Source organism: Panthera onca, chromosome C2, assembly GCF_046562875.1.
Source record: "Panthera onca isolate mPanOnc1 chromosome C2, mPanOnc1 haplotype 2, whole genome shotgun sequence".
In the NCBI taxonomy this organism is placed as follows: domain Eukaryota; kingdom Metazoa; phylum Chordata; class Mammalia; order Carnivora; family Felidae; genus Panthera; species Panthera onca.
Window position 1 is genome coordinate 3,952,164 of NC_138347.1, and position 270,337 is coordinate 4,222,500.

The 270,337-nt window shown below is 55.6% G+C and overlaps 4 protein-coding genes and 2 long non-coding RNA genes across 17 annotated transcripts; 4 read left to right on the top strand and 2 right to left on the bottom strand.

The window, feature by feature from the left end:
- Positions 1-23,117: 23,117 nt before the first annotated feature.
- Positions 23,118-42,497, bottom strand: LOC132684024 (uncharacterized). The gene is made up of 3 exons (XR_009612532.3): positions 42,028-42,497; positions 37,760-37,945; positions 23,118-26,077 (listed from the first exon to the last, which is right to left on the bottom strand). It is a non-coding gene; the product is annotated as an uncharacterized LOC132684024 (long non-coding RNA).
- Positions 42,498-42,662: 165 nt separating this feature from the next.
- Positions 42,663-63,275, top strand: ZBTB21 (zinc finger and BTB domain containing 21). Of its 2 annotated transcripts, XM_060640508.3 has the most exons (3): positions 42,663-42,785; positions 55,691-57,291; positions 57,892-63,275. In XM_060640508.3, exons 2-3 carry the CDS (start codon positions 55,704-55,706, stop codon positions 58,887-58,889), a joined length of 2,586 nt encoding a protein of 861 aa, XP_060496491.1. In that variant the 5' UTR covers positions 42,663-42,785; positions 55,691-55,703; the 3' UTR covers positions 58,890-63,275. The 2 variants fall into 2 exon arrangements, with proteins under 2 accessions (XP_060496491.1, XP_060496490.1); XM_060640507.3 differs by having other exon boundaries at positions 55,691-63,275.
- A 25,624-nt stretch (positions 63,276-88,899) lies between these two features.
- C2CD2 (C2 calcium dependent domain containing 2) lies at positions 88,900-138,138 on the top strand. Of its 2 annotated transcripts, XM_078452749.2 has the most exons (14): positions 88,900-89,872; positions 98,946-99,044; positions 109,990-110,109; positions 113,804-113,908; positions 115,707-115,829; positions 117,253-117,376; positions 119,054-119,159; positions 121,762-121,826; positions 123,600-123,724; positions 124,217-124,391; positions 125,348-125,461; positions 127,707-127,834; positions 129,455-129,764; positions 137,324-138,138. In XM_078452749.2, exons 1-14 carry the CDS (start codon positions 89,600-89,602, stop codon positions 137,584-137,586), a joined length of 2,130 nt encoding a protein of 709 aa, XP_078308875.2. In that variant the 5' UTR covers positions 88,900-89,599; the 3' UTR covers positions 137,587-138,138. The 2 variants fall into 2 exon arrangements, with proteins under 2 accessions (XP_078308875.2, XP_078308876.2); XM_078452750.2 differs by lacking the exons at positions 88,900-89,872; positions 98,946-99,044 and adding an exon at positions 109,037-109,314.
- On the bottom strand, positions 133,642-147,075 carry LOC145715740 (uncharacterized). 4 transcript variants are annotated; one of them, XR_014138158.1, is made up of 5 exons: positions 146,364-146,472; positions 145,546-145,665; positions 143,523-143,774; positions 142,073-142,210; positions 133,642-136,590 (listed from the first exon to the last, which is right to left on the bottom strand). It is a non-coding gene; the product is annotated as an uncharacterized LOC145715740 (long non-coding RNA). The 4 variants fall into 4 exon arrangements; XR_014138157.1 differs by lacking the exon at positions 146,364-146,472 and adding an exon at positions 146,972-147,075 and having other exon boundaries at positions 143,523-145,665; XR_014138156.1 differs by having other exon boundaries at positions 133,642-135,903; positions 143,523-145,665.
- A 7-nt stretch (positions 147,076-147,082) lies between these two features.
- On the top strand, positions 147,083-213,843 carry PRDM15 (PR/SET domain 15). 7 transcript variants are annotated; one of them, XM_078452742.2, is made up of 24 exons: positions 147,083-147,190; positions 166,060-166,105; positions 166,668-166,761; positions 168,715-168,868; positions 171,096-171,348; positions 177,927-178,028; positions 179,291-179,515; positions 181,198-181,327; positions 182,659-182,840; positions 182,977-183,071; positions 183,583-183,670; positions 186,513-186,680; positions 189,198-189,292; positions 190,114-190,245; positions 191,523-191,657; positions 192,248-192,411; positions 193,272-193,351; positions 193,713-193,832; positions 199,014-199,145; positions 200,634-200,717; positions 201,038-201,213; positions 207,979-208,059; positions 209,640-209,849; positions 211,278-213,843. In XM_078452742.2, exons 1-24 carry the CDS (start codon positions 147,089-147,091, stop codon positions 211,755-211,757), a joined length of 3,528 nt encoding a protein of 1,175 aa, XP_078308868.1. In that variant the 5' UTR covers positions 147,083-147,088; the 3' UTR covers positions 211,758-213,843. The 7 variants fall into 7 exon arrangements, with proteins under 7 accessions (XP_078308868.1, XP_078308869.1, XP_078308871.1 ...); XM_078452743.2 differs by having other exon boundaries at positions 177,933-178,028; XM_078452746.2 differs by lacking the exon at positions 147,083-147,190 and adding an exon at positions 147,680-148,278.
- A 28,459-nt stretch (positions 213,844-242,302) lies between these two features.
- Positions 242,303-269,932, top strand: RIPK4 (receptor interacting serine/threonine kinase 4). The gene is made up of 8 exons (XM_078452751.2): positions 242,303-242,536; positions 252,586-252,877; positions 259,032-259,180; positions 261,278-261,327; positions 263,573-263,731; positions 264,506-264,609; positions 266,054-266,315; positions 268,384-269,932. Exons 1-8 carry the CDS (start codon positions 242,355-242,357, stop codon positions 269,541-269,543), a joined length of 2,358 nt encoding a protein of 785 aa, XP_078308877.2. The 5' UTR covers positions 242,303-242,354; the 3' UTR covers positions 269,544-269,932.
- The last annotated feature ends 405 nt before the right edge of the window (positions 269,933-270,337 follow it).

Below are 270,337 nucleotides of genomic sequence, written 5' to 3' on the forward strand. Positions count from 1 at the left end.
TGTAATAAGCATTTTAAAAGGGTTTCTTTTTCAATTTTTTTAATGTTTATTTATTTTTGAGAGAGAGAGACAGAGCGCGAGCCGGGGAGGGGCAGAGAGAGAGGGAGACACAGAATCCGAAGCGGGCTCCAGGCTCCGAGCCATCAGCACAGAGCCCGATGCGGGGCTCGAACTCACAGACCGTGAGATGATGACCTGAGCCGAAGTCGGATGTTCAACCGACGGAGTCACCCGGGCGCCCCTAAAAAAAATTTTTTTTTTTTCTCAGCTAAAAGGCAGGCTAAAAACACGTCTCCATCTTGTGCGTGATCCTGAGCCAGAGGACCACAACACGGGAGCTCTTAGCCTGAGGTCAAGCAGGAGGCTCTGGTCTAAATCCCGCCCTGGCTCAGGGCCCAGAGTAGCCGGGCCATCATCGGCTCACGGGCACTGGTCTGCAGAGATGAAGCCCCACAAAGGGCTCTGAGGTTGGGGTGACCGGAATCACTCTGGACAAAGAATTACTATTCAGTTGTGGGTAGACAGGCTGACCCAGTCGAAACCTGACTTTAATTTAGCTGGGAGGCTTTCCTTCCTTCACAGCTAGGGCAAATTTTATAATTAAACTCACAGTCAAAGAGCATGGCCAGAACTCTGCCTTTTACCACACGAGCAGAGTCTGAAAGCAGATTCAGGAGCAGAGAACCGGGCACTATGGAATACCAGACTCCGGGCAGGCTGGGGTCAGGGGTGGCAGCGCTTGGTCACTGCAGACCTGGAAACAGCCCCTCGCAGCCCTGCTCCCAGCCAGCCATGTGCCGTTGGCCCAGGTCAGGTGGTTTGGGGTTTGGTTTGCTGACTGAGGGAAAGGAGCCGGGGACTCCAAGTCTGTAGATGTTCATGCCAGCGGCTGGTTCTAGTTTTATGCTCCACCGAAAAGTTAAAAGAATGCCCCCTCTATATCATTGTGGTCATGACAAGTGAATGCCACGTTCCTGGAAAGGATCCTGAACTGGAAAACACGGTAACCATAAAGGGCATTCTTTTATAAACTACAAGAAAGTTCTGCTCACTTGCAGGACTGTATTTTTACATTTATTTTTACTGTATTTTATTTTTACAGTGGCTACATCTTCCCCCCAAAAGCGTCCTTCTGTTCCCCAAAGGAAGTAATCTCTGGACAAGTAATTACTTCCAAGCTTTTCAAACCTTCCAGATCTTTTCTTTTTTTTTTTTTTTTTTAATTTTTTTTTTTCAACGTTTTTTATTTATTTTTGGGACAGAGAGAGACAGAGCATGAACGGGGGAGGGGCAGAGAGAGAGGGAGACACAGAATCGGAAGCAGGCTCCAGGCTCCGAGCCATCAGCCCAGAGCCTGACGTGGGGCTCGAACTCACAGACCGCGAGATCGTGACCTGGCTGAAGTCGGACGCTTAACCGACTGCGCCACCCAGGCGCCCCATCCAGATCTTTTCAATGGGGGAGACACATGCAAAGAGCCTCCTGTATTTGTCCCGAGAAGGATACTCCCGAGGGCAGTGACCAGGGACCAAACATCCAGCTGCACTGATGCACGGGGGGAAGGGCCACAGAGAACCTGGCCCCTTCATGTCCTCCTGGTCATGTGACTACCCACCACCATTTTTATTTGAGCAAGTTCATCGATGGTTGAAGTGGTAACTCAACTGTGTCAGGGAGTCATGCTAAATATTAACCACATTTAGCTTTAAAAAGGGGCGTTAAATTTGAATATGGACAGAGGATTAGAGACTAGGTTGCAGTAAAGTCTCCCAGTTTTCATGAATGTACGATGGTGATGTAAGGGAATGAAAACAGATACTAGACAGACATATTACATATATATGTGAAGATGTATATAGAGACAGAAACATACATATACATATACACACATATACAGTGATATACAGAGACAGAGACATATGTACATATACATACATATAGAGAGATATACAGAGACATATATAACATAAACATATAGAGAGAGATACACAGAGATAGAGACATATATATATATACATATACATACATAGAGATATACAGAGACAGAGACATATATACATATACGTACATATAGAGAGATATGCAGACAGAGACATATATAACATATATAGAGAGATACACAGAGATAGAGACACATATATATACATATAGAGAGAGATATACAGATATATATATATATATATATACAGACACATACATATAGAGAGATAGACAGAGACAGAGACATAAATATACATATATAGAGACATATAGAGACATATATATACATATATACACATAGAGATATACAGAGACATATATACATATGTATATATGTATATACATATACACACAAAGAGATATACAGAGACAGAGATATACATATACACACATATATGGAGATATACAGAGACAGAGACATGTATATACATATACATATAGAGAGAGATATACAGAGACAGAGACATATGTATACATATACACAGAGAGAGAGAGATATACAGAGACGGGGACAGATATATACATATACATACATATATAGAGATATACAGAGACATACACATATGTGTGTGTATGTGTGTGTATATATATATATACACATATACATGTACATATACACACATAGAGATATACAGAGACAGAGACAGATATATACATATATAGAGACAGAGTGTCTTGGTCCATTCAGGCTGACATAACAGGGTACCACAGACTGGCTTCAAACAATAGAAATGTAGGGGTGCCTGGGTGGCTCAGTCCGTTGAGCGTCCAACTCCGGATTTTGGCTCAGATCACGATCTCATGGTCATGGGCTCGGGCCCCACTTCGGGCTCTGAACTGACAGCCCGGAGCCTGCTTGGGATTCTCTCTCTTCCTCTCCAAATAAATAAACATTAAAAAAAAAAAACAATACAAATGTATCTCCCACTGTTTTGGAGGCTGGGAGACCAGATTAAGGTGCTGGCAGGTTGGCCGTCTGGTGAGAACCTGCTTCCTGGTCCACAGGCAGCAGGGACACCCTCTTACTGTGTCCCCACAGAGGGCGACAGAGCTCTGTGAGATCCCTTTCATTTGGGCACTAATCCCACTCAGGGGGGCTCCACCCTTCTGACCTACTCACCTCCCAACAGCCCCACCTCCAGACGCCATCACACGGGACATCAGGTTTCAACATAGGAGTCTGGGGAGGACAGAAACATTCAGACCATAGCACAGAGGTCATATTATGCATGTGGAAAGATAAACACATATATTATTCTCTCTCTTTCCCTCTCTCTCTCTCTCTCTCTCTCTCTATATATATATATATATATATATATATGGATATATGCATAGAGATTATACTGTATATGTATAATATAGAGAGAAATATATAGAGACAGATTATATAACATCTAAGAAAAGACATACCGGATATGCATAGATATACTGTATATAGTGTATAGATTACACTATATATATATGAACAGACATGTAAAGAGCCAAAGGTTATTCCATATCTCTAAGACACATACAAAGATGAAACATATATGAAAAAATATACGTAGAGATTATGTATCGAGAGATTATGCCAGAGAGAAAAGATGTCAAGCAAATAGGACAAAGTTCTAACAACTGTTGACTCACTCTAAGGGTACAGGAATTTCTCTGTGCTATTCTGTGCACTTTTCCCGAAGGCTGGAATTAGACCCCACGATACAAGTTTTCTGCGTCCTCACGATGGTGCCCCAGTTTATGAAGGCCCCAGGGGAGGCTGCAGGTGCCCCGGGCCATCCCAGCAGCAGCTCCGACCACCCAGGAGTGTATCTGGACTCGCACACCCAGGAGGGGCCAGCCGCCTGGTTCGAAGCCCAGTACCGTCCAACCCCCCAAAGCTGGGGTACGTTCCCTGGGCTCCACAGCCGATAGCCCCCAGCGTCTGCACCAAGCCCCCTACCACGATAGCTCACCCAGAGACCCAGACACTGAGCCCAATCGCCACACGCCTTCTCTCCACCAGGCGTCCTACGATCACCCTGCTTGGGAGCAGAACTCCGGCATGAGGAGAACCAGTCACAGAGTCCCCCTCTAACGACGGGCACCCGCTCGCCGCCCAGCTGGTCCGAGCTTCACACGCTGATCGGGTCTGCTCGTGTCATATTCCTGCTCCGGCTTCTCTGCATCTGTTCAAGACGCCTTGGCTGAGAATCTGCCGTGTGCCGCCAGCCCCTGGGTACAGTGGTGACAGATTGGGACCCCCTGGGGGTCCCCAAGGAAGCAAGGTCTTCTCGGCCTGGTCCTCCCCACGCAGCTCCCCAAGCACCCCTCTCCTCCCCTTCCTGGGTGGAACCTGCTGTTCTCCACCTTCTGTGCACAGAGCTCCTCACTCTGCCTTCTGAGTCTCAGTTTCCCCTCTGTGGCTTCCTGCCTCCGGATGTCACAGTCCCCTATCCTGCCTTCCTAGCTGACGGGTCAGTCGATCTTTCCTTCCCTCCTTCCAAATAGGACCCTGCCCTCCATCCGGAGTTCTACCTATCCGAGATAGGGAAACTGAGGACTCCATAACAATCTTTTGTCTCCTTTTCCTCCTTCTATCCTTCTGGGACCTGCAGCCCCATTTCACACATGCCTCAGAAGGCAAATCATGTACATCCTCCTCGTGAGGGATGAGGAGTTAATGACTCCTTTAGAGTCTTCTAATGCAAGAGACATGTAAGGAAGGGCGGGCGAGGAGGACCGGACGAAGCCATCATACGCCCGTTCCAGACCACGGGCGTCAGACATCTCTATGCCAAGACCCCTGGCCCCGAGGAATAGGTGACTTATGAAGGACACCTGGACTCCTGTCCCTGTTCTAACCAGTCCCTGGATGCCTAAGAGGACACACACCAGGCCACATCCTCAGTAAAAACCCCAGACCCCAAACAAAGCAGAGACTCTCTCTCCTCTTCCTTTCTGGAGTCTCCCAGACCATCTGTTTCTAGCTGCTTGCGCGCTCTCTCTCTCTCTCTCTCTCTCTCTCTGTATCTTCAATAACCTCTGCTCTCATTCCCTCCCAGGTCGTATTTGATTTCTGTCCTACACATAGCGAAAGACCCTCTTGGCTGCTCGTAGGGGGTCCCCTCTGGGTCCTCAGACCTGGCCTGCCTACGTCGCCACGATCATCTGGGCCAGGACGGTTATGTCTATATGCTGACCTGTCAGAGCACAGAGAAGTGTCTCCCAGCACGAGGAAACGGTATCAGGAGCCAGTTCTAGAAGTCTCCTGGAGTCCAAGGGGTTTAGGGCCTGGCGGCTCAGAGTGAGGTCCCCGGACCAGCAGCCGTGGCATCGCAGGGAGCTCGTCGGTCGCCCGGACTCCTGAAACTGTTGCGGGTTTTCCAAGGCTTCTCCAGGTGTCTCCTGTGCACAGAGCGTTTGAGAAGCGAGGGGCTCACGGCACGCTTGCTCTGGGGACGCGAGGCCATGGAAGTGCTAACCAAGGACGTCAGCCTGGGAGCAAGGAGACGGTCAATTGCAAGTCTGAATGCCGAGATTCCTCCGCAAAATCCCTCCGCCTCCCTTTGGACATCGGGCATCCGAGAAGTAGCTAACAGGTGTGTTGGACGCCCTCAAGCAAGTTGCCAGAGCAGCCGATGCCCCCCAATGTCACCGTGGAGGAAAGAAAACAAGTGAGGTCGTTTTCCTGAACCCCCAGCCTAGAGCGGCCGCTATCTGACCACGGCGTTCACGGCTCCATTTCCCTGGACCTCACCCAGCACCCTGTGCGCTGGAAACATCAGCGTGAGATCAGTGAGTGTGCTCATGCAGCCGGGTGACAGATCTGAATTAAGCGGTCCCCGCCTGGGCCATAAATCTGCCCCTGGGAGCAGCCAGCCGGTGACCTCACGGCTGGCGTTCGTCGTGGGGGCTTTGGAGCCAGGCAGCGAGGCGTCTCTGTCTCCAAGACAGGGCACTCTGGTCAGAAAAGAGAGGACAATGCTGATGAATTCAGAGTCTTCAAATAAATTCTAGTCGGCCACCATAAATTCCCTAAAGTCTGGTATTACATCTCGATAATTGCTTTCCCTACCTTCTAAATTCTAAGATGTGCAATGGCTGTCTTCCCTCCGGGTAAAGAAATAGTGAGGATTCCTCCCCCGAGGAACAAAGCATCCGGCTGTGTGGTCACACCGCATCCAACACAGTGAGGTCACGCAGTCCCCGACAGACGCCGAAACCAGTGGTTCCCCAACTGTTTGGACTAGAGATGTCGAAACCCAGTTTTGGTTTCCTGGAATTCTCCCTCCCCCAGCACGGCCCCCGGTAAACCAAATATTTTTTTTTTTTCCGCCAAGACAGGTTTTGAATAAATGCTGCATTCAAGATTCCACCACGCTTCAAATAAACACGGGATGGTCAGCCGCCAATCCCCAAATCCTGCCTTATTGTTTGAAAAACAAACGTTCATGACGATGATTTCCACCACCCACCCCCACCCCCGGCCTTTGCCCAGAATCTGCCAAAATGGCCGGTGGCTCTTCCTTTGCACTTGGTGACACAGAGAGAGAGGAAGAGTCACAGTTGCAGGGAACTGTCTCCGTCCGCCTACAAGTCGGCTTGCGCTGTCCTGTCTCCATGTCACGAGCTGAACTGACAACCTCCCCGCCCCCCCTCACCCCCACCACGCCTCCGTCTTCTGACTGTGTCCCCTTGGACATGTTCCGGAGGACAGACAGGGCCATCCTCGCCCGGGTCAGATACCGTCGGGAATGTGGCGTCACTGGGCGTAAAGGCTGCATTCAAAACAGACCATTATTTTACCTGTGCCCTGCTCTCTGCCACGAGTCCCCACTACCGAGAAGAGCGGGCTGCATGTGGATTCCATTTTCAACTCCAGCGAAGCTGGCTTTGCGTTCCCAGCCCTGCCACCTCTCCGGGGCTGTGCTCCTGCCGGGCCCCGGGGCTCACGCTGCTTCCCGACAGACGCCAGCACCCGTCAGCGGGCCTCAGGGACCACGGGGATTTCACTGTTCTGAAGCAGACGTGCAGGAAAGAGGAATTTCCCAAGGTGGACACCGGGGTTGGAGAGGGGAGGGTGGTCAAAGCACGGATACTTAGGCTGCATGGTCTCAAAAGTCCTAAGGTGGGAAATTCCACGACGTCGCCCTGTGCCTGCAGACGCATCATTTAGGGTCCTCTGCTTCTCGAGAAGCTACGGGAACTTCAGGTGATGGGTGTGTGTCCGGCTGGCCAGTCCCGGGGCCTGGAAGCCTGAGGAGTTAAGACGGAAGTTCTGCTTCCTGGGCGTTTCTTTTACTCCGTCCGTAGCGCCCTCCCACGGCCCCTGCCCGGCCAGCCCCTGAGGGTCCCCCTGCTCCCACGCACACCCCAAAACAGGCAGGACCAAGACCTCAGAGGGCCCAGTGAAACCTGGAAATGGCCCGAGGTAGACAGGAGACGGTCCCGTGGCTCAGACCCCAGCCCCCTGGCGTCCCCGGTGGTCCCCTGTCGATGAGACAGAGATGGGAACAGAGCAGAACAGAGGAAGAGGGCTGGGGCTGAGCCGGGAAGGTGGCTCAGGCAGACGAGGGCAGAGAGAGGCTGGCCCTGTGTGTATTTGCATAAATCCCAGGCCTTGTAACCAAGAAGAGGCCCTCAAAGTTCGAGAGGGGGAAATAGCCCCATTTTTTGCCACGGTTTATCAACTCTCGAGGTCAATTTCTTTGTCCCTCCCACCAAGCGGGGCCCCAGGCTGAAGATATAAACAGGTACTATCTTGGTCTAGTTCGAGCTGCTCTAACAAAACACTGCAGACCAGAGAGCTATAAACAACAGACATGCATTTCTCACGGTTCTGGAGGCCGGGAGTCCAAGATCAAGGCACCGGCAGATTCGGTGTCTGGGGAGAGCCCGCTTCCTGGCTCATAATGGCCGCTTCTCGAGGGGTCCTCAGGTGGCAGAGGGCCCAAGGGTGCTCTGGGGGCTCTGGTCTTGTGACCTAATCATCTCCCAGAGGCCGCCGCGCCCCACACCACCACATCAGGCATTAAGATTTCAACATACGAACGGGGTGGGGGTTGGACACACCAACATTCCGACCATAGCAGGTGCACAGAATCTGTGTGATGGCAGAATCTGGGAGATCCAGCTTCCTTATGAACACCTCCAATGCTGGGGAACGCCAGCTCCCAAAGAAACCTATTCCGGGGGTCGAAGCCACAGCACAGGGGCACCCAGGGGGGCAGCCAAGGCTGGAAGAAGATGCCCAGAAGACCCCTGAGGTGAGGCGGGCTGCCTGGGAAGGCAAATGGAATGAGGCGCACAAGGCGGGCTGCAAGTCCCCTGCTGGGGGTTTGTGTGAGCTTTTGATGAAATGGCAGAGGGACCCCAAGGCTGCACGTCGGCCACCTGATGCTGGGTTCTCGGGGACCAGCCGAGGACTGGGGGGGTGGAGCCCCGGGCCGGCTCCCATGCCTACTGTTCCCTGCATGCACAGTGCGAGGGAGAAGAGCCACTGTCGCCAAAGTGGGCTCCGAACCAGGACTTGAGGCAGAGCCCAGCCTCCTCGTCTACCTTCACGTCCACGGACCTCAGCTGCATCGTGGGCAAACCGAGGACAAAGATACCCAGCCAGTCATTCCCGGCATCACATGAACCACGGATGTTAGGAGACCTTATAATACGTGAGTGCTTCTCGTTATTACTTTCGTTCTCAATGTTGTCGGAAATACTAATAACGTTGTCACGAGATACCCTGGTGGCAGCCAAGCCGGTTGCCAGGAAATCAGAGCACCTCTGAGGCCGCTCCCTCAATGGCTCGCGTCCTGCAGAGACCACACAGCACACAGTCTCCAGCACAAGCTGGTTTCTACCCTGTTCTTCAGACTCGGGGGACCACACAGGTTAAGAACACCTCAGTGGAGGCACTTAGGTGGCTCAGTCGGTTAAGCGTCCGACTCTTGATTTCGGCTCAGGTCGTGACCTCGTGGCTCGTGGTTCGAGCCCCACGTCAGGCTCTGCGATGGCAGCACACTCTCTTAAAATACAGAAATAATTTTATTGTTTATTAATAAATAATATTCATTGGGGGGTGGGGCCATCAGCCCTTAACAAAAGGACAAACGGATGATCTGGGATTCTCTGTCGCCTTGTACGACCTGCTGTCCCCTGACTCTCCCGCCGCCCTCCCACCCACCTGGGACCCCACAAGGGAAGGGGTGAGCTGCTGTCCCGTCGCCAGGGAAGGTGAGCAGCGGGGTGGCCAGCAGGCGCCCACGTGCTGCCTACCAGACCAGCCACCAGTCAATGGCCACTTCAGGCAAAATGCAATCAACGATGTTCTGTCCAGCTACCTACGGTGGATTCTGCATCGGGCTGCAATTACAGCACGACCTGGAGTGTCAACAGGAAGGCTAAGACTAGAGCTCTGCCCGCCCTTGGCTCTGAGCGGGGCTGCGGCAAAAGCACCTGCCTTCTTACTTCACCCCCGCTGCGGATTAAAAATGTTTTGGGCCCAACACGTGTGGATTGCCAGCCTCGGGCTCCAGGGTAGAGGGCCTTTGGAGGCACCTGCTTTCCCCACAGCAGCTGCTCCCTACGTGTTGGAACCCGCTTCAGATCTCACCCTGCGGGAGAGACCAGCGGGGGCGTAACAGAGGGAAGGGTCGTGTTCACGCCCCAGACGAGAGCTGCCTCTGGGTGCAGGCTCAGCCGAGCCGACGGCCTCTCCACGCGGTGATCGAACGTGTGGGAAGGTCACCCCGCCTCAAACAGATCCGGACTGGGTTGACCCCTTCCTCCCCCCAAGCTCCATCAGCGTCGGATGGGCATACGGAGCTTTGCACCAACTTCAGAGGGCAAATTCATTCAGGAACAAGTTTCTAAGTGTCCGCAAAACCTAACTCCAGACGCGTTGTCATCATCCAACGACCACAGTGAATAAATTGGACTCTTTATGTCGGAATGAAATGCATCGCACAGCATTACTGCCGGGATAACATTTCCCATTTTAAAAAATCACATGCCCTCATTAATTTTCCAGTGAAATGGACATAACACACCCTTATCAATTTCCCCAGTGGACATAAGTGACCCTCGTGTGCAAGGGGAACTTTCACGAATGCCTGAGGTTGGCTTTCCTCATAACAGACCCTCAGGCAAGGATCTGCTTGCAAACAGGTGATTTGGGTCATGGTCCCTGGAAGCACAGGGGAGGAGGGAAGACAGGGACTTTTATGGCAGGTCCGTCCTCCCGGGCCCCACTGAGAGACCAAAGAGGACACACCGCAGAGTTGTCCCAAGCAGGCAAGAGGGGCCTGAGGCATTTCTCCACCGACCACGGTCCCCACTGGTTGGGGGTCACTCCAACTCACCGTCCGTCCTCAGCCTATCCCGTGGGCGGGACAGGCTCACACCTGAGACCAGAGAACGACCTTGTCAGCACACAGACATAAGCAGGACCCTGCTGGTATGTTCATGAGTTCCCCATCCCCCACACCACCACCAGCAGGCAGGCACCTCGGGGGGAGGGGCCCCAGGATGTGGCTGGGCACCCACAGACGCCAAGGGAGGAGCATGCGTGCTTCTGTCCCCTGCATTTGTGTGTGGGTTTAAAGAACTTTGCTGCTGCCCGACGACCCCACCAGGGTTCTCCAGAAAGGCTCGCCTGCCCCCTGCCGCACCCCACAAACCCTCGTCCCACCTCTGGGGCCACGTGCACGGACAGGTGTGAACCATCCAAGGAGGAACCGCATTTCTCTGCCCCCTACAGCTTGCCTCCTCCCTGTGCCCTCTGCTCTCCTTCGAGGACCCCACAATCCACGGGTGGTTCATGCCCCGCAAAACAGGGGTCACCATGACCCTCCCCAGGCCTTCATCCCGCACTTTCCGTCAGCCTCCACTCCTGGGAATGTGGCCTCCCGAGTCTTCTTCTGATGGGCCTCTGTTCCCGCTGCCACGCTGGCCTGCACAATACCGTGCCTCCACTCTGGACACGAGCCACCACCGCCAGCATGTCCACGCGGCACGTGGTGGGCCTGACGCCTGGGAGCTCTGTAAGCATTTCCCAAGTGAATAAACGAGGGCGTGAGTGAACGCCACTCCTTCAAACACACTTGGGATCCACCGTCACGCACACACAGCCTTTTGCCGCCACTCCCCTCGCAACTCTCAGCCTAAACGTCACTTGCTCCCAGACGCTGCCTCTGGCTCTGACAGCACTGGGCGTCTCCTTGAAACAACCTGACGCTTTCATCAGACCCCCGGTCACGGCAGAATCAGAGATCTGTACAATTGCGCATTTGGTGATCATCTGTCTTCTCCATGAGACCGCCAACTCCCTGAAGGCCAAGATACCCAGACTCCCCAGCTCCTGGTACCGAGCGGTAGGCAACACAGTATCTGGGGAAAGGTACAAGAACGCGTTGGATTTGAGGTCGGTCTGCCACCCCCTCCCCCCCCCCCCCAGAGCTGGGGGGACCTCGTCCAGCTCTCGTGGGACCTGGGTGCTCCCGGGAGCTGAGAACTCAGAGCCACCGGCAGGGGTGAGACACGCTCTTAGACGTGTGGGCTCCGAGCGAGAAGGGACAGGAGCCTGCGGGGCTGGCTGGAGGGGCTTCCAGGCAGCTGGACGGGGAGTTCGGCTCTTGCCCTGTCCCCCACAGACCAGGGAGGGTGGCTCTGCCCAGACATCAGTTTAGGACCGATGACAGAGCGGAGCCTTGGCTGAGGAGACAGCAGGCCTCCTTATGCAGCTGATGAGCAAACTCCAAACAGACTGAGGCATGTGGGGGAAGGGACCCAGAGCCACAGGTCACGGCACAGCCCGAAAGCAACAGAGGGGGAAATCCAGAGGGCCAGGTGGGCCGCCGGGGGGCCGGAGCCACGGCGCCCTGGGAAGGCGTGCGGGAAACCCAGGGTCTCAGGACAGGGCTTGGGGGTCGCGGTCGGGTCGGGTCACTGCACGTGTGAGAGTCCCGTCAGAGGAAGCGGTGAGGCCACCCCCGGCTCGGGCTTCACGCGGTCAGGTCAAGGTCACCGGGCCCAAGCTCCAAACTGGGCGGGGTTTGGCAAGGCCGGCCCCTCGGTGAGCCCTGGGGACTCCTGGATAAGCTGGAACACAGGGGCAGAGAACGAGCCGAGCCGGGGAAAACAGACCGGGCAGGCGCCTCCTGGGGAGGCCGGCGTCCACCGGAACCGGTAACTTAGGATTTGCTACGGCTCTCCTTCGGTTCAGCCTTGCCCGCGTCCTGCTTGGCCAGTAGTAAAACCAGGCATCCGTTTCCTGTTGCTTCTACAATGCTTACCACAAACTTCGTGGATTAAAACAGCACCAATCGAGTCCCGCAAAGCTCTGGAGGTCAGAAGTCTAAAATCAGAGTGTGGGTGGGGCCGCATTCCTTCCAGAAGCTCTCGGGGGCAACCTGTTTCTTTGTCTTCTCCGGCAGTTAGGGGCACCTGGCGTCCTTGGCTCGCGGCCCCCTCATCTTCGAGGCCCGCAGCACAGCACCTCTTCTCCTTCCCTCACCCTCCTCCCTCCCTCTTTCCTTGCAAGGACCCCCGTGATCGCATTTAGGGCCCATCTGGATAATCCAGGACAAGTCTTCTCGGAGACCCTCAACTGAATCACATAACGCAAAGTCCTTTTTGCCATGTAAGGGAACATATTCACCGGCTCCAGGGAATAGGATGTGGGCCTCTTTGGGGAGAGCGGAACAGAGAAAGCAGGGGGAGTGTCTCTCAGCTCCAATACTGGGACCTGAGAGCGGGCTTGGCAGGAAAACCCAAGGGGCCTCCGTCATCACAGCCAGAGCACAGCCCCAAGGACAGGGAAGCCTGATACCAAAGTCACGGAAGGGGACAGCAGGCGGGGAGCTGTATAGAACTGACAGATGGCTCGTGGTTTAGCCAACACATAGCCTCTGTTTTCCAACCTAGAAAACATTCCGGAAGGGTGCCTCAACCCACTGGGCCGTCATCTCTCCAGACATCATGGTGACGGGAGTAATATCCCGTGTGAGGAAGGGGCTAGAATCCTCCCAGCATTTAGAGCCATGACACCCGTTTGCATGCTCTGAGGTCCAGAACATGTGGCTCCAGACGTAAAGAATGAGATTCATGCCAAGAGTTGACGCGATCGGCCGAGCTGCACGTCAGTTCGGGATAAACCCGCTGGCATGTGGATCCGCGCTCCTGAGTAGCCTCGATGCTGAGATGTTGTGCCTGTCTACACTCCTGTTGCTGGTTTATTCAGTTGCAAGGACCCGGCCGTAGCTCCGTGCAGACCTTTGACCTGCCCCTCCCCCCCCTCCCCCCGCCATCATCCGGGGCCTCTTTTTCCACCCAGTTCTGCCAGAGAGAGCTGTTGCCAAAGGGCATCACAACGGACTGTCCCAGGACCGCAGGGCAGCACGAGAATCTAACCAGTAGGGGTGACGTGTTCTGAAATACAACAGCGGCACGAAGAGGGGGCAGGTCCAGGAAGCAGGAGGGCTCCCAAGTCAGCCTTGGGCAATCCACCTGAGCCATTCCCATGCCTGGGATCTCATTTGAAGTGTAAAGTTCAATCCTTTCCAGCACATCTGCAGAGTTGTGCAACCCTCATCACGGTCGTTTCCAGAACATTTTCGTCACGCCCAGAGACAGCCTTCCGCCATCCACTCCCCTGTCTCCCTGTCTCCCCCATGACCCCCCCCTCCGCCCCCCAGCCCTGGGCCACCACTAATCTACTTTCCGTCCCTGTGGGTTTGCCCATTCTGGACGTTTCGTCTAGCCGGGATCTCACGGTATGGGGGGCCTTTTGCGTCCGGCTTCTTTTACTTAACAGAATGTTTTCAAGGCTCATCTGCGTCGCTGCAGGTGTCACTGTTCGTTCCTTTTCCAGCTGAATGATATTCCACAGTACGAGAGACCACACTGTGTCTCCTGCTCACGCGTTGAAGGGCACGTACGCGTCTCTACCTCTTGGCTGTTGACAAGAGCGCCACAGCCCCTCCTTCCGGAGTTCTGCTTTCTCACAAAGGGATGGGGTCCCTTCCACATGGACGCAGTGCTCAGGCGGTGCCATCGGTGACCCCTTCTCTGTCTCCCTAGGCAGGAGCTGCAGGGAGCACCCCAGCTCCCCATGGAGCACCCCAAAGCTTGCAGCTCTTGGAAACTGTGGCCAGCATTGCCCTGCTTAGTGTATGGTCGGAGGACACACGGGGCCCTGTTCCCGCCACCGACGGCCTGGGCATCAGTCCAGATCGCCTGTAGACCCACCCAGTCTTCTCAGGAGACCTGACCGTGACCCCGGTGTCACTGGCCCTGAGGGCCCACAGGACAGAGTATTAAGGTCTGCAAACTCAAGAACTGGTTTTGTAACCCCCCCAATCAAAACATCATGATTTATGCTCCCGGGTGCAGTGCCCACACCCAAACGCTATCATTATAAGATTCTTGGAGCAAATCTTTCCCTCCCTTGGAGCAGAGTAATGTAAAATTCTCACTTGTGCTTTCTTTTCCTGGGCCAAATCCACTGAAATCAATGTATTACTTCTTCTGCTCCCTTGCTGGGAGATCGGTGTTCGTCTTGCCGAAAACTGCCTTACCCAGCCCACTGGGAATGAGCGCTGGCAGGTGAAAGGGGAGAAACAGCTCGCGGTGTGCAAAGTACAGACTGCAACACGCACACATGCACACACAGACACGCACACACGTCCACGGGCGTGCACACACACACACACGCACGTGTGTGGCACGGATTTGTCTGTCTGGCCCCCCAGAGACCCTTGGGCAGTGGGTCCTGAGGACCATCGATGAAGTGACCCAGCAGGTCATAGCCACTAGGGTATTTTAGCCCCACAGATGGAACCACGCAGGGAGAAAAACCAAAGTCACGTGGGCCAGAGATTCGAAAGTGGGGGGTGCGGAACAGTCTGGAAGGAAATCAGTGGAAAAGTAGGGTAGTTAAAACGGGCTGGCCGCTGCAGCAGGACAGGGGCGCAGACTGGGGAAAGACCTTGCAAGGAAATCTAAGTGCCGGGGAATGTGAAATGTCAGCGGGGGTGGTAAAGCAGACACCAGAGACAACCACCAAGGCGCCTTGGGCGTGCGCTGGGAGGCGGCCACACCTGCCGGAAGGAGCACGGCCACAGGGACGGAGACCCGAGAGAGGAAAGGGGGGCTCCTGCAAGAAACCAGTGCTGCCAGGAGCCAGGGGGTCCATGCAAAGACTGGAACATAAGAGAGGGAGGGGGCCTTGGGACCCCACCGTCCGAGGGCACCTGCTATTCACCCAGAAGCCAGAGCAGGCCTCACAACGGAAGTGGTCTGCACGTTCACGTGCACTGGCTGCTGTCCTGTAAGCCTGGGGCACAGGCGAGGACCAGGCTCAGACAAGGACTTGCCTGTGGGAGGGGCCCTGTCCCCCGGGGCGCAGGTGGGGACCCTGGCTCAGACAGGGACTTACCTAGGCTTACTCATGACTGCAGACCCCGGATGGACCTGGGGCTCCTGGCTGCAGACCCCAGCCCACAGGCTGGGCAGCTGGAAGGGGCGGGCCGGGAACTGCCAGGGGGACAGCTCCCCAATACCCACCTGCCCCGGCCGTGCTCTGTGCCGCCGTCCAGCAGAGGCCCCGGCCCTGGGGTCGCCAGGAGCCGGCAGCCCACGGGGAAGACTAGTCTTGGGCGAGGCCAGGGCATCAGGTTTTGGGAAAGCTCCTGGGCGATTCTAATCACTGCCAGGGCGAGGCCCAGAACTGCGGCCCCGAGGCCTCCACTCCCACTGGCTTGGGCGGGGCTGCTTCTGGAGGTGCTCGGCAGGCTCCTGGCCGGCTGTGCGCTCGTTTTTTTAAACGTGTGAACTCCATAAATCAGCGACATCTGGTCATTCTGTAGGACTCTGTGTTTTAAAATGAGCTCCCAAACTGAAGGCCCGGGTGGTTAGCCTGAAGCAGGGCAGGTGAGGACGAGGAAGCAAGGACGAGGCCAGAGGCCCACGCCGGCGGCCCTCCAGGGGAGAGGAAGGCAGGTTCGGGGTGAGCCACTCCCACGAAGGCACCGCACCTACCTGTCAGGTTATGCCAGTCCCGGGAACGCCCAAGAGCAGAGAGCTTCTCCCCTGCATCCGTGCTGGGCAAGCTGTGAGGTCTAATTTGTTCCGGGCAGGATGGGATGGCTGGACATAGAGGCAGCCCCCAGTGCTCACCCGCCACCAAGACAGGGGACCCCGGAGGAGAACCTGAGGCCGGGGACTACCTCCCTGGACCTCACCTCTCAAATCCCCACCCCTGGGGCATGGCCCGACCAGAGCATCCCCTGGAAAACTCTGGATCAACTTGGCCTCCAGGTCCCTGAAGCCCTGGAAGAGTGTTAACCCCCAGAGACTGGGAAGGAGAGCCTCTCTGAGGATGAAAAGCCCAGCTGTGCCTGGTCAGGCTGCACTTTGAAAGAAGCCATCCAATTTGCCCACAAACACCATAAGTGAGTCAACCACACTTCAGTGAGTGCCCATGGGGCTCACGGCTCTGGCCCTGCCCTTCTTTGAAGCCAAGGGGCCCCTCCCACTTAGAACAGGGCCAGATTTTCCTTTTTTTTTTCTTTTTTTTTTTTTAAATTTTTTAACACATATTTGTTTTTGAGAGATGGAGAGACAGAGCACAAGTGGGGAGGGGCAGAGAGAGAAGGAGACAGAATCCGAAGCAGGCTTCAGGCTTCGAGCTCTCAGCACAGAGCCCAATGCGGGGCTCGAACTCACAAACCGTGAGATCATGACCTGAGCCGAAGTTGGACACTCAACCAACTGAGCCACTCAGGCACCCCTCCTTTTTTTTTTCTTAATGTTGATTCATTTATTTTTGAGAGAGAGAGAGAGAGAGAGAAAGAGTGAGGGCGAGGGGCAGGGAGAGAATCCCAAGCAGGCTTCTCACCAGCAGCCCAGAGCCCAAAGCAGGGCTCGAACTCACAAACCGTGAGATCATGACCTGAGCAGAAATCAAGATCCCCCACCAGCCTCCCCCAGATTTTCCATTGTTATACACAGTGAGCCTCTGCGACGCCACGGGGAGCAGTACAGCCAACCCTCTGGATGCCTTTGGGCTCTCCTTGGCCCCGCACCCCATCCGGGGCTTGCACGTGCTGGGGGTGGGTGGGGAGTCAGCGCCTGGACCACCCGCAGGGGTGGTGTGAGCCCTGCTCGCCTCTCCTCCTTCTCCCCACTCGCTTCTCCAAACCGCCAAACTCCAACTGACTTCCAAAGTTACTCATTTTATAGAGAAATATGTGGAAATGCCGACAAGGATTAAAGTGGAGAGAAAGCCAAGAAACCAGAACGCGAGGAAAGGAAAAGCTACCTCTCGTTCCTGGCAACAGCTCTCTCACTGCTTCGGCGGAGCGCGGGGCTGCCTGGGTGTCAAAGGCTCCTCTGTGGGGCAACTGAGGCTGCTCACCAGGGCTTCCCTTTCCCTCAGGGACCGTGAAAAAGTCATGTCGTGAATGTGGGAAAGGAAGGGTGCCCCACTGATCTGAGTTTACCGGAGCCATATAATTCAACGGTTCTGTGATCCCACAGAGATCACAGAGAACTGTGTTCTCCTACAAACACAGAAAAGGTGTTTGTAGTCACCAAGTGTATACTCATGTACTTTTTTTAGCCTCTGTATTAAGAAGTCTTCATGCGATCTTGAACCACAGAAAAGGTTAGGATTAGGTACCACCGAATATAGTAAAGATCTGACAACAGAAAAGTTGGATTCTCGCCCATGGGAGAAGTCTGAAAGCCAGCATTCCAGGGCACATGCGGCAACCTCATGAGGTCATCAGAACACCATGCTTCTTTTTTTCCGTTCTGCTTCTCTCCTCCAAGTCCCCTCTTGAAACAAGATGGCTGCCGGAGCTCCGGCCATGACATCCCCATTCCAGGCAAGGGAAAGAAAGAAGCAGGGGGATGGAGAACAGTTCCCCCTCCCTTTGAAGGAGACTTCCCAGAACTCCTGAGACAAATTTCCACGGATATCTCTTGGCAGAACATCACAAGGGAATCAAGAGTCTGGAAGGGGCAGTCCTTTAACTGGTACCTTGCCACTCCGAGTACCGTCAGACTCCCGTTACTGAGAAGGAAGGGGAGGGTGGGTGTCGGGTGGGTTCCAGCAGTCTCACACGGGCACTTAGTCCCCTGTCGAAAAGCAAGTCTATAGGCGGCCATCGTGGCATTTCTCTTCCTGTACTTCCGTGGCTAACCTAGGGAGGGAGTCAGTCGTAGTTGGTGATGATAGCACTGTCCCCAAGGTAGATGAGGGGGGGTGGCAAAAGCCAGAGCAGGTGGGGAGAAGCATTGCAGGGTGTGCCTTTCTTTTTCGCTTTTCACTTTCTGCATCCACGGCCCCATCCGTTGACTGGTCGGTGGTGACCAGGCGTGTACCAGCACTCACTCCGTGCAGGTAGCCCTGACCTTGAAGCTTCCAGCATCCGTAGGACCTTTCATTGATGCCAAATGCTTGGGGCCAGGTGGCACCAGGACCAGTGTCTGCAAAGACATCAGAGCGGAGGAGGGAGAAGCCAAGTGCTGGACGGGGTTGGCCCACGCCCCGAGACCTGGCCTCGTGACCTCTCCCTCTGAATCACCTTCCCACGAGAAGGTCCCTGCTTCAAACCTGTCACCAACGGCCTCACCGCAGGGCAGAGAGGGCTTTGCCCAGAAGACCGGAGGCAGGCAGCGCTCTCCCCAGCCTCTCCTATCCTTGGAGCAGAGAGTCCTGGAGGCAAAGGCCTAACTTCTGACTCTGACGCTGTCCAGACCCGCATGCACTGGGCTCCCCGTCTGAAACCTGAGCAAACCTAGAAGGGCTCAAGCTGTCTCCATCTCCAAAGGCCTCTGACTTGTTCTTGAGAACCCAGAGGACCTGATCGGCTAACCAGCCTTGCGGGATACAACCGTGCCCTTGGAACCCAGGAGGCCCACAGCTGGCGCGTCCCACTGGGGCCCTGTCCCCGCCGCGCCCACAGCAAAGGCCCAGACGTGCAGCTCACAGCACGTCGGTCTTCCTCAGCCATGTGCAGACAGTTATTCGGCAAAATGTGAGCTACGCGAAGAGTATTATTGAGAGAGGACTCTTTTCTTGCCTCTTCTTAAAATGTTTATAAATTCATACGCTTCAAAAAAACCCATAAACACTATCTCACTTTGCAAGAGGCTAAGAAACACGCGTGTCCTGCAATTTCTGGCTGATTAAAGAACAGCTTGACCCGATACATGGAAATCTTAAGGCGCTTACAGGGCCTGGAAAGAGGCACAGAAACCAATCTGAGCACAGACTAAAAATACCTCCCGGGTTTCGGTGGCAATGAGTAACACCACTGGCTCGTCTGAGCTCAGACAATTATTATATGAAAAAGGATTTAAGTCTGCACAGTTAAAATGGTAAAAAGATGTTTAACAATGAATAAGGAGACAAAAATAACCCAAGGAGTCATGCCCCACACACCCTTGCGCACAGGACGTCCGTCACGTCTGGAAACAGAGGTTGAGAACAGAGAGTGTCGCCAAGGACAGCCTCAGCCGCGAGACGTATGAGCGACACCACCTGTGTGCCCAGAGTTTATGGTCACCCCGCAGGCCCAGTAAGTGAAGGGGGGTGTGGAGGCGGAGGCATGGAAGAAGTCCAAGTTCTACAGACTATGGGCATTTTCTCAAAACGTTTCAACTCTCAACTCAAACCACCCTGCGGTACTGGGGGAGGGGGGCGCCCACGTCTCTCGGGCCCCCTGGCTTAGTCTTCCGGGAAGACCCCTTTCTGTCCTTAACCCAGCAGGACTAGAATTCTCTTCAGATGGCCCCGGTGCTCAGACCTCTGCTCCCTCAACCCTACCTGGGAGGCTCTTGAAGAACAAAGGCTTCTCTCCTCCAGGCTAAAAGCCACATGCCATGGCCGTGGGCCAAAGGAAAGATTCGCTGGCCACCAGCCGTGCCACCCGCTGTTAATGAGCAAGAGAGGGGAAGCCTGGGGCGGAGCGGGGGACGCCCCTCTGATCTCTGCTGCGTGTAGGCAAGAAGGAGCTGCCAACATTTCTCCTGGTGTGGTTGTAACAATAGCAACTCACATTCACTCAGCCTCTCCGTGGGCCGAGCGCAGCGCGAAGTGCTTTTTCATGTGTTGTTGTCAAAATATTAAAAATAATCACCCAACAGTTAGGCTCTTTCCCCTACGTAAACCGCAAAACCCTTGACGCTCACATCACATATCGTCTGGATATCATCCTGCCTTCTCTCTTCCCCAGACACGCGCACGCGCACGCGCACAGTCTTGCTGTCCTAATTTCTTTCCTTGAGTTCTTGAGCCAATTTTAATGAGGATGCCACCCCCATCAGTCCCCGAAAACAAATTTCAAGGTCACCAGTGACAACCCCATTCTTCCATGCAGTGCTCAGTTCTTAGCTGGCCTCTCTTTCTTTCTTTCAAGATTTTATTTATTTGTTTGTTTGTTTTCATGGTTTTATTAATTTTTGAGAGGGAGAGGGACAGAGTGCAAGCGGAAGGGAGGGGCAAAGGAAGAGGGAGACAGAATAGGAAGCAGCTCCAGGCTCTGAGCTGTCAGCACAGAGCCCGACGCGGGGCTGGAACCCACGAACTTCGAGATCATGACCCGAGCCAAAGTTGGAGGCTTAACCGACGGAGCCACGCCCAACGTGGGGCTTGAACTTACAACCCTGAGATCAAGAGTCACATGCTCTACTGACTGAACCAGACGCCCCAGTTGGCCTCTTGCTTGACTCTGCAGCACTGGGCGTTGTGGATCACTCCCACCTTCTCGAGCAATTTGTTACTGACCACATCTGGCCCATAGGATGACTTACCAGGGATTAGCAAAACCCAACACTCTGGGCAGAGGCAGTTCCGTGAGCATCTAGCCCACGAGCAGAACGAGGCAGCCCCCTTCCCCTGGAGCCTTTATGCAGTACGCAGACTACACAACAGTACAGGGCAGTTCCGCAGGGCTACAGGCTGAAGAGCCGTCCGACTGTGAGAAGTCAGAGGCACAGAACAGGGAACCGGAACAGACCCCGGAAGAGGCAGTTGGGAACGGAACGAGGTTCCTAGAGGAAAGAAGCAGAAAGGAGAAGGAGAGACGCATGTCCTCCAATGGGGTAGGAGCCTTCCACTGATCCCCCACCAAGAATCCGAGCCAGGGCTTCTGTGAGGGCGTATTCTGATTTTTAGGAAATACGCACTGAGGTATTTTGGAGCAAGGCTCATGACGTATGCAATGTACTCTCGAATAATTCAGATCCATATGTGGACCCATGCAGAGCAGTGTAGCAGAAGTTCTAGCAGACAGGGCAGGGGGTCTGGGGTCTCGGGCACACGGGAAACCTCGTACTCTTCCTGTAACTTCCAGCTTCCCTGCGAGGTTCAAGTGACTTCCATCTAAAACGCTATTTTAGAAGAGAAACTAAGGGCAAAACCATGGAGACGGAAAAAAGATCAGTGGTTGCTAGGGTTTGGGGAGACCAGCGAGATGAACAGGCAGAGCACAGAGGAGTTTTCGGGCCGTGAAGCTGGTCTGTACCATTTTTTTAAATGTTTATTTATTTTTGAGAGCAAGAGAGAGAGAGGGGCAGAGCACGAGCAGGGGAGGGGCAGAGAGAGCGGGAGCACAGAGTCCGACGCGGGGCTCGAACTCGGGAACTGCGAGATCATGACCTGAGCTGAAGTTGGCCGCTTAACCAACTGAGACCCCCCGCCCGGCACCCCTGATCTGTACCATTTATAATGGCGGATGCGCGGCGTCACGCCCTCGTCCAGACCCACGGAACGAGCAACACCGAGCGAGCCCCACTGTCAGCCGTGGGCTCTGGGTGCCGAGGGTGCGTCAGTGGGGGCTCAAGTACCATAGCAGGTGCACCTCTCTGGTGGGGAGGGGTGACCCCGATGGGCCTTTCTTCCCACGTGTGGCTGGGGCTGGGCAGTGTCGAGGAGCGTGGGCAAAGACTCAAACCCACGGGGAGACTCAGCAGGCACAGCACCCTCCCCACCCCACCCCCACACACAATCACAGCCACCTTGCTCCCCACCCCCACCGCGGGGGGCTCCGTGGTGGGGCCCGTGGGGGATCTCCCGATGGAGGTAGCATCCCAAGTAACGTTTTGTTTCAAGGGGTATAAATATCGCAGCATCGGTCAAAGTTTTGACTCTTCGCTTCAGAACTACTCTCCCGAACCAGCGACTGATCTCACCATTCACATTTCTGCTCAGAGAAATATTCCGGAGAAAACAAGTCTCCGTAAGCAAGCCTCGCCAAAAATACCGTTTCCTAATATCTTCGTGGGTAGAAAAAGAAAGAGTCCTGTACTAAAGGTTCAGCAGAGAGTCTTAAGAATGATCCTTGCGTGAAGGAAGACGGAGAGGCATGAAAAGATTCGTCACCTCTTAGTTTTAAAGAAAGCCTGTAGGGGTGCCTGGGTGGCTCAGTCGGTTAAGCGTCCGACTTCGGCTCAGGTCATGATCTCTCGGCTCAGGTCGTGATCTCACGGTTCGTGAGTTCGAGCCCCGCGTCGGGCTCTGTGCTGACGGCTGGGAGCCTGGAGCCTGCTTTGGATTCTGTGTCTCCCTCTCTCTCTGCCCTCCCCTGCTTGTGCTCTGTCTTTCTCTCTCTCTCAAGAATAAATAAAACACTAAAAAAAAAAAAAAAATTTAAAGAGAGCCTGTGGGTTATGCCCCAAGCCTAAAACCCAGAACTAAAAAGATCCAGAAAGGATTGCTCTGAAATTCTGCCCTCCTCTCAGCTTTCTAGGGGGAGCACAGCAAGGTTTCAGAGATTCAGGACTGCGAACTTAAGCTTTCAACCCCTTTTGAAGAAGAGCTTGTTTTTTGCATTGTTTCTTTTTCTCTTGAACATGTATTTATTTAGAGGGGCACCTGGGTGGCTCGGTCCGTGAAGTGTCTGACTCTTGATTTTGACTCAGGTCAGGATCTCACGGTTCATGAGTTCAAGCCCCACGCCAGGCTCTGCCCGGACAGTGCAGAGCCTGCTAGGGATCCTCTCTCTCTCCTTGCCCCTCCCCCAGTGGTGCACACTCTCTCTCTCTCTCTCTCTCTCTTAAAAATAAACATTTAAAAATTTTAAATAATGAAAAATGTTTAAAAATAAAAAAGATGTATTTATTGAGATAAAAGGATCATACGATGAATTCGTTCTCATCTCACAATAAAAGCATGTCTGTTTATAACCAAATTATCATGTTGTACACCTTCAACTGATAGAGGGTGACGCGTCAATTACGCCTCAAAAAAACGGCATCCTTTTTAGGTGTGCAGCCCCCCCTTGTCGGCAATGCGGGAGCCACATTACCACGACCACCATCGAGACCCGGGGCACGCCATCTCCTCAAAAGCTCCTCCGTGCCCCTTTGCTGTCAATCACCTCCGCCCACCCTCAGCACCCCCGATTTGTGTCCCTGCGGTTTGGCCCTTTCCAGAATGTCGTAAGGGCAGCATCGCACAGTGGGTAGCATTCAGCCCCTGGCTTCTTCCGCTTAGCATAATGCTTTCGAGCTCAGACACCGTTCATTTGCCGAACGGTGTTCCAGTGCGTGGACGTGACCCTCCTTCATCCAAGTGCCAGCTGACCATGTGGGTCGTCTCCGGTTTGGGTGATAAAGCTGCTAGAGGTTTTCTTCCGTCTCGGGTAAAGAGCCGGGAGGGGCGCTGCTGGGTCGCAGAGGAAAGCCTCCGTGTGACTGCATGAGAAGCGGCCGCCTGTTTGCCACGTGGCTGCACCGCTTCCCGCCAGCTGTGGATGAGCCTTCCAGGTGCTCCACACCCTTGCCGACCTTTGATATCGTTGGTGCTTCTCACGTTAGCCGTTCTAACAGGAATGTGGCGGTATCTCGGTATCGTTTTAATGTCCGTTTTCCCTAATGACTAACGATGTCGAGCATCTTTTCATGTGTTTATTCGGGGTCCGTGTCTCTCGTTTGGTGAAGCGTCGGCTCAGCACACTTTCAGAAATGGAGGTTCTGCATTTTGTTGCCCCAGCTGCTAACGTGAGGTGGGAGGGGGCACGCGGGAGGCATCTCAACGTGCTGGTCTCCATCATTTTCCTCCACAGGACCGCTAATGACGCCCTGGAGGGCCCTGAGGTCCTGTAGGACACACGCGGCACCCTGAGAAGCTTCCTCACGTGAGAGATCCCGGTACTCGGAGCACGTTGGTCCCATGGGAGGTACGTGCTGTCTTCTGATCCACACCGTAGGGAAGGTTCCATATAGGGCCTCTCCGATTCTGTATTTGCAAGCTGCCCTGAGTGGGAGACAAAGCGTGGTGGCCGTGCAGCTGGCACATGCAGTGCTCCCCAGAATCTGAAGCCTGCCTGGTGCTGGACCCTTGGGGGTGGCCGGATTTTGTCTGTCTTAACCAAGTTCTCGCACCCACGAGGGCAACTGGGGCCGTGCGGCCAGGTCACCCTTCGGCACTGGATGGGAAGAGAAGAGCTGGACCCAGAACGGATCGCAGCGGGGCTCTGGAACCTCACGAAGGCTCCTGGCATGAGAGCGACGTGCCTCGCGGCTCCTGAGCCCCCGTCTGCATTGGCTAAGGCCGCTACCCTACGCCAAGGTGCTTGTCTTTTCTCCGTGCACTGTCTGTGCGGCCTCCTAGCGGCAGCCTGTCGTCACCCCGGGCTCCCCTTGTCCCCCATGCAGCTGGTGCCCACGCCCGATGCTCTGAGCTAGTGCTGTGCAGCCAGATCAACCCTGCCACCCTTCAGCCAGGGGACGGGGGGCAACGTCTGGTCATGTCTTTGGTCCGGTGTCTGATAAACACACAGACAGCCCCCCACACCCAGGAAGGATCCGGTCCCCAGGGTCAACAGCACGGACGCTTTCTGCTTCAGATCCACGGGCATTCTGCTCAATGACGGACGTGTCTCGTGCTTGGCTGTCACTAACACCGTGGCATTTTGGGTCATTGCAGGGCTCAGGAACTACAGGGTTATCATTAGTTCCATTCTATTTTTATCCTCACCGGGAAAAAAGGAAAACGGCAAAGACAAATGAAGAAGGCATGAATAATGGATATGCCCAACGATTTGACATAAATGGGACTGCAGACATAAGCATGCCTCTGACAGATTTACAACTGTCACATCAAAGGCTAGCAAGCCCCTGCACAGTGGCCGGCTCTCCAGGCGTCGAGTCTGAGAAACCCACGCATTAGCTCTCATGGTGAGGTCTTATTTTTTCTCATTTTCACACCGTTTTAATTTGGAGGCTTAGAAAAACTGATTTGTTTAAATAAAAGTAAATTGGAAACTAGATTGGCCATATGCGATAGTTATGTGATGCATCATCACATATAAATTTTGTATGTGATCATCACCTTGGCTGGGCTATGGCACCCCGCTTCCGGTCAAACGTTATTCTAGATGTTTCTATGAAGGCATGTTTGAGATGACATTAACAATGAATCAGGGGACGTTGAGTGGGGCGGGTTGCTCTCCGTGACGTGGGTGGGCCTCGTTCAATCAGTTGAAGGCCTCAGAGACACGGACTGACTTCTCCCAAAGAAGAGGGAATTCAAAAGACAAAATGGAGGCTCGAACTGCAACTCTTGCCTGGGTCCCCAGCCTGTCGGCCCACCCTGAACTTTCTGGACTTGCCGGCCCCCATTATTGCGTACGGCAATTCCTTAAAACAATTATTTCTCTCTCTCTCCCCTTGTAAATGCATATGAATATTCATAGATGTGTATGTGTGTGCACGGGCACACACACACACATCCTGTTGATTCTGCTTCCCTGGAGAACCCTAACATATCCCAGGGCTCGATAACCTTGGGGTCTGGTCCGCTGCTTCCACGAAGTAAACAGAAGCTCAGATCGTGTGCAGCCCCCTCCTGGGTACAGGGACAAGGGGGTGGGAAGCCACCCTGATGTGCAGCAAAAGATGGGAGGTTTTGAGGAGGAAAAAGCTCAGGACAAGTTCACGCCACAGCTGAGCTGGACCAGCGCCAGGTGAAAAGTGTGGCGAGCGCGGGGCAAACAGCACCCCATCGTGTGATGTGACCGGCAGTCCTAGGAGGTGCTGCTGGGGTGAGGCCCGGCTCCTTACCCCCTCCGTGGTCTTGCGCAGGTCCCAGGATGCAAAAGAACGTCACAAGTATCTGTTGAAGGAACAGACGGGTGAGTGAGTCCCTGTAGGTCAAATAAAGGGAGTCCCTCCGCACACACGCGCGGCTGTAACCTTTCACTCTCCCGAGCGACTCATGGGACCTCACGAGGCGGCCGGCCCTCAGCACCCGTTCTAACACGTGCTTCGGTGGCTACTCCGTGCTCCTTTCTGAAACACAGGTTTTAAAAACCTGTTATCCCAAGTGTCTGAAACGAAAATGCTCCCCGCAATGTTTAGAAGTTTTCGTAAGAGACCTTGTCACGGCTTGGATTGCGTTCCCCCAAAACATACATTGAAGTCCGAAGCCAGATGCCCGGGGGACGGGACCTTATCTGGAAACAGGGTCTTTGCAGATGTGATCGAGCTAAGACGGGGCCATGCTGGAGTAGGATGTGCCCACAGTCCAGTGACTGGTTTCCCTATGACAAGAGGACACAGACACAGGGGAGGGGAGGCCAGGAGACGCCAGGGGCAGAGACTGGAGCGGGACGGCCACGAGCCAAGGGTTGCTGGCCCCCCGGGAGCTGGGAGAGGCGGGAAGACCCCTCCCCTCGAGGCTTCAGGGGAAGCACAGCCCCGCCGACAGCTGGGTTGTGGGCTTTCTCGCCTGGACACTGTGAGGAAGTAAACTGCTGCTGGCTAAGCCGCCTGCTCTGAGGTCCTACAGATGTGAGTACAGGTGTCATAATGACTAGAACAAGTCTGTGCCCCAGGAGCAAGCACTGGGGCTGAACACAACGGAAACTTCCATCCTGAAACATGACCCCTTCCATCGCTGGTACGCCTGGGGTGCTTCCATCATGCTGGCACCTGTCCACCGTCTGATACGTCAGACTCATTAACTCGGCCCTTCAACAACCCAGGGGGAGACCCAGGCACAGAGAGGCTAAGTGAGTCACTCCTGGCCACACACACAGCTCATCCCTGGTGGGGTCGAGATAGAACTCAATTTGGACCCAGAACCTTCTTCTTAAGCACTGAGTGATACAGCCTGCATCAATGTCCTGGGACCGCTGTAAAAAGCGACCACAAGTCAGGTGGCTTAACACCACAGAGATGTCCTGTCTCACAGTCCTGGAGGCCAGAAGTCCAAAGTCGAGGCGGCCACAGGACCGTGCTCCCTCCGAGGACTTGAGAAGAATCTTCTGGGTCTTTCTCAGCTTCTGCCGGCTGCTGGCAATCCTTGGCTTTCCTCGGCTCGGGGCCACCTCACTCCAGTCTCTGCCCCTGTCGCTACATGGCCTTCTGTCCCCTGTGTCCCTGTGTTCTCCCCCTTACAGGGACACCGGTCCCTGGATTTAGGGCCCGCCCCACTCCAGCATGGCCTCATCTCGATTACGTCTGCAAAGACCCCATTTCCAAATCGGGTCTCATTCCCAAGTTCAGAGGGTTAGGAAGTCGACATGTTTGGGGACACAATTCAACCCATAAGGGCTCAACTGTCCCTGGGAATGCTGCGCCCTCGGGGGTGCTACGGGCCAGTGGGCAGGAAGCAGAGCAGTCTCCCCAGGGCTCCCCGAGGGCCAGGCTGGGGTCCGCTCACCGGGGCACCTGACAAAGCCACCCGTAAGCACGCGCAAGGGAAGCAGAGATGGCCGGTGACCCGGGACCTCTGTGCTTGCTCCGGGTGCGGCTTCTCCGTGCCCGCATCTGAGCCTCTGCTTCCAGAAGCATCCTCTCGGCGCACTGGTCTCTGCAGGAGGCGTTATTCCTGGTGAGTCTGCCGCCCGGCACAGCGTGAGGACTAGGGAGAGACGGCAGCTCGCTCCCCCGACGGCCGGTCAGTGAGAGCACCGAGCACGGGTCAGTCACCACGCGGGACCACGAACCGTCGGTCCCGAGCTCACGGTACCGCTCCCGGCCATTCCCTCCTCCCGGCCCAGCCTCTCGCGCCTCCAAGCCCCGACGGCTCCCCGCTCTGTCCAGTCCCACCCGCTCTCGGCTGCCCTGCACCCGTGGCCGAACGCCCCGTCCCCTCCACGTCTCTGACCACGCGGCCACCACGGCTCGCGACGGCCTCCCGGGTGGAATTCGGACCCATGCTGCCCCCGCCCGTCTTCCCCTCCACCCCCACGTCCCACCCCTCCTCTTTGTTCTTCGTGCCCCGCCTGCCCGCTCAGCCAGCATGAAGCCCCACTGTGTGCAAGCGCGAGGCTAACCCCTGGGGCTGCGAGCAGGACGAAGCGTGCGACGGGTGAGAAGGCACCTGTCATTGCACCCGACTCTCGGGGCTGTGCCGGGAATGCACGGGAATCCCAAAGGAACAGCAAGGAAAAACTCCCTAGCTCTGTCCGCAGAGGTCAAGGAGGGCTCCCCAGAGGCCCCAGAGGCGGCGACGCCCTGGCTGTGTTGAGGGATGAGGAGGGCGCTCCCGGAAGAAGGAGGTGAGGACAGGGGACACGAGCTACCTGGCCGCAGGTCAGCTCTACCTGGAGGCTACACGGCCTGTAGGCCCTGAGGCCACACCAGCCCAGCCCTTCACATCCTGCTAAGGTCGGAGTGATGTCACCAACACCCACTGCCACAATTCCACAAGCCCCGCCTACATTCCACCCCCAGGCTGCTTGTTCCGGATGGTTCCCGGGTGCTTCCCCACCTCTGCTTCCCACCCTCCCCTCCAGACGGCTCTTCTGTGCTCCTGCAAGGTAGACCGTGATCTGAGGCCAGCGGGGCCGTGCCCGGTGGCAGCGCTGGACCTCATGAGCCAGCCAGTCCCGGCTTGGGGATGGGGAGGCAGGGGCACAGGGACAGGTTGCCCGGCAACACCGGGCCTTCCCCCTGCCGGGCACAGTGTCCCCCCCAGCACAGTGTCCCCCCAGCACAGTGTCCCCCCAGCACAGGTCCCCCCAGCACAGTGTCCCCCCAGCACACGGCCCACCAGCACAGTTCCCCCCCCCCTTACAATGCTCCCCTACACTTGGCACATGTACAATAAATGTTCGTGGAACTACTGAATAAAGTTGTTGCCTAAGCAGGAGGTGACAAACATCACTTTTGCTCATAACCCAGAAGCTAGAACAAGTCACATTGTCTTAGCTAATCAAAGGGCATTGGGGGTGGGGCAGGCAAGACCTATAGTTCTTCTGAGTGCCTGGGGGTGCGGGGGCCCAGGGCAGGCAGCCCCAAGAAGGGCCACTTTGACCTAAAGACTGTTTTGAGTTGAAAGCAATCGAAGCCCGGCAGATTCGGGAACGTTCCTCACCTCGCCCACAACTGCCTACATTCGCGCTGGAAGGCAGAGCCCGAGCGGGAAGCGAGCTCTCACAGACGCTCCTCTGCACCCAAGGGACTGGTCTGCACAGGAGGGCAGACGCTATCTCCAAACGCCTCCTCTCCCCTTCCTGCTAGCGTCCTCCCCCTTCGGGACCCCCAGAGCCCACCCCGTCCCGGGCTCAGGACGTCCTACTGGCCTCCTGTTGCCTGACTGTCTCTGGAACGTCCACGTCTTTGTGGATTCCCCGTAGGCACCAAACTCAATTTGATTTCCTCCTGCTCACGTGTCTCGTGTCAATTTGACTCTCAGCCCAGCCACAAGGACCTTGAAGGGCAGAGAAAGATCTTCCTCCCACAACAGGTGGAAGGGAAGGAGGCTCAGAAGGAAGCCCAGAGTCTGCTGGGTTGAAAGATTGAAAGGAGAACCCCATTCAATCCACAAATATTAGCAGAGCCCCGACCTGAGGCCAGGTCCCCACCTGCCTGGTGTTTGGGAATTGGGAAATGAGGTGAGTGAGTGACAGAGATGTGTGAGCCCACACCCCCAGGGTGGAGATGGGGGTGGAAACCAACACTCCCACCCGACCCTTAGGAGGTGCCTGTCCCGGGCCCCAGGGGTTGTTCCACTGAAATGACTGGAAAGGCTGAAAAGGGGCTTGGTTGCTTCCATTCTGACCTCAAACTTTCTGGTTGGATTCTTCTCTCTAGTGGGTCTCTGGGCTCAGGCAGAAGACCCTGAGGGCGAAGTGTCCCCTGGTGGGAGCCCCAACTACCCCCTCAGGCAACAAGCACCAGGAGCTGGGGAGACCCAGCATGATTGGCCCCAAGACAGTGACGGACCTGACCCACCTGCACGGACCTACTACCTTTGCCTCACTTTTCCTGACCCAAACCTGGAGTGTTTCCCACACTTTGGGGACGGTCTTCGAAACCCTTGTCCACCGTCTTCCCCATGCTAGCCTCCCTGAAATAACTTCCTTTCTTCATTCACTGTCTCTGGGTTTTGTCAGCAATGAGTGACCCAGGCTGGTCTGCTTAGGACCCCTGCTCCCCGGCTACAAAGCAACACTCAACCTGGCCTTTGAAAGATGGGCTCCAGGGGCGCCTGGGTGGCTCAGTCTGTTAAGCATCCAACTCTTGGTTTCAGCTAGGGTCAGGATCTCACGGTTCATGAGTTCGAGCCCCACATCCGGCTCTGTGCTGACAGTGCAGAGCCTGTTTAGGATTCTCTCTCTCCCTCTCTCTCTCCAAATAAAAAACAAACAAACAAACAAACAAACAAACAACAAAAAAAAAGCATTTGGGTCATTAGTGTATTGCAAAACTCTTGAAAGCTAATCTAGAATTAACTTTGTTTTCGAATCTGTGTTTCCCCCATGGTCGATTTTATAATTCCTACAACTCGGTAAGGTTTTCACTACCAAAAATAACGTGGAGGTGTTTGGTGAGCCAGTGATGGGGTTCACTGGGTGATGCCTTAGAGGAGTGTTTCCTGCGGGCACTGCTGACCCACAAAACCTGCTGCTGGGCCTTCCCCGGGATGCCACCGGCAGCCGGGCGGCTGGCCTCTTGTCACGGCTGGCCCCGCGCCCTCGCCGCCAACCTCCTGTTCCGTCGATCCTGCAACCGGCTCCCTAACACAGCTTTGCTCAGAACACGTTTTTCAACTTTCCCTCTTGCCCAAATTTAGTAGCTCTTTAATTAGCAACCTTTGCCAACATTCTATTTTTAAACTATTATAAATGTGCGCGGAATTGCTTCGCATCTTTCTGTTTGCCCCAGTGTTCACGGTCCCTGGCTTTCATACCGCCATAATTAGTTTCAAATGGGAACATAGGAGAGTTTTGAGCAAGTTATTTCTATCAGTGCATCGTCACGTGGGTCACATCACAGGAGGGCCTCTGTCTTAACTTTATAACCTTTTCTTTCCATCTGCGGGATTATTTTTTCGGCTCAGACTCAGTCTCGTCCCAGACAGCATCTTCCCAGACTGATGGGGTGCCATCCTGTGCATCACGGTAAGTCCCCGAGGCCGGCCGCTCCAGGACCACTCCTGGCTGTACTTACTCCAGACCCGATTATGTTTCTCTGGAACGGCTTTCAATTTGCCACGCAGTTATTTGAGCAAGGAGTGGAAATAGCTATAACCTCTAATTCTTGCTGAATCCCTATCATATGCCACATAGCACTAAGCACTTGACCTTTATCTCACTTGCTATTCACACCTGACCTACAGGAGCTCAGGAGGTGGAAATTCCCGAGGCAACCGACCGTGAGGGGGGAGGAGGAAGCGGCAGGTTTCGGAGGTGATGTGACTTGGCCGAGGTCACCCAGTCACTAAGTTGAAAAGCTGGCACTGGTCCCCGCCCCCCTGCTCTCAGCTTCGAATCGTCTGCCTCCCGGCGCCCACCTTTATAAGAATGAATCAAAAATCAAATCGAAAATAAGCACCACGTGTGTATTTGTGGCTGTGGCTCAGCAGAACCACCACGGCTCAAGTTTGCCCTCACACTCCCTGTCCCTCGTGGAACTTTCTCGGTGTATCTTTCCTAACTTCAGAATTAAACCATGGTTTCTCAGTCATTGAGGGAAGCTTCTTCCTCTACTGTATGATTAATATCAACCCTCAGACTTGAAGGCGTTTGGTTTCAATTAACATTCTCCAGCAAAAGCTCAGCTTTGCTCTGTGGCTTTCTGTTCTTCCATTTGATGACGGGTCACGGGCACAAGTTTTACTTGCTGTCTCTTTACATTGTTGTACATCTTTGGGCCTGTTTAAAACATTATCTGAGCAATGCTATCCTGAAGGCTAGTTTATGCTGAAGCAATAGGTTTTTCCTAAAACATTGTTGTCGTGGGGGCCACTTAGGTTTTTTGTCTGGCGCCTGAGCTTAAGGTAGGCCGCTCACCTACTGACCAGTAAAAGACAGGGGAAGCAGTGAGGGTACCTGTAGAGAGCAAGATGGAGTCAGTCACGTCAAGCAGGGGCCTGGGTCAGGCAATGACGCAAGCACTTCGGGGTACGGTAGCAAGACCAGCACCGGCTGGAGACACCCCGGAACTGATAACCGGCAGGAGCAGGGGAGGCCTGCAGGGGCCCAAGGCTGATGACACCCCTTTAAAAAGGGAGGGTTTTTGCAGCAAACCGTCAGCCTCCTCGGACGTGACCCCTCTGTGTCTGACCACTTCAGAAAGGCAGCTGCGGCCAAAGACTCTGCCCGGTTCATCTCCAACAGGAACAGAGACCCTCCGCTGCTTGGACATAATAAACAGTGAGCTCTGAGCGCCGACCCAGACCCGAGGGAGGCCTTATCTCAACTGCTCGCCCACAGGCTGATTTCGCATTGGGTTCGTTAACTTCCTACACCCTCTCACACTCTGTTATCTTGTTTGTTGTGTGGCTTGTCTTCTGTTCTGCTCTGTCTGTCTTGTAAGAAGCCAAGTTTAACCACATGGTGAAATGCCACTGAGTTTGGAATCTTGAAGCTGCTTTATAATTGCGATTGACTTTTCTTTATGACTGACTGAAGCCAGCCTTGGGACAGGCACACCTTTTTTTTTTTTTTTTAATGTTTATTTATTTATTTATTTACTTAGAGGGTATGCATGAGTGTGAGAAGGGCAGAGAGAGAGAAAGAGGGGGAGAGAGAATCCCAAGCAGGCTCTACGTCGGCAGCGCAGAGCCTGACGTGGGGCTCGATCCCACGAACAGAGAGATCACGACCTGAGCTGAAATCAAAAGTCAGACATTCAACTGACTGAGCCACCCAGGAGCCCCACCTGCTTCCCTTTAATACAGAATTCTGATGAGCTAACTTCAATCCCAGGAGAAAGAGCACACCAATGAGTTTTAGAATAACTATTACCTTGCTGACAATACAGTGTCACTATAATATCACCCTGATAGCCTTGCCATCGTGATGAAACCAATCACTCCAGCCTACTGGTCACAAGGGGAGAGAACTACATCTGAAAAGGAAATCAGATTTCCGAGGGACAGCCAAACAATTTTTCACCTTTGCCTCCCTATCACATACTCCAAACGTCTTATTTTCTAAATTTAGTTGATTTTCGTAAGTCAAAACTCTTGGGAACAGTCTCAAGCAATGTTCGAAAAGCATAGGCTTATTATAACCAATGATATGTCAAATGGGTTAAATATGCAGTCTTGGCCACACTTCAGATGACATCATGATGGTTCTTGGTCACTGATCATCACCACCCATCCATTTTCAAAGTGTTAGAACGCTGACAATAATTTGCCTACCTTAGAAAGAAAGAAAGCTTACAAAGAACAGGACATCTATGTTTAGAAGTAGTAATTTCACAGATATCAGGGAACCAGGCGGTGTCCCAAATCAACTGAGTCACATTTAAGAGGGGAGGGGGGACTGCTTTCTAATGGAGCTGACAGATTAAAACGCTTGACCCAGTTTTTACCAGAGTGCTTCGTAAGTAAACCTCTAGTTCTGTAACGTTTTACCAAGTCTAGTTCTAATCTTGATATTTTAACATAAATTTGGGGGAAAATATTTATTAAGATGTTGACAGGCGTCAAGTTTCTAGCACAGAACACGCCAAGCATCCAAATGAGTCTCGGAGATGATTTAGTACAGTAAGTACTTTTCCAATCAAGTTTAAATGCACGTTCATATTTCTTTTTCAGTAGAGTGACTCATGTTCTGAACCAGGGTCAACAAGGCTGACTCTTACCCAAAGAGAAGGGATGAATCTCTAAAGTCTCCAAGATTTAAAAAACAAAAGACAACAAAAAGGTCAATCATATCTCTACTCTTTTTTTTTAACACTTGTATATATTTTTAGAGAGAGAGAGAGCACCAGCAGGGGAGGGGCAGAGAGGGAGGGAGACACAGAATCCGGAGCAGGCTCCAGGCTCCGAGCGGTCAGCACAGAGCCCGACGCGGGGCTCGAACCTACGAACCATGAGGTCATGACCTGAGCTGAAGTCAGACACTCAACTAACTGAGCCACCCAGGCGCCCCTCATCTCTACTCTTTTAAGAATAGCTCCAGGGTCAGATAGATGGAGTCCACGTTTTAGCCGCGTATTCACGACATGCACAGAACCTCGTGAAGCTTGATGTCACGTTGGACAAATGTGCCCGGCTGTCTTGAAATGTCGTGGTGGGAAGCAACGCCAGTGTGCTTACAGACACACAGAATAAGCTGCTGTGTGGGAAGGGTGGCCCAGCCTATAACACCCTTTGGTGAGCTCATTGTTTGCTCTCCCAAGACGGCATCTCCACCTACAAATCCAGAATGACGGTCAGCTCCCTCCTGCCTGTCCCGGAATCAGCACAGTCAATGTCAGGGGTAAAGCTGGGTCCTCTTGCTGTGTGGCTCTTGTAGGGCAAGGCGGTTACTGCTTGATTCCAGGTTCATCTTCCTGGCTCTTAGGAGGCCTCCTAAGAGCCGTGGGCCCATGGAGGTGAGCTGCCTCCACCATCAGGCCCATCGGACATCTGGGTCCCCAGGAGAGGCGGAAGCGCCTTCCCTCACCGTCCTGAGCACACACGAGTCTCGTAGCATTCACCACTTGGTTCCCGTCTCTTTCCCCAGAGAGGATGACAGTTCCTTGAAGGCAGGGACCATCGAGTGTTCATCTTTGCAGTCCTAATGCCTGGGTCATGGCAGGCACAGACATCAGAATGCTGGAGGCAGGGTGGGAGAAACGGAGGCCGTCCAAGATTCAGATCTGATCCACACCCCACATACCTCACTGTTTATGGAATAAGTAGCTCACCGAACACAGGCCATGGGGTATGAATCCCTCCGCCTCCTGCTGCCCGCCAGATTATTCCCCATCTGCACACCCCTTTCTCCCCTCCCAAATCATCTGACAGAAGCCCTGCGCTCCTGATTCACCCCTTCCCATTAGGAGAAAAAGAAGATAAAGGGCCGAACAGCTAAGGAGTTCTACCCTAAACATCTGGAATATTTTCAGAGCTGTCGGACGTGATTCCAAACCCCCTCCTGCACCTCCTGGCCCTATGAGCCTCGCTTTCCTGGTGTGGACGGCTTTATCATCCCTGGAGAGCAGGGTGGCTGTGCAGGTCAGATCACAGCGGAGGGCAGACACTTGTTCAACAAAGGCTGTCATTCTTCACCCCAGTGTGACGCTTTGGGGATGTAGATCCATTTTTATTCACCCAAAGAATCCCATGGTGCAGATTTTAAGGGACCTGTATTCCTCACCAGCTTTCATGACGGCCACTTACAGAAAGGCACAAAAGAAATCCCTTCTGGGGGCGCCTGGGTGGTTCAGTCAAGCGTCCGACTCCTGATTTCGGCTCGGGTCACCATCTCATGGTTTGTGAGTTTGAGCCCCACTTCGGGCTCTGTGCTGATGGTGCAGACCCTGCTTGGGACACTCCCTCTCCCTTTCACTCTGCCCCTCTCTCGCTCGTGCGCGCGCTCTCTCTCTCTCTCTCAAAACAAATAAAGAAACTTAAAAAAAGAAAAAGAAAGAAACCCCACGCAAATCCGCTTCCTTATTGTATGCAGTTCGTAATCCAATGTCCAGAATTACTACGGCAGTTATGCGCATGCGCACTCACGCGTCCTTCTCCAATCCTGCCTAAGGCAAAGGGCTGCTTGAAACCGTGTGGATGCAATCCACTTCCTAGCCGGAACAGTTGTCTGCCCACCTGGAGGACCTTGAGGTGTCTCAGGTCTTCAAGGACCGGTGTGGCGAGGAGAGAGGCGAGGAGGCAAGCGGACCCTTTGAGAAAAGACGAGCACATGGCAGACGGATGCCTCGGGTCGGGGAGGAAGTTCGGCTCAGCGTCCCCGCCCCCTTCATGACAATGTTTAAAGACGAGGCTCCTCCACCGTGAGCCCCCGATGGGAGTGATACTTAACCTGGCCCAATTTCCACCCCGTCGACCAGACGGCTATGGCTCGCTCCAGTTCTGGGCCGACGTGAGGCTTGGACGTAGCGTTCGCTGGGCAGGGGCCATCATAAAGCATGGTGTATGCAGCATCCTGATACTTGACCACTTCCCAGCCACGTTCCCTTTGGTTCTTCTTTCTCCGTCATGGGCTTTTCAAAGAACTTCCCCTGTTGCCGGCAGGTATCCGGGACCCCTCCCCTGTAGCAGATTGAACGGCAGCCTCCAGAGATACCAGTTCCGGTCCTAATCCCGGAAGCCTGCAATTCGAGCTTCTCTGGAAAAGGGGTCTCTGCAGACGTGATTAAGTTAAAGACCCCGAGACACGGAGAGAATTCTTGATTACCCCCATGGGCCCTAGATGCCATTACAAGTGTCCCTGTAAGAGGGAATCAAGACGGGTGACACACACGGAAGGCAACGTGACCATAGAGGGTGAAGGGACGTGGCCCCAGTCGAGGAGCACCAGTAGCCACCAGAAGCTGGAAGAGGCGAGGCAAGGGTTCTCCCCTAGACCCTCCAGAGAGAGCATACAATTTCAGCCCAGCGATACAGATTTGGGACCTCTGGCCTCCAGCACCGTGGAACAATAAATGTCTGCTGCTTTAAGCCACCAAGATTGTGGTAATTTGTTACGACAACAATAGGAAATGAATACGTCACCCTCTACCCCAACCTAATTTTTCTTTTAAGTGTATTTATTTATTTATTTAAGTAATCTCCACACCCAACGTGGGGCTTGAACCCATGACCCTGAGACCAAGACTCCTATGCTCTTCCAACCGAGCCAGCCAGGCGCCCCTCCAACCTAATTTTTTAAACTACAGTTTGGGCAGATTTGGACCTCTAGATGCATGCTCAAAATGCAACAGATGGTTAAGAGAATTGCGGCCGATTGAAACTTCCCACTTCCAAATGTGTAGAGGCTTAATGCTTTTAAAAAACATTTTTTTAATGTTTACTTATTTTTGAGAGAGAGAGACAGAGCATGAGCGGGGGAGGGGCAGAGAGAGAAGGAGACACAGAATCCGAAGCGGGCTCCAGGCCCCAAGCGGTCAGCACAGAGCCCGATGAGGGGCTGGAACCCACAAACCGTGACATCGTGACCTGAGCCGAAGTCGGATGCTTCACCGACTGAGCCACCCAGGCGCCCCCATCGTAACACAGTTTCTAAGGGAAACCTGGCCGTGGGAAGCAGACGGCCCAGGACACAGGCCCCAAACTTTGAGAATACGCGGGTTAACAGACACGGTTTTGGCATCAGAGGAGCCCACGGCCTGCCAGCAGGCCACAAACAGAATAGATAGATGTTCCAGCGGCGTGGCTGAAGCACAGAGGCAGGAGGGTGGCTCTTGAAGGACAGACAGGGATCTGCCAGCAGCTGGAGAAAGAAAAGGGAATCCCTGCCAGTACGCGAGCCAGCTGTGTGTGGCTGAGCAGTCGGCCAAGTGGAGGAACATACAGAAGCCACCCGTGTGCCACGTGGTCGGCCGTGCCCACACCGAGGCTGCACCCATCCGATCTGCGTTTAGAGACATAAATGTGACTCACCTGGACTGGCCTGGGGAGGGAGGGCGCAAACCTGAGGACGTCGGTGCAGCGCCTACAACGATCGGCCAGGAGCACGGCAAGAGGGCAGGTGAGGACAGACCGAAGGGGCGCCCGAGAGACAGACTGGCAGGACTCTGTCATGGCTGGTAGCTGTGGCCTCTCCGGACGGTGATGTCTGATAGGAGCCTGGTCATATACATATATATTAATTACCTATATATTTTAGTTACAGATATATTTTACTTATATATATATATTAGATATACATATACTTTAGTTATATATATATTTGTTATATATTTTTAGTTATATGCATATTTTAGTTATATATATTTTAGTTACATATATCAGTCATACGCATACTTTAGTTATACTAGTTATACATATATTTTAGTTATATATAGTTGTATATATTTTAGTTGATATATATTTTAGTTTAGACATATATTTTAGTTATATATATTTTAGTTATATAGTCATACATGTATTTTAGCTGTATATATTAGTTATACATATATTTTAGTTACACATATATTTTAGTTATATATTTTTAGTTATATATATTTTAGTTATATATATTTTAGTTGATATATATTTTAGTTGATATATATTTTAGTTGGTATATATTTTAGTTTATATTTTAGTTTAGACATATATTTTAGTTATATATATTTTAGTTATATAGTCATACATGTATTTGAGTTGTATATATTAATTATACATATATTTTAGTTACACATATATTTTAGTTATATATTTTTAGTTATATATATTTTAGTTATATATATTTTAGTTGATATATATTTTAGTTGATATATATCTTAGTTGGTATATATTTTAGTTTATATTTTAGTTTAGACATATATTTTAGTTATATATATTTTAGTTATATAGTCATACATGTATTTGAGTTGTATATATTAGTTATACATATATTTTAGTTACACATATATTTTACTTATATATTTTTAGTTATATATATTTTAGTTATATATATTTAGTTGATATATATTTTAGTTGGTATATATTTTAGTTTATATTTTAGTTTAGACATATATTTTAGTTATATATATTTTAGTTATATAGTCATACATGTATTTTAGCTGTATATATTAGTTATACATATATTTTAGTTACACATATATTATAGTTATATATATTTTAGTTGATATATATCTTAGTTGATATATATCTTAGTTGATATATATTTTAGTTGATATATATCTTAGTTGAAATATATCTTGGTTGATATATATCTTGGTTGATATATATCTTAGTTGATATATATCTTAGTTGATATATATCTTAGTTGATATATATCTTAGTTGATATATATTTTAGTTGATATATATGTTTTAGTTATACATATATATCCATATTTTAGTTGTGTGTGTGTGTACACACACACACACACACACACACACACACGTTGGGCTCCGACTATAGGCCAGGCACTGTGCTAGGCTCTGGACAGGCAGAGGTGAAGAGGCCCGCTGGGGGCCAAGAGGGTCCCAGCAGGCAGACCCACTAGAATATACACAGGTGGTACGTAACAACCACCAGAGGTGCTGTGGGAGCACCGGAGGGAGCCCCAGACCCAGAGGGAGGCTGAGGAGGTGAGGGCGGAGGTGGTGGAATCCCGGGCGGGGGAGGGAGCGGGAAGTAATCTGAGCCAACGGGATGAAAAGCTCAAGGTTAGAGGTGCCTGGGGGTGGTGTGGAAGGGGGAGATGACGAGACACACACGAGATGCCCAGAGGTGAGAGACGGAGCCTGATTTGTTTAGAGGTGGGGGTGGGGGGTGGGGAGGGAGAGAGGGGATTATAGGAGGACCAGGTCGTGCTCCGGTGGGTCACGTTATGGAGTTTGAAAGTTAGCCTCCGAGCAGCTGAGGGCCATCAAAAATTTAAGGGAGTGGCGCAATACCTTTTGTTGTTTAAAAACATCGCTTGGATTGCAAATCGAGGGTGGATTAAAAGGGAGAAATCCGGAAGCTGGGAGAGCCATCTAGAAGTGATTGGGGGTGGGAGGCCATTATGTGATCAGAGAAATGTTCAGGAGGTGGACGGATCAGATCTGGTGATAGGCTGCACCCTGGACCTGAGGAAAGAGAGGACACGGTGCCCCACTTCCCGGCTCAGGCACCTGGGTTAATTGTCCCAGGGACAGACGTGACGAGTCGACAGAGGGTGAGCGTTAACCACGGGGTCAGGTTCAGGGCCACAAACCTAGGAGGTCAACTGACAGACTGAGGTTTCTGCTGGACGTGTCCGTCAAGCCCGGGGTCAGTGAAGCAGTGAGGGCAAGAGCCTGACCACGCGGCTTAGGGTGCAGGCACCAAAACGTGTCCTCCCGAGGCAGCTAGAGTGGAAGGTAATCTGAGGGAGATCGCTTTCGGTATTTGGAATAGAACAGTAACCAAAGAACTTGGCTTCTAGCTCTGGCTCTTGCTACCTAGCACGGTGTTGGTTTTCTCACCGCCAAACGGGGGTAGCTACGTGTGCTCGCTCACACTAATCCCAGGGGACCCTAAAACTCAAGACCCTTTGAAAGCCCTACAATCACTGTTGTATTCTGCCTTCTTTTAAGTCCAAAACCACTCTTTGCTCTGCTACCCATTCAGTTCAAAATACAGACACTTCTTAAAGGTTTGAAATAGCTGTGGGAGAAAATTTTCAGGTGCAACATTCTTTGAGACAGGGCATCCTCTTAAAACTAGTGAAAACTAAGATAACTGGCAATAAAGCTGTTACAATGGAACAAATTTTTAATTTTTATCACGCTAAGGCAAGATTATTTGTTACACATGCTCCTCAAACATTTCATAAATGATTTCAGCCAGGGTCATGTGCATCAACTCAAGCTTAAAAAATGAAATTAGGGGTGCCTGGCTGGCTTAGTCAGTTGAGCGTGTAACTCTTGCTCTCCGGGTTGTAAATTCTAGTTGGGTGTAGAGATTACTTAAAAATAAAATCTTAGGGGCGCCTGGGTGGCTCAGTCGGTTGAGCGGCCGACTTCGGCTCAGGTCACGATCTCGCGGTCCGTGAGTTCGAGCCCCGCGTCGGGCTCTGGGCTGACAGCTCGGAGCCTGGAGCCTGTTTCGGATTCTGTGTCTCCCTCTCTCTGACCCTCTCCCATTCATGCTCTGTCTCTCTCTGTCTCAAAAATAAATAAACGTTAAAATAAATAAATAAAATCTTAAAAAAACTAAAGATTGAAAATAAAAAATTACAGGGGTGCCTGAGTGGCTCTGTCATTAAGCATCTGACTTCGGCTCAGGTCATGATCTCACTGTTTGTGGGTTCAAGCCCCGAGTCTGGCTCTGGGCTGACAGCATGGAGCCTGGAGCCTGCTTTGGATTCTGTGTCTCCCTCTCTCTCTGCCCCTCCGCTGCTCACACTCTTGTCCCTCTCTCTCAAAAATAAATATTAAAAATTTTTTAATAAAAAGATGAAAAATTACATTAAAAGATTAACAGACATTTTAAAAGTATTAACCATGATTTTTTTTAATTTAAAAATATTATTTTAGGGGCGCCTGGATGGCTCAGTCGGTTGAGTGTCCGTCCGACTTCAGCTCAGGTCATGATCTCATGGTTCTGGGTTCCAGGCCGGCTCTGTGCTGACAGCTCGAGCCTGGGGCCTGCTGCAGATTTTGTCTCCAGCTCTCTCTGCCCCTCCCCCACTTGTGCTGTCTGTCTCTAAAATAAACATTTAAAAAAATAAAAGAAATAAACATAAAAATATTATTTTAATGTTTATGTTTGAGTGAGAGAGTGAGAGAGAGAGAGATAGGGTGCTAGCAGGGGAGGGGCAGGGAGAGAGAGACACACAGAATCCCAAGCAGGATCTAGACTCTGAGCTACCAGCACAGAACCTACCACAGGGCTCAAACTCATGAACCATGAGATCATGACCTGAGCCGAAAGTCGGAGGCTTAATAAGCCACCCAGGTGCCCTGGTATTAACCACGACTTAAATTCCAGAATTTAAGTCTGTCCTAACATTACCGCTTTAGAAGGCAACCTTCCCCCACCTTGCAATCTCCTCCCCTCTGGCTTTGGGGAATACACCAGACTGATCTTGAGTGTGTCTAACAGAACATTTCTTTAGAGTTAATGTTTAGAGTTGGGCAATTGTCGTAACAAATTTCTGGTCCAGACTGCGAGTGAAGTGAGCTTCCCAATTACAACATTCGTGCAAGAAAACGAATTGACATGGGCACTGACTTGGGAGGAACGGAGTTAGGTGCAGAGCGATCACTTAATACCGACTGGGGCTGCAGGCGGTCTGTGGCCACGCAATGACAAGCAAAAGCCACGTGAAGCTGGCGACCAGGGCAGCATCCTCCTCCGCTAGCGCAGGACCGACCGGGAGGCCCGTCCCCCGCTCACTCCCGGGCGGTCCCTGCAGCGCAGCCCGGGCGGCGGCTGGGGCACAGGTGGGCGATCAAGGTCAGCTCTGCAAACCCCCCACCCCGCGCACCTCCGCGCAGGCCGCCGAGCGCGGGCGCCGCGGAAGCCCCGACGGAGACGCCGCGCGCCCAGCGTCCCCGGCCTGAGGACCGGCCCCCGAGGGCCGTGCGGGCCGAAAGAGGCGACCGACCGCGGCGAGTCGCCTCCCGCTCCCTCCGCAGCCTCAGAGCGGCCCGCAGTGGAACGGCGCCCCGAGCCGAGGAAGCCGCGGGGCCGGCGCGGAGCAGGCGCTCGAAGGGCGCGGGCGGACGCGGAACGCCAGGCGGAAGGCGCGCGCGGGGCGCGGAAGGACGCGGACGCCCCCGGCGCGCCCGTCAGGCCCGCCCTCGCCCGCCCCCGGCGCGGCGCACCTCCCTCGCCCCGCCCCCCGGGGCCAGCCGCCCAATCACAGCGCCGCGCACGTGACGAGCGCTGCCTGCGATGACCTCATCCCTGGTGTGGGATGACGTCAAATTCAAGATGGATGGAATCACAGCGGCAGCGGCGGCTGCGGCGCGCGCGAGCCGAGTGTGAGCGGAAAGGGGCCCGGCGACTGCCTCGGGGCTGGAGACCGGTGAGTAACTGTCACGCCCCTCGCCCTAGAAGAACTGCGGGGCCCCGCGGGAGGCCACAGCCTCCTCGCAAAACGCGGCCTTTCCTGACGTAACTCTGAGGTGATTTCTCTCCTCTTTTTTCTCTCCACCAGCGGGTTGCGGGTTCCGAGCGCTTCTGCGCGTGCGCCGGGTCCGGGCTCTCACCGAGCATGCCCCAGGCTCCCACGTAGCCGATTGTGCCTTCACACTGCGCATGCTCCTTGCCCGCACTTGGCCTCGCCCTCGCCACTGCGCACGCTCCGTCCCCGGCTGGTCTTCCCTCGCCCGGCCAGGTGCCCCCTGGGCCGGACGTGCCCGGCCCTGGCGCGCGCACCTGCGCGGAGCGGTTGGGACGCCTTCCGGGCCGAGGGCACGTGCTCGCGGTCCCGTGCAGGCGTGGGGACGGGCGGGGGGCGCGAGTGTGCGCGGGAGCTGGGGGCGGTGGGACCCCGCACCTGCCGTGGCCAGCGCCCCGTAGCCCCTGGGTCCCTCCCGGCGACCGCAGGCGAAACCAGCCAGTAGCCCGGGTGGACTTGGCCGGCCCCGCCCCAGCCCGCCTCCTTGGCCGGCCCTCTGCCGGACGCGTGGACCCCGGAGCGCACTCGTTTCCCTCCAGAGCCCCTGGAGGACCTGTTTCTGCTCCGTTGCGGGTGGTTTCCCACTCGAGACAGGCCCCGGCCGAAATCTGCGACCGGAAGCGGTGGGGAGGAGGGGGGTGGGCTGGGACCAGCGGTTCTGGAGAACCCGGCCCGGAGACCTCCGCTGGCGGGAATCCCCGTGATCTTTTCGTGTGTTCTCGCCCGGACCGCTTAGGTCGACCAAGTTCAGTAGCGCCCTGTAGGCGCCTGTAGCGTGGGGGAGCCCCTCGGCCCGAGCCCTTCACAGGGCTGCGTGGTTCTGGAGAATGCCACTTGAGCGGCACGTTTGGAGGTGGGGTGTTTTCAGAGACTGGTTCCCCCTCGGGATTGCCAGACGGGGGTCCATGAGGGCAGAGGTTAATCAGACCCCCCGCGTAGTACAGCCTCCTGGGGTCTTGTAGTGCAGGAGCTCCCCTCCGGCATCTGAGGGCCTCACTGTATTACAGCATAGTCCAGTGATTGCCATGATGATGACCCCGAGTCATCAGTAAGGGGCCTGCATTGTGCTCTGTGCACCTCGTTTAAAAAGACAAAGCGGGGGGCGCCTGGGTGGCTCGGTCGGTTGAGCGTCCGACTTCGGCTCAGGTCATGATCTCACAGTCCGTGAGTTCGAGCCCCGCGTCGGGCTCTGTGCTCACAGCTCAGAGCCTGGAGCCTGTTTCAGATTCTGTGTCTCCCTCTCTCTCTGCCCCTCTCCTGTTCATGCTCTGCCTCTCTCTGTCTCAAAAATAAATAAACGTTAAAAAAAAAAAATTAAAAAAAAAAAAAGACAAAGCAGGTTGATCCGTTTTGGATTTTCCATTGGCAGCTCTTCTCCCCTCTGATGCTTCGAGTAAATAACCTCTTCCACCTCTAACGTCTAATTGTCATTACTGTTAAATTTAAGTATTCCTAAGTGTGAAAGAACAGGAAGAAAGTGGACATGGGGGCACTGTTCTGCGTGAAAGCAACGTCATGTTTCATTCATTTCATTCAACGCTCTTGAAGGTGGCACGGGCTTCATTGTGTGCGGTGAACAGTGGAAAGGATAGAACCCCAGTCCTTCAGGAACCTTCACAGTGTTTATGGCAGGGGATGTGTAACCAGGGAGTGTCTGGGTGAGCGGGGGATGACTGAAGGGACAATTCTCGTGGTCCCCAAAGCTGATTCTAGAGCTGTTTACCAGCGAGGTTTGCCAGGTCCCGGTGATGGGCTGCAGAGGAGAGAGGTTTCCGGTTTGGGAGACCTGGTGGTTGTCAGCATACCTAACCAAATAAGGAACGTGTGAGGACAAGCAGATGTGGGGTAGGGGCGAGGGTGGGGGGGGGGGGCGTGAGGACTGCCCCGGGCACGTGGGTGATGGAAGTGTTCATTCAGTGAGCCCCGCGGGCCCAAGGGCAAGTCTGAGCAGAGATGCGGGTTTGGCAGCCCTCGTCCAGGGGGCCTTCAAGCCCCGAGAGCTCATGTGAGAAGCGGGGCTGCCAACGGGCTAAGCTCTAGCAGATGCTGGAGCAGTGAAGGTGAGCGGGTGCGGGGCTTGAACCTGGAGTGTACGGATGGATTTCTCTCTTTACCCGGGAGATGCTTGCCAGGCCTGTGCTGAGCGTTAGGGATACACAGATCATTCCAAATAGTTGTGTTAACCCCAGGAGATGTGGATGGAGTATTGTGGCAGTTCAGGTAGGACTGGGCCACGGGCTGCGGGCACAGCAACCGGAGCTTTGTAGAGACCGTGACATTTGAGCGAGATCTTTCTGGGAAGGCTGGCCAAGGGAACTTGGAAAGGTGTGTCAGGTGGTGAAAATTGGGTGCACAGGTTTGTAGGGTGGGTGGTAAGGAGTGTCCAGAGGGGGGTGGAAAGAAAAAGTACGGCCAGAACATGAACAAGCTTGTATGCCAGTCTGTGGAGTTTGGGTTTTATCTAGGAAGCAACGGGAAAATCTGTATAGTATTCGAAAAGGCTGTGATGGGACCGGCTTTACTTTAGGGAAACAAACACAAGGCACAGTTTCCACTCCTGCCTGTAGTTGGATTGTCAGAGTACAGAAAAATCAACATACTATTGTGCAAGGAGTTTTGTTGGGCATTGTGAAGGGTATCAGGATCTATTAAATAGGTTTTTACTCCTTACATAAGCTTACCGTTCTGTTGGGGAGACGAACCAAGTAAACGTTATGTAAATGGTGCGACTGTGATACAGGAGTTGAAAGGTATTTGCTCATAAACCGAAGTGGTCAAGGAACGTATATTCCTTAGCTAAGGCTGCCAAACAAAGTACCACAGACTGGGGGGCTTAGTAGCAATTTATTTCCTCACAGTTCTGGAGCCTAGAAGTCCAAGATCAAGGTTTGGGCAGGGTTGGTTTCTCCTGAGGCCTTTCTCCTTGGTGTGTAGAGGGCCACGTTCTCTCTGCCTTCACGTGCTCCTGTCCTCCTCTCCCCTTGGAGGGATACCGGTCAGATTGGATTAGGGTCCACCTTAAAGTCCTTGCTAAAACTTGATGAGCCCTTTAAAGACTCTGTCTCCAGGGGCACCTGGGTGGCTCAGTCGTCTAAGCATCTGAGTCTTGATTTCTGCTCAGGTCATGATCTCACAATTTCCTGAGTTCAAGCCCCGCATGGGTCTCTGTGCTGGCAGCTCAGAACCTGCTTGGGATCCCCCCCACCCCGCTCCTCCCTCCCTCTCCCCCCTCCCTCCCTCCCCCACCTCCCCTGCTTATGCTGTCTCTCTCAGAATAAAAAAAAAAAAAAGACTGTATCTCCAGATCTGCTTGCATTTGGAGGTTCTGAGGGTCAGGACTTGAGTGTGTGATGGGGCACAGAGAGGGGGACACAGTCCAGCCCGTGACAAAGGCTTAATGGAGTGATTGGACTTGAGCTGAGCTTTGAAAGATGATTAATGTTCAGCTGAGTCGCATGCGGGGGAAGGTTCCACGGGGTGCCTTGGACATTTCAGATCTGGTAGTGGAGGAAGCAGGACACTCGGGTTCTGTCTCAGAGACACAGCATCTGAAACAGGAAGTTGTCACACGGGAAAAATGAAGGGAAAGAAAATGTAAAAAGTGGTTTGAAACCAGATTTACAGAGCTATAGAGTCTGTGTTTTTAAATTTCTGTGTTTTCACAGATAACCATTGTTTTTGTCATTACGTATTTTCACCCAACTTGTAGGTCTCAGCTAAAATGTCACACGAGGCATTTCTTAGACTCCCTCTCCAAACCCCGTTTCTCCACCCAGGTATGGCCCCCTGTTTACCAACATTATGGCGTAATCTGAAGTTACCTTTTTCATTTGTTTCCTTGCTCATTATCTGATTTACCCCACTAGAATCCGGAGGCCTCATCTGTTGTGTGCGCCCATATTTCAGGCCTGTCTAAACACGCCTTGCACATACTAAGAGCTCAGGAAATAAATTAGTAGTAGCATTAGCTGCGCGTGTGCCTGATGGATGCTTGAAGCTTCGTTTTAGGAAGCTCCGTGCAGCAGCAGGGTTGTGAAGGATGGACTTGGAGAGTGCGGCAGGAAGAGTGAGTAACACTTGGAAATGTATCAGTTCGGGTCCTTTAAGAAGAAGAACAGAAACCGACAGGCTAGCTTGAGTAGAACAAGGAATTTATTGTAAAGATGCAGGATTGCTCCAGAGGTTTAAGAAAAAGCTAAGGAATTGGGCCAGGAAGTACGGAAACGAAGGTAACTGGCTGGAATGGGCATAGTGGGCACTGGCACACTGCATTTTTAGGTCACTGCTGCGCTAAATCCTCTCCACTCATTTGCTGCCTTTATTGGTTTTCGCAGGCCCGTATTCCAGACAGAAAGTTTCTGATCTGCTTGGCTTTGGTTGCGTGCCTACCCGTGAGCTGGGACAGAGCAGCACAGCACACTCCCTCACTGGGGTGGGGCGGGGGGGGTCTTCAAAGCCAAACCCAGGGCCGGGCCTCTTCCAGCAGGAGGCCCAAGCAGAAGCAGACAGGCTGCTCGCCGACCGAGGTGCCCCGCACGGGCCGGAGCTGTGCTGTGGAAGGGAGCACATCCTCAGCCAGAGCCAGCCCCTCCCCGAGAGACTGAAAACAGGGTGACGGGGGCCCCAAGGGAGCGGCACTCCTGCCCGGGAAGGGTCGGATTAAGTAAGGCTGGCTCTGCAATCTGAGGCTCTTTGGAGGATTTCTGACACCTGTCTGGTCACTGAGGGAGTGATAACAGCCAACTGAGAGCACTTCTGGTCTCCTTCGAGTAATAAAATCTCGTGGGGGGTCAGGCCTAAATCCAGCGGCGAAGGTTTGGGGCTGCGTGGTACGTGTGTGCTCGTGTTCCAGAGTCAAGCGTAGACGCTTTGCTCTTCTGTTTGCTTTGTGCTACGTGCATTTCTTCTCTGCCATAATGGTGGGGACTGTGGAAGCGGTCCCCAACGCTCCAAGGGACTGTGCGCCCAGAGTTCGGTTCGGGTGTGGGTGTGAACAGACATTTTCCTATAGAACTGGTACCGAGGCTCTTATGGGCTAGTCCAGCAGGGAGTTTGATTTGTAATGTATATTAGCTCTGACACCAGCCTGAGTTTTAGTCTCCAAAACGTGAAAATCAGTGGGCTATCTCGGTCCCTTCCCCTCTCCCTTCCTGGGCCCCTCATTCACCTCCTGGTGCCCATTATACCAGTGCTTTGTTGTGCTTTGCTGTCTTCTGTCCACGTCACGAGAATGCTCTCTTCCAAAACCATCTACCTTCCCTCCATCCCCTTAACGATCTTAATTCCTTCCGCTAACATTGGTATAAAGAGGAAATTATTTGCATTGAATCAATTTCTATTAAGATACGAATCCCCGCTTCTCGTGGCATTTAGTACCTAGGGAATCTGAGGTATTGGTGTGAAATAATTTTCTGCAGTTCAGTTGCAGAGTGCTTTGTAGCCATGCTGGGGAGTTGGAACTTGGATTCCCCGCCCCACAAGGGGTTTAAAGCCCCGACGCAATCAGATGTGTGTTTCTGAAAAGTATCTGTAGTAAAAACGGGAAGAACGGAACCTTTGCCGTTCCGATAGTCGAGCATGAGTCCCAGGTCTTCTCTGATGTCCCCTCTGTGCGCCCACCCACCCTCCCACCTCCCGGCCAAGTTAAGTGCTTCCTGAAATCGGTGTTCTTGTAGCACTGTTGGCATCCGTCACCCTGTTTAATTTTGTACGTCTCTGTCCTCCCGTGGGAACGTGAGCTATTGGACAACAGGCCAGCAACTCTTTAGAACACTCGGGACCACGTACATTCGGGAAGGGAAGAGAGGAAGGAAGCAAAATGCCTGCTTGCCGTGTAGGAAGCACTACATGCAGGGGGAGCTTGCGAACATAGTGTGTCTTCTGTTGATCGTAAAACTCCCACGTGGTAAGCAGGGTTAGCCCCACTTCACAGGTTAAGGAAGCTGCTACTCAGGAAGGTCAAGTGACCTTGACCGGGTTATATGCCTGATCAGTGGCACAGCCAGGACTGGAGACCCAACTGATTTGAACGTCTTTTCCAGGAGCTGGGACTTCCATGAATCGTTAAGCATAAAGATTCTCATTTTGAAATTGCAGGAAACCGCATGAAATAGGAACAGTTCAGGCAGAGTTTGGGAAGATTTTTGTGTGCGAGGATCCAAGTGGTAAGCGAGCCAGCCCTATTTCAGAATCTGGTTTTCCTTGGGGGATTTCCACTCAGCTCTTTCCGTCCATCATAAACGGCTCTTTTCGTCCACATTTCACCCACTTTCCTTTCAAGAGCGCCAGGTTTTCACTATGACTAAAGTGATAGCAGGAACTCTTCACCGATGAGTCAGGTGGAGATAAGCCATGGGAAGGGCGTGGGGGTGGACGCGGTGGCAGTGTGCATTTACACGTAAGAGCTTTCAGATTTGTGATGCGCTGTCTTCGGTGAGTCCGAGGTCCTGGTCATTCATAATTAAAACGTACGTGAGAGGTTGGAGTCTGATGAGCGCAGATTTGTGGAGGAGGCAGTCCGTTCAGTAGCAAAGCTGGCCTTACGAGGGCTGAAGAGCCGAAAAAGCAAAGGGGTTTGGACGTTCAGTCCGCACACCCACCAGCCACAAAGGGTCTGGCTGGGTCATCTCAGGAAATTCAGCAGCTGTGATTTCCACCCCCCTTTTGCCTGCATTCCTAATGGAGCATTTTATATTTTCAGTCACGTTGTTAAACAGGGTGTAAATGAATAAATATACCTACTGTCCTTAAAACACAAAAATCCAAATTGTTAATTGTTTGCAGCTAGACCGGGAAAGGGCCCATCGATCTTGAGTTTCAGTAATTGCAAAGGTAAAAGCAAGGTCTTCAGCCGGCCCGTGAGGGGCCCGCGCTGCACACATCTCAAGGCTTTGTCCCGGGCCGCTGGACAGGACAGAAGGGATCCGGCTCCTCTTAGGATCTTGACTGGTCTTCGTTTAGCCCTCGGGGCCCTCGTGCCTCCTTCCCCTCTGCAGCCCCATCACCCGCCTTCCCTGCGGGCAGCCTGTGCTCCAGCCACGCGCTCTGTCTGTCTCCTGTCCTTGAAATGCCCTTCACGCGTCCTGCCTGACTCCTCCCAGGTTTCTGACTCCTGCTCGTTCTGAAGAATGCCTTCCCTGCCCTCCCTCTCGGCTGCACCTGCACCACGTCCGGACCGCCGCCCCCGTCCTGCGTGGTGCTCAGCATGCTGACACGTGGTGACGGACTGACCTGTCCTGGTCCCACACCAGCCTTTCAGACGGGACCACGCTTCTCAGGCCTCCGTCCTCCGCGTCTCGCCGGGCCCAGTACATCCTGGACACGCACCGGGCTAGGAGAAGCGGGTAATGTGATGACGGAGTCCAGGCTCTGGGACCCGACTCGCAGCTGGCCCTGCTTCTCGCTGAGTCACTTTAGGTACGGTGCGTGACTTCTCAGTGCCTCCGTGTCCTCGTTTGTATAGGACAGGGGTTTGCACAGTGCCCAGCTCAGATGTTAGTGTGGGAATTAAGGGAGGAAACCAGCGACAGGAGCGCCGTAGGGGTTAAAGAGCGTGGCCCCTGGAGCCAGGTCCCCTGGTGTGAGTCCTGCTCGGCTGTTTATTGTGCACGTGACCTGGACCAAGTTACTGCCCCTCTGGGCCTGTTTCCTCGTCTCTAAAATAACCGAGTACCCACCTCCCAGGGTTGCTGTAGGTACGCAGTTAAGGCGTAAACATGTGGACGCCGTGTGGACGCCATGTGTGGCAGAGCAGGCACGCGAATCCGAGCCACTCGTGGGTGTCCATTAGCGCTCAGGGCAGTGGGACGGGAGATGCCCAGCTGCGTCCCACACTGCGTGCCAGGACTGCGCGTGCCCGGCCACCTTCCGAGCCGGTGGTCTCGTGGGGGGCTCTAAATGCGGCTGTAGCCAAATGAATGGTTTAAGCAGTTTACGGGGACAGCGACTCTTTCTCTTAAGGCCTCACTCTGAGTGACTTATTTTTTTCCTAATTCCCGAACGTTTTCGCTCAAAGAGTATGGGAGCCCGTGGTTCAAGGGATTAGAAGTAGGGACTTGGAACAAAAACAGCGATCACGATCATTTGAGAAAAGCAAAAGAAGGACACTTTTTTGGACCGCGTCGTTTGTGGCATGCAGTGGTGGGGGACGGACGGTGTGGGGTCGCAGTTGCCGCACGGCCAGGAACATGGAAGTCTCCCGTGGTTTCATCCTCACCCAGCCTTTCAGCCTGTGCCTGTGGTTTCATCCCTGGGTGTCTCAGTTTGGATTCCCCCACGAGCAGACCCCGAGACGGGAATGCAGAGTGGACGTTTGCTTGGGAAGTGATCCCAGGAAGCACAGGAGGTCGTAGGGAACGAGGAGCGAGAAGGGGCGCCCGTAGAAGGCACACTCGGCAACAGGTGTCTGCTCACGTTTGGAAAATCAGACTGAATTCCTGAAAAAACCCGAGCCAATTTTTCTATCAAACTTCATCTCCGGTAAGGACACCCTTCCAGCTGTTCTGGTCGGATTCGTGGAGCTTTCTTTAGTTCCTCGCCTTCTCACCCTCTACAGTCAATCCATTAGACGTCCTAGTAACTAACTGCCTCGGCTCCCCTGCTACCACCCTGCTCCCCCACCGTCCTGTCTCCCCTGGGTCACTGCTGCAGGCTGCCAGCTGGTCCAGGCTGCCGTCACCTGTCCCCTGCCTCCTTGCTGCGGGCTCCCAGCTGGCCTCCCAGCTTCTACCTTTCCTGTTTTCCGTGCTCTCTTCTCGACAATGTAGCCGGAGGGATCCTTTTGAAACATAACTCAAGTCATTGTCATTTTTCTGCCCAGAATCTTGGAGTGACTCTCGGTTTCACTTCTGGCAGAAAGCTCAGTTTGCCTGCGGTTCCCTCAGCCCTGCAGTCGGCGGCTCCCTGCTCCAGCCCTGCTGCCTCTTGCGCCCCGTGCCGCACGCGCTGCCCTTCCCTGGGTGATTGCCATGGCTCCTTGCCTTCTTCAGAGCTTCTCAGATGGCATTTTGTCGAGTGAGTGAATGACTGATTTGTGGAGCTCTGGCACAGTTTGCACTGTGCTGTAGGTGCTCTGTAAATGGCAGCACCGTTTTCTCCTTTATTTAAAAAAAAAATTTTTTTTTTTTTAACATTTATTTATTTTTGAGACAGAGAGAGACAGAGCATGAACAGGGGAGGGGCAGAGAGAGAGGGAGACACAGAATCCGAAACAGGCTCCAGTCTCTGAGCTGTCAGCACAGAGCCTGACGCGGGGCTCGAACTCACGGACCGTGAGATGATGACCTGAGCCGAAGTCGGACGCTCAACCGACCGAGCCACCCAGGCGCCCCACCGTTTTCTCCTTTAATCTGCACGACTGCATGGTGTGGTAGCCGCTGTTATCCTTATTTTGCAGTGGCGGAAACTGAGCCCCAGAGACTGACCAGCCCCGAGCCCTGTCTTGGCCCGGACTCGCGGGAAGGAGCACATCGCACATACTTACGTCTGTGGATGTGAGCACATGAGACTGAAACACAGGTGTCAGGAGATCGCAGCCTTACTGTGTTTGAGCCACGTGGACATTTTCTACTCTGTCCCTGTCGTTTTATCTGTTTTTAATTGCTGGTGTCAAACCACTAAATTGATTTTAAGAAACGCTTTTGAAAAATACTCGTCCGTGCTTTTAATGCTGCGTCTTGCTTTTCTGAGCTGGGTTTCTCAAAAACTATTAGCGCTAAAGACCGTGGTCATTGCATAGCTGGGTTGGTAAGTGTGGCATTACAAGTTGCTTTCTTTTTCTGCTGACCTTTGTGAAAGGTGACAAGGGTCTGTGTAAACAAATGCATGATGTTAAGACATGACAGTAGGATTAGGGAAGAAATTAAAACGGCCAACAGAAAAGAGGAAGGGAGATGTCTCTATCAAGCAGTCACAGATAGAGGAATTAAAATTTGCCGTTGATACAGAATGTTGGAAGGCAGGAATGAACGGAAACTCCGTACACTCTGACCAAAGCATGTGTCTGGGGACAAGCTGCTTACCCGGCACCGTCTCTGGAAGCAGGCACGTCTCTGAGCCCATTATATTGAGCCAGCACCATCAGGGGGTTAGAACAGTGGTAAAGCAGTTTGTATGCCGTGTTCACTGAGTCTAGGTTGGGGGCCCAGCGAACTCTTTGTGGGCTCTTCTGAGGAGCCCCCATGCTGGTGGACCGGCAGAGGCTGATCCTTTGAAACCAGAGGAGAACTTGCCAGTGTGCTGCGTGCCAGGTTTCGTACTCTTACAACCTGCCCCCTGCAGAATGATGAAACGGTCACAAACAATCCGCGTTACTCTGAATCCATTCAAAAATAAACGCATTAACTATTGTTTTTAATGTTTTGAATGTTCATTTACTTTCGAGAGAGAGGGAGACAGAGCACGAGCGAGGGAGGGCCAGAGAGAGAGGGAGACACAGAACCCAAAGCAGGCTCCAGGCTCCGAGCTGTCAGCCCAGAGCCCGACGCGGGGCTCGAACTCACGGACCGCGAGATCGTGACCTGAGCCGAAGTGGGACGCTTAACCTACTGAGCCACCCAGGCGCCCCAAATCATACTAGTTTATTTCTTTATCTTTATGAGTATAATTTGTTGTCAGATTGGCTTCCGTACAACACCCAGTGCTCATCCCCCCAAGTGCCCTCCTCAATGTCCATTGCCCATTTGCCCCTCTCCCAGCCCCCATCAACCCTCAGTTTGTTCTCTGTATTTAAGAGTCTCATAGTTTCCCTCCCTCCCTCTCTGTTTGTAACTTTTTTTTTCCCCTTCCCTTCCCCCCCCCCGTGCTCTTCTGTGAAGTTTCTCAAGGTCCACATGTGAGTGAAAACATAGGATAGCCTTCTCCGACTGACTTATTTCACTCAGCGTAATTCCTTCCAGTTCCGTCCACATTCTTGCAAACGGCAGGATTTCATTCTTCCTCGTTGCCAAGTAGTATTCCATTGTACGCATAAACCACATCTTCTTTATCCATTCGGCAGATGAGGGACATTGGGGCTCTTTCCATGATTTGGCTATTGTTGAAAGTGCTGCGGTAAACATTGGGGTACATGTGCCCCTGTGCCTCAGCACTCCTGTATCCCTTGGGTCAATTCCTAGCAGTGCAACTGCTGGGTCATAGGGTAGTTCTATTTTTAATTTTTGGGGGAACCTCCGCACCGTTTCCAGAGCGGCTGCACCAGCTGTGCAGGAGGGTTCCCGTTTCTCCACATCCTCGCCAGCATCTGTAAATCATAACTGTTTTACAGAAGACACTGCCGTCAAACCACAGAGGTGTTACAGTGACAGAAGCCCAAGTGAAGGGTCAGCTTTGATTGCGTTGTCTGTGTATGAAATGGTTTTCCCTTCATCGAGAGCATGGGTGGTGCAAATATGGGCCCTTTTCTTTGACACCGAATTAAATGGTTACCGTGTATGAGATGCTAGCTCACGTAACCTTCGCAACAGCCCTAAAGAAGGGCACGGTCCCCCATGTTTCACGTGAAGGACCTGGTGCTCAGAGGGGCTAGCCGACCGCCAGGAAGGAGGTGGCCTCTCACCCCGTGTCTCTGCCCGAACACGCGCCCAGCCGCTGGGCCTTTTCTCGTCTCACCTTTAGGTTGTTAGAGAGTTGCAGAGAGATCTGAATCCAGACCTTTTAACTTATAATTAGTAATAATGAAGTTTAGATCAGGCCAGAGTTTCCTCTGTGCTGCTGTCGAAAATGTGATTTGATAAGAAAATTGTATTCGGGAGCCGGTAGGGTGTTTGACATAAGACAGAACCCAAGCTCTTCTGTTGTTTAACATTTCTAATCATTGTTAAGCACTGATACGGTAGTGATCAGTAAGTGACTTTTTTACCTCTTTACAGATTCTTGCCTTTTAAACTTTTTTTAGGGTGCGTGAGCGTGCATACGCGTGAGGGAGGGGCGGGTGGAGAAAGGGGGGGAATCTTACGCAGGCTCCACACTCGGCAAGGAGCCAGACGTGGGGCCCGATCCCATGACCCTGGGATCGTGACCTGAGCTGAAAGCAAGAGTCGGATGCTTAACCGGCTGAGCCCCCCAGACGCCCCAGATTCTTGCCCATTTTTAAAAAATTTTTTTTAATGTTTGTTTATTTTTGAGAGAGAGACAGAATGCAAGTGGGTTCGGTGCAGAGAGAGAGGGAGACACAGAGGCGGGGGGAGAGGTGCAGAGAGAGGGAGCCGTCAGCACAGAGCCTGACGCGGGACTCAAACCCACAAACCGTGAGATCATGACCTGAGCCGAAGTCAGACGCTCAACCGACTGAGCCCCCCAGGCGCCCCGATTCTTGCCCATTTTTAAAGGTCTGGTAAGGCCACCCCTTTGCGACCCAGTTGTAGCAGTTCACGTCGTGTATAAGTATGCCCAAAAGCAAGACTGACTTTGTTTCCCGAATCACGGGCTCGGGAGTCCTGATAACTTCATACTTACTCTCTGAGGTAAAAGGGATAGAACGAAGCATCGGATGAAGAACCCTAGGTAACAAACTTTTAATTTCAAGTGGTGCCTTTCTGCGTAGCTGCCGAGTTCCAGCAGCCTTCCGACGGTGGTACGGTCTTCGGTCCTAAAAGTGCTCCGCTTCAGCCATCGCTGGTCTCCGGGAGCCACGAGGCCGGTTCGCTTCTGTTTCCCGTGGCATTTAAGGGAGAGCTTTGGTCTGCCTGCGGTCTGCGCAGTGTCGGCCCCTAGGAAAAGACAGCTAGCGTTCCCTGCCCTCGAGGAGCTTTCCGTCTCAGGGCGAGCTTTTCGGCACGTTTTTCATGATGATTCTGCGCTTTGTCTTTCAGATAAGCCCACGCGATGGAGGGGTTGCTGCATTACATCAACCCGGCCCACGCCATCTCCCTCCTCAGTGCGCTCAACGAGGAGCGCCTCAAAGGGCAGCTGTGTGACGTGCTGCTGATCGTCGGGGACCAGAAGTTTCGAGCTCATAAAAATGTCTTGGCTGCCAGCAGCGAATATTTTCAGAGTCTGTTCACGAATAAGGAGAACGAGGCCCAAACCGTATTTCAACTTGATTTTTGTGAACCCGATGCTTTTGATAATGTTTTGAACTACATTTATTCTTCGTCCTTATTTGTCGAGAAAAGCAGTCTCGCCGCCGTCCAAGAGCTGGGCTACAGCCTCGGGATTTCCTTTCTGACGAACATCGTCTCGAAAACACCTCAGGCACCCTTTCCAACGTGTCCCAACAGGAAGAAGATATTCGTAGAAGAGGACGAAAGCAGTTCTCAGAAGAGAAGTGTCATCGTGTGTCAAAGCCGAAACGAAGCACAAGGCAAGACTGTCGGTCAGAATCAGCCCGACCTGAGCCACACCTCGCGGCCCTCCCCCGGCCTCACGGTCAAGACCGGCACCGGGAAGCCCCACGTCCCAAAGCCAGCGGAAGCGCCTCACGCGTCGCCAGTAGCCGAAAAGACTTGGCCCAGAGATGGCCCTGCGGGCTGCGCGAAGTCCCTCGAGCGTCCCGGCTCTGTGGACGACCCTCACAGAAGCAGCTTAGCGAAGAGCAACGCGGTGCCGCCTGGCAAGCCGCTGCAGGACAGAGAGGGGACGGACGAGAAACCGTGTCTGAGCGGCCAGCTGCCCAAAGGAAAAGCCATAGAGCTGGCCTTGAAGAGACCACGGCCACCCGTCCTGTCTCTTCGAAGCGCGTCGGAGACCCCCTACGTGTTGAAGGAAACCGGCAAAGGAGGCGGCCCGGGCGAAGACAGGAACCTGCTGTACTATTCGAAGCTGGGGTTGGTGGTCCCGTCCGGCGGCTCTGGTTCCGGAAAGCAAGGCATCGACAGAAGCGGCCCGCTGGTGAAGAGTCTGCTCAGGCGCTCGCTGTCCATGGACAGCCAGGTTCCCGTCTACTCGCCCGCCATAGACCTGAAGCCTTCCCAGGGGCCCTCGGCAGCGTCCGGGGAGGTGCCCGCCAACGTGTTCTGTGCTCTGTCTCAAAAGCCGTCTGTGAAAGAGTGCGGCGACGCGTCAGCCCTCGACGAGCGGACTCCGGCGCCCCAGCCGCACCGCCTCAGGTCCTTCAGCGCCTCTCAGTCCACGGACAGGGAGGGCGAGCCTGCCGTGGCCGAGGTGCGCGTCAAGACGGAGCCCCGCAGCCCGCTGTCGGACCCCTCCGACATCATCCGAGTCACCGTGGGAGACCCGGCGGCCGCGTCGTCCGTCACGAGAGACCTCTCCCTGAAGACCGAAGACGACCAAAGAGACATGAGCAGACTCCCGGCCAAAAGGAGGTTCCAGGCGGACCGAAGACTGCCGTTTAAGAAGGTAAAGGAGGGCGAGCACGGGTCTCCGGTGTCCGAACAGAACTTGGAGGAGGGCTCGAGCCCTCCTCTCCCCGATGCCGACTTTCCAGACTCTGACTTGAATAAAGAGGAATTTGGTGAGTTGGAGGGAACGAGACCAAACAAAAAGTTTAAATGCAAACATTGCCTTAAGATCTTTAGATCCACAGCAGGCCTTCACCGGCACATTAACATGTACCACAACCCAGAGAAGCCCTATGCTTGCGACATCTGCCACAAGCGCTTTCACACGAACTTCAAAGTGTGGACGCACTGCCAGACCCAGCACGGCGTGGTGAGGAACCCGTCGCCGGCCTCTAGCTCACACGCCGTGCTGGACGAGAAGTTCCAGAGAAAGCTCATTGACATAGTGAGAGAGCGAGAGATTAAGAAGGCCCTGATCTTTAAGCTGAGGCGCAGCAAGCCCGCTTTTCAGGCGCAGACTAGCTCCCAGGCCCAAGCCATCAAGAGGAACTTGCGGTCCCGAGCCAAAGGAGCGTACGTGTGCACTTACTGCGGAAAGGCCTATCGCTTTCTCTCGCAGTTCAAGCAGCACGTAAAGATGCACCCGGGAGAAAAGCCCGTTGGCGTCACTAGAGCTGCTAAGCCCAGGGAGCATGTTTCTCTGGAGAGCCCGGTAGAGAACAAGGAGGTTTACCAGTGCCGCCTCTGTAATGCTAAGCTCTCTTCTCTTCTAGAGCAAGGAAGCCACGAGCGGCTGTGCCGAAACGCAACCGTTTGCCCCTACTGCAGCCTTAGGTTTTTCTCGCCCGAGCTCAAGCGGGAGCACGAGGGCAAGTGCGAGTACAAGAAGCTGACGTGCCTCGAGTGCATGCGTACCTTCAAGTCCTCCTTCAGCATCTGGCGGCACCAGGTCGAGGTCCACAACCAGAACACGATGGCGCCGGCCGAGCACTTCTCCCTGCCCGGCCTGGACCACAACGGCGACGCGACCGCCGCCTCCAGGCCCCAGGCCCAGGCCGAGCCTCCGAAAGCCAACCACGCGGCGGCCGCCAAGGACGACGCCGCGTTCAGCGACTGTTCCGAGCAGGTGAACTTCGACTCCGAGGATTCCTCCTGCCTCCCCGAGGACCTCAGCCTTTCGAAGCAGCTGAAAATCCACGTCAAGGAGGAGCCCGCCGAGGAGGCCGAGGAGGAGGCGCCCGAGGCCCGCGCGGCCGCCAAGGACGCGGGCCCCAGCAAGGACAGCAGCCTGTGGCCGTGCGAGAAGTGCGGCAAGACGTTCACGGCGCACAAGCAGCTGGAGCGGCACCAGGAGCTGCTGTGCTCCGTGAAGCCCTTCATCTGCCACGTTTGCAACAAAGCCTTCCGCACCAACTTCCGCCTCTGGAGCCACTTCCAGTCCCACATGTCCCAGGCCGCCGAGGAGCCGGCGCACAAGGACCCGGAAGCCTGCCCCGTCCCCACAAACTCGCCGTCCCCGCCCCCGCTGCCCCCGCCCCCGCCGCTGCCCAAGATCCAGCCCCTGGAGCCCGACAGCCCGACGGGCGTGGCCGAGACCCCCGCGCCGGCCGCCGCCGAGAAGCTCTTTGTGCCCCAGGAATCCGACACGCTGTTCTACCACGCCCCGCCCCTCTCGGCAATCACATTTAAAAGACAGTTCATGTGTAAACTGTGCCACAGGACATTCAAGACCGCCTTCAGTCTTTGGAGTCACGAACAAAGCCACAACTGAAGGGCCGGCCCCTTCGGCCCCTTAACGGAAGGGGAGGCGGTCCCCAGGTTTCAACCCAAACTGTGAGCCGCGCATGAGAAACAAAATATTTTTTCAAGAGAAGGAATAATAAAGGTTGGAAATTGTTACGCTTGAATGGAAGCTCGAGGGAAATCGATATCAATTAGCAAAGTCCTTACTCAGCTTAGAAAAACTAAACTACGTCGTGCTCTGGACCTTACGGTCACACGACGACTGGACTTCATCAGTGTTGAAATTCTGATCGATCCCGGTTGTTTGCATGGTTCCTCATTCCACGGTGTCAGTATACTCTTTTACTGGAGGTTGTTTTGGTTTTTTACTGATTTGCAGCCCGTGAAATACTACTTAAGTATTTCTTTCGATTATAGCAGACGCCTAAGTTCTAGTTAAGCCTCAGCCACGTCCTGGAGTCCGCAGTGTATCAGGAGGAAGGGGAGAGTAGTCTGCAGTGTTGACTTAGATCTTAGGATACTTTAGCAATAAAACAATGATAAGCCTCAACTGTAATAAGTTATCCTGACACTTGATAACAATAAATATTTGGTATTTTGTGGTCACGTAGACATTCTTTTGTACGAAAGTTGTGAGGAATTTAAATCAGCAATAGTAATACTTAGATTTTTATAAAGTAACAAAACTTGCTCTTGGGTCACTTAGTATAATTAAGGACGGGAGACTTGGGAAATGAAAACAGGATTTCTAGAAGGCCTCTGAGTTTACAGAAACTTCAGTGGCGCTAGGCGTTGGGGTCAGAGCTGGCGCTCCGGGCTGCGTGTGCACATCCCGGCTTTCCGTTCTGACCACGCGGGGCACACGAAGCGTCCGGCGTCCTCTGACTTATCGCTGCCACAGAGGGAAAATCCGAGCGCGTTTGGGACAGGAAACAGAGGTGGCACGAGGCGCTCACTGATGTTGAGTTTAACCACGTTGGTGTAACAGATCGGGTCGGGACTCACGTTTACGCTCGTGGATCCCAGGCCCCGGGGTCCGTGCGGTGCGGCGGCCCTGAGCCCGGAGTTGGCATCGACTTCCGGAGCTGGGGAGCCGGGGAAACCCCACACCGCGGCCTCCATGCGCCCTCGACGGCGGTATTTACAGCGTTCGGTTTCCTGCCTCTGTCTCCTGAGGATTTCTGTTAGAATTTGTTGGAGTTTATTGTGGTCAGACGTCCTCAGTGCAGTCATTCTGCTCTGAGTCACTGCTTTTGGTGTCTCAGGGATCTGTGTGAAAGCGCGATCAAGGGTCCAAAATGAGTTTCGGCTACCTAATAAGGCCCACGGGGTTTGGGCTGCCTTTTTTTTTTTTTTTTCTTCTTTTTCCTATTTTGTATGAGTTGCAATTAAAAGGCTTTTGGGAGGGGCCACCCGAGTTCAGTGGGTGTTTCCAAAGGGAAAACTGTCTCACTCGCAGGTACTTAGGTACGAACAAGTGGAAATACTATTGAAACTACAAAAGAGCTCCTTGTCAGGTAGTGCTACGGATGAAGTCTCCCAAGTTTATTCATTTTGTTTGCAAGCTGTTCTTTCAAATAAAAAAGAGACTGTGGCTGAGAAACAATTTGCTGAGTGTTTCCCCGTATCCCGCTGCCACAGAGAAGGTTTCTGGCCTCGGTCTCGTCACCCACGTTCCGGACCAGCGGGAGGGAAGACACGCCTAACTTTTTATCCATACACAAGCATTTTTATACAACAGTAGTGGACTTTGTAGATGAGAGGAATTGCGTATGACATTTTGCCTTTTTGTTTCCTTTTCCATTGGAAAACTGTCCTAAGTCCCAAAGTATTTTTGAGTGGTCGCTTCCTGTTTTTGTTCTTAGTTAAATTTGATGGAGAAAGGAAAATAAAATGAAGTCACAGCTACCGACGATTGCCATCTTTATATTTTCTGGAAGAAATCTATGCGTTTGAAAGATAAAACTAAAGCATAGGCTTTTACGCGAACCATCAGGATGGATTGTTGTTCACTGAATGAGTCCCCCTTGTAATGTGCCGTTTCTCATTCGGAGCACCTTGGTAGCTGTCACTTCTTCAAAGGACAGTTTCCCTCAGAGTAGTCCCTGCTTCTGGCTGTTAAGAGTACGTGTGACAGTTCCACGGCACACATCATCTTGGCATTGTAAATTCAGTATCCCAGGACTTGAACCTCTGTGCTACATTTTTGAAGATTTTTTGATAATGTTAATCAGTAAAAAATATTTTTGATCTAAATACACGCTCCGCGTATCTGTTAGACTTTGAAAATTACCAGTGTTTTGTCTTGTTAGTTCCCATTTTTGTCTAGGCAAGGAGCGTAAGATTTCAAATAAAATTTTGAACCAAAAACATTTCTAATGCAGTTCTGGTTTTTCTATTACTTTTTATACTGTACCTTCAAAGCGTCAGGCAGAAAGAGTTTATTTTGGTGGTCAGAGAGTAAACTACGCTTCCTCTCACGTGACTATTTTCAATGTTAGGAAGCAGAGTAATGACAGACACGTGAATTGCTCCATTTAAGAATGTCGATCTCAGACAGCAGGCAGATACTTGGTGTGAGACCAGTGGGTCTTTCCTTGTTACATCTCCAGCTCATAAAAGTGTTGAAAATGTTTTTTCTGATTAGAATTAATTTTTGAAAATGTAGAAAGCTCATTATTCCTTGTAAGTAATCAGGATGCCTTTTTTTATGCAGTTGTGGAAAGAATGTAAGATGTTTTAATATATTCTTTGTTAATCTGAGAACTTGCTGTGTTGAACCATTTTCTTCATGTGGGAGAGGGCGGGAGGGGCCGCCTGAAACACCTCTTTATCAAAGCAAGCAGTGGAGGTTACAAATGGTGTGTGTTTTTTGTAGTTAATATTTCAACCTAATAGAATATTCACCTTTAAAACCAGTTATGGCTAGTGTGCGTTCGTTATTTTTATCAAAATACGCAACTAAGGGTTCAACCGTGAGGTCATTTTGCGTTTGTGGGGACATGTGTGTGGTTCTTGGTTTTCTGTTTTGGAGTGGATCGTTCACAGCCTTTTTAAAAATAGACTCCAAGGGCGCCTGGGTGGCTCAGTCAGGTGAGCGTCTGATTTCAGCTGAGGTCACGATCTCATGGTTACTTATGTGAGTTCGAGCCCCGCATGGGGCTCTGTGCCGACAGCTCAGAGCCCGGAGCCTGCTTCGGATTGTGTCTCCCTCTCTCTCTGCCCCTCCCCCGCTCACACTCTGTCTCTCAAAAATGAGTAAGTGTTTAAAAACAAACAAATAATATACTCCAGCTCTTACTAACCACTGGCGATTGTACCTACACACAGCAGCCATTGGTGTTGATGAGGGTAGAAGCTGGGGGACCAGAATAAGATGCCCTTTCCTGGAGGCAGGGGGTATCTTCCTCTACGGGCCAGCGGTCCTTGCGGGTGAGGGACAGACAAGAACTCACTGGTATAAAGTTGGCCTTCGTTCCCTCTGTGCGTGTGTGTGCGTGCGTGTGTGTGTGCGTACATGACCAGAATCCAGAACCTTAGGAAGTAAAGGTATTTGAATTTTCTTACTACAAAAATAGAGTTCATGTATAACAGGTTTCTTTATAAATTGCACTAACTCATACTGGAACCCTACAAGTCTGTTTTGTCAATTTCTGAATTCTCATTGATGTTTTTTTGTAATAAGTGTGAAAAGCATTATTATTTAAATAATGCTAATACGGTTAGTAAGTTCTTTAACACTGGCTTTATTATTTTTTTTTTTTTTTTAAGTTTAAAACATAGGGTTTTCTTTTGTGGCTTTAGCACTTTAAGAAGTTTTATGTCTCCATAATTTGTCACGGGCTTGCTAGGTGCTTCTCTGCGTGTGCTCTAGCGAGCACTTCTTCCGCGCGCCTGGGGGACCCTGAGCAGCCGTGCTTACCTGCTGGAGGAGGAAACATGGGTGAATGTCAGGTTTCTTAAATTCCTTTCAGAGACCCTCATTTGGGAACCAAAGTATTTGACTGTAAATCTTGAAAATAACTGAGTACTCCCTCGTCATTTATTAGTGCTGTTCTCAAATTGTCCACAAAGCTTCTCCTCGGTTAATGTTAATTTTCGAAAGGTGATAATTTCTTATTGACATTAATCCAGAACTTCAAAATTTTCCATTGAATAAATGCTTATTATTAAGCAAATGTGGTTATAAACAAATTGCGTGTATTTTGTTGTCAGATGCCTTAGCAGACTAAATCATTGTTCAATTTTATTTAGGAATGAGCTTTTCGGAACTCAAAATTCATGGTAAAATAGGATTTCTATCTGATGTTAATCCATTGCTTTTTCTGTATCCAATTCCATCGTCTGTTTCCTTTGCTTAAATCTTGACTAAGAATGATTGGAGTCAATAAATTTGTACTGTATTTTGTTTGGAGTCGTGGTCTCTCTGGTGTATTTTGGGCGTTGACGACCTTGATCAGCAGCGTATCCGTTTCTGAAAGTAAAGACGAAGCCGTTCTGTGAGTAGCAGGAGGGGCCGCCAAGGGCCGTGAGAGCTCTGGTTTCCCCAGCGCGTCCAGGCTGCTTGTGGAACGGGGTTGGCAGTGTGGCTTCAGTTACTGGGGCGCCCCAAATACGGCACCGTTAAACCACATAAGCAGCAGTCTTTGCCTATCTACCTTTTCGTCTGCTGTTCACATTAGTTTTTCAAATGCCGACGGGGTAAAATGCACGGACAGCACGTTTACTCCAGATTGACGCGTCAGCAGTAATTTTCAGGGCTTCCGGGTCGTGGCATCGTCTGCCATCCTCAACGAGGCCCTTCCGCGATGCCAAGATAGATTGCCTTCTTATGTCACTAGCTTTCCCCATCAGGGGGTATGAGTCCTGGTCGCCAGGCTGACTGCGGGAAGGGAAGGAGCCTGTCCGCAGTGGTAGCCAGGCTCGCACCCGGCTTGCCCCGAGCCCTCTTCCTCCCCGGAGCCCCTAGCCCCGCCTTGGGGGCCCCTGGCCAACAGTTTCGTGGTCACGCTGCACCTAGAGGAACAGTATATAACCTCTTTGTCCTGATCTGCTTCAGCTGTGCTGCTCAGTTGGTCACCAGATACTCTTTTGTTTAAAGTGTTTACTGTGCCCTTTTCTTTGCAGTGATGACAGGCCTTTCTGGTCTAGGACCGTTGCAGCCCTGTGGCGTCCTCCTCGGTCTTAGCACACACTCAGTACGGTAAATGCCTGTGGTGACAAAACCACGTCTCCAACATGTCATGCTTTCCCCCCACGAGAGGCCCAGCCTTGGCTCTGGTAAGAACGTGGGCTCTGTGAGCTCTGACGGGTGAGTGACCAGAAAGGCTCCTACAAGGCGTATGTCTGGAGAGGGAGTCTCCCCGTGCTGTCACAGGGGCACTTTAAAAAAGTGCCTGGGGGCGCTTGGGTGACTCAGTCGGTTAACATCTGACTTCTGCTCAGGTCGTGATCTCACAGCTTATGAGTTCAAGCCCCGCGTGGGGCTCTGTGCTGACAGCTCGGAGCCTGGAGCCTGCTTGGGATTCTGTGCCTCCCTCTCTCTCTGCCCCTCCCCTGCTCGCACTCTGTCTGGCTATCTCTCTCTCTTAAAAACAATAAAACATTAAAAAAAAATTAAAATAATTCCAGTCTGGTGCAGTCCTGCTGCAGCATGAGTTTGGGGGTCTTGTGATCAACCCTCGATCCCGTCCTCCGAGGTAGGTCCCTCGGTCGGTCCTCTGACACCACATTAGCACACCTGCATCTTGCCCGGCGGAATGTCTTAGATCCCACTTACTGGTGTTGGCATTTCCGGGGCACGCTTCCTGACCCCTCTCCACCTGCTCCTCACCCCTGCCCAAAGAAGGCGCCTAAGTGTTCCCATCAAACCCTGAAGAGCCAAACACTCTCATCACCTCGCCACTTTTCTATTTTCCCCATACGTTCCAGAGCAGGGCTGTTTCTCGTCTTTGCGTTTCTAGGGCTGGCCAAGGGGAGGGCACGTTAAGTGTTTGATAAGTCCAGCAAAGAAATCTTGTCAGAGGCTAGACACAGCCAGTCCGTTTATTCTCAGGCAGTATTAGAACAGCTCGCTGAGTCTCTGTGCACATGTCCCCCAGATTCTGAGTCAGCCGCTCAGAGACCCAGAGCGCATTTAATTTTTACGCAGTTCTCAGTAAGCCCGAGGAAGAGCGGAGGTGTTCAGAGGGCTGGCCTCAGATCGATGAGTCCCTTGCCCTTTGTAAATGCCGCACACCCTTGTGCTGCTCTCAATGTTTTGGGTGTCTGGCGGGCTGTATGAGCGTCCCTGGCCCTGCCCCAGTGCCCATTAGGCCACCCTGGTGTGGTGGTGGTGGGTTGTCCAATATACTCCGTCAACCTAAGAAGAGTGATAGCTAATTACTAGCTACTACCAGCATATAGTAGTAACTACACTGAGTTCTTTTTTTATTTGTTTTTAAGTGTATTTATTTATGTATTTTGAGGGGGGGTTGGGAAGAGAAGAGAATCCCAGACTCTGTACTGTCAGAACAGAGCCTGACGCAGGGCTTGAACTCACGAACCGTGAGCTCATGACCTGAGCCGAAGTCAGACACTTAACTGACCGAACCACTCAGGCGCCCCTCCGCTGAGTTCCTGGTGCGTGCGCACGTGTGTGTGGAGGTACGTGTAAAACAGTACCAAGCTCGCTTTCCTCCTCCATTGGGTTTGACTTTCCCTTCCCCAAGCTCACGTAGCCCAGGCCTCTCGTCTCCCTCAGTCTGGAACGTGTCTCGGTGTTTCTTTGACTTTCGTGGCCTTGGCCATTTTTAACGATTATGGACCAGCCATCTTGGAGAGCGCCCCTTAACTGGAGTTTGGCATCCCCTCCTGATCAGACCCCAGTTACGTTTTTTTTTTTTTTTTTTTTTTTTTTGCACCAGAACATCGCAGAGACCGTGTTCTTTCCTTTTCGAACCGTGCATGGCGGGCAGTGCCTGTCTGCCCTGACACTGGTGGTGTTCATTGTACCATTTCTCCTCCATGCTTTCCCCCTTTGATAACTATTTTGTGGGGAGATATTTTCAGGCTATGTAGAATCCCATTTTTCGTCTCAATTTTACCCACTAATTTTAGCATCCATTGGCTTTTTTTGCCTGAATTACTTTTCTTAATTTTTTTTTTTTTATGTTTATTTTTGACAGAAAGAGAGACAGAGCATGAGTGGGGGAGGAGCAGAGAGAGAGGGGGAGACACAGAATCTGAAACAGTCTCCGGGCTCTGAGCTTTCAGCACAGAGCCCGATGCGGGGCTCAAACTCACAGACCACGAGATCATGACCTGAGCCGAGGTCAGACGCTCAACTGACTGAGCCACCCAGGCACCCCCTGAATTACTTATCTATAGTTGTTGCCAAATGGAGATTTTCTCATACCTTTATGCCTTCTTCATTTATCTGTGGGCTCTCTACTACAAGAAAAAATGGCTATTATTCCCACTAATATGCTCATTGCTTTTGTGTTGTGGACTCAGGGATTCCTAGTCTGTTCAATGGGTTATAGTCAGTCGCCATCATTCTCTAAGTTTCAATGTTCAAAGCCAGTGGGAGCTTCAGACTGGCTCCCCTGACCTGTGACATGTCCCCCTCGTTCTTTGAGTACTTTCTTGCTTCTCACTCAACAAGGTGTTCCAGACTCACCCTGTCCTTTCCCTGCCAGAGCCCCCAAATCAGGCATTTCTCTAAAGATTCTGGTTCCTTTTAGCAGAGACTCTTGTTTGGAGACCAGGATCTGGGCATTAAGTGTGCTCATTGATGCAAGGTGTGGATGTGCCGGGTCCTTCAGTAGGCAGGCTTAAAGGGAACACACACACACACACACACACACACACACACACACACACACACTGACATCTGGATTTATCTCTGAATCTTCTAGACTTATCTGGATATGTGCAAATCACCAATAGCTTCAATTCTAATCCAACACCAGATGGTTCATTCCATGACTCCCTCTTTGTACGTTTATACCTTCCTTCTCTGATGGTGAAAAACCAAGCTCCCATGGCCTCGGTCTCCCTGTGTGTAGCCAATCTCCAGCCCCTGGGACCTGCCTTCCACATGCAGGCTGGCTACCAACCTCACAGGATTTACCTAATGGCTTTTTAACAAAGGGAGAAAGGAAAGAAGACAGGGAGGGAGAGAGGAAGAACTGTAATTGACTATTTGTCTCTCTTCTCCTTTCAGTTCTACCCATTTGTGTTTCTGTAGTTGAATACCTGATATTAACTGTATACTGTACAGGATTGATTAGCTGACCCATTATTTATAAATGAACTTCTTTATCTACCATGAAACCTACTTTGTTTGTATTAATATAACTACTCCAGCTCTCTCTTGACAAGTTTTAGCGTGGTATATTTTTTCCATTATTTCACCTATTTGTGTTTTTATAGTTAGTATGTTTCTTGCAGGCAGCATGAATTTGGGCACTGATTTTTTAATCCAATCTGACATTCTCTTTTTTTTTTTTTAAGTTTACTTATTTTGAGAGAGACAGAGACAGCGCAAGTGGGGAAGGAGCAAAGAGAGAGGGAGAGAGAGAGAATCCCAAGCAGGCTCTGAGCTGTCAGTGCAGAGCCCAATATGGGGCTTGAACTCACAAACCATGAGATCATGACCTGAGCTGAAACCAAGAGTTGGATACTTAACTGACTGAGCCACCCAGGCGCCCTTGACATTCTCTGCCTTTTAATCAGAGTATTTAGATCATTTCCATTTCCATTTAACATCTTATTATCCATTTTCTGTCTATCCATTATGTGTTCCCTGTTTTCTCTTTCTCTTTCTTATTTTCAATTAACTGGGTTTTTTTTTTTTTTGTGTGTGATTCCATTTCTCTCTTTGGTTGGCTTATTAGCTATAACTTTGTTTTATTATTTTAGTGGTTATGTTACAGTTTATAGTATACATCTTTGCCTTTTCATGGTCTATCCTCAAGGAATATCCTGCCACCTTACATATGACATAAGAATGGATGGCATGTGCTTCCTTTTCTCCCTTCCTGGTGTTTGTACTATGATTGTCAGATGTTCACTTCTGTGTATGGCATAAGACCCACAAAGCATTTTTATTGTTTTCACTTTAAATAATCAACTAAATTTTCAAGAAATTCAATTAATAAGAAACAAAGTATTTATATTTACCCATGTAAATTTCCATTTCTGGTGTTCTTCATTTCACCTGCAGATCCAAATATCCATATGGTATCATTGTCCTCTGCCTGAAGGACATTAACATCAGTATTTCCTGTAGTGTAGGTCTACTGCTGCTGAATTTTTTCTGCTTATGTATGCTATAGTCTTTATGTTGCCAATACTGAGAGATAGTTTTGCTAGGTATAGAATTCGAGATGGATAATTCTTTCTTTCAGTACTTTAAAGATGTTGCTTCACTGTTTCAACTTGAATTGTTTCCAACAATAAATCTTCAGTCCTTGTCTTTTTTCCCTTATACAGAAGGTATCATTTTTACTCTGGCTGTTGTAGAATTTTTCTCCTTGGGGCGCCTGGATGGTTCAGTTGATTAAGCATCTGACTCTTGATTTCAGCTCAGGTCATGATCTCATGGTTTGTGCGTTTGAGCCCCACTTGGGATTCTCTCTCTGCCTGCGCCCCTCAACTCACATGCTCTGTTGCTCTCTCTGAAAATAAATAAACTTTAAAAAAATGTTTTCTCCTTATTACCAATTTTATACAATCTGATTATGATGTACTATGGTGTAATTTTTATGGTGTGTGTGTGTACCCATATACACCTGGGTTCATTTAATTTCTTAGATGTTTGAATTCATAGCTTTTATCAGATTTGGAATTTTTTCAACCATTATTTTTTCAATTTTATTTCTTTCTTTCCTACCCTCTCTTTCCTCTCCTTTCGGGACTCCAATCACACATTTATTAGGCCACTTGAAATCATCTCATAAATCACTGTTGCTCTACTGAATTTTTCTCCCCTCTCCCTCCCCTCCTCCCCGCTGTGTTTCATTTTGGCTATTTTCTATTGCTATACTTCTAATTCACTAATTTTTTTCCTGCAAAGTCTAATCTGCAATTGACCAGCTGATGTAGTTTTCATCTCTAGAAGTTTGATTTGGGTCTTATTTATATCTTCTGTGTCTATACTTACTGGGTTCCATCTTTCCTCTAACTTCTTGAACATATGGAATACAGTTATAACAACTTTTCAAAATGTCCTTATATACTAATTCTATCATCTGTTCTATTTCTGGGTTGGCTTCAATTTATTTCTTTTCCTCCTGATTCTGGGTAACATTTTCTTGCGTCTTGGCATATCTGGTAATTTTTTGTTGGATAGCAGACATTGTGAATTTTAACTTGTTGAGTGCTGGGTATTTTTGTATTCCTATAAATGTTCTAGCGCTTTGTTTAGGGGATATAATTAGCTTACTTAGAAACAGTTCTATCCTTTTAGATTTTGCTTTTAAACTGTGTTAAGTGGGATTGGAGCAGCATTTGATATAGGGCTAACTTTGCTCCACTACCGAGGGAAGCACACTCCTTCTACCCAACGTCCCATAAATTATTTTAAGCACTGTGTGAGCTCTAGGGATGGTTCCCTGCAATCTTTTCAGGGTATCCTCTCCCCAGTCTCAGGAAGTTCCTTCACATGCATGTATTGATTGGTACCTGACTAAGGAGTCAAGAGGCCTCTCTCCGTGCAGCTCTGTCCTCCCTGGTACCCTACTCTTGAAGCCCTGGCCACTGTCTTTCCTGGACTCCCAGCTCCAGCTCAGTATGGGGACTGCTGGTTTACCTCATTTCTTTCTCATCTCTCAGTGGTCACTGTTCTTTGTCATCCGATGTGCAATGTTTTCGAAACCGTTCTTTCACAAATTTTGTCTGGAATTTAGTTGTTTCATGGAGGCTGGTAAATCCAGCCACTGTTCCTCCATTTTGGTCAGAAGTAGAACTGAAGCTTATTAGTTTAAAATCAATAGGTTTGCTAATGTGTCCTAAAGCATCTAGCCCTTGATGTCCGTGCCTGTACTCCAAAATCTTGCCTGTGGGAAATTTTTCCAAAGTCCAAGCATAAAGGAACTCAATTGAGATTTTCTCAAACTTGACCCAAAAAAATCACATAGAGATCTCACTAAATGAAAACTAAATTTATCCCCTCCTCAACTCACCCTTAGTCAGGTTCCCCGAAGCCTATGTTCACCTCAGTACCATGAGATAACGACATTAGAAAGTCAGGACGAAATCTTAATTTGTACCACTAGAAATAGAAATTTTGTGTGTAGGAAAGCAGAGGTTTGGTCCTAATGATCTCAGTGATGAAAAGGAGATTTTCACAGGCATTAAAGTTGGATCTCCAAGTTGAGATCATAGAGTTTATTAAGAACCAGTTTCTGTTCACAAATTCAAAGACCAAAGATAGATTATTGAATAGTATGTGATGTTTGTTGTTATTTTTGTCTGATTTCTCAGTAAAGGAAAAGGAAAAAGTACAAAACACCCTACTGGCCCTTTCACTGAAAATAAAATAATTTATACCAAGTGTTGTTGGCTCTCTAAGAAGGGCTGCGCTCCGCTTCTAGCCCCTGTCTGCCCACATAATTCTAGAAACATCCAGGGAACTTTTCCCAATTTGTCAGACTGAGTGGTTGGAAAAGACTGTAGCCTGCTGCTAAGGAAAGGCTTTACACAATGCAGGGGGTGAAGCTAATTCCATGGAAACTGATTTTGATTGGTCCAAAGAGTTATGGTTGAAAGTTACCAGAGCTCAGGAAGAGTCTTATAATTCATACAACTTGGAAACTTTTTCCTTTTTGTGGTCCCTAAAAAACATTTTTGTGGTTCCCTGAAAGTACCATAAGCCCTAAACACTGTGCCTAATGGACAAGTCGGCCCTCATTAAAGGAACAAGGGAGGCCACACTGTGTCAGGCAGCCAGAAGCAGGTCCCCAGGTAGACCAACGGAAGCTTGGGTTTCCAAAGTTTCTGTGCATTATTCAGTGCATGGCAACCTCCCAACATTTATGTTTATTTTTAACCTGATAACCAAAATTAGGAATTCTTATTGGGATTAATATATATATATATATATTAAGGGGCACCTGGGTGGCTCAGTCAGTTGAGTGTCTGACTCTTGGTTTTGGCTCATGTCATGATCTCATGGTTCCTGTGCTGACAGCACAGAGGCTGCTTTGGATTCTCTCTCCCTTTCTCCCTCTCTCTCTGTCTTTCTCCCACTCATGAACTCACTCTCTCTCTCTCTCAAATGAATATTTTTAAAAATTATTTTAAAAATAAGGTACTTTCATTTCTGATACATGATGAATTAGGTGCTCTGAGGAGTTTCCCACTTGGGAGGCACTGGATTCTCAAGAAGGTTCGCTTTCTAACGAATTGCCAGACCCACAAGAAATAGGGGTGTTTTCCAAGTCCCCTTCCCAGCCCACCCCTGAGAAGCACACAAAACTCAAAAGCTGGACAGGAGTCAGGTTGCCCGAGGGTGGACGTCCTGGCATCACTGTCCAGGAACAGTAGGCTCTGGGACAGTGAGGAGGGGGGAGAGCCTGACCCTGTGGGGCAGGGGGCTGATGGGAGTGTGCGGAAACGTGTTCTTGATTTCGGCTCGGGCCGTGATCTCACATTTGGTGGGTTTGAGCCCCACATCAGGCTCTCTGCTGATAGTGCAGAGCCTGCCTGGGATTCTCTGTCTCCCTCTCTCTCTGCCCCTCCCCTGCTTGCTCTCTCTCTCGCGCGCGCGCGCTCTCTCTCAAAATAAATAAATTAATGTAATTAAATTTAAAAGACTCAAAAAAAAAAAAAATCAACAAAGTTTGCAAGGTTGGCCCTTGGCCGGTGTCTGGGAACGTGGATTTGGGGCGAGTTCTCTCTCACTCTTCCCTGATGTAGCTCCCCGCGCCTAAACTGTTTGTACAGATGATGGGGTTTGTGCTGAACACCTGGTCTCTATGTGGGAGTCTGGAATTTCGCTGCCTGCTAGGCAGCAGGTGCTTACGTGACCAGCCCCCAGTAGAAACACGGGCACCGAGTCTCCAGTGAGCTGGCCTGGCAAACAGTAACGCACGTGTGCTGTCACCAATTGTTGCCGAAGGAACTTAGCACACCCCGGCGCGACTCCGCCGGGCGGGCTCCTGGAAGCCTGATCCTGGCTTCCTCCAGGTTCCAGCTCATGCACCTTTTCTCCGGACCGAGTTTGCTTTGTGTCCTTACACTGCAATGAATCATACCCACGAGAATGACTATGTCCCAAGTCCTGTGAGTCCCAGCAAATCACCAAGTCTGAGGTGTGGCCTGGGGGACCCCAACACATGATTTCAAGTCCCTGCCACCTCTGGCTCACAGCTGAATCAGGCTCGGACGGTGGAGCGTCCGACTCTTGGTTTCGGCTCAGGTCATGAACTCGCAGTTTGTGAGTTCGAGCCCCGCGTCGGGCTCTGTGCTGACCGCTCAGAGCCTGGAGCCTGCGTCCGATTCTGTGTCTCCCTCTCTCTCTGCCCCTCCCCCGCTCATGCTCTGTCTCTCTCTGGCTCTCTCTCTCTGTCTCTCTCAAAAATAAATGAAAATGTTTAAAAAATAAACACTGAATAAATTGAAAAAGCACACCTGAGTCAGACAACAGTCCTCTCTGTATGAAATCACCCCAAGTGGAGGCGTGCATGAGTCTAACAGCTCCAGCCCCGAGGTCACAGTGGACACGTAAGGACACAGAGCCGATGCGCGAGGGTGGCAGAAACACCAGAGTCAGAGCACCGAGAGCAGCAGGCGTTAACAGCTGCCAGGCGCACGGCGCGTATTTATGAAACACGGAAAGAAAAAAAAGTGAAAGGGTACGATGAGAAATAACTCAACGTTATCAGCAGTGAACAGGCAGACTTGAGAAAAGAAACAACTGGAAACTTCTAGAAGAGAAACAGAAATGATTTGAAATAAAACAACCCAATGAACGGACTGAGTGTTGTGTCCTCCCCCAATTCTTATGTCGAGATCTAGTCCCTAATGTGATGTGTTTGCAGGTGGAGACTGTGGAAGGTGAGTAGTAGGTCGCGAGGGCAGAGCCCTCGTGAAGGGGATCAGGGACCTCGAGCAAGAGACCCCAGAGAGCGCCCTTGCCGTTCCCGCCACGCGAGGACGCGGCACAAAGACGGGTCTGTGAACCGGGAAGCGGATCCCACCAGGTGCCACTTCTGCCGACGAGGAACCCGGTTTGCCTTCCCACCTAAAACACCAGACAAAATATAGGAGCCCACAGTCCTCAAGACGCCAGACCCCAGGCAGCGAAGTGACAATTCTCAAAGAACTTAATGTTATGAAAACACTAAATGTTTCATACTGTTTACTTTTAATATTTGATAGCAATATTTTCTTTAAGTAGGCTTCGCGCCTACGGCAGAGCCCAACGCGGGGCTTGAACTCACAACCTCGAGATGGAGAGTCGGTTGACACTTAACCAACTGAGCCACCCGGGCACCCCTGATAACAATGATATTTCATGTTAATGAGAGAATTGCCACGTGTCGTGCTTTCCCTTGATCCAGTGACAATTTTAGGTAATTTCAATGTTGTTAAAATATTTGACGTTCAATGTTATTTAATACTGAAATAATATTTAATATTAATCTCATAATTTATACTAATTTATTAAATCATTTGGGATCATCACTTGGTCAAAAGAAATTGCTAGACACAGCAGTTATCTGAATTGAAAATAAGATAAGCAAAGAGGTAGATCTTGAAAGTACTAATGATGATTACAATGAAGTCTGTTTACAGTGTTAGTAAAAACTTAAATTTAAAATAATGTTATAGGGGCTCCTGGGTGGCTCAGTAGGTTGAGCGTCCGGCTTCAGCTCAGGTCATGATCTTGCAGTCCGTGAGTTCGAGCCCCGTGTCCAGCTCTGTGCTGACAGCTCAGAGCCTGGAGCCTGTTTCGGATTCTGTGTCTTCCTCTCTGCCCCTCCCCTCTCTCTCTCTCTCTTAAAACTAAACATTAAAAAATAAATAAATGTTGATATTTTGTTCCTCAAGAATTTTTTTGCATTAATTTAGATTTTTAAAATAATCGCGTTAAAATTGTATTCGTGTTCACCACTGAGTATTTGGAGCCCGGGCAAGTGACCCCTTCTCGCACTCCTGTCCTTAGCCCTGGGGCCCAACCTCCATCCTGAGCCATCCACCTGCCTGGAGCAGGAAGGCAGGGCAGAAGTCACATGGCAGCCTTTCCACCTGCCGTGTTTGAAGACTCGTGGGTGTTAAGGCCACGCCGTTGTTCACCGGAGCGCTTTGCTGAAAGAAAATAAGGTTGGACGTTAAAGTTTACCAGAGCTCCTGATGTCCTGGGAGAGCACAGAGGCTTCTACAAATGACCTCGTGTCATCCTTAGGCAGCCGGACGCGGAGATTACAAGAAAGGACAGCTGACAGCAGTGACCCCGTGGGCCCCGAAGGTGCTGCCCGTGGGAACGGGGAAGGCTCTGTCGTCGCAAAGGTGCCCGCTGCTCTCTGACAGGTGTGGCAGTGGCATCTGGGGACCACGAGGGGCCAGTGGCTCTGAGACCCGGCTCTGTGTTAAAATCACAGGAACTGTGGAGAAACACATTGTCCCAAAGGGGAAACAACGGGACCCCCGTGAGCAGCAGGACGGAGACAGGGGTGTGTTCACGCACAGGGCGTCGGTGGCCACGAGGACGCGGCAACCCCCTGTGCACACGGGCCGTACAGCCCGCTTATGTAAAGAAACCGGCCAAAGCTACGCTGTTAGAAGTCATTATCTGAGGGGCACCTGGGTGGCTCGGTCAGTTAAGCGTCCGCCTCTTGACTTCAGCTCAGTTCATGATCTCACGGTTCACGGGATCGAGCCCCACGTCGGGCTCTGCGCTGACAGCGTGGACCCTGCTTGGATTTCTGTCTCTCCCTCTCTGTCTGTCTCTCAAAATAAATCCATAAACATTAAAACAGAAGAAGGAGACGAAATCATTATCTGGCTATCTTTGGAGGGGGTGAGGGGTAGTGACCCAGGGAGTCTGTGGGTCACCTTTACATTCTTGATCTGGGTTCCAAGGGTGTGGCCCACTGGCGATCTGATCTGATACGTCATACTTCAGTGGATGTTCAAACAGTAAACACAACGCCTCCAAGCCAGAGGCCCCACCGCAGAATTTCTGGGGGTGAGCCCCGATTCCAGTCAATTCTACGGTGCCACCAAGGTCGCGAACAGCTGATTGGGAGCAGCGCCTCGCACACTTTAATGTGAGTGCAAATCACGCGGGCACCGTGTGAAACTGCGCCCCGCTTTCCGAGGTCTGGGCGGGGCCCAGGATTCTGCGATCTTGTTCTTGTTAGAACAGCCTCCCTGCCAGGCGAGGCTGGGGTCCGACCCGGGGCCGCGCCCCAAGCATCAGCCAGATCAGCCTCCAGGAGAGCCTGGGCACCTGCGAGTTTAGCCAGCACCCCCTGATTCTCAGGCAGACTCGAAAAACACGGGTTAAGTCCCCAGTCGCCTCTTCGGATGATGAGAAGTTGTGTAGAATTCGCTGCTTTTCTGCAAATGAGAGAGCTGGCTTAAGGGGTTTCGGAAGCTACTTAAAAATATATAATATTGCAAAGAGAGGAGGAGAGGTCAGCCAAAAGCAGGAGCACAGTCGGAGCTGGTGGCGGGGGCTCAGGGCCGGCGAGCTCTGTGGGTGCGGCCACCCCTGCCCCGGAGAAGCAGAGGGTGATGACGGGGTGAGGACCCCAGAGACCCACTCTCTTCTCCAGGAAGGCTCAGCAGAGCCCCAGGCCCTCCAGGCAGCTGGGGACGGAAGAGCCTTCTGGGGCCCCAGATGGAACAGCTCAGGGGAGCAGCCCTCCCCTCCGCCCTGGGGGCCCCATCTCTATCTGGCTTTGCTTCTCCTCCCCTCATGGAACAAAGTGGGAACAGTGGGACTGGTTGGGGAGTGTTGGAGCAGCAGGGCAGGACCGCCTTCGGATTCATCCGGGTCAGCGCTTCGGGCACAAAGACCTTGTGGCTGTGACCACAGGATCACTGTCCCCGGGCTGAGTGAGCGGACACGGGCGTGCAGTGGGCAAGCGGCTGTCCGTCCCAGGCCCGTTTCTGTGAGCCCTGGCCTCCCGGGAAGGGCGTGTGGCTCTCTGGCGGGCAAATCGGAGCAACAGGCAGGACGATTAGGAAGAACCCGCCTGCAGGAGACAACCCCCTCCCCCCTCAGCCCTGCCTGTGTTCTGGTGCCCGGATCCACCTGATCTGGGGGCTCCGCATTAACACGCCATCCCAGCCGACGGGCCTCCGGCCCAGTCCTCCACTCCGCTCCCAGGGGCCCGTGGTGACAGCCTGGCTTGCTCATTACTCCACCCCCAGCGGATTCAGCAACCCTGTGAGCAAGAGGGTGCTATTTTCGGGGGTCCCCCTCCCTCTGAGATCCTAAAGTAATCCGGGAATGCGGACATTGACCCCCGACCACATTTTACACGGGATCATTAAGCAGGTGGTTTGCGAAAAACTGAGCAAGCGGCAAAGACTCAAAGCCAGCCAGTTCCCTAAAACCCGTGAACGGCCCGTGAACATCTCTGGTTCTGGACCCGTGGCTGAGGGCACCAAGGAGCAAGAATTTGCCTTCGTCTTCTCGCCGAGCTCATCTTCACATCCTGGCGTCTCAAGACTTGCCCGTGTTGCAGAAGGTTGTGCCAGTCCCTATGGAGGTGACAGAGAACCCAGGCCAGAGATCCTTGGTGCCACTGGGGCACAGGGCGGCCACCCTCTCCCTGGCCACAGCTGGGTGCCAGAGCAGGGCTGAGGGAAGATGTAGGTCACAAGGACAGGAGGTGCGGCCCAGAGCAGGGACTATATACACAGAGCACAGAGCTCCAAGCCCCACAGGCATTTGCTGAGCCAGCCTCGAGAACCAAGACCCAGGAGGCCCTGGGCCGTTCCTGGCTGACCCCCCTGCACCCTCTCTCCTGTGCCTCACCCAGGGCTTGACACCCATTTCTTGAACCAAGGCCTGGAAGTCATACTAACATTGATCAAATCTGCACATAAAACAAAGGCGGAAGGCTATCGAAGAGATGACGAGCGAGGCCAGAATTAAAAAGGAGGAAACACTTAGTGGGGAGCAGGACAGAGAAAGGACTCTGTGAAACTACTCCGTGCGTTGGGTAGGAAGTTAGAACAGGCCGAAATTCTAGAACTTGTTTGCCGGCGGCCGTGTGTGAGGAGGCGCATTTCGGCCCGTGCTGGGGTGGACCACGCTGGGGTGACGGCTTGGATGGAAGCAGAGAGAACAGGAATGCAGTAGGCCGGAAAATGACCAGATGCCGCTGGGAAAAGAGGAAAGAGAGCCAACACTGGCTTTTTCCCTCCTAAAAAGCTGGAAATAAGAACCTATGAAATGAAACCTTAAAATTAAAAATACTTTCAGGCATCTTATTTTGGAGGTGGCTCTCATAGCACGGCCCTCGTAGCCCCGGCCAGTGCCCCATGCACCCCCTTCCTCACCCCGGACGACAAGAGAGTCGTCAGCACAGTGTGACCCCTGAGACTCTAGGACACCGAGTGCCAAGTGAGAAGGGCCCCGGGCACCCCCTTTACCAGCAAACATCTGCGCTGATCTGATTGTATTTTTCACGATAATGCAAACACTTTGGTCTATAGGCAAACCTCTTGATGTAGTCCCCTCTTACAAGGATGTTACCAAAGTAAATGAAATATCGACCAGAATGATGGAAAACCCAGGGACCGATCCGAAACCAGTGGGGAACAAACCTGTGAGATGGGCCAGCTTGATTTCATTCTGAGCCCAGAGGCAGCAGGAAGCAGCCCGTGGACGCCTGACCCGGTCGTGTAATAGGTTCACCTGGGAGCTGACCCAGCGGAGAGTGTGTGTATGTGCGTGTATGTGTGTATTTGTGTTATGTGTGTCTGTATGTGTCTGTGTTGGTCTGTATATGCGTATATGTGTGTACGTGTATGTATGAATGTATGTGTGTGTGTTTGTATGTGTGTGTATATGTATGTGTGTGTATGAATGCATATGTGGGGGGGTATTACGCACGTACCAGAAGGCTCCTTGTCAAATACCAAAGTCTTCCGTGGTTTTCAAAAAACCAGGAATGTTCTTCAAGTGAATCATCTTTATATTGGGCCTTATTAAGAGCAGAAGCTGTACCATTAATGTGAACTCAGGGGACCTCTTCCCGGTGTTTGTTAAATTTATTTTTTTTAGTGTTTATTTATTTTTGACAGAGAGAGAGAGAGAGACAGAGCATGAACAGGGGAGCGGCAGAGAGAGAGGGAGACACAGAATCCGAAGCAGGCTCCAGGCTCCGAGCTGTCAGCACAGAGCTGGACGCGGGGCTTGAACTCACAGACTGCGAGATCACGACCTGAGCCGAAGCCACACGCTCAACCGACTGAGCCACCCAGGCGCCCCTCCCAGTGTTTCTTGAATCAATCAGTCGATTCCCTTCTAAAAACTGTGGTAAAATGCACGTAACATACATGTGACCATTTTAACCATTTTTAATGTTTTTACTTATTTATTTAGACACTGTGAGTGGGGGAGGGGCAGAGAAGGAGAGAGAGAATCCCAAGCAGGCTCCACGCTGTCAGCGCAGGGCCCAACACGGGGCTCGAACTCATGACCTGAGAGCTCACGGCCTGAGCCAAAATCAGGAGTCACCCCGTAACTGATGGAGCCACCCAGGCGCCCCTTAACCATCGAGTACCCTCAAAGCGTTGCGCGACCACCACCACCATCTAGTTCCAGGACACTGTCTTCACCCCCTTCTCCCCTCAGCCGCCGGCAACCAGGAATCCGCTCTTGGCCTCCAGGGACTTGCCCGTTCTGGACGTTTCCTGTCGGCGGAATCTCGCAGTCTGGCGGCTGTGCCCGGAGCTCCAGGATGTAGGAGAGGACGCCTCCCCGGCTCATCTGGCACCTCCTGTCCTCCCTGGCTCCCCCTTCCCCGTCTTGTGGTGACAGAGTCATCAGGTACCGTGGAGTGTCCAGCAAGAGCAGCAGCCTTGGGCACGGGGACAATTCCTCTAATGGCCTTCTGGACGTCCCCTGTTTGGACTCGCATTTGTCACCTGCGGGGTTGGCAGGCTGGCTCTCCCCACCTCTCCCTAGACTTGTGCGTAAGTCACAAACCCGCCGCCGGCAGGAAGCATGTACGTCGCTGACTCCACACTGTCTGGGAAGGGGGAGGAGCTTTGGTGAGGAGAGGGCATCTGGGTCACTCACCTCCACCGGTTTCCGGACCTCCCGGAGGACACCCTCATGGAGATGGGGAGAGAGACAGAGAGGAGACAAGTTCGGTGTCTGCTTTGTCCCCAGCCTGCGATGCCCCAGGGGCCGGGAGCACCCCCCCCCCCTCCTCCATGCACTGCTGGCTGGTGGGCGGTGGGGGGAGGCGGAGGGCTCAGGGTCACGGCCCACACAGAGCAGGACAGCCCCACCCCCCGCCTGCCCCTCCCGCACTAGACGCATCTCTGGCACCCACTGAGCTTCATGCTGACCGTCTTTTTCCCGTTCCTTCAGTTTTGTGTTAGCTTCCTAGATCAAATGCATTTTAAGACAAAATAGTTGTTTTTTAAAGACCATTTTCTCCCCGAGCCAGGTGGATAAGCGCATTTGAACCAACGGCCGGGCACACACAGCCCCAGCATCTGGAGCCTGCCCGCTGGAGGCCTGGGTGAGGCCTGGCCTGGACATGTCTTTTTTTTTCTTTTAAAATGTTTCTTTATTCTCAAGAGACCGAGTGCGAGCGGGGTAGAGGCAGAGAGAGCGAGAGAAAGATACAGAATCCTAAGCAGGCTCTGGGCTCCCAGCTGTCAGCACAGAGTCCTACGCGGAGCTCAAACCCACAAACCGTGAGATCCATGACCTGAGCCGAAGTCGGACACTTAACTAAGTGAGCCACCAGGCGTCCCCAGATATGTCTTATTTTCCACTGCATTGTGATGAGGGAGCTTAAGGCATGCTGACAGGCCGAACCCCCACCCCAACCCCCTCCCTCCACCGTGGGACGTGTGTGACATTCCTCAGGCATTCCTGGCTGCCTGAGAACAAAGGAAAGGGGAGAAACGAATGGTTAACTGATAGAGATCACAGTCCTACCCGGCCTGAGTCTCCACCTATTTACAAATATCTTAGTAAATCACCAGAAAAAGGCAATCTTATCAATAGCTAATCTCCAGAAACCTATAGACTCCGTTTCCTGGAGCCCCAACATCACCCCTCCATGGTGACGTGGGAAACAAAGGCAGAAGGAAATGGCAGATCAAATTAAATTTCCTTCTAACCTGCAGCCCATGGACAACTACTTGAGGCCCAGAGTAAAAGGTCTCTCCAGGAACTCTCTACTGTCTTGCTGCTAATGCTTTGCGAGAGGGCAAACAACCCTAGTTTGACAATAGCTAGGCCTCCAGGATCCTGGAAGTCTTCTTTAGCATAGGAAAATCTCACTGGAAACTTCCTCTGGCCTTTACCTCCCCCAACCCCATAGTATAAAACCAGTCTCCGCTCCTGCTCCCGGGGCAGCTCTTCCTGCCATGGGTCCTGTCCCAGGGCTTCAATAAGACGACCTTTTTGCGCCAAAGACAACTTCAAGAATTCTTTCTCGGCCGTTGGCTCCGGACCCCACGAACCCCACTGTCACCCCAAAAAGACCTCATCACAGAGGAGCCATGATGTTTTTTAGTGAATATGCAGTTTTATTACTGCAGCAAGTAATGTCACCTGGCCCTCTACAACTGCTTGGACTAAATGCCAGATGATTTCCAAAGGCCCCTCTGACGGGACTGAGGCCTTAGAGAATCGTCAAGAAGGACGCTGAGCTGCAGGGTGGCCTTTTTTTTTCTTTACGAAGGCTGCTCCCAGCTCAGAAGGGATTGTGAGCAGTATGCACCACACACGTGTTAGCCCTAGCGGTGTCCGTAATAACCAGGGGGCTCTCGGGGAGTTCCGGAACTTTCTGGACTTCGGGCCCCTACCAGGGGCAGTCCTGTCCAATTGGACCGTGTCATGGCACGTTGCGGGCTAAATCCAAAAATTGCACATTTTTAATTCCCTTTAATTCCCTTTATTTTTACTTATTGATTTGTCTGAACTCAGTTGTATTGGCTAAGACTGTTAAAAAAATGCAAGCGAGTAATTTGAAGATCTGACGGGCTTTATTAAGCCACCCGTGAATGGGGCAGCGCCCCATCCAGCGAGCACAGGGGGCTCGAGTTCCAACAAAATGGAAGGTTTTTGTAGGAAGGAGGGGGGGACAAGGAAGTTATTAGCAAAAGAAAGGAAGGGTTGCTTCAGGCCGGGTCACCTTCCCTGGGTGGGTGGGGGTTGATCCCGCAGATCCCCTCCTCTTCCTGGGGTGGGGGCAATGGAGAAGGTCCAGGAGACCGGTCACCCCATCTGTGCCCACCAGAAAATTCCTGACTCCCAGGTTGAGACTACATTTCTGCGGGAGGCTGGACCCACAGTTAGGTTATGTGTAAAGTCCTGGCTCGGGGACTTGGCCAAAGTGACACCACTGGGGGGCTGTGATTTTTGACAAGACCCTAGGTGGCTTCATCTGCCGGCTTCCCCTGGAGATTGGGCAGCCTGGCATCCGTGTCCCACGAAGCAGTGTGGCCAAGGGGCTTCCGGGGTAACAGTGAATGCTATCGCCCTGCAGGGGGACTTCTGTGGGAGCCCTGGGTGTTCCCAGCCTGCTACCCCCTTCATACAAATATTGGCCTGGACTTTCCGAGGTCGTGCAGCTGGCGTCAGCAAGGACCAGCTTCCTTGACACCCCCCTTTACCCCTGGGACATTCCCTTCTCTAGTGCCTTTCGAAGGGGTCTGTTCAATGTGGGGGTCTCATTTCCACCCGCTTGGTGTTTCACCTGCTGGCCCCTGGCTTCGGACGTCCTGCTCCGCGGTGACAAAGACCAGCCAGCCTGCACCGCTCTGTCCTGCCTGGGAACAATGGGACGTGAGCCCCTGGAAACCATCCTGCACTAACTCCTGTTCCCTCGGGGAGGCCCTGCACCTGCTGCTGTTCTCCAGCGAAGATCCAAGATCGAGTGCACGTTAGCAAGGCTGCTGGCGTGACCCCTGCGGCATGTGGGCCCGACAGGTGTGGGGGCGGGGTTCGTCCCCCATCTTCGCGGACACAGAAGCATGCAGTTCAGACGATACCCGTGTGGATAATCTGGAACGTGTCCAGGAAGGATCGTTGGGTGCTTGAACACACAGAAAGGGGAGGGCTAAAGGGGGACCTTTTGCTGTCACCGCCCCCCACCCTGGGACCCAGCAGCCACCTTCTTTCTGTCACCTGGGGAAGAGCCCCGAGGACTCAGGCTGGGCTGCTTCCGTCCAGAGAGTTCCTGGCTTCATGTCTGTGGCCCCCTCAACCTAGGGAAGGTCAGATTGGACCAGACGGGGAGGCAGAGCCGGAAGGGACTCTGGGGCCCGCAGGTGGCATCCCCCTGCCCTGCTGGCTCCTCCCCCTCCCAGCTCAGCGACAAGGATGGGGTCCCCGAGATGGAGCTGGTACCCCCCACCCCGGGAAACCAGGGGCCAAGAGAATGGGTGTGGTGACCCCAGGGGTGCACGGGTACAGTTACACCTTCCACTGGGTGGGGTGACGATGACTCCATCAGAATCACTGAGAAATGAGACACGGCGACAAATCCGGGTGAAGACTTGCTCTCTGACTCTGCAGGCTCGTGCCGACGTGCTGCGCGGCGTAGGATCATGGCAGGGAATGCGCGGATTCCAGGTCTGTCTCCGGCACCCTCGGGCCACCTTGTCCCCGGTGGGTTGCTTATTACAGGAATTACTGTAAAGTGCACGCACACGGAAGGCATTCACGCTTGCCCCCTATAATCGCTGGATTGGTTGTGCCCACGCTGAAGGATTTTCCAGACCAGCAAAATTGCTCGCTTTGTCCTATTGGGTCATTTGGGCCAGTCGTCGTTTGTGATGAGCACGTGAATGACTTTGTAAGTGAACAGGTGCTCCTGGGATGTTTGGAAGGCCCTTTAGAGGCACTTGGGTGGCTCAGTCGGTTAAGCATCCGACTTTGGCTCGGGTCATGATCTCACTGGTCATAGGTTCGAGCCCCGCGTCGGGCTCTGTGCTGACAGCTCGGAGCCTGGAGCCTGCTTCTGATTCTGTGTCTCCCCCTCTGTCTCTCTCTGCCCCTTACCTGCTTGTGCATACACACACTCTCTCTCTCTCTCAAAAACTAATAAACATTTAAAAGTACTTTTAAAAAACAAAAAAAAAAAAGTGCTTTGATGGGGTGTCCTTTAACTCTCAAAGAGGTGAAATACCCCTCCAGATATTTTTAAAAATTTGTTTAACATTTATTTATTTTTGAGAGACAGATCACGAGTGGGGGAGGGTCAGAGAGAGAGGGAGACACAGAATCCGAGGCAGGCTCCAGGCTCCGAGCTGTCAGCACAGAGCCCGACACGGGGCTCGAACCCACGAACCGTGAGATCATGACCCGAGCCAAAGTCGGATGCTTAACCGACTGAGCCACCCCACCTCTCCAGATATTTAGTTGACTCTATCCTTATGCCCCCACCATTTAATTAATTAAAGGTAATTAATTAATTAAGACATTAATTACATTTGCAGGAGGAGACTTCCGGAGTCCCACATCGGGTGGCTGAGCCCTTCCTCCGGCCTGTGGGGCCCGGCTGACCGGCTCTGAGCATGCCCTTCTCTAGTTGAGCCATCCCCTGGATCAAGCCGGTGTCGTTCCCAAGTCAGCACTCGGGACGGCAACACCAGGGGGATTGCAGGGGTGGATGGGGCAGGTTCTGAGAAGCTAGGAGCAGCACAGATTCGTTGGTGTGGCCCAGGGGGCTGACCCCAGCAGGAGGGCCCCATGGTGACCACACTCTGCTGGGGCCTCTGATGCAGGCCAGGCCACAGCAAAGTCCCAACAAGGGGCGGGGGGGGGGGGGGGGGGTGGGTCTCTGTCCTCAGTGCCTTCCTCTCTCTCTTCCAGCCTGTCCTCTCGCCAGGCTCCCACTGCCACCTGAGGAGCCCCTAGGAACCTGACGTCTATACGGTAGATGTATGTGACTCTCCAACGGGGTGAGTGAAGAAGAACACACGGTTCAGGTGACTGCCTCCTCAGAAGGACCTTTTCAGCGTACCAGAGAGTTTTTAAAAACGCAAGGTTGAACCTCTCGTGCCTCAGTTAGGTCCCGGCCTCGCGTGCACGCACAGCTGCCCTGTCACCTTGCCGTCGGGCAATCGTGCAGGAGGCTTAACTGGGCCACCTGGCAGGGATGCGGCCTGCCATCTGGGTCACATTCCTGCATCCACCCGGCGTGGGCGCAGAATTGCAGGCACCGCATTCATCAGGGTGGCCCAGGGCAGGCTCCTGGCAGGCCGGCTGGCCCACAGTAGGCGGCCAAGACCTGCCTCTGGCCCCGAGCCCTCCCCACCCCGCCTCCCTGAAGGGCGGCATGACTCAGGCTCTTCCACGGGTCCATCGCCAGGCTGGGATTTGAGGGCACATCCTGTTGACAGCTCACCCTCAGGGTGGGAGGTGGGGGGCCCGGAAGGCCCTGCTGGTGGGGGGATGGCCCCTCGGACCCTCCTTGGTGGGCATCTGCGGGACGGTGATCTGGTTACCCGGCCACTGTGGCAGGCTCTGCGACAGGAATCTGTCTTCCCCAGGAAGGGCCCGGGCCAGAGCAGAAGCTCCCTGTGAGTCCCTCGAATGAACCCTCGATGAACTTCCTTCCCCTCTGGTTTTGAAAGAGTCCGTGTCCCCTGGACTTCAGAGCACAAAAGGCAATTCATCTTCTTTGGACGTATCTGCGCCCAAGCACTCGAGAAACGGGACCCCTTCCTTTCCAGCCTCTAACGTTTTCCTCTTTTCGTAGCATGCGGAGGGAAAGAGCACAGGCTCTGGGGCGGATACTCCCTAGGGTCAGACTATGGCTCTGCCCCTTTCTCACTGTGTGGCCTTGGGTAAGTGACTCAGCCTCTCTGAACTCAGCTTCCTCACTCTGAAAACGGGATGAGGCCGTCCTCTGCGCGTTGCCCTGAAAACGAACTGAGCCCGTCCAGCCGAGCGCCAGCTACAGCATCTGTCCACCAGCCGCCCGGCCACACGCAGGGCATCGAAGCGACCCCCACCACGGGGTTGTGCAGCGAGGCCGGGGCCGATTCTGTGGCAGTCACTCCCGCCGGGGGGCGGCTCCCAGCCCTTCCGTGCTGTGCTGCGGGAGTTAGTGCACCTGCCAGGACCGTTGCCCTCCCCCCAGAGAAGGGGTCACGCGCCAGGATGAAGCTCGTCAGCCAGTCCTATGAATGGGGAGGAAGGAGAAGTCAAGGTCAAACAGAGAGGGAAGCCTTGTCTGGCACAGAGCCTGACTCTGGCCGTGGGCCACCTTCAATGTCTATATATTTATTTTGAGAGAGAGAGAGAGAGAGAGGATCCCAAGCAGGCTCCATGCTGTCAGCACAGAGCCCGGCGCAGGGCTCGAACTCGTGAACGGTGAGATCGTGACCTGAGTCAAAATCAAGAGACCCTTAACCCACTGAGGCACCTTTGACAGGGTTCACAGGTGCCCCGTAGCCACCGCGGCAAGACTGGAAGCCAGCCTGAGACACCCCAAGCCTCCGGATTGTGGAAATGACCGGGGCCCTGTGAACGTAGCCAAGGAGAGGGCCAGATGTCCCCTCAGACCCCACTGCCCAGGCCCCTGGAGCCAAATCTCGAAGGCATTTTGCCGAGAGGGAATTCTGGGAATGTCTTCCGTGCAGCGCCCCTGGAGGAAACTGCACGTTTGTAATCCGGGGTTGTCTGTCCGAGTTTAAACTCAATTCGGGGTCGCCCACGGCCCCGGCTGCGGCCGTCCGAGCACACGCGATGATTCAAGAGGTGATCGCAACCGTGCAAACTGAAGAAGGAACTTCTCTACCAAGTTACAGACAAACTACAACTCCCAGGACCTCCTCCTTTCCCCTTCTGCAAATTTAGCGTAATTACTTGGGATTAAGTATACGTGGGAATAAATCTATACATCCTGATTTTTTGGGTTAAGCACTTTCAAAAATCCGTAAGGACAGGTGGCTCAATGGCAACGAACAACTTGAAATGTTAACATGTGTAACTTTGTTTATAGATAGGAAACACATGTGCCACTTATTAATTTTTTAAAATGTAACACCATGGCGGAACCTCCTGGCTTGGCGAGAAAAGACGTCAAAATACTTCCCTCCTGGGATGCACAGAGTCCCCCAAACGAGGGACTGGATGGGGATCATCCAGCAAGCCATGTGTGTCTACATTTTGGAAATGTTCTTTACGTGAAAAAAAAAAAAAAAGGGACCAATGGAGCCTTTTCTGCCACAGCTTGTGGTCTGTCTCATGTGCAGCAGAACATTCTGCAGTAGACTTTGAAAACCCAACTTTTACTGTTGCCTCCCTGCCACCGTGGGACCACCCGGTCCGAGGGTCACAGTGATGCCTTCTAGAGAGTTCCAGGTAGGCTGCTGTCTCTGGTGGGTCCTGTAGGTTCACGTGAAGACGGTCTCCCTGGGGCGGCAGTATGAGGGCCTGGCTCGGGAAGGGTGGCCGGGACCCAAGGGCCCCAGCCCCGCCCTGAGGCCCCCCGCCCCCACCCCCGCCGCTCACAGAAGCTCCATTCAAAGCAGCCTGGCTCTTTCAGGCGGGGTTAACACCAGCTCCGGGAGCTTGCTGGAGCCCATCACATCTTGGAAGGTTTGGTGGCGAGGAGAGACCTTTCTGGGCAGAGAGCAGCGTCCCGGCTCCTTGGGCTAAAGGGATTCGGGGTGGCGGAGACGGGACTGTGCTGAGAGCGGGGGGGTATCGTCAGCCGGGGTGCTGATGGCCAAGTCCTCCACGCGGGGGATGAACGGGCCCGGGCGCAGGGGGACAGTGGCTGGGAGCAGAGGCGGAAGGAGACTGGCCTGTTCCCAGGTTTCCGAGATGTTTCTGTTCCTGTCGCATGGTTTGGCCACCTGCATTTTCCCGGTCGCCCGTCCCACGTCCCACCCCTCATTTCCCCTTAATTCTCTTCTACACCGAAGTCGGTCAGCATCTACCTGTTTACATTCCCTTTGTAAAAACTTACAACCGGGTGACAAATTCCAAACCAAGGGCTGGTTGTTAGTTTACAGTTTGTTTCAAGCCTCTAAGTGAGCCAGTGGGCGAGTACGCCTGGGAGACACGGCGGTGGAGGAAAGAGACTGGTTCCACCAGTCACACCGGACTGGCCGTCTGGTAACCGGGGACAAGGCCACAGCCAGCCAGAACAGGGAGACGCGGAGCCCCAGGTATCGAGTTATCCCTGATATGCTGGTAAGGGGGCAGCAGTACCCGAATTATTCAATTGCACGGATCTGGCTACAGGTCAGAACATAATTCGGTGTTTCCTCCAAATAAGGAGAGATTTCTTAAAGGAGCGCTCTTTCCCTCCCAACCCCCAGGGGCCCGCGGGGGGAATGTTTAATGGCCAGGTAGCTTGCGGAAAGCTCGAAGGATCATTCTGCTTCCTCTTTCTAATATCAGACCTGCCAAGTAAGGGCTGGCTCCCCGCCCCCTGCCCCCAGCTCACCTGGGCACTCCCTGCCAGCTTCCTGTTCTGTTTCCCACAGGGGCTCCTGGACCAGCTGCCTCCCAATCCCTTCCTCTTTCTCAAAGAAAGTCAGGCCCCTGGGGTGTAAACTCCTTCATCCTTCTGCTACTCCCTGCCCACAACTTCAAACTCACCCTCGTGTCTCCTGGCCTGGAGCCTCTAAGCGAGAAATAACCTCCTGTAAGGGCCTGTTCCCTCCCGGCCACGCACTCGGCCTAGTTTAAACCCTTCTCTTGGATGCTTGGGGTCACCTTCTAGCTGGCCTGTCTGCCCCCCGGCTTCCTTCCGACCGGACCTCTACCATCTGCTGGCAGTGACATTTGTAAAATTCCATTTTTTTTTTTTTCCGCTCTGTGCTTAATTAAGACAGCTTGCCGCTTCTTTTCCATGGCACAATCCACTACCCATAACTGGGGGGCTCCGGTTCCAGCTTCCGCCCACCTCCCGACTGCCTCCAACTCTCACACCCCCTTGCCCTCTCCGCCTCAGGGCCTTTGCATGCACACGCGCGTGCGCACGCACACACACACTTGTTCATATGCCCTTGTGCTGACCCCCCTGCCTCCAGCCAGGCACCTCACTCCTGTCTTTAACACCTGGTGTCCCGCACAGACCTAGCATATCATCCGTGGTTCTCTTTGCTCTACTGTTCCCAGGGCTCTTGCATAGTAAATATCAAAAATGCCACTTCCTGTGGACCAGATCTAGGCCCCAATCCCAGATCTGCCAAACTAGCCTGTCCCCTTAGCAGACTCCCCTCTGAGCCAGCTTCTAAGGCTTTACTTTCCCAGCGCAGGGGCAGGGAGGGGCTGAGGGGGAAGCAGGGAGGACCCCTCCCCTGCAACCCCAGAGCCAGAATCCCCAGTGATGTCAGCAGCCAGGCTGACCCTGGCTAGGTGAGCCACGGCTAAGCCCTTGGGTCTGGCCAACCCAGTTCAAGGTCAAATCCGCCTCCTACAGCTGCAGAAAATACCTGCGATTCACTACTTCGTGATTTAGGCCTTTCCTTCGGCCTTGGAGAATCTGGGGCTAGTGTTTTGCGGCATTTCCTACGAATGGGGGCCAAGTCTCCCAGGTGAGGGGCGCAGGGGGCATGCCGCGCGCGCGCACACACACACACACACACACACACACACACACGACACACGCGCGCACAACTCGCAACGACACACCCACACGAAGTTGGGGCATTTTTTTCTGAGACCTTCTGGGGCAGGAGCACGCAGCCCGTGAGGCCAGGCTCCAGGCCCTCCAGACTTCAGGGATTAGCCGTGGATTTCCGGGGACTTTCCGAGTCCGTTAAAGCCAGACAGTGTCTTGCCGCTGGGCAGATGGTGATCCTAGAAACCACCCTTCCACGCGCACAGGCGCGCACACACACGCGCACGGAAGCCAAGCCGGCCGGCCCCGCGGCGGCCCTGGGGTCCACCCAGCTGGAAAGCCCCGCGCACCGAGCTGTCGCGGCGCCACGCCGGGGCCGCGTCCGCGCGGGGGGAGGCCGGCCCCCGCCCCTCCCGCCCCCGCCACGGCCCGCGACGGGCGCCGGAGGGCCGAGCGGCGCGCGCACGTGGTTGGGCGGGGCCCGAGCGGGGCGCCGGGCCGCGGGGCCTTTAAGGGGCCGGGGGTGGGGCGGGACGCGGGGCGTTGGGGGGGACGCGGTCGGGACGGCCCGGGCGCAGGGGCGGTCCCGGCCCCGCAGGCCCCGCCCCGGCCCGAGCCTCCTCCGGCCACTGCTGGGCCGCGGGCGGGACGCCCGGGGCGGCGCGCGGAGGAGGAAGCTCGCCGGCCGCGGCCCGGGACCTGCCCAGACGCGCCGGTCGGGAACGCCGGGCGCCGCGTCCCCATTTCCCAGGTGTGCGGGGCCGGGGCGCAGTCCCGGGCCGCGGCCGCACATCGCCTCCTGCTCGCCCCGCGCGGCCGCCCGGCCTCCGGGCCCGCGCCGCCAGCCGCGCACCCCCGGCCCCGCCGCGCCCCCCTCCACGCCCCCCGCGAGCCCCGCCGGCCGCGCGCTCATGTCCTAGGCTCGCCGCCCGCGGGCCCTGCACCCCGGCCGGGGGGAGCTGCCCTGGGAAGTTGGGGCCGGGCGCGCCGGGTATGCGCCATCACCATGTCCCGCCTGGGCTGGTGGCTCGGTGAGGTCCAGTGGCTGCTCTTGGTGTCGCTCTTCGTCGTGGCCCTGGGCACGGTGGGCCTGTACCTGGCGCAGTGGGCGCTGGCCAGGGCGCGACCCCGGCCCCCGCGGCGGGCTGCCGAGCCTGGCGAGGGCCGGCGCCCCGAGTCGGACGCGCTGCTCTCCTGGATCCTGACGCTGAACAGCTGGAGGAACCAGTGGCAGGCCGCCTGGGTGACCGCCCTGAATGATGAGGCCGAACGGAAAGGGGTGAGTTGTCTGCGAGGGCGGCTCGTGGCCGCGGGGCTGGTGGCCGGGTGCGGGCGGTCGCGGCAGCGCTCTGCCCTGGAGCCTCGCCACAGCCCCGGCCTGATGCAAGTGAGCCCCCCCCCCCCCGCGGCAGAGCGCTCCTGAAAGTTAGGAGACAGACCGGAGAGCGAAGGACCCGTGATGGGGGACCAAGACAAAGCGGCTGGATCTTGCCCCCCACACGTCACGTGTGCCAGACCCCGGGGGCCCCGGGAGGGACTTGTGGGAGGCGCCCACTGCCCTCCTGGCTCCCCTGCCCCTTCTGGAGTCCCAGGTGGATTCCGGTGCCAGCGGGACACTTACTGCTTGTGCACCTGATGGATGAGTAACCGTGACCCCAATATGATCCCTTGTATAGAAATGCGTTTTTCCCCAAGAATGTATTTCCCAAAGGCCTGCGTTCCTTGACCCATGGAGGTGGTGGCCGTTTGCTGAGTGCCCGCCACTTGCGGGACATTGTTCGGGGGGCTTTCAGTACCTCGATCTTCTCTTTGGATCCTCAGGGCACCTGGCACAGAGGCGTTGTCAACATTGTACAGGTGGGGAAACTGAGGCCTAGACAGGCTCGGCGACCCGCCCAAGGTCACACGGCCTGTGGGTGGCCGAGCTGGGATTGGGAGCCAGCTGCCTCCACCCTCAAAGCTCAGGGACTTATCACGTAACCGCTCCTGCGTTCTCCTGCGGTGTTTCTTCCGTGGCTGATGATGTGGTGACTTACTTTTACGCTTGAGACATCTTGATGACAAACCCCTGGCGTCCACTCTTTCTAGGCGTTCCACAGAGGGATCGAGGCCTGGTGTGTCTGGGGAGGTACCCCCCAGTCTTTGCTCATCACCCTTGGCTGTCATCCTCCTTCACCTGCCTGTGCAGCTCAGGGGAGAAGCCTGTGGCCATTCGCTTTAAGGAGACTGAACGCTTCGTGTCTGGATGCCTCACCCTCCAGAATAGTCCCTAGGGGCCCCTCTGGCTGGTCTTTCCCCCTGGCCTTGACGTGCCCAGCCAGAGATTTAAAAAACGAAGAGTCTTTGAGTGTTAATGAATATAAATTCATCAACTCAAAAGACTGTGTTCTGAGCTATTGAAAAAATAAACTGTACCTTTTAGATGAAAAAAAAAAAAAAACAGCTCAAGGTCAGCTGACTGCCATCTGTCTTGATGCCTAGAATCTGTGCCCCAGCTGCCCAGAGCTGGACATCTCCTACTCAGGGGCACCCCCTCACCTCTCCCCGTCTCTCGCTCTCTCTCTTAAGTTATCTCCACACCCAGGCTTGAACTCACAACCCTGAGATCGAGAGTCACGAGCTTTCCTGATTGAGCCAGCCAGAGACTCTGGAACCACCCCACCTCTTGTGGGGGACTTAAAGCCATGTGACCTCACGCATGTGCGCAAACACGGATTCGTTTCCCCAAGAGGCCGCTGTCTTTGACCCCCGCGGGTGACCTGGCGTCGTGGGCCTGGGTTCCGTGGCTGCGCATACTTTGGGCTGGTGGTGTGAACAGGTGGGAGCCCCTTCCCAGGTCTCTGTCAAATTCGAGCAAGCCTGGGCCGCGTGATCTGCGGCGCCCCTCACGTCTAACCGTGGGACTCCCGACAGCTTCCGGTGCAGAGGCATGACCCTGCGTCCTGCGGATGTGGGATGGCCCTGCTTCAGTCGTGTCTCTTCATGTCCTGACGTTTCTCGATTGGCCTAAAAAAAATAGGGTTGCCTTAGATGGGATGCTTCCGGATTACCCACGTGCCTGGAGTGTTGAGGAAGAAAGGAGGAACGCTCTGGTCTGGGATTGGTCTTTGGTCGGCCAGGTAAAGCCGAGAACACCGAAGAAATAGCTGAAGGTGTTGCCCGGGTCACCCGCATTGTTTGTGTGGGAGCGGGCCGCGCTCTGTGTTCGGGGACAGAGATTTGGCCTGTGTGTTCTCTGTTCTCTACCTGCTGGTGGCCACACCTGCAGGGTCTTAGACGTCAGTGTTTCCCCGGCGCCTGCCCGGAAGTGGCAGTAATGCACCGGGGTCAAGCTGAAAACGGGCAGATCTGCTCTGATGGCTTTGCGAGGACGCGGGTTCGTTGCCATTGTGGCGTCACGTGCGGATTGGCTGTGGGTGCCTGGTGTTTCTTCGCCCGCCCTGATGCCTGGAAGCGTTGCTTGATCTGATCTCAGATGGCATGTTTTGCAGACAGGATCTGGGTAAGTGAGTCGTCGTACCCTGCCCTGTCCGGGCCCACCGCTGTCCCCGCGCTGACTGGGGGCCTGGGTAGGGCAGGTGTTGGTGTGGCGTGAGTGGTTGTCCCGACCCCGGTGGCCGGCCAGCCCCGCGGGAGTTTCCCTTGTCGTCCTCCTCCGGCTCTGTTCCCGCTAATCCCCGATTAGGGTTGACACCCGGAGCCTGCTCTCTGCCCCAGAGCAGCAGCTTAGGGGCGCCCTCCTGCCCCTGCCCTGGCCTGGGACGCCCCTTCTCAGCCCGTCACCGGGGGGTTGAGGACACACCGGCTGGCATCTTCCGTGCAGGTGGAATTGTCTGTCACCGGAGACAGTGGCCCTTCCCCACGTAAGCTCTCTGCTCCAGCTCTGAATTTTAACTCTGGAGGGAACCCTAAACTCTGTAGCAGAGCCCCTTCCGTGTACTGGAGAGGCCGGGCTCGCCTAGCCCCCGGGTGGGTGTCCCTGTGGTGTGCCCGTGGCTGGAGTCACGCTCGCCGTGCATGGCAGGTTTCCCTTTGAGACCCATACGTTCCTGTGATTGAGGCACAGCCGGAAAGGGTGAGAGGACGCGATTGTTTGACCTAGCGTCCTAACAATGGGCATGTCTGGCGTCCGAGGACGATCAGTGACTGGCCTCTCCTTTGACCCCGGATGACCAGTGACTGTGGCAGTGCAGGCCGCTCGTGTCAGACGGGCCCCTGGGATTCCGGCTCTCGCTCCAGAGGCATTTGTAAATTAGACGGGATGGTGACTCGGGGAGCCATGAGAGGAAAGCCTCGCCGCTGGGCCAGCTGGTGGGGTGGTGCCGGGGGTTTGGGGAGCGCAGGCGGGTTGCCCCTCCCCCGCCCCACAGTTCAGACCTGGTAGGTTGGCCAAACGCAGGCAGCATATACTGTGGTTGTCCCCAGCTCCCCAGGTAGCTTCTCACCAGTGAGGGGCCTGCAGAGACACCCCTGTCCCTCAGCCGGCCACCAGGCAATCAGGGTCCCCCCCCCACCCAGCCACACGTCCCCCCTGGTGCTGCAAACACGGGATTCCCATCCAGCTGGTGGCGGTTGAGTCGCGGAGAACAGAAAGCCGCCAGAGCTGGCTCAGTCGCCGGCCTGGGAACTAATACCCCAGCATCCCAAGGCAACAGCTGGCGCTCCCCCTCCAGCCCCCCTGCACTTACCTGAATGTTTACAAAGCGGTTTGTGGTGAGCGTCAGCAGCCCCGCTGGTGCTGTGTGTCCCCAGCACCCAGCCAGGAGGCCCTGGAAGCCAGGGTGCTGGTGGACGGGCAGCTGGGGCAGGGTGTCCCTCTCAGGGCGGATGCTGCCGGGCCACACGGGGGGAGGGTGGGGGGTTGGGGGTGGGCCCAGAGGGAGGGCTGTGTTCCGTGGCTGGTGCTTCTGGACTTGGATGGAAGGGGGCTGCCCAGCTTGGCTGAGGCCCTTAGTTAGGAGGGTCACCAAAGCTATTTGTCTCTTGAGTCATTTGCCTGGGGATTTTTTCGGAGGAATGTTCTCAATGCAGAGGACCAGCACTGCGGGACAATTTGTGGTCTTTGTTAAAAAAAAAAAAAAAAAAAAAAAAAAAAAAGACGCCGTGTGAACTTGAACCATGTTATTAATAGCTCTGACTTGTGTATGAGCCTTGACATTTGAAAAAGTAAACAAAGCGACAAGACTTCACGGTTTTTCGCCGCGAGCTTTGAGCGGTGCTCACAAAAAATCCAAACTTCGTGACCGGCGCGCGCGGCCACAGTATAGGAGGTCAGTCGGTAAGAAGGTGAAGGTGACTTTGGGTCAGGGCCGTGGATCTGTCCCGCCCTGTTTGAGCTTTCTGTTGCTCAAACATTCAGGGTTCTGTCCTTGTGGGGCCTTCCCACGGGCCATTCCTTTTGTCCGGAACATTTCATTAACCTTCCAGGTCTCAGCGCAGAGGCCCCCGGGCTTCCCGTTCCGTGAGGATGCTGCCCCAGCCCCAGCCCAGCCACCTGCCCTGCTCCCTGCACCTCGTGGTCACTTGTGCCCTTGCCCGCTCCCGGGATGGTGAGCCCGGCCAGACCCCTGACCCTCCGGGCACGGCTGCCTCTGCACCCAGCACAAGGCTGGCCTGGAGCAGGTGGCAGTCGGGAGGTGAATGTCAGGCCCTGGTAGGAACCTGTCCCTGGAGGAGGAGGAACCGGGGAGGGGGGGGGCATGTACATCACCCCGTCTGGACACAGGCCTTCCCTCCCTGGGAGCCGGCCAAGCCTGGGCAAAACAAGCTGTTTAATGTGCTTTGTTTTTCACTTCTAAAGAATCAACAGTAAAGGAGGCTCACTGATGACTTTGCAAATTGTCAATCCGCAACCCGGGAGTAGGCTCCAGTTCCGGCTGTGCTTTGCGCTCACCCGTTCTCCTAAAGAGACAGGAATTCGGGGGAAGGAAGAGTGGGTGTCGTGCGTACGTCAACTAGAACGCGGCCAAAGCTAACTTCCATTCCCACCGGCCCGGCCGTGGGTTGCTGAGGAGGGAGGGGACTTGTCGAACAGCTTGGAACAGCAGTGTGTGCCCTGTTGAGGCCAGAAGGCAGCTCTGGGGCTGTGTGACCTTGGGCAAGCCTGACCTCTCTGTGCTTCCTCGGTAGAAGAGGACAGTTTGGGGTTCAACCTGGAAAACAGTCCACCACGGGTGAGATGGGCCCCGCGTGGGGCAGGTAGGAAGAAGGGTCAGTAAAGGTGGGCAGTTTCCTTGTAAAGCCTTTAAAAACAAAACAAAACAAAACAACTTTTTACTGCTTTTAGATAAAGTTACAAAAATAACAGAGTTCCATACATTCCCTCTCCCGGCCTTACATAACCAGAACATAGCATCCGAACCAAGAAATTAACATCGGCACGATGTTACCAGAATTCCTAGTGCCCTGATACAAGCAGTGTGACATAGGAGGAATTGACATCCGCACAAAGCCTTTAGCTGAAGACCTTCCTCGAATTTCACCCAGTCTGCCAGTACCCTTTCATCGTTCCGGGGTCCCACGCAGGTCCCACGGCGGGCACTGAACCGCGGTCTCGCCCAGGCTCCCCGAGTCTATAATCGTTCCCCAGGCTTTCATCGTCTTGCATGACCTTGAGGACTCTGAAGAGGATGGATTGTCGTGTTGCCCCGTGCCCCTCGGCTTGGTGTTTTTACAGGATTGAGCTGTGAAACCACAGGAGTCATGTGCCCCTGTTAGTGTCCTGTATCGTGGGCTTTGTGATGTCACAGTACTTACTGCTGGGACGTTGGCCTTGGTCCCGTGGTTAGGATGGTTTCTGTCGGGTTTTCTGCTTTATACCTTGTCTCCTGTCCTGTCCTCGCCTTTGTGGTGAACAGATACTTCGGGGAGCTGCTTTGGGACGATGTAAATCTGGCACTTGTCAAACTTCAGCTCACTGATTTTGGCACCCAGGGTGTACCTGGTCTGCAACGTTTGCTTCCGTACAGTTTGTGGATGATGGTTCTCCGTTTCCTTCTCTCCTGCGTTTGTTCATTGCAATTCTACTGCGAGAAAGAGCTACCCGTCTCCTCCTTGTCCGTATCCACTCGATGATCGGCACTCGTGCGGGCTCGTGGATATTTCTTGGTAGCCTCTTGTGCTCTTCCATCCAGATACCAAACATGTATTGCTTTGGCACTTCCTTTCTTCGTGACTCCACAAGACGTTTGTTCTAGACTCCTCTCCAGCTTTTTATTTTCCCCTCTTCCAGCCCTGGGTTCAGCCACTTCTGCCAGCAGTGCTGATGCCTTTCCTTGGGGAGGTGTTTAGAAACCAAGATCTGGGCATCGTGTGTGCTCATTCCTGCTGGGGTCTCATTCCTTCCAGACCCTTTCAGTGCACAGAGCTCGGCAATAAGTGTGTGTTTGCACATGTCGGCCATTCTGGACCTTTCTGTCCGCCTCTGAGAGAGCATGACTTCACACTGATGGCTCGGATTGCAGCCCAACAGCGCAGAGTTCAGCCTCCTTCTTTCCTTAATTGTACCCTCCGTCTCCAAGACTGAGGCATCTGGCCCTTCCTGTGTGTAACATATTTACTTACTGGGTCAGTTCTAGGACTCGCACAAAGTCTTTTCAGCATTGCTAAGGTTAGCACCCACGAGAAACACACCTACAGACGAGGTTATGCCTGCTGCAGTCAGGCTGTTGTCATCCAAAGTTTCTTAGGTGAGATGTGTGTCTTCCCACCCCTTTGGGGGTGGGGGTTATGGTGTTCATTTGTAATAGGGGTAGGTTTGTTCGTTGGTGTTGGTGTTCCATCTGGGATTTCTCCCACATCCTGACTTTTTTTAGAGTTCATTTTTTTTTTAATTTTTTTTAATGTTTATTTATTTTTGAGAGAGAGACAGAGGGTGAGCAAGGGAGGGGCAGAGAGAGAGGGAGACACAGAATCAGAAGCAGGCTCCAGGCTCCGAGCTGTCAGCACAGAGCCTGACGCGGGGCTTGAACTCACGAGCTGTGAGATCGTGACCTGAGCCGAAATCAGCTGCCCAACCGACTGAGCCACCCAAGTGCCCCGAGAGTTCATTTATTTAAGAGAGAGAGAGAGAGAGCGGGGCGGGGGGGGGGGAGAGAGAGAAAATCCCAAGCAGGCTTCCCACCATCAGCGCAGAGCCCGACTCGGAGCTGTGAGATCGTGATCTGAGCCAAAAGCAAGAGTCAGATGCTTAACCAACTAAACCACCCAGACACCCCCCGCTCCTGATTTTTAAAATTCATTTTTTACCCAGTGATTTGGAATGCCACGTTCGACGTATATGACGTGTGTCCGTGCATTTGGATGTGTTCTGGACGGGCTGTTCTAGTCCCCTGGACCGTCTGCGTGTTCGTGCACCTGCACCACACAGTTTGAATTGCGGAGGTTCTGTAACGTGTGTTCACGCTGGGTGGTCCTCCTCCTGGTGTTCCTTCCTCAGCGTGCTCCTGCCGATGCCTGTGTGTTGCTTCTCCGTGTGGGCGTGAAGTCTTGCCCTGTAGACTCTGCAACGGGCAGGGTGTGAACGATTCCGCGTGCTCGCCGGGCTTCCGGAACCCGAGCCTCAGGCAGCGTGGGAGCGAAAAGGAATCCCCGGGTCCTTATTTGAACACAAATACCGTACTTCCTTTGCGAGACCGCCGCTCGACATTGAATCTCCCAGCGGAACCTTTTCAGGGTTTTAGTCCCAAAGGTGCCGGAGGTGGGAGAGGACAACCTGCATCCACTGATCTGGGGGCAGCAGGTGATGATGCTGAATCTCTATCGATCAGCTCCCTGAGCCAGCGGTTCCGTGCGCTCAGCGAGCTCGCGGCGGGCACCTGCCGCTGGCCAGCAGGGCACACACGGGGCACAACCTCCGGCCACGGGGAGTGTCTGCAGAGGGGCCCGGGCCGTGACTACATCTCTCTCGAGAAGCAGACTGGATTCTCCCCTGATGACCTTTAGGGGGTGAGGTAGATGTCACTAAAAGCAGGGCGAGGTTAGAAGCATGTTAACGAGAACGTTCTGTGTCTTTCAGTGTCACTCTTGGTCCTCGGGAATTGTTAAGAAGCAGCCCCAGGAGAATTCCATCACTTGCTTGTTGGCACTGTGCTTGCCAGGAGAGCTTTGGTGCATTTTGGCTCAGGTCATGATCTCATGGTTCGTGGGTTTGAGCCCCACACTCTGACAGCATGGAACCTGCTTGGGTTTCTCTGTCTCTCTCTCGCTCTCTCTCTCTCTCTCTCATTCCCTCTGTCTGTCCCCCCACTCAAAATAAATAAATAAACTTAAAAACATAAGAAACTTAAAAGGCCAAGGCTTGGTTGACTATCCCTGCCCTGATTTATTATTTTATAAAACATCAGTGTTACTGCCTTGTGGACATATTAATTTAATTGCCTACGTCTCATTTGGAGATTAAAAAAATTTTTTTAGGTTTATTTATTTTGAGAGAGAGCGTGAGCTTGGGCTGGGAAGGGGGGAGCGGGTAGAGAGACGGGGAGAGAAAGAATCCTAAGCAGGCTCCGTGTTATCAGCACAGAGCCGGATGTGGGGCTGGAACTCCCGAACTGTGAGATCATGACCTGAGCTGAAATCAGGAGTTGGATGCTTAGCCCACCGAGCTACCCAGGCACCCCTCATTTGGAGATTTTTAATTGCAAAAACCAAAATGGACCTAGGCTGATAAGCCGCAGAAGGGTTTACTCACGGGGTGCGGTAAGGTGCACAGAGCTGAGGGCAGAGTTGAACCAGGAGACCTTGGGGGGCAGGAGCCCGGCGGCTCCAAAGCTCTGGGCAGCAGGGGCTCAGGAATCTGCTCCTTGGGCACAGCAGCCAGGCTGGTTCATTCTGAGCCAAGGGGTCTCAAGTTCCAGCGAGAGGCGGCCGGGCCCTGGGAGAGGGGTAGGGGCCGCACCTGAAGTCACAATGCGGGCAACCACGTGGACGGGGAGAGGCGGTCCTCTAAGACCAGAGAGAAGGCTGGCCTTTGCCAGGAGAAGAGGACGGAGCCCTTGAACTTGCTGTGCTTGGCCAGATACGGTGCTGGACCTGTGGGGTCGCCCCAAGCACGCTGCCCTGGGAGCCGGGCTTCTCTCCTGCCCGTGTAAACACGGGTGTTCAGGTTCCCTTTGCCGTCGTTAGGGCCACCTCCCTGGGTTGTTTGCCATCCTGCTCTGGGAACCAAAGCCCGGCCCGGGCACACCGCGTCGTGAGCAGGTTCTCGGGGGCGTGTGCTCTCCGTGACCCCTGCTGCTGTTTAGAAGCACACATTGGAGTGACAGGAGTCAGATGACGTTCCCAGATTTGCAGAGCTTTCTCGCCAGTATGCCGGTTTTAAGGAGGGCCTCACCGTGCTTCTCCCTCTGTTCCAGGGCCCGCTGCTCCTGTCCTTCGAGGAGGACCCGCTGTGGCAGCCCCTGGGGCTGGAGGTGCACCGGGTCTCCAGTGTGGCCAGGTCAGCCCAGGAGAAGGTGAGCTGGGGCGTGGGCGCCTGCCGTGGACCCTTACCTGCCGAGGGAGCAAATGTAAAGCCTAGGTGGCGGGGGTCGGGGGGAGGTTATTGGGTCTTAGGATTATTGAAAACGTGGGCACCTTAAAAACCTAAAAAAAAAATTCTGGTCTATCCTGTGATGAACGGACACGTAAGCTATGGTCGATCAGCACAACGGGATGTGCTTTGGCCTTAAAAAAGGAGAGGCGGACGCATGCCGCATGCCCAGGCCTTGAACACACGGTGTCTATGTCGCGTGTCCCAGATGGATCCATCCAGGGAGACGGGACGTGGACTCAGGGTCGCCGGGCACGGGGTGGGGGGCAACGGATTCTGCCTGCCCGCGGGCGCAGAGTGTCTTTATGGGGTGATGGGCAAGTTAAACGACCTGTGAATTACATCTCAACAAAATGCATATATTTTTGCCTGTGCGTATATACAGGTGGCATAGATTTGAGCCATTTCGATGCTACGGAGAGTTCATCTTCCAGCCCGTGATCGTTCACAGGTTAAAATTACTTATTAGACGGGTCGAATGCTGTGAATGGTGAAAACAGAAATTTTGTTTTTTAATGGCAAGTATCTGCAAAAAGTCCTCAGATGCTTCCTCTTACATACAAGGGTTACCCCCCCCGTGTCTGTCTACCTTTCCCTGCCAAGTTGCACACGCGCCATTTAGCAGACAGTGGGGGGCAGCTGCGTGAGCCCAGGTGGCTGGAGAAGGAGAGCATCGCCGGACCCTGAGCCCTGCCCCTTGGATTCTGCTCCCCGTCCCCGCTGTAGAGTATTGTTTGCCGCTCGGGTTCCATTTCTGTTGGTTTGTTGGTTGGTTTGTCTAGAGACAGAGAGAGCAAGCGGGGGAGGGGGAGAGAGAGAAAATCCCAAGCAGGCTGTCAGCGCAGAGCCCGACGCGGGGCTCGAACCCACGAACTGTGAGACCGTGACCTGAGCCGAAGTCGGACGCTCAACCGCCTGAGCCCCCCCGGGCGCGCCTGGTTGCTTCTCTTTACAGCTCAGGCTTCTGGCTGGACCACAGCCTCCGTGTTCATCTTCTGTCGGTGGATAAGCGAGTTGTGTTCTGTCTTCCACAAGCACAGCAAACCCGCGTGGCGCTTGGCAGGGTTACCGTCCCGAGTCCTCAGGCGCCGGCAGGGGGACGGCTCACGAGCAGCTGAGCTGCAGGGTTGTAGGCTTGCCCGCTGCACCTTGAGCAAGGGTTCCAGGATTGGCCACCAGAGCGCCATTCCCCGCCTGCTGCGTCCTGGCGGCCCAGGAGGGCTCTCCGCCCCCCTCCCCCTTGCCGGCGCTGGAGTCTCGTGCTGTGTTCTCCCTGTAACGACGGTGGGGAAGTCTCTGGAAGATATTGGGGTTACAGGAGGAGGCTGGTGGTAACGATGCCGGGGTGCTGAGACCAGCATGGCCTGCGAGGGCCGAAGGGGCTGGGCAAGCAGGTGCCCGGTGCTTTTATGACACCGGGGGGCTGAGGGCAGTTCACTCCGGGAGCCCCCTCCCTGTCATGGGCCGATAGGGACCGAAGCCCTCCGTGGTGGCAGTTTCTGCTTGGTGCTATCTGACACTGTCCCGGTCGGGGAGGAAGAGTTCAGGGCTGGCCCGGAGGTGTAGAGGAGGGAACCGACAGGTGGACCTAGCGATCGAGCATTTTCGAAGGTCTTCACGTTTAGTGCCAGACAAGCAACCTCAGGAAGCGGATGGTGAAGCCATGCTTATTTTAATACAGCGACAGAAATGGCGCACGCTCATTAAAACGTTGGGAACAGTGTATGGGGCGCCTGGGTGGCTCCGTCGGTTAAGCGTCCGACTTCAGCTCGGGTCACGATCTCACGGTCCGTGAGTTCGGGCCCCGCGTGGGGCTCTGTGCTGACGGCTCGGGGCCTGGAGCCTGTTCCGGATTCTGTGTCTCCCCCTCTCTCTGCCCCTCCCCTGCTCGCCCTCTGTCTCTCTCAGAGATAAATAAACATTAAAAATTAAAAAAAAAAAAAGGTTGAAAACAATATAGACACCTGCCCTCTTGTCCCCTGCACGTAGCCCTCTTCCTCTGCTCCCCCCGGGAAGGGGCCGCTGCCCCCCGCCCCCAGTGAACTCTCTGAAGCGTCTTACGCACTTCAGACAAGTGGCAGAGCGCATACAGCGTCTTGTTTCGTCTTACAAGTTTCTTCAGAGGTTTTGACTTCCGTGTGTTCTTGGCCAGATGAGGAAACGGGAGTTTGTCATTGCCTTGTCAAGGCTACCGGTGGCGCTGTCCTCGGGCCAGCTGGCCGGCCAGTCGGGTGTCAGGCCCCCAGACCCCCCCCAGACCAGTGGGGGGGGAGCCCTGTTGGCATCTGCCTGGCCCCTGGGAGGTTGGCTGTAGGAAACCCCCCAGTTCGAGGGTCCTGCGCGCCGCCTTCCCCATTCACGGACGGACGGACGGGCGGACGAGCCTTCTGGCTGACCACGGTGCGTTTGAAGTCATGAAGGCAGGTTCATCAGAGTCTCTGTTGTGCTGTGACCTTGGAGGGAGGTCCCATGACACCTGTGTGCCAGGGGAGGTGGGAACACGCCAGGGCCTGTCTCTCCTCGCCCTCGGGACCTCGAACCTTGTGTTCTTGGACCGCTGCATCGGGCAGGACGCTCACAGCAATGGGGTCCTCCTCCTCTTAGGATCTGCCCGCCCCCCAACCCCCCAACATGTTCACACGTACCGAAGCCTCTGTCAGCTTCGCTACGTATCTTCCGTGCCCCGCGTGGTTCTTGAGAAGGAAGAAGCTGTGGCGGCACTTGGGACCCACCAACAAAGGTTAGAAAGAAATACAGATGCGTGGTTTCGCGGGTGTCACCCTCCCCTTCCTGAGCTCACCCTGTGTGATTGGCCTGTATCTTTCCCATCTCCCTGACGCAGCCCTGATGAGGGACATGTGGGATGGCACCTGAGTTAATGACAAGGACACGTCCAGGCTGGACCAAGCGGGTCGAGCGTGCAGTCACATCTCTGGTGGTCTAGATGCGAATGGGGACTCTGATCTCCCTTTGTGAGCACCCTTCCCGACTCGTGTTTGGCCCTGAGTCCCTGCGGGCCACCAAGGAACCAAGGAACACCCGCTCTCAGGGTGCCCGGTGCTGGACTTTTTCCTGCAACCCCTGGAGCCCCCCGGGCGCCAAAGCAATCACCTTGGCAGATGTCTTGCTCATCAGCAAATGCCCCACCGCCACGTCCCACGCCGAGAGTGAGGTCTCGCTCAGCTTAGGGAGGCGTGAGTCGTCTTGCACAGCCCGTGATGGGTGCCGAACGCTCACCCTGGCCGGCCTTGGCTCAGCAGGTGTGCCGCGTGCCTGCAGCGCCCGGACGCCAGGGGTGTGGGCTCTTTCCAACCCGCAACAACCAACTGGGTGTTCGGTAGCTCGGTTCCGTTCTGAGCCGAATTCCACACGGGGCCCCAGGGGAAGGGCGCAGCCCCACACGACTACCCCCCTTTCCGATGCCAGTCTCCAGTCGGGGATTCCCACTCCTCCTCGGGTTTGATAATTTGCTGCCACAACTCACGGCATCCGGGAAACCAGCTTGCTTCCTAGTATTCGCATCACGGGGAAAGAACAGCCAGAGGGGACAGATGCACAGGGCAAGGGCTGGGGCAAGGGGCCCCTCTCGGGCACACCACCCTCCTAGCACCCTGTCGTGTGGGCGGACCCAGAGCTCTCCAAATGCCACCGTTTGGAGTTTTCCTGCAGGTTTCATTACTCAGGCGGGATTGAGTAAATCACTAGCAAATCACGATTGAACTCCCTGGAGGCCAGGAGTGGGGCCGAAGGTCCCAACGCCCTGATCGTGGCTGGCGCTGCTGGTAACCAGCCCCCGTCCCGCAGCAACGCATGGACCTCCCGCCATCAGTCATCTCCGTGGCACACACAAAACACCGTCATCGTTTGGGAGACTGTAGTGGTTTTGGGAGCTGGGAGCCGGGGACAAAGACCAGACATCTATCCCAGGCACCAAGCCCTGCGGGGGTTTTGAGTGGTGGAGTTTCCTGCAGGAATTCTGTCCTTGCAGCGAGCCTGTGCTCGCCTGGCGGGACATCTTTCTGTCACATCCCTGTCGCTGTGGCTCCCTGTGTGCGGTCTCGGCTGGCCCCGGCGGGAGGCCGGACCCCGGCGTTCCCTGTGGGGCCCTCTGCACCAAAGGCATCACCTTTGAACTTTTCTCCCGGGACTCTCTCTGCCTTCTCTTCCAGTCCCAACATGCACTGAATATATTTATTTCTCCCAGACTGTAATTACCCTCTTACACAAGAGCGACGAGTTTCTACCTACGTTCTCTTTCTGCACACATCCCGGGAGAGTTTTGCTGCAGAACGTTTGACCCAGAAAAGGAGAGCCTTTGTTTCTGCAGCGCACGTGGCCCGAGAGCGAGTTCTGCCCCCGCGAGACGTCCCAATAGCCCTTTCACGGCGTGGCCGTGGATTTAGAAATGCCGCGCCGGGTTCCGTGGAGGTAAGAGGTCTGCGAGGGCCGTGTGGCAACTCCTCCAGTGTGAGTCAGGCGTTGAGAGTCGTGCCGTGACAGGTACCCAGTGACGGAGCCGTGCATTTCCTGCCGGGAGCGTGGTGCATCTCTCCGGACACAACCGCTCGGAAGGCTTGCGGGTGAGAACAAGGGTCACGCTTGGTGCTGGAAGCCGTCTTCGGAGGCTGTGAGCCACGTTGGCTTTCTTGGTGTGAGGCCAGGTGTCCTCTGGAAAGCCTTAATCATCCCTGTCTGCAGCGCCATCCGTAAATAAATAGAGGCTTCTAATGGTATAATGATCATCTGTAGGTTACAGTTTAGAATCGACGTAATAACCCACCCAGCGTGGGGGAAAGCGCAGCTCAGAAGCCCGGGAGACACCGGCTGGATCTGGGCTCGTTTGGGTGCTTCCTTCTCGCTCTGAGCCGTAGGCAGGTAGGGTCGGCGAAGGACGCGTCCTTCCCCGGCAGGGTTGTGGGACGAGCGAGGGCCAGCCTGTGCCCTGGCCCCCGACGCTATCAGCTGCGACCCGCTCGGGGCCACGGGCCTGGCCTCTTCGCGTTCACCGTACTTCTCTGCCGGAACAAGAACCACGCCCGTTGTCCAGAGGAGGAAACCGAGGCACAGAGAGGCTCAATCACTTGGCCAACTTGACTCTGAGCTACGACGTAGTAGAGGCTAGAGCTGAAGCCCAGTCAGCCTCCAGGAGCAGGCTGAAGCGCGGCGCGCCATCGTCCCCGCTGGGACTGCGCGTTCTTGCCGTTCTTTCCCACCTGCTCCCGCCGCCACCCGGCCGTGAAAGAGACGGTGGCGAGGGGGGGGCGAGAGGGAAGGGCAAGAACTCACCTTTGCTTCTGGAAAACAGAACAAACAGAGCCGAGACAATTGCGCGGACTCTCCCCCAGAGTCTGGTTCCGCGTTGCATGTCGGGGAACCCCACAGCCGGCCAGGGGTGTGTGTCGTGCACTGTGCGTGCCCGTGCTTTCTACCTGAGGCTGTCACCGGTGTGTGTACTGAGACCCACTCTGAGAGCATCCGGGGTCCCCTGTGCTCTTCCCAGACCTCAGCGGGCCCCTCGGTTTGCGAGGGTGGCACAGTCCGGGTTGTCCGTGGTTCTCTCCCTGGCTGCAAGTAAGAAGCCTGGTTGATGATGATGATGATTATTATTATTATTATTATTTTTTGCTTCATATGACTTGAAGTGCCAGGTTCCCCGTTAGCCTCGTATGCACGCAACAATGCTGGCAGGTTGTGAAATTGTTTTGAACCGACGTCTTTCCAAAGGCAGGCATGGAGATTCCTCAGCGGAGGCCCCACCCTCTGAGACCCAGGGTGGACGCCACCCTGGAAACGGGGAGCCGTGCCTCCTGGGAGCTGCACCTGCGTGGGTTCGCGCGTACCGAGTTCCGGGCTGAGCCAGCCCAGGGGTTCCGGGTAAAGGACCCGCAGACCAGCTGCAGCTCTGTTGGCGTGTTGGAGTTCTGGGAAGCAGCGTTCAGGGTACGTGTGATAGCAGGGCTGCTCTAGACAGGGAGCGTGGCAGCCAGCTGAGAAAAGACCCGATTCCCTCCGGCCTTCCTTTTATTTGTTTGTTTAGAAGATTTATTTATTCTGAGAGAGAGAGAGAGCCCGTGCACGAGTGGGGGAGAGGCGGAGAGAGAGAGAGAGGGAGAGAGAATCCTAAGCAGGCTCCACACTGTCGGCACAGGGCCTGATGCGGGGCTCGATCTCACGAACCGGTGAGATCACGACCTGAGCCGAAACCGAGAGTCGGACGCTTAGCCTCCTGAGCCCCCCAGGTGCCCGCCTCCTGCCTTCGTTTTAAAGGGAGTGTCCTGTACGTGTCGTGTAATACACAGGGGTGATGAAAGAGAATGGCACGTTCCCGGACAGAGTTTTAAGCTAAGCAATGCCCACGGTAACCGCGTTACGTAGTAACAGTACTTCCTGGGGGTGTATTCTTCCCGCAAAGCCTTGTTGTTCATCGGAAAGCGTCCCAACGAGAGGAGGCATGGGAGTACTCCTGGGGTAGGGTGTCGGAGCCCGTGTGGCCCGGGGCACGCCCGTCAGTACGATCAAGTAGGACATGGGCCCAGCATTCCATGGGGTCGGCTGCGTCTTGTTTCCAGCGTCTTTCGTCTCTCCCCGGGTGAACAGGATTAGCTTCGTAGACATTCTGATTATATTGACCTCTGATGGGTTTTGCTTGGTTTTGGTTTGTTTTTTAAAGTGGATTTCCGTCTTTCGAGGTGGGGGGAAGGGCAGAGAGAGGGGGAGACAGAATCCCAAGCAGGCTCCGTCAGCGCAGGGCCCGACCTGGGGCTCCATCCCACGAACCGCGAGATCACGATCCGAGCCAAAAGCAAGAGGCGGACGTCGAACCAACTGAGCCATCCAGGCGCCCCTCATGGGCTTTACTTTTTAAATCGAGTCTCTACCCCAGAGTCGAAATAATTGTTCGCGTCAGCCTGGCGCCGTCGTAAAGAATATTTACAGAGGGGAGTCTGGAGAGCAGCGTTGGGAGCTCCGAGTGATTGGTGAAGGGGCTTTGCGTGCATTTCATTTTGCAGCTCTTTCCTCAGGCTGTTGTAAAGCGTGATCACGGCGAGAAAGATCCAGTGACATCAGCCCTTCCGCTGCGTTTTCACGGCTGTGTTCCCGGTTCTTGTGGGGACAGAAGTGATTACATTATTTCCAGTTCTCTGGAGTGTTCTAAGAGAAGAAGGAGCTGAGGCAGCTATACGGGAAGCTTAATTGGAAAGGAACGTGGAAAGAGTGCCCTGAGAGGTGAAGCTATTACAGGCCTTTCTCTGGCAAGCGTTAGCAAAACTCAGGGGTGCCTAGGCCTGGGATCCTTTGGCCCCGAGTCGAAACAAAGGAATACAGTTTCAAGATAAGAACCTATTTGCAGAGTCGAGCGACCGTTTGAGCTTGTGGTCTTGAAGCTGGAGAGAGAGGGCACAGGAAAGTGAATGAAGCCCCCCCCCTCCCCCGGTCTGTTCTGTCCGAACAGATTACGGTGATGTGAGCTCGCCCTCACGTTCCCGTGATGCATCCCTCCCAGGCTTCTCCCTCCATCTATGGGAGTGGACCAGGCCTTTACCTTTGGGACCCTCACTACATGAAGTCCATCCCCCATAAACGCTCCCTTCTGCAGAAGAGGGGGCTTTGTCTGGGGTACACGGTGCAGCTTTTCGTTGGTGCGATTTTGAAATGGTTTATGTAATCGAGGAGTTGTCTGCTGCCTTTGAAAAAATGTCTCAGGCATAAAGCAGGTGGGTTGGCAGCTGGCTGCGTCCAAGGGAGCCCCTCCCTGTGCTCCTAGATCAGGGCTTCGTGGAGTCCTGGTCTGGGGCTGGAGGCTCATGTCTGTTCTCGGAGAAGTGCTTGGTCCCATCGCAGATACTAGATACTGTTTCTCCCTAACTTAAAATATTTTTTTAATGTTTATTTATTTTTGACAGAAAGAGAGAGAGAGAGAGAGAGCGCGCGCATGAGCGGGGGAGGGGCAGAGAGAGAGGGAGACACAGGATCCAAAGCAGGCGCCAGGCTCCGAGCCATCAGCACAGAGCCCGACGCAGGGCTCGAACTCACTCACGGTGAGATCGTGACCTGAGCCAAAGTCGGACGCTTAGCTGACTGAGCCACCCAGGCGCCCCCAGTTTCTGCCTAACTTTGTAAGTCCATCATCAATATCAGACTACCTCAGCGAGCAGCCCGAGCACCGAGGACTGTAAAACTTCCGAAGGGATCCTCGTAAACGTGGGCGTGCTTGGGGGTGGGGAGACTGCGGGTTAAGATCAGGGTCTCTACCTGTTCGTCCTTATTTAGGCGGATGTCAACCCTGGACATTCTGGCCCCTTGGGAAGCTGACCGGGTGGAAGGGTCTCTGGAACCTCGGGTCAGGCGACCCTGCCTTCTGCTGCTCCGGAAGGGGTCCCCTGTGCGGTGGTGAAGGCTCGCCACCATTCGCCGGGGTTGAGAGAATTTAATCTCCATTGTGGATAACACCTTAATGCACTCAGAGAAGATTACTTATGGTGAAAGCCTTTCCATTTTGTTCTTGTCCATTTGACAAATGGGGCATTATTATTCCCAGGGTGGCAGGGGCGGAGGCTGGCCCGGACGAGGGTTTGGCCCTGCTCATTGTCCCTCCAGCTGGGCTCCCAGCAGCCCCAGCTCCAGTCGCGTTTTGTTGGGCCATGCTGAAGTGTTGAGGCAGGTTCAGACTGTTGCTTTCGTTAGCTTTTCCACCTGAATGGGGCTGGGACACCTGTCTGTGTGACCGGTTTTATTTAAGGGGTCGGAACCCATAGGTCTGGCAAGACTGCACTTGGTCTGGGTCAAAGACATTTGGGACCTACAGATACTCCGTGTTTATAATATTGCCCTTACTTTCTTGATGTGACTTGAGTAGTAATTGGGACCGTTGGAGCCTTGTATTCGAGAAGTTTTAAAGTCTTTTTAAATTTAAATCTGCTTGTTGATTTATTCTTTTTTTTTTTTTAGTTTTTGAGAGAGAGAGAGAGAGAGAGAGAGACAGAATGCGAGCAGGGGAGGGGCAGAGAGAGGGGGAGACACCGAATCTGAAGCAGGCTCCGGGCTCTGAGCCATCAGCACAGAGCCCGATGTGGGGCTCGAACCCACAGACTGCGAGATCGTGACCTGAGCCGAAGTCGGACGCTCCACCAACTGAGTCACCCAGGTGCCCCTAAATTTTTTTTTTATCTTAGGCAATCTCTATATCCAGTGTGGGGCTTGAACTCACAACCCTGGGATCAAGAATCACATCCCCCACCAACTGAGCCACTCAGGCGCCCAAAGCCATGGGGTTCTATTGGTAAAATTCCAGTGAGCTTATTAGAGCCGGTTCCAAACACATAACAGGAGTCAAGCTCTCACCCCGCGGTGTTTTGCTCGAAGCCGCGTAGAGGCCCGGGCTGTTGTGACAAAGGACAGTGAATGTTCTCCGTGTCATGTCATCTGTGCACGTAACTCCTCTGGCACGAAGCTATGTTCCTCCAGAAAGGATTGTTTACAGAGCATTTATTTTTGAAATGAATAGACGACATTTCTTGCACAAACATTTTTTTGTTCCAACCTTTTGTGAACTCGGGAGAGGCAAAAACAGGCTGGGGATACGTAAACTCCTCCGTGTAGACCGGGCTTCCGAGAGCGACCCACCGGAATGGGTGCCGTGGGTTGCCTGCAGTATTGAGAAAAGGCGAGGTTTTGTCATTCTGTGCCATCGAGGCCTTCCGCGGTGGATGCTGGAAATGGACCCTGTCCTGGGGGGTGGGGGGGGTTAGCGTCCAGGTCGGGTCTTTGCGGGAGGGGCAGATGAGCCCGGGGTGGAGAGGCCCTGGGGGGGGGGCGGGGCTTTGGGTTGGGGAGGGAGGAGCTAGCTGGGGTTGGGAAAGAGGAAGGGGGCAGATGTCCCAGCCTGAACTTTGTGAAACAGCGGGCCTGACCGAGTAACTGTTTTGATAATCTTTCCGCTTGGTATTTTATTTTAGATTCTGATAAATCCACCAGAGAATTAAAGAATTTTCTTCTCCTTCCCAAGTGACAGCCTGCGGTGTTCCCTTGGGAATGTGGGGGTAACCTCCTGCCTTACGCCCGGCCTCCTGATGGGTCCCAGTCATCCCCAGGGGCTTGCTCGGCAGTCTTCCAGGGTGGGGGTGACCCTCCATTCTAGAAGATCCTCTCCCGTGGCGGGAATCTGTGGCAGAAACTTGATATTTCTCTGTTCGGTAACAGCTCTCTCTAAAATGCTTTGTGATTTTTATCGGGGATACGGTCTGGCTTATTCCTGGTGTGATTACTTGTCTTTGTCGTGTAGGTCCTTCAGCGAACTCACTCTATGATTCTATTTTTGTTGAGGCCATATAATTTCCTAAGCGTTCAATATTTTATATGTCCTTTGAATTATCCCCGCGTCTTTGAAAACCATTATAGGTTTAAAATTATTCAGATGGAAACAACTTCTTGTGTCCTGGGTATATTTTTAAATGTTGTGCTTGCAACATCTATCACTTGTGTTGTTTCTGAGGCTCATTTTTAGTGAGCGGAGACGGCTAATGGCTTTTACTCCATAGGCACCTGGAAATGTCCGGGGAATTTTAAATCGGCTGGTGGGGAGAAATGGAACACAGTGTCAAGGGAAAACTTCTTGTGGGGAAAGAATGTAACAACTGCTGGGCGAAACAGTGTTAGCTCTGGAGAAACGCATCAAGAAGAAAAGACTTGCAACACTGTTCCCAGTTTTCAAACTAAGTAATAGAAAACATGTGAATCTGGGTATTTATCCAACTTTGGAACTCTAAATTCTCGTCCTTGCTAACTTTTAACGTCCTGAGTATTGCAGTCGATGAACTGAAAGAGGTACACGGAACGAATTCTCCTGTCATACCTTGTCCCTCCACCAGGTGGTGTCCTGTCACGTGGTGGGCGAGGCCATGCAGTTCCTGGTCAGTGCGGGGCCCGCATCCCCGGGAGACACGGGGCGCCAGCTGTACGGTGTCAGGCTGTCCCCAGTTCATTTACAGGTAAGCGTGGGTAGATCGAGTGAGTCGTGGGGAGACAGTGCTCATAAACCTGTGGGGTAAGCGTGGCGTGCCCATGGGGCTGTGATTCCCTGATTTTATTAATCATTCATTTCATAGTTTCCAGACCTTCTGTATTATATTGTACCTGCAGGAAATAAAGCGTGCGTGTTGTGTATATGCGCACACACACGTATGACACGCGTACACGTGTGCACATGCACACACATACATGCACACACATATGCATAAAGACACGTGCACGCACACGCATACACACGTACGACATGCATACGTGTATGCACAAAGACACGTGCACATGCACGCACACATCTACACAGATATGTGCACACGTAGCACACACGTATATATGTGCACACACGTGTACGACGTGCACGCACATGTACACACAGTCATGCACACACGTATGCACATACACACACGCACGCACATACGTGCACACATACATGCATGCACAAAGACATGTGCACATGCACACACATCTACACACAGACATGCGCACACATATGCACACACATCCATACGTGCACACACATGTACGGCATGCTCACACGTACGTGTGTGCACACACATGTACACCCACAGACATGCGCACATGTATGCACACACGTGCACAATACATGTGTGCAAAGACACACACATACGCATGTACATATGCACGCACACATCTATACACAGACATGTGCACACGTGTACACACACACACACACACACACACACACACAATGAATTCAGAGGTTGCCCATTCACCGAAAGTGGGAGATGTGATATTTCTCAAGGCACGTCCACAAATCCGGGATGTCGTTGGCAGGAAGGAAAAGGCAAGTGGCATCTGAGGTGGAGGACAGCTGTGCTGCTTCAGGACCCAGTGCCGGACTCTTTCGGAAAGAGTTGGCTTTATTTATTTGTTTGTTTATTAATGTTTATGTTTGCGAGAGAGAGTGAGCAGGGGAGGGGCAGAGAGGGGGGAGACCCAGAATCCGAAGCAGGCTCCAGGCTCCGAGCTGTCAGCACGGAGCCCGACGCGGGGCTCGAACTCACGGACCGCGAGATCGTGACCTGAGCCGAAGTCGGACGCTCCACCGACTGAGCCACCCATGGAAAAATCAACTTTAAAATGGCTCAGTTGGTTAAGTGTCCCGACCCTTGATTTCGGCTCCGGTCACGATCTTGTGCTTTGTGAGACAGGACCCCGCGTAGGGCTCTGCGCTGACCGCACGGCGCCTGCTTGGGATCTTCTCTCCCCTTCTGTCTCTCTGCCCCTCCCATGCGCGCGCTCTGTCTTTCAAAAATAAATAAATAAACTTAAAAAAAAGAGAAAGATCTTTAAAAGAACTCTTAGTATGTTTTACAAGTTAAAAGATGAGTGTTCCTGTAGTTTTTCTGATTATAGGCTTCTTATTATGATAATTACAGACTCGTACAGGCCTCCCTCGTTTTATTGCGCTTCGTAGATACTGCATCGTTCACCAACCGAAGGCTTGCGGTGGCCTCTGCGTCACAGTTGGGTGATTCTGTAACACGTCCTACTTTGTCCTTAATCTGTTTCTCACGGAGATCTGTGATCCGTGATTACAGCTCACTGAGAGCTCAGATGATGGTTACCAACTTTTAGCAATACAGTGTGTTTTGATTAAGTCAACACACATACACCGTCACCTGTCTGTTTTGATTAAGTCAACGCACATACGCCGTCACCTGTCAGACGTGACGCTGTCGCACGCGGAGAGTGTCGTGTCGGCGTAACTTTTATGCGCCGGGGGGGGGGAAGCCAGGCAAATTCATTTGACTTGCTTTCTCGTGACACCTGCTCTGTCGTGGTCTGGACCGAACCTGCAGTGTTTGTGAGGTGTGCTGGTATATATTTTGCATACTGTTAACGATGATACGTATAGAAGTTACGTAGAGACACGTATAGTAATTATAAGAGGCTTAGTGGTCAAGCTCCGGGTGCCCAAAGCGTCAGTAACTGTGTGTCTCTCCCGCGAAGCGGGGGTCCACGGGCGCCCCATTCGGCCAGCGTGTGAACACTGTAAATTTCTGGGTCTGTTCTAGGGGTCCCTGCTGATGCAACCCTGGGTTTCCTTTCCTCTGTCCTTGTGCTTGGCAGCCTAAGTGGGGAATGAGCCCAAGTCATCCAGCGCCCCCAGCCACAAGGGAGGACGCTGCTCCACATGCCTTTCCTACACAGACGTGGTTTTGCATACCCAGGGCAAACCAGATTTTCTGGCTACCTAAATGGCCTTTTTCTGAGATCCAGCCCCCGCTCCCCCCCAGCCCCAGCCGCCAACACTTCCTTTCTGAGAGTCGAGGGGGGGTGAGCGTCACAACTCAGAGGCTAATGCCCTCTCGCTCGCCCCCGAGATTTTGGACGGTGTAGCTGGAAAACACCTCCAACGTCTGGGACGCGCTTACCCGACGTTCACCGCCTGTTCCGGAACAGACGGAGTCCTGCCAGACCCATCCACCTCCGGCGAGGAAATGGGGTTTTCCGAGATGGCTCACGTGCCATTTCATGCAGCTCAGATACAAGGAGCACAGTTGTATCTTTGATCTCTTAACGCACTTTGAATCCACTCTGTGGATTCCCCCTCGGAGCACAGGGGGCTGCTGGAGGTGGCTGGGTTACTAACCACCAAGGCGGGAGACACTCCAGGCCCTCTGTTGTGGCCGCTACAAGTGCATCGGGGGGCCTGCATTGGCCTCGCGGCCCCGAAGCAAGTCCCCGCAGGCTTAGCTTAACATGCCACCAACGTCCCACGTCCCCGTTCCGGAGGCCCGTCGGTCTGGAAGCTCTGGGGGGACCCGTTTCCTTGCTCACTGGGCTGTCGGCGTGATTCGGGTCCTTAGGGCTGGAGGGCCGAGAGCCTGTGTCCTTGCCGGAGGTCAGCTGGAGGCTGTCGGCAGCTTGGACGGGCCCCCTCATTCCCGAGCTCCTGGCATCCTCCCTCCGTCGTGAAGGCCCCTCGCTGGCCTGCTCTCCTGCCTTCCTCTCCCGTCTCTAAGGGCTCACCTGATTCCCCGGGGCTCACTGGGGTAGCCCTTACCCTAGTCTCTCCCGCGAAGCCCCCTTTTGCCATATCAGGCCATGTTAGTCACAGATTACGAGAATCTTCGCGAGGACATCTCTGCGGCGGGGGGGGGGGGGGGGGGGGCATTATTCTGCCGCCACAGATGGGGCGGGTTCGACGGATGGCTGCCAGGGCTCAGAGTCCGGTTAGAGGGTGGGTGTTGGCCCAGGCAAGAGAGGAGGTGCACAGCCCGCGGGGAGTGCACGGGAGTGGGGTTGGGCTGAGCTCTGGCTTCCTTCCGTTCCTCCCTCTCCTTCGCGCCTTGGTGACACTGCCGCGGAGAAATGCAGGGCCCAGGGAATTATTCATGTGATAGACTACAGGGTTGAGGGACATCTGGCCTTCAGCCGCCAGCACTGAGGGCCCTGAGTGGCAGGTTGAGGCCGAGGAAGGCGCTGGCGGGGATGGGGCCGGGCTGCAGGGAGGTCCGGGGGCGGCTAGAGTTTTCCTTACCATTTTGAGAAGGCAAGGGGAGGCCAGGCGGGTGTCTAAGAACGTAAATGAACTCGCGCACACGCGTGCACACACACAGGCCTACGCGCGCACGGATACGCTTGGGGTTTTGGTGGGAAGGGCAGCTCCCCAACAGCCGTGTTTCTTCGTAGCTGGAGCTCCACATGAAGGACAGGAGAGACGACATCCAGATCAAGTGGTCCTTCGTCAGCACTCCAGAAACGGCCGTTACCGTCCAGCCCAAAGCACCGGCGGAGGTCAGTCCGTAAGTTTTTACGATCCCTCCCCCCATCGGTGTGTGTGAACGTGCTCGCAGGTCGCGAGCGCCCGATCTGGGGAGCAGAGGCTCGGACCAGCGCCTCCCCGGGCAGGCTTCTCCCCTCGTCCCAGAGAACGGGGCGGCCGCGGCAGGGCGTGGGATGAATCCGACGCCGGCCCGACCCAGCTGCTCATCTGGGCATGAACTCTGGCATCTGAGCACCCCATTTCCTCCTCTGTGAAGCGACAAGAAATTGGGGGCGGGGTTAAAAAAAGACTCAAGTACGTGAGCGGAACGAGGTCCGTCCATCCGTACGATGGAGTATTTTTTCAGCCGCAAACAAGGAATGAGGTTCTGACACCTGCTGCCCACATGGAGGAACCTCGAAAAGGCCAAGCAGAGCGAGGCAAGTCGACACGAAAACTCGTGTTTACGATCCCATTTCTAGGAGCTGTCGCAGCGGGCAAACCGTAGACGCGGAAGGCAGAGCAGTGGCCAGCAGGGGCAGTTGGTTGGGGGGGGGAGTGGCCGCGGGGAGCGAGAGATCCGGGTACGGGTGACAGAGCGAGGGTGGTTGCACAGCACTGAGCGTCCCAATGCTCAGAGCAGAGCATCCCAAAGCTACCGGAATGTCTGCTTTAAAATGGTGAATTTTATGTCCTGCGGATTTCACCTCACTTGAAGAAAATCGGTGTTACCGAGGACGTGTTGAAGGGAAGGGACGACATGTTAAGTACAGACCGCGGAGCCTTAACGCCTGGGTTTGGCTCTCGGCTCTGCCGCTCACGCGCCGGGTGACCCTACGCGTGGTAATTCACTTCTCTGTGCATTAGTGTCCTTGTCGCTCGAGTGGGAACAATGATAGTCAAGGTGGTCGTGAAGATTAAATGAGCTAGTACCTAGAAGTGCCTAGGATCGAGCCTGACTTATCCTAAGAGTGACGTGGGTATTTGCTATTTTGATACTTACTAGAGTTTCTAGCAGAGAGTAGATGTTCGCTAATGGGCACGTTGGGACTAAGTTGGCCAGAGCAGGACCTGGCCGGCCGTCGGCAGACCGATCTCTGAGATCCCTCCAACCCTGCAAGTCAGAGGTTTTCCATGGGTCTGTGGTCCCGGGGGAGGTCTTTCCTGCAAACGTCCTGTCCCCTGAGCAGGCGGGGGTAGCTGGAGCCCCGCAGCGAGGGCATTTACCCCAGAGGAGACAAGGGACACCAGACGGCTGGTGTGGCACTCCCTCCGTGTGACTGCCCCACAGTTTACGTATCTATTTAGAGACTGATGGATACTTAGGGAGTTTCCAGTTTGGGGCTTTATGAACAGTGGTGCTGTGTGCATTCTGGAACGCAGGAACACATTTCTGTTCGGTGTGAATTATTACAGCTCTATGGAGCTGACCCCTGGTAACACAAATCATCCAGTTTTGTTCCTCTACAAGCTTGTCTTTCTCCTCGGGCCTTTTCACTTACTTGAATACTTTTTCACTTCAAAAAAAAAAAAAATGTCACGTGAGATAGAAAAAACACATCTGTCGGAAAGGGTTTACGCAGAAATAGCAGCATGTTTCTGTATCCCGTGTCTTTACTTTTGCCGTTTTTAGAAATAAGGGGCCTGATGATCTGTGAGATCGGAGGACCCCGTCTCCCAGACGTCACCTGTCCTAATCTGACCTCCCGGGAGCCCAGGCCGCACCCAGCAGGCTTTGCCTGGGGGATGCGGTGAGGAGAGCAGTCACCTGCCCGTCCGGCTGCACGGCGACGGTTATGAAATGATTGGGTGGCTTGTCTTCTTCGGCAGGAGCGGGCGGCTGAGACGAAAGCAGTGTCTGAAACCCTCAAGGATATCTTGAAGCACCTGGTTGGTTCTGCCTCGCCGTCGGTGGTTCTGAGCACCAAGCCTGTGGATGTGAGGGAAGTTCAGGTAAGTCAGTCCACGGAGGGCGGAGCTTCCCGACCCTTTGGGACCAGGGTCCCCCTCCTGGAGAATCTGCACGCGCTCCCCTTGTCCCTCCGCCCCCCGTGGGAGAGCCAGAGTGAACGGCTGCTTGTTGGTGATCTTGACCGTGTCAGGGACGGGCTTCGAGTTCAGGGCACAGGGTTCCAAAGCCCCGTGGGATGGAAGGAACAGGTGTCTGGGCCTCTCCGCACGGTCCAGCCCTCATTGGCCTTGACCCTCTGCTTTTCTGTGTTGGCTGTCCCCTCAGAGCCTGTGGTCTCGGATCTCATCCTTCCAGGACTATGGGACCTGGGAAACCCAATCAGCTATGAGAACATGCCCTCGAAGCGAGGAGGCTTTATCTAATACCCTCCGTAACTGCATGAGCCAGTTGTGTATTTATATAAATGTACACTTGTTCACATGCACAAAAACTTATTGTAAGGAATGGGCTCACGTGATCACAGAGGCCGACAGTCCCAGGATCTGCAGGGTGAGTCAGCGAGCTGGAGACCCAGGAGAACCCTGGGGGCACTTCCCGTCTGAAGGCCAGCAGACATGAAGAACTAATGTTTCCATTCAAGTCTAAAGGCAGGAAAAAAACTGATATCCCGGCTTAAAGCAGTCAGGCTGGAGGAATCTCCTCTTTTCCAGGGAAGGTCGGCCTTTGTTCTGTTCAGGCCTTCAACTGATTGGACGAGGCCCACCCACATTAGGGAGAGCAACCTTCTTTACTTGGTCTTTTGATTGAAATGTTAACCTCGTGCAAAAATACCCTCATAGCAACACCCAGGACAATGAGCAAATACTTGCGTGTCCCGTGGCCCTGTCAAGTTGACACATAAAATTAACCATCATGCATATATAATTGAAATATGTTACCTCCATCCCAGCCCTGTGATTGCTCTGGCCCCAGTACTCATGGACTGGGAGCCTAAGGACTTTTGTGACTACTTCTTACAGGTCACAATCAGCAGGGTCCTGGTTGACAAACTTTTTTAAAAGTTTGTTTATTTATTTTTGAGAGAGGGAGAGAGCACGAGTGAGGGAGGGACAGAGAGGGGAGACGGAATCCCAAGCAGGCTCCGTGCCATCAGCCCAGAGCCTGACATGGGGCTCGATCTCAGGAACCGTGAGTTGGATGCTTAACCAGCTGAGCCACCCAGGCGCCCCCGCACCTGCTTTATTTGGGCATAAGAGGCTCCCTTGCAAGGGAAGAGGTTTTGGTTGATTGGGACCCTCCCTTCCCACGAGAAGGGAAAAATCGTCGCAGAGCAGACCCCAGGGTCAGGCGCCCCGTGCAGACGGTCCTGAAGACGCCCCCCTCCCCCCGGTGACAGCTGTCGAGGTGTTGGGCGGCCGCCCCTTCTTCCCCGCATGTCACTGTCCTGTGTGCTTCTGTTCACAGAACCTGCAGCACACTGCACCCAGCCCTCAGGAATCCTGCCCTCCCAAACCTCCCAGGGCCCACGAACTCAAGCTGTCGGTGAATAACGTCCGGGCCTCGCTGCTGCACGATCCTGGTGCTTCAGGCAGGTGGCGCAGGGAACCCCGCTGGTTCCAGAAGGGACCGTCCCGCAGGGTGATTTGTGGTTTCGCCGTGGCACCCTCCAGTGGGGTCTGCGGCGTGACCCCTGCCTTTGAGCAGAAAGAGCCCCTGAGAACCATAACAGCAAAGAGGGGCAGTTAAAAAACGGTCCCGGCTTTCATACATGAAGGCTGAGGGCAGAAAGGAACGCGGTCGTGTGTAACCTTGTCCTTCTCTTGAGTCTGGAAGGCACATCCTTTTTTTTTTTTTTTTTGAACTATTGAACGCGTAAACCCATGTCAAGCATCCCTGACTGATAGGCGATAGGCACCTTCTCCTTTTCTAGAAGCCGAGGTGCCACGGGGGCAGTTTAGGGAGCATCAGAAGGGCTTTGGCCCATCGGGGATGCTTCGGTGCTGGGAGGGGCTATTATCGGAGTGAAAAGTATTGCAGACCATTCTTTTTTTTTTTTTTTTTAAGTTTATTTATTTCGAGAGAGAGAGAGAGAGTGCAAGCAGGGAAGGGGCAGAGAGAGGGGACGAGAGAGAGAATCCCAAGCAGGCTCCACACTGTCAGCACAGAGCCCGACGTGGGGCTCGAGCTCACAAACCGTGAGATCGTGACCTGAGCTGAGATCAGGAGTCAAGATGCTTAACTGACTGAGCCACCCAGGCGCCCCAAACAGATTATTCTTTTTAGCTGTTCCTGAACGTTTGCTGAGCCCCCACATGCACAGCAGCCTGGGACAGGACACATCTTTCCACTGTGATCCGAGTTTGCTGAGACCGGGAATGAATTCTTCTTTATTGTCCGAGAACACTAATCTGCAGGGACTTCCTTCCGGTCCCCAAAGCACAGACTGTCCGCATGTAACAAATGAGAGTCTGTGCAAAGCTCGTCCTAAGTGATTGTTCGGGTAAAAGCACTTGGATGTTGCCGTCTGGGGCTGCAGTGTTTAGCCGCCGAGGGGCATCTCTCTCTGGACTCAGTCGGCCAGGGCTGGGGTCCCTGTTCCTCGCCTCTGCCAGCAGGTGCACATCTGGGTCCGTGTCTCCCCTCCACGGTGATTGTGAAGATTCATAAGATAATGTGATAGAACACGTGGCACCGCGGGGTATGTGGTAAAGCGTCTGTGCGTTCCGGTGATGACTGACTACGCCGTGTGTCCACACCTTCATGCCGTGGGACAACTGTTCACTAGTGAAATGTCCCGTGACGGGGATCAGTGATCCCCAAACAGGAGTCCGACTGAGCCGAGTCAGGTGTAAAAAGACACCCCTTGTAGGTAGGGACATGGCTTCCCTGTGGGGTACCCCCCACACTTGGGGGTCGTTCCAGAGGACTTGCCTTCTGCAAGCAGTTAGTCTTGTCCAGAAGTGGGGGCCGCATCTTCTGTAGTGATGTCGCCCCTGGGGAGTGTCCCCCCTCCCCTCCCGCCCAGGGCAGGGAGCAGGGGCACTTGGGGTCTGTCCAAGGTCAATAGATACCAAGTTGGGGATAGAAAACCTTAAACCTCAAATGAGGTGCTTCGAGAGTTTGCTAATGGCAAAGGAAACAAAGAACTGTCCCCCCAGAAGCGGGTAAGCCGAGAGCTCAGGCATTTAATGCCGCCTGTTATATGCAAAATGTGTATACGTGTAATGCGGTTAAAAAATTAAAATGCCCCTTTGTTCGATTACAGGCTACGTGAACCCACAGTGTATAGTTCGGCTGAATGATCCCGTTCAGAAGTTCAGCGCCCTCGCGAAAAACGCTGCGGACCTCACCTGGGAAGAAGAATTCACCTTGTGCGTACAGCCCGGCTATCTTGGGCTGGGGTTTGTACAGCCACACCTGTCCAAGACCGCCCAACCCGGCAGTCGGTTTGCAGCACCGTTCACGCCAAAAACTAAAACTAAAAAATAAATTTCGCTTCAATGCGTAGCCAACATCCGAGGTAGTTTTAGGTTGAACGTGGATTTCTTTCTGAAGGCGGCTCTGGGCGTGGGTTTCCTCCTTGCCCACGTCCTGCTGTGACCAGAGAGCACTGTGGTCGGGCTCCCTTTTCTTTAGAAATACACACGCTTTGGGGTGCCTGGGTGGCTCGGTCGGTTAAGCATCCGACTTCGGCTCAGGTCATGATCTCATGGTCCGTGAGTTCAAGCCCCGTGTCGGGCTCCGTGCTGACAGCCCGGAGCCTGGAGCCTGCTTCAGATTCTGTGCCTCCCTCTCTCTCTGACCCTCCCCCGTTCATGCTCTGTCTCTCTCTGTCTCAAAAATAAATAAACATTAAAAAATTAAAAAAAAGAAATACACACGCCATCTGGAGCAGGATGGAGGAAACTTCAGGCTGATACCAGAGGCTGGCAGGGAGCGGACAAAGGGAAATTCTAAGAAATGGTGTAGGAAACCCAAGCAAGGAATTATCGAGCAGCACCCCCGTGGCACATTAAGAATGATACAGCCAGACCAGCTGGGCTCATACCCACTGTTTTTGTTCGAAAAGTATGGGTAGTACAGCGAGATGAGGAAAGGAGATCATATTCAAGGATTGGAAAGGAAGAGACAACACGAATCATTACCTGGAGGTGATACGGCTACATGTCTAGACTACTTGCGAAAATCAGTTAAAACTATTAGAAATAACAATAGATACAGGCTAGAAAGAATATTAGGAAACCGGTATAAGTCATATTCCAGTCAAGTGGCTAACTCTGCAGAAATCAATTGCTTTCTGATGCTTGCACGATGAACCATTAGGAAAAAGTACTGACCGCAGACGTCCCACGTGTAACATAAAGAGCTTTTATAAATCCTTAATGAAAATAGGAGCGCTCCCTTGGAAAACGGGGGAAAAATGAGCTGGAAATATGAAAGCAAGAACTATAGGTAGCTAGAAACTTTTGAAAAGATGTTCACTCTCACAAGTAGTTCAATACAAGTGTGTAGACAGAAGAGAATTTTTTCACCTTACAGGGTGGTAGAGAGTAGGGGAGTGAGAACAGCCAGTGGAAGCGTGGATTGGAATAGCCATTCTGGAAGTCCTCCAGGCGTATTATAAAAAAGAGGGAGATGGGGCGCCTGGGTGGCTCAGCCGGTTGAGCGTCCGACTTCGGCTCAGGTCATGATCTCGCGGTTCGTGAGTTGAGCCCCGCATCGGGCTCTGTGCTGACAGCTCAGAGCCTGGAGCCTGCTTCGGATTCTGTGTCTCCCTCTCTCTGCCCCTCCCCTGCTCACGCTCTGTCTCTCTCTGTTAAAAATAAATTTAAAAAAAAAAAAGAGAGAGAGGGAGAGAAAATCTCTTAAATGCACATACCTTTTGGCTGGGATCTACAGTTTCCCTAAGGAAATAATCGCACAGTGTTTACAAAGATGTATGGATAAGGATGTTTCTCTTCGCTTGTTTATAATTACGGAACGTTGACCACAACCAACAATTATTAAGGGTTGGTTATTAAGGAACGGACAAAATAAAAGGCCACATAGTGAAGCACTGGGTATCTAGTAAAAATGACGTTCTTCTGTAGTGTCAGACGTGGAAAGATGTCCCGTATCTTAATTGAAAAAAAAAAAGAGAGAGGTCTATCATTTTCTATGTTTTGTTTTTAGATAATTACATAGCTACACTTTTTAATTTTTTTACCGTTTATTTATTTTTGAGACAGAGACACAGCACGAACGGGGGAGGGTCAGAGAGAGAGGGAGACACAGAATCTGAAACAGGCTCCAGGCTCTGAGCTGTCAGTACAGAGTCCGACGCGGGGCTCGAACTCACGGACCGTGAGATCATGATCTGAGCAGAAGTCGGACACTTAACCGACTGAGCCACCCAGGCGCCCCCATAGCTACACTTTTTAAAAACATGTTTATTTGGGGAGGAAGGGAGAGCTCACACGTGCGAGCGGCAGAGGGAGAGGATCCCACGTGGGCTCCGCACTGTCAGCATGGAGCCCGACTCGGGCCTCGATCCCACGAACCATGAGATCATGACCTGAGCCGAAAGCAAGAGTCGGATGCTCAACCTACTGAGCCATCAGGTGCCCATATAGCTACACTTTTTCATTCAGCAACTACTCGCTACATGTCGCTCTTGAAATTTCAACTAATTAAACTTAAAGTTAAGTTCAGCCCCTCCATTTGCCCTGGCCTTACCTTGAGCTCTCGGTGGCCATCTGTGGCCAGTGGCCCCCGTATCAGAGAGCGGCTGTGTACAACGTTTCTGTCATCAGCCAGGAAGTCGCGGAGAATCCTGGGAGACCGGCAACCAAATATTAACGGCAACCGTTTGGGGATAGTCAGGTTGCAGATAATCTTTATACTGATAGTGATTTGTATCTCTTTGTACAGTCAGAAAAAAAACACCGTTTCAAAAAGTTAATGGAGCTTAAGGATTCTTTGTCTTTCCTGCAGCGAGTTGAATGCCAAGTCGAAGGAGCTGTACTTGGAGATTTCAGAGGAAGAACAATCATCAGGAGGTGGGTGTCGAGCAGGTAGATGGAGGCCCTGCTCTCCGGGGGGGTTGGTCCAGCTGCCTTGACGGGGACCCGGAGAAGCTGGGAGGCACGGGCGGGAGACCCCACAGAGCATGCTGGAATTCCGAAGGCAACGTTGGCTTGAAAGTCCATTTCAGTTTTTGACAAGGTCATACATTTTTTTTTTAATGTTTATTTTTTTGAGAGAGAGAGAGAGAGAGAGACAGAGCATGAGTAGGGGAGGGGCAGAGAGAGAGGGAGACACAGAATCGGAAGCAGGCTCCAGGCTCCGAGCTGTCAGCACAGAGCCCGATGTGGGGCTTGAACCCACGAACTATGAGATCATGACCTGAGCCGAAGTCGGACGCTTAACCGACTGAGCCACCTGGGGCCCCCAAGGTCATACATTTTGGAAAAGAATATACTCAGCTGGTTTTTACCTTTCTTTCTCTCTCTCTCTCTCTTTTTTAAAACAAATATCTAAAATTTTTTATTCAGTAATTCTTGGTTTAGAAATGCACTTCTCAATCTTCTTAGCCTTAATTGACCCGTTTTGTTTTGTTTCAACTTGTGGTAAAACGCTTGTGACATGCAAATGACCATCTTAACCATTTCTGAGGGTAACATTCAGTGCTATTAAGTACATCCCCACTGTGTGCAACCCTCACCGCTGTCCGTCTCCAGAACTTCTCCATCTTCCCAAGCCGAGACTCTGTCCCCCTGAGACAACTCCCTGTCCCCTCCTCCCCCCAGCCCTTGGCGCCCTCCCCCGCCACTCTACTCTCTGTCTCTGTGGATTTCAACCGGCTCTTCCTTGTAAAATAAGCCACAGCTGCTTGTACTGGACACATGCTTTAGAGATGAGAGAGCGACAGTTAAAGGTAAAAATCACGACAGTGAGCTCGGACAGTGAGCGCACATGTGCTTGAGTCAGGAGTATCAATATTTATTAGGTTTCTAAAGATGCCCTTAGACTTAGCAAACTTGGAGAGGGGGCCCCTCTCCTGGCTTCTCCTGCCACAAACCCGGGCCGTTTGGATGTCTCCTAAAGTTACCAAGACCCAGGAAAAAGCAATTTAAGCTTCTATGTATGAGCAAGAATTCGGAGCCCATTTCCCGGATTCTGCTATCTTGGGGGGAGGCAGGGAGGCCCTCCCGACCAAGGGCCAAGTGCCAAGGGCAGGCGTGTGGTTTGACCCCAGACCGGGCAGGTGTTCGCCTGCGGAGAAGCCCCTCCGAATCCACCCCTGACGCACGGCTCGTTCGCTCCGCTGGCGGTTCAGTCCTGTACAGCCTCGTGGGGTCTGCGAAATTTCGTGCGAAAACCACAAAACAGAACAAAGAACAACCATATAACCTTTACTCACACCCACACGCTTTTGACATTTTGCCCCGTTGCCTCTGTTACCTGTGCTCGCGCTGGGTGGCGGCTCTCGGTTTTGCACACGCTGTTTCTGCACGCGCACACACATGCACGCGTGGGCCCTTCCTTCACACCCCCTCTCCTTGGCGAGTCCTTCCTGAGAATAAGGATGTTCTCCTGACGTCCGCTGCCCAGCTCTCGGCTTCCTAGATCTGCATCGGTGGGTCTGCATCCCAGCCTTGCAGGTCGGGCCCCCTGGCCCTCAGGGCTGTCACTCTCGACTCCCGCACAGGCTTTTCCACCTGCGGTGGTCTGGAGCGGCGCCTCGGGGACTCGTCCTGGGTGCGGTGGCTTCCGTGGCACCCCGTGGGGGCACGCCCACGGGGTTCCTTACTTGTGTCCTGTTTCTCTAGCTCTGTCGGCGGTGACGACCATTCCCTTAGATTTATTCAAGAAGCAGCCTGCGGGGCCACAGAGCTTTACGCTGACCAGCGGCCCCTCCTTCGGCAGCTCGGTGCTGGGTTCGGTCACCGCAGAGGTATGACGACATTGCCCGCCGTGGCCGCGCTCCGGCTTGAGCCGCTCGAGACCCACTTGAGATAAGGAACGTCTTCACCCGTCAGGCTTCCTCTTGCCTGAAGCAGGACGCTCTCCCGAGAGCCCGTTGCGCGCTGTGCGTTTCCAGACTCGGACGGGCCACGTCCCGCCCACGGTCGCATCGAGTCGCCTGCCACGTGGGTGGCGGTCCACGACGCCGTGTCACGTGGGCCGGCCCCGGAAAGGGCCACTTGGTTGCACTGGGTTCTCCAGCCTCTGTTCCGTCGTTGCATGGCGAGTGGGTGGGTTTGAGCGCGGGTCTTACCGCCTTCTGTCCGTGGTGGGGAACCCCGGGTCAGTCGTCGGACGGTTCGGAGACTAGGTGACGTTCATCGAAGAAGGCAGAGGTTATGGCAGAGGAAGGCAGTCCCCCGCCCCCGTCCAGGCGCCGGGCCGGGTGCCGTATGGAGCGCGTAACCAGCTTTCTCTGCAGTTCTCTTACGTAGAGCCCGGCGAAGCGAAATCCTGGCAGACCGCTCCACCCGCTCCTGCTGCGAAGGTGGGAAAAGACCGCATGGTGATGCCCTGTGGGACCGTGGTCACTACTGTCACTGCCGTGAAAACCAAGCCGCGTGTCGACACGGGGAGGGCGTCCCCGCTGAGCTCTGGTGAGAATGAAGAGTGGGCCCCCGGCCTGGACTCACGCCGTCCCCGGGCGCCGTGGCCCCCTGGCCAGCAGGGCGCCACAGGGAGCGAGGTTAAGACACTCTCGTGGCACAGAAGGAGCGGGAACCGGCAGGGCTCTGCTTAGCTTTTTTTGTCTTTAAGTTTGGCCATTTATTTTTTGAGAGAGAGAGAGAGAGAGAGAGAGCGTGCGCGCATGTGAGCAGGCGAGAGGCAGAGAGAGAGGGGGAGAGAGTCCCAAGCAGGCTCTGTGCTGACAGCTCGGAGCCTGGAGCCCGCTTCGGATTCCGTGTCTCCCCCTCTCTCTGCCCCTCCCCTGCTCGCATTCTGTCTCTCCCTCTCTTTGTCTCAAAAATAAAATAAATAAACATTACAAATAAAAAAAAAGCAGGCTCCATGCCGTCAGCACAGAGCCCGACACGGGGCTTGAACTCACGAACTGTGAGATCACGACCTGAGCCGAAACTGAGAGTCGGATGTTTAACCGACTGAGCCACCCAGGCACCCCGAAAACCATTTTTTCGTAGGCTTGATGTGCCATCATTTTAGATCCAGCTGGATTCTGCACCAGTCCCCTCAGCCTCCGCTGTAGGGACAACTTCTGTATACGTGGGTCACTAACTTTTATTCGGGCTGTACGTCTGTTCGCACAGATGTGTTATCTTCCCAGAATAGGTTGCCTGGCCCCATTCGTGAATACAAAACAGAATGTGAAATTCTGGCTTAATTTCTGAAATTGTACTGAAACCTGGGTTTTCCCTCCCCACCCCCCCCCACCCCCCCAAAAAAGAATGAGATTGTGCAACAATCTGAAGGTTTGCCCTGGCCGTTTCCAACCGCCCAGATGGCGTTGGCACGAGAGATGTGATTTCACTTTCCAGAAACTGTAGGTTCAGACGGCTTTGGGGGCCCTCTTATGACCAGGATGTTCCTTTGGCAGAGTCTCCCCTGAAGACACCTGTCAAGGTGAAGGTCATTGAGAAGGACATCTCTGTCCAAGCCGTCTCCTGTCATGGCGCCCCTGTCAGTAAGACGTTCTCTTCTTCGGACACAGGTAACGGGCGTGCTCACCGCCTTTTCCTTCCTCCTGGCCTCTTCCCTCACGCCTTTCGCATCTGCCCCGAGGTCAGCATTTCCTTTTCAGAGTTTGGGAGGAGCTTTTTCCAGTAAAAGGAGAAAAACTAGGAGAAAGCGGAAAGGGAAGCCAGCCAAAGACCAGGAGTGGCATTTAGTTTTAGCAGATGCTTTAACAAAATAAACGTAAAAACCCAGTTTATAAAACTTTCGAGCATTATTTTTCTGTTGCCCCGTGGGCCAGTGCTGTGAACATCAAAAAATAAGCAGGGCGCAGGGGCGAAAGCCTAAAGGCGGCTTTGTTTTTGTCTCCCGCTGTCCCCGAAAAGCTGTTTGTTAGGAGTGGTTTCCCCCAGACCCCTGCCTGCAAATTTCCCATTTTTATGGTCACTTTCAGGTAATCGGCGTCTTTGGAGAGGTGGGTTTCACCGTCTCCCTAGATCAAAGCGCAATCTAACTCTGGGGATGAGGCTTTGTCCCTTGGCTCGGGTGTGACCTGCCATCAGAGAAGGGGCAGGTGGGCACCTGTCCCCATTCCCTGAGTCCTGTGTCTGATCTTGCCGAGGTCAAGGAGGGGACAGGGAGGAGGGGACAGGGGCAGGGAGCTCTTCGTTTTCCCTCAGCCCCGTCCCTGTTTCCGTGGTTCTCTGCAAACCGCTGGGTTCCCCCAGTGCAGCTTCCTAGACGCACGCAGTGTCCCTGCCGTGCTGGCCGCTCCTGACGCCCCCTTCCCTGCCAGGGGCAGTGTGCTCCAGCGACCGTGGGGACACCTTCCCCTGCACAGGGATCCCTTTTTAAAGGAGCCCGGGCTGACGTTTCCATGGTGGGCTCCCCATCTGGTGCATGGGCCGTGGGGCCGGCCCCGAGGTCAGCTCCCTGTGCCGCAGGTGCCCTAGTGACTTTCTCGGGCGCCCCTGGCACTTTGATGGGACTTCGGAGGACAGCTCAGGACCTCCGGGCTTGGCGTGGGGTGTTGGGCGGGACAGTGAAGCTCTCTGCTGGGGTGGGGTGGGGGGGATCCTCGCCCCACCCCTTCTTGTCACCCTCTCCCTTCTCACTGTGGGTCCGTGGCCAGGCCGCTCTTGGCCTCATTGGCCCTTTGCTTCTTCCTCTGGAATTGTCCTCGGGCCGCAGCCGAAACTGAGGCGGCAGGTGTTCCTGTGAACACGTTCCTGCCCCTTTAATGGCCTCGTTTGACTCTGGCGTCACGGGAGCTACTTCAGTCAGGTTACGCGTTCCGGCTTTGCGTCCGAGACCTGCTGAGCCTCTCGGTTCTGCCGCCTCCCTGGCTCCCTGACGGTCCCCCGTGTCTCCACTGGGGATAAAAAAGGCACCTGGCTCTTGGGGTTTGCGGGATGGCTGTACGAAACAATGTGCACGGAGCCCTTTGTACCGCACCTGCCAGGTGCTAAGCATCCCACAGACGACGGCCGGCGGTGGGGTTGGTAGGAACCACGGGACGGAGCTGCCTTGGCCAACTGGCTCACGTGAATGCTAGGTGCTGAGTCCCTCGGGAGGGAAAAGGGGCAGCCTCATTGCCTTGCGGAGTTCAAATCTTCCACAAGGTTAGAGGTGTTTTTGTTTGTCAGCCTACCTGCTTGACTTGTTTCTCGTCAACCCTGCGGAGGTATGACTGGCGTGTAAGAAAACGCAGGGATCGGGGCGCCTGGGTGGCGCAGTCGGTTAAGCGTCTGACTTCAGCCAGGTCACGATCTCGCGGTCCGTGAGTTCGAGCCCCGCGTCAGGCTCTGGGCTGATGGCTCGGGGCCTGGAGCCTGTTTCCGATTCTGTGTCTCCCTCTCTCTCTGCCCCTCCCCCGTTCATGCTCTGTCTCTCTCTGTCCCAAAAATAAATAAAAAACGTTGAAAAAAAAAAAAAAAGAAAGAAAACGCAGGGATCTGAGTAAACGTGCATCAGTGAGTACGTGGAACCTTCCAGAAGCAGCCGTGGACCGAGGGTGGTCTGTGAGCCAAATGTGGCCCTGGTTCTGCTCATAAATTGCCTCAGAGCCCAGCCTGGCAGAGCTCTGGCTGCTCTCACCCTACAGAGGCAGCGGTGAGTGGCCGGGACCCGGTGACCCGCCGGCCCACAAACCTTAAACCATTTAGGCCCTGGCCCCTTCCGGAAGGTATCTGCCGACCTCTGCCTGGGGACCATTTCCGTCAGCCCTGGCAGTCTCCAGGGGGCGTGTGTGCACATGCTCAGTGCTGCCTTCCCTCCCGCAGAGCTCCTGGTTCTGAATGGCTCGGACCCCGTGGCGGAAGTCGCCATCCGCCAGCTCAGCGAGTCTTCGAAGCTGAGGGTCAAGTCTCCACGGAAGAAAAGCACCATCATCATATCAGGGATCTCCAAGGTGCGGCCATGCGCTGGCGGGGGCGTGGCGGGGGGGGGGGGGGGGGCGCGGATTGCGTCTGTCGGCGGGCTGGCTTCCTCCTTGGGGAAGGTAGCCTGAGCTCTTGACGACGTCCGGAAAGTTCCGTGCAAATGGCAGGTTCTCTTCCTGACCCAGCAAGTGGGTCGTTCACGGTGTCGTGTGGATGCAGCTTGTCCCGTTGATGAGGCAGCTCGAAGGTCTCTGGCCCGGGGGGCCCCTTTGGGACCGAGCCTCTGCCCTCTCGCTGGTCGATGACGGGGAGCGTCCACTTCCCACGTCGCACGCCTCCAATCGATGACGGGGAGCGTCCACTTCCCACGTCGCACGCCTCCAAACCACTGAAGTTTTTTTGCAGCGAGTGTTTATGCCTTTTGCAGCCAGAGAGACGTGCAGATTGTCTAAAACATACCCCAGTCTCCACTCCCTCCCTTCTCCTGCCCTGCTGGGTGCCAGAGGGGCCGGCCCCTCAGGGCAGGGAGCCACGCTACAGCCCCGTACTCGTGTTTGACATCTCAGATGGGCCAGGAATGGGCCACGGAGGGGCGTTTGGGAGACCAGGAAGTCATGGGGGACGAGGAAGACGACGTTCTGAACACGGAAGGGGGTGCTCGGAGGCCATGAGCGTGGCGGGTCTAGAAGTCGTGCCGCAGTGGGACGTGGCAGGTGCCAGAGGTGCGTCACCAGTGTTGTCTCGGTGGCTGGTGCTCACGTACCAGCTGCCACGCCTGCCGGGCAGCCGTGACACGGCCCCCGAGGCCCCAGGCCCCAGGTGGGGGCCTCTCTGGGCTTCCTGAGTGCACTTCCGGCCTCAGCCAGCAGGGGGCGACGGCGTCCCCAGAAGGGCCAAGGCCCAAAGGCTGCGTTCTCCTGAGTCCCGGCCGGCTGTGAGGGACCCACGGGGTCTCCTGACCATGTCTTCTATGCTTTCTGTGGCTCTTTAGGAGCCCAAGGGTCTGCACGTTCAACATATCCAACCCCCTGCAGTTACGATTTCTTTGCGGACGCTCAGGTTGTCCCATCTTGAGCCAGTGGGCACGCTGCAAGCCGGCAGAGTGTGGGCATCAGACAGCGGCCCGCCCCAGGCCCCTCGCGACCACCTTCCCGCCCTGCAGCCACCCAGCCCCGCGGCTGAGAGGAGCACCCCGGATTCTCAGGCTACGACATGTATGCTGAGCAATTTCTGCCGGCAGAAAACAAAGTCCTGTAGGATAAGTGTGAAAAGACGTAATCTGTAGCCCACGTGCCGTGACCCCCCCCCCCCCTCCAGCGTGCTGTCCGCCTCCTAGAAGGAAGTGCTCTCCCTCCCGCAGGCTGGAGAAGGGTGTCTGCTTCCTCGATGCCCCTCCACGTGTGAAGGGCCCCTGGCACCAGGGGCCCCGACCCTCTGTTGTGAGCAGAGACCCATAGTCACCGCACTTCAGTCCCTTGGAAACCCAGTTGCCGCCCCCTTGGAAGACAAGCCGTGGGCGACTTCTGACTCTTTGGAATCACCCCCAGCATGTTTGGACAGAGGTTTCCGGGCTTTTCCGTGCCGGCCCTCCTTCCGTGTGTCCTTGCCGTCGTCCCTCATGCTGGCTTTTTTCTCTTGTCCCGGGACAGACCTCGCTATCTCAGGACAATGCCGCCGCCCTCATGCTGGACTACGCGGCCTCCGTGGACGGCAACCCCCAGGAGGACCCCCCGTCCCTTCCGGGGGCGGCTGCCGTCTCTGCCCCGCAGGAGGAAGAGGCGCCGGCCCCGGCCCCGCCGGCCCCGGAGCCCCAGGAGCGCGAGCTAGGCTCCTGGGACTTGGACCAGGAGTCACAGGCCCCGGCATGGGACAGCCAGGCCCCGCTGGACCCCGATGGGGACGAGCTGTCGGAGAGCTCCCTGAGTGTCTCAGAGCCGGATGCTGCCAAGAAGCATAAAGGTACCTGCGCCCACCCCCCTCTTGTCCCCCCGCCGCCCGCCCCACCCGACGGCTGATCTCTCCTGCCAGTTTCTGAGCTGACTTTCGGTTCCCATCACCCGCTTCCCTTCCCCTGCGCAAACCCACCCCCTCCTCAGCACCCCACCCCAGCGAGCACCCCTGTGCAGGAGGTTGGGGCCCGATTAAGCCTCTGGGCAGGGGCCACATTGAGAATCCTTCCATCTCTCCGCATTGGGGGGCTGGGGGGAACAGCTTGTGGTCATGCCTAGAGGCCCCTTCCTCTCTCTCTGCCCCCCACCCCCACCCAGTAGAACTATCTAGGGCATTTAGAGGGGGTCATATCCCACAGTGGGGCCAGAGAGACGCCACACGTAGCCGCCAGAGACCCGGCTTCCCTCGGCTGTGCAGATGCGCACCTGTTCATTGTGTCTCAATCTCCTCCCTTCGCTAAAACCAGGGCAGACCCCACCACTCGGACCTGCTAGGGCCCAGGGCGAGAGGAATACCCCAGAAACTGGGGTCAGTTTTAAGCTGACGACCATCAACTTAACGTGTGTGCAGGGCCGAGGAATCACATCATTAGGATAATCCGTTGTTTTCCATTAGCCCTAAATCGGGGCTTTAACTTGTACATTTCTTCAGTGCGCTCAGTTGTACTTAGCGCTTCGGCACGATGGTGATGTAAAGGTTCCTTCTGAGCGAACGCGGTCCGGGGGCTTGAGGTCTGTTCTCCACGGGAGGCGTCACGCCTCCTGCGCTCAGCTTCTCCTCGGCGCACGAGGGTGGGTCCACCCCCCGGGCAGTGGTAAGGGGCCCCCGGTGCAGAGACAGGATGGGAGCAGGTGCCCGATCCGAGCTGGGAGTCGTGGGTGCACCTCAGCGCCAAGTCCTGCCCCGCTGAGAACGCAGACGTCCTAGTCACTCCTGAGGTCGGGGACCCCGGTGAGCTGCTCCGTGGCTGTCTCCCACTGCCCCTGCCCCCCCACCCCGTTCTTGCTGCCGGGACCAGTGGTTCTCAGACCCGGCGGTTGTGCCCCCCACTCAGGGGACACCGGCAAGCGTCCCGAGACAGCTGGGAGTGGGGTGCTACAGGCAGCAGGCGGGGTGCAGCTCGGAGCCCCGTGGGGTGCAGGATGGGCCGCCTCGTGGCGGTGCGTGGCCCTGTGTCCTTGCTGTCGGGGCTGAGAACCCGGCTGGAGGCCTCTGCGTTCATCCCTACCCACTCCCTCCCGTCTGCTTCTCGTGCGTCCCCACGAGGCCCCTGGTTGCCGAAGCAGGGTGGGCACACGTGGGGAGTGGCTGGAAGCCAGGAGAAGGAAAGAGGGAAGGAGGACAGGACTTCTAAGCCACGGGATGAAGATCGGACCCCGGGCCGCTAAGTGCCCCTGCGCTGAGCCTGGGTGACCTGTGCGTTGCCCTCTGGCGGCTCCCTTGCTCCCGTTCAGAAGGCGCAGCCCAGGTTACGGGCTGTCGGTCTGCCAGGCGCATACACACCCCTCTGGCCTGCCCTTGGGGCCAGCATGGCCCGAGGGAGCCCCCCTGGACCGGAGGAAGGCCGCGAGTGCTGGGTGGGGTAGCAAAGGGGGTGCAGGGTGGGGCGCCCTTTCCTCTCCCTTCCTTCTCCCGGTGGCCAGCAGTCTGCTGCCTGTTCTCACGGAGCCCCAACCTCCCAGCCTGCCCTCCTGCCCTCCTGCGTCAACCCCGGCCGCCGCGCCTCGCCGACCCCAAGTCCATTCAGAGACCACCCTGCCCTCACCCGTCGCTTCCTCCTTCCTCTGCTTTTCCCTCCAGAAGGTTCTTTCCCATGGGATCCCTTCCGTGGCCGCCCTTCTCCTTGCCCGCCACTGGCCAGGTTGGTGGCACCCCTCAAGAAGGGCACTCTTGGGGACCTAAGTGCCAGCGACTTGGGCACAGCATCTCCGTGAGACGTTGGACAGTTATGTGTTAACGGATGCTAAGTAGCTTTTGTGTTGCACCAGTTTTCAACACTGGGGATCCAGGGAGTGGCTCTGTGGGGTTTCCTCTGGTTTCCACATTAAATAACTGAAGGCTAGTTTCTGGCCCAAGAACCACCTATGTGGGTTTGCACAGATTTCCGAGACCTGCCAGCATAGAGTTCTGGAACCCCGCGGGTTGGAAATGTCCATCTTGTGAGGTCGCAGCCAGTTTATCCCCACACGTGGGCTTGTTTCTAGCTTAACGGTGTCGATGCGGCCGGGCTGCACGATGGGAATTTACTTAACGTGGCCGCGTGTTTAGAGACGACCGAGATGGCAAAGGTGACGCCACGTGTATTCCCCCGCGAGTAAGAACCAAAGTATCGGATGGAGACTTTGACAAATAAATATTAAAAAGTAAAAAAAGAAAAAAAAAAAAGCAATCCGAGCCCCCAGACTCTTGCCAGACGTCCTTCCCAGTCACTTCACCCGCACGTGGGGCACGGTGCTTTGGAACTCACTGTCTGTCATTCTTGTTTTGCTCCCGCGCACTTTTCTTTTGACCTCTGACCTCTTCCTTCTCGTCACCTCGCGTTCATTCCCTCTAACTTAAGAGGATCGCTATGCCAACCAGAATTGATTGCCTACACAGTAAGTTACTTTTGTCTTCTATACGTGTTTTTAAATTAGGTGCGGTTTCGCCACGAGAGTAGCGTATTTTGTAACAGCAGGAAGCTGACCCCCCCTCCCCTCCGCCCCCTTCCCTTCCTTTTTATTTTCCTGTCCCTCTCCAGTGTGTGTTCGCAGTTGCCTCCGTACAAGTGGCCTGGTTGGGTTGGGACAGCACTTTACGCGGGTGGGGCGTGGGCGCTGTGCCCCTAGATGGGGGGCACGCAGCCTCGCTCGCTGTGATTTGCATACGCCCCTTCCCTTAGCGGAGCTCTGGTTCTAACAAGCAGTCGCTTATAAACAGACTATGTGGGGCTTAGCTCAACTCAGAAGCTGTTCTTTGGGCAGCAAACTACAATGTGTGACGTGGCTTTTGGTCATTGCTTTGCTACGTATGAGATTTTGAGATGGGTTCTTCACGGAGCTATTTGTGTCTGTTAGGGTCTGTGCAGACAGACAAGCGTAGATTTGCAAACATTTGCTCTAGTAAAGCTATAATTTAGAATAATCATTTTCAAATTTCTTCCTATTTACTTTTCAGTGTTTTTGTGTTTTTTTTTTTTTTAACCTTGTTAGAACCAGGGAAAGATTTTTCTCCTCTCTGCCCCCCGTTTAAGCGTTTTGGCTATTCGTTTCACATTGCACATCTTCTCTCCAGATTTTGTCCTTAAGGGATCTTTAAAGTGTGGGTGAGGTCTGAGTCTTGCCTCCTGACTGCTGGTGTGGCTGAGCTAATCTGGAAAAAAGGGGCTTATGAAATCCAGACTTCTCCAGTTCCTCTGGCCTGGGCACTGTGAGCTTCCCCATCAGCAAAGGGGACGGGTTCTGGGGGCCCAGAGGCAAGCGTCACATACCAAACTATTACTGTCTTGGCCAGAGTTCTCTAGAGGAACGGCACCAATCGGTTCTACATTTCAAGGAACTGGCTCACGCGATTATGGGCTCTGACAGTCTGAAATCTGTGGGCGGGGCCGGCGGGCAGGGGACCATCCCTTCTTCTCCCAGAGCCCTTCGGGGTTGGCTCCTAAGGCATTCAGTTGATTGGAGGAGGCCCGTCCACATCATCCGGGGTAATGTGCTTCAGTCCGGGATAGCTGAATGCGGGTGTTACCCCCACATCTGCCGAGCGCATTCACCTAACAGATGAGGGTCTGACTGAATCCCTGGGCACGCTGGCCACCTTGACACAGAAGACACAGCCGCATGGCCATGGTGAGGTGAGGGAGCTCCAGACGGCGTGACTTCTCAGCTGACGGGAGAGTCCGGTGCCCCTCGCGTGGCCTTGTTCCTCCGTCATTATTTACCCCGAGGGTAACTGTGATGTGTGCCCAAGGCTCAACAGGCTTTGACGTTTTTATTTGGAAATGCAGAGGAGATGATCTCCGCTTACTCTGGTTACTCCTCACGTTTGAGGAGTTAAACCGTGGATCTGGAGACGGCCGTGTGTCCGTAAAACGTCCTGCCCGACACACGCTACCAGCACGCCTCTTGGGATCTACGTGGTTCCGGAAAGCCTGTCCACGCCCGCGTTGGAGCGCAGGGCTGTGCTCTGTGATGCCTCTGGGAGCTGAGACCTGTCTCACTCTCTGGAGGCCCCCCTGGTGACCGCCACGGATGCGCCCTCTACCAGACACCTGCTGGCCACTGCTGGGCGGTGTGACCCCCCACCCCCCCCCCCGACCCCGGCCAGCTCAGACACCGTCCTTAGGAGCACAGAGGAGCCGGGTGTGAGAACACAGGCTTTCTGCACTGGGGCCCATTTAGTGGGGCAGAGCACGTCACCGCTGGGGAGGAGATCTCTCTCAGAGGTCTCTGGGAGACAGAAGCGGGGCTCCAGCCTATAGATCTGCAAACCTCAGTCCCTCCTTTCACATGACCCTTCCATCCAAGCAGGAGGTATTTTCCCCATAAAGCCGTGACAAGTCCTATCAAGTTAGAGAAGACACAGGTTTGGTGAGTCCCCCAAGTGACTTTACCAGGGGACCCAGGACATCATCGGTTCTGGTATTGATTTGGAACAGTCCTATTTAACAAAACAGCAGCCCTGTTCTGAGAGCTTGCCTGGGGCCCGGAAGGACAGAAAACCCCCCGCGATGGGCCCCATCTGTGGGACGCACGGGAGCAGACCTTCGCTTGTGGGACAGACCACGGCCGGCAGGACCGTTCAAAGTGACTATGGCACACAGATCTTTCTGCTTTTCCAGTTTTATTCACAGGTTGGGGGTCCTTGATATGCCATCGTGATATGGCAGGAATTCGAATTTTAGTTATTTCAAGTGCGATTTCATTGAAACGAGTTAAAGGGGTTGCTTGACAACGTGCCGATTCCCTTTTGAGGGAATCTGAACACCTACCTCTTGCCTCTCCCCGCGCTCAGGCTTCCCTCGGAATCTGGTGCAAACCCATGCTTCTCGAGAACCAGACGCTGTGCCCTGCAGGGCGGGCTGGCCTCTTGCGATCCACACAGCCTTGTGCTCAGCAGTGGACAGTCCCCCCAGCTCTGGAGGCCAGAAGCCCGAGGTCGAGGCGTGGGCAGGGCTGGTGGCTCCTGTGGGCCAGGATGCTCTCGCCAGGCCTCTGGTGTTTGTCAGTGTCTCTCGCCTTCCTTGGCTTATCGAAGCGTCACCCCATCCCTGCCTCCACCTGGCACGCTCCCCGTGGGCGTGCCTGTCCACATCTCTTCTTTCTGTAGGGGCACAGCCACGCTGGTGTGGTACCTGCCTTGACGCCCTGTGGATGAATCACCTCTGTAAGGACCCCGTCTGTAAGATAAGGCCACATTCTGAGGTGCTGGGGATTAGGACCCCAACACAGGAATTTTGGAGGGACGCGACCCCACCCATAACAGCACCCCTGCTCACACCTCAGACCCTGGCTCCAGACCCCAGACTAAATTCCAGTGTGGGGACACCTAGGACGGGCTTAGGAGACGGGGCCCTCCAGGACAGCACCTGTTACTGCTGGCCTCCAGCTGACCCGGGGATGGGGCCAGCCTGCCCCCCCTCGGGCTTCCGTTCCCCTGGGGAGACCGGGGGCGTGGGGTCAGAGCACTCTGAGTTAACAGAACGGATCCCGCCTTCCCCTCCTCTGTTCCAGGTGAGAGCCCACATTAATATGCCCTTCAGGGACCCCACGCTTAACCTAAAGCAGGTCCCCGTGTCAGAAACACTCCCTCGGCCCCTGCGACCCTCCGGCTGGAGCCTGTCACCATGCCGGGGTAATTAATCAGCAGGTACCAGTGTAATGCCCCCCGCTGGCCAAAGTCCAGTCCGGTTGGTGGCCGCGGTTGGTGCAATAACACGCCCTAACTGGTGACTTCTCGCGATACGCTGCATTCTTAGGGGGACCTGAACAGCTCTGGGAACGGACCTTCGTGGTCCCCAGATGCGGCACCTCAGGCTCGCGGCAGGAGTGAAGCCGCTCACACGTCTGTACTCCCCTTCCCACGGTCCGCAGGACCCCCCCGCACGCAGCCTCTCCGCGTTAGACAGTTGTAGAAACGTCCCCATGATTCTTCCCAATAGGCCGTTTGACTACATCCAAAGAGAAAATGGAAAAAAACCCCAAAGATCTTTCCAGCAGCTCCGATCAGATGACATTCAGCCTATACCTTGGGGCTCTCGAGCCTTGTTCTGCGGCTGAGCCCGGACAGAGCCAAGGGCAAGTTCTCCCCTGGCCCCAGATCCAATTAAGATCCCTTAAAGTCACGGGCGTGCTGCTTTGTCCACAGACAGGGCGGGGCCATACTCCACCGCCGTCCACACGCATTTCACGTGGGAGAGCCAGCAGGCGCCCTTCGTCCCCTCTGGACAGACACCGGTGGCTTTGGTCTGTGTCACGGCTACCGAAGCATCCACGGGCTCTGTCAGGAAAATAGTTGACTGCCAAAGAGCCACAAGGCTCCTCCTCCAGAAGCCCTCCACGCCTACACGCACATGCGAGGAGCGCCACAGGCTGGCCCGAAAGGCTCCCGGACCCTGCTGGGGGCGCCCCGGGCAGCAGCATGCCGGAGGGAGTTCGTGTAGTGGGTTCCGGGCCCCGTGGCTACGCGAGCTCGCCCTGGGTCTTTGAAGAGTCATTGCCGCTGCCGTTTTTGTATTCCGTGTTCCGCTAGCTGACATCCTGCAGGCAGGTCGAGGCGCACAAAGCTGAGGTCTTGTGAGTCAGAAACAAGCCCGAAACAGACATTTCACGACAGCCCGAGGCACGTACGGTGGGGTCTGCAGTGAAACAACATCTTAACTCCCTGAAAGAAGAGATCTTAACTCTCCTAAGACAGCGGATACGTATCCCTTGTTCTCAGAGACCGTTTTTGTGTTTTAATAGCGGGACCCTCTTTTCGGGGGCACATAGCACTTCTTCACCATTTACACCCTTCCTAATGCAGGAGAGTGAGTGGCCAGGGGACCCGAGGTGGGGACAGCCTGCCGCCGTCTGCTTTGACTCGGAAGTCGGTGACGGACGTCCCTGCCCCGGGATGCACCGGACAGTCCAGCTCACTGCTTCTTGGCTCAAAGTCTTTTTTTTTTTTTTTTTTAATAAAGTTTACTTATTTATTTTGAAAGGGAGATCTGCAGGAGCACGAGCAGGGGAGGGACAGACAGAGAGAGGGAGAGGGAGAGGGAGAGAGGATCCCAAGCCGGCTCCCTGCTGTCAGCACAGAGCCCAGTGCGGGGCTCAAACTCACAATCTGTGAGATCATGACCTGAGTCAGACGCTTCACCGACTGAGCCGCCCGGGCTCCCTTCCAAGTCTTTTCACCCTGAAAACTCTGACGTGTGGTCCGGGCCAGATTCCGGCCGTTTCCCTCCCGTGTGGATAGTGACAGCACATGGAAGAAACTGCTCGTTAGAGTAGTTCGAACCTCCTTGCTTGTCTTTTCCACTCGGATTAGTGGCCCCGGCGTTTCCTCCTCAGCTCACCTGACCGCCCCCCTCTGCTTTCCTCTTCCAGGAGGGATTTTAAGGAAGGGCGCAAAGCTGTTCTTCCGCCGGCGACATCAACAGAAGGACCCTGGCATGAGCCAGTCGCACAACGACCTCGTGTTCCTGCAGCAGCCGGAGGGGGCCCGGAGGAAGGGGGTGACGCTCACCAGGATCCTCAACAAGAAGCTCCTCTCCAGGCACAGAAGCAAGAGCGCCATGAACGGGGCCCCGGCGGACCCCACGGCCAGCGGCCTCCCCCACCAGGACGCGGGAAGACGCGTGCCCCCCTAAGCACCCCCGGGACGCAGCAAGAGAGCTGCAAGCTGTCAGCCGGCCGCCCCGTCCGGCCGGGTCGTACTGCCATCCTGTAAAGGGGGACGAAGATCCGCGTCTCCAGCCAGGAGGCTTTCCCCAGAGAAAACTCACCAAGTCAGATGCCAAAGGGCTGCGCTCAGGTCAAAGAGCTGAAGTCAGACGTTGGGAGACTTGCATAACGGACTGGAGAACCTCCAGTAATGGACGGTGACGGGGCCGGTGAGGGGGACTCCACCTCACCCACTCTGTGCCCCGACGCGTGTTATCTTGGGTCCGTGCCCGGACCGCGTCGCGAAGAGGAGGTGTCCCTCTGTGCTGTCACTGTGACTGGAACGGATGGGTCATCTGTCCTGACTGGCTGCTCAGAGCAACACAGTGCGGCCGGCCCTGAGTGCGGACAGGTGGGACGGAGGCGGGATTGGGGGTCAGTAGAGACATCGCGGTGGTGATGGAGACACTGTGACAAAGGTAGGAGCAGAGTTGCCTTTGCTATTAGCCATATAACTTGAAAAGTATGCAAACACTAGATCTATCCTGTGCACTCGTGTTTCCTTCGCAAACGGGAGGCCTGTGAGTTCCCACGTGGTCTTTCCGGTCTCCTCTGTGGTTTCAGAAGCGCTCAGGATTCCCATGGGGCCGTCAACTCCTGGCTTTTTTTCCCACTGCCCTGCTGGGGTACTTGCCACACGGGAGTGCAGGGAGGGGCCTCTGGAATGAAGTCGGGGCAGTAAGTGACCGCTAACGGAACACGGTGACCACCCACACCGGGTTTTTTTTTTTTTCTTTAGTCCAAGGTTAGTTTGCCAAATGTTGCCAATAGCTGAAACAAAGTACTTCTGGGACAAAAGAGAAAACTCATTCTAGGTCTCAGGTGTGAGGCTTAGGGATGGAAGTCAAGTTGAATAGTAACAAATGGGCCAAACTTGCCTCGCATGCTTCCGGGAGCTCTCCAGGATTCTGTGAACAGTGCTTGACGCGTGTTAGAGGGGACGCACGCCTGCTTTGATTTCCAGTGGGAAGAAAAGATCAGCGTGGCCCACGGTGTCCGTATCCCCGTGTGCCCTTCAGACCACGTTCCTCGCCCGTGCGTCTCTCCATGGGCCTGCACGCTGGCCGTTGCCTCCTGAATGCACGCTTCGCGGGGACGAGCTTGGTAGGGCCGTGGTCATCTGTGTGGAAGGCTTTGATGGTTCAATAAGATTCACTTTTTTCCAATAAGATTTAAAAGGCCATTTATGAAGCCTCGACTTCTGTCACAGGTAGGAAATTGGGGGGGGGACTCCTTCCTACAAACATTTTTGTTCTTCCTGACACTGGTATTTCAGGGGTAAGAGAGCTACTGACACACAGAAACCTTTTCGAAAACCAAAATTATAGAACTTTCTTCCCCCCTTTTTCTCGAGGGAGAGAGATTAGAAGACTACGTTAAGAATTTTACTTAAAAATACATATTTAAAATTTTTTTCCCGTGTCCCAGGAATTAATCAAGTGACTGTAAAATGGCTTTCTTCACCATATGCTGTTTTTAAAGACGATGTTCCGGTCCTCCGTTTTCTGTCTGATTTTGCGGTTCAGATCAACTCTATGCCACGTGATGGTCTCTGAGCTTTACACGGGAGCTTTCTCGCTCAAAACAAGACAATGTCCCATTCCTGACTGACCCCACGAGGATTTTGTTCACCGTTTTAACTTTTAAGGGCTCTGCGTTTTCCACCTCCTGGTGACTTGAAGCCCCTCCCGGGTCGCGGGCAAGTGACAGGCGGGCTGCGTCTGTCCCGTGTGTGAAGCGGGACCGTCACACAAAAGGGGGAGCGTGGTGTCCAGGAGATCCGTGTTTCCGTGTGTCTGTCCGGCACGCGAGAGCCCCGTATACTTGATCGAGGCCCAGAAGCCCCTCCTCGAGATGCACTCACGTCTTCTCCAGCCGAGGGCCCTTCCTGAAGTCACAGAGGACAGGGACTTAGCAGGGAGTTTAAGAGAAAATAGGGGGCGGGAGCGTGCGTGAGGGTCGGGCAGTGGGAAAACGGGTCCTGTGGATACTGTGAACGCTTCTCCCGTGGCTGCTTATCCAGGCCTGCGCTTTCCCGAGTAGGGATTCATGCGAATGCGAACACTGTGAACTTAAACACCGATTAAGGTCACGCACTGAGTACTACACATACGAGTTTGTAAAGCCTTCCTCCCTTCCCTTGTGCGTTAGCGGCTAGAGGACTTTTTTGTTGGCCTCCGGGCTATTTTGCAGACTGGCGTGTCCAAGGCGGTTTCTTCTGGACGCTAAGGTCTGAGTGGGGCACCTGTACGTCAGGAACGGGGTGCTCACGTTGGTTCTGGCACGCCGGTGGCACTGCCCGGTTCCGGACTGTGCCCGTGACCTCTGCAGAGGCACGCAGGGAAGCCTCGCGCGCGTGTGTGCGCGTGTGATTAGCGCAGCGAGAACAGAAGCAGCGATCTCATTGTCCCGGCTGAAAACCGGCTGTGAAGAAGGAGGTTTGGACAGAGCCCTTTACGTAAACCGACCCTCCAGTTCAAGTTGGAGCCCAGCCCTTGATTCCTGCTGGTGGCTACCTGGCCAGTCGCTGCCCGTCTAGATTTCTGATGGGTTTTGCCGGAGAGGCCTGGCACATTCTCTTCTGGAGCAGAAAGGGACAGATTGATTTCTGTCGCTGCCACCAGCTGGGGGGTGGGGGGGGGGCGGTTTCCACGTAATAGTCTCGCATGTCACGGTCTCGAAGCCTCGCGGCACAAGCCGGCGGTCGCTGCAAGTCAGGACGTTTCTGCCGGGTGGCACACGGGTCCCGCGCTGGCGTAGACCCGGATGCCAGGCCCCCGTCTCCACTGTCCCAAACCTGCTCAGGCGTGATTACCAAAGCGTGTGGCACGGGCACACTCACACTGCCACTTCCTGCAGAGCAAACTCAGGTTCCCTCCGGGTTCCTTTCTTCAGCACTCCCGTTGGATGCGTGAGGAGGCGTCCGGAATGCGCCCCCCTGCCCAGTCCACCCCGCTCCCAGCCGGTCGGGAACGTACCGTTTGTGATTTAGGCTTGTGGTGTTTCACCCCAGTGTCCCATCAAAGCTAGATTTTTCTTTTAAAAGAAGAAAACGCACGGTTTTCCAGGCACGTGGCCGGGTCTGGCTTCATGATCGAGCGCAGTGATGGATCTGCCCGACGGCGATCGTATTCCGCGGTAGCACTTTAAAAACACGTCACTGGGGCGCCTGGGGGGCTCAGTCGGTTGAGCGCCGACTTCGGCTCAGGTCACGATCTCGCGGTCCGTGAGTTCGAGCCCCGCGTCAGGCTCTGTGCTGACGGCTCGGAGCCTGGAGCCTGTTTCGGATTCTGTGTCTCCCTCTCTCTGACCCTCTCCCGTTCATGCTCTGTCTCTCTCTGTCTCAAAAATAAATAAACGTTAAAAAAAAAAATTAAAAAAAAAAAAACAAACCATGTCACTGTCCTGCACCAAACCACAGAAGATGTGGCTGGAACACGGTCTTTGAGAGAAATAAACGTGCACACGGAACGCTAACACCGAGTTCTGTTTGCTGCGCCCCGGGTCACGTTCCGTCGGGTGCTCGGCCGTCTGTGCCCATGCCCGTCACGGTCGGCCGCGTGAAAGAAGTCGTGGGCCCTTCGCTTGTCGCTGCCGCCCCTTGCTTTGTTCTTGGCCAGTTGTGGGTGCTACCCGTCAGGGTCGGCTCGGCCTGGGTCCTCCAGGGACGGAAGCTGGCATGAGGTGACCCTGCAGGACGCCCCGCAGCCTTCTGGGCGCAGTCTTGCATACATCCCTCGGCTCCTGTGGTCCTCGCTGCCCCAGCGGAGGCCCATCCGGGAGAGTGTGGGGCAGGCTCCTGCATGGGGCTCAGAGTACGGATGGTGTCACACTGGCTTGGGGCCCGTGGTGGTTACCGGGTGGGGCGGGGCAGCGGGGGCCGGAGCCGGGCACAGACAGATGGACGGATCCCACACGAACCCTGCAGGCATCTGGGCTGCTTCCCCGCTGTGCCCGGGTGCTGTGGCATTTGGGAAACTGGTGCACAGACCCCGACCTTTTCTCAGGGTGGCCCTCCTGGGTACGGAGTGGGGGCCCAGATGATTGATACCTCTGCCGTCGAGGGGGGACAGTCTACCTGTGCAGAGCCCCAGCCGTCCCGGGGCTCGGATTCGGATTCTCAGCTCTGCTCGTGGCAAGGTGGTGGCCACGTGTCTTGTTAGGGATGGAGGCGTCCGGGGGTCTGAGACCACGGCCCTTTCTGTGCTGACGCTGGACCAGATGTGCTCGCTGGAAGGCCAGCCTTGCCCTGATTTACCAGGTCACCTTGAGGCACACGCTGTATTCTTACCAATCCCGTCCACACTGCCCACATTAATCCACGTCAACCACCTGCGGGCTGTGAATGTGCACCCCTCGTCCCCAGCACGCACCGCTCCCTGCTCTAATGACCTAACCGAACACAAACCCCACCTGCTCCATGAAGCAGCTTCGGCCACCAAGGATGACGCAGAGCACGGGGCACCTCTTCCACGTGCTTGTCACTTGACCCCAGATCACGGCCTCCTACGCGGGCTCCTGGGCGTATCCCCAGGGCTCAGGACAGCGCACCTAGGGAGCAAGGACCAGGGTCAGCAGCCAGCCCCATATAAGCACATCTGGCAGGTTTGCTTACGCCCATCCTGCCCCCCTCATCCGGGCGCAGGGTCAGGGGACAGAGCCCGCCAAGGAGGGCACGGCTATGACAAAACCATGCCATTGTGACCTTGGTCGCCTACCAGTACCGAGTGCCCGACATACGCATCGGCAAACGGTGCATAAAAAAAGAAAAGGCAAGCTGCTCACCACAGAGGCCCGGATACCAGGATGGATGGCCTCGCACGGTGCCCGCGCTGAAGAGAACGCTGCCAGACCAGACCCCCGTCCCACGGCGCCCCAGAGGCACCAACTTCCACGCGCAGAGCGCAGCCCACCCCGGCTCCGCACCACCCCTCCACGCTGCGAACCGTCCCGTTGTGTCCTGCGTGTGCCAAGCATTCAACCGCTGATATCAGCGTTTATCAAGTTGGATGCTGGGGTGCCTTGGGCTGCGTGGTATTTTACGCGGACGCAGGACAGAGACTCGGAATCACAACGGTGGTAAGTGTATTGACTGAGCACTTACTATGTGCCAGAGCTGGTTAGTGACTCTTAACACTCTTTGAGACAACCCCGTGAGTTATGACCTACCTCAGCTTTACAGATTAGGAAACCGAGGCACAGACAGGTTAAGTAACTTGCCCAAGATTCCACAGTGGATGAGTGGCAGAAAACAGAATGTGAGCCCAGGCTGTCTGGCTGGAGAGTCCCTGCTACCTTGCGTCAAAAGCAGAGACCAAGGACTTACGGCCTGATGTCGGCTTTTTCTGAACTTTCAGCTCCCTGCGATGGGCGAGAAAACTATCAAGTGACATCCAATGCTTTGCACACAGTGAGAATTAAGTCACTTGCTGATTAGATTGCTGTCTTTATCTGGAGAGCAACACTTAGCCAGACTGAAAAGCTACAGGTAGTGTAGAGAAGTGACTTGGGATATTTAGTTGTATGAAGTCCAGGATGAAGGGAGTCAACTAACAAAAAACCAGGGCTGATGAGCCATGTTAGTTAGTCCACGTGGGAGGCAGCCAGTGTCTGGGCTGAGACCATCGTCTCGGGGCAGGGGTGGTGGCGAGGGGGGGGGGGGGGGACAGGCGGGGAGGGGGGGGAGGAGTGATGACAGGGCATGGTGATTATGCCCTAGGAAAATCCACTCAGGGTAACGGAAGCTCTATTGCTTACTTATTTTCAATTCTGACTTATTTTGTAAAATTTCACACCTACAGAATAACCCACATAGCCTTCAACTAGATTCAGCGACTTTGCTAAACTCGCTCTGTCTACCTACCTATCATCTAGCGATCAACTGATCGACTGCTGGAGACGTCGTGTCCCACCCTGACTTCTTCAGAGTGCATTTTCCAAGAAGGACGGCATCTCCACATCACACACCCAATAGCTGTCGTGCTTGGGAAACAGGACGCTGATGCGATACCACTATCCAGAGTCAGAGGCCACAAGCTGCCCAGGGAACATCTTCTACACGTGGTTTTTCTTTTCTTTTTTTTTTTTAAAGGCAAGGCTTCCGCATTGTTTTGTTCTTAAGAGTAAAATTTGAGGGGTGCCTGGGTGGCTCAGTTGGTTAAGTGTCTGACTCTTGATTTTGGCTCAGGTTGTGATCTCATGGTTTTGGGAGTTCGAGCCACATGTCAGGCTCTGAGCTGGTGGCACGGAGCCTGCTTGGGATCTTCTCCCTCCCCCTTTCCCTGCTCACTCACTCTCTCTCTCTCAAAATAAATAGACGTTTTAAAAAATAATAAAATTTGACACTTTCAGAAACAATGTTTTCTTTTTTAAGTTTTTTTTTTTTTAAAAAAACTTTAAAATTCTGTATATAGGGGCACCTGGGCGGCTCAGTTAAGCGTCGGACTTCAGCTCAGGTCAGGATCTCGCGGTTCCTGGGTTCGAGCCCCGCGTCGGGCTCTTGTGCTGACAGCTCAGAGCCTGGAGCCTGCTTCGGATTCTGCGTTCTGCTCCCCTTTCTCTGCCCCCCCCCCCAAATAAATAAACACTAAAAAAACCTTGGATATAAATCTGCCTTAAAAGGCAGCTTTATTCCTTCCAACTTTCACGGAAGGAATATACTGAACCCGTTGGGAATTCTTTTGAAGATGCGATGACCATAGCAAATATCGATTCCACCCCTGTGCTGCACAAACCGACACGAGAAATGGCTTTAGACGGGGTCAGGTCTTCCGCTTGTACAGGTTTCTGCTCTGCTGTCCTACCCGTCTTTGATGTGCAGAGGCCTCGGCGGCCAGCCACCTGGGCATTCGAGAACCGTGAGGTCACTAGAGGGGCAGGGGTAGGCGCGGGGTATGCGTTAGCTGCAGGCTGCAGGGGTCAGTCTACGGCTCTCGGGGACTGAACAGAGACCCGAATGCTGAAGAGGTAGATGGTGGCGGAAAGCCCCCAGAGAGCATTCCAAGGTAGAGGGAATACGTACAAAAGACCCTGAAGATGTGACTGAGGAACAGAGGGCTGGAGGGAGGTTGGGATCCACAGCTGGGGCGGGTGTGAGCAGGGGAAGGGTGTGGAGGTGATGATCAAGAAAGGCGTCGCAGGCTGAGGTTCAGCCCCACAGTACAAGCCATCAGGAAGCCGCTGCAGATTGTCAGGGAGGGGCGGAGACAGAAGCTCGGGGCACCCGGGCCACACTCAGCTTGCTCCCTGGGCAGCCGCTCAGCCTTCTACCCTCCTGCCACGCCGTTTCGATGGGCCCTCACTTATCACCAAGCTTGCACACATACCCATTCACACAAGTGAGTCTAGCTGAGAACACATTTCTGCTCGTGGGACTGCCGTGCCGTAGGCTCTATGCATTTAGAATTTCCATATTAACCAAGGGCCCCCATGGGGGTTATACCAAATTATTCTCCCACCAGGAAAGGATGAGACAGCTCATTTTATACACTCTCTTCAAAATGATGCTATTAAGCTTTAAAAAAAGCCCAATCTGCTAATGTAACAGGTGAAAATGATTGTGCTGCCACTTTGCTTTTTCTCCTGTAGCAGTACAGTTGAAGAGCTTTGCTTAAGCTTAAGAGCCACTATGCCTGCTTGCTTGCTTTTTTTAAACTTTTTTAATGTTTGTTTGTTTTTGAGAGAGAGACACACACACATACACAGAATCTGAAGCAGGCTCCATGCTCCGAATTTTCGGCACAGCGCCCGACGCGGGGCTGGAACCCACGACCGAGAGATCACGACCTGAGCTGACATTGGAGGCTTAACCACTGGGCCGCCCAGGCGCCCCGAGCCATTGTATTTCCTCTACTGGGAACTGTCCGTTTTTCTATTGGGTTCTTTACCTTTTTCCTGTTGATTCCTAGGAGCTTCCCGTGTAGGAGGCAAATGAGTCCTGTCTGGTGTCAATTTCAAATTCTTTTTCCATCTGCTTGTCCCTTCTTGCAGTTTATCAGTGGAACTTTCTGCCAGGCAGAAATGAAGAAGACAGTGTTACTGCTCTGCTCCGGAGACTAAAAGACTCCTCTAGTCCCTTCTAACATTCTGTGGCCACACGTTTTGGGGTTTTGTTTTGAGAGAGAGAGCAAGCGAGCCGGCGAGTGGGGGAGAGGGACAAAAGGAGAGCGAGAGAGAGAATCTTAAGCAGACTCCAAGCCCAGCACAGAGCTCAATGCGTGGCTGGATCTCACCACCCTGGGGGGCATGACCTGAGCCAAAATCAAGAGTCGGAGGCTTAACCGACTGATCTACCCAGGTGCCCGCCCGCCCGCATGCACTTTTGACGGAGGTCAGTCAGCAGGCCACCGAGCCCCCAGGGTGGGGAGAGTCAGGGAGCAGTCTGGCCTCAGTTGCCCTGGCCAGGGTGGTGGTATTCCCAAACCTTCCAGCAGCACACGGGTCAAGGTGTGTATTTCAAGAGCCCACCCTGCGGGGTCCAGATGCTGCCTCCTGGTACTTCCCCAGCTTGTTGGGGCATTGTAAGCGCTCCGGGGCGGGTTCCCTGAGTGGACCAGGAGGACTGGGGCACACTATTGGCTCCTTTCAGCACTACCACCTGGCAGCAAATCTCAGACAGGTTTTAAAGAAAAATTCGACCCTTTCTTCCAAGTCTCCCCGCCCCCCAAAGAAATGATGGCTCCAGCAGCCACCAGAAGAGACTTACAGGGGCCCCGGGAGCTGTGGGCTGTGGGTTTGTGCAGCACAGGGGTGGAATCCATATTTGCAATGGTCATGCGTCGCTGCCAGGGTCACACCAGCCACGCCTCCCGGGAAGGGGCAGCAGAGCCAGCCCCGCTTCTCCCAGGCCGGTCCGGATCCACGCCGCCCCTGCCCTCCGCCTCGCCATCCACACCGTCCGCTCCCGGCGCCACGCCACCCACTCTCCCACTCCGGGTTTAAGCCGCCTGCCCCCTGCCGCTCTCCGTCCACGCCGCCCTTTTCCTCTATCAACCACTGGCGCCTCGCCACTCTCCTGTCTTCACCGCCCGCTTTCCCACTACCCGATCCACATCGCCCGCTCCGGGAGCCACACCACCCACTTTCCCAAGCCCGGTCTACACTGCCTGCTCCCTGCCGCTCTCCGTCCACGCCGCCCTTGCCCCCCGCATCACCATCCACGCCTCGCTGCTCTCCAATCCACATCATCCGCTCTCCCACTCCCGGTCCACACAGCTTACGACCTGCTGCCCAGCCCCCGCCGTCCGCTCCCGGGTCCAAAACCCCCGGTTCGCGCGGCCCGCTTTCCCACTCCCCGTCCACACCGCCCGCGACCTGCTCGCTGCCCCGGGTCCGCGCCGCCCGCGCCCCGCCGCCGCCCGTGCACGCCGCCCGCTCTCCGTCGGCCCCCCGTCCGCGCCGCCGGCGCCCGCGCGAACTACAACTCCCACAATGCCCCGCCGCCGCCCCCCGGCTTCCGGTGCTGCGCAGTTTCCGGAGCGGATCGCAACCCGGAGTCCGGATCCGAGCCCGCTCTGCACATTCCACAGGCAGGTAAAGCCCGGGGCCCCGCGCCCGCCGCCGCCCCCGCGCGCCGCCCCGGCCCGGCCCGGCCCGCGCCCCGCGCCCCGCGCCCCGCGCCCGGCCCGCCGCCCCGGCCCCGCCCGCCCGCCGCCCGCCCCGGTCCAGCCGCCATGCCGCTTGTTCTTTGTTACATTCGCCGGCTGCGGGCTCCGTGGGCGATCGGAGTCAAAACCCGGCTGGATTTCCCGGAGCCGCTCCGGGATCGCCCTGCGCGCCGCCCGCCCGCCCGCCCCGCCGCCCCGCGGCCCGCGCGCTCCGGGCCCTCAGCCCGCCGCCCGCCGCCCACGGCCCGGTCGGCGCGGGGTGCGGGGTGCGGGGCGCGGGGCCGCGCTCGCCCGTGGGTGCGGCGCGGGGGCTCCTCCGCCCCCGGCCCCGGCCCGCGGTCCCCGCCCCCGGGCGCCCTCGCCGCCGACGGCCCGGCGTGATGTCACCGCCCCCATCCCCCCACCCCGGACCCCCCGTCCTGGCGCCCGGTCCCCCGGGGGGCGCTCGGGGAGGGTCCCGGACCCCCGCCCCGGAGGTTAGGAGCGCAGACCCCGGAGTCCGGGCGATGGGGTTCCCTGGGCCCCCCTCCCCGAGGGCACCCCGCTCCCCCCTCTCCCCGTTTCCGTAAGCCCTTGGGTGGCCGAGGGAAGGGAGTGAAGTCCCTGGGCAGGTGACACGGGGTGGGTGGCCGACCCCGGGAGGGGCTCGCCGGCCGCACAGGTGAGGCCCGGCCCGGCTCGGCCCAGCGCGGACAGGTGGAGGCGCTGGCCATGTGGCCTCTCGCGCGAGGGACAGGTGTGCGCGGCGAGGGTCAGGTTAGAGAAGACAGGAGTAAACTCGCTGTGGAAAATCCACCGGCCTGATAGGGTAACGGGCTTACCTTTATTAAGCTCTTCGCGTAGGGGATGGGGTTTCTCCCCCAAATGCTCAGAAATTGCCCCCACCGTCCCCAAGGGTACGTTAAAATGGTAGGAGTGTGACATCAGTGACACATGGACCCGTCTACGTGATTAAAGCCACCAACACAACACCACGTTTGTTTAAGCCACTTCCCTAAACTCCAGATTCACCAGGTAAATTTGGAGAACTCAGCTTGGTTCCCGAAGGTATTTTTGAGGATGAAAAGTAAGGGAGCCCCTGGTTTTGTGATGAACCCTAACAGGGAACAGCAAGAACTCTCCCAGAGAGTGTGGAGAGGTAGGCAGTGTTGTGAGGAGGGAGGCGCCCCTCCCCGACACAGCACACCAGATATTTTGTTTCAGACCTGCACGTTTTCCATATTTTCACGGCTCCACACGGCTTCCGATTTCCTTGACATCACTGCCTTACGGTGAACGGCTCAGAAATAGAGCTGCGAAGTTTGGATTTTGAAAGGGAAAAACGGCGAAGTCCTTCCTTTGTACAGAGTTTTTTTTCCCCTGTTGATTTCTTTGATTCCTACGTTGGCAAAAAAGTTGCCAACAAAGAATATAATGTTACATTCTCTTTTGGAAGCAGAAAGGACCGTTATTGTTATGTTTTTAACCAGAAGACCAATCAATCAATCAGTCAACCCCAATTGCAAGGCTGATCCCTTTTCTGGGAGTAATTATAGTTGAGAAAGAACTCAGTTTGCTTCAGATACCCTTCTAATCACCATTCTTTTGCTATCGTTCTCTGGGGAGAGAGCCAGGACAGGAACGCGCCTCCCGTTTTGCAAGCGTTTAAGGGAGATGGAAGGAATGTTTCTGATACACGTGGTCTCAGAGGTTAAGTTTGTTAAGCAGTGACTCAGGTGCACTTGGCGGTGTGCTGTTCACGTTTGTGCGGTGTGGGTGATCCGTGCCCGGCTCCCCTGAAACAGCTCATGATGTGTCCTCATCTCCCCGGCTGTTCGTTCGACACAGATTTATTCAGCCAGGGCCTGTTGTGTTGGACAAGCCAGAAGGCCCTGCCTCTCGCGCCCCACGCTGTGGAGGGCGGAGGAAGGTGTTGACAACGAATAGTAACACTCAGTGAGGTGGGCAGCGGTTGGGGTTGGAGGGTGTAGGGGAGAGGAAGCAGGGGGAGGCTGTGGTGGGGGGGGGGGCACGCTCAGGCAGTCTGAGCAGGGGACGTTGGGGCTGAGACCAGTGCCGTGAGGTGCTCGTGGAGGTCGGGGGTGAGCGTGTCGGGGGCAGATGAGTGGCACGCGTAAAGGGCCCGGTGTGGAGCCAGCTGTGTGTGCCCAGGGGGGAGAGGCGGTGTGGCGGGGGGGGAGAAAGCCCGGGCTGTCCGCCGTTCAGTTTATCCCGAGTGCCAGACGGATGCCACAGAGGGCTTCGGCAGGGGTGGGACAAGATCTGTGTCTGTGGCGGCCACGTGGGGAATCCGGGCCTGACAGGATTCCATTACAAACAGGGTAGAGGCGGGAGGGAAATGAGGAAGTAGGACAAAGTATATTTCTAGAGCCAGGAGGCCCCGCTGCAGGTTTGGTTGGGAAATGCGTGGCAGGTGACAGGAGGTGCCGATTACCGAGGTGCAGGTGACCGGTGTGTGGGGGCCCCGGGAGAAGGAGTAGACAGCGGCGTCTTCCAACTGCCCCTCTCTGTCTGGGGCGGGAGAGACCCTGGCTGGGGGCCGGGGGAGGGGCCGGGTCCTCACCTTCCTGACGCACCGGCATCCTGGAGAGGGGTCCTACCCCTCGCAGCCCGGGAGAGATCCCTACAGATGGGGGGGGGGGGTGTCGGGGGAGTGGCCTCGCTGGGGGTCAGAGACCTCAGGCTTGCAGCACGTGGAAGGCGTCCTTACGCGGACGGAGCCCGTGGCACTCACCGTGGCAGGATGGTGGCCGTGGGAGGCGCTGCTCTAACAGAGCTCTCCCTTCCCGGCCACACGCCTGTGGAACGGGGCTCCCGCACTCACACTTAGAGAACTGGAGTGGGAACGGATCTGCACACTTGTCCGTGGCGGGCCAGCCCACTGGGGAAAAGGCCTGTGCGCCTCATCGGACGTGGCTTCTTTGCCAGATGACTGTTCGCCGGAACACGTGCTGTCATTTCGTCGGCGTCGGCGGGGTTCCAATTCGCGCAGCCCCGGCCCGACCCGGAAGACGCCATCACAGCCTGCGGGCCTAGAAGAGCTGGCCTGGTTGGACCTGCGTGCCTGAGTTCACGTGCACACCCGCAGGTGGCCCCGTGGAGTCCTGCCGAGCGCGAGTCCGTAACCGTGGCTGTCCCGTCCCGCTCGCAGCGAGGGGAGCGGCGGTCACAGACGCAAAAGGGCCGTGGACGGTGACAGTTGAGGGAGAGCTGGTTCGCGTGCGTGGTACACGGATGGCCGTGGAGATCACGCTGTCGCGCTTCGATTCCACCAGACGTGCTTAGAGGAGCGACCTAACGGTTTTATTTCAAGAAGCCAATATTTATAAAATGCTGGAAATCCTGTCCTTGCGGCTGTTAAAACTAGGGACGAGCAGTGTGAGCTTAAGTGCCGGGTTGTCAGCAAAGCGGTCGGTGGGGTCGGGGCCGAGGAACGGACCGGGGACACGGGCCCGGGAGGCGACGTGGGGGCAGGGGCTGGGTCCAGAGGGAGAGGCGACCAGGGGGCAGCCCGGGTCACCCTACGGAGGCGGCTTTGGACAGGGGACGGGAAGGGAAAGGGACTTGGGAAGGCGCCCCGAGAGACGCGAAGTAGGTTCCAGAGGGAGGGTGTGACGGCTGCCGCCTGGTGCCTCGTTGATGGAGGGCTGGGCTCAGCAAGCTGGAAAGCGAGGACAGGGCTGGTGGGAGGGCTTTGGTGGAGCCCTGGGAGCGAATCCTCCCGTTCAAGAGGGAACGGTAGTTGAGGAAGCCGACAGAGTCCTTCCCGGGAGCTTTGCAGTAGAAAGAGAAGTGGGGCCTTCGAGGTCACGGGGGAGGGGACATTAAGGAAAACATTTGCGTTTGAGGGTGAGCTCAGATGGAGGCTGGCGGGAACGTTGCACGGCTGTAAACTGCCACAGAGAGAGGTGTGCAGTGAGGAAGGTGGGGGTGGCCTGGGGCCTCCCAGGGAAAAGTGGGTGCGGCGTGCCTGTGTGGGGCCGGACAGGGTCGGGGAGGAGGGGCCATTAGGGGGAGGCCTGAAAGATCGGGTGGGAGTTTGACAGACGGAGGGAAGAGTTTCCAGAACGGGCAACGAGAAGGGGTCGCCGAGGCCGGCAGCTGGCCGTGGAGCAGCCCTGCAGAAGCACAGTGGGGGCGGCTGGGGTCACGGCGGGGGCCCTGCTGGGGCCCCTCACCCTGATAAAGCCCAAAGGAACCCCGCTGTGGACCCTCCCCTGCGCCTTCCTGGGCCTGCAGGGTCAGATTTCCGTGAACTTGCGTAAGGCTGAGACTTGGGTCTCTCTGGGATGATGCCGATCTCTGCCTCATTTGTGCCACGTCTTCCTGGCTCCGTCTGGCCTGTTCTCGACCCGCAGCATGACCCGTGTCTCCAGTTACGGCCTCGAGCACGGATGTCCTGCAGGTTCAGGGCACCGGCATTGATGCCCTTGATGTCGCTGGAGGCAAACCCTCTGTGAGCTGGCCGTCCTTACATCATCATTCGTGCGGGGATAACGCTCGGGGTGATGTGGCAGGACTGTCCCTTCCCGCTCGTCTGTGGGGAGGGGAGACCGTGCCTGCAGGACAGACTCTGTCTTAGAGGAGGAGTGGTCCGGGTGTTGCGTAACCGAAGGCCTTTGGCTTTGGTGGCTTAAGAATACATGTGCTCGTTGGTTACAGTAAGTTTGCCTTCGATCGTGGCCAAAACCAGGTGCAAAACGTTGGCACGATGTTAGCGCAGAGGTTGACACAACCCTCGTTCTGACCAGGCCGCGGCCGTCCTGTCCGTGGATTCTGTGTTCTCCATGTCCACACGTCCCCCGGGGCCCCCTTTCCCCGGCACGCCGGGCTTCCCGGGACTTTGTTCTGTGCCGCTTTGCTCTCCACGGAGCTCCCCTCCTTCCCCTGAGAATGCACGAGGTTCTTTTCATCACCAGCGCTCCCAAGGGGCCCAGTTCGAAAGTGTCCCACGAGGCCCACGATTAAGAAGCAGGCCTCACCCTCCCATGTCTCCGTGTGAGGGCTGTCCGTCGGAACTCTGATCCGCGTGAGAAAGTCGATATTACCTCGGTTCCCATTTTTAGGGGGGCAGAGTACAGACGTCTGTCTTCCCTCTTTGCTCAGAAATCCTCTTAAAAACCACACGTGAGCATCGGAAGTGTCGATGTTGGCTTCGATGAAACTCGGGCTCAGGAGGAGAAAACAGAAGAAGTTATCAAAGAAGTGACAGAAGAAAATCCGGAGGCTGGAGGGCCCGAGCGCGAGGGCGCCAGGGCCCCCGCGAAGGTCGGTGGCGTAAGACAGAAATTCTGAAAGCTTCTGGGGGCAGCGAGTCACGTGCAGAGGTGGCCCGGCCAAGAAGGTGTCAGCCGTCCCAGCCGTGACGTTGGACGCGGAGGGACGGTGGAGTCCTACCTTCTTTGCGTGGAGTGAACACGGCCGGGTCCCGGCAAACCGTCATCTGTTGTCTGAGACGCGAGTAGAGACATCTGCAAAGAGGGCACATCTCCACAAAAGACGTCCCTCCCGTGCACCCCAAGGAAACCCCAGGACAGTGTGGCCCCCCGTGGAAGGAGTGACCTAGCGACGGGACGCAGGGACGGGCAGGGGCTGCCTTCTGGCTTCCACACACAGTGTGTGTGTGTGTGTGTGTGTGTGTAGCTGCTCCCTCTCGTGGGGGGAAAGTTACTTCAGATGAGGGAAGGAGAGAGGGGCAGGCGGGACAGATCCTTCCACTCCGCCCTGGGAGGTGGCTGGAACCGGGCCGGGTGGGTTCTCACGCTGTGGGTCTGTGCCACGCCGCTCGCGTGCCCTCCTGCCCCCACGGCCCGTGGCCCACGTCTGGAAGCACGTACCGGTCGGGGAGCTGCTCCCCTCCTGAAGTTGGGAGCCCACTGACCTGGTCACCCGTGGCCGCAGCAGAGGCCCGTGTTCTGTGTCCGTCCCTTTTCAAGACGTCAGACAGGGGCGCTGGACTCCCCGCGTCTGCTCTCGCGAACCACTGTCGGCCTGCAGATGCCGGAGGGGGAGCCAGCGGGGCAGATCGAGTGGCTCCTGGAAGTCAGTCTGTGAGCGATGAGATGTTTCCCGGATGGCGATGAGCCCCGGGCCCGGCCGGGTGGTGGTCTGTCACACTCATCCTGGGTCCCCATGGTGTGCTCACCGAGGCAGGGCAAGAGGGCGCGGGCATTAACAGCGACAGCCTGGGGCTGTAGACGCGATGCTGGGGCAGAGGGAGCACAGGCAGGGGGGAGGGGGGAGGCACCGGAGGAGGCAGAGAGGAGGTGAGGCAGTGCGGCTGGTGGGAGTGCGGGGGAGGGAGACTCAGGGAAGGTGCAGAAATGAAAGCTCCTAGGGCCTGGGGAAATCACCGAGCAAAGGGTCACGGATGGTGGGGAAGAAGATGGGGGAGAACCGGAGGTTATAACCAGTTTCCAGAATTGTCCATGCCAAGTTCCCGAGCGTGGACTAAGCAGTGAGGCGTGATTGCTGCATCCTCCTGCTTCTCTCTGGCACTTGAAGGCTTGCTTCTGGAACGTATATACAGAGCAAAAGCATAGTTGGGGCTGGGGCGGGGGGTGGGGGGGAGGACTGTGCTGTGGAAAGTGTCAGAAAGCCACTGTTTTATGAGATTCTAATGATGAGCTAGAATTTTTGGATCGTACCTGTGCAGGCCGGAAGGGGACTCCTTGTGCAAATGAGGAAACCGAGACCCAAAGAAGGGAGATAACTAACACGAGGTGTCTAACATCCAGTGCAGGGCAGAGCCAGACTCACAGCCTGGTCCCTGGTGCCTGTGCCCCACGGCAGGACCAGGCCCTTCCCTCATACTGACGCACCCGGTCTGTGCTCTCTGAGGTTCTCTAGCGTGCGAAACAGTGTGTGTAGAAGTGTTCGTGCCCAAATAAGTTCAGAGGCTGTGGGGTAAACACATTCCAGCAGATTCTTATTGCAGGACTTCTCAGGGCCTTTAATGTGCCATTGTGTATCAGGACTCCAGAATGGGACTCTGCAATGTCTCACAGATTTATTAACCACGAAGTTCCTCTCTACCCACCTACTACTCCCCTGCCCACCCCCACCCCCCGCCCCAGACCGTCTTTCGGGACCGTTCCGCAGCATGTGTTTGTCTAGCAATTACTTGTCTGCTTTTTCCTGTTCGTGACTTTTCCCTTCTTGCTTTTAATATTTTCACGGGTCATGTGCCCAGTGGGAACATGTCCTTCTTGCTTAAAATCCCCTGGGCCTCTCGACCAGGGCTGAGCACTTGACACGGCTGGTCCAAATGCAGGTAGGATACATATGTGTAAGTCACACACGGGCTTTCTAAGACTTAGCGTGAAAAAAATTCATTCATTATTCTTATATTAATTACATATTGAAACGGTAATGTTTTGGGTAGGTTCTGTGAACTACAACGTTACCACAATCACACGTGTGAATCCCAGCAAGATTTCGTGTAGATGAAGGCAAGGTTGTTGTAGAATGTATACTACGCTTGATCTTAGCCAAAAGGCCGAGAAGCGATATTGTTGTAGAATGTATAGAGAAAGTAAAGGAAATGGGAACGGCTTAAATAATTTTCCAGAACAGTTGCGTGAGAGGAAACGCCCTCCCCTGTTGCAAGCCTTGCTCCAGACTGTGGTAACGACCGCGGTCCACCGAGTGCGGTGGTGGCCGAGGGACGGACGCAGAGGGCGGTGGGGACAGCAGAGAGAACCTAGACGCAGACCCACGCACGTAGGGCCGCCGGTTTGGGGCACAGGTGCGGAGCAGCTCCGTGGTGCTGACTCAGTTGCTCGTCTGAAGGCAGAATGAACCCTGACCTCACATCTGATGCAAAAACTAACTCAAGTTGCATAATGCACTTTAACGTGTGAAGCTGTGAGACTTTCCTAAGAACCTAGGAGGACATCTGGGGGCCGGGGGCTTGGCGCACGGGTGTCCAGCGTGACCCCAAAGCATAATCCGTAGAAGGCAGAGTTCGTACGTGGCCCTTGGCCCACTTGAAAACCTTCATTCTGCAGACGCCCCGTTGGGAGGGCGAAAAGCAGTCTGTCGGGAGGGAGAACGGGCCGCGAGCCGCACGTCTGATGGGATCCGGATGTCCGGGAAGCTTCAGAACACAACAATAGAAACAGACCAACCAGCCAAGCCAGAGGGTCCGAGAAAATGGGCGGAGGATGTGAGGGGACGCCTTACTGAGGCTTTACGGACGGCACCCTGGTCCGTGAGGAGGCGTCGCTCTCGTTAGCCAGCGGGGACGTGCAGATTGAAACCGTGGTGAGATGCCAGCTTACGGCGCTGAGAGCGGCTAAAGTGAACGTGTGACGGCCCCACGCGCGGGTGAGGGTGCGGAGAAACGGGGCCCCCGTGGCAGCTTCTTAGCAGACAACGCATCCACTCCGTAGGCGACCCAGTCTGACTCATTGCTCTCCGGGGCATTCATCCTGGAGAAGCGACGGCTCGAGTCCACAGAAAACCTGTGCACCATTCTTCAAAGCGGCCTGATCTGTAACAGCCCCGAGTGGGGGGGAACCCGGTGGGTGGGCGGTTGAGCCAGCTGTGTCACACACCCGCGGAGAATTACGCAGCAGTGAAAAAGGGATGCCCTTGATCCGCGTGACAGCCCGAATGGACCCGGAGGGCACTTCGCTGAGTGAAGACAAAGGCCAGTCGCCAGCGGTCGCATCACGTAGGACTCCATCTGCACTAAGCCCTTCAGATGACAGCATTACAGAGGTGGAGAACGGATTCGCGCCTGGCAGGGGTGAGGGATGCCGGGGCAGAGGGGGTGTGACTGGGGGGGGCGGGGTACGCGCCTGCGAAGTCTTCTGTCTGACGGACCGGGCCTCCCCTCCCGCGTCTTGATTGTGAGGGTGGCGGCACGGATGTGCCCCCGTGACGAATCGAGCTTCTCGCGCACGCAAAACCCTTCCTGGGGTTGATAACGTGCTGTGGTCACGTGAGAGTTCTGATGTCATCCGCGGTGACGTAAGATACGGCCGTTGGGGAAAGCGGAGTCAAGGGTAATCGGGGTCCCTCTGTGTTCTTTTTGAAATTTCCTGTGTTTCTAGAATTGAATTTCAAAACGTAACACAAACAGCTCCCAGGGTACTGTGTGCGGCTCACTCTTTCCCCCCGGGGGGCGCTGCCCTGGACACTGAAATGACGCCGTCAAGTTGTCCCCGACCATAAGGGGCTCCCAGGACGCCGTCCCCTGGCTCCCGTACCCGTCTCCCTGTCGCCTGAATGGTCCCAGGAGTCACAGGGAGGGCCCAGCCAAGCCAGCAAACCAGAGGGCATCTGCATCGCACGCTTACATCAACAACCTCCCTGAAAACACCTCTCTTCCTTTGAGTTATTTTTAGCTGCGTGCGTTTGCAGATTGTGATGTTTTCATCTTGCGACGCTTCACCGCCGGTTGCTTTTCCTACATCAGTGCTTCTGCAGGGCACAGTGAAAGGTCATCTTTCTCCGCCTCGTGTCCGCGGGGATGGCGACTCTGACTAGCAGAGCGGGTGCTGGGAGGGTGTAGAGCAGTCGGCAGCCTCGGGCACCGTTCCGCTCTGGGAGCCGCCGGCTGGCGGCCCCTCGGGGCATCAAGCAGACTTCCCCTGCCATCCAGCAGCTCCCCCTCCGGGTCTGCGCCCAAAAGAATGGAAAGCAGGGCCTCGAGGAGGTGCTGGCGTGCCCACATTCACGGCAGCGTCTTCCGCGGGGGCCGAGGGGTGGGACCACACCACGTGTCCGCGGGCGGATGAACGGGCGACCAAAATGCAGCCTGCGCGTGCAGGGAAGGGCGTTCAGCCCCAAAGGGGACACCTGACACCTGCTGGGTTGGGGGGGAGCCTTGACCTCATGCCGAGTGACGTGAGCCAGACACAAAAGGACAAATACCGTGCGAGCCCCCCTGTATGAGGGACCCAGAAGAGTGAAACGCGTATCTTAAGGAGTCTTTTTAAAGAGAGCCTGCTCACGTGTCCTGAGGTTACGCAGAAGCTCTGCTCCCTTTTCTTCCCCACCTGCGGGACCCTCCGCACGGACCTGTTTCCCGGAGGAAACCTGAATCGTGTGGTCTGTGCCAGCTCGGGACCCGAGCTGAGGGTGGCGGGGGGACGTCTTCTCCGCATCCCAGAGTCCTGGGTGATGCGCGTTGGCAGCCGTGGAACCGGTCCCCTTCCCACCGGGGGCCGCAGCCCGGCTGGGGCGCGGTGGCCGAGCCGCGACCGTCGTCAGAGAAACGTGGCTGGCTAGGTGCTGTCCTGCCGCTGTGCGTGGGCCCCGTACACATTTGTGGCCTTGGGATGGGCCCTGGCGGGTGCCCTGAATAACAGTAGTTCACGATCGAGGAAAACTTTAGTAATTAGAAGGGAAAGGAAAGTGCGGAATTAAACAGCTGTAGCGAACACAAGAGGGGAGACGTACAGAGAAGAGCAGAGAAGGGTTCATACCTCAGATCAGGTGCTCACGACATCCAGCCTCCGCCGTGGGCTGGGGTCCCCACCGAGGGTCCTGGGCGGAGCCCCCTCCCCTCAGGCGAGGCTTCCAACCACGTGTTCCCTCCAGGGCCATAGATGCTGCCTGTGCCTGATCTGTGCTTAGTCCTTAAGTTCGCCTAAGTGCAGTCCTGAGCGAGCTGGGTTTTTTTGTTTCTCTTATCTTATCTCACAGTTTTAGGAGCCTTGGCGCCTGCAGATTTCTCTTCCTTCCCGGCTGCATTCCAGGGGCCCAGCCTGGTCCGGCTCAAGGAGGTGAGGCAATCCCTCTTGGCGTCAGGAACAGACTGGCCAGTTCTGATCCCGAGGCCAGATTCGGAGCACAAGCCAACCGGGCCCCCCACGATTGTGTGTGTGCGGCTCTGGGCAGAGGAGCACAAGTCACCCAAACAAGTTCTGTACAGAACGGTGGGGTAGACCCGCCTGGAAACCACGGGGCAAGCTGGTGCACGCCGTTCAGACCTTCCCCCGTTGGTAGTGAGAAGCCAGCGTGTAGGGTTTCCCCGGGGGGCCGAGCAGTGTCTCCGGAAGTGAAGGGTGAGGATGTGTATGTTTAGCCAAATCTGGATCCTGCACACCGGCCCTTCCAGGCTTCCTTCCGGCAGGCTCCGGGGTGCCCCTGTCCTGTATATTTTGTGGAGGGGGAGAGGGCTCATACCTGTTCCACTAGCCCCAGATAGAGCAGGCCTTTACATCGTGGGTGCCCTGGAGTACCTGGGCGAGAGAGGGACATCGCCTTGTTTGAGCTGATGAAATGTCCTTACAGGCTCTAGCCACTTGCCTCAGAAGCTGCCGTGTCCTGTGACAGCATTATCAGTTTGCAAGATTTCTACACCATCACAGATTATCTGTTTAAACTGTCTTTCAAGAAGCTGGAAACCCATCATTAAAAAAAAAATTTTTTTTAATGTTTATTTATTTTTAGAGAGAGACAGAGAGAGATCACGGGAGGAGCAGAGAGAGAGGGAGACACAGAATTAGAAGCAGGTTCCAGGCTCCCAGATGTCAGCACAGAGCCAGACGCGGGGCTCGAACCCACGAACTGTGAGATCGTGACCTGAGCCGAAGTCGGACGCTCAGCCGACTGAGCCCCCCAGGCGCCCCTTAGAAGCTGGAAACCCTTCAGTCGGCTCAGAATCCGAGGGAGGGAGGGCGGGAGCCCTGTGAGAGCAGAGACAGGCCAGCCCTGGGGGCCTCCCCCAGAGGAGGACCTCTCTGGGCCTGGGCCGCGTGGGGGCAAGACGGAGCGGGCGGGCCCGGAGTCCTGGCCGAGGGGGGCGTCGTCGGAGCAGGTGCTCTGTCAATACTGAGCAAGTGAGGCGAGCACTTAGAGTCACTTTTGATTGGAAGGTGGGGAATCTCTTCCACCTCTCATTGCTGCTCTCCCCAGACTTCCGAGCTTCCTGGCACAAGTCTTACAAACGAAGCATTTGACCCTTTCCAGACAACTCTTAACTACCGAGAGGCACCGAGGAACCCAGCCAGAAGCTCTCGAGGCTCTACCGGTCTCGAGGCAAATGGTGTACGTGGTACATAAGAAAAGGGAGCGGGTAAATCCAGTTTAAAAAAGATACCCAGACATCGTCCCTGATTTGTGGCAGCTTCACGTGATGGCTTCGTAGGAAGGGCCAACTTCATTTCGGGATTTCGGGAGAGTGGTTGACGGGGAGGAAGGTGTCTGCAAGGGGAGCCTGGGCTCCATCTTGGAAGGGCAGGACCTGTGCTGGGCGGGTGGCTCAGAGGACGCAAACGAAGAGGCAGGCCACGCCCCAGGAGGGGACCTGGGTCCACAGCTGGGGGCGGGGGGCGCGGGGACGCCCCGGAGAAGTGGCCGATTCTGGTAGCAGTCGTCATCCCACCCCGTGCCGGGCCTGTGTGGGGCTGAGTGAGGCTGGTGGCTCTTGCCAGCAGATAAATAACCCAGGTGATCTCAGTGGTCAAAAGTGTGGTGAAGGAAAATTGCAGGGTGCTTTTTAGAAAGTGTCACAGGGCCCGAATCTGGACAGGTGGACCAGGAAAACCCTCCCCGAAGACGTGCCCGTTAAGCTAAGCTGTCCCCAGGCACAGGGAACAGCATGCGGGAGGCCTGGAGGCAGCAAGCAGCTTGGTGTTTCTGGGAACTAAATGGAGGCCACCGTGGCCCGAGAGGGTCAACGAGGGCGAGGTGGGCAGAGGAGGCTGCTGGCCTTGGGTTTTGTCCCGGGGGCGGTGGGAAGCCATCAGCTTTCAGGCTGGCAAGTTACATGACCGGGTTCAAGTTCTAGAGTCCCCCTCTGCAGTGTGGACAATGGTTTTGCTGGCCAGGAAGGAGCAGGAAGGGCCTTCCAGAGGCCCTTGCGCTCTCCACGAGGGAGAAGGTAGGACATGGCCAAGGGAGGGGGTGGAGGCTGCAGGTAGGGTCCCTGAACCATTGGCCCTGGGGGTGGGGGATGGTGAGACCAGGTGTCTGACAACCATGTTCTGAGATTCGGGAGGTACAGGAGGGCCACGTTGGGCACGGAAGCCAGGAATGGTGCCGGGCTCGTTTCCGGCATGTTCGGCTGCTTGTGGCCTCCATGTGAAGATGTGGGGGGGCAGCTGGAAATCCGCGCGGGTCTCCCAGGAGTTACCCACACGCACGTGGTATTCACGTGGGCCCCGGAAGTGGGTGCGGCTGCCTGGGGAGGGGTCTTGCCAGAAGGGAGGTGAGAAGGGGTGGGGGCTGGGCCCCTGGAGAGCCAAGACGTGGGTGCTCTGGAGGAAGAATCCCCAGGGCAGAGCAGCTCAGGGAGGGCAAGAGAGGACTGTGTTTGGCCGTGTCCCAGGCAGCCAATCAAGTGAGGGGAGGGGCAGAGGGGAAGAGAGAGACTCTTAAGCAGGCTCCGGGCTCAGCGCGGAGCCCGACTCGGGGCTCGATCCCACGACCTTGGGATCGTGACCTGAGCTAAAATCAAGAGCTGGATGCTCAACCCACTGAGCCACCCAGGCGCCCCTCCCTTCCTATCGCTTTTTAATTGAACTTTTGTGATAATTGTAGGTTCCCATGCAGTCGTGAGAAAGTCTGCCCTTTACCCAGATCCCCAGTGGTGACCCCTTGTGGAACTCAGTGCGGGGTCACATCCAGGGTGGTGCCGGTGTCACCGCGTGGGTACCGGCCCTCCGTCCCCACAGGGTCCCCCTGCCGTCCCCTTCCAGCCCCCTCCCCCCCCCCCGCCGTCCCTCCCCCCACCAGCCACCACTCTGGTTCCCATCTGTGTATTTCGTCACCTCAGGGAGGTTAAATAAACGAGGTCACGCAGCATGTGACCTTTTGGGATTGGCGTGTCCCCCCCAGCGCCATTCTGGAGAGCCCTCCAGCACCTGTTGTGCGTGTCCATACTCGAGTCCTTTTCGGTGCAGTTGGGTGTAGGGTGTGGGTGGACAGATCGGTCCCCTGCTGAGGGCCAGGGGGTCACTTCCAGTCTGCGCTGTGAGGAATAAAGCTACTGTGAACGGTCGTGTGCAGGGTTTGTGGCGGGCGCGGGGGGGCGGGGAATCTTCATTTCTCTGGGACAAGTGCCCACGGGCTGGGTCACGGGCGGAAGGCTTTCCCCGCCCCCGCCAGCCGCACAGGGCGCCCAGGCTTCCCTCATCCCGCAGCATTTCCGCCCCTCTTGGTGACGTGTTGACCCGCGTGTCCCTGGCACGGGGTTGGGCATCTCTTCCTGTGCTCGTTTGTGGTTTATACATGTTCTTCGGTCAAGTGTCTTTTCCTGTCTTTTGCCCATTTACTGATTGGATGGCTCGCATCTTACCGTTGGGTTTTGAGAGTACTTTGCGCGTCCCGGGTAGGGACGTGGGGTTTGTGATGCTGCCGCTCAGTCTTTAGCTGGTCTTGTTACCCTCTTCGCACTGTCTTTTCTAGAGCAGAACTTCAAATTTTGATACAGTCCAATTAGTTCTCTTTTTATAGACTACTCTTTTGGTGACAAGTCTAAAAACTGCCTACCCTAGATCTCAACGATTTCCTCCCATGTTTTTCTAAAACATTTACAACTCTATACGTTCAGTCTGGGACCCATTATGACTTAATTCTTGTGTAAGGTGTGACAGTGAAGTTCATTGCCTCCCGACCGCCACGCGTGCTTGCTGGGAAGGCTGTCCTTCCTTCGTGAATTGCTTTTATGGGTTCGTCAAAAACCAGTTGAACACATTTGTGCGGGTGTGTTTCTCGATTTCCGTTGACTTGTGGGTCTGTCCCTTCCCCAGTACCAGCATTCTCTTTACTGTAGCTTAGGATTCAGCTTGAGACGGGGGTATGCCGGGTCCTAACTTGAGTCTTCTTCCTCAAGGCTGCTTTCTTTTTTCTTTTTAGATTTTTTTTTAAAATTTTTTATTTTTTTAAGTTTACATTCACATTATCCAGCATCTAGCGCAACAATGATTTCAGGAGTAGATTCCCTTTTTTTTTTTTTTTTTTTTAATTTTTTTTAACGTTTACTTATTTTTGAGACAGAGACAGAGCATGGACCGGGGAGGGTCAGAGAGAGAGGGAGACACAGAATCTGAAACAGGCTCCAGGCTCCGAGCTGTCAGCACAGAGCCTGACGCGGGACTCGAACTCACGGAGCGCGAGATCACGACCTGAGCCGAAGTCGGACACTCAACCGACTGATTCTGACACGTTCTGTGGGGACCCCGTGTTCTGCCTGCCGCGATCCTGCAGCTTCCAGCAGCTTCTTCAGAGCCTGCCCTTGCCTTTGCGGGACCTTCGCGGGTTGTGACAGAGCCTGCAGGCGGACGGGCTGTGAGGCTCCTAGGGGCGCTCCAGGAACTCGTTAAGGCAGATTTCCACGCGTTTCTTCTGCCTCTTCGTCCCTCTTCCCCTTCTGCTCGGTGACCAGCTGCTGCCCCCGTTCCAGATCGGCCCCCGACCACACCCACGGTACCCGTCAGCCAGGAAGCCCTGAGTTACACTTGCCAGGGCCATGGGAGACACCTTTTTTTCCCTTAAGTGGGTGCTCCCAGGAGGAGAAAATACAGATTTGGAAAGAATAAACGCCCTGGGTATTGATCCTTGGCCCTTTAAAGGCAAGTTGGAAATCCCATGCCCCTGCCTTGCTTCCTCGTCGCTGACTCACTCTTCCACAGTGAAGTTTGAAATTCTCGTCTCAGCTCAAGTAAACGTGTGTTTGGCGAATGTGAGTTCCCATGTGGACGTTGCATTTTCATTCTTCAAGCTGCTGGGGATAGAAATGGGGCAGAGGCCACGTGAAATGGGCATTCGGGAGGCACGCTTTCCCAAGAGGGAACCTGACAGCACAGAGGGGCCCGCACAAGAGGTGGGGGCGCAGGAAGGGTGTGCTGGGTTGGCTTAACGGGGGCTGGAGGAAGCGGGAGAGGAGAGGAATTTGTGTGTGTGGTACGTGCTGGGGGTATCGTACTTTTTGCTCCCCCCAAAACTGCACGAGGTGTGCATTTCTTTTAGAACACATTTATTTTAGGGGCGTCTGGCTGGCTCAGTCGTTTGAGCATCCGACTCCTGATGTCGGCTCAGGTCACGATCGCACGGTTCGTGGGTCCAAGCCCCACGTCAGGCTCTCTGCTGATGGCGCAGAGCCTGCTTGGGATCCTCTCTCTCCCTCTTTCCCTGCCCGCCCCCCTCAAAATAAATAAATAAGCATTTTTTTAATATGAAATTTATTTAAAAAAAAAAATAAATACGAAATTTATTGTCAAATTGGTTTCCATACAACACCCAGTGCTCATCCCAGCAGGTGCCCTCCTCCCTGCCCATCACCCACCCTCCCCTCCCTCCCACCCCCCATCAACCCTCAGTTTATTCTCGGTTTTTAAGAGTCTCTTATGGTTTGCCTCCCTCCCGTTTCCCCCCTTCCCCTCCCCCATAAACAGTTTTTAAAACAGAGATGTTTTCCTTGAACTCTGATTGAAACATTGAAAAAATAATTTTTATTTTCATTCTAGTACAGTTAACGTGTTGTATCAGTTTCAGCTGTAGAGTATAGTGATCCCACAGTTCGATCTGTTACTCAGTGCTAGGCATCTAAGCGTCCCCTCAATCCCCATTCCGTTTGTCTCTACCCCCGCCCCCCCCCCCCCCGGTGACCATCAGTTTGTCCTCTGTCATTAGGAATCTGTGCTTTGGTTTGTCTTTTTTTCTTTGTTCGTTTTGTTTCTTAAATTCCATGTACGAGTGAAATCAAACGGCATTTGTTTTTCTCTGACTTGTTTCACTTGGCGTTATATATACTCTCTAGGTCTACCCATGTCATTGCAAATAGCAAGATTTCATTCTTTTTATGGCTGATATTCCATTGCGTGTGTATATATCTATATATGTACGTACGTATATGCATATAAATACATATGCACGTATATATAAACGCCACATCAGCCGATGGACATTTGGGTTTCTTCTGTGCCTTGATTATTATAAGTAATACCGCAGTTAACATAGGGATGCGTATCCCTTCAAGTTAGTATTTTCATATTCTTTGGATAAATACCCAGTAGTGGAATTACTGGATCATATGGTAATTCTGTTTTTAATTTTTTGAGGCACTTCCAGACTCTTCTGGAGACCAGTTTGCATTCCCACCAGCAGTGCACGAGGGTTCCTTTTTCTCCACATCCTCACCGACGCTTGTTGTTTCCTGCGTTTTTTACTTTAGCCCTTCTGACAGGTGTGAGGCGACAGCCCACTGTGGTTTTGATTTGCATTTCCCTGATGAGTGATTTTGAGCATCTTTTTATGGGTCTGTTGGCCATCTGGACGTCTTCTTTGGAGACATCTGTTTATATATTCTGTGCATTTTTTAACTGGATTATTTGGTGTTTTGAGTGTTGAGTTATGTCAGTTCTTTATATATTTTGGACACTAACCTGTTACTGGATATCTTCTCCCGTTCTGTAGGTGCCCTTTAGTTTTGTTGCCTGTTTCCTTTGCCGTTGTAGAAGCTTTTTATTTTGATGTAGTCCCAGGGGTTTCTTTTTGCTTTTGTTTCCCTTGCCTCAGGAGGCACATGTAGAAAAGTGTTGCCGTGGCCAGTGTCAGAGACATTACGGCCTGTGCTCTTTTCTAGATGTTTATGGCTTCAGGTCTCTCTTCCATTTTGAGTTCATTTTTGTGTGTGGTGTGGGAAGGTCGTCCAGTTTCATTCTTCTGCATGTTGCTGTCCAGATTGCCCAGCACCCTTTGTTGAAGAGACTGTCTCTTTCCCATTGGATATTCTCTCCTGCTTTGCTGAAGATTAGTTGACCCTATAATTGTGGGTTTATTTGTGGGCCTTCTCTTCTGGTCCGTCGATCTGTGCATGTCTCCTTTTGTGCCATTGCTATACGGTTCTGATCACCACAGCTCCGTAGTATGTCTTGAAATCTGGGATTATGGTACCTGCAGCTTACTTTTCCTTTTTCAAGGTTGCTCTGGCTGTTTGGGGGGCGGGGGGAATTGTGGTTCCCTACACAGTTCACGATTGTTTGCTCTAGCTCGGTGAAAAATGCTGGTGATATTTTGATAGGATTGCATTGAATGTGCAATTCGCACGTTCCCGACTGCTTCGGGCTGTGTAGACGGTTCGACAGTGCTTGTTGTTGTGGCTCGTGAGGAAGGTCTTCCCATTTGTGACCTCTCCAGTTTCTCTCATCCATGGTTTGTGGTTTCCAGAGTGCAGGTCTTTCCACGTGGGGAACATTTTTATTTCCATTTTGTAGGTCAGAGGATCTGGGCCCTAGAATTAACGTGTCCAGATCATCCCTCAAATAAGTGGGGGGCCTCGCCTCCACTGCCTGACCTCACACGCCCGACAGAAGACCGAAGAAGTGACTGGTCTGCTGGAGGTCTGGAACGTTCTCGTCCTCTGTGCTGTGTGTTGCTCGTGGGTGTGCCTGGCTGTCAGGCACCCGTTAGCGGCTGAAGGAAGACAGAGGTTGTCCTAGACTTAACTGCCCTTGAGGAATTCACAGTCCAGTGAAGGAGGAAAGAGAAATGGAGGTGACAATGTGAAACCAGCTCTTAAAAATGGTGACCCTTGTACTTTACAAATGGAAACCCGTGGCTAGTATAAAAAAGATGGAAAGTCCGAGTTCAGAAAGACTTCCTAATCTAGAGGCCATTACAATCAATCGCTTTTATTAAAAAACATTATTTTAGGGGAGGAAACCTCTCAAAGCCCCCAGCCTCATTACAGTAGAGGGGATCTCGCTGCTTGGTGCCTTTGAAGCCCAACATAAGGTCCGCGCACAAGTTTGAGGAACCTTCGACAGGGTTGGTCTTCAAAACTTGCTTTGGCAAAAAAGCTCATCGTTAACAGCCTGGCCTTTGTTTCCCCGACAGGTGTCAGAAATGGCCGAAGACGGGAGTGAGGAGATCATGTTCATCTGTAAGTAGTCCGTGGCCTGTCCGTGGGTGCAGTGGGGCGTCGCACTGGCCGTCTGGGCAAAGCCACGTCCACGTTTTGTTTCCACAATACAGAAAAGCTGCCGCTGTTTGAGTGGACATGACTTTGCTCGCTTTACGGAACACAGTTGATTGCGTGGGAAGTGCCCCCGCAGGGGTGTGTGGTTTTAAAAGGATCATCTTTCTCAGAACTTTGGGCCAAGGGCACTTTGCGGGGGGCGGCACTTGATTCAGAAAAGGAAGCCAGGGATTCGTGACACGTGAGGTTTCTAGTAAGCAGGTTACGTTGGTGAATTTTCACTTATTCTCACTCCTTGGTAGATGTTGTTCTTTGTCACCAGAGAGGTGACCGCACACTTTGAAATGTGCCACAGAGCAAGGCCTTTTCCTTGGGGGCCACATCCTGAGTTTGCACCGTGTTCACACTGCCGGGGGAGGGGGGGGCGAAGCGCTGTAAGTCGCCCCCCTCGGGCAGGGGGCCTGCGATGTCCCCCAGGTGTCCCCTGTCGGCTCCCTGTCCCCCTGACACTCAGTGTCTGTTGCAGGGTGTGAGGACTGTAGCCAGTACCACGACTCCGAATGTCCTGAGCTGGGCCCCGTGGTCATGGTCAAAGACTCCTTTGTGTTAAGCAGGGCAAGGTGAGTGCTACCTCGGGCTGTTTTTACAGCGCTTCCTGTCAGGGTTGTCTGAACGCCGCCGTCTCTGCATCTGCAGAAAGGAGAGCTCTTGGAGGGTTCCCGGACCCAAGTCCTGCGTGGGGGTCCCCGCACAGGACCAGGCAGTTCTCGGACACCAGGGGGGTTCAGCTCTGACACCTGCTGGGAGGAGACAGCAGGGGGCCCCACAGGCTCAGGGCTCAGCCCTACAGGGCCGCCCCACCCCCCACTCCAGACGCCAGCCGCGAGCCCCGGGCTGTCCTCTGTCCTTGTGACAACCACGCTGCAGACTGGAGGCTCCAGCGGCCTCCTCCTCGGAGGCTTCTACATCGTTAGCGTGGCGCACAGAACTCTGGGAAACCCTTACCGTTTCCGGGTTATTACAGGATGTGATAAGTGGGATGAGTGAACAGCCAGATGAAGAGATGTGCAGGGTGAGGCCCCCGGAGAGGGCCTGGAGCTTCCCGGCCCCCCGGCCCCGACACCACTCACCGCGCCCCTCCACCTGTTCACCCGCCCAGGCATGTTTCGAAGGCTTCCGAGTGAATGTCTTGTTCTAGTTCCGTGCTCCCAGGGGCCAAGCTGGCCGAGACACGGCGTGGTGGCCGAGGAAGAGCCCGCGGGCCGAGGCTGCAGGTTTCCCCGCGGCCCGAATCTCGGTCTGCCATCTGCCGATGCCCACCGTGGGCAGGGTGGGCTGCGGTGGGGCCCGGGCGGTGAGGGCAGGTAACAAGGCGAAGCCGTCAGCGCTTCTGGAAGAACGCTGGCAGGTGGAGGGAGGAGGCCCAGTGGCTCTGCTGTTCCACATTTCCGCGTGGGGGCCGTGTCGCCCGGGGGGGCCGGAGCGAGGGCTCTGAGGGACCACCCGTTCACAGCCCGGGTCTGCAGCTGGTTGAGCTGGGACAAGGCCTTCTCTTTTCCGTACCTCGGTGGCCTCATCTGCAGAGTGGACAGAGTAACGGTACCCGCTGCAGACGTGTGGTCGGGATTGTAGGTACGGTGCCTGGCACACAGAGGTGCCATTGTTACCTCGCTGCTGTTTCTAGAAGCTTCCCAACTGGTTTTCCTGGCATCTTTATTTACTTTTTCTCACTGTGACTTAGCTTCTCAAAACAGAGGACTAGTTTTGCCTGAAGTGGGGACCCTGCCGGCTCTCCCCGAAAACTTGCACTGGTTGCCTGTTGCCCGTGGAACTCTGGCAGCAACTACCAGCCCCACAGTGGGTGCCCTCTGTGGGGGCCTCCTGCCCTGCAGCCCGGCCTTCTGCGTGGTCCTGCAAGGGGGCTGCTCTCCAAGCGCCCTGGTGTCTGACCCGCTCCTGGATGTGAGTCGGGCTTACCCAGGCCTTGGCTTGTGCTGGGGTCCCAGCCCACAGGCCTTCCTCTTCCCGCACCCCATTCTTGACACCCTCAGTTTAGGCGAAAACATCCTCAGTGCCACTGGCCCGTTCAACCTAATGGAAACGCTTTTCTGGTCCTTGGAATGCCGTGGCACTTTTCCTTTTCTCGTGGTGTCTCAGCATGGAGCTCCCCCGCCCCGCCGCCGGGCTGTGGGGGTGGGGGGGGGGCAGTGAGAGCTGATGCCCTTCATCTCCGTTGGCCCATCACAGCCCAACTGGTGCCGTAGTCGTAGTGGCTTGTCTCTCGGGTGGGGATTTCAAACACATCCCTTAGTGAATGCCCCACCCCCCACCCCCGCCCCGTGTGTGCTCTGGGTGGGTCTTGCCAGGGCCCTGGGGTTGCTCTCCAATGGCTTAGGCTTTTAAAGAGTCGGCGGCCTTCCCCGCCTCTGTCCATGGTAGGCTCTTTATCAGCCTCGAGGACGGTATTCCAGCGAGAGCGAGCTTTGGGCCCTCTTGACCGCCTGTCCCCGGTGCGAGTGGCTGTCCTCAGCCGGCAGCGCTCCGGGACTGAGGGCCTCCTGTTCCATTTCCAGATCATCCCTTCCCTCCAACCTGGAGATCCGGCGACTAGAGGACGGGGCTGAGGGAGTGTTTGCCGTAACTCAGCTCGTCAAGCGAACGCAGTTTGGTCCATTTGAGTCGAGGAGGGTTGCCAAGTGGGAGAAGGAATCTGCTTTTCCGCTGAAGGTAAGGCCGGGGCCGGCGGGGGCTGGGAGCGGGCGGGCATCTGCCGGCCGCGTCGGGGGATCCGCGAGTTCAGGGATCGAGAAGTGTCTTCAGACAGCTTTAAAGATCATCGTCTCACTTACTTCCAAGACAACGTTTTCTCTTTTCACGTTAGTTTGTTTCGTTTTCAAAGGTTTGTTTTTGAAGGGGAGAAGGGGCAGGGAGAGAGGGAGGGAGAAGGCCCAGCAGGCTCCACGCCACCGTCAGCACAGAGCCCAACGCGGGGCTCAAACCCATGAATCGTGAGATAGATCGTCACCTGAGCTGAAGGCGGACACTTAACCAGCTGAGCCACCCAGGCGCCCCTATTTTAGTTTGTTTTTACATTCTAAAAACATCAGAGTTAAGCTAGCCTTTTGTAATTTCCAACCTTGCCAAACGTCGAAGAGAGCGTCATTTGAAATGTGTGCGAGAGTAGAGCCCCAACACTGCCCTTCCTTCCCTCACGACCTGGGCTGCCTCGCGGCCGGCGGGAGGTCCCTGGAAGGGCCTGGGCAGCCCAGGCACGTCCACACCCGCACACCTCGAGTGGCACTTTGCACAGCGCTTTCGAAGGGAGGGGGTTCTGTTCAGGCAGCGATAAGACACTGGAGCGAAGTTTGGCAGCTCTAAAAAGCCCATCAGACTGAGAAAAGGCAGCTTTTATGTGAAATTGGGAAAAAACAGACTGGCTGCAAGTCGCAGGGAGGACTTCGACCTCTTGAAGGAAGACAGGTGGAAGGTCACGAGGCCACGGGACCCTTGTTCTGTCCCCGCCCCTAGCATGTGCCTCCAGAAGCGTCTGTGGCACCAACAGTGAGGACCAGGGTGCCGGTCCTTCGCGATTGCCCGCAGCGGCAGACTCCTGCTGGAGGCCCGTCACAGGGACACGGGTCTCAGGACACACAGGAGACAGATGGCCTCAGGTTCTAGGCAGTTCTTGGAAAAGTTGAGCTGACTGGGCAGATTGCAGCAGAATGGAGAGCACGGAAAGCTGTTTGATTTGTTTGCAAACAAAAGGAAAGAAAGCGAGGTGGTTACGTGAGAAGCCTGAGGACAAGCCCCGGAGACCACTGACTGTGTCCTTCTCCGGACCCGGGGCTCGTGGACGCACACAGTCGCTGTGGGCATGTGGTCGGGCTGAGGCCCCTTTGGAAAAGTCCTCTGTGCTTGCTTTGGCTTCTTTCAGTGACTCGGTTGTCGAGGTCTGTCTGACATCTAGTTGTTTCCACTGCCGCATCAGCATCGAGCACGGGTGCGGCCCGGGGTGTGGGGCGGGTGGAGGCTCCCCGAGAGCGTACCCCACACCAGCCAGGGGTTCCAGGCACCTGGTGGCCCCCTCTGCTTCCGAGGGCTCCGTCCTCGGAGGGGGCCTTCACCCCGTTAGCAGTGGGGAGCGCCCACAGGAAAAGCCCAGGAGAGGGAGACAGAGGTTCCTACAGCAGGGAGGCAGTGGTTGCGTCAGAAAAGATGGAAGCAAGACCCTTTTCTCCTCGTGTGGTTACTTGGAGCCTCGGAACGTTTGAGTCTCTCCCCCTGTTCCCATCCACCAGTATCTGTGCTGTTACAGGTGCGGGTGCAGCTTATAGGACTGACTGACGTTACCGGACACGCTTGTAACAGAGGCGGGGAGGAACTCAGGTGTCCTGGTGCCCACCCAGGACGTACGCATTCCCCTTTCCCACTGGGCCACACGCAGATTTCCGGTGTCCGGATGACCCCGGGACCAGGTGTAGGGCCTACATGTCACCCAGAGCAGGTGGAGTGCTCAGGTGTCCCAGTGATGTCTGGGCCAGGGGTAGATCTCAGGTGCCCGGATGATATTCGGTCAAGGACGAGAGCTCCATCATCCCGATGCCACCTGGACCGGGAATACAACTCCTCTGTCGTTATGGCCCCTTGGAAACCGATTAGAACTTGGGTGTCCAGCCGCTGCTCCTGGACCTTGAGTAGGCCCGGCGTGGCCCAGTTCCCATCTGGCCGTGCGTGGCTCTCAGGCCCCCGGTGACTCCCAGAAGCAGGTTGTGTGCGGAGCCCGATCTGGCCTCCGGTGCGGCACTTCGGGATTGGCTGCCCGGCACACTCCCGCCACCCCCACACGCACACGCACACACGCACACGCACACACACGCACACGCACACGCTGACGTGCAGACGGCCGGATAACCAGTTCCTTTCCCGGCCCCTTGGCGGCCGTGCCCACCTTCAGGTGTTCCAGAAGGACGGGCACCCCGTGTGCTTCGACACGTCCAGCGAGGACGACTGTAACTGGATGATGCTGGTGCGGCCGGCGGCGGGGCCCGAGCACCAGAACCTGACCGCCTACCAGCACGGCGACGACGTCTACTTCACCACCTCCAGGGACATCCCCCCCGGCGCTGAGCTGCGCGTGTGGTACGCGGCCTTTTACGCCAAGAAGATGGACAAGCCCATGCTGAAGCAGGCCTGCTCCGGTGCCCACGGTACATGCCCCCCCCCCACCCCCCGTCCCGCGTCCGCCTCCTGCCAGGCCTCGCTGTCGGGACCCGGGCCCCTGGCTGCCCACAGGCGCCTTGTGGTCGAGGGGGAGCCGTGCGGGCTGGGCGTGGGGAACAGAGGGGGCTGCTCTTGACCCCACGTGGTTCGGGCTCCTGTTCTGCTTGTCACATGTCTGGGCCCGCCCCTCAGCCGGACACCGGCGGGTGGAACGTTCTCCCTGGGAGATCTGGGCGCTAGGGCACGACGGGCGGAGATCGTCCCCGCCGTCCTGCTAGCTGGGGCGACTGTCTCTGTTTGGGGCAGCGGAACGGAGCACAGAGAGGTTAGGGAACCTGCCTTGAGCCGCACTGTGGGAGGTGGAGTCAGGATTCAGACCCGGATCTGGCTCCGGGGCCGGTGCCGGCCTCCTCGCGGCGGCCTCCTCCTTGGGGTGTGTGCTCACGTGCGTGTGTCCGTGTGCGAGTGCGCGCCCGCGTGTTCCAGGAAGGACCTAGCGAAGGTCGTGTGTGTGATTTGCCCAAATCCGGCGGCCCGTGGAACTTCCGTCCGTCCTGCCCAGTAGTGAGTCCTCGCGGTACAGCCTGAGACCATGCGAGGTCACCGCCAGTGCGGCACGCTTTGGCCTATGAGCTCAGCGGATCATAGTCTCACCTGGGCTGCCAAGGGCGGACGCACCTGTTGTTGCCACGGTTACTTGCTGGGGGGGAGAAACAACCCTCTTTGCTTTTGACCCCCCACAGCACAGGATTCTGACAAAACGGTTTCCTGATCACGAGCCCGTCGTGACACGAAGCAGCTCTGTAGAGTGAGAGTCTTCACATATGTGAGGTTCTGGTCTGTGCCGTGTGGTTGAGGTTCTCCCCCCCCCGCCCCCCCCCCCCCCCGCCCTGGTGGAGCCCTTCTGGCCGTCCCTGTGCCAGCAGCCTGTGAGGAGACGAGTCCGGGCGACTGCCCACACCAGGCACCGCAGACCATAAGCAGCAGAAATGGGTCGCCTCTCAGCCCTGGAGCCTGAAGTCCAGGAGCAGGTGTTGGCAAGACTGGATCCTTCTAGAGGCTTCTCCCGGCTTCTGGTGCTGCTAGCGGCCCTTGGCGTTCCTCGGCTCGTCGATGCATCACCCTGGTCCCTGCCTGTGTCCTCACGTGGACCTCTCTCCCCCGTGTCTCTGTGTTCTCTCTTAGAGGGACACCGGTCGCTGGACTTAGGGTCTGCCCTGCTCCAGGGTGACCTCATCTGCCCTTAGTTGCACCTGCAGAGACCCTATCCAAAGCCTGCAGGAGCATGTGAATTTCGGAGGGCCACCCTTCCACCCACCACGGGCTGGGGGTGGTGGAGTGGGAGCCACTGAGGATGTCCTCGGGGAAAGTCTGTGGGGGCCACTCGGCCAGATGGCCTGCACTCTGGCTCCGTTGGCAGTAAAAGGCTTGCTGCCTTCACAGAGATATTTACGGGGTGTTATGTCGATAGTGAAGGGGGCAGGAGGAACTTGGAGACACCCACAGCTTTTCACCCAGCTGCTCCTAAGCCGTCTGCTAGGATTTGCTGGAACCGGGTGCCTGGCCTGGCCCCAGGGAGGACTGAGGTGCCCGGCCGGGCTGGGCTTCGCTTCCGGGCACGGCGTGGCCGGGCCCATCGGCGCTGTGCAAGGTGGCCGGGGTCTTCCCGGTCTGGTTTTCTCGTGTTCAGGTTTCCTTACGGCCTTGTGCCCCTGGGCCAGCCAAGCCCGCACATCGGGGTTTGTTTTACCAGAGGCTGACCTTGTCAGTCCTGTCCTGCCTGATGTCTCACCCCTCACGACTCTCCAGGTCAGAGTCAGAGCAAGGTGGCTGCCCTCCTGCCGGAGTTGCAGTGCCGTTTGCTTTTCCCCGCGGGAGAAGCCTCTCATCTGGAGCTGACATTGAGAAGGTGCAGTTGAATGAAATGAGCCCAACCAGACAGCTCCCTCCTCGTTTTGTCCCGGCCGCCCTCCCTGGGGAATCCTGAGTTGACTGTGGTCGTCCTCCGTGCGTTCCTTCTGAGAGCCCGGGACACGACTGTAACCATGTCAGCATCAGCTGGCGGGCACGGTCCCCCTAAAGGAGTATTTGATTCGGGCAAGCAGATAACCAACTCAGGCACTCGGAAATTCCAGAAATACCTTTGATGGTTTTTCAGTCTTCGTTTTGGGAGGAATGACAAGCAGGTATTTCCTAGAAATGTCCTGAAAGTTCTTGACCGCTGTTAAGGGGTTGGTTAGTTGGCGTCCTTATTTCTTACACCTGTTGGACGACGACTTCGCTCAGGCAGTGCCGGGAGCTCCCCAGAGGACGCGTAACGTCTGCGGTTGTGCGTGGTGCCTGTGGTCGGTCGGTGACAGCGCCACCACTCGGGCCTCCCACCAGCCCCTTCCCCAGGAACCCCTTCTGGCACAACGGAGCCTCTAGAACCCTGCTCTGGGGCTGCACGCCTTGAGTGCCTGGGGCCCCGGGCGGTCTCGGGTGCGAGTTCTGGACGCCTCACCTGGTTGAAGCCATATGTTGGGACCCCACCACTGCCCGATTCTTAGACTCTAGCGTGGGTGCCGAGACCTGTGGAGAGGGGCCTGGAACGTACAGGAAGCTGGGCCTCTGCGTGATTCTGATTGGCCAGGTCCGACAGGTAGGGAGAGGGCTTAACCTCTCCTCCCACCACAGAGGCTTCTGGTCTGCACACCCTTGAGACCGCTGCAGTGCAGGGGAGGGAAGGGGCCTTTTGTGGCCATCACTGTACCTTGGGGCCAGTGGCAGTGGGGCCACGCAAGGTGAATGGGCCTGAGGGACCATGGTGTGTTCTAGAAGAATCGTGCTGGGGGCCAGGGCACGAGGAGCTGTCTGCCCAGAAGTTATTCAGAAGCTTTCTCCGTGAGCATCAGAACTGCTAAGACTCACCAGTTTCATTCTATCTCTTTCAGATTTGCTTCAAAATGTATCTGTTGTAGAAATCAGCCAGTTTTGTAGACGGCACAGCCGTGGTCCAAACACAGCAAAGTCAGAGGAGCAGACACACTCTTTTTATTTTTTTTAATTTTTTTTTTTTTTTTTCAACGTTTTTTATTTATTTTTGGGACAGAGAGAGACAGAGCATGAACGGGGGAGGGTCAGAGAGAGAGGGGGACACAGAATCGGAAACAGGCTCCAGGCTCCGAGCCATCAGCCCAGAGCCTGACGCGGGGCTCGAACTCACGGACCGCGAGATCGTGACCTGGCTGAAGTCGGACGCTTAACCGACTGCGCCACCCAGGCGCCCCGACACACTCTTTTTAAAAAACAAACCAACTTTTACTATTTTTTCTTCCTGGTAGTAAATTTTCTTCTCTCATTTTTTCTTTTCTTTTCTTTTTTTTTTAATGTTTGTTTATTTTTGAGACAGAGAGAGACAGAGCATGAGCAGGGGAGGGGCAGAGAGAGAGGGAGGCACAGAATCTGAAGCAGGCTCCAGGCTCCGAGCTGTCAGCACAGAGCCCAACGTGGGGCTCGAACTCACGAACCCTGAGATCGTGACCTGAGCCGAAGTCGGACGCTCCACTGACTGAGCCACCCAGGCGGCCCCTTTTCTCATTTTTTCTTGAGCTCGCAGTACGGTTGATTTCTTTTCTGTGCACCAACTGGGCCTGGGGACCGTTGACGGAGGCCCGGGAAGCATGTGGGTGTAAATGGGTGGGCTCGAGGGGCTCAGGTCGGCTCTCGTCACCGGATGTTGTCAGCAGATTTTTCCAAACTGCTCTTGTAATGAACAAGGTCGAGTATAAACACACTTAATCGCATTTGGGAAACTTTCAAGTCCCCATTTTAATGACCCTGGCATTTTTGCTGGCATCTTACGGTACGTGAGAAAAATGAGCACGGCTCACGTATGGTTTACCTACATTCAAACAGCAGTTTTCGGTGCGCAGCTCAGAGTTTCGACAGAGGCGTGCAGTTGTGTAAGCCGTGCCACCGTTGAGATAGAGAGCATCCTTATCGCCCCTGCGTCTCTGCGCTGGAGCCCCGGCCCCTGCCCCTGCCCCTGCCCGGTCCGTGTCTTCTGATCCTCAGAAAGGCCCTGCGTTCTCACGCAGGCGAGGTCCTGCTGTGCGTGGCGTTCTGTCGCTTGCTTTCGTTTCCCTGTGGGCTTGTAACTCATCAGGCCTTCTTCTTCTTCTCCTTTTAAATGTTTGTTCATTTTGGGGAGGACGCAAGTAGGGGAGGGGCAGAGGGGGGGATGGAGGATCCAAAGTGGGCTCCGCGCCCACAGGCTTGTGGCAGAGTCCCCAACGCGGGCATTGAACTCATGAACCGCGAATGAGATCAGGACCTGAGCTGAAGCTGGACGCTCAACAAACTGAGCCACCCAGGAGCCCCCGTCTTCTCTTTTTAATGTTTATTTTGAGAGAGAGAGAGAGCGGGAGAGGGGCAGAAAGAGGGAGAGAGAGGATCCGAAGCAGGCTCTGCGCTGACAGCAGTGAGCCTGACACGGGCTCGAACTCACGAACCACGAGATCATGACCTGAGCCAAAGTCAGACGCCTAACTGACTGAGCCACCCAGACACCCCTTGTCTTTTTTTAAAAATGTTTATTTATTTTGAGAGAGAGAGAGTGCAGGAGAGGGACCGAGAGAGAGACAGAAAGAGAGAGAGAGTGCAGGGGAGGGACCGAGAGAGAGACAGAGAGAGAGAGAGAGAGAGAGAGAGAGAATCCCACGCAAGCTCTATGCCCAGCACAGAGCTGGACGCAGGGCTTGAACCCATGAACCGAGAGAGCATGACCTGAGCCGAGATCAAGAGTGGGACACCTAACGGGCCGAGGCCCCAGGCGCCCCCCGCCCAGCCCCTCTCAAGCGTTTTCTCTATCGCTCGTCTGTGGCATATTCGTGGTATTTGTGGCCGTGAGGTGTCGCTGTCGCCTCGATGTTTCTTTTTTGTTGGATATTTAAGTGATGGGCAATCAAGAGCTGCCTTCTGATTGTTGGCTGATTTTTGTTCTTAAAAATTGTGATCTTTTAGGGAGAGTTTTTGGAAATCGAGTTCTTCCCCAGACGAGGGGACAGCGGCCGTGACTCGTTCTCCTAGTTAGTCCTGTTGACTATCAGCCAGGCATGTTCTCGTGTCAGGTTCATTTGAATCCCCATCACGGGGGTGGGGACCGTCCCACTGGGGATGGCGGCTCACTGGGGCCAGAAGAAAGGGCCTCGACTCCGGGTGCCCTTCCAGCTGACCCCTCGGCGTCCCTTCCCGAAGCCACCACATACCCTCGTCTCCTTCGCCTCTGTAGAGCCGCGTGTGTTTGGGAGGGTGAGCAAGGAGCGGGAATTCAGCTCTGGCGCCCGTTCATTCGCGGTCTCGTCCTGCCCGTCTTCACTCGGGGGACTCACAGGCAGGAGGGAGAACAGAGGGGGCTGGCTGGCCCATCCCCACCCTGCTGCCCCAGGGTCCGCCCTGGGGAGCTCGGGCCGTTTCAGCGTAACATTTTCCCTCCTTGTTACTTTAGGAGGACGGGCAGAATACACACCAGCGGTTGTAGCAGTGGCCTGCTGCGGTCTTTCGCTTTCGTTCTTCTTTGCAAGCTTGTTGCACGTTTTTGCTACGGAGAGAGGCGTGGGTTGTCCTGGGGCCGAATGCACATGCAATGGCAGCTCTGGGTGATTTTTCCCAAGAACCCAGGAGTTTGCTGCACGCGTGGCCCTTGGGGTGACGCGATAGGTCGTGCGGTGCAGTGGCCGAGTGGCGCTGGTGGCGAGGGCTCGTGGCCCCAGACCAGCCTTGGCGGCTGCCCGATGGCACCACGAACGGAGGCTCGCTTAGAGCATCCCCTTCTTTGAGGTCCCACGGGAGCGTCAGTAATGTTTTTAAAAGGAGGCCACAGTTCCCCTCTTCACAGGCAGGGCCTCCCCTGTGGCGTGAACCGTCCCCAGATTTGTTTGGCGTGTGAGGAAGAGGGACCACGGGGGCTGCTCAGTGGCCACCTGCCCTGGGTAGCAGCCGTTGAAATTCTAGTGCAAAGTAAACAAAACTAAACACTCGAATCCACGGGGGCAGCAGCCACACACGGCTGGCACCCCAGACACGCCGTGTTTTCAGAGCCCTGGTGTCATCACAGAAAGTTGTGTTGGCCGACCTCCAGCGGGAGGTGCGGCCACACGGGCCGGGGCCACAGCGACGGCCTGTTTCAGGCTCTGCGGTCTCTCGTGGGAGCCAGAAAGAGGTTGAGGAGTTCCGTTTAATCTGCAGGGTGCGTTTTTTTTTTTTTCCCTCGGTCTTGTAAGGGATGCGTGTGCTCCCACTGGTCTGGCTTCTCGGAGGAGGTCCCGCGTCTGTGACCCGTGACGGATCCCTCGTCGGGCCGCTCCGGCCCCCCCTCTCTGTGCTCAGTTTCCTCCCCCGTGAAATGGGCACACCCGTGGGGACCGAAGGCGTCCACGCACGCAGGGCTCCGGGAATGGCAGCTGGAACGCCGAACGCGCCGAGCCGTGGTGGAGGGGGGTGTGCGGACAGGCCCGTCCCCTGCGGCCCTGGGCCCTGGGGGCGCGAGCTGCTGTGGGTCACCCTTGCCCCTGCTCTCTCGAAGCTGCAGGCAGCCCCGGAGGCGGCGCCACGGTGGAGCGGGAGCCCAGCCAGTGGGCGTGCAAGGTGTGTTCTACCACCTTCCTGGAGCTGCAGCTCCTGAACGGTAAGCCCGGCGCGCGCGCCCCGGGGTGGGCGACCACTGTGCTGGCACGTCCACGCCGTCCCTGTGGACAGGTGGCGACGCGCGGCCGGCCGGATGTGAGCGGCCGTGTGGACCCCAGCCGCGTCCCCAGAGCCACACGCGTCAGCCCCCCAGGCCCTCCTCGCGGGGCCTCCTCCGCACCTGCTGTGACACGTAGCCTCGACCTCCCCGCTGCGCGCCCGGGGTCACTTGGGGCCTCTGTGTCATCCAGGCTTTCCAAGTGTCCCCAGCCAGGTGGGCTCATGGCCGCCTAGTTCCGCCGTGTGGCCCAGGTGCCAGGCCCTTCCTGTAGCACGCGTCACGTTACTTTAGCTGTGTTTGCTTGTTAATTTTCTTTCCCTCCCACGACCCAGCTCCTTGGGGGCACTCCCCCGGCACAAGTGGCCCTAAATACGGCACAGGGAAGTGACGACCGCTTTGCGCCGAAGGCCTGTGCTGAGCCTGTTGAGATCACAGCGGGGGGAGTCGCCCCTGGCCCAGCCTTGGGCCCAGGCACCCTCGGCCCCTGGACCGTCCGTCCCCTTGTGCCTGGTGGGCCGCCCCTCCCCGGCCCTGCTGCTGCCCCGCCGTCCGGCCGGCCTGAGCCGTGCTTACCTCCGTGGTTAGACCCTGTCTGTTCTTGAGCTCCGTGGCCACCCCTGCCTGCCTGTTCCCTGTGATTTCGTCGTTCTCTCTTCTTGGGAGGCCTCGGGGGGCTTTCCTCAGTTGAGAGGAGAGCAAAAGGGTGTTTAAAGACCATTCAGTTTGTCACGCGCGGAATCATTTCCCTTTAGAGGCCGCGTTTTTAAGCAAATGCATTACGAATTCACCATATAAGTTAAAGAACGTGAGTGAGTGTAAAGAGGAAAGGGAACAGGTCTGCCTGGAATGTCACCGTCCAGAGGCAGCCACGTTACCATGTCGGTGCACCCTTGCACAGCACTTGCTTGCACGGGCGTGTGTTCGCATGCCTGTGTGTTCATAAAGGTGTGTGTGTGGGCGCGTGCTGAACTGGCCCTCTTTTTACCACCTAATTTGCTTTTTAAATAGTAGTCCTGTTTGGCGCAGTGAAAATGCTTTTATTTGTAAGAGTAGCGGAAATAGTTAATTTGCCTATAAGAGGACACACGGTCAGCAAATGAAGTTAAAAACAGACAGACAGAACGGGGGGTTGGGGGGGGGAGGAAGTGGGCACGCCGCCGGCTGCCTCAGCGTCCGCGTGCATGTGCTCCCCTCTCCCGCAGAGCATCTCCTGGGTCACCTGGAACAAGCCAAAAGCCTTCCCCCGGCCGGCCAGCACGAAGCCGCTCCCGAGAAGGAAGCAGACGTGCCCCGGGGGGAGCCTCCTGCAGTGCCCAAGAGTGTCAGTGCCACCAAAGAGCAGAAGAAAAAGCCTCGAAGAGGGAGAAAACCCAAAGCATCAAAACCTGAGCAGCCACTAGACATTATAGAAGGCAAGGAGCCAGCAGGTGAGGGCTGGGCCTAGGAAGGGGAGCCAGCAGGCGGGGGTGGCCCTGGGAGGGGGAGCCAGCAGGCGGGGGTGGCCCTGGGAGGGGGAGCCAGCAGGCGGGGGTGGCCCTGGGAGGGGGAGCCAGCAGGCGGGGGTGGCCCTGGGAGGGGGAGCCAGCAGGCGGGGGTGGCCCTGGGAGGGGGAGCCAGTGGGGGGGGGTGGCCCTGGGAGGGGGAGCTAGCAGGTGGCGGTGGCCCTGGGAGGGGGAGCTAGCAGGTGGCGGTGGCCCTGGGAGGGGGAGCCAGCAGATAGGAAAACTCAGGATAGACAGGCCATAAAAGGGGAACCTGGCCTTTCCCTTTCCCTCTAAATCAGTTCTTTTAGAGCACAATTCCTGTATAAGCACGGTTGCCACTGCAAAGTGTGCAGGTTGTGAATGTTGACAAGGGGCCCGCCTGTGTCACGAGTGCCCCATCAGGACAGAGAACCTTACCATCTCCCAGACTTTCTTCCTTGTCTGCGTGACTTAGCCTTGTCCGTTGTGGGATTTCACGTGAATCCCTCTTTCTGTGCCCAGCGTCTTACATGCGACGTGTGGAGTGAGACGCACCCATGCTGGGTTTCTGGCGTGGGTTCACTGTGTGAAAGCCCGGCCGTCCACTCCCCTGTCGCCTGGGCCTGTGGCCTGCTCCCATTCTCTGTGATGGTATCCCCGGTTGAGTTTGGAGGGACTCTGACCCACTCTCTGGGGTGCGCAGGGCCTGTGCCCCCTCGGTCCTCTCATGACCTCTGCCAGCACGGCCTGGTGCCAGCAGACCCCTGGGGGGTCTCACACGTAAGGACGAGCTGTGACGCTGGGGCTGGGTCCCCTCACTGCCTTCGTGCTGACCGCTGAGAGCTTTCCTTTGCTGTCTGGTAGAGCCCTGGTTTTCTTTCCTGAGAGCCAGAATGAAAAAGAATTCAGAGAGCAGCCTTCACCCAATATGGGCTCACCGTCTTCTGCAGCCAGCTCTCGGTCCGTGTTCTGGTCGGAACTGAGAGATGGGCAGGCGGCTTCAGCTTCCCCTGCGCAGTGTGTCTGTCTCTCCCTAAACAGGTGGAGAAGACGAGAGGGGAGCTGAGAGCTCTAAGTGGTTCTTTCCCTCATTATTAGTTGCATTAGGAAGACGTGTAGCAGGTAAAGTGGCAGAAGCCACTGTGTTACCTTCCCGTCGTTCATTGTCCGGAGGTTCGGGCCAGGACACCTGTTACCGTAATCATTTGGCCTTTGGCCCTCGTAGAACACGATGGTCCGCTTTTGAACATACTCAGGGTGGCCGGTCTGGTTTTAAAAGTCAAGGTTTCCAAATCTCCGTTAGGACTAAGTAAGTTGAAAGATCCCGTTACGTATCACGATGTTTTGTTTGGGGTTGGTGTGAAAGGGACTGAGATCGCGGCCTAACCGCTCTGCTTTTAGAAAAGATCACAAATTATAACTTCAGTTTCGAGCTGAGAGTAACATTTTGCTCTTTCGAAACCGGTAGCTACGTGGATTCCGCCACGTTGCTAGTCTTCTTTCCTTCCTTCCTCCCGCGTGCGTGTCGCGACGCGTGTCTACGACGTGGGCCTGGCTGCGGTCCGCTCGGGTGTGTTTTCCTGGTTTGGCCATGTCCCGTCCCCCCGCCCCGGCGATGACACAGCTGTCGCGTCCCCTTCACGCAGAGCAAGTGGCGGAGATCGTCACCGAGGTCCCTCCGGATGAGCCAGCGACGGCGGCACCGGACGAGCGGATCATGGAGCTGGTTCTGGGGAAGCTGGCCACCGCCACCGGTGACGCCGCTTCAGTGCCAAAGTGAGTCCTGCTGAGGCTCCCGGGGCGGCCGTGTGGACGGGAGGTGCCCCCGGGTGGGGAGGCGCCCCTCCTGGGGGAAAGAAGCGGGTGTCCTTGGGGAGCGGCAGGATCCTTCCAGAACTCGGGAGCGTGATGCCACGTCCGCTGTGAAGACAGTTAAAAGCGGTTGTGTGTGTGTGTGTGTGTGTGTGTGGTGAGCTGTACGTCACGGACGGTTGACCATCTGAACCTCTCCTGGGTGCACAGTTCGGTGCCATTAAGTGCACCCGCGCTCTGTGCAGCCTCCAGCCGCGTCCGTCTCTGGAACTTTCCATCCTCCCGGACTGAAACTCTGTCCTCATGGAACGCTAACTCCCCATGTCCCTCTCCCCCCACCCCGGCACCCCCTCCCGTCCCTGTCTCCGTGAAGACGGACGTACCTTGTGTGAGGTCCCGGCCTGGGCGCTGGCATGCGATGCCGGCCCTTTTGTGACGGGCCCGTGGCACTCCGCATGCCGTGCTCGAGGCTCAGCCAGCAGGTGTCAGATTGTCCTTCCATCTCGAGGCTGGCATCCCATCCCGTAGACAGATTCCTCCATCAGTGGGCACCTGGGCTCCTCCCACCTTCGGCTGTTGGGAACAGTGCTGCTGTCACAGAAGTTTCTGTACATTTAACACCTTGTTGTTTCTTTTCTTTTCTTCTTTTCTTTTCTTTTCTTTTCTTTTCTTCTTTTCTTTTCTTTTCTTTTTGTGAACAAGGAAAATATTTTGTATTCTAGTTGTCATTCCTGGATAAATCTTTGCTCTGACGTGGAATAAGCTGATGCTGATTTCTTTTCGGGCTTTTTTGTAGTGCCTCTTAATGTTCTGACGATGTGCCTGGCCTCGTTTGATCCCGGATCCCGTGCAGACCGGGGCCGGTGTGCTGTCGGAAAGGGGGTCACCTGTTCGTTAACCTACCCTGACTGCCCAGAGGACTTCTGTGGCTTGCCGTCAGAAAGACGTTTAAGAGGGAGAAGAAATTTTTAAAGATCAGGGTCAGAGAAAGTACAAAACAGAGCAGAGGCCAGGCCAAGCGAGAGAAACAGGGATCTTCCCGGGGCATAATCTGAGAGCTTCCTGGTGGCCAGAGTGAAAATGCAGTCAGGAGCATGGCCGTGCTGGACGATCAAGCTGTGTCTCCCGTCCAGATTCCCCTGACGCCGGGGCGGTGCCCGAGTGCCTTCCCTCCTTCCTCGCGGCGAGCTGGGAAGGTTTGGAAGAGCCCTTCCCGAGATGGCTGTGAGCTCGCGCTTCTTCCCCAGCGACGCAGTGTGCCCCCTGTCTCACCAGGTGTCTGTCTGACCTGGCAGGTTCCCGCACCATCAGAGCACCACCATCACCCTCAAGAGGAGTCTCATTCTGTCGAGCCGGCACGGCATCCGCAGGAAGCTCGTCAGGCAGCTGGGGGAGCACAGGCGGGTCTACCAGTGCAGCGTCTGCAGCAAGATCTTCCAGAACAGCAGCAACCTCAGCAGGCACGTGCGCTCGCACGGTGAGTCCCCGCGTGACGCCCACCGGGGGAGAGGTGGCCGTGGACCCGGTGGGGGGGGGGGGGGGGGAGGGGCGGGCGGGCGCAGCCCCGGTAATGCCCGGAGTCGTGAAGTAGCGTTTCGTCGGTTGGCTCCTAGGTGACAAGCTGTTTAAGTGTGAGGAATGTGCCAAGTTGTTCAGCCGCAAGGAGAGTCTGAAGCAGCACGTCTCCTACAAGCACAGCAGGAACGAGGTGCGTGGGGCCCGGGCTCTCGTGCTGGTTGTGGAGGTGCAGCGGGCGATGGGCAGGACGGGCTGCTGGGAAGGAAGACGGGGTCCCCGGGGAGGGGGAGGAGGGGCAGCGGGGTGGGGGTGGGGGCGGGAGGAGCGGGGAGGGGCCCCTGGGCTGGCGTTCGCCCTGCGGTACCCGAACGGGGATTCTTCCAGGGCAGTTGGATGGTGAGAGTAAGAGCTTGCTCGTGTTCCTAAATCTTGTAGGAGAGGAGTGGGCAGGGACGTAGAGCAGGACGGTGACGTAGACCGGGGCAGTGACATAGACCAGGACAGGAACGGGGACCACGAGGGTGACATAGAGCAGGACGGTGACGTAGAGCAGGCTTACGACAGAGACAGGACGGCAAAGTAGACCAGGGCGGGGACGGAGACCTTACCCACCGGGACGTCGCGAGAGGCAGGTCGGGGGCGCGTCCTTAGGTGGAGCTGCCCCCTGCCCCTGCCCCTCAACAGCGCGCCCCTGTCGCCAGGTGGACAGTGAGTACCGGTACCGCTGCGGCACCTGCGAGAAGACGTTCCGCATCGAGAGCGCCCTGGAGTTCCACAACTGCAGGACAGGTGAGCGGGCGCCCCCTCGCGGCGCTTCCCACCGGCTGGACGGAACCAGCCGGGGCACTTGCGGCCCCTCCCTCCGTTCGCGCCCCCTCCCTCCGTTCGCGTCCCCTCGAAGCGGTCGAAGCGGTCGTTACTGATTCTGAAGGAGCCGCGGGTGGAAACGGCCTCTTGGCCTCCGGGAGAGGCTGTGCCTGCCCCCTCCCCCACCCCCACCCCCAGGCTGTCCCGAGAAAGGTGGGCGGTGGGCCGAGAGGCGCGGGGTGCTCCCGGACCGCGTGAGACATTCCTGGAGGTGTGTGGGGGGGGGGGGGTGCGCAACAGCGTCAGGACGGGGGCTCCATCTCACTGGCTGGAAGGCCCTCCCTCCGCTGGCCACCCTCCGTTACCCGCCGAGCCTGCCGGCCTCCGGGACCGTGGTGCCGCCGTGCATTGACCGGTTCTGCTCCGAGCCCGTTCTGTCCGCGGGTCCTGAAAGCGCAGGACTCACTCACTCACTCGTGTGTGTCGCACACTTGCCCAGGCCTCGAGCCGGGGGGGGGGGGGCCTCTGCGGGCCTGGGCGCGCGTCTCAGGCCCTGGCTGAGCTCAGGCTCCCACCAGAAGGGAGTAGACAGAGCACTGGGTGGGTGACAGCGGGGGTGACAGACAGCGGGGCGTCCCAGCACAGCCGAGAAGGGGGGTGACGGGCGAGTCCCAGCACAGCCGAGAAGGGGGGCCCAGCAGCAGGCGGCTCAGACACCTGCTACCTTGGCCTTTGGTTCCGAACCCCTTTCCTGTTGGCCCCTCCGTGCACCCCTTGTACCTGTGGGCTGGTTCTCACGTCCCGTCTCAGACCCTTTAAGCAGCTTTAGGTAAACCTCCACTGCCTGTCCCGCGGGGCAGCTCCTGCTCCCAGGCATCTGCTGGGTCCCGTCCTGTGCTCGGGCTGGAGCCCTGGCTTGTTTGTCCACGGCGCCCCGTGTGGCCACCTGCTCCTGTGACGGGGCTTTTCCGAGGGCACGCGAGTCTCGTTTTTTCTGAGCTCCACCTGCTCCGCACCGTCCACGGCATGAAGTGGTGGCCCCGGAAGCTTCCAGGCGCACATGCATTCTGAGCTGTGCACCCCAGGAGTGCCCTCAAATCTGGGGCACCCCCCCCCCCCAGCTTTTTTGACGGATGCAGTGCCTGTCAGGAGCCTAAGCTGCGTTCGTGGCCAGAGTCAGGATGGCGCCCCATGTGGCCACCTGCGGCTCTGCAGGAGTGCGGAGCAATGTCCCCATGCCCTCCGGTGTCTGTGGGGTAGCCTCAAGACAGGGGGACAAGTTGGCCTCTTTTTATCTGACCAATGAAACAAAGTAATAAAAGGAGTCAGAACAGCTATCGGTACATGTCAAATAAAGGGCCTGTTAAACCAGGCGTTTCTTTCTTTTCATTATATAGAACTAACCGCAGCAGTGAATTAAGGTGCATCTTCTCTCTAATCTCCAAAGTTAGAAGTTTCCGATGGAAACCAAAGAATAACAGGGCACCCGGGTGGCTCAGTCTGTTAGGCGTCCCACTTCGGCTCGGGTCATGATCTCGCGGTCCGTGGGTTCAAGCCCTGCGTCGGGGGCCTGGAGCCTGCTTCGGATTCTGTGTCTCCCTCTCTCTCTGCCCCTCCCCTTCTTGCTCGCTCGCTCTGTCTCTCTCAAAAATAAACATTAAAAAAATGTTAAGAAAGAAAACCAAGAACAACTTGGAGACTAGCTCATTTGTGTCATAGGTCATTTGCATACCGTCTACTCTTCTCCATCCTTCAAGTTAGGAGAATGTGTCTCCCATAGACCGTTAAACCAAGGAGTTCTACGAATGGGGAGAAGCTTATGGATGTGTGGACCTAGAGAACAGTGTGGGTTCACGTCCAAGCGCCCCACCCCCTGCAGCGCAGCTGTCCCAGAAACCCACCATCCCATGTCCCAGTGCACCACGTCCCAAGTAGCAGGCATTTGCTCTTAGTTGCTGCATTTTGTTGAAACATAAATGCAGACTTGGTGGCAGAAAGTGGCCGTTGGGACCAGGCGCCCGTCTGGACTCCTGCACTGGTGACCTGTGTGTGCCCCGGCAGGAAAAGCCACCTGCACTGTGGCAGCCTGGTCCCGGTCAGCTGAGCCGTCAAGAACAGTTAGGAGTGCAGGCACCGGGTGGCACTCGTGACAGAGAAAGCTGACCCCCGGGGACAGTGCTGCGCCTTCTGCGGCTCTCAGACCCCGGGACTCGGGCCACCCGCCTGGGAGGGAGGCTCAGCTGTGCTGCTTAGTCCCAGCCCAGAAGTGGTGTGGGGGTGGGGTGGGGAGTGGGGGGGGGTGTGCCTGCTAAAGAGGCATCTAGAACAAGACAGGACTGCGAGCGGTGGCGGAAATCGGGCATTTGTGTGTGGGGGGGTGGGAAGGTGGCAGAGAAGGGCAGGTGACAGGCGGGCTGCAGAGGAGCAGGTGGGGGCTCAGCCTTGGAGCGGGAAGGATGCAGGTTGGGGGTTGGGGCTGCAGTCGGGGTGGGTGGAGGGTGAGGGCCAAGCCAGTGGCGGTTCAGCCCTCTCTACTGCAGAATCACACCCGGATGACCGGAGGCAGGTGGTTGGGGAGGGGAGGGGGCCTGTGGGTGTGGTGGCGGTGACAGAGAGGAGCTGGTGTCTGTCTTCCCCGGCGAGGAGCAGCTGGTTCAGCCCTGGGCTCCCGCAGCGCAGACGATGGCTTTTCGTGGCCGTGTGGCCCTCGTGCACCTCTGCCTGTCACCGGGGCCTCCTCGCCATTCTCACGGCCGGGATGCCGATCCTGCAGTCGGTGTCATTTACCTAAAAGTTGCCGTGTGTCTGCTTGCTCTCTGGACAGATGACAAGACGTTCCAATGTGAGATGTGTTTCAGATTCTTCTCCACCAACAGTAACCTCTCCAAGCACAAGAAGAAGCATGGGGACAAGAAGTTTGCTTGTGAGGTCTGCAACAAAATGTTCTACCGCAAGGACGTCATGCTCGACCACCAGCGGAGGCACCTGGAAGGTGAGCCTGCCTGCCCTGCCTGTGAACTCCTGGGATGGGGTGGGGCGGGCGCCTCCCCTGCGCGGTTTGGCCCCGCCCACCGTCGAGTCCTCATCCCCAGGCACAGAGAGGTACCTCGGGGCCTTAACAGTGCTGTGTGTCCGTGGGAACTCTTGGAAACATCCTAAATGTTCTGCGGTGGGGAAGGAGTCTAAAAAAAAAAAAAAGAACTGGGTTTTTTTGTTTTTAATTACTTATTTTTGAGAGAGAGAGACAGAGCATGAGCAGGGGAGGGGCACAGAGAGAGAGAGACACAGAATCGGAAGCAGGCTCCAGGCTCCGAGCTGTCAGCCTAGAGCCCGACGCAGGGCCTGAACTCACGGACCGTGAGATCATGACCTGAGCCGAAGTCGGATGCTTGACGGACTGAGCCACCCAGGCACCCCAAAAAACTGATCCTTTATAGGATTGAATACTCTGCACCTAATAAAGCATTTACTGCTTTCAATATGACAGAGAGTAAGGGAAAAACAGCGTATGAAATTGTGTATGGGGCGTGCTTCCAATCTTGTGCACGGAGCAAAACGTTCTGGGCAGATGCTGCTGGCTGGGGCCATAGTAGTTTCTCCCTCATTCCTCATCCTCCCTGCGGGCCCCAGACGGCCCAGGCCGTTTGTAGCAGGGGAGCCGGGGGGACTGCTCCTATGTGGTGGGCTCACGGGAAGCCAGGTACAAGAGGAAGACGGATGGCGGGGGGGGGGGGTCGGTTCCGGGGTGAGACGGGGAGTGAGAGACGATGGAAGTGAGGAGTGGGGTGGCCCCACAGGGCAGGCTCGGAGCCGCACAGACAGGATCCCCGAGTGGGAAGGCGCAGACAGCAGTCGCGGGGACGCACCCGGGCTGCGGGTGACGCCCAGACTTGGTGTCAGAGCCGGCTCAGGCAGACCCTCTTTAATTTATTTTTTTTAATGTTTATTTGTTTTTGAGACAGAGAGAGAGCATGAACGGGGGAGGGTCAGAGAGAGAGGGAGACACAGAATCCGAGGCAGGCTCCGGGCTCTGAGCTGTCAACACAGAGCCCGACTCGGGACTCGAACTCACAAACTGTAAGATCATGACCTGAGCCGAAGTCCGACGCCCAACCGACTGAGCCACCCAGGCGCCCCAGACAGACCCTCTTTAAATTGGCTTTCTAGTTGCGATAATCCTGGCTTTTCCTCTAGAAGCCCCTTGTCTCTTGCTGACCAGGCCTCAGTAAGTGACACTGACCAGAGCACCTTTATAAGAAAGTCTGAAAAGAATTGCGGATGAGGTACAGGCTTGCCGAAAAAGAAAGCGGAGTCGCATGGAACTGGAACTGTTCCGCACAAAGACGTGCGTACTCCCGTCATTACGCCTCTTCGAAATAAGACGAGGCACATTCTGTATAATTTTCGCCCTCCACTTTTTGACCTGGCTGTCGTTCCTGTGGCTTCAGGAGATCTTTTCCCTCTGGGACCCGTGGGTGGTGCCCTTGGGCCTCTCCAGCCAAATCTGGTGCCCACTTAGTGAGTGGATGGCCCTGGGCAAGCCACTGGGCCTCAGTTTCCTCACCTGTGCAGCAGGGATAGGCTTCCTGCCCGACCCTGTAGGCTGGTGGGTGGCTGAGGCAGACCCTCCCGGTAAAGCCCGTCACCGTCAACGCCGCCCTCAGCGTTCCCTGACAGGTGCCCGGGCTTGATTCTACCGCATTTTACAACTGACGCACCAGTCAGATCGTTTTCCGCAGGAACGAACTAACGCATTCATGGCTTTTCCTTTTTCGTTGGCTCGTCGTCCAAACCACTGCTTCAGATCTGATGCGTTTTATGCCACTGGGAGCCTTCTGGAGAATGACGTATTCATGTCCAGCTTGCTGGGTGTTCTTAAGTCCACCTCTGCACTCACACCATGGGATGCGGGAAGGTTCCAGAAGGGGTCAGCTGTGTAGAAAGAAACAATGAGAGCGAACTTCTGTCTTTTACTCAAAGATTACCTGTTTCGTGCAAACTTCTAAAAAGCTGTGGCGATCCCAGTTATGAACAGTTACGTCTTAAAACCCCAAGGGGCTTATCGTCATTAGGCGTTCTCTCCCTGATCAACCGATTTAACTTGCAAGGATGAATATTGGTGTCTTTTTAAGAAAAAATGTCACGCCTAAGGATGCGACCTCTGCCTTGAGCCTTTGAATGGAGGGAAAGCCCTTTCTTTGGTGTCAGCACCGGCTCGCCCTTCCACACTGTAGAACTCCAAACCCACGCTGCCCTTGTGTTTCCAGACGCTTCAGATGCACGAACCGCGTCCCTGGTTCCCATGGGCACACGCAGCCGTTCCTTCCCTGGAGCCGGGAGGAGACGTGGTTAGCGCGGCCGCGTCCTGTGCTGGGCGTCCCTCACGCGCTCGCTGGTGCCGCTGACCCTGCCCCCACCGCCCAGGCGGCCACACTGGCCTAGTGGCAGGTGCCCGGCACGCACGCGCCGTGTGTACTCACTCTCCTGCTTGGGTGGGCGGGCATTGCAGGAGTGCGGCGGGTGAAGAGGGAGGACCTGGACGCCGGCGGCGAGAACCTGGTCCGCTACAAGAAGGAGCCCTCGGGATGCCCCGTGTGTGGCAAGGTGAGGCTCAGATATTTCTAACGCTGGCTTCTTTGCTGCTTCCGACGACTTCTTGTTTTCACCCCTGTCTGCCTTGACCCGCTGCCCCTGCCCCTCCCCAGGAGCCTGTCTTCCCCTCCTGTTGAGTCAGCTTCCTACCCAGCACCCCGGGTGTGGTCACGGGGTGGCTGGCCCCGGGTCACCATGAAAATAGTAGCCTCCTGTTCCTTGTGAATCGCTTCCCTTCACTCACCTCTCGTGTTCTCCTCCTGGAGTGGGTGGGGTCAGACGGGCTCAGGACACCTACGCTCTGGGTTTACGTGGCCCCCAGGACTGGCCGTCCAGACGGAGACTCTCAGGCCAGCGGGGCCCCGCAGGTGGCTTCTGCTGCTGGTTTGTCCCCTGAGCTCCGTGACGGAGGCCGCGGGGCCCCCGCATCCCAGCCCGGCCCCAGCGGCCGAGGAGAGGGCAGCGCCTGTGTCTCCACCCCCATCACAGCTGGAAACAGCCGTGGACGTGGGCAGTGGACGTGACTTGTGCTGACACCCGGTGCACAGAGGATGGAATTCTTCTCTGATGCCACGTTTCAGAAAATTGCGGCTCTTTCTGTGTTTACTGGCTTCTTCCCAGGCCCCATCCTAGTGATGTAGTTAAGTGAGCGAGTAAAGTTGAGCAGAATCCCGCTGGTAGTGGAGACCAGAGGACGGTTAGGTCTCCGTGGTAATGTGGGCTCGTACTTAGATGACCGTTCGCTCCTGTCCGCTCGTGGGAAGGGTACCGGGGACACGTACCGCGTCCTCGTGCCTGGTGCGGCTGGTCAGGCCCCGCTCCTCTGCCCGCAGGTGTTCTCCTGCAGAAGCAACATGAACAAGCACCTGCTGACCCACGGCGACAAGAAGTACACGTGCGAGATCTGCGGCCGCAAGTTCTTCCGCGTGGACGTGCTCAGGGACCACATCCACGTCCACTTCAAGGTGCCAGCACCGGCCTCTCCCGGGTGGCTCACGTGGACGCGTGGCGGGCCCTCGTGGTCAGCTTGGCCCCACTGCCTCTCTTCAGCTGGGCTTCTGTGACCCTCTGCTGCATCCATCCGGAGCCCCGTCCGCAGGGCTCACAAGCAGTCCCTCCGTTCTAGGTGTTTCCCAGGGAGGGGGTGGGGGGGCAGCGAGGACGGGGCAGGGCTCACAAGCAGTCCCTCTGTTCCAGGTGTTTCCCAGGGAGGGGGTCGGGGGGGGGGGCAGCAAGAATGGGGTCGTCTTTAAGGGCAGAAGTGCCGACCCAGGCGGCAAATGAGGAAATGGTAGGTGGTGCTCGGGTCCGGTGAGGACGGTGAGCCCTCGCCGGGCCCTCGGAGCCGTCTGTCCGCCTGCCTGCAGCACGGGACCTGTTTCCTGGCAGTCCCGGCCTCGGGCACGGGTTGGGGTTTCGCTGAGAAGGTGTGAGTCAAAGGCGGGGGGCGAGCATGAGTGTGAGGGGCTCCCCGGGGCAGGTGCTGGGCCACGTGGACTGAGCTGGGGTGGGAGGACGGACCCAAGAGCGTCCGGGAGCTTTAGTCGGAGGGGTGAGGGGCACTTGGGCTTCACTGGGACCTGGGATGCTAGTCTGCCGCCTCCTCAGCGCCCGCTTCTCTCCTGCCATGAAAACATGGCTTCCTGAGGATTCAGTCAGGCCCAGCGCAGGTGACCGGCCCGGCCCCGGTGCCCGCCTGTGGCTGCGCGGCTCTGGTCAGGTGCTTCTCCTCCCACAGCTCCTTCAGACGGTGTTGCTGTGTGTGTGTTAATGGAAAAGCGGGAATTGAACTTGCGTAAGAAATAGAGCCTAGGCCCCCGTGAAAACCTCCTAGACGCGATAGCGAACTGTCCAAAGGAAACCTGTCCACCCTTCCCAGAATCCTAAGTTTTGCTGAAAAACGAAAGCTGGCCAGCGGTGCCGTGCGCCCCTGGCGGCCTCTGGCAGAAAATGGGCCGCGCCCGGGAGCCTGGAGCCCAGGTCCGTCGCAGCCGTGGGGGGCGAGCAGCTAAGACGGGGAGCCGAGCCCCGCGCAGGCACCCCACGCCTGGCCGCCAGCTCGCTACGCACTGAGCGGGGGTGTGCGCGGGCCCGAGGGAGCCACAGGGGACACGGCAGGCAGCCCCGGGTGGGACCCACTGCCTTCTCCACGTGGGCCGGCCCGGCCCTGCTGGGGGGCGAGGGACCCGTCAGCGCTTCTGTGCCCGCGCGGGAAGCCGGACCTCGCGACTGCGTTTTCCAGGACATTGCGCTGATGGACGACCACCAGAGGGAGGAGTTTATCGGCAAGATCGGCATCTCCTCGGAGGAGAACGATGACAATTCGGACGCCAGCGCGGACTCCGAGCCTCACAAGTACAGCTGCAAGCGGTGCCAGGTACTCGCCGCGGGCCTTGGCGCCCAGGCTGGCGGGAAGGAGGCTCGTCCGGCGGAGAGAGGGCGGGGCCGCTCGGGGACGGTGGGCGTGGCTCCCCCTCTTCACGCGGACCGCCGGTTCGGAGGCGTCTCGTGGCTGGCGTGCGTGCGGCCGCGCGGGGGCCCGGGTTGGGGTGGGGAACCCATCTCCGGAGGCCGTGCAGCGGGTGGTGATCCGCTCGCGGCGTGCGCGGTGGTCCCCGCGTTAGGCTTCGCTGCTCCGCGGAGACGCAGTTCGCTCCCTACCTAGTATGGGTTCCCGTGCGTCTGCGCCTGCGTCAGGCACCCGGCCATGCGGCCGTCCGGGAGGTGGGGCGGGTGGGGAGCAGGAGAGGGTGCAGGGGCAGGCCGGTCTGCAGCGGGGAGCAGCTGGCGCCCGCCTCCCCCGCTCCCCCCCGCTCTGCAGTTTCCTGGCGCCGGCCCTGCCCTTGGGAGTCCCCTCTGTCCGGCCCGGGCGGCGGGCCGTCACCGGGGCCTCGGCGCCCAGCGGTGCCATCGTTAGCTGGAGGGCGGGAGGCCGTGCGCGGGCGTGAACGGTGCGCCTGTCGGCAGCTCACCTTCGGCCGCGGGAAGGAGTACCTGAAGCACATCATGGAGGTGCACAAGGAGAAGGGTTACGGCTGCAGCATCTGTAACCGCCGCTTCGCCCTGAAGGCCACCTACCACGCCCACATGGTCATCCACCGGGAGAACCTGCCGGACCCCAACGTGCAGAAGTGAGGGCTCCTGGGGCTGGGCTTCCAGGGCCTGGCACGATGCCAGAGGGGGCGCGTTCCCCGCGGGGAGGCAGGTGCTCGGCGGGCGGGTCTGTCCCCCCCCCGGGAGCCCTGTGGCCGGGTCTTGAGGGAAGCACGCTCACCTCCTTTATCCCGCACGTGGGGGGGTCCCGCCTCCCTCACCCTCCTGGCCCCGCAGCGCAAGTCGACCGCACCACAGACTGATAGTGTCGTTCTCGGCCTGCCTCCGGAACCGCCGGCAACCCCGTTTCCCCACCGTGATTAGGTTCCCTGGATGCCGTAGCCGTGGTCAGTGCCGTGTGCGGGGGCGAGCCAGCGGCCGCCCCGTGTGGAGGCCGCCGTAGCCAGCTTGGGCTGCGGTAACGGGGCGGCTGGGCAGCCTGCACGGTGGGAACGTGGGATGTCAGGCCTGGAGCCGGGAGGTCTGAGTTCAGGGGTCGGCAGGGCTGCTTCCCCTGGAGGCCGGGGCTTCCCAGCTCGGCTCCTATCCGCTGCCCTGGCCGTGTGCTCACGTGGTCCTCCCCCGTGCGCGTCTGTGTCCCAGTTTCTCCTTCCCGCGAGGACATCAGTCATACTCGAGTGGGGCCACCCTGGTGACCTGATGTTTCACTCCTCTGTGAAGACCCTGTTTCCAAATGCTGTCACCTTTTGAAGGCCCGGAGTCAGGACTCCAGCCTGTGGATTTTGAGGGGCGCACGGTTCAGCCCGTATTGGAGGCTGCAGTGTTCGTGTCCGGCGGCCTCCACGTAGCCTCTTTTCTGCGACCCCTGCGTGAGGAAGGGGCTCGGGGCAAGCGCTCTGCTGTTGCCGCCCGCCCTGAGGCTTGCGTCTCCTCGCAGGTACATCCACCCGTGCGAGATCTGCGGGCGCATCTTCAACAGCATCGGGAACTTGGAGCGGCACAAGCTCATCCACACAGGTAGCGCGCTGCCGCGGGACCGGGACGGACCCGGGGTGGCGTGGCGTCCCGCTTGGAGGGCCTGTCCCCACGCTCCTTGCTCTGGCAGTCTCGCCGCCCCACCGCCCCCCCGCCTCCGCGCGCTCTCTCTCTGGCCTCTCCTGTCCCTGCGTCCTGGCCACCGCTTCCGTCCCCAGCGCGGCCCCCTGCCCTGTGGCCCCGGCGGCTCCTGGGGTCCCTCTCGCGGCCGAGGAGCCGGAGCGGAGGTTCCGTGGAGGCCGTGAGCTGTGTCGCGCCGCGCTTCTCCGTCGCCGCCTTCGTGGCGGGGGACGCGGCTGGGCGGGTCCACGGGTGCTGAAGCGCTGGTGCGCTTGTCGTGCAGGGGTGAAGAGCCACGCCTGCGAGCAGTGCGGGAAGTCCTTCGCGCGGAAGGACATGCTGAAGGAGCACATGCGCGTGCACGACAACATCCGCGAGTACCTGTGCGCCGAGTGCGGGAAAGGTACGCGGGCGCCGGGGGCGGGGGGCGCGGCGTCGCCGGGCCGGGCGGGGTGAGGGCGCCGGGACACAGGCAGCGCAGGGCGTCCGCGATGGACTCGAGGCACAAGTGAGCCACCTGAAAAGAGGGGTGAGCGAGCAGCCAGGGGCTGAGACACCGGAAGACCCGCCGTGCGCTCCTCGCGTGCGGCCAAGTGCGCGGCCCCTCCCTGCGGCTGAGCCGAACCTTCCATGTGGGATGGGTTGGCTGTGACCAGTGAGCCTGGGTCCCCGGCTTTCGGGTGAAATTACTGGAATAATAAACCTATTAGCAAAAGATGTTCCATCTGTAAGTAAAATGGGGGGGGGGGGAGGTCATCCCAGGACATGGCAAATTTTTAACCCTTTTCTGTTGCAAAACACAAGAGCCTCTGGGGCCGCGTGAAGGCGCTGTCTGCAGCGGACAGCGTCAGCTCGGCCCCGTTCAGAGCCGGGCACATCAGGGCTCTTGGCTTTGCCTTTAGCTCTTTTAAACATTTTGTATTCTATAAAGGTTTTTTTTTTCCTTTATTGGGTTCTTATTTATTCATTATTTATTAAAGCGAGCGAGCATGAGCAGGGAAGGGGCAGCGAGAGAGGGAGGGGAGAGCGCCCCAGCAGGACGCTGGCTGTCAGCACAGAGCCCGATGTAGGGGCTGGAACCCACAAACTGTGAAATCATGATCTGAGCCCAAATCAGAAGCCAGTCATGTAACTGGCTGACCCACCCGCGTGCCCCTCCTTTACTTGTTTTTTAAGTTAAACAGAAAACTACGAAGAAAACACAGATGTCTCGTAATTCCCCTCACCGGATAACCCGTTAGCACACTTGAAATAAGATTACGTGTAAAAGCTTAGGAAGAATGAACTGCAGGGAAAACAAAACGTGATCATTTCCCCTTCTCCTGCCTGCGCCCTCCCCCCCATCTGTCTCCCTGGAGGTGACAAGTTCTTGTTTGTCCTCCAGAGTCACCTTGTGCAAGGGCAGCACGCAGCCTCCTTTGTTGGAAAAGCAAGGCAGGCACCTAACTTTACTTTTCTGACGGTAACACAAACTGGCACACGAGGTAAAGTTGTTGCTTCTGCCTCGGACCCATTACACTCTTCAAGAGAACCTCTGTCTCTGTTTTGTAGGAACATTCTAGAAGTTTCTGTGCCCGTCTCAGTGATGCTGTAGCTCTCTCAGCCCTTCCCCCACTTGCTGCCACCTGTCCCCTGGCTGGAGGGGACAGTGTGGAGCAGGAGAGAGACGGGGAGGGTCGGAGGTGTAGCTGCTAGAGTGGTTCCCTCCGGGGGGCAGGGAGAAGCCACGCCTGGGTCCCCTGGAGGGCCTGGCGGGGAGGGACAGGTACCCAGGGAGGGCAGTGAGGTCAGAGCCACATCTTGCCATGTGTCATACATACTCATATTAGAAGCGTGTTTAATGTTTAGTTTTGTGATTTTTTCTTGAATTCTGAGTACTTTTGCGAGGCCGCGGTGGGAGGTCGGAATGGTGGCAGGGGGCAGGGGGGAGAGCTTTGTCGTGACTCTCCTTCTGTGCCTATGACACGCAGTTACTTTGTGACTTAGGATCTGTTCATTTTAGCTGTGGTGGGGGGGGGATGGGGGGAGGTGGGAGGTGCAGGTGTGGGGTGTTTGCAGCATAAAGACGAGCTTCTGCTGCAGCACTGTTGTGACCGAGAACAGCTTGAGACGCTGAGGGACTGTTTACATTGGCCTCAGGGCTTTTGCACTCACTGTTCCCTCCACCGGGAATGCTGTTCCCCTGTGCAGCTCTTGGCCCCTCCCCCACTTCCTCCAGATCACTTTTTCAGCCGCCTCCTCTGAGAGGATCCCCCGACATCCCACGTGATGAGCCGGCATCCGGGTCCCTTCTGTCCCCTCTCCCCCCCCCACCCCGTCCCCGCTTTATCCTGCTTTTCTTCGTCCCTTCCCACGTGGCCCTCTCCCTGTGTGGCCGGGGCGTGGCTTGGCTCACTGCTCAGTCTGGCGCCTGCAGTGGAGCTGGTCCCGTGGCAGGTGCCGGCGTGGCAGGCATGTTAACGGGCTGTGAGTCGTGTTCACGGCTGAAAGCAACGTGATGGTGGGTTTGCACTGTCCACGCTGTGTGGGGCGGGTTCACATGGCGCCGACAGAAGTGACCGCACGGCGGAGGGTGTGTTCCGCGTGGCCAGAATGGTTTCAGCGGTGTCCCGGGGGCCGGGGTGACCCGGCAGGGCTGCTGGGCCGCGTCCTCGGGGCTAACCTCTTGTCTCCTGGAGCTTTTCACTATGAGCGCGTGTGATGGTTTCGATTGAGAAACTAAAACCCGCTTATTAAGGGAAAAACGCTCTTCTGAAGTCAGAGCTAGGCTCACACGTTTGCGCTTCCTGTAGCCTTAGAAGCCTTTTCTGGCGGACCGGCGCTTGGGAGACTCCTGCTCCCTCTGCTGGCTCAGACAGGCCGGTTCTCGTGGCTTCTCACAGCTCAGCCGGGCCCGGGTTCGTGCAGGTCTGGCGTGGAGGCAGGCCCGTGTTTGTGCAGGCCAAGCCCGGCCAGGCTGGGTTCGTGCACGCGTAGGGTTTGTGGAGGCCTGGGTTCAGCCTGGCCTGGGGTCCAGTAGCAGCCAGAGCTGGCTGAGCCTCCCCTCCCCATTCGCCGGGACGGGGTTTCCCGGGTAACCCGGCGGGGACCGTGGCCAGACGCGGCCGTTGTTTCACTACCGTTACCGAGGGCAGAACCAGCGGTGGTCGGACTCTGCCCCACCCCGTAGTCCCCCCACGTCCTGTTCTGTGTGGCGGTGACAGCCGTGGCCTGTCCAGGGCCCCTTGACTGGTTAGGTCTGCAGCCAGCCGGACTGGACGCATCGGCCTTGTGCTTGTGAGCCCCCACCCACCTGCTCTGCAGTGGTTTTTGCCCACAGCTTCTGTGGCCCCGGCCTTTCCCGTTCAGACTGTCCACTGAACCAAGACCCCCACTTCTCATGCACACCCTGTGCCGGAACCCCCCCCCACTGATCACACCCTGTACCAGGCCCCCCTCCACTGATTCACACCCTGTGCCGGAACCCCCCCCCCCCCGCTGATTCACACACTGTACTAGGACCCCCACCTGCTGCTGGTTCACACCCTGTTCCAGGACCCCCCCACCACTCACTCACACCCTCTACCAGGGTCGTCCCTTTTCGACGCCCAAGTTAGGTTGTACTTTATCTCCCCTCCTTTAGCCAAGATTGACTTTGTTACACTTAATGAAAGGTAGACTGACAGTCCGTGCGTATACCGCACAGATCGAATGTCCAGCAAACTGAATTCTAATCTCGGTTAACATTAGCGCCCTCAGGACCAACAGGAACTCTGTGGCGGGCTTGCACGGCTCTCAGCGGGTGACTCCGTTGGGTCACGGTGGTTGCTTTGAGCACCGACCCTCAGGTCCGGGCAGGCCCCTGATCACATGAGGTGTCCAGACGTGTCTGGACCTCTGAGGGCATAACTGCCCATCTGCACTGGTGGAGGGGGTCCTTTGGGAAGATTCACCCCCCAAGTCCCGACCTCTTCTCTTGTTGCACGCTCACCAAGACCTGTGCCTGCCCGAGGACCCAGATCCCAGGCAGTGTGGAAGGTCTAGGGTGTGGTGTAGGCACTGTGGCGGGGCAGGGGCAGGGAGGGATCTTGGCACTGGGTAGGGCACAAGCACTGTGAGGGGCTCTGGGCACAGGGAGGAGTGGAAACTATTGCAGGTTGGGCATGGGCATTGGGGGGGGTCTAGCTATGGGGTGTGGTGTGGGCACTGGGACGGGTGTCTTGGCCCAGGGTGGGGTACAGGCACTGTGAAGGGTCCCAGGCGTGGGGCAGTGGAGGGCCCAGGTCCCAGGCACAGTGGAAGGTCCAGGGTGTGGTGCAAATGCTGTAATGGAGAGTCCCATGTGCGGGGCACGGCAGGGGTGCGGGCACAGTGGTGGAGGGTCCCCAGCAGGGGCGCTACGGCAGGGAAGGGTCCCGGGTGCGGGCACAGTGGTGGAGGGCCCCGGGTGCGGGCACAGTGGTGGAGGGTCCCAGGCAGTGCAGCAGGGAAGGGTCCCGGGTGCGGGCACAGTGGTGGAGGGTCCCCAGCAGGGGCGCTATGGCAGGGAAGGGTCCCGGGTGCGGGCACAGTGGTGGAGGGTCCCGGGTGCGGGCACAGTGGTGGAGGGTCCCAGGCAGTGCAGCAGGGAAGGGTCCCGGGTGCAGGCACAGTGGTGGAGGGTCCCCAGCAGGGGCGCTATGGCAGGGAAGGGTCCCGGGTGCGGGCACAGTGGTGGAGGGTCCCGGGTGTGGGCACAGTGGTGGAGGGTCCCCAGCAGGGGCGCTATGGCAGGGAAGGGTCCCGGGTGCGGGCACAGTGGTGGAGGGTCCCGGTGCGGGCACAGTGGTGGAGGGTGCCCAGCAGGGGCGCTATGGCAGGGAAGGGTCCCGGGTGCGGGCACAGTGGTGGAGGGTCCCGGGCGCTGTGGCAGGGGAAGGTCCCGGGGAGTGCAGCAGAGGAGGGTCCCAGGTGTTGGCACAGTGGTGGAGGATCCCAGGCAGTGCGGCAGGGAAGGGTCCCGGGTGCGGGCACAGTGGTGGAGGGTCCCGGGTGCGGGCACAGTGGTGGAGGGTCCTGGGTGTGGGCACAGTGGTGGAGGGCCCTGGGTGCGGGCATAGTGGTGGAGGGTCCCGGGTGCGGGCACAGTGGTGGAGGGTCCCAGGCAGTGCAGCAGGGAAGGGTCCCGGGTGCGGGCACAGTGGTGGAGGGTCCCCAGCAGGGGCGCTACGGCAGGGAAGGGTCCCGGGTGCGGGCACAGTGGTGGAGGGTCCCAGGCAGTGCAGCAGGGGAAGGTCCCAGGTGTGGGCACAGTGGTGGAGGGTCCCCAGCAGGGGCGCTATGGCAGGGAAGGGTCCCGGGTGTGGGCACAGTGGTGGAGGGTCCCCAGCAGGGGCGCTATGGCAGGGAAGGGTCCCGGGTGTGGGCACAGTGGTGGAGGGTCCCGGGTGCCGGCACAGTGGTGGAGGGTCCCGGGTGCGGGCACAGTGGTGGAGGGCCCCGGGTGCGGGCGCTGTGGCAACGCAGCGTCCTGGGGAACTCAGGGCAGGTGCAGGGCAGCTCTGGAGGCGGGAGAGGCGGGCTGGCTGTGAGTGTGCCCCCTGCCTGCCCCCTCCCCCGCCGGCAGGCATGAAGACCAAGCACGCGCTGCGCCACCACATGAAGCTGCACAAGGGCATCAAGGAGTACGAGTGCAAGGAGTGCCACCGCAAGTTCGCGCAGAAGGTCAACATGCTCAAGCACTACAAGCGGCACACGGGTGAGTCCGCGGAGCGCCTGCGCTCCGGTGCGCCCGCTGGGACGCGTCGTAGCCCCCGACCTGCGGCTCCCGGCGGGCCCGGCTTCCCGGTTCTGCGAGTGCCGTCCTCGGAGCTGTGGGCCGGCGGCCTCAGGTGTCAGAGGCCGTCCCCTCCTCCAGGCGCCCGGCCGGCGCGTCCCCGTCCCCAACACACGGGAGCCCGGGTCCCTGCACGGCTCGCCACCGGGTCTCGGCGCCACCTGCCGATCCCTAGTGTTCTTGCCTCGCAACGGCCGGTTCCCTGCCCGGGCGTGGGCCTGAGACGTGATCGGACAAGGGCCCGCTGGCCACGGTTTCGTCTGGGGCGGGAGGCCCCGGAGCGCCTCCGTGTCTGTGCGTCCACGGAGGACAGGGCTCCCGTTAAAAGCGATGTTAATTTACGTAGAGGTCTGTGATACGACCGGGGAAGAAACAGCCTCTGTAGCAACAGGCATGAGTTCCTTTCTTACAAAACGTTACGTGTGGATAAACGCGTGTGTGAGTGAGAACCAGGGGGCGTGGGAGCTCAGAGGTCCCCCTGGTGACCAGGTGTGTCTGTGCATGAAACTTCCAGGGAAACTTCTCTGTGTGCCCGTGTCCTCCCTCACCTGGGTTTTGAGGCCCACACTGTCCGGCCCCGCCCACCCGCGCGCCCCCCTCGCTCACTGCCCCCACAGCGGTCCAGGCCACCACCTGGCCACTGGCCCTGCGTCCCTGGCTGATTACGGGTGCCCTCGTTTCCCCGGGGAGCCCATCGGAGACTCTCTGCGCCTTTTCTGGGGAGCTGTGTCACTGGCCGGGACTGGGCCACGCGCCTCCTCGGTTCCGTCTCGCTCCGCAGGCACATTGGCCACCAGGACATAGTTGCCTCTGTGCCTGCCTGCCCCTCCGCGAGCTCGGGGCCCCGCACACGCAGGGACTCGGCACAGACTCCCGGGACCGAGCGACTGGGTCTCTAAAATCGCTTTCCTTGTTTCCATTTCCGGGGAAGACCCCGTTTAGGAGACGTGCTGAGGGTCCACCTTGTTGTCCGCGTCAGGGGTGCCGCGGTCTGAGGGCTCTACCCGTGCTCGCCAGGCCGATCCCCGCAGACTGAGCTCCCGGGGCGGGGGGCGGCCGGGGTGGGGCCCTGGGAAGCTTCTGCGGTGCGGTGTCCGGCTTCCCTCACCGGGAGCTGATGCCCAGCACGGCCGACCGCGTGGGCTCTGCCCGTTGGGGTGGACGGCGGTCCCGCGGGTCCGGCCGGGCGGCGACGCCACCCTCCGCGGAGGGAGGTGCTCGCTGAGCTGCCCCGGCTTTTCCGTGGGGTCAGCATTTGCTCTGGGGTCTCCTGCAGTTTCCGTTCCCCCCCCCCCCCCCCCCCCCCCCCCGCGTCCTGGGCACCCCACGGGGACCCTCGGGCGAGGAGTGGAGTTGAGCCCCCCCGCCCCCCCCCCCCAGCCCCTGACGTTCGCGCGCCCTCTTCCGCAGGGATCAAAGATTTCATGTGCGAGCTGTGCGGAAAGACCTTCAGCGAGAGGAACACGATGGAGACCCACAAGCTCATCCACACGGGTAAGCGGGGCAGCGGGCTGCACGCGGCGGGGGCCGGCGTGTGCAGACGATTCGGTGTGCTGCCTCCACAGGCGGCCCCTGCCCCTTGAAAATCAGCCCTCCAGCACTCCCACGCACCCACTCTCGGACTCTCAGATGTGGGAGCAGCATCGCGCCGCCGTGCGCCGCGACGGAGAGGCCGCTGGCCTGCCCGTCCCCTGCCTCACCTGGCAGGTGACCCCGGCAGCGCGTGCAGGGCGCGAGGCACCCCCCTCGCCCGCCCTGGGGGCCGTGGCACGACCCCACTCACGACCTTGTCTCCTCCCCGCGTGCGCGAGAAGTGGGCAAACAGTGGACGTGTTCCGTGTGCGACAAGAAGTACGTCACCGAGTACATGCTGCAGAAGCACGTGCAGCTGACCCACGACAAGGTGGAGGCGCAGAGCTGCCAGCTGTGCGGGACCAAGGTGTCCACCAGGGCGTCCATGAGCAGACACATGCGGCGCAAGCACCCAGAGGTGAGCCGGGGGGGCGGGCCGCGCTTCCTTCTCCTCCCCCGCCCGTCCGTCAGTCCGTCGGGTGCGCGCTGCCCCTGCTCGGAGACACCAACACCCCCGCCCCCGCCCCCACGCCCGCGCTTCCTTCTCCCCGCCCCCGTCGGGGTGCGCGCTGCCCCTGCTCTGAGACCTTCCCCACCCCCACCCCCACCCCTGCGCTTCCTCCTCCCCGCCTCCCTGTCCGGTGTGCCCTGCCCCTGCTCCGAGACCCCTCCACGCCCACGCTTCCTTCTCCCCGCCCCTCTGTCTGTTGTGCGCAGAACCTACTTGGAGACGCCGCAGTGCTGACTTCGCCCTGCCCCCTGCCCCTCTGTCTGGTGTCAGAGCCCCCCCCCCCCACCCCAGACCCCACTCCCGTGCTTCCGTCTCCCGCCCCCTGTCTGGTGCATGTTGCCCCTGCTCAGAGACCCCACCCCCTACTCTGCCCGTCTGTCTGGTGCACACTGCCCCTGCTCCGAGACACCCCCCCCCCCCCCCCCGGTGCTGACTCACAGACCCGTCTCCCTCCGTAGACCCACAGTTCTTAAGGCAGGGCCTGGGCCTTACCTTCCCCTCTGACTTGCAGTGCCTGCACCTGGGAAGCAGTGAATGAATGAATAGCCTCAAACATTTTTTTTGCTAACATTCTAGATTTTTAAAGTGTGTTTATTTATTTTGAGAGATAGCAAGCGGGGGAAGGGCAGAAAGAGAGGGAAAGAGAATCCCAAGCAGGCTCCGAGCTGTCAGCACAGAGCGCAGCATGGGTCTCGATCCCTCGACAACCGTGAGGTCATGACTTGAGCTGAAACCCAGAGTCGGATGTTCAACCGCCTGGGTCACCCAGGCGCCCCGTAGGGTCATAGATTATGTTCTCATTGGAATTCCAGCAGGACAGGAGCACGACGCTGATTCCCTTCCCCTGTTCCTCCCTCCAGAGCGGCTAATCCAGAGTGCAGAACGGGGAGTCTCCACATGGCGTGGGGGCCGAGCAGGGTGCTGACTGGAGGGAGCAGTTGTAGAGAGGCAAGCACACCCTGGATGGCCTGGGCGCTTGTTCCAAAGGAAGATCTGGGGCATTTGCATAATTCATCTATTTAAGTCTTTTTTTCAGATTTTTATTTAAATTCTAGTTAGTTAGCATACAGCATAATAGTGTTTTTGGAGCAGAATTAATGATGCCTCTCTTACGTCCGACACCCAGTGCTCAGCACGACCAGTGCCCTCCTTAGTCCCATCCCCCACCCCCTTCCTTCCATCAACCCTCAGCTTGTTCTCTCTCATACTCTCTTAGAGGTGTTTCCCTCTCTGTTTTCCCCTCCTCTTCCCGTATGGTCATCTGTTTTGTTAAATTCCACATATGAGTGAAATCATACAGTCTGTGTCTTTCTCTGACGTCTTTCGCTTAGCATAATACATTCTGGCTCCATCCACGTCGTGGCAAATGGCAAGTTTTCATCCCTTTTGACGGCTGAGTTATATGACGTTGTTTATACGTACCACATCTTTTTTATCCATTCATCAGTTGGTGGACGTTGCGTTTCTTTCCATAGTTTGGCTACTGTTGACAGTGCTGCTGTAAACATTGGGGTGCACGTGCACCCTCAAATCTGTATTTTCGTACCCTTTGCGTAAATACCTATGGTGGAATTACTGGGCCGTAGGGAAGTTCTATTTTTAACTTTTTGAGGAACCTCCATGGTGTTTTCCACAGTGACTGCACCAGTTTGCATTCCCACCAACAGTGCACGAAGGTTCCCCTTTCTCCGCACCCTCCCAAAACCTGTTGTTTCCTGAGTTGTTAATTTTAGCCATTCTGGTAGGTGTGAGGTGGTATCTCATGGGGGTTTTTGATTTGTATTTCCCTGATGATTGGTGATGTTGAGCATCTTTTCATGTGTCTGTTGGCCGTCTGGACGTCTTTGGAAAAGCGTCTTCTGTCCATTTCTTAACTGGGTCTTTTGTTTTTTGGGTGTTGAGTTTGAGAAGTTCTTCATAGATTTTGGATACTAACCCTTTAACGGGTAACATCGTTAGCAAATATCCTCTCCCGTTCTGTTGGTTGCCTTTTAGTTGCGTTGACTGTTTCCTTCTTTGTGCAAAAGCTTTTCGTCTTGATGAGGTCCCAGTAGTTCATTTTTGCTTTTGTTTCCCTTGCCTCCAGGGACATGTCTAATAAGAAGTTGCTCTGGCCGAGGTCAACGAGGTTGCTACCTGTTTTCTCCTCTAGGATTTTGATGGTTTCCTGTCTCACATTTAGGTCTTTCATCCATTTTGAGTTTATTTTTGTGTCTGGTGTAAGAAAGTGGTCCAGGTTCATTGTTCTGCATGTCGCTGTCCAGTTCTCCCAACACCTTTTGCTGAAGAGCCTGTCTTTTTTCCATTCGATATTCTTTTCTGCTTTGTCCAAAATTAGTTGGCCATATAGTGGTGGGTTCATTTCTGGGTTCTCTATTCTGTTGCATTGATCTACATGTCTGTTTTTGTGCCAGTACCATACTGTCTCGATGATTACAGCTTGAAGTCCAGAATTGTGATGCCCCCAGCCTTGGTTTTCTTTTTCAGGATTGCTTTGGCTATTCAGGGTCTTTTGTGGTTCCATACAAATTTTAGGACTGTTTGTTCTAGCCCTGTGGAAAAATTGTGGTGGTATTTTGATAGGGATTGCATTAAATGTAGAGATTGCTTTGGATAGTATCGACATTTTAACAATATTTGCTCTTCCTGTCCAGGAGCGTGGAACCTTTTTCCATTTTTTTGTGTCTTCTTCAATTTCTTTCATAAGCTTTCTACAGTTTTCAGAGTAGAGATCTTTTATCTCTTTGGTTTGCTTTATTCCTAGGTATCTTATTGTTTTGGGTACAACCGTAAGTGGGATCGATTCCTTGATTTCTTTTTCTGCTGCTTTGTTATTGGTGTATTGAAATGCAACAGATTTCTGTGCATTGATTTTATATGCTGCTGCTTTGCTGAATTTATGTGTTCTAGCAATTTTTTGGTAGAGTCTTTTGGGTTTTCTCCATAGAGTATTATGTTGTGTGCAAGTAGTGAAAGTTCGATTTCTTCATTGCCGATTTGGACGCCTTTTATTTCTTTTTGTGGTCTGATCGCTGAGGCTGGGACTTCCAGTACCATGTTAAATAGTTAATGGTGAAAGCAGACATCCTTGTCTCATTCCTGATCGCGGGGGAAAGACTCTCAATTTTTCCCCATTAAGGGTATTAGCTGTGGGTCTTTTCTATATGGCCTTTATGATGTTGAGGTATATTTCATCTATCACTACTTTCTTGAGGGTTTTTATCAAGAAAGGCTGCTGTATTTTGTCAACTGCTTTCTCTGCATCTATTGAGAGGATCATACAGTTCTTTCGGATCATATGGTTTTATCAACCGTGGCCTGTCATGTTGGCTGATTTGCAAATATCGAACCACCCCTACAGCCCAGGAGTAAATCCCACTTGGTCATGGTGAATAATTCTTTTAATGTACTATTGGATTCAATTTGCTAGCATCTTGTTGAGAATTAACTGAAAAACAAAACTAGAAAAGAAATGCAGGGAAACAGACATCAGATCACTTCGGGGGAAGACTTTCCAAGGGTAAAATCAGCTGGAAAAGTCGCAAGCAAAAACATCTGTAGATTTGACTGTCTGAACAGCGTACCACTTAGAACTTCCGTGGTCCAAAAGGATAAGCAGAGGGCAGACTGGAAATACGTGCAAGAGATTCCTGTCACTAGCAGGTGTAAGTCGTTGATATTAAAGCTGATAGCCATTCAACGAGAAGCCATAAGAACGAGCATACGCGCGGAAAGGAAATCTACAAGGTTCAAACCCAGAAAGAAGCATTCAACCCCGCCAAATCCCGGAAATGCAAATGTTAGCGGAAGCTGCTATCCGCCGTGTGTGGGATTAGCAGGAGAATTTTAGATTAAAAATGACCCTGCTGGCTGGCATGCGTCCAGCACTCTGGCCAGTGGATGTCCTCCTGGGACGCGGCAGGACGGTATTGTCCCAGTGCTTTGTAAATGATGGCTTGGAGCTCTCGGTTTCCAGCAGGAGAAATGTGGTTAAACTCGTGACAGTGTAGCAATGTGCTTGGCTCTGTGAACACGTTTCACAGAGAATTCTAGATACAGTTGTAAACGGCCGTGGTAAAGAAGAAGGCTGCAGCGGGTGCATGATGTTCGTGTATACGCGCTATGCATCCCACGTGTCCTACGTGCTATGTGTGTGTACACGGTGCTCACCTGTGCAAAATAGGTTGATCAGGGCGCCTGGGTGGCTCAGTCAGTTAAGCGTCTGACTCTTGGTTTCAATCAGGTCATGATCTCACTCTTCATGGGATCAAGCCCCTCATCGGGCTCCACGCTGACGGCACAGAGCCTGCTTGGGATTCTCTCTCCCTCTCTCTGCCCCTCCCCAACTGTGCTCTCTCTCACTCTCTTTCTCTCAAATAAAATAAATTAAAAAAAATAAAATAAGTGGTCCGCACAGAAAGAAGAGAAGACCGTGTTGCACCGTGGTCTCCTGGTGGTGAAGTTATGGGTAATTTCTTGTTTTCATATTTTCTCCATCTGTAAGAATTTCTTTTAACGAACAGGGATGACTTTTGCCATCATAAAAGCACCGTCTGCCATAATGTGGGGACAGTAGGTGTTTCTTTTCCTTCTGGAGCCCTGCTTCGCTCCCCCGTGGCCGGTTCAGGACCCCCCCCCCCCCCCCCCCGCGTGCCCGGAGCCGTTCTGAGCTGAGCCTGTGTAGTTGGGACTCCCCCAGCTGAGCTCCTCTTAATTCCCTCTTCCGCGAGCAGCCAGCCAGGGTTTTCACCTTGCAGAGCAGCCGGGTTGCGGGAGCCCGAGTGTTAGCATCCCCTTGGCCGACCTCTGTCGGCCACAGTGACATCCAGGTCTCGGGGCGCGGGGTGGGCGCTGCGCCCTCCCCAGCGGCACGCGATGAGTCTGGAGCCCGTGCAAGTTCTCTGTTGCGGGAGCGTCTGTAGTTGCAGGCGTTCACGAAGAGCGTGCAGGTTGGTTTTCACAGACCGGGTGGGTGACATGGGTCGCTGGGTGCAGAGAGAGGCCTTGGTTAACGGGGGTGCTCGGCGAGCGCTTCTGTCCAGCGAGCCCTTTTGCCAGGGCCAAAGATCGCTTCCTACTTAACTGATCGCTGTGCAAGGTCGCTTTCTTGTGCCTGCTTCTCAGAGGGGGGCAGTGCTCTGCGTAGCCTGCCTGCCCTGGGCAAATCGAGTGTCCCGGAAGGGGAGACCGACCGTCCAAGGGCAGCGAGAGTGCCGTGGTGGCCCTTCTGTTCCCACCTCTTCTGTTCCCCGAGGCTCCGTCCTGGTCTCCGTGGGCCATTCCTGTGTTTCGTTCTGTGTCGTTCACACACGCGTGAGCCGCTGCTGGTGAGCCCCGGGCAGCCAGTCGAACAGGATGTGTCTCCCCCTCCTGGACTTGGCCGTCTAGGGTGGGAGACCGAGGGAAGAGCAGGAGGTGGACGAGGGGTAAAGCTGCCGCAGGAAGCACAGCACGCGGAGGAGGTGACCCCAGACGGCGGAGAACGTGGCGGGGTCCTGGGGACGCCTGCGCGAGCTCTGCTGTGGCTGTTCGTGCTGCCGCCGACACCAGGCTGTACGAGAGTGTGTGTGTCAGCAGGGAGGCGGCTGGTGACGGAGACGGAAGCCGCACCTACCGCGTCTAGTCCACGATTCCCTGCCTGCTTCAGTTGGGCAAAAGCGTAAAGGCGCTTGCAAAGCTGTCCGGGCGAAGAACCCTCGCAGACAGACTTACGGTTTTCCCCCCGATCCCACGTAGGCTTTCCACGCGCGTTCCCTTTTCTTGGGGCTCACCTGTACCGTGCCTTCCTGGGGGCCCCTTCTCTCTGCACTCAACGCTGCACTGTCCCACTTAGGATTTAGTTCCCTTAATCAGCACAGCAGCACGTGAACTGGCTTGTGGGTGAGAATCAGGGGCAGGACACCCCTGAGCCATGGGAGGGCTGGTGGCCCCCAGGGGAGCGCGTGGCAGCGTGAGGGTCCGCAGTGTGACTCATGGAGGGAAGGCGGGGGCGGGGGGTCACCTCACCACCGAATTGACGCGAGCAAGTTCCCGTACCTGTGTGCAGTTGAAAAGTAGCGTTTAAAGTGGAACCGTTTCGGGGCGCCTGGGTGGCGCAGTCGGTTAAGCGTCCGACTTCAGCCAGGTCACGATCTCGCGGTCCGTGAGTTCGAGCCCCGCGTCAGGCTCTGGGCTGATGGCTCGGAGCCTGGAGCCTGTTTCCGATTCTGTGTCTCCCTCTCTCTCTGTCCCTCCCCCGTTCATGCTCTGTCTCTCTCTGTCCCAAAAATAAATAAAAAACGTTGAAAAAAAAAAAAAAAAAAAAAAATAAAGTGGAACCGTTTCATTTTTGGTGATTCTTCATGGGACAGGTTTGCTGTTTGTATCCGATCCTGCCCCGCTTATCGTATGAGCTAACAGAGGAGTCACAGAAAATTCATCTACGGGAGGCATATGGTGTGAGGCAAAAAAAAAAAAAAAAAGGGCAGAAAAGAGACAGGTGCACCCCTCTCCCCTCCCCCCCCCCCCCCCCCCCCCGGTGTGTAAGAGCATCACAGAAACTTGAAACGCGGGGAGACGGGGGTGAGGGAAGGAAGGGCCGGGGCCAGACGGCGCCGAGCTGGCCTGGGTCAGAATGACCGAATCGGCTGCCGGCGCGACGTCCCCTGGCTCACCACCCGTGCTCGCTCGCAGGTCCTGGCCGTCAGGATCGATGATCTGGACCACCTCCCGGAGACCACCACCATCGATGCCTCCTCCATTGGCATTGTCCAGGTGCGCACGAGCAGGCCCGCGGGGTGGGGCGGAGGGGCCCAGACGGGTGCTGCGAGGGGCCTTTGGGCAGGCCCCCGAGTCCCTTCCTTTCACCCGCGTCTCTCGTTTTCTAGTAGGTTCTCTCTCCCCAGGCCTTTTGGAATGTCTCCTAGTTTCTGTAACGTTTCCAGAACTTCCGTCGTTTTCAATACTGAGGTATCTCATTTTAGAGAATAGACAGTAATCTTCAAGCTCCCTGGAGAAGCGGTAGGGGGTGTGGGTGTAGAGACAAAGTTAGGTTTATTTTAAGGAATTGGCTTATGTGATCGTGGAAGCTGGTAAGTCCTAAATCTGCAGGGCGGGTGGGTGGGCTGAGACCCAGGGAAGAGTTCACGCTGCAGCTGGAGTCTGACGGCTGCCTCGAGGCGCAGGTCCCTCTTCCCCAGGGACCTCAGGTTTTCCTCTTAAGGCCTTCGACTGATTGGGTGAGGCCCACCTGTACCATAGGGGGTCATCTGCTTTACTGGGAGTCCACTGATTTAATGTCAAGCTCCTCTAAAAAACACCTTCACAGCATCTTTGCTGGGCAACCAAACACCCAGGCGCCCTAGCCCAGCCTCCGTGACGCATAAAATTAACTATCAGGGTTTCCATAAGAGCTTAGCGTAATTAGATTGTGGTAACCAAAATAACTTTATTCAATGAACTTTTAGCCAATGTCTTCATAAAAATGGTTTTTTCTTGTAAAGGGAATATGCCATGCTCTTGATTCCTTTAAAATCACGTTCGCATCCCTGTACTGGAAACGGCGCTTTGAGCACGGTGCTCAGGTGCTGGGCCGTCGTGAGTGAGCACAGGAAGGCCTAGGGTGCACCAGGGGCCCACGACCCGCGTCCAGCCCCTGTGAGGGCAGCCCCGCGATGGCCTGGCCCTGGCAGGCTTCCTCTGGGTCTGTCACTGGGTGGGATCCTGTCACCTGGGATGGCATCAGGGGCCCAGGAGGCGTGGTCGGGGACTAGTCTGGAGAGCCTTGCCGGCCACCGCTGCCCAGTGGCCTCTGCGATGCTGAGCTCAGTCGTGGCATCAGCCGGGTTCAGGAGGTCGGCCACAGTGTGGCAGTGCACCCTGGACGGGCCCAGAGAAGTGCGCAGGGCACCTCTGTGGGGTCGCCATTATGGCTGGCCACCATTGCTGTCCCCAGAGGAGGTGACCGTAAAGTTCTTGGGGTCAGAGCCATCCTGACGATCCAGGATCGTTTGTCTCGTGCATTCGCTTCAGCCTGGGGGTGGAAGCGTGGACACGAGAGGCATTGCAGCCTCGGGCCGAGCTCACCAGGCCGAAACGCTGGTCCGCGTGCCAGCGCGAGACGCGGCTCTTAGAAGTACGACTTCTGTGTGATTTTCTTCACTGAAAACAAAGTGAACCCGGCAGGAACACGCCCCAACCCCTGGAGGCGCAAAGGAGCAGACACACCGCGGCCACTGTTCCCTGCAGCAGCGTGGTGGCCTAGGGAGGTGGCCGGGACGGTGCTGGGACCCCCGTGGCCAGTGTGGGGACACGCCCCAGTGACCCTGACGTTGATGAGCCTTCTGTCCCCGCAGCCCGAGCTGGGTCTGGAGCAGGAGGAGCTGGCCGAGGGCAAGCACGCGAAAGCTGCCAGGAGGGCCCACAAGAGGAAGCAGAAGCCGGAGGCGGAGGCGGCAGGCGCCCCGGTGCCCGAGGAGGCCACCTTCAGCGAGTACTCGGAGAAGGAGCCCGTGCTGTCCGGCGTGGGTGACGAGACCGACTCTGCGGTGCAGAGCATCCAGCAGGTGGCCCCCTTTCCGCCGCGCGCCGCACGTGTTCCTACACACACGCCTGACTCGGGGGCGGCCCCTTGGTGGCCCGCGGCCCACGTAGCGTTAATCCCGGGAGCTTGTGCCAGCTGCGCGTGTCCCAGCTTAGAGCTAGACGTCGCACCTGTCGTCGTGAACAGTGGTGTGACCGTAGAGCGCCCGAGGGACAGCCGGCCCCGCCTGGTTGGGGATCGGGTTGTTTCTGGGAGGTTAGAAGTGGCCTCCGTGTGTTCCTTCGTCGTGGAAGTGGGCTGACCTCCCGCTCCGGGAGGGATGCAGGGACCCCCGGCCCCGGGAGGGATGCAGGGACCACCCCCCAGCCCCGGGAGGGATGCAGGGACCCCCCCCCCCCAGCCCCGGGAGGGATGCAGGGACCCCCCCGGCCCCGGGAGGGATCCAGGGACCCCCCCCCGGCCCCGGGAGGGATGCAGGGACCCCCCCCCCGGCCCCGGGAGGGATGCAGGGACCCCCCCCCCGGCCCCGGGAGGGATGCAGGGACCACCCCCCCGGCCCCGGGAGGTTTGCAGGGACCCCCCCCCCCCCCCGGCCCCGGGAGGGATGCAGGGACCCCTCCCCCGGCCCCGGGAGGGATGCAGGGACCCCCGGCCCCGGGAGGGATGCAGGGACCACCCCCCAGCCCCGGGAGGGATGCAGGGACCCCCCCCCCCAGCCCCGGGAGGGATGCAGGGACCCCCCCCCCCGCCCCGGGAGGGATCCAGGGACCCCCCCCCGGCCCCGGGAGGGATGCAGGGACCCCCCAGCCCCGAGGGAGGGATGCAGGGACCCCCGGCCCTGGGAGGGATGCAGGGACCCCCCCCAGCCCCGGGAGGGATGCTTGGAGCCGGCCTGTGTGCCGCTGTTCGTGGGCGTCTCCAGTTTGCTCAACATCAGCACTTTGGTTCGAAGGCTCCCAAATCTGTCATCACCGTGTGCTGGTCCTTGGTCTTGGATACTAATCGCAGTCGCACACGTTTCTTGAGTTTCTTTGGCAGCTCATTCCTGTTCTTTGTCTTGAACTGGTGCACTCCTGGGCCGCACATCTGTACGGTGCTTCGGGGTTGGCATTTCCGTTAACCAGCAGCCAGGCGCGGGGCTGGAGAGAATGGGAGAGGTGGGGCGCACGTCTGTCTTTTTCGTTACCACTTCGCCCCGACCTTCTCCAGCCTGGGACGCCGTTTGTGTCTGTGTCTGTGTCTTACTGCCCTTTGTCACTAGAATCCTTTTTCTGGGACAAGATTAACTCGGTTTAATCTTCCACCGCCCGGTGTTTCCTGTTCGTCTGGGCCGGATGTGGGGTCACCCCACGTGCTGAGATGGCTCCCGCCTAAAGCACAACATAAAGTTGGGCGGTCGTCCGTTTTGCAGACGCTACTGACGCCTTTGTGTCGTGCGTGACTCTTGCAGGTGGTAGTGACGCTGGGGGACCCAAACGTGACCACTCCATCGAGCTCCGTCGGCTTGACCAACATCACCGTGACCCCCATCACCACTGCAGCCGGGACTCAGTTCACCAACCTCCAGCCCGTGGCTGTCGGGCACCTGACCACCCCGGAGCGCCAGCTACAGCTGGACAACTCGATCCTGACCGTGACCTTCGACACCGTGAGCGGCTCTGCCATGTTGCACAACCGCCAGAACGACATCCAGATCCACCCGCAGCCGGAAGCTTCGAACCCACAGTCCGTGGCGCACTTCATCAACCTGACTACCCTGGTCAACTCCATCACGCCCCTGGGGAACCAGCTCAGCGACCAGCACCCGCTCACGTGGCGGGCGGTGCCCCAGACGGACGTCCTGCCCGCGCCCCAGCCGCCCGCGCCCCAGCCGCCCGCGCCCCAGCCCCAGGTGCCGGCCGAGCCCCAGCAGCACATGTACAGCTACTGAGTCAAAGCGCCGAGAACTCACGAGGAGCCCTGCCCACAGGTGTTCTTGCTTATTTTTGAGATTTGTCTGCTGGATACCAAACCGAGAGAAAAACATCGTCCTTGAGGTGTAAGTAAGGTTGACTGAGCTTTGCGGAATTGTCTCCAGACCCCTCCCCACCCCCCGCCCCCCCGGCTAGCACTGCCATCTGATAGCCTGCCTGGGGGGTGACTCCTGGCAGGTGGCAGCACGTGTGAGCGGCTCAGCCTGTGCCCGGCAAGGCCGCGTGTCACCCGCCTCCCCTAACAGAACTTGGTTGGTGGACAGGGGGTCCGGGCCAGCGAGGCGAGCAGGGGCCGAGAGGTGAGTGATACGTTACGAGGAGCAGAGTGGCCCGCTGGTGTCCTTTCGGGCCTCACTCGCTGCGTCAGCACAGAGAACGGGTTCCCACGGGGCCACCGACTGCAAGGAAACGCCATTTTCGCCTCCCTTCCGGCTGTTTCTGGCGAATGAGCAGATAGAAGTTAAAGTAACGTTTGTTTTCTTCTTGGAGATCTGAGTTGAGTCCCATTCGATGCACGCCACTTGGGGCCGAAGACCCGTGAGGAGGTGTTCCGTGGCTGCGGACGACCCCCCTCTGGCCTTACGATGGGTGAGGGGTCCCCGGAGGTCACTGACTCGGGCCCGAAAGGCCTCTTTGTAACATAACGCGTGGATTCACTTTTAGTCTCAGTTTTCGTTTGTTTTTATTTTCACTTTATCTCAAGCACATATCACGTATCCGGGACGCCGTCGTGGCCACGTTCTTGATTTTGACACGCTAAAGTCGTTTGCACTGTAGGAGTGTCGGTCCACGTCCAGTTCTGCGCCGGTGCCCGAATACAGGGGACACCCCACTGTGTGGGACGAGTCGGCCCCGTGCCGTCCCCTCTGGTGGCTCCCGCAGAGCCGTGTCGGGATCCGCCGCCATCCAGATATATTTATTACGGCCGAGGCTCAGCCAGAGCCACCGAAGAGCAGGGAGGAAAGTCACGTTTTCTTTCTGTGGCAACTTCAGTCCAAAGGTTAATCTGCTTCAAGACCAACTTCCGATGAAAATATTGAAGGAGCTTTGGCTCTTTACAGTGGAAAAGTGTAGGTTTTTCTGAAGCACACAGATACGGCCGTTTGCTGCCGAGCGGTCGTGAAAGCAGAGGCGGTCCGTTCGTCAGTAGGAGCATTAATGGCCTTCGTGCTCGCACATGCCGAGTAAGCGCCATCCCCGCGTCCCCGGCGCACACGCTGTCACACGCCGCATCTCCGGTGTGTCAGAGGTGGTGGGCCAGGCTCACGCGTGCCCGCTGCTCAGCCGGGGAACCAGAGGCGCAGGTTTAGCCTCCTGAGACTTCTTAATGCTGTCCAAAATGAAATGATACGTCTGCCTTGCTGCGGCCTTGATCACTCTTTGTCACGCATCCCGTGTTATTTGGGAGACCACCTTGAAGAAAGAGTGACACGTCAGTAGTGGACCCGTGAGGCGGGAGGCGTCTAGGGCCGCCAGGGAGGCCAAGGGCCACTCCTTCTGCAAAATGCAGTGTCCTCAGCCTTTCCCTTGATTCCGAGTCATGAGATCTTGAGGACGGGGCTCGAATTCGTATCGTGCAATACCCGTCTTCAGAACTAAGGACCTCCCGTCACCCACGCAGCACGTGAGAGCGTCCCCAGAGTCCGCACCGTGGACACCGCTCAGTCACACTCCCGTCTCCTGCCTGCATTTGAATTAATAGTGGGAGATTATTTGACCCTTTAATTTATGATAATTATTTTTATGTTATTTATGTATATAATTAACTGCTTTATACACAATAATTCCATCAAACGAACTTGGGCTAGGAGTGATATATTTTCTCAAATCCTGTCCTCATCCTCCAAATGTAAGCGGTCCGGGCCCCATGGGGTCATCAAGAGTACCGAGGTTCCTAATGTATTTAAAAAAAAAAAAAAAAAAAAAAAAAAATCACAGTTTGGTTTTTTTTTTGACCAAGTGAAAATACAAACAGGATGAAACCTCTTTTAGCCTTTATCTCCTGTTCCGCTTCCCTATGAAATAAAGGCCTTTTAAATCACAGTTTTATTTTTTTCAAAGACGTTGTTTTTGTGCCTCGAGTAAGGACGCATCGGATGCTCCTCAAGATCCTGGTGTAGGCCGCGTGGCCCCGGTGCCCGCTTGTTGTTCATTTACACACACAGATGTGGGACGATCCCCTGTGTGATAATCAGTTAGAACTCCAGATAAAAATCACCACTCCTGAGTTTCCTGTAGACATGCTTCGTCCTTCTTGCTTTTAGTCTTACGAGGGTCACTACCTGAGGCCAGATAGGTTCGTGTTGTCTTAAAACAGTCGCTGTGAATTTGCGTTCGCAAGAGCTGGGGAGCAGAAAAACAAAACAAAACAAAAAAACCACTCAACCAAAAGAGTCCCCGACCATAGATTGTTCTGCGCGTGCATCACTGTTTACTGACGGGAAGTATTTCATGTTTTAACTGACGCCAGGTGCGCAGCTGTGCCCATGGGAGGACATTAGATCAGGCCGTTGTGGCCGCCCGGCTCCGTGAGTCCGTGCTGGGTGTCCTAGATTAAGCAGTCGCGAGAACTTACCTTGGACCCGTGGATTTGTAGGGGTGCGGGGTCCTGTGCCACGTTCATGGTGCGACTCTCGCAGAGCTGGATCCCAGGCCGCCGCCGCTTCCCGTGAATCGCGTGCTCTGTGGCGAGGAAGAGTCTGGGCCCCCGGAACGGCACTTCCGTGGACGTGCCCCCTGCGCCAGGTGCCACCTCACTCGGTCCGACAGGAAACCGCCTCGGAGAATCCCGGGTGCGGGAGGGAGGGTCACAGACCTTACGCGTCCTTTCCAGCCACGGCATCATCCGAATGCGCGAAGCTCGAGGCTTCTCAGCGCCAGGTGGCCTCCGTGACTTCCCGTTGGGTTTTGAAAAGCACGAGGACTGTTTTGAGGAGTCGAGTAATTGTCGTGTCCCATCGGTTTGTATAATAACAAATAAAAGGTGCGGTGACCTGTGTTTTTCAATCGCTGGCCCTGCTCTCCGACCACCCGTTCTGGGCGGCCCCCCTCCCACGGCGTCTTTGGAGAATAGTTGTAGTTCCTGCCGTCGACCGCGTCTTGATTCCTGTCCAGCCCAAAACCCACTTGATGTCTAGGCCATTTGACACATTGTCGGAGACACTGAGGTGTATCAAGCTTTCACGGGGATCTGAAAAACAGCAAAGAAGGTGTGTGTCATATCTTTGGCAAAGCTTAGATCGGGAGAAAATGGATGTGAAAAAGAGAAGTAGCCAGAGAGGGGAAAACTTAAGGCATTTCTTTGGACAGGTGGCCCGGAACGGTCCCTTATTTCATTGGTCAAACGTTAAATTATATGTTCCCGTCTGTTAGGATCGTCATTTTAAAGTTATAAAACACCTTAAGTCCCATCCAGTCCTTAGGGATTGAACTACGAGAGCCTGTCTTAGATACTGTTGTCCACTTTTAGGTAGTTTCTGGTAGCAGCTAATTCTGCCAGTGAATAGAGTTGGTTCATTTGACTTTCCTGTAGGGGCCGGACCGACACGGTTCTTTCACACAAAGGCAGCCTTTCAGCGCACTTCAGTGGAGGCGGGTTCGTTGCTGTGCAGACACATCTGGCTCATCACTGCTCCTGTGCTGCTTTGTGACGTAGGGACACTGAGAAGCGATTTGCTCTGCTGACGGCCACATGATGTGCTGGAAACCAAGCATCCATCTGTGAATAGTCCCTCCTCGCGCCCTGAAAACAAATTCCCACAGAAAGGGGGGACTCGAGGGCACCGACACCAAAGGGATCCTGGTTCTGGAATGACAGGGATGAATGCTTGTATGTGCGGTGGTGCCGTGGGCAGAATAATCCAGAAGTGGCCCTAGGCGGCTCGGACGAAGAGCCGGGACCAGCCCTGCTCCCCACGGTCCCCAGGTGCGGGCAGGTGACGTTTGCAGACAACCCCCGCCAGAGCACGGAGGTCCACATCCTGCTGCCTTCGAACCAAGCAGCCTGCTCCTTCCCCATCGACGGGGTTTCTCCTTCTGTGAGGAGGGAGCCCCACGGGGGAAGGGGTCCCGTCGGTGGGACATAGACCCAGCGTGTGTCTTTACAGGGAGCCCAGCCCAGCACGCTAGCCGGGGAAGAGAGAGGAGGAGCCTGCCGAATACTGCCTGTTGCACGATGGGGTGCTCCCCTCCCGAGGGCTGGTACCTCCCCGCTTGCGTGACAGTCCAGAGCTTGGCCGGAAGCCCCCAGCTCCCCTCCTCTCCTGAGTGTGAGCCACAAAATGGAGCCGCAGCATAGTGGGGGAAGGGGGGGAACTGTCTAGGTCAGTGAGGCTGACTCTTTGCTTATCCCACACGATGCTGGCAGGGGTGGGAGGTGCGGGGGGCGGGTGCTGGCTGCATCCTTCGCTGAAACAAAGCGCCCCAGCTTATCCACCTGGATGTCCCAGCTCATCCAACCCGTGGGGCTTGTGACCCCCCTGCCCCAAAGCTGGCCCTCTCCCACCGTGCCCACTCACAGCTGACAGCCCTGTCCGTCTAATCAGCCAGAGCCAAGCTGGACGTGTCCCTGCGTCCCACGTTTACATCTGAGCGGTTAGGGACCTGTCAGGATTCGCCATATCTGAAACTGTTCCCCACTCCAGCTCTCCAGCTGACAACCCCCTAGGGGCCGCCCAGCCCCTCCACCCCACCCCCGTTCCCGGGAGTCCGTTCTCCACGCCACCTCAATGGCCCTTGTAAGGGTGCTTTTCCGTTGTGCCACCCGTGCACCAAGTCCAGAGTCCTCCAGCGGTTCTAAGTGCTGTCTGGACACAACCTGATCCTTTTTTTTTTTTTTAATTATTTTTAATGTTTATTTCTGAGAAAGAGCGCAAGTGGGAGAGGGGCAGAGACACCGAATCCAAAGCAGGCCCTGGGCTCTGAGCTATCCGCACAGAGCACAGAGCCTGACGTGGGGCTTGAACCCACGAACCGCAAGATCATGACCTGAGCCAAAGTCGGACACTTAACTGAGCCACCCAGGCACCCCTAATTTTTTTTAATTTTATTTTTGAGAGAGAGAGAGAGAGACAGAGCATGAGCAGGGGAGAGGCAGAGAGAGAAGGAGACACAATCCGAAGCGGGCTCCAGCCTCCGAGCTGTCAGCACAGAGCCCGTTGTGGGGCTCGAACCTACGAACTGTGAGATCATGACCCGAGCCGGAGTCAGACGCCTAACTGACTGAGACACCCTGGCGCCCCCAACCCGATCCTTTCTGTGGCTCGAGGCCTGCAGGGGCCTGTCCTGCCTCGGTCCAGCCTCTCCCCTCCGGGGGTTCTCTGCACCTGGTTCATGCCTGCGTGTGCTTCAGATCGTGGCTCATATGTCACTTCCTCAAAGAAGCCTTCCCGCATTCTCCAGAAGCTAGCATTCCCCACGCTGGTAGCAAGCTGCATGCTTTCGGCACAGCACTCATCAGTCGGTAATGACATCGGATATTCACTAGGGAGCTTCTTTGTCGCTGTTCGGTGAGCTCCAGAAGGAGGGGCTGTGCTATTTTCGTCATCATTCTGTCCATTTCCCCTGAGTGCACCCAGCACAGTGAAGCCTGGTGCACAATCAAGATTAATCACAGCCGTGGAGTCACAGTTGTCCCTGGCCAGTGTCGTCTAACGTGTGGTTTGTGTGGTCTCTTTGCTGTGGACCGAGCGCTTCTGTATGTTTTCTTCAAGTACGATGTTCTCATAGATGATGAGACTCTGTCTCATGTAACACTTAGGAAACCCCATTTGGTCAGAATGGGCTGTTTTCTGCTGTAGTAACAAACCTAAAGTCTTAGCGGCTAAAACAGCGAATCTCCTTGCTGCTAAAGCTGTGTGGGTCCTGCAGGCTCCTTCCTCTGGCACCAGAGGACACCCCGCCCCCCCACCCCCAATCCCCTGTGTCGGTGGTTGTCATGGCAAAGGGAAAGAAGAACCCTGGAGAGTGTCACACCTGCCGTTCTCTGATCTGACACTCCTGCTTCTGGCCAAGGGGGGCTAGGGATGGGTTTACCCTCCAATATGGAAATAAGAAAGCCAAGGAAGCACATGACACAAGGGTACTGAAGCCATGGCACCAGAGTGAAGGACAGTGGTCACGAGGGACCAAAACCCAGCAAGGCAAGTCTTGCTGTTGCAAGACTCCCGTGTGCAGCCTGGAGCCCAGGCAGAGGACAGCTGTCTCTGAATTGATGAGGTGGACCTGTGGGTCCGGGAGCTGTACAGAGAGAAACCTCCAGAGACCAGCAGAGCCTCCCTTGTGCATCTTTAGCTGAGCACTGACAGCACAGCATCTACCACCGCGTAGAACGAGAAACCTCATTATTTGGGGAACGTGGCGCGGAATTCTCAGAAACATTGTGTGTCAATGCCATGGGAAGTCAGCCCTAAGCTCAGCCCTGGTCCCATCTAACAAAGCTTAAAAATAAAACATGAAAGGATCAACTGTTTCCAAGATCCTTGACTGACTCCCAGAACAAAGCTGAAGCCTATTTTATAGGAACACAAAAATATCCAGCCACCAGCAGTGTAACATTCATGAGGGCAGCTGATCAAAAGTTACCAGGCCTTGACGAATCAGGAAAACATGACCCGCAATGAGAAGCAAAGTTAACTAATAAAACCCAGCTCAGAAATGATAGAATTACTAGACAGGGGCATTAAAAGAGTGAATTTAACTGTTTTCCATATGTTCAAAAAGCCAGAGGGAGAACTGATTGTGTTAGAGGCACAGAAGATGTGAGGTTTTGGGTGGTTTTTTTTTTTTTTTTTTTCATCTTTAAAATTTATTTTAGAGCAGGAGCAGGGGGAGAGGGGTTGAGGGAGAGAGAGAATCCAAGCTGGATTGGGATCGCACATGGGGCTGGATCCCACAATGTTGGGATCCTGACCTGAGCCGAAATCAAGAGTAAGATGCTCAACCGACTGAGCCACCCAGGCACCCCATGGAAGGTGTGTTTTTTAAATCAGATCTAATTGAACTCCTACAGGTGAAGCTTCAGTGATGACATGAAAAATACATTGGATAGTATTAACAGAAGGTCAGATTCGGCAGAAGAAAGCATCAGTGAATTTACATCAATAAAATCTATCCAAAATGAAATGTGCAGAAAAGGCACCTGAGGGGAAAAACTGAACAAAGCATCAGTGCGCTGTGGGACAACTTCAAGCAGCCTTATGTATGTGGTATTCGAGTCCTTGAAGAGTCCTCAGAGGGGGAAGAGGAGAGACTGAAAAGATATCTGAAGAAATCATGATCCTAATTCTTCCAGCTTGGAGGAAAACGATAAACCTACATATTCAAGAAATTCAATGAATCCCAAGCACAAGACTATGAAGAAAACCACATCAAGGCATATGATAACCAGATTGCTTAAAAACAGTGGCAAGGAAAAGGAGCTAAGAGCATCCAGAGGAAAAAGACACATGGTATACAGGGGAACAAAGACAATGTTGACAGACAACTCATCCACATGGTGCCAGCCAGAAGCCGGGAAGACACATCCTTGAAGTATTGAAGGAAACAGTCAACATAAATTCTATACCCAGCAAAAATATCTTCCTAAAAAAAGGTGGCTGAAGAAAGACTTTTTCAAACACAGAGAGGCTGAAAGAATTAGGCACCACGGCACGACAGCAATCCTAAAGGAAGCCCTTCAGGCAGCAGGAAGACACCAGTGGACAAGAAATCTTCATTATGTTAAATGACCACTTAACGGAAATGCAAACGGAAAAGAAATTTATGTGACACAATCAAGTAAGTCTGATGCCTAAAGTCGCAGTACATTTTTTAAATAATTTTTTGGGTTTTATTTTATATTTGACAGAGAAAGAGAGAGACAGAGCATGAGCAGGGAGGGGCAGAGAGATGGAGACAGAATCCAAAGCAGGCTCCAGGCCTCGAGCTGTCAGCACAGAGCCTGAGGCGGGACTTGAACTCATGAACCGCGAGATCACGACCCGAGCTGAAATTGGACACTTAACCAACGAGCCACCGAGGCACCTCAAGTTGCAGTACATTTCTGAAAACCCTGAGATACATATCAGTGTTCAAATATACCAACTGGAGAAACATTACCGTACCCTATTTGGTTTCAAAACATTATATTCTCTGGACTGCCTCCCACACCCCAATCACTGCTCTATAGCTTTCTAGTATCCTCCCTGGAACGGGCTATTGGAGACTCTTGATGGGGAAAATGAAAGAATAATAGAAGTTTCCAATAAATACCACAGTGAAAAAAAATACCCATACCTCATGTTCTTAGTCTCTTGGTGTCTTTCTCTTGTCTCTTTGGAAGGCTGGGTGCTGATTTTTCTACTCCTTTACAAACAGAGAGGTGAAATGTGTGTCACTAGGTTTTTAGGTCTTATGTACATCTTGTAAGTATCAGTAAAAATATGAAATGAATTGTATTTAAACATCCAGCATATCAGTTTAGGACAAGAAAAGTAACAGCCTATTGTACTGACTCCTGTTTGGGCAGGGACTCTGGTTTGTGTTTTTTTTTTAATTTTTTTTAACATTTATTTATTTTTGAGACAGAGAGAGACAGGGCATGAATGGGGGAGGGGCAGAGAGAGAGGGAGACACAGAATCCGAAGCGGGCTCCAGGCTCTGAGCCATCAGCCCAGAGCCTGATGCGGGGCTCGAACTCACCGACCGCGAGATCGTGACCTGAGTTGAAGTGGGACGCTTAACCGACTGAACCACCCAGGCGCCCCTGAGCAGGGACTCTATTAACATTATTAGCTCAGTTAATTCCCCCCTCCCCCTCCCATGACGTTCTGAGATGGCGGCCATCTCATGAGATGATGTGGGGTTTCTCAACCAAAATATATCTCCTTGCCAGTAAAACATCATTAGAACGTTTTCTTAATGTGTCTGTAATGTCCAATTTGCGGCACTGGGTTTCTTCCCTCGTATTTAGAACGATGTCAGTACTTTCGGAGACCTTGTATTTTGAGAAGCTGCTAGCCCCCTACTTGCGCCAGATAATTCCTTTTAAAAGAACAATGTTTTTGTAGACAGCCCCACGAGGCTGACGTTCTTCAGCTCCTGATTAGGAGTATCCCACTGGGATTGATCAGAATGTTCCGGAAATAACCAGCATCTGCATAGGACACCTAATAATAGAGACTTTTTTTTTTTAACTAGAGACCGATTTTTTTCCCCCTCTTTTAATTTAAAAGGCTACAACAAAAAAATTAAATGACTTTCCTGGCTTCTGTTGGTCATACATGGCTCCCATAAGCGAGCTGGCTCACTGTGGCTATAATTAACCTCCCACGTCACCCCTGCCTCCGAGTGAAGTCAAAGCCTAAATATTTCAACTGATTCCTCGCCAGCCACAGCCAGACTTCTGACTCTCTAGGGCTTGCCCCCACCTCTAGTTTACAAAGTAAATTGCTGTGAGAACTTCTATTTGGTGGACAGCTCCAGGGACTCAGGGCTGAGCTGGGCGTCTTTTTCTTCACCTTGGGACCAGCTCAGGTTTTACAGCCCTTAGCTGCAATCTGGCACCATTATTTGAAACCGAGAACAGAAATGTGGCTAAACTACCCGGGACGTGATTTATTTTATTAATGAAGCAAGGGGAAGAAGATTTCACAATGTCGCACCATCGTGTGAGTGCTCCCGTCCCAAAGCATCCTCACGCCGGGTACTTCGAGGTGTTTCTTCTTGTTCTGTCCGTGCTCAAGGTCAAGGGGAGCTGATTATAGCCCGTGGCTCCTAACCTCCCACTTTGTAAACCCACCAACTGACTCCTTAACCAGCCCTCGTCCTGATGCATTTTCTCCAAATGTGTTCTCTGCTCTGACTCTCCTCCGAACCTTCAGTGGTTCCAAATGTTGACTGTAGACTCTAAATGGTTATTCTGCTTATTCTAATTAAGGGTCTTGCTCTAATTAAGGGCTGGGCGTGTTGTGGAAAGTCCGGTGACTTAGAGACTCTGAATCATTTCACTTACGTTAAACGTGACAAGTGCACAGAGAGTCTCTAGAATTTATTGACTGTTGTCCTGTCTTTGGCAATAAAGCTCACGGGTCATCCCCGAGGTGGTGTTTTTAAAATCCTCACTTTCCCGGGAGTGACAAAATAAGAATGAGTCTGCACCAGCTCCCTGCGATCTGACAAAGGGAGACTGGACGTGCGTGAACCGCTGTGGGGGCACGAGTTTGGTGCAGGACGTCCCCTGAAGCATCCGTACAAAGAACATCGCTCAGACGAGTCCTTGCCCACGCCTTAATACCAGATGTAATGGCAAAGCTGAGGGGAAACTACCCGTTGCTCATCATAGGTTCTATTTTTTAACATACACGAAGAATAAGCTCGTTTGTATGCAGCCTGAACGCCGTCTCTCGCTCTTGCAGAGAAACGGTTCCTCACTGTGCATTTCTGCGGTTTTATTTTCTATGCCGGCACATTACTCCAAACCACTTTGCGTTTCTTTGGCGATCAGTTTTCCAGGGATATTTAAACGTTTGGCCAATGCAGCGTCCAAAGCATCGTGGTTACATCGAATCTGAGTGTGTTTCACAAACTTCAGGTAGCAAGCTTGTAAAGATATTCAAGTTCATTACTGTCCCATCGGGACCGGACGGGAAATGAAGCTCTCTGGCTTCTGTAGCTTATGTCGCGCTCTATTGCTCAGACGCTTTAGACTTGTCTTCCCTTTGACCTTGGCGTATGATGTACATGGAAGGCTCCACTAGACAAAGGCTGTAAATGTTGCTTAAGCACATAATCTTTCACTTTTTAGAGCGCCTTACAAAGAGTAATGGTACCTTAATCACAGCCAGGATATCATCACCCAGTTGAAGGAGCCCTTTTTATTATCCACAACACATGCCCGCAGGGTGGGGAACACACCCTCAGGAAAACGTTCTGGCTTGTCCTTCTTGTCCAGGAATGTTCTCCAAAATGGTTAAGTTTTTGATCTCGAGAAACAATAGTTTCCAGAACACCGTAAGTCAATTGCTTTTTTTTTTCTAGTTGACCAATGAAATACCCCTGCAAAATATATATATTTTTTTTCCCGTGGTCCGGATTTAATTAGGACGTTCAAAGTATGCGGTTTTGAAGGTTTCTGAACCACAGTGCTATGCTTTAAATTGGTACTTCCTTTTGAATCTGAAGGCAGGGGGTGACTGTGTATACAGGACGCACAGCTGTTCTGGGCACATTGGCAGTCGTTCCTAATTAATCGTGGCCGTGCAGTGGGGCCTTGGGTAACTTCTTCCAGAGCTGAGCTGGCAAGACCGTGACATCAGCATCACGAGTCATTGTTCTACAGGAAAGTGTCAGACTACAGGGCGAGCACCAGTGTCAGAAGGGCTGGGGAGGGGGGCTGGTGCCCTCGCCCTCACGGGCCACATTCACGCTCACAGCCCGGCTCCCCCTGCCCCCCCCCCACCCCCCCGCAGCTGCCACTGGGGAAACACTGCGTGAGGGTTTGGTAGGAGTTTTTTCACGTTAATTATATTTTGATTTGAAGTCTTCTTAAGAAAGGCCTAGAAAGTGCATGACTTACTGGTAAGATGGGGGTTGACAGAACAGAACCTCAGAAATTGGAGGTCTTAGAAAGGCTTAGAATGTTTCAAAGAGAACGGCATATTTTATTATAGTTATCGTCTGCATTCATTTAAAGCAACCAGTCTTTTTTGCTTCGTTTTTATTTTGTCCAGCAGTCAAATGCATCTCGTTTTGGATACCCATCCAACGAATAGCTTCGTCCTCGCTTAGAGGTTCCTTGATATCTTCATGTTACCGCAGAACTGTTCCTGGATGTAAGGTTAACAAGAGCCATTTACTAAAAATCTAAAGTGCCTTCAAAGGTATTTTTCTTCACACCTGACAACTTGGGGTGACATGGGCTTTTTTTTCGGCTTGACAACTTTGGGGTAGCCTCAAACCGTGTAAGGAACCAGGGCGACCCTGGGCTGTCCAGATAGAGCAGCTAAGGAAGAATTTAGCTTCCTTCCTCTTAGAACCTCCCTAATTTTGCACTGACGTGGGGGACCTGGAGACCCCTGCCTCGTTTGCTTAGGTCCTGAGCATCTCTGATGAATTAGAATGGGCCAGAAGGTCCCTGATGGCTCCACCTGCGAATGGGAAGCGTGCACGTCAGCACGTTTTAAGACCAGGCAGTGGATGGCCGGGCTCACGTGACCCATAATAAAATCTGCTGTTGGTCTCGTGATGCTTTTCAAATTCGAGGTCCTTTTCACAGAAGCTTTTCTCATGGGACATGTCAGTGGAAATAAAATATTTTCTTTCACACATTCTCTCAAAGCACACACACACACATTCACAAATTCAACTCAAGTTCCAAGATATTTGGTTAGCATTTTTTTTCAAATTTTATTTTATTTTATTTCATTTTATTTTATTTTATTTTATTTCATTTTATTTTATTTCATTTCATTTTATTTATTTCATTTCATTTCATTTCATTTCATTTCATTTCATTTCATTTCATTCTATTTATGTAATCTTTAGGTCCAATGTGGGGCTTGAACTCATGACCCAGAGATGAAGCGTCCCATGCTGTATGGACTGAGCCAGACAGGTGTCCCTCGGTTAGCATTTTAGAATAGATTTAAAAAATTTTTTGCTTTAAATGTTTATTTATTTTTGAGAAAAAGACGGAGTGTGAGTGGGGGAGGGGCAGAGAGAGAGGGAGACAGAATCCGAAGCAGGCTCCAGGCTCTGAGCTGTCAGCACAGAGCCCGACCCGGGGCTTGAACTCTAGAAACCATGAGATCATGACCTGAGCCGAAGTCGGATGCTTAACCGACTGAGCCCCCAGGTGCCCCTAGAATAGATTTTTAAATACACATTTAGTTTGTCTTTTGCAAATGAGTGTTAAGCATGAGTAAATTAGAGTATAGATAGAAATGTCTTCTGAAATATTTAGATTTGCTGATTTCTTATTGCAGTTTTTTCTGTTATTGTTTTAGAGAGAGAGAGAGAGTGTGAGTGGGGGAGAGGGGCAGAGGGAGAGAGAGAATCTTAAGCAGGCTCTATGCTCAGCATGGAGCCCGACGCGGGGCTGGGACCATGACCTGAGCAGAAATCAAGAGTCGGACGCTCAACCTGGGTGACTGAGCCACCCAGGCACCCCTTAATTGCAATTTTATATTCAAGCAAATTTTTAATTGTTAATTTTGTATTGTAATTTATTTTTTTATGCTAGTTTAAGTTTGTTGGCTTAGTTATTATTATTATTATTATTTTTTAGAGTTTATTTACTTATTTAACTAATCTCCACACACAGCAGGGGCTAAAACGCATGACCCTGAGATCAAGAGTCGAACTGCCCCCCAATTGAGCCAGCCAGGAGCCCCTGAAACGTTACTTAAATTATTTCTATCTGTGCTAGAAAATGGGCCTCACTGACACTTCTGTCTCGTGTAGATTTTTGGGGGGAAAATATGAATTATATCCTTCTAAAATCTTTTATTAAATTATACTTTAGTGGTGAGTTCAGGATCAATTTTAGAGCATCTCTACGTGAGTCTTGCAGCAAAGATTTTGCCGGCGAAGGAATTCCGAGGATCCGGGACCGAACGCAAGTAAGGCAGGGTTCTTTGTACTTTTCCTAGAAGCACAGATGACTTTGTGGAGATTTTTAGACTTCGGTACAGTAAGACCCGTCACTATCCGACGAGAGTAGGTCCACTCTGGAGAGGTCCTGAATTTCCCTGTAACGGGGGGCTTTGTGGTGCTTTTCATCCTTGGCACGTGACCCGTGATTTGACGTTGAATAGTGTGGCGTTGAAAAATGTATGGTTGGGGCGCCCGGGTGGCTCAGTCGGTTGAGTGTCCGACTCTTGATTTTGGCTCAGGTCATGACCTCACGGTTCGTGGGTTCCGGCCCCGTGTCGGGCTCCCCACTGATGGCACGGAGCCTGCGTGGGATTCTCTCTCCTTCTCTATATGCCTCTCTCTTCTCTCCCTCTCTCTGTCTCTCTCAAAATAAATAAATAAACTTAAAAAAAAATGTATGGTTGACACAGTAGTAACTTTTTCTCTCTTTCAATTCCTATGTCTGCCCAGTGGCCGTTTGCAATTTTTTGTGCCCGTCTGCTGTGTGGGTGTCCGTTCTCCCTTTGGCCATGACCCACCCAGAAAGCCCCTCCAATTCTGCTTCCCTTACTCCCCCGCGGCAGGAACCCATGCCCGAGGGGCCACTGCACTCACCCCTGCGTGCTGCTGAAGAGACGATCCCGGAAAGACAAGCCCCTTTGGACTATAGGTGAAAATATTTACGACGACTGCCTTCAAATAGGCCAGAAGTAGCCTGCAAGTTGCTGGAGTCAACCGGAAACGGTATGTATCTACGTTTGTTCAAGACAGTGGCCGTTACTCTACAAACCTTCGACGCTGAAGTACACTCTTTAATGAGTAATACATTTCACGGGGGTTGCTTGCAAATCCAGGAGTCGAAATCTTGGATTATAAGAACTGGGCTGTTTTCGTGGTTCTACGGATCTCTTTTTCCTCAGTCATCCGAGCACGTTGCCCACCGTGCCACGTGGTCTGTGTGGCTCTGAGATGAATGGCCCTGCAGTTGTGGTTTCTGTGATCAAGGGCAGGTCAGAGGACAGGGTAACTGGAAAGCAGGAAACACCAGCGGCGAGGATGAAAAATGTCCACCTGGGACGTGTCACGTACTTAACTGTAGTAAGAATCTTCTTCCTGTCTTGCAGGAAGGCGCATAGGTGGTGTTTTATGCAACAGAGTCCCAAGAATCTCCGAGGGGGGCCTGAGGACAGGGCTCGTGTCCTGGGCCTCTCCCTCGGGGCCGCGTGCTAGCACCCGGGCCACCTCCCCGCCCAGCTCCCCAGGCGTCCGCCCTGGCGGTGTTTACCAGGGCTCCCTCTCCCATGCACGCCTCTGCCCTTTCCCACACTTGCTTGCACGGAAGTTGCAGGGAAATTCTGCTTCGTTGCAGGAAAAAAAAAAATCTCTCCGCAGAAAGTGAAAGTTTTTCAAACATTGTTCTAAAAGTATGGAAAATGAGAGCCTTTTAAAAAGTCACGTGCATAGTTAGAATAGTTAGCTAATTCAGATGTTAACTAAAATTAGTAATTCAATAATCATTTGCTGACATTGCTTGATAAGTCATAGCAAAGTATCACACTAATGCAAGAGGCCAATAAGAAAGGAAACTGGGTGGCATAGGCTTACGGATGCAGGGAGAGAGGGTGCATGGGAATTCTGTGCTTTCTGTGTGATTTTTCTAAAACATAAAACCCCAAATCTAAAACCGCTCTGAAAATAGTCTTATTAATTTCTTTAAAGGCAATTATTTTATATATACATGCACGTGTGTATATGTATGTACATGTGGGCGTGCATTTATGGTGTGTGTGTGTGTATAAACGTGTGCGTATGACCACATGTGTGCCAGCCTCAGTGGGAGATCAGGAAGGCTGTGCTCCCGTGACTGTTCGTCAGTGTCTTTAGGTGCCACATACACCCATGTCCCCTGCAGTTGAGGGCCACGGCTACGTGTTTGCCCAGGGGGGATGAGAGCACATCAAGGGGGGGCCTGAAGGTGGGTGCCCCAGGGCGGGTGGGAGGTGAGGGGCGCCGCGCTGCCTTGTGTTCTCCATTTCCTCTTACCGACTCTCCCTTTGTGGACACGGTCTGCACACCGCGGGTCCCTCCTGCCACCGTCAGCCGGGAAACGCCTAGTGCTCTTCCCTGATAACTCCTGCCCCCCGTCTGCTCTCCCCGCCTTTCTGGAGCTCCTCTCCTGCCCCCCATCTGCTCTCCCCACCTCCCACCCCGGGAGCTCCTCTTAGTTGATGCTGGACTTCTGTGGATCTCTGCATTTCCTTCCATGTCCTATCTCTTTGCCTCTTGCATCTCTGGATTCTAATCTCTTGGCTTTAAACGTGTTTTTTAGTTTTCACTGTCGCGTGTCAATTTCCGAAAGTTCTTTCTGGGGACTCGGCTGGGTGTCTGACTCTTGGTTTCAGCTCGGGTCATGATCTCACGGTTTGCGAGTTCGAGCCCCGTGTTGGGCTCTGTGCTGGCAGTGCGGAGCCTGCTTGGGATTCCCTCTCTCTCCCTCCCCCATGCTTCTGCATGCCTCGTGCGTGCTCTCTCTCTCTTTCTCTCTCTCTCTGCCCCTCCCCGGCTCACACACACACACACTCTCTCTCAAAATAAATAAATAAACTTAAAAATAATAAAAGTTCTTTCCGGTTTTCGAGTCCTCTGTCTTCCCACCGCTCTGTTCTAACCTCACAGGTGGGACAGCCCCTCCTCCGAGGTCACACGTCTGTTGTACTCGGAACCTCCCCCCTCCAGCCTCACCTCCGCATTGTCTGCGTTTTCCATTTTCCACTTCCCCGATCGTTTCCTTCCTCTCGCCCTGGAGGCGCTCCCCAAATCCCTGGCAGTCCTGAAGCTTCTTTGGGGATGGGTAAGCCAGCGGACCCATGAGTTCCGCAGTCACTCCCCAGGCCGCCCCCAGATGCCGTGTAGACCATTCGGGGCTTAGGTGTGGTGGGTGGTGGGTGTGGGGATTCTCCTGCCTGTGTTCTGGGCTGGGGGTCTGTGCACCCGATGGGGAGAGTCTGGCTCAGGTGCGTGCATGCGCACACATGCACACACTCATATGCACACACACACACGCACACACTCCTACACAACATGCACACTCATATGCGCACACATGCACACACTTGCACACACACATGCATACAGGTGCACACACGTGCACGCATACACGTGTATACACATGCACTCATGCATATGCACAGGGTAAAGAAAAGTCCATCTGACCTTAGGAGGGAAGCCGTCTACAGATAAAGTTTTGTAAAAGTTAGTCATTTTTTCATGTATTCAAAAGCCGTTCCTTTGATCTCTTCCTGCTTCCCACTAGATAGGCTTTACATTTGAGCCACATTCTCGAAAAATCAGCGTTGCCTTTTCTGTCAACAAATTGAAAATGAGCATTTAAATAACGCGCCATTTGCTAAAGCTTTAAAGCACGCAGGAAACCAGTCGTCCTAAAGCCGGGCTGGGTTTGGAAGTAATTTGAAGATCACATAAAGTCGTTTTCATCCGAGTCCCCTCCAGCTGTAGAACCCCGCACGCTTACGTGAGAGGGCAGGTGGGAACGTCTCGGGACCCGTCTAGGCCAGGCTGGGTGTGGTTTTACCACCCGCGCCGTCCAGACCTTTGGATCAGGAGTCAGAACGGGAATCGGTTCCGGAGGGCATGCCAACCATGGTTTCCGCGGAGCCCATTTTGCGTCGCGGCACGTGTAACTTGGGCCCGCTGTTGTTTCCTGACCTGTAAGTGACAGATTACTGTAGAAGAGTGAATGTGTTCCTCTGACCTCTCAAATTAATAGTGAAAAATAAAATACGAAAGTCTCACCGTTGCTGACGGGTAGGAGTCCCTGAGCAGGTGGGGAGAAGGGGGAAGTGAACTCTGGATAATCTCGTTCCCCTTTTGTTCTGGGAAGGTTCACTGCCATAAACACGGCTCACCTCGTTTTGGTAGACACGGGAGTTTCCCGCTTACCTGAAATTCGTTGGCAGGCGGTGCTGAGGAGGAGAGAACAGTACTGTCCAGAGAAACAACACCCACCCCCCCACCGATGAAATCAGTGTTCATTAATTTTGCTTATTATTCTGTGCTGACATTTCCCTTGCAAATTCAGGGCTCCTTACCCCCAAACCTCTCACACCGAAGATCTCCATCCGCCGTGACACAGGCGATGACAGAATTTGGGCGTCACGTTTGCTTCCTCCTTCAACACGCGTACCGGTCCCGGTGTGATAACGCCCACAGGTCCAAGGTTGTTCTTTTGTCCTTATCACGTTTTTTTTTTTTTTTTTCCCCCTGGAAGAACTTTCTAATCTCCACCTTGTCAATCCACTGGGAGCAGTGGGTCAGGTCACCACATGGATATACCCGGGGTTCACCTTACATTACTTTTGATATACTTTGATACGTTTGTGACATATCTCATGTCGTTTTGCTTTTTAAAAGTTAATTTGTAGTTGATAGACAAATAGCTCATAGATGGACAGGTGCTAGATAGCTGGCTGGTCTTCCATTTCCGGCCGGTCCTGGATAAACAGTAATGCCCACCTCACGCTTTCCTCCGTCTTGCTCCGTTCACAGAGATCTCTGCGGTCACTCCAGAGCCGTGTGCAGACAGTGCCCTTCTTCCCTTCTCATGACCGCGCGGTACCTCTCCGAGCGGAAGAGCGAAGGGGCCATTCAGCCCTGGCCCCGTTGGTGGCAACCCCGTGCGGGTTGCGTCTCAGCTTTTGCTTATACAAATTATATAGCGTTTTAACAGAATTGGGTCTCGTTGTGGAAACGGCTGCAACTCGCTCTTTCATTGACTATGCTTCGATATTGTATTTGTCCACTTTCATGGGATTAATGGGAGATTAGGTGGGTGCAGTGCACCACTGAAAGCCCATCAAAGGGGGAAGACGGTCAGAGCCAAGGCTCGTGCCAGGCACGGGACACGCAGACGCTGTTCTGGGCCCGCGTGAGTTTCTTAAAACCCACAGTTCTGTGAAGTGGGCACCCTTAGTTTCTCCTTCCTCATCCTACAGGGGGAGAAACTGAGGCAAGAGCCGCCGGGAGGTGGCAGGGGGAGCCGGAAGGCCATCGGCAGCTCACCCCGCCTGCTTCCGCCGGGCTGGGTGCCTGGATTCCACCGAGAGACCCAGGAGGGCAGAGCCGGGCCACGGTCCTCGGGGCCGGCAGCCGTGCCCGGCCCGCCCCGGGGTGCACCCCGCGTATTTGCGGAGCGAGCGAAGCACCGTTTGGTCGGGAGGCTCGTCTGCGGGGCCAGCCTGACGCCAGGGCCGCGGCTGCAGTTCCCACGCTCCGTCCGCAGATGGCAGGTGGCCACCTGGTGGAAACCCTCCCTTGAGAATTTGGCAGGACCCCAGGGCGTGTGTGAGAAACAGTACCCGGGGCGCGTTCCTTTCCAAATAGATGTCTTGGGGAGAGGAGTCTTGGCGGGTGAGGTCTGATCGGGAGCCGCGATAGGAGAGACCCGGCTGGCGGAGGAGGCGGGTGCGGGGCTCTCAGCCCGGGGTGGGCGTGAGTCACCGTGGGGGTGGGGCAGTCCCCTGGGCCTTCGGTGGGAAAGCTCAACCTCTCGTCTCACGGGCAGAGCAGGGCCCGGAGGCCGCCGACCTTCAGACGCCTTGTTGTAGGATCCTTTTACTTGAGCTTCAGAAAGCGCGCACCTGACTTCCCTGCCTCTTCGTGTCAGAGGGCCTGTCCAGACACGCGAGGTCTCATGCCCCGACTGCTCGTTTCACTGACCTTGAACTGTAGCATCGGGGCTGCGCTGTAGGGGCTCAGCAATGGCTGTTTCAGAGGCGCCTGGGCGGCTCGGTCGGTGAAGCGTCCGACTCTTGATTTCGGCTCAGGTTATGATCTGTTTTGGGGGGTTCGAGCCCCCCATCAGGCTCTGTGCTGAAGGTGCAAAGCCTGTTTGGGATTCTCTCTCTCTCTCTCTCTCTCTCTCTGCCCCTCCCCTGCTCATGCTTTCTCTCTCACTCTCAAAATAAAGAAATAAGCCCATATTAAAAAAAAAAAAAAAGAAAAGAAATGGCTTTGAAAAACACAAAATACAATAGAAAATACAGAACAGCCTGCAAAAATGTGAGTCTACTATTTTTGCCAAAAAGAAGACTGGCCTGGCTGTACAAAATAGGGTTGAAGTTAAATAGGAAAGCTTACAGGTCTGCATCAGTCAGGGTTCTTCAGAGAAACAGAACCCATAGGTTCTGTTTTAATGTTTTTTAAAATATTTATTTGATTTTTGAGAGAAGGGGACAGAATGCGAGCGATGAAGGGGCAGAGACAGAGGGGGAGACACAGGATCCGAAGCAGCTCCAGGCTCTGAGCTGTCAGCACAGAGTCTGACGTGGGGCTCGAACTCACGGACCGTGAGATCATGACCTGAGCCGAAGTCGGACGCTTAACTGACTGAGCCACCCAGGTGCCGCAGTAGGTTCCGTTTTATATAGACAGAGATTTATTATAAGGAAGTGGCTCACATGATTTTGAAGGTTCACGAGCCCCGAGATCTGCAGGTGGTTCCGTAAGCTGGAGACCCAGGACAAGCTGCTGTTTCAGTTCAAAGGCCCCGGCCAGGAGGAATTCTCTTACTTCCTCTCAGGCCTTCAACTGATTGCACGAGGCTCACCCACATTAGTGGCGGCAGTCATCTGTTTTGCTTGGTCCACTGATTCAAATGTTAGTCTTACTTCGACACACCCAGAATGTTTGACCAAATATCTGGGCACCCTGTGGGCCGGTCAAATTGATCTGTAAAATTAGCTGTTACAGACCCTTCAGATGAGTGTTTTGACCAGCTACAGTCAGCCGGCCGGTAAGCCCAGCGGTGAACCCAGAAATTGAGTATCTCTTGTTTTTGCCAGAACACGGATCCACAGAACTGTGACAGAGATATCAATCCAGCTGGTGATATCAGCTTCCTGTGGCTTCTGTGTTGAAATACTGCAAGTGGGGGGCATAAACCAACAGAAATGTGCTCTCTCACAGTGTGGAGGCCAGACGTCTGAAACCCAGTGTCCCCAGGGCCAGGCTCCCTGTGAAGGCTCCAGGGGAGTGTCCTTCCCTGCCCCTTCCAGCCCCTGGCACCTGCCAGCAGCTGTCGGCTTGTAGATGTGTCCTCCAGTCACATGGCCACCTTCTCCCTCTGTCATTGTGTCATTTTCCTTGTACACATCTACCTACAGCACCCCGCCTTTTTTCTTTAAAGCTGATTTAATTTGAGACAGGGAGAGCGAGAGGGAGAGGGAGAGAGCGGGAGCGCGAGAGTGTGTGCGTGCCCATGAGCAGGGGAGGGGCAGAGAGAGAAGGAGAGAGTCCCACACAGGCTCTGCAGTGACAGTGCGGGGCTTGAACTCACCGATCATGAGATCATGACCTGAGCTGAAATAAAGAGTTGGACACTTAGCTGACATCGTCCATCCGGGTGCCTCTAAATTTCCCCTTTTTATAAGGCCACCAGCCACATTGGAGCAGGGCTCCCCCTGATGACCTCATTTTAACTTGATCATCTGCAAAGACCGTTTAAAAACACTGTCACCTCGCGGCACCTGGGTGGCTCAGTCGGTTAAGCCTCCAACTGTTGATTTCAGCTCAGGTCGAGATCTCACAGTTTGTAAGTTCGAGGCCCGAGTCAGGTTCTACGCTGATGGTGCAGAGCCTGCTTGGGATTCTCTCTCTCTCCCTCTCTTTCTGTCCACCCCCCCCCCCCGCCCGTGTCACATGCTCGCTCTCTCTCTCTCTCACACACACACACATAAATAAATATTAAAACAACAAGAAATTAGTAATGTTAAAAATAAAAATAATGTCACCTCCACAGGCACTGGATTTTAGGAGGACAGTGTATCTTTGCGGGGACACAGCTCAGCCCCAAACAGTGAGTCTCACCGGGTCCCCTAGGCCCCCAGCCCCTAAGTTCCTCCCTAGCCCCCCTGGGGGTTTCGGGAGAGTCTCGGTTTCTGGCCATCCGCCGGACACGGCTGTTTTGGAAGCTTGCTCTCCCTTGGGCCCGGGAAGCAGTCTGGAGGCCCTGGCTCACCAAGGCCTTACCAGTCTGCGATGTCCACGGCCTTGGACCATCCCTCCCGCAGCCCCCCGCTCCCCCGGCCCCACGTGCAGGCCCTGCCCTACAGTTCCGCCCGGTTCCTCATCATCCGTGGGCACCTCCCCACCAAGGCCGTGAGCACACAGGTGAGGGAGGCTCGCCAGCTACCCGGCCAGCCGGGCAGAGCTGCCCTGCGTGTCCAGTAAAAACAAACCAGAGACTACGGGTCGCCTCCCGGTCCCACTCCGTTGTTGAGATCTGCTGACCTGCTTTCGGACGCCAGCTCTGCTTTGGGGAAACTCCCTGAAGTAGGCATCGTCTGCTTGAAAGGACCGTTTGGCTGTGTTTCTGGACCCCCCTGGGCCTCTCTCTGGCCGTAGATGAGATGGGGCCAGTCCCCGCTTTGCCGCTAAGATCACCATGATTGACGGGAGATCTGGTCCTGATCTTTGCGCCCAGAGCAGACAGCCCTATCGGCAGCCACCAGCTCCAGGCCCGTGCTCGCCCTGGGAAATAAAACGCCTTGCAGGCCAGGCCCGCGAGCGTGAGGACCAAGGCCCCTTCCTCCCACTGCCCGTCTTTACCACGTTCTGTTATTCGCTCGCCCACCAACGGACACTTGGGGTGTTACAACCTCTTGCTCTTGTGAATAATGTTGCCAGGAACACTGTGTACAAAGTTTTGTTTGAATTCCTGTTTTCAGTTCTGTTGGGTAGACACTTAGGTGAAATCGCTGGGTCATGTGGTAATTCTATGCTTAACAGTTCTTTTTAATTTACAAAAATGTGTACTTGTTTATTTTGAGAGAGAGAGAGAGAGGGAGGCTCTCTCAGAGAGCATGAGCAGGGGAGGGGCAGAGAGAGGGAGAGAGAGAGCATCCCAAGCAGGCTCCGCACCAACAGGCGCAGAGCCCGACGCGGGGCTCGATCTCACAAACCGTGAGATCCTGACCTGAGCTGAAATCAAGAGTGGGAGGCTTCACGGACTGAGCCACCCAGGCGCCCCTATGCTTAACTTTTCAAGGGACCGCTGCACTGTCGTCCCATAAATACTTTTCAAATTGTGTGATCCTAACTACTTAATAAACGGAAGTGCCGGGCGTGTCTCCGTCCCGGGGCAGGTGTAGAAGGATCAGGAGGTATGAGGGTGCCCTGTGCAGAGGAAGCTTGGGAGAGCCTGGGGCCCAGGAGCATGTCCTGCCCGGCCCGGGCACCAGGGGGCGCTCTCACAGTGACCCCGCTGGACTCACCTGAGTACCCGGGCCAGCACGCATTTTGCGATGCACGTCAGCAAGAGAGATAATAACTCCCCAGCCTCCGGAGTGGCTCCCGGGGGGTGGCACTGAGTTGGGCTGGATCGGTGCTGTGTTAGACGGGTCATCTGGGAAGGCCTCAGGGAGGCGTGACATAGAACAAAAGAGGTGAACACAGGTGAGGCCCCCTGGGGCCTGCCAGGAGAGGAGCTGCTCCTGCAGAGGCTCTGAGGAAGGAAGGCGTGTGTCACGTCGTGGGTGGAGGAACAAAAAGGCCCGTGCGGCCGGGACAGAGAAGGGCGGGGGTCAGTGACGAGCCTGGATGGGGGGGGGGGGGGGCAGGCCGGTCACGCGAGGGCAGCGGAGGCGCCCCCTTGCGGTCCAGAATGGAGGAGCCAGGCCCTCATCAGCAGTGCCTACTAAACACGGCCACGTACCCAGCTCCATACCCCAGGACCTTGTAACAGAGGAATCTGAGTGACTCTGGGACTCGGGGCAAGACAGAGAGGGGGGCTGAGCGGGAGGAAACCAGGCATCGGCGGAACTTTCCCAACAGGACAGCTTGTGCAAAGGCCGGGTGGAGTCTGAGTCAGAGGAATGGGGGTGGAGGGGCGGCTGGACGACCGACGGCGGCAGAGACAGGGAGGGGGGGTGGGGGATGAGGCTAGAGAGGGAGGCCCGTTGGGCCCGTTTCCATCCTCAAACACTGACCTCGGATTTGCACGTTCAAGCCATCGCTGCTGAAGAACGACTGGAGAGGGCGGCCGATGACCCCGGCAGGAAATGACCAGGACGGGGCCAGGGGCTGGCGTGGGAGCCAGCGATCCGCCAGGAGATGCTCAGGAAGGAAGAGCTGGCGTTTTGGTGATCAGACCACGATGGCGCTGCTGCCGGGGAAGGGCGCGAACGAGGCCAGCGTGCCGTGTGTCTAAACTGTTGAAAGTTAGAAAGCCAGCAGACAGAGTGTTACGTAACATGTGTCCTGTCCTGCTTTGACAAATCCACCCTCACAACTCAGAAGGCCACATTTGAACCGGCAGATCGCAGACCCTCTCTCTGTCCACCCCCAGCTTCGCAGCAAACAGAGAGAGGCCTCCAGGGCCCACGGTGGGGACATCCCAACCCGGGCCATAGCCCCGCCCACTGCCGTCCCCTGCAAACAGCTTCCTCTGGCCTTGGACACCAGGGCGCTCACACCAGCAGTGAGCTCACCCTCCAGAGGATGGAGTCGTGCAGAGTTTGGGGGTGGTCTTGGGGACATTTGGGCTGGGGTCACAGGTATCTAGTTTGGCCTAGGAGGGTGGACGGAAGGGCAGGCCCAGGGAGGGCCAGACCTCGGCCCTTTGCCGTGGAGGCCAGGCCTCTTGTCCACGTGTAGGGTGGGGCAGTTGATGATGGGCTGGATCTTGTTGGACAGAGGGTACGTGAGGGTCTGCAGACACCTTTTGGCTCCTGGCCTTCAGAAAAGAAGGCAGTCTCCTTACAGGGATGGGGCACTCTGGAAAGAACCAGTTTGGGGGTGTCCATTTGGGAGGCTCATCCCAGACGTGTGGAGGTGCCTTAGAGATATGGGTGCCATGTTGAATTTGGGGCTCTCGTGCACAGAGGGAGAAGTCTGGCCTGGACGGACAAATGTCGGAGTCTGTCGAATAGATGAACACTGAGGCGGTGGGCCTGGAGGCGCTCACCTGGGGATAAAGAGGAGAGCGTCCAGCGAGGGAGGAGAGGCCTGGGATGGGCTTTGAGAAGCCCCAACACTTAAAGGCCAGGGAGTGAGGGCGAGGGTGCCCAGGGGATGTAGAGAGATATTATGGGTGATTCCAGAAGCATGTGCTTAATGCTGTCTTCATGCATAAGCTCGTGATGTGTCCCCAGGGCACGGATCTTACACTTGGGGAGGGCAGGCGTGGGGTCGCTGGAGTCAAAGAGGACAACTCTGGAAAGGGAGGTTTGTGTAGAAGAAAACGTTTGCTAAATAGTAACATTTACAAGATACTGAAGTGTGTATGGAATCACAAAACCTCAAAACCCTCAAGATCCTAGAGGAGAGCACGGGCAGTAATGTCTCAGACATTGGTCATAGTCCCATTTTCTCTAGATACGTCTCCAGAGGCAAGGGAAAGAAAAGCAAAAATAAACTCTTGCGACTACGTCAAAGTAAAAGCTTCTGCACCACAAAGGAGACAATCAACAAAACGAAAAGGGAACCTACAGAATGGGAGAAGATACGTGCAAATGACATACCTGATAAAGGGATACTATCCAAAATATATAAAGAACTGACAGAACCCAACACCCCCAAAACCAAATAATCCAATTAAAACATGGGCAGAAGGCATGAACAGACATTTCTCCATAGAAGACATCCAGACGGCCAACAGACACATGAAAAGATGTTCAACATCGCTCATCGTCAGGGATATACAAATCAAAAACCACAATGTGATAGATACCGCCTCACACCTGTCAGAATGGCTAAAATCAACAACACAAGAAACAACAGGTGTTGGCGAGGATGTGGAGAAAAAGGAACACTCACGACCCATTGGTGGGAATGCAGACTGGTGCAGCCACTCTGGAAAACAGTATGGAGGTCCTTCAAAAAATTAAAAGTACAATGATCGTACGATCCAATAATTCCATTCCTGGGTATTTACCCAAAGAATACGAAAATACTAATTCAGAGGGGTACATGCACCCTTGTGTTTACAGCAGCATTATTTACAATATTTACAATAGCCAAACTGTTGGGGCAACCTAAGCGGTCAATGAAATATTACTCAGCCATGAAAAAGAACGGAAGCTTGCCATTGGCAATGACACGGGTGGACCTAGAGAGTATTAAGTCGGACGGAGAAGGACAAATACCACAGGACTTACTTACGTGGGGGACCAAAAAAACACAAAACGAATGAACAAACGAGCAAACAAAAAGCAGAAAAAGAGACCCCTAAATACCAAGAACAGCTGGGGGGTTGCCAGAAGGAAGGGGCGGGGGGCGGGGGGGGGGGCATGGGCAAAATGGTGACCAGAGAGGGAAGCCCAGGCCTCCAGTTATGGAATGAGTAAGTCAGGGCCCCGAAAGGCACAGCCTGGGGAAGACAGCTCATGGCACTGTAACCGCGTGCCCGGCGACGGCTGGGGGCTGCCCTGGTGAGCCCGGCACGACGGACAGAGACGGTGAATCACTGCGTCGGACACCTGAAGCGGACATCACCTTGTGTGTCCCTACACTTTAGGTCAAAGAAAGGAAAACACGTGCTCCATAAAAGCTAGACGTTGGAAGGCAGCCGCTCTCCCCTTCTCTCCCCCTTCCCAAACCCTGGGAGGGGGGCCGTGGCAATCCGGGCCGCGGACTCTTGCTCCGGGCGCCCTTCGGCTCGAAGGGACACGGAAAGGCGGCGGTGAACAAGTTATGTTCTTTAGCAAATAACATTCAAATCGTGCAGGGAAGTCTCAGAAACAGCCCAGCGAGTTGCTGCAGGAGCTGCCCTCGGGAGAGAGCAGAGTCACCTACCTGGGGCGGAGCCTGCGGGGCCGGAAGGGGCTGGACCCGGAGGAGCCCCCGGGGCGGGGGCGGGGAGAGGGGAGGAGCCCGGCGAAGAGGGAGGGAGCGGCGGGGAGGCGGGAGGAGGGGGAAGGGGAGGAGCCAGCGGCCCCGCCCCTGCGGGCGGCTCAAGCCGAGTTCGTCCCGATCCCGGGCCCGGGCTCGGTGGCCCCTGGCCGGCTCCGTCCGCCTGGGAGGGCCGTGTGCGGGCGGCGCGCTGCTCCGGCCCCCGGAGGGAGACAAGCTCACGGAGCAGGCACCCACAGCGCAGGTGACAGACACCCGGCACTGTTCCTCCGGCACCTGGTCCACGCCGTGCCCCCTGCGTCCCTGGGGCCCCACGGCCATCCTCAGGCAGGGACCCCTCTCCCCGGGTTCAAGGGCCGACCAAGTCCCCACGGGACCCTGCCGCAGGAGAGCCCTGCACCTGCCTGCTCGCGGGCCGCAGGGTCGGTGGGCTCCCCGCGGCGGGACGCGCGGGCTGCGCGCGCAGAAGGGGACATCCCCGCCGAGCCGGCCACCCCGGGGCCCCTGGACTAGGGGGTGCCGTCGGGCGAGCTGCGCTGGCGGGGCACCCGAGGTAGGAGAACGCGGACGAGGCACCTCCTCGGGGGAAGGGCGGCAGAGTCCCCGCGGGCTTGCCCAGCCGGCCCCGCTGCCCCTGAGCTCCCGGACAGGCCGGCTGTCACTTCCCCCACTTCCCCGAGCGTCTTGCCCTCGGGGCGCGCCTCTCCCGACTGCTCCCGCCTCGCGCCCCTCGGGGTGCCCAGCGCTGCCCTGCGCGGGGGAGGGGGGGGGAGGGGGGCGCTGTGTGCGCGGAGTTCCTGGAGCGCGGCGGTCGCACGAATCCTCACGACGGCCGCTTCCCAAGTCTGAGATGCAAACTTGCACTACTAGTTTTCTTTAAGTCAGTCCACTTTCATTTTGACCCAAAATGTACTCAGAGTGAAACTTTATGCTTCGATCAAAGGTTTTCATTGGTATAAATGGTTGACAGTGTAGCGTCCAATCATTTCAGAGAATGTGTTTACATAATCACGGGTAAGGCTTCTCTGTTTATTAAGAAAATTGCCACAGCCCATTAAGATGGGAAATTCAATTTAATATACATTTCGTCTTCTTTAATATTCCGATAGCCTACTATAGTTTAAAGCTGACATTAAAAGCTTTAAATTCCAATGTGTATATGCTCAATCTCACACATAAAATATGTTAGTAGCGATTTTTTTGAAAGCTTACAGGTGATAAAACATCTCTAGTTCAAAAAGGTTGGATCTTTAGGTTTTGTGCCCTATCAGTGATTGAAATCATTTCAACAAACTGATTTCTTGTGTCCCTTTTAAACCTCTTCACCTGTCACTTGTATTTGCTATGCATCTATGTTAAATATTTGCACAACAAAATAACGCCGTAACTATTTTATTCTCGTTAGGCACTCCGGTGTCATCATACCTCAATGGGACACCAAGGTTTCTCTGTCAAAAATGGTAAGATATCTTCTGTATCTCACTCTCTTCAGGGTTTCCTGGATGGCCACAGAGTAACCACAAAGGCTTATCCCCTCACCTTATAAAATAAACAATGGTAAAATAATCACTAAATTATTGACACTGTAAGTTATTTTAAAAAATTGTTTTTAGTATTTATTTATTTTTGAAGGAGAGAGAGACGGAGTGTGAGTGGGGGAGGGGCAGTGAGAGAGGGAGACACAGAATCTGAAGCGGGCTCCAGGTTCCAGGCTGTCAGCACAGAGCCTGACGCGGGGCTTGAACCCACAGACGGCGACATCATGACCTGAGCCGAAGTCGGACGCTCAACTGACTGAGCCACCCAGGCACCCCAACACTGTAAATTATTTTTATACTTAGAAATGTCAACCTTACCCACGTAGGACTGGTGACCATTAGCATGAACAGTTACTCTCCTGTAATCCCACAGCGTCTAGAACCTGGGCTCTCCTCACAGTTCCTGCAACGGACTCTGTTTTCCTTCTACGGATTAAAAAATTGACCTTCAGAGTGCATTGAGTGGCTTGCATGAAGAGCACAGCAAACCCCAAGGGGGCGCCAGGGGCAGGCTGCCCAACCGTGGCCTTGATCTTTGTCCCCATCAGTTGGCAGTGGGGGACTGGCTATCCAGGCCTCTGTGAGCTCTGGTTGTGGGCCCAGGAGCCCAGAGCTGAGCCTGCAGCAGACACTCCATAAATATTTGTCGAGTGAAGCGCCAGATGATTAAATAAATGAAAACAGTGTATTTTATTACGAGACTGGTGTGGGCTGTTAGTCACTTAGGCTGCTGAACGAAGCCCCGGCAGTGAGATTCCGGAGGTTAGAAAGTCTGCAGAAAGATGCCTCCAGCCGAGTCCCGGAAACAGCACACACAAGTGACTCATTTTCTAGCCGATTTGTTGGTTTTCTCCACCAAAATAACCACTATGCTTACTTTCAAGTTACCTTTAAGCAGGTTAGTGTCCATGTTAGTTACAATCAGTTAGTTACAATCAGTAGCCATTTGCTGCTAAGGTCTCAGGAGTTCAAGATGGTGTGGAAGAGGACGCGGCTGCCTGGCCTTCTTTCCCAAGAGGCCCACTGTGGGCCGGAAGTGTGAGCATTCTTCAAAGAGACCCCGTGGGGGAGGGGCAGTGGGCTGTTTCCAAAACAGCAGGAGGGCTCCATTACTGGCTGTAAAATAAGATCATAAGCCCAGTGGAGGGTAAAGCCTGCAGAGGGTAAGTCTGCCGCTTCCAGGCGCCAGCGAGGACCGGCCCCTCCTTTGGGGGTAACACAAACACAGTGTCATTAAAACGCTCCCTGCTTAATACCTCCCCCCCAATCCTGCCTCCATTATTCATCTCACTGGGCCAAGAATAAACCTTCGCTCACGGTACCGTGTGCAGGAGTGAGTGGTTTTTAGGTGTGGACGCTTGCAATCACATTTCTCGACCTCTGACTCAGATGTCTTTCCGAGATCCGAGCTCATTCAAAGCTGGGAATTTTTTTTTCCTCCCAAAGGTGGAAAAACATCTTTCCTTTCCAGTGTGTTCAAGGTGTAAAAAAGATACTGTTCTCCAGGAAAGGGTGGAGGAACCCCGTTGTCTTCAAAATCCCACTTAAAAAAATTTTTTTTAACGTTTATTTATGTTAGAGAGACAGAGTGTGAGCGGGGGGAGGGGCAGAGAGAGAGGGAGACACCAAATCTGAAGCAGGGTTCAGGCTCTGAGCTGTCAACGGAGCTCAGAGCCCATCCCCGGGCTCGAACTCCAGGGCCAGGAGAACATAACCTGAACCGAAGTGGGCCGCTCAACCGGCTGAGCCACCCAGGTGCCCCTAAAACTCCACTTTAGATCTGCTGTTGGGGTGATTAAAAAAAGGGTTACTTCCAAAGTGGAAACTTCAGGGTCAAAAAGCGAGCCGCTAATTTCCAGGGAATTATGCTTAGTGGGGGGGAAAAAAAAGCCAATTCCCAAAGATCCCACCCTCTACAATTCCTGTGTGCAAACACAACGTATTTGAAAATAATGCAATTTTAGAAACAGAGGAAAGATTAGTGATGGCCAGGGTTTGGGGTTTCGGGTACCAGAAGGGGCTCAGGAGGGGCGGGGGGGGGGGGGGTCCTTTCCTGATGGAATGTTCTAGATCTTGACAGCAGTAGTAGATGCACGAACTTACACAGGTGATACCACCATGGTTCAGAACTCAACGCGCGCCAACGAGGCCAAGTAAAATCGGGGAAATCCGAATCAGATCGGTGGGCCGCACGACAGTCGACATCCTGGTCGTTGCGGTACTTTTTTTCCCCCTTTTTTGGCCAACTTCTGCCAAGCGATAGCACCGGGGGAAACGCGGCCGTGACTTGTCTCTCACACCTGCGTGGGACCCTACTGGGATCTGCACACACGCACGCACCCAGGCCGGCACCTGCGCGCGCCGCCGCCCGGGGCGGGGGACGCAGTGACCCCACGCGTCCCTCGGTGGGGCTGCAGGGACCTGGCGCCCGGGGAGGGGCGGGGCCGGCGAGCGGCGGAAGTGACGTCAGCGGGGCGGGGCGCACACCTGGGCACCTGGGCGGCCGCGGCGGCGCGGGGCGGCGGCGAGACGCGCGCGATGGAGGGCGAGAGCGGGAGCCCGTGGGCCCTGGGGCTGCTGCGCACCTTCGACGCGGGCGAGTTCGCCGGCTGGGAGAAGGTCGGCTCGGGCGGCTTCGGGCAGGTGTACAAGGTGCGCCATGTCCACTGGAAGACGTGGCTCGCCATCAAGTGCTCGCCCAGCCTGCACGTCGACGACAGGTCAGCGGCCCGGGCGGGGGCGCTGGGGCGGGCGACGCGGCCGGGCCTGGCTGCTGCGCGCCGCGGCGGGCGGGGGTCCGGGCGCTTGGATTCCGGGGTGGGGGGGGGCTCCTCTCCACCTGGGTCGCCTCGGGAGCCCTCGGAGGGATAGCGGTGTCCGCGCCGCTTGCCCGGCCCGAGGGACGCGGAGGCCGGGGCGGCGAGCTAGCTGCTCCGGGTCCCCGGCTGCGGCTCCCGCTTCGAGGGGCCGCGTTTGGTCGAAACGTTGCGAGGTGCCCGGTGGGGCCACCCCGGTGCTAGCGAGCTTCGCGTGAAGCCTCGGGTTTTCCGGGCTTTGGACCCGCGCCCCTCGGAGGCGCGTCCGGCCCGCCCGCGACCCGCCTGGGCGCTGCGGTCTGCGCCCGGCTTAGAAAAATTGCCGTGTGGGGATCTGGGCTTTGTGAGTTAGTTAGACTCCCTTCGACTTACTTAGTAATTTACGCTGGAGCACAAATTGGTATAAGACGGTAATTATTTCGGTCGGAAGCACTGGGCTTGGCTTGGCCGGGCTTCCGCAGCCACGGAACTCGGGCTTGGCCTTGGGGTCCGGCAGACGGCCCCGGGGGTGGGGGGCGGGGGGTTGCGCCCAGCGCTCCCTGACCTCGCGCTCTAGCTTTGGCTGACTTGATTTCCAGGCCGAGCCCCTAGTGGGGGGTGGGGGGAGGGCTTTACATTAGCCCGCTTTGTGGTCGAGCCATAGCGCCCTCCTGCACCCCAGCGCCCCAGTCCAAGAACCTGCCTGTCCCGGCCTAACACGGGGACTCAGTTAACCACGATTGGAAAGGACGCGAAGCCACCCCTGTGAAACAGGGCCGGTGGATTGTAGTCTGTGCTTAATTTGGGGGGAAGGGGGTGGAGTTGGAGGGGGGGTGGGGGGGGGAGAGGGTCTTGAGAAGCAGTTCTGGTTTTAATGCCGCCTTTTACGTTTGCATTGTAGTAGTTGATAGGTAAACTTAGTTGATATGTAAACTTCAGTGGACCGCACTTAAATTATGTGGTGAAAGTGTGCCTTCTAGGAGGAAGTTGGGTTTGTATAACGTGCGGAGATTCCCCCTTAGGGAGTCCCTACCGAACACACAAAGGAAAACAGCTCCTGTGAAACCTCTCATAGCCTTTGCTGTCTCCAGCGCCTGGGTTTGAATCCTCGGCTGATTGAGCGATGGGGCCTCCAAACCCCAGCTTCTCGCTGGTGGTGACGTCCCCTCCCCGGGGCTGTTTGAGTCCCCAGGACTAAGGTAAACGGATTGCAGTGTTTTCTGCTGCAGCATGAGGTACTAGGCCCCGCGCATTCGCTGCCCTCGTATTTTCATCCTGGCCTAGGAGATTGGGCAGGAGAGCTCTGGGTGACCTCTTGCCGTGAGCCTCAAATGCAGTGTTACTTGGAAACTGGCAGTAGAGTGGTGACAAGTGTCATAGAAACATCACAGAGGTGAGGGGCTGTGCAAGCCGTCCCTCCCCCTCTATGCTGTGGATCCTGGGAACTTCTCAGGCCGGGAGGGAGGGGCGCTGTGGTTATTTTGATGAAATCCGACCCGCGTTGAATACCAGCCAGTGGTCAGATCCTGAAAGGCGAGACCCTCGCCATAGCGACATTTTTATGCTCTGGGGACCTTGGTCTGACGGAGTCTTCTGGTCAAAGCGAGTTTTATTCACCAGCAACGTTTTTCACACGGGTTTCTTGGAGGAGCAAACAAAGTAACCAAGGATGCACCCAGGCTGACTCATCAGCCGGCACCCTCAGAATCTGTTATTTCCAGCCACCAGGCCCTTCTTTCTTGGGTGGCCCAGGAGGAGGTAGGGTTTCTCTACTTGACGCGGATCACTTAGGATATTGCATAGCCTGGTTGAAAAGTGTTTTGTCCTTTAACTGGAAGCCTTTCCTGCCCTGCCCGAGCCAGGCAGGTGGTGGCATGTTAGCGGGCGGCCCCGTGGAGGTCAGCATCGCCCAACAGGAAGAGAGTCCTCTCGCACTTTGCCGGCCCGGTAGGGCAGGCCGGGGTTCTGTATTTGCAGCAGTGGCTGATTTCTCTGCTTGAGACGATGGTTAACCCCCTGCTCTTTGTGTGTGAAGCCAGAAGTTAATGATTGACTGAATTCAGCTCCAGGTTCGGGGGTGGGGTGGGGGTGGGGGTGGGGTTGTGTCGTGCAGGAGGGGCTGGGTGCCTTGCACAGTCGCATCTAGACTTTGAAATGGTGGTTGTGCTGCCCCCCATCCCCACCCCGCAATGTGTTCCCTGAAGTGGAGTGGGGAACAGGGTTTTCTTGGGGTTCTGGGTGAAGCCTCCAGCCCTACTGCTGCCCTGGCCGCAGACTTTATCCACGCTCCCCCCCCCCCCCCCCCCAAGCAGGTGCCCCAGGCTCCTGGGAGCAGCAGGCTGCCTCAAGCCTGTGAGCACAGAGTTCTGTGCAGGGAAGATCAGGGGCCACCTTGAGGAAGGGGTGGGGGGGGAGGCAGGGGCCACCGAAGCACCTGCCATAGGAGCTTCCAAGGGGACTTTCTTGGAATTTCACAAGTGACACCCTACTGATCTGCGTTTCCCACTCCTTATGGGCATGGCTGGTGGCTTGGGGGAGACACGTGGCCTCCCTGGCTAACCCTGTTGGGGGGGATCGTGAGCGCTAGGGTGAGGTCTAGGGCTGGGCAGGTTACCGTGTAGAGAGCACAAGTGACCCCAGAGGCCCCCGTCCTCCAGCCTCCCGCCCCTCCCTTGGACTAAGACGAAGCCCTGAATAACAGAGTGCCTGGCCTGGGCGCCGGCCCGCAGCGAAGGCGCCATCCGCACTGGCTAGTCCGGACGAGCCCGAGCAAACCCCCAGTCTGCAACGGCAGAGCTGATGATCTGACAAGCCTGCTTCTTGTCAGTTTTAAAAATAGCAGTGTGGGAACCCTCGGAGGCTCCCTGGGAGCATCCCGGCTTGGTGCTCGAGTAGGCCTGGCCTGGAGGCATCCGCTAACCGAGGATTAAACCATGTTTCCTGCTGCCTTCCCCAAAGCTGGTTCCCTCTAGGAGCTCTTCGGGGCTGGTCCCCCCTTCTCTCCTCCCACGGTGTGTTACTCCCCTGACGTCCAGAGACCGCCACCCTTTCGTCCCCTACTTTCTACTTTCCCCTTTTCTGCCGTCAGTGCTTCCGGAAAGGGAAACCTCGTCCCTCCCTCACCATCGGCCCATCTTTGGAATTTCTGAGGGGAGGGGGGAGCCTCTGGCTTCTTAGAAACTGTCTTTTAGAAACGGTCTGTCTGATGATATTTCTGATATTTTCCCCTACCCCGATGCCCTCCCTGGGGTGGGAAAGACATGCTGAGACCTGTCCTAAATGAGGGAAAAAAAATTGGGTTAATCTAAGTGCTATTGAGAAAGTATTGGACAAATTGAACCCCAGCTTAGTCCTGTGAACGTCCAGAGGTTTTCCATCTCGGAGGTCCTGGGGGTGGGGGTGCTTTGTGCATTCCTGCCCGGAAACGGAATTAATAACCTTTCCCCAAATGGTGAAGAAAAGGAGCCTGTTTTGAAAGGATTACAGAAGAGAAATGTGACACCAGTCCTGCCGAATTTGCCTAATTGCAGGGAGGACGTCACAGTGTTTAGGTTGCGCTAAGACTGATGTCTGTGGATCCAGGTGGCCTCGAACTCTGCTCCTAACGGCGAAGAAACGGGATTTGATGGTGTGGACCCGGACGGAGACTGAGCCTGAAGTTCCGTGGCTCCGGCGCCAACCGCACCGGGGACCCTCAGGTCCCCTAGTGGTGATAGTGTTCACAGTACTGGGTCAGTAGTTTCTTCTGTGTTGTCACCAACATGAGCCAGAAACACTGCTTGGAGGGAAAGTATATTTAAAATAAATAATTGCTGTTGACAAAACAAACAAACAAACAAACAAACGAAAAACAGTCGGGGGGGGGGGGGTGGGTGCGGTTTGAGGGGCATGTTTCAGTCCTGACCCGGGCTCCCTACTAAGGCTTATTTCAGGCTCATTGAATTGCAGATGCCACCCGGGTTATCCACCTGGGCTGGGGGTGTAGCTTCCCTAAGCCTGTGGCTCTTGCTGGGGCGTAGGTGTGTGTGTGTGTGGGGGGGGGGGGATTGTTCCCGGAGCAATTAAGGGAAAGCCAAGAGGTTGGGGACACTTGGATTCGGATTACTAGGGAGGGAACGGGGTGCAAAATGGTGCAGAGCCTTCTCAACAAAACCAGTGCTAGCGCTTGGGGGGCCCTGGGGATCCCCGCTCCCCAGGCCTGTGTGAAGGGTCTCCTTGTCCCCTGAGACCTCCCCGAGGCTGTCCTGGGACCCCCCCCCCCCTTCCTTGCCCCAGGGAGGCGTGGTGACGGGTGGGATCCTTTCTGCTCTAAGGCATTCTGATAGAGTTGTCGGAAAAACATTTGTCCTTGGACACTGCCTGGTTTTCCTTGGTGAGAGGCCCTTACATGTGTGGTCAGTTGTCCTGCTTGACATTCTTCCAAAGAGGGTTCTTCGAACATTCAAGCTGTGATCAGCATTTGGGAGCAAACCAGCACCGCGGGGCCCTTTTTGATTTTTTTAAACTGAGGTGCATGGCCTCGTACAGTGGAAAGGGCCTGGGGCAGGGGGAGCAGTGAACTTGCTGAACTGGGGCAGCTGCCTGGGCGGAGGGGGGGGTGGGGAGCGGGGAGCGAGAGTGACTGATCTGCCAGCGAGGCTCTTAAGGAGGCTCTTAAGGCGCTAATGAGCCCGACAATCAGAAGTCACCCTGGTTTATGTATTATGCCCTTTGGGCAAATGGAAGAAAACGCTTTATTTGCAGGGTAGCTCAGAGCCTGCATTTAATGAGAAGTTCGGCCTTGATGTAATTGACTTTGTTCCCAGAATACGTTTGTTATCAGTCAGGCTTGGGCGGAGGCTCATCTCCACCCAGATGGAGGGTGTCTCCAGCCCGAAGATGACCCTCGTTACTGTCCAGCCTGTAAATACCTGAGCCGTTGATCGGCTCCTCAAAACCTGCAGGCCAGGAGGACAGCCTCACGCGGGTTCACACTGCAAGGTGGGGGGGGAGGGTCTCTATTCATCCCCGGGGTTGGGGGGAGGGCAGGACGCAGGCCAGTGCCATGTGGGCACAGTGGCACCCAAGGACACACATGGGTCAGGGAGGGGTGGCCAGGCAGCCAGTTTAAAAGAAAAAAGCAACAGGAACAGACAAGTTAAAACACTGACTCTTTTTTCCCCCCAATATGAGCACATTTATTTTAATTTTTTTTGTATGTTTTTATTTTTGAGAGAGAGAGAGAGAGAGACAGAGTGTGAGCCGGGGAGGGGCAGAGAGAGAAGGAGGCACAGAATCCGAAGCAGGCTCCAGGCTCCAGGCTCTGAGCTGTCAGCACAGAGCCCGACGCGGGGCTGGAAGCCACAAACTGAGATCGTGACCTGAGCCGAAGTCGGACGCTCAACCGACTGAGCCACCCAGGCGTCCCCTATAACCGTGATTCTTAGCAAAATAGGGAGGAGAGGTAGCCCCTGGTACTAAGTCATGTTAGGAGTGGTAGTTGTCCTGGTTCAGTGTAATAAGCAGGTCTTCCGGGAGGAGGACGGAAGAGATGGGCCCAGGGATGCCGTTTTCTCTCTCTTTAGATGACGGGCTTTCTAACGATGCCTGCTGCTGACATCTAGCCTTTCCTGCGTTTAGACACCCGTGGAGACCAGGCACAGGGCGAGGGGTCTGCCTCTGTGTGGCCAGAGCCAGCCGAGCCCGGACCCAGAGGGGACGGAGCCACTCTCAGCCCGGCCCAGGGACCCCCACACGCAGCACTGCGCTCTTGTGGACGCCGTGCTTTCCATTAATTGGCCGTTTAACCAGAGAGCTAAGCAAGCAAGCCGTGCTGAACTCAGTTCTGTGTCATAGTGGTCTAATACTTCAATCCTGATGTGTCCTAATGTGGCCCACTTGTTCCGAAGGCCAGTGGGGATTCTTTGCCTCCACGAGTGTGCCCAACACCGACTTCTCTCCCTTCTCCGGGATGCTTCCCCTCGCAGAGAGGAGGACCTGCCCGGTGACTCCTGGTAGAGATCGGGGTGCGGGGGGTGCCCTTGCTACCTCTCTCTCCTCCATACCCATCAGTCGTCAAGTCTCATTGATTCTCCTCCAAAATGTGCCCTGTGTCTGCCCCGTTCTCTCTCTCCGCCTGGAGCTGGGACGACCACCTTAGGCACAGGTGCTCAACGCAGGCAGAGCTTGGGTTGCTGCAGCCTCCGATGACCTGTAATCCCGGCTCCTTCTTGCCGGCGGGCCTTCCTCCCTGGCAAATGTTTTCACACACGTATGGGAAGCCTGGCAGCATGCAGTCTCAGAGAGGAGGTCAAAGGAATAAGAAATGAATTTGTTTGGTGGGTACAGTGTTGGAACTCTGCATCAGACTAGCAAATGGGAGCAGGTGTGGACGGGGAGGTCAGGAGCGGGTGCATCCAGGCTCCAGAAGAGCCCCTCTGGTGGGTTACGGGCAGGGCTGCTTGTGCCGGAACCGGCATTTCAGGGGGAGTCCCTGAGGCCACCCCAGCCTGCATTGGTGGTACGCAGATGCTGGGTCTGCTCGGTTCCCGGCTGCAGTAGGGCATGTCTGGCATGTGATTCTAGACTTTTCCTTCAGGAGTTTATTAGAAAGCGTGTTCTCCAACACACGCCTGGCACCTGGCACCTGTTCTGCAGGGAAAACAGATGAACTTTTTTGTTTTTTCAGGTTAAATATTTTTTTATTGGATACATTTGATGCGTAACATTGCGTAAATTTAAGGTGAATACTGTGTTACTTTGATGTGTGTGTGTGTGTTGTGATATGGTTGCCACTGGAGTCATATTTGTCATATTACATACTTATTGTGTATGTTGAATAAACTGTATGTTTATGGCCATTTAGCCCTTGTTACAAGTTTCTACCTTTAAACGCCATCAGTCTTATCTGCCCACCGTCTTGCCCCTGGTAACCACCCTTTCTTCTCTTTTCTAGATTCCACATATAGGTGATATCAGTATGTTCTCTGGTGTATCTTGCTTAGCATGATGTGCTCAAGGTCTGTCTGGTTGTTGCAAATGGCAGGATAGCCTCCTTTTTTTTTTTTTTTTTTAAATGTTTTATTTATTTTCAGAGAGGGTGAGAGTGCATGGGAGAGGGGCAGGGAGAGAAAAAGAACCCCAAGTAGACTCCACACTGACAGTGCAGAGCCCGACGCAGGGCCCGATCTCCCGAACCATGAGATCGTGACCTGCGCTGAAGTCAAGAGTTGGACGCTCAACCGACTGAGCCACCCAGGTGCCCCGTGGATATCCTCCTTTCTCATGGCTGAATAATAGTCCGTTATGTCTATGTGCCACACCTTGTTGGGTTTTTTTTCCTTTTAATCCATTCATCCGTTGATGGGCATTGATTGGGGTTGTTTCCACAGCTTGGCTGTCGCGATAAACATGGGCTTGCAGAGATCTTGCAGAAGTCTTGTTCTCACTGCCTTTGGGTATATCCCCAGAAGCAGAGTTACTGCATTGTATCGTAGTTCTGCTTTAACTTTCTTGAGGTGTGAGCTGATACGTCTTTGTGGTTTTGGTTCACGTTTCCCTGATGGTTAGTGATATTCAGAATCTTCTCATGTGCCTGTTGGCCATTGTGACGTCCTCTTTGGACAAACGTCTGTTTCGTTCTTTGCCCGTTTTTAAATCCGATGTTTTCTTCTTTAATTAAGTCGTATTTGTTATCTATTTCGGATGTTAACGTCTTATCCAGTGTGTGGTTTGCAAAATTTTTCTCCCATGTTGTAGGCTGCCTTTTCATTTTGTTCCCTGTTTCCCTTGCTGTGCAGAAGCTTCTGGGTTTGATGGAGTTCCATTTGCTGATTTTTGCTTCTGCTGTTTGTGCTTTAGGTGTCGTGTCCAAAAGGTCATTGCCAAGATGGGTATTAATGAGCTTTTTCCAATGCTTTCTTCCAGTTTTATGGTATCAGGTCTTATTTTTAAGACTTTGATCCATTGTGAGTTAATTTTTGTGTGTGTTGTGAACTAGGGTCCCAAGTTCATCATCCCGCGTGTGTTTCTCCAGTTTTCCGGGCGCCATTTGTCGGGAAGACCAGCCTTTCCTTATTGGGTGTTCGTGGCTCCCTTGTTGAATATTAGTTGACCACGGAAGCAGACGAAAATTAAAATAAATGCTGAGAGTACATAGTGGGCAATTCCAGACTGTAGTGGTTTAGTTTAAATTTGGCCGAGATGCACTTGGCTTTGTCTACATGCCGGGTTCTTAGGCTTGGCACTGTTTGCATAGGAGCTGGATAATTCTTGGTCTTGGGAGCTGCCTTATGCATTGTGGGTTGTTAAGCAGCATCCCTGGCCTCTACCCACTGGATGCCGGCCATAGCCCCGAGTTGTGACACCCAAAATGTCCCAGACAGCGCTCGGTGTCCCCGGCGGGCAAAGCTGTCCCTCCACGAGAATCACTGGTCTACCCTCAGGGGTTCTCCCCCCGAGACACCCACTGTACAGCTTCTGGCCATATGTTCACATGAGGCTCCCAAATGCAGGGGCCGGGATGGGGAGTCAGAGGGGCTGAGATCCCGTCGGGGCACCTGGTGTCCACGTGGGAACGGAGCCCAGCTCAGCCAGTTTTCTGGTTGCTTTCTGCCGTGTCGAGTTCTAACAGCCGCCGACCTAGATGGTGCATGGCCGAGCCCTGTCCTTATGCGATTCAGCCCCTTTTCCTGGATGTGCTCTGGGACTTTTGCCCCATGAGGCTAACACAGAGCAGGATACGGGGATTCTAATCTGAGTCCGTGGGCTGCACCCGGAAGTGACCTTAGACCCGGGGCTGGTGCACTTTCCATGGAGGGCCAGGGAGTAAACGTGTCGAGGTCTGCAGACTGCTGGTCTCTGCCTTGAGCGAGAAAGTGGCCACAGCCCACGTGGCGTGAACGGGTGAGACCGTCTTCCAGGAAGTTCTTTACAGAACCGGAGGCAGGCTGTGCGCGGTGGTTGGTGGTTTCTGAAAAGGTTAGGCATCGGATTATCACATGGCCCGAGTCACCCCGTTCCTGGGTGTGTGTGTAGCCCAGAATGCTGAAAGCGAGCAGGTGTTTGTGCACCTGTGCACACAGACACATGGCGTTATTCACGGCAGCCCAAGCGCCCATCAGCGGGCGACTGGATACGTAAAACGTGTTCGTGCAATGGAGCGTCATACAGCCGTGAAAAGGGGTGAGGTTTTGACACCTGCCACAACGCGGCTGAACCAGGATCACATTACGCTGAGGTGCTGAGCGAAGGAAGCCAGGCGCAGAAGGACAAATCCTGTGTGATTCCGCTTAGGTCAGGTGCGTGGAGTGGTTCACGGAGACAGGAAGTGGACGAGGGGTGGGCGGGGCCGGGAGGAAGGGGTTCCTGCGGAAAGGGTACAGGGTGTCTGCTGGGACGACGGACGAGGCTTGGGTGTCGGGCGTGTGTGCACGTGATGCCTGCGAACTGTACCCTTGGGAATGGTGAAAATGTGACTTACGTGTCTTTACCACGACTGAAAACGTGGTTGGAATAAAGGGGGCTCTCGGGCTGCAGCCTGCAGACCTGGCTCCACCGGCTGATGCCCCACAAGCACCAGTGTGGGGCCCGAAGGAGGGCCCACCGGGCCGGCTACGTGTTGAACTAGATGAGTTGGGTTCTTTGGACGGACACTTTGTTGCGGCTTCAGTCACATGGCATCGTGTGTCCCCTCAGCCCGGGAGGAGGGGTGGCAGCATCGGCCCCCCTGGCTCGGTGGCCCCGGGGTGCTGACTGCGCGTTCCCAGATGCTCATCGGGATGGGATGTCCGTCCTCCTCGCGTACGGTGACCTGCGATGCGCAGAAGCGTTTGAGTGGCCGTCGGGCCGATGGCCCCGGGACGTCCCGAGTGTGGTTCTGCGGCATCGCGGGGAGCCCCGTGCGCCCGGGTCACCTGCTCGGCCCGCGGACCTGGCGCCGCGTGTCGGGGCCTGGGCGAGCGCCTCCCACGTCTCACGTCTGCCAACTTTTCCAGGGAGCGCGTGGAGCTTCTGGAAGAAGCCAAGAAGATGGAGATGGCTAAGTTCCGCTACATCCTGCCCGTGTACGGCATATGCCGGGAGCCGGCCGGCCTGGTCATGGAGTACATGGAGACCGGCTCGCTGGAGAAGCTGCTGGCCTCCGAGCCGTTGCCGTGGGACCTGCGCTTCCGTATCGTCCACGAGACGGCCGTGGGCATGAACTTCCTGCACTGCATGTCCCCGCCTCTCCTCCACCTGGACCTCAAGCCCGCAAACATCTTGCTGGACGCCCACTACCACGTCAAGGTAGGACCCGCCCGGCTCCAGGCCCCAGGCGGCTGGAGGGGGGGGAAGGCTCTGAGTGGGGCCGGGGGAGGACATAAGGACTCAGCACCCCCAGGCTCCACGAAACGTGTAGCTGGGAAATGGACCCTTACGCACACGGTTACCCCCCACCCCCGCGGATCCCGGAGCATGGGCCTAAATCCTGAGCACTCTGGAAGAAAAGAGCTCGTGGGTTTGTGGCTTCTGGTCTCACTGGACGTCTCGTGAAGGCCGGTTAGGGATCCGACCGGGGGGGGGGGGGGGGGCGGAGACCGCTGCACCCCCCATCTGTGGTCTCAGGGATGGCGGCGGGGGGGCGTGGGGCGCTCCCTGGAACGAGGCTCCGGAGGGGCTCATCCTCTTCTCGTCGTGTGAGGCCTCTGAGGTCTGCTATCATTATTACTCTTTTTTGGGTAAGTTTATAAAACACAGAGAAGTACGAGGGACGGTGGAACTAAATACCAGGTACCAGCCACCTGGGCCTGCAGTTAGTACCGCTGTCCAGTTTGTATTTCTTGGCCTCTCCTCTGTCCCGGGCTCTGTCGTTGCCACCAGGGGGGACGCAGGTCACGGGCCTTCCCTGCGTGGTTCAGGAGGCCCGGGGTCGTGCGCTGGCCCGCAGGATGCACTTGCCGCCTCCCTTCCCTGTGCCCGGCTTGTGAGCGAGTGAGAAGGACCCGCGAGCGGTGGCCTGAACCCTTTCCTGGGCCCTGCGGGAACCGGGAAGGGACTCGCCTGTACACTCTCCTGGCTGGTCACAGGGAGCTTGCAGGAGCCCCTCCCTTGCTGGTCTGAGGGGTAGGAGGGACCTGAGTTCAGCCCAGCCATGCCCGTGGGCTCTGTCTGGAAGGAGAGGTGGGACCAGGGGGCACAGGCACCCCACCTTTGCGGCGCACCTGGCCAGCCTGAGGCCGATGGGGAGACTCATGTCCACGTTGGACAGTGACTGCAGACTGTCCCTTGATTAGGAGTCGCTCCAAAATGAGATTGTCGCCGCCAGAGGGACGAGCTCTCCTGGTTCGAATGGGTGCCACGGGGGTTCTGTCTTTGCTAGAGCCAAGTTTCTTTCCGGCTGGTGCACTGGCTTCCGGTGTGGAGCCTCTGCCCCCACTGACATTCCAGGGTTTATCAAGGAGGGTGCTCCTGTGGGCACCAAGCGAAGGATGAAGCCTTTTTTTTTTTTTCTTTTCTTTTCTTTTTAAAGTTTATTTATTTTGAGAGAGAGTGCAAGTGGGGGAGGGGCAGAGACGGAGGGAGAGAGAATCCCAAGCAGGCTCCCCGCACCTGCCAGCACAGAGCCTGACGTGGGCTCGAACCCACAAACCGTGAGATCATGACCTGAGCTGAGACCGAGGGACGCATGCTTACCCGACTGCCGAGCCACCCAGTCGCCCCAAGAATGAAGCTTTTGATCTCAGGCTCGAATATACACGAGAACGAGGAAGCAGCGACAGACCTCTGTCGTGTGCCAGGGACCTCGCTGGCAGGAGGTACTCTGGACGGTGGCCTGGCCACCTGCCAGGCTGAGGCCCAGAGGGGTTAAACCATAACCAGGGTCTCCCGGGCTCTGGTCATCCAGCTGAGGCCACGGTCAGGTTCAGCGGTCTCTGGAGTCCTGCTGTCCCTCCCCGCCCGCTGCTGCATGTGAGAGGTACCCAGCCTGCGGCCCGTGGGCATCACACGAGGGCGGAATAGGTGTCCTGCAGTAGGTGTCCCACAGGCAGCCTGTGGGCTGGAGGAGGAGTTCCTTCCAGAACTCCGGCTGGGAGTGGGGGGTGTCACTGGGAGAGACCGGGTCTTCAGAGAGCATCGGCCTTTGCTGCTATCAGGAGTCGGGGAGGGGGGCACAGGCAGAAGAGTCATGGAAAATTCTAGGTTGTGTAGGGGGAGGGGAAGCAGGAGGCCGAGTTAGATCAGGGTAGGGGTTCTGAAATGCTGTCGTGACGGAGGCCGCCGGGAAGGTGCTTGTCTCAGGCGGCTGTTGGGTGCGCGCGGGGCACGCAGACAGGTGTGTGCGTGGCTGTGTCTCTGAGACGCCTGCAGGGTCGGGCTGGTGCTTGGCCTGGCTGGCTTTTATCTCCACCGCCTGCTTTCCGCTCTCCCCTCCGCTCTTCAGCAGGTCATGTGGGATGCTTGGGGCATGTGAGTGTCCCTTAGGGGAGCAAGTGGCCCTCCTTGCGGGCACGGCCCCCGCCCCCAGCTCTGTCACCTGGTGGGTGGGGGTCACACCTCTGTGTTGCCGTGAGCGGTCAAGGATGACCGAGTGCTGATGGCTCAGTGCCTGGCCCGTGGACGTGCTCGGTGGGGGTTGGGGCCGTCGGGGTTGGTGTTCCGTGGCCGTAGAGTCATTTTTTTGCACACCGTGGATGGTGGCTTCCGTCCAGGGAGCGTCTCCGGTGCCGGGTCCACAGTAGACGCTCGATACTGGCTCAGTGGGGAGAGGAGTGCCGTCCTCTCTGTGACACGCTGGGGGCCTGCCTTCCTGGTCGGTCACTTCTGCTTTGGCTCTGAGCTCCCTCCACTTGAACGCTCTTCTCTCCCTCTCCTTGTGAACCCCTGAGTCAGGAGCCCTGCTGCTTGCGAAGGTTTTAGTAAATGGTGAAGATTCCTTGAAGAGCTGAGTGGGTCCTAAGGAGCCTGGGGCGACCCAGGAGGGCGCTGATGGAAAGCTTAGGACCCGCCTCGCTGACGCTGACGGCTGATGTTGTCACTTCCGGGCGGGGCTCTGGGCCTCTGCACAGACCGGCCCCTTCCGCAGCTCCCTGCAAGGGCCAGCTGGAGCTGCGTTTCTGTGACCACGCTCAGCCCCAGACAAACAGATGACATATTTACGTAGCACATTTCTTCATTCCCAGAAATGCAGCGTGGAGGGTGCTGTTGGAGCTTTCCAGTCGGCCGGGAGCTCTGCAGTGATTGGCCGCCTGCTTTCTGCACACTTTATAAAACTTTAATCTGGAATCTTGAGATGAGATCATAAGTTGTGAGCTTGGCCAGTCCCCTTGTGCCCCTCTAGACACGGAGAGGATGATTAGAGCTGAAGGTTTCACAGCAACTGCCTACTTTGCTTGCAAAGTGTGTTAAAGAGACTTAATGTTAAATTAATACTGAGGTTAATAGTAACTAAATGCAAATGGAGTGAACCCATTTCACGTTGAAAATGAAATAGCTTAGTTTATTGTTGATGTATTTAAAAAAATTTTTTAAATGTTTATTTATTTTTGACAGAGAGAGAGAGAGAGAGACAGAGCATGAGCGGGGGAGGGGCAGAGAGAGAGGGAGACATAGAATCCGAAGCAGGCTCCTGGCTCCGAGCCATCAGCACAGAGCCCAACACGGGGCTTGAACCCACAGACCGCAAGGTCATGACCATGATGCTCAACCGACTGAGCCACCCGGGCGCCCCATATATATATATTTTTTAATAGTCTCCATACCCAATGTGGGGCTTGAACTCACAACCCTGAGATCAAGAATTGCATGTTCCACTACTGAGCCAGCTGGGTGCCTGCCGAAATAGCTCAGTTTAAAATCTCAGGCTACTTCTGGTCCAGTTTGCCCAGACCACATCCAGAGGGACCCTGAGGGCCCTGTTCTCCTGTGGTCTGAACGGCCTGTCTCTGTAGCCAGCACAGCCCTGATCATGCCCTTCTTTGGTCTCGTCCAGCTGGGCCTGGAAGGAGAAGGGCCCATGTCCCCGGGACACCTGTGGGTGCCTGTGAGCACTGAGCTCCGAGCGGCCCTGAGACCTGTGCCGAATGTGAAGATGTATGAGCAGCTTGTAGGCCGTTTGCTGTATACTCTGCGTACCCTGGGATTGCCAGGGCCCTGAGGGTGGGAGAGGGTGGGGGGAGAACCTGGGGCGGGGGGAGGGTCAGCGGCCCTCAGAGACTTATTTCTGATGTGCATTTTGATGCCATTGTTTTTATGTCGAATTTATGCTTCTTTTCTTGAACCACGGATATTTTGAAGTGGCTGGCTCTCCCTGCAAACAGCAGAAACAAACAGAAATCTGTGAGCGGGGTAGGGGGCACGGGGTGAGACCCTTGCACCCCAGTCGGGCTCCATTTCTGAGATTAAAAGGTCGAAGCAGCTGAGAGTTTGAACTGAAACATTTGCTCTCACCGACTTGTTCGAGATTGCCACGTGTGGCCCTGTGTTGGCCCTGAGCTGCTTTGTGGGTCTGCAGGCGAGGTGATGACTGGGGGGGTTTCTTGAAGGCCAGGCAATGACAGCAAGCAGCCAGGCACCCAGAAATGCCCCGGCTGGCCCTGCTCGCGTGGCCCCACGCCGTCCTGGTCACGGGAACAGAGGGCTGGGCCCAGTCCTGCAGGCTTTTCTCCACCAGCTACCTGCCGGCGGGGCCAGAGATCCCTTGAAGGACCGGGTCACCACTCGTAAATTCTCCCTGTGCTCGGTGATGACACCGGGCTGTGGGCTCACCCCGAGGGCACGGTGAGCCCAGCAGTGAAGCCTGACCGAGCCCCGTTTCCTATCACTCCATGGGTGCGTTTGAAGAGGGGCTCTGGAGGTCATCAGAAGGCTTCAGATTCACTCCTAAGCCTCGAAGGGGGATACAAAGGGGCAGTTTTCCTCGTGGATCCCGGGTCCCTTTATGCCAGTCAGTGTGACCTAATCTCACGCACACCTCGCTCCCGCCAGCTTCCAAGGGCTCGACTTACACAGGAGCTGGGGGAGGCTGGCGCCCCACAGGGAGTGTGCAATGGTGTTGTCGCCCTCACTGTGGGGTCCCGTGAGCTTTCCAGACGCCTTTGCCCTAAGGAGAAAAGGGGGTGGAGGTGTGGGGCCTGCACAGCGGTGGTCCAGGTGTGCCCTCAGGTGGGTGGGCTCCCGCAGGTGTATCACACCTTTTACTTTTTTTTTAATCTTTTTTTAATGTTTGTTTATTTTTGACAGAGACAGAGCATGAGCGGGGGAGGGGTGGAGAGAGAGGGAGACACAGAATCGAAGCAGGCTCCAGGCTCCGAGCTGTCAGCACAGAGCCCGACACGGGGCTCAAACTCATAAACCGCGAGACCATGACCTGAGCCGAAGTCGGACACCCAACCAACTGAGCCACCCAGGCGCCCCGTATCACACCTTTTATTTGGGGGCCTTGCATTTGGTGAAGGAGCCAGTGAGAACCTGTTGGTCACAAATTGTTCCAGGTCCAGGCAGAGGGCAGAATGCCCCCTCCAGGCTGTGTGGTGTGCGTTTTGTTTGCTTTAAAGGGCATCTGGGGATGCCTGGGGAAGCATTTGGCTCAGGTCATGACCTCACAGCTCGTGGGTTCGAGCCCCGCATCGGGCTCTGTGCTGACAGCTCAGAGTCTGTGTCTCCCTCTCTCTCTGCCCCTCACCCACTCGCACACTGTCTAGCTCTCTCTCAAAAATAAATAAACATTAAAACATTCTTTTCGGGGTGCCTGGATGGCTCAGTTGGGTAAACGTCTGACTTCGGCTCAGGTCATGATCTCACGGTTCATAGGGTCGAGCCCCAAGTCAGGCTCTGTGCTGACAGCTCAGAGCTTGGAGCCCGGTTCGGATTCTGTGTCTCCCTCTCTCTCTGCCCCTCCCCTGCTACTGCTCTGTCTCTCTCTCAAAAGCAAATAAACGTTAACAACAACAAAAACAAATTTTAAAGGGCTTCTGAAGGCACATTTCCCTTCAAGGAACAGACTGCATCCTGCCCGTCTCCCCAGCAGGGCCCTTGCACAGCCGATGGCCTTAGGGCCAGGCCTTGCTTTTCGTGTGTTACCTGAAAACCTGACAACTCTGAGAGTCGCTTTCCCCTCTAGGCCGACTTGGGCCGTCCCCAGGGGCAGACGTGATGCTGTCGAAGATGCTAAACGTGCCTGAGTTCAGTCTCCCCGAGAGTCCCTTCCTTAGAGCGGAATCTGGTCCCTGTCCGTCCAGCCCCTAACAGCTGGGGCTTGTTTCTCCCAAGCCGGCCGTGCCTTCCTGTCCTCCCCGGAGGAGCACAGGACGTGGCTCTCGGGTGTGGATTCCCCACTGTGCCTGCACGGCCGCATCGGGGGACCGTGCCACACGTCCCCACAGAGGTGGGGATGGAGCCTCTTGCCTCCCTCGGCGAGGCCCCAGCGAAGCCCACTGAGCCTCGTCTGACTGCTGTGTTACAGATTTCCGATTTTGGGCTGGCCAAGTGCAACGGGCTGTCCCACTCCCATGACCTCAGCATGGACGGCCTGTTCGGCACCATCGCCTACCTCCCTCCAGAGCGCATCCGGGAGAAGAGCCGGCTCTTCGACACCAAGCACGACGTGTACAGGTGTGTGACAGGCGTACAGCAGGTGGGGGCAGGTGTGCGACGGCTGTGGGACGGGTGTGGGACAGGGTGGGACGGGTGTGCGTGGGGGCCCAAGCGGGGGCTCTGCACCTCGATTCCCAGAGGCCATCGGACGTGAGATTGAGACCACGTGAAAGGGCTTGGGGTGTGTAGTTTGTCGGTCCACGTACCCAAGGTGTACAAGAGACCCTTGTCCCCTGCGAGTGCTGAGCCGAGGGTGGAGAATGTCACGGCTGGTGCCAGCTAGAGACAGTTCTGTGGCCAGCCCCCACACTGTAAACGCTCTGTGTTTTTATGAAACGGGTTTTATAGCTCATCTGCTGGGGGAGCCTGCTGCTCGAAGTGATCTGTGTGTCTGTACGTGTGCGGATTTGCACTCCTGGAACCCAGTTCCCTCTGGCCCAGTGAGTGGCTTATGCTTCTCACGTCACTTACCTTTGACAGGGGAATGCAGACACATCGGGGCTGTTCGCAAACCAGCATCGGTGGGGTTTATGTGCTTGAGAATAATCCCCAAGTCGTTGGCGCCTTCCTTTTCCAAATTGCGAAGGTCTTACTCCACTGAGGCCAGTCAGAGGAGAAGAGAGGAGGGAGCGTGTGCCTAAGCCCCTCACTGTGGCTCTTGTCTCACGCGTGGTGACTGGACCCTAAGCCCCCAGAGCCCTGAGCTGTGCCTTCTTGACATGATCGGCATCCGGAGTCCTGGCAGACTGGTTTCACGGTGACCATTGTGCGCCTGCCTAGCTGGGCTCTGAGCCGTCCGTCCGCTGGCGAATGGCACGTCGGGGGCTAGTCACGGCTTGTAGAGTTAGGGGAGAATGAGGTTCTGTGTTTACTTTGGAGTTGAGAGCTTCAGCTCTTGGACTTGCAGACTTGCGTTCATTTTCAAAGGAGAATTCCCGCATCTCTGTCAGCAGCCGCTCTCAGCTCCGTGCAGGGTGGCAGCTGCAGGTTTGGACTCCTGGTTTTGTTTTTTAAAAAATTTTAAATTAAAAAAAAAAAAATTTGTTAGGTTGTGCTTTTTGGGGTATATTCAGAGTAGCTATATATACGACATAGATAGATAGAGAGGGAAAATATACTTTCCAACAACCAAAAAAGGGCCCAGGACGGTGAGCCGGACCGCCCCCTGTGTTCTCCGTCTACCGTCTCCACAGCCTTCTGCGAAGTCTCAGTGAGCAGGCCGCTCGCCCTCCCCCCCCCCCCCACCGGGGCCGGAGTCGGCGTCTTGGTGCCCTGCACCTGCCACGAGATGGGGGTGACTTAGGCAGACACAGGCCCTTCTCCCCACGAGCTGATGTTCCAGCAACAGAGCGGTGGTCCTTTTCCTCCCCTCCCCTCCCCCTGCCACCCCCTGTCCCCACCCGCCCCGTTCCGCCCCGTCCTGCCCGTGCTGTCTGAGCTGGAAGCCCAGCTGGTGTGGTCGTGTCTGTGGTGTCACATCCGAGCCGCCATCGTGATGCGCTCCACAGTATGGGCGCCTGTGTAAAGCATCCATGGAAAATATCTTAGTGTCCCCCCCCTCCCCCTCCCCCTCTCCTTTCCCCCTTCCTTCCCCTCCCCCTCCTTTCCCCCTCCCCCTGTCCTTTCCCCCTCCCCCTCTGTCCTTTCCCCCTCCCCCTCTCCTTTCCCCCTCCCCCCTCTCCTTTCCCCCTCCCCCTCTCCTTTCCCCCTCCCCTCTCCTTTCCCCCTCCCCTCTCCTTTCCCCCTCCCTTTCTCTCCTTCCCCCCCCTCCTTCCCCCCCTCTCCTTTCCCCCCTCCCCTCTCCTTTCCCCCTCCCCTCTCCTTTCCCCCTCCCCTCTCCTTTCCCCCTCCCCCTCTCCTTCCCCCCTCCCCTCTCCTTTCCCCCTCCCCTCTCCTTTCCCCCTCCCTCTCCTTTCCCCCTCCCTTCTCCCTTTCCCCCTCCCCCTCTCCTCTCCCTGTCTCTCTCTCTCTCTCTCTCTCTCTCTCTCTCTCTCTCTCTCTGTTTCCTTTGAAGACTCTGGAGTGGTCTTCCTCAAGCTAGTTGCTGTTGGGAGAGCTTTTGACTTTGTTTGAGGGTCCTGCTCACAGATACTAACCGGCCGATTTTCCTTGCAGCTTTGCCATTGTGATCTGGGGTGTGCTCACGCAGAAGAAACCGTTCGCAGGTGAGTGGGCTTGTCTTTGGGGAAAGTGCATCCCTCTGTCTGTCCGGGGACACGGGAGGGCACTCCTCCTTGGTCCTGTTTGAGCTGTGCCTGCGGCCCACTTTCCCACAGGGGGTGGTGCGGGGGTTGCTCTGGGCCACGAAGGTGGTGGGGCCATCCTGTGGGGCAGCGGGGACACTGCTCTGTGCTGCCCAGCGTGTCCTCCTGGAGTCCCGCGGCCTCTCTGCATGCAGACAAGCAGTCTTGCGGCATATTCACATTTCAGCAAAGGCTGCAATCTGAAGGGGTCTGTTCAGGGGATTTCCTTTATTTAAGGTGCCAGCTCATTCGTGTGTGTGTGTGTGTGTGTGTGTGTGTGTGATGTAATGCACGTGACATAAAATCCATCCTTTCATCCGTTTAAAGTGTATAATACGGTGACATCGAGTACGTTAGCTGCTGTTCTGCCTATAGCACCAGAACGTTCTCATCCCCGCAAAGGGAAAACCCCGTGCCCATCCAGCCCATCCCCCCCTGCCCCCCCGAGAACCACCTGCTTGCTTTCTCTGTGGATTTGCCAGCTGCGCTTATTTCCAGCTGATTCTGTTTTTGGATTTATAAACATATAGTAAAATACATACAAAATTTACCATCTCACCCAGTTTTAAGCGTGCACTTCAGTGGCAGGAAGCACCTTCACACTGCTGTGCAGCCCGTCTCCAGAACAGTTGAGTGGATTTTGCACAAACGTGTACACCCGGGTCACCTCCCTTCCCCTCGAGGGCTGTGACATTTCTTTCCCTTCAGGCAGCCGCTGTTCCGGGGTCTGTCCTCCCGGCGCCGATACCTTGACTTGTTATAAAAATCGAGCGCTTCTTCAGCCTCGTCATTTCCTCCACGGGCGTGTGGGTTATTTCACGCTGTTTTGTGGTTTGACCAAAATATCCAAAAAATGCAGAGCAGACTCAACGCGGGGGCCTTGGGTCTGGGAGCCGTGCGGGTTGGTGTCTGTTGTCTGTCCATCTGTCTCCCTGACTCCTCCCCCTCCGTGGAGGCCGTGGTCCGGATCCGTGCTGGTGTGGCAGTGTCCGCTCTGACCCCAGACTGTCCCACAGACACGACACCCAAGGCGGGTACGGGATACAAACGTCGGGAGCCAGGGCCCGCGTGTTTTACTGCCTGGGACGTGGGGAGTTCAAGGCAGAGAAGCAAAAGGTGTTTCTTGATCTTCTCCCATCTGTTTGGCAGCAGAAAACGCCGCGGGTGTTGCTTTCCCATCATTCTGAGGGCCTCCAGGGATCTGGAAGCCAGTGTGCTGGAAATAGCGCGTAGATACCCACAATAGCTGTTGCACAAGATTTAACGGGAAGGCGGGACACGGCATCGCACCAGGAGCCTGGCAGGCGCCGGTGACTTGGGGCCAATTTTCCACGCCTGCTGACATGTGTGTGGTGCCCCTGCAGGGCTCCCCGGCCGTGGGCGTGCTGGGAACTGTGGGGTCTGGGGCGGGGAGGGGGTGGGGCTGGGCTGCTGGGACCAAGGAACTCGGAGTCCAGCTTGATGGACGTTGTGGTTTTGGGCTGAGCAGAGAGAAAAGTCTGGCCCGCTGAAGGTCACCTTGGGCCCCTTGGTCTGTGACCAAGGTTTGGGTGATAGGAACGAGTTTGTTGTGCTTATAAAGGTCGGAGCAGAGGGCAGGGGGAACCCCACATTATGACTTGCAGGAGGAGAGGCCCCCTGTTTATACAGCCCAGGTCTGAGCGTGCTCTGAGGGGGCAGGCGTCCCGGGACACCATCGCTGTGGCTGGCTCACTGCACGGGGCACCCGGGGCCTGCGTTTCGGTGTAGAGATCAGAATTTCGGAAGGCTCTTGCGTCATCACAGGGCGATACGGGTTCGCTTGGAGGCTGGCCCACGTGACTTCGTGATTTTTAAGTGTTGCCTCCCTTTGGTGCGCGCGCGGGCCTCTTTGGAACATGTCTCGTCAGATACTTTCTCCTCTGAACCCTGGTCGCCTTGGAGTTTGATGCCCAGAAAGATGTGCCCTGTGATACAACGCACAGGCTCTGTTGGGTGCCTTGCAGGGAGTCTCTGCGGCCTGGAAACGGGAGAACAGACGTGCTCCGTAAGGATCAGGACCAGAGGGAGCCGTGGGCTTTGCGAAGGAAGTGGCTGCCACCGGCCCCACGCTCCTTTCCTCCTGAAGGCGCGGAGCACGGCCCCCAGCCCCGCGGAGCCGCCCTGACCGGGTGCCTTCCCTTTGCAGATGAGAAGAACATCCTGCGCATCATGGTGAAGGTGGTGAAGGGCCACCGCCCCGAGCTGCCGCCCGTGTGCAGAGCCCGGCCGCGGGCCTGTGGGAACCTCGTGCGCCTCATGCAGAGGTGCTGGCACGGGGAGCCGCGAGAGCGGCCCAGCTTCCAGGGTGAGTCCGGGGGGCCCCCGGGGCTCGTGGCGCGATCGCTCTGCCGTGGCACGGGAGCTGGGGTCGACGAGCAGGCCCGGGTGGGGGAGGCCATGCAGACAGGTGCACCGGGGCGGGCCCCGCCTGGACGGGTTGGCCGCTCGCCTGTGGTCCCCCAGCACGCGGGGTCGGGGTGGGGTGGTCACTGCCAGCCGGCCCAGCTGCAGCCCGGTGGAGCCGTGCTCGGTGCTACGGGTTCGGACCGGGGCTACGTCTGCAGGGGACGGAGGAGACCTCTCACCTGCGGCTTTCTCTGCATTTCTTTTGGGGTCTTGCCCCCGCCCCCGCCTTGAATGGGTGCGTCCTTGGGTTAGCAAAGTGACTTCAATAAAATGAGAAGTGATTGTAGCGTTGAAAGCACGTGGGGGGAAGCGATAGAGTGTCCCCTGCCGGGTGCCGGCCACCCTGGCCAGTGTGGGGACACGGTCTGGTGGCTCTTGCAGACGGGGCTCCCCCTGGGGAGGGCTTCTTTGGGAAACTGGGACACCGTGACTCCTCCTTGGCACCTGGCACGACCCTGCCAGGTCGCAAACGGTAGGCCCCCCGCGTGGCCCCCGCGGAGGTTCTATGGGGTTAACCTGGGAGCTCAGCCCAGCCGGCGGCCTGCGCAGCTGCAGCACCGACCGGTCCCCTGGGGTGCGGCCTCTTTTGTCCCCGCCCGAGTCGCACTTGTAAGCCGCGAATGTGGAAGTCATTGTCCAAGTGACATGCCCTTTTCTGTTTTCTCCCCAAAAGAAATTACGTCTGAAACCGAGGACCTGTGTGAGAAACCCGATGGTGATGTGAAGGAGACAGCTCAAGATCTGGACGCGAAGCAGCCCCTAGAACCCAAGAGCCCGGTAATGGGGACCTTCCCGGAGGTGTCATTTGAGGGGGGGGGGGGGCTCGTGTTTTCACCCTCGAGTCCTCCCTTTCTCCACATTCCCCTGCTGCCTGGACCGGCCCCTCGTCTCACCCGGCGGGCAGAGCCCTGTCCCGTGCGAGCAGCCACAGGGTCCTGTGTTCAGGAGCCGGTGGCAGGTCGCGTGGCCGGCTCTGGTGGCCCCAGGCTCCTTTCCCCCCCCAGCCGCATCCTGTCCCCACCTCCTGTCTGCGGTTAAGAGCGAACAGTGTGGGCCCGCATTTGACCTCGAGGAGCTGCTGGTCGGATGCTCTTTGAACCAGGGGAACAGAAGGGCCGTGTGGGCCCTGTTGCGGGGCGGGGGGTTCTGGGCTCCTGTGGTCTGGCTGTCTCCGCGCCCCTGACTTGGAAACCTGGCCACTTTGTCACTGCCGCTCGTAAACGGTTACCGCCGGGGGCACCCACATAGGTCACGTGAGGTGTGATGAGAGACCCCGAGGCTACGGGTAACTCAGTGTCCGTAGCGGACTTGCAAAGGGAGGCCTGACGAACTTCCTAACGTGCCGTGTGGCGGGAGGCCACTCACCCCAGGCATCCGCGTGAGGCCGGGAGATGAGTCCACGCTTGAGGTGTGCCCACAGTCTGAGCGTCAAGGGGCGTGTGCGTGAGGGGGGGGAGCAAAGGTGTCTGGGGGAGGCGGCCTGCCCACCGACAAGGGAGAGCAAGGCACCCGGTTCGCGGGTGCGACTCGGGGCACGGAGCCACCAAGTCCGAGCGGATGGCAGTTCCCAAGGAGAGGGGGGACCGGGGACAAGCGGGCGTGAGTCCCGAAGAGTCGTGAGTCACCCTCGGGTTTAATCGCGCTCCAGAGACCTACCTTTCTGGAAGCCCGTCAGGGAGACCCTTGCAAAGGCCCCATTGGTACGTGTTGGATTGGGGCGCACCGGTGACGCTGTGGCTGGGCCCGTCCCTGCGCCTGCCCCCACGTGGTCCCCCAGCCGGACTCAGGCGGCGCGGAGGGAGGGGCGCAGGCGCGCAGGGACCCCCAGCCCCGGTCCCATCTCCTCCCTCCGCTGCTTGCTGGTGCTGACCTGCCAGGTGGGCGCGGCCGGCATTCAGGCGTCACATTCTCCCAGCGCGGTCACGGGCCACCCGTCGTCCAGGTGGCACTGCGCGTACGCCACTGCGGTGACAGGCTGGGGGCCACGCCGCCGGGCTTCCTGTTTTCATGGAGCCGTCTCTCCCCGCCTCTCCCCAGAGCGGTGCCTCTCTGCCTGGCGGGCCCGGCGCGGTGTCCCTGGGCTCCCCTGCGTCTGCGTGTGGCGGGACGGCCTGAGCGCCCTGTGTGGCTGTCTGGGGACCGAGCGTCCCCCCGCCCTCCGCCGTCCCCGCCTCCGTCCTCCTGGCTGGGTCTCACCCACCTCCCTCTGCCTGGTTCGCAGAAGCCCGTGTGCTCGCCTCTCAAGCGGGCCTCCGCCCCGACCTTCGACAGCAACTACAGCCTCTCCGAGCTCCTGTCCCAGCTGGACTCGGGCACCTCGCAGACCCTCGCGGGCCCGGAGGAGCTCAGCCGCAGCTGCTCCGAATCCAGGCTGCAGTCGGCCAGCAGCAGCAAGAGGCTCTCGGGGGTGTCCTCTGTCGACTCTGCCTTCTCCTCCAGAGGGTCGCTGTCCTTGTCTTTCGAGCGGGAGCCTTCCACGGGCGGTAAGCGAGGACGCCGTATCCTGGGAAATCGTGAGCCTGGCTAAGGGGCCGTAGGAGCCCGCGAGCAGCTCAGAGAAGCAGGCATCCAGCTTCCAGACCCAGTTCTTTACTTTCTGCCTCCCGTAGCTAATCGGCCTGGGGAGTCAGCGGCACAGCTGGCTCACCGGGCCCATATCTGGAGGTGGGTGCTGGCCGAGCGGCCGGCCGAGAGGCTCCGGGGGCATCACTTAAGCGTAAGGGGGACGGGCCAGGCCGCCAGCTCTCACCTGTGCCGACACCAGGTGTAGGGGCTGGCGTCAGGTTTGCGGACTGAGAACCCTGACCTGTATCGAGGGAGTCCAGATGATTCTAACCCCACGCCCTGCAGACCTCTCTCGTGTAGAGGCCAGCCCCGTACCCCCTTTCTCTGATACCCCTTTACTTTCTTGTCTGTGAGCTCTCTGCTTGTTTCGGCCGTGCATTGTGATGGCTGAGTTGTCCCTGGACGTTATGACACCTTGGTCCCGTCTGTATTCTCCCTGTTGGCGTGGGGTTCTTCTCAGTTAGGTGACCTTATCTGTTTATGTTGATTTCGATGGGTTTTCCTCTTGGAAGGGGCCTTTTCTGTGCCCCTGCCCTAAATGCCGGACCCCGGGTCCTGGGTTGGAACCCGGCCACTTTGTCACCACCACTCGTAAACGGTTACCACCGGGGGCACCCACATAGGTCACATGAGGTGTGATGAGAGACCCCGAGGTGTGATGAGAGACCCCGAGGCTACGGCCCTACACTGTAGCTCCCTTGCTGCCCCCGGGGAGGCTAAGATGTCCTGTCCTGCCCTCTGAGTGTGCAGCCCCGTGAGGAAAACACGGGTTTTCATGCTCAGGGTGACAACGGTATAGGGGGGCCAAGTGCCCCAGGGTCGTGGAAAGAACACGGACCCCAGCAGGAGGGGCAGTTTGTTTTTCCTGGCAGATCAGGGAACTCCTTCTGGAAGGAAGTGCTTTTCCTGGATGCACTGAGCCTCCTGGGATTTTCAGAGTGGAATATTTGGGGCAAAAGAGGGCATTTGGGGTTGAGAAAACACCTTACGAAGACACAGGGGTGGGCAAGGCCCAGCCGGGCGGCTTGACTGGAGGTAAGTGGTGGGTGATGGGGTCGCACAGGAAGGAAATACCCCGTCTCTGGGAGAGAAGTATGCTATACGACTCTCTCTGGGTCTGATGCTCTCAAATGGCATCTTCGTGCTCACGCGCGGTCGGTTCCCGTAAAGACACAGATGTCGTCTGGGTGGCTTGTGTCTTCTCGAATTCCACCCTATACCCCCACCCTCCCGTGCAAGTCCCCTTGAGAACGTTTCATGTGAGGGAGGGGCGGGCCTTCTTTCACGCAAATCGGAGGCCAGACACCGTGGTGGGAGTTTTACGTTAAATAGAGGTGAGGCTGCATGTGGAGGCTGGGGCGGGGAGCAGCCGGTGGCCCTGGAAGGGTGTCCCTGCTGTGGGAACTGTCAGCTCTCAAGTGGACTGGGACGCCTCCCTGGTCTGTGCCTTTCATTCTGTTTCCTTTTTTTTTAAATGTTTATTTTACTTTTGAGAGCGAGAAAGACAGCGCGCGAACAGGGGAGGGATGGGCGGGGGGAGACAGAATCCGAAGCAGGCTCCAGGCTCCTGGCTGTCAGCACAGAGCCCGACGCGGGGCTCGAACTCACGAACCGTGAGATCGTGACCTGAGCCAAAGGGGACGCTCAAACGACCGAGGCACCCAGGCGCCCCATTTTTATTTTCTTAACGAAGCAATGTTAGCCATCACCGCCATTTTCTGAGCACAGACGGGCCGAGTTCTGCGCCCTTATCCGATGACGACCCTACGGGACAGCTAGAATGACTTTGCGAGTTCGCGGGAGCCCCTTGGCCTGCCCGAGGTCTTCCCCCTGCACCGGAAATCTAATAACACGGCGGGGGTGACTCCTGAGTGGTTTCGGGCACGCGGCGACCCGGAGGCCGCTGGGGAGGCGCGGGCCGCGTTAGGGCGCCCGCCAGGCCTTGGGAGCGGCCCGCAGCCCGAACCTCGTATCTCTCTCCCCCAGATCTCGGCACGACAGACATCCAGAAGAAGAAGCTCGTGGATGCCATCGTGAACGGGGACACCAGCAGGCTGATGAAGATCCTCCAGCCCCAGGACGTCGACCTGGTCGTGGACGGCGGCTCCAGCCTGCTGCACGTGGCCGTGGAGGCCGGGCAGGAGGAGTGCGTCAAGTGGCTGCTGCTCAATAACGCCAACCCCAACCTGACCAACCGGAAGGGCTCCACCCCCCTCCACGTGGCCGTGGAGAAGAGGGTGCGGGGCGTCGTGGAGCTCCTGCTGGCCCGCAAGATCAGCGTCAACGCCGCGGACGAGGACCGCTGGACGGCCCTGCACTTTGCGGCCCAGAACGGGGACGAGTTCAGCACGCGGCTGCTGCTGGACAAGAGCGCCTCCGCGAACGAGGCGGACTGCGAGGGCCGCACCCCCATGCACGTGGCCTGCCAGCACGGCCAGGAGAGCATCGTGCGGATCCTGCTCCGCCGGGGCGGCGACGTGGGGCTGCGGGGCAAGGACGCCTGGGGGCCGCTGCACTACGCCGCCTGGCAGGGCCACCTGCCCGTCGTCAGGCTGCTGGCCAAGCAGCCGGGCGTGAGCGTGGACGCGCAGACGCTGGACGGGAGGACGCCGCTGCACCTGGCCGCCCAGCGGGGGCACTACCGCGTGGCCCGCGTGCTCATCGACCTGCGCTCGGACGTCAACGTCTGCAACCTGCTCTCGCAGACGCCCCTGCACGTGGCCGCGGAGACGGGGCACACGAGCACCGCCAGGCTGCTGCTGCACCGGGGCGCCAGCAAGGAGGCGGTGACCGCCGAGGGCTGCACCGCCTTGCACCTGGCGTCGCGGAACGGGCACCTGGCGACCGTCAGGCTGCTGGTGGAGGAGAAGGCCGACGTGCTGGCCCGGGGGCCCCGGGGCCAGACGGCCCTGCACCTGGCCGCCGCCGGCGGGCACGCGGAGGTGGTGGAGGAGCTGGCCAGTGCCGACGCGCTCGACCTGGCCGACGCGCAGGGGCTCAGCGCGCTGCACCTGGCCGCCCGGGGCCGGCACGCCAAGACGGTGGAGACGCTGCTTCGACACGGGGCCCACGTCAACCTGCAGAGCCTCAAGTTCCAGGGCGGCCCCGTCCCCGACGCCGCGCTGCTCCGGCGGAGCAAGACCTAGCCTGGGGACCCCGTGCGGGGTCCCTGGCCCGTCGCGTTCCGCCGCGGGGACAGAGTGACGCCGGGCCGGCCGGCGCCGCGCGCCTCGTCCGCGGCCCGGCGGGGCGTCGACCGGGCGGCCGGCGAGAGGCCGGCGACCGCCGACTCTTGATTCGTCCGGGGCATCCGCTCGGCCGCGTCTCCCTCCGGAGGCGGCTGGCGAGAATGCGCTTGGCTGTCGACCCTTCGTCCGCCGATCGGCGGCCCCGCCTTCCGCGGGGGGGGGGGGGGGGAGGGGGGAGACGGGTCGGAATCATTTCGTTGCGTGTCTTGCTCCTACTGTGGGTCCGTCGGTGGCAAAGCCGTGGGTGGGGCGCAGTTCACCCCGGCCTCAGCCGAGCCACCTGGGGAGGCGGGAGCGGGAGGCGCCGTGTCCTTTTATCTGCGTACCCAGCGGCAGGCGGAAGAGCCTGTTTCCGGAAGTTTTAGTGGAATTCTTGTCTCGTAGGCTACCTTCAGTAGACGAACGCGGACTCGCCTGTTGCTTTAAACCTGTTAAAAAAGTCCGCGTCGGCGGGTCGTCCGGTTTGTGAAGAGTGAACGTGAAGTCGTAAGGTTGGTTTTGAAAAGCGAACGGACAGCAAATCCGACCGGCTCTTTCATATCCGAGTTTGCCCTCCGCTCAGCGGTCGCGGGGGCCGCACGCGCACCCCGACGGTGCTACTGGCCGTCGTTCCTTGTTGCCCGAGAGGCGTTTGGAACCCTGGCGCGAACTGTGTCAAGACAACGTTCATACTTCATCGTTTCGGTTCGGGA

Coding starts and splice junctions, on each gene's coding strand:
- ZBTB21 (XM_060640507.3), top strand. CDS start 55,704: ATGGAGGGGTTGCTGCATTACATCAACCCGGCCCACGCCATCTCCCTC.
- RIPK4 (XM_078452751.2), top strand. CDS start 242,355: ATGGAGGGCGAGAGCGGGAGCCCGTGGGCCCTGGGGCTGCTGCGCACC. Junction 252,878..259,031: donor ACGCCCACTACCACGTCAAG/GTAGGACCCGCC, acceptor GCTGTGTTACAG/ATTTCCGATTTTGGGCTGGC. Junction 259,181..261,277: donor ACCAAGCACGACGTGTACAG/GTGTGTGACAGG, acceptor TTTTCCTTGCAG/CTTTGCCATTGTGATCTGGG.
- C2CD2 (XM_078452749.2), top strand. CDS start 89,600: ATGTCCCGCCTGGGCTGGTGGCTCGGTGAGGTCCAGTGGCTGCTCTTG. Junction 89,873..98,945: donor ATGAGGCCGAACGGAAAGGG/GTGAGTTGTCTG, acceptor CCTCTGTTCCAG/GGCCCGCTGCTCCTGTCCTT. Junction 117,377..119,053: donor GCACGATCCTGGTGCTTCAG/GCAGGTGGCGCA, acceptor GTTCGATTACAG/GCTACGTGAACCCACAGTGT.
- PRDM15 (XM_078452742.2), top strand. CDS start 147,089: ATGCCCCGCCGCCGCCCCCCGGCTTCCGGTGCTGCGCAGTTTCCGGAG. Junction 168,869..171,095: donor AATCTGCTTTTCCGCTGAAG/GTAAGGCCGGGG, acceptor GCCCACCTTCAG/GTGTTCCAGAAGGACGGGCA. Junction 186,681..189,197: donor CCAGCGGAGGCACCTGGAAG/GTGAGCCTGCCT, acceptor CGGGCATTGCAG/GAGTGCGGCGGGTGAAGAGG.